Source organism: Arvicanthis niloticus, chromosome 14 (genome assembly GCF_011762505.2).
Source record: "Arvicanthis niloticus isolate mArvNil1 chromosome 14, mArvNil1.pat.X, whole genome shotgun sequence".
NCBI lineage: Eukaryota > Metazoa > Chordata > Mammalia > Rodentia > Muridae > Arvicanthis > Arvicanthis niloticus.
Window position 1 is genome coordinate 23,567,646 of NC_047671.1, and position 288,358 is coordinate 23,856,003.

The following is a 288,358-nucleotide window of genomic DNA, read 5'->3' on the forward strand; positions in this document are numbered from 1 at the left end:
TATTTATTATGTACACAGCATTCTGCCTGCATGTATGCCTGCAGGCCAGAAAAGGACACCAGATCTCAAGATCTCATTACAGATGGTTGTGAGCCACCATGTGGTTGCTGGGAACTGAACACACGACCTCTGAAAGAGCAGCCAGTGCTCTTAACCTCTGAGCCATTTCTTCAGCCCCCATAACTTATCTTTTAAAATTAATTTTATTTAGTTCCCCTTCTCCCATACAGATGTTTCAAATAACAGGAAACCATTTACAACACTCTAGGCTGTTTATTAAGAAAAGCCCACAAAAGTAAAACAATGGGCATGTTAAACTTGCGCTCATGTACACAGCAACTACCTAAGCTCTGGCGATGGGATTTGACAAGAATATGTGACTTATTGACAAGGTTACCTATATGCTCAAGCCAGAGACTTCAAAGGTCATACACTTTAAAGATGTTGAGGGAAACATCCATATGCTGCCCATTTTTCTGTTAGTTTGACGCAAACTAGTCATTTTGGAAGCGGAACCTCAACTGAGAAATGCCTTCAAGAGATTGGCCTGCAGGGTTTGTGGTGCATTTTCTTGATTGATGAGTAATGTGGGAGGGCCCAGCACACTTTAGGTTGCTGGTCCTACATGCTATAAGGAAGTAGGCTGAGCAAGCCCTGGAAAGCAGGCCAGTAAGCAGCACTTGTCCATGGCCTCTGCATCAGAGACTTGCCTCAGTTATGAGTATAACCTGAGTTGTAAGCTGAAATAAACCTTCTCCTCCCCAAGTTGCTTTTGGTTGTGGTGTTTTATCAAAGCAATAGAAACCCTTAGGCAGTCCAAATGCCGATAGCATTCTTCCAAGCCCTCCGTATGTTTTATGTAGACACACACAACTAGATACCAAAGGCCAACACTCACTGTCCTCCTCAGCTGCTTTCTATCTTATTTTAGACAGTCATTCACTGACCCTAGAGTTCATTGATTGGCTAGCCGAACAGCGCAATGATTTGCCTGTCTATGCCCTCAACCTTTTATGTAGGTGCTGGGGATCCAATCTCTGGTCTTCACACTTCGCAGCAAGCAGGCAGGCACTCTAGTAATTGAGCCATTACCTTAGCTCTAAGACTTGTTTGTTTTCGAGACTAGTTTCTCAGTGTAGTCCTGGCTGTCCCAGACTTTCTTTGTAGACCAGGATGATCTTGAACTTACAGAGATCTACTTGCCTCTGTCTCCTGAATGCTGAGATTAAAGGCATGCATCCCCACACTCTAAGACTTTTTTTTTTTTTTTTTTTTTTTTAAATGGCTAAACCACTTGTAGAATAGGAAGCACTGGAGGAGAAATCTGAAACCAGAACTGGGGCTTCAGCTGTGCTCCAGTGTGAGACAGCCTGCCTCTATTTTTCCCATTGATAACATGAAGTTAAGCCCGATGATTGAAAGGTTCTTTCTGGGGCTGAGAGATGTTAAGAGCACTTGGAGGGGAAGTAGGTTCAGCTCCTAACATTCACACGAGTGGCTCACATCTGCCTGTAACTCCAGTTCCAGGATCTGATGCCTTCTTCTGGTCTCCACTGGCACACACACAAAACCCTAACCCTAACCCCACATATACACATAAATAAAACTGAAAAGGAGAAAGGACTCTTTCAGAGCTAGCAACATAATTCAATGTATAATAATGCCATTCTCACAGCTCTTTTGAGTGGTCAAAATGAAAATATCTGATACACATACATATTTGCTCTAATAACTCATTTTCCCATCCAGTAATGATGAGCAAGCCCAGGGTCTTCCACATGTCAGCCGAGCACTGTACCACTGAGCAGTAACTACAGGGCCCACACTTCATTCTTATAGAATAAATTAATTCACAAAGTCTTAAAATAGGATAAAAACAAGAGATGGCCTGGTTAAACAATGCAAATTTTTTTTTTTTGTTAGACAGGGTTTCTCTGTGTATTTCTGGTTGTCCTGGAACTCACTGTGTATACCAGGCTGGTCTCAAACCCAGAGATCTACCCCTTCCTCTGCCTTCTGAGTACTGAGATTATAGGGGTGTGTCATCACTGCCCATCTTAAATCATGTAATTCTTTCTCTCCTTTTCTTCCCTTTCTCTCTTCCTTCCTTCCTTTTTTCCTTCTTTCTTTCCTTCCTTCTTTCCTTCCTTCTTTCTTTCTTTCTTTCTTTCTTTCTTTCTTTCTTTCTTTCTTTGGTTTTTCGAGACAGGGTTTCTCTGTGTAGCCCTGGTTGTCCTGGAACTCACTCTGTAGCCCAGGCTGGCCTCAAACTCAGAAATCCACCTGCCTCTGCCTCCCAAGTGCTGGGATTAAAGGTGTGCACCACCACTGCCCAGCATAATAATGTAATTCTAATATCTCATATTCTTGAGCCTGCTATAAAAACAGCTGTTGCTAGCTTTCTCTCCATACATACATGTTTGCCTTTTCACCATATCTCACTATAAATGAGTGTTAATTTATGTGAGGTTACTCTAACTATTCTAATTTTCAAAAACACGCAGGTCAGTTTTCAGAAATCATAAGCCTGTCAGAAAAACTGAATGGCATTTCATCAGTTGTTTCTACGGGCACATTACTTCTACCAAACTGGCAGTAGTGGTCGGGGGGATAATTTGAAATAAACGAATGTGGAGTCCGGCTGCAATGACACCTGTCTGGTGGCATACCACTGTCTGAATTACCAAGATGTGAATGGTACACATCATGGAACGAGTCCTGAGGGGAATGGAAATGCCCTGCTCCCACTGAGGTAGCTGTGGAGCTGTGGTAAGGCTCGTCAGGCATACGACAAGCTTGGAAGCAAGTCTTCCTGCCCAATCCTCGGTGCATGTCTAACTTGGCAATAAGAGGCTTCCCCACATTCACCTCTTGCTTCTCCTCCACAGTGTCTTCTAGTCCTGAATACTGATACGACAAACAGACTGTGAAGATCAGATGTTCCTAAAAACAAGAAGAAGTGTATCATGTGGAAACCGTATGTATCAACCCCTGCCCAACCCCAAGGCCCCACTTGGCTCCCTCCGAGGTTCCAAATCCTGGAGGCATCCTTTCCAACTCCCCTAAAGCAAACAGGCAGGCTGTATTATCCGATTTTTATCTGCTTAACAGAAGTCTAGTTCTTATTAAGTAAGTTGCAAATTCAGAGATTTCTTCCATTTCTGATGCGGTACTGGGATCTCAGCCTTCCCATAACTAGCAACAGGCCCTCTTAGTGTAAAAATGCCCTGCTTCACATGCTGTTTAAAGCCTAAGCTGCTTGAAAATACTACTAGGTAGTAGCTCAATTAGATAACAGGAGGAGACATGAAACAGAACCAGAGTCTCATTCGTTAGTTGACAAGAATTGGAATAAAAAGCAATTCCTATTTTAATTTGCTATGTTTTATAGAAGCTAAAACAAAGAAAACATCACTTACAAGTGTATCTCATTCAAAAGTGGACTATCCACCATGTGCCTAACTTCTCAACAGCACAGAAGACAGATGGTCTTAGGCCAGTGTCAGAGGCAGAGTTTAATGCCAAGGTATCACTGAGAAGACCACTGTAGGTTAGTTATTGCTGCTTCACTTTAATTCCCAAATGAAGCAGTTAATCCCTGGACGATGCCATGATCCATTTTAGTTCCACAGCTGTTTTTTCAGTTGCCGTAAACAGAAGAAGCAGTTACCTTTAATTTTTGTAGTGAGCTGAGTCTAGTATACAGGCAGTGCTTGGGAAGCTCTTTTGATACTAAGTAGCTGCCAGTTTCTTCAGGAGTCCCCTTATTTGCATGTTTTGGATCAATATCTAGGTCCTATAAAAAAATCAGTGAATGTCGATGCAATCAATGGAAGTTATAACACTGTCTATAACATAAAATATCTTTATAGGTACTGTTCTCTCATGAGCACTGGCTTGAATAGGTAATCCCTTATTTAGGTCTAAAGAAACATGAAAATCATTTTCTAAGGTCATAAATTGCCATAGAAATTCTAGACTCTATACATTTTTAAAGTAGTTACATTGAAAACATTTAAAGTTATTTCTAAAAGAATAGTTGCCTTTTAAAATATTCTTTGAAAACTTTGTAACCTGTTCTGGTTTCCTTTTCAGACTTAGATTCTATCTTTCTTGTTTCTTAATGGCTTTTTCCCCCTAAGATATATTTATTTTAATTAATTAATTGATTAAATTTTTTTTTTTTTTTTTTTTGGTTTTTTCGAGACAGGGTTTCTCTGTGTAGCCCTGGCTATCCTGGAAACTCACTCTGTAGACCAGGCTGGCCTCAAACTCAGAAATTCGCCTGTCTCTGCCTCCCAAGTGCTAGGATTAAAGGCGTGTGCCACCACCACCTGGCGATACATTTATTTTATTTCTATGGGTGCGCTGTAGCTGTCTTCAGACACACCAGAAGAGGGCACAAAATCCCATTACAGATGGTTGTGAGCCACCATGTGGTTGCTGGGAATTGAACTCAGGACCTTTGGAAGAGCAGTTGGTGCTCTTAACTGCTGAGCCATCTCTCCAGCCACCTTGGATTCTATCTTTATTATCATTTTAGGAAGTCACAGGGAGATTCATATGCATAAATACTTAGAAAGAATAAATGAGCAAGATAAAAATTAACCCCTCTCGGACTAGAGAGATGGCTTGTGACCCGGCTGATGTTAGAATAGTAAGTGTCCTTAACCTCTGAGACACCTCTCCAGCTCTAGCAGTGATGTCATCCATGACATTTGTTTATACACACAACCACACCCATACACCCCTTGTATATATAATATTACATTCTTCTCACATTTGAAATTCTATTTAGAGAATATACTAAAGACATACTTGCTGAGTGAGTTTTATGGTTTTTGATTTTTGGTTCGTTTGATTTTTTTGTTTTCTGGGACAGAGTTTCTCTTTGTAGTCCTGGCTATCCTAGATCTCACTCTGTAGACCAGCATGGTCTCAAACTCATGGGAATACACATGCCTCTGCCTCCTAAGTGTTGGAATGAAAGGAGTGCACCACCACTGCCCAGCTGGACTTTTATGTTTTTAAAAAATTTATTATTCAAGTGATTTCTTTTCTCTTTCTTTCTTTCTTTCTTTCTTTCTTTCTTTCTTTCTTTCTTTCTCTCTCTCTCTCTCTCTCTCTCTCTCTCTCTCTCTCTCTCTCTCTCTCTCTCTCTCTCTCTCTCTCTCTCCTCTCTTTCTTTCTTGAGACATGGTTTTTCTGTATAGCCCTGGCTGTCCTGGAACTCACTCTGTAGACCAGGCTGGCCTCAAACTCAGAAATCTGCCTGTCTCTGCCTCCAAAGTGCTGGGATTAAAGGTGTACACCACCACTGTCCAGCAATTTTTTCTTTTGATGCTGAGTATAGAACATAGGGCCTTACACCTGGTAGGCAAGCACTCTATTCCCAAGCTATAGCCTCATTTCAAAGGTCAGTCTTTAATAAGTGAGAAGTTATCACTGTATTTTAGAAAGAGAAACACGAGACTTACAAGTGGGAAATCAGTAACATAGGCATCACACATTATTATCTCAGGTGGTTTGTGGACTATACTTGTGTAGATTATCATGACATTGGAGAACTCTGCAGCAAATCCTAATTGAATATGAACGCCACACTGAAATTTAAGGCACATACTTTCTGGAAGCTCTGGAAAAGAACAGTAGAAACAACTTATAAAAATATCACTTAAACAGTAGTAGGTAAATTTTCTGGTGGATCAGAAATATTTGCATAGGGTAGAATAGGTTAGATTCTTTGCTTAAGAATACTATGTAATGTTACTACTGAAACATATACATACAAACAGAACAAAAGCCGAACTTTTCATTTACTACAGTTCCTTGCTATTTGCATATGTGGTTTTTCTAGTGGTAATAAAATATACATAAATTTTTATTAATGACTCAATCTTTATGACAAGTGTGTGTTATGGTGTGATTTTGGGGATAAAGCCCAAGGTCTTGCACATTCTATGTAAGCGATCTATGGTTAAGCTAAAGCCTCACACGCTAACAAGAATTTTTACAAAGTATAATGTCACCACGTGGTATGATAATTTGTTAACTAGTCATTTTGCTACTTCTGAATAGCTTCAGGATTTTGGAGTTTTGATATTTTTTATTAGCCTGTATTTCATAATTTAATGCTTCAGAATTGTTGGAGATCGCTATTTGATGGTTCTTACATATGCCATACTGTTTTTAATTGACATGAAATAGAACTAAATTTTCACTAAAACCTTTTTTTCTTTTTTTCTTGAGACAAGGTTTCTCTCTGTAGGCCCAGCTGTCCTAGAACGTGCTCTGTTGACCAAGCTGGCTTTGAATTACAGATATGCCCTTGCCTTTGCCTCCTGAGTTCACTAAAACATTTCTAAAACAGGTTTTTTTTTTTTAAAAGTCTGTGAGGGATTAAAATATGAAATAAATGATATAAATGACTTAAGTATATCTCTCCCTGGTTTCTGAGATAGGATGATAGGGTCTGTGTAGGCCAGACTGACCTGGGACTTCCTAACAAGACCTTCTTTCCTTCCTTCTTTCCTTCTTTCCTTCTTTCCTTCTTTCCTTCTTTCCTTCTTTCTTTCCTTCCTTCCTTCCTTCCTTCCTTCCTTCCTTCCTTCCTTCCTTCCTTCCTTCATTCCTTCCTTTCTTTCTTTCTTTCTTTCTTTCTTTCTTTCTTTCTTTCGGGTTTTTCGAGACAGGGTTTTTCTGTGTAGTCCTGGCTGTCCTAGAACTCACTCTGTAGACCAGGCTGGCCTCAAACTCAGAAATACGCCTTCCTCTGCCTCCCAAGTGCTGGGATTAAAGGCGTGCGCCACCACCTGGCAGCTTTAACTTTCAATCCTCCTGCCTCAGGGTCTCAAAGGCTAGGACTGCAGGTGTGCACCATCATACTCATTTGGTTTTGTCTTATGAAAGGTTTTGTTTATTGTTGAGTTTATTTAATTTTAATTTTGTGGGATGGTGCTGAGACCTCAACCTCGGGCTGTGTATGTGTCAGGTTAAACACTTCAACTACTGAGCTATACCCTCTCACTTAATGTTCACATTCACCACTATAATTTTGTTTTTGTTGTTCAGATAAATGTGTATACACACACACACACACACACTTATGGAAAACACAATTTTAACTATTGGTGCAATTATCTAATGGTGATATAGTTATAGCATTTTACCCTATAATGTGCTCTAACACTGTAAATTTGCCAAAAATTGTGACTTATGACAAAGTATTATAAAGATTTTTAAAAACAGAAATTCAAGGAAAACATTATTTTTTCAACTCTCTCTACAATAAGAGATTCAGAGTAGATACTTGGGGAATTTTACAGAAAATCCAAAGACCATCCCATCCTTCAGGCAGTAATTCAAGCTTATTTTTTTAACTACATCATATAAAAAACTACCAGAAGGTCATTTTCTCTTCATCTTTTTTTTGTCTTTGCCACTCTGTCCAGCAATTAAGTGTCACAGATAGCATGACAATAATAGTTACGAGTGTGTTGGCCCCACAGGTGAACTTGTAGTCACTATCAGCAACTCTGCGACAGGGACTGTTCCTTAACCTTAGACAAATTGAGCACACGACAGACTCCAGACCTGCATGACTTCTGACAGTTGCACATTCAACAGTCACAGTGTAGAGAAGTTAAAAGCTTCCCTGCATCCCATAAAAATAAAAATTTAAGTTCACTTTCAGAAAAGAGGAATTATACATGATTACTTAAGTTGTGGAGTTGTAGACCAGCCTAGGTTATCTTTTTCAAAAGACAAAAACAAAAACAAAACAAAAAATAAAATCAGTTTTCGTTAATAGTAAAATAATAAATGAAATAACTTGGTATTTCTAGTATAAATCATGCATAACTGAAACATTAGTTTTGGACTTGCCTACTAGATAGGTGAACACTTGTTCTTTTGAGGTAGCATCTTGTCATGTGTCCCAGACTGGCCGTGAACTCATGATCTTCCTCATGATCTAGCCTGCCAAGTGCTGGGACAGACCACCATAGGCACAGACCAATACATACAGACTCCACCTCCATCCCAATCTCACCATAAAATTTAGGAGAAAACTGTTTTCTTAGAATAAAAGACTTAGGATTTAAAAAATAGGTTTACAGCTAGCTGATCATGGTATCACCTTTAATCTCAGCACCTAGGAAGCAGAGGTAAGTGTATATGTGAATTGGGGGCCAGCCTGGTCTACAGCCGGAGTTCAGGCCAGGCAGGGCTACATAGAAAGATACTGCCTCAAAAACCAAAGCACAATAAACAGACAAGAAACAAAGTAAAGAGAGTACTCTGACAAGAACTCTGACAAGAACTCTGACAAGGAGCAGACTTTGCTCACCATGGGCCTTGGCCCACTGCAGGTTCCGCACCAGGGCCTCTGCAGAGCAGGCTGCTCCCTGGACCGGGTCGGTCAGCGCTCTCTTCTCAGACAAGCTGCTGCGGATCTCTAGAGCCTGTCTGCCTTTGGTGAGGTGACATTTACCCATATCTGGAAGACAGGAAGGCGAACAGCTTTTACACTGATTCTTTTGTTATGTCTAAAATACTTTAGCCAGGCAGAATGGCGAACAATTTCAATCCCAGTATTCAGGAAGAAGAGGCAGGAGAATCACTGTGATTCAAGGCTAGGCTGATCTACAGAGCAAGCTCCAGGATAGGCAGATAACATACAGAAACCATGTCTCAAAAAACAGAACAAAACCAAAACAAAACAAAATTTAAGTTATATTCTCAGTATCATCTACTAACAAATACTTACTCAGAGTTTACTATGCACCAAGCATAGTTCAAAGTGCTGGGGTCGAAACACGTAAAATTACTGACCTAAATGCATGTTTCCTAATTATTAATTTTGTTGAGATAGGGTCTCATGTTGCCTGTGCTAGCTTCAAATTCACTATGTAGCTGAGACTAGACAGGAACCACGTGTGGGTGAACCACAACTGGCTAGACATGCTTTCTAAGAGAGATGCCATGCTAACTTATGTCTGTACTCTGCTGAGAAAGATATTCAGTAGAAAGTCAAATGACAACACATACATGAGAAAAATTAAAACTGCACATCACATTTTCAACCATCTCTATTTTTAAACAGGAAGTAATATATTAAAACCACCTACCTAGCTTAAACGCCATTGCTCCTTTGCCCACAGCCTGAAGTCACTGTTACCCAATGCATAATACTAGTAAATAACATGTTGACATTTTAGTTTTGAATTTAACAAAAATGATATAAATAGGTTTTTGTAATGTTTTACTTTTATCCAACCTGGGAAGACTTTTGTATACCTATATGCACCAATTTAAACTTAAGATTTATTATATATTTGGTATGAGTAAATGGTAATTTACTGATCCTACTTCTGTTTATTCGGGGGTAGGGTGGGGATTAGCATGGGATGGGAGAGCTCTTTTTTTTTTTTTTTTTTTTTTTTTGAGACAGGATTTCTCTTTGTAGTCCTGGCTGTCCTGGAGCTTGCTCTGTAGACCAGGCTGGCTTCAAACTCAAGAAACCCACCTACCTCTGCCTCACAAGTGCTGGGATTAAAGGCATGTTCTATGACGTCCCAGCCTACTTCTGTATATTATTCTATGAATTGTTAATAAGTAGTAAAAATAGGTGAGATGGCGTACTCTTGTAATCTCAAATCAGTATATGTTGGAGATTAAGTAGGGAGAACAAAGATTATATTAAAATTCTCATTGGTTAAAAAGGAAAGATACACAACTTAAAAAAGAAGACAAAAAAAGAAACAAAGACTTAATTAACCTAATAAAAAATTGAATGGCTAAAGTTAAAAATTTAGGTATGATGGTCCATTCCTGTAATCAGAGCACTTGGAAGGGAGAGACAGGAGGACTGTGAGTTCCAGGCCAGCCTGGACTATACAGGGGAGAATGCCTGAAAATTAAACAAAACCAACCAATTAACTACTACTACCAATGCCACCACCACCACCACCAAAGCTAAATAAACGAAAATTTTTAGTTTCAAGAAAAGATCACCATTTTTGCATCTAAAAGTCTGTTACTTGCTACCTCTAAAAGTTACAGCCAAAGCAGAATAAGATGAAATGTTTGGAAGTAAATGCTTAAGAAATAGATAGTCAAAAGGAAATTGATGTGGCTCTATTAATATGGTACAAAAAGGTAGAAAGTGTGCTTAAAAAACAAGTGTGTATGAATCTTCTGATGTTAGAAGCAGAAGAGCAGAGTACATTCAAAGCAAGGTGAAGCACAACAAAGCAGCAGAAACAAATGGCACACCAGCTACGGAAGAACTAGAGGAAACGAGCCAAATGTAAGACTGCTATTTGTATTCAGTGATGTCTCAGAGGTGTGACTTAGTACCACAGAACCATACAGTGTTCTTCTCAATCAATGAGGAGAGCAGAAGCAAGAGCACTTGTTCTTCCAACCAGGTTCAATTCCCAGCACCTACATGGCAGCTCACAGCTGGGTAACTCTAGCTCCAGGGGCTCCAACTCTCTCTGCTGATCTTCATGTCTACTAGACACACATGTGGTGCAGATATACATATGAGCAAAACAGTCATATATATATATATATATATATATATATATATATATATATATATATATACTATAGGGAAAACAAGAATATATTTTCACTAAAGTGTATTTATATGGTAATGAAAATATGGACAGATATTCCACATCACTATAAACCGGGGGAAAAAAAATCAAGACCACTTGAAATATTATTTATAACATCATTTGATAGGTAAAGCCAAAAAAGTCTATCAAGTGATGGAGAAAGTACAGATTCACCATCTCTTGCACAGTGCTGGACGGGAGTGGGTATAGATACATCTTCTACAAAACATTTTGGTATCATCTCTTATAACTGAACACTGACATGCACTATGACCCAGCAACTCCAAATCATAGGTTTATAACTCTAAGAGAATCTCTGTACCCTTCAGGGTACATGTATGAGAACGTGAGAACAGTATTGCTCACAGAAACAGTAAATAAAATCAGAACAATAGCCATGAGTACTGGTGCACACCTTTAATCCCAGCACTTGGGAGGCGGAGGCGGAGGTGGAGGTGGAGGCAGGCAGATCTCAGAGTTTGAGGCCAACCTGGTCTACAGAGCGAGTTCTAGTGCAGCTAGTGTTATACAGAGACACTGTCTTGATCAACCAACCAACCAACCAACCAACCACAACACCCCCAAAACAAACAAAAGTAGCCTTATAAAAGCAGGCGACTTATTTCATATTTTGTTTCATTTGTACACAGTATATGGTTGAAACTGGCAATAATGTATGATCTTCAAACAATCCCCACCATAAATATTTTTAAATTACTTAATTAGAAGGTAAGATGGGGCCAGGCAGTGGTGGTGCACACCTTTAATCCCAGTACTTGGGAGGCAGAGGAAGGTGGATTTCTGAGTTTGAGGCCAGAGGCCAGCCTGGTCTACGGAGTAAGTTCCAGGACAGCCAGAGATACACAAGAAAAGAAAGAAAGAAAGAAAGAAAGAGAGAGAGAGAGAGAGAGAGAGAGAGAGAGAGAGAGAGAGAGAGAGAGAGAGAGGAAAGAAAGAAAGGTAATATGGGAAGAGCAAAAATCTTGTGTTTCACAGCTGGGTGATTTTTGAACAATTTCATATAATTATTTCTGTTCTTCACTACCGAGATAGTGAGTTGTAACTGTCATTTGACTACTCTAGAATTACCCAGAGTCTCAGTGAAGTGTTAGGGATTAGGCTGGTCTTTTGGGGGCTGTCATGTCTGTGTTAACTGAGGCTACAAGACCCACCTACTGTGGATGACACTCTCTGGGCAGGGGATCCTTGGCTGTCTAAGAGTGGGGGCAGTGAGCAACAGAATGCATGCAGTAATGAATACACTGCCTTTTCTTTTTGACCGTGGATGAAGTTTGAGTAACTGTTTCAGGTTCTCAGCACCTTGACCTCCTTGTAATGATGAACTGTAACCTGGAACTGAGAGTCAAATAAGCCCTTTCTTAAGTTGCCTTTGATAGGATATTTTGTGTTACATTTAACTATTATGATTTTGTTGAAGTCTAGTAATTGTACACAGTTGGTTGGCTATTATCCATGACATGAACAATATGTCTAGCACTGAACTCTATATTTTACACTAGTGTACTCTAATCTATTCTTGTCTGGACAATTTTGATTATAAAGGCATGCAAGGTCTGAAAAAACAGTAAAACTTTTTTTTTTTTAAATGTTTATTTATTATGTACAGTGTTGTCTGCATATATGCCTGCATGCCAGAAGAGGGCACCAGATCTCATTACAGATGGTTGTGAGCCACCATGTGGTTGCTGGGAATTGAACTCAGGACCTCTGGAAGAGTAGTCACTGCTCTTTAACCTCTGAGCTATCTCTCCAGCCCAAGAGTAAAACTTCTTAATAAGTTGGTGAGAAGTTCAAATTTACTCACAGCCTATGGCAACTTGGTAAACATCATAGGTAAGTAAGTGTGTGATTTTTATTAAGTTTTACATAGTTAAAATATACTTTGGGCTCCACCGCTAGCTTAAAAATATACTTCAAAACTGCAACTGGCCAGAGCACGGTGGCTCCTGGCCCACATACAAACACTTGGGAGGTTGTGGAACATCAATACTGTTCCTGTTCCAGGATGGCTTAGGTTATCTGCCTCCCATAAAGTTAAAACACACAAAGAGAATCTGGAACACCTTCATAACCCTCAGTCTGAAGATAATTGAAACAATCCAAGGGCTTTAAATTTGAAAAAGCAGAATGTTTTCAGATAAAAGCTTTAAAAAGAGGAAACTCAGTATGTAAAAGAGACAAAAGCAGAACTTCTCTGGCTGAAGTAGGCAGGAGGACATTTAAAGACCTCACAGGCTATGTTCAGTGTTAAGTTTTACCTCTCTCTCTCTCTCTCTCTCTCTCTCTCTCTCTCTCTCTCTCTCTCTCTCTCTCTGTGTGTGTGTGTGTGTGTGATGAACAGCTGTTAGTAAAATATTTTATTCTTGATGGGCAGTGGTGGTGGCATATAACTTTAACCCCAGCACTTGGAAGGCAGAGGCAGGAGGATTTCTGAGTTCAAGCCCAGCCTGGTCTACAGAGTGCGTCCCAGGACAGCCAGCTATATAAAGAAATCCTGTCTTGAAAAACAAACTAACTAACTAACTAACTAACTAACTAACTAACTAACTAACTATATTTTATAGATGGAAAAGATTTATATATAAAGATACATAAAAATCTCAATGTATTATCTCAAAATATATATATTATCTCTCTCTCTCTAACATTCTCAATGCATTCTATCTGAGCTGTGTGTGATGGCTCATGCGTCTAATATCTGTACTCAGAAGTCTAAGGCAAGGGGATTGCTGAGCATCTAAGGTCAGCCTGGGTTACAGAGTGAGACATTATCTCAAAAATCAAAGACTCAAAAAACCCCAAACATCGCCTGTCAACTGTGTAAGATCTGTAAAACTTCAGTTTTTAGGGTTTACAAAGCGTGTATCATCTTTTTGATGTGGTTTACAAAAGGTCATTTCAAAACATACACTGCAAAGAATACTTAAAAAGCTGAGACTGGGGCTGGGGGATGGCTCAGCAGCCTCTTGCAGAGGACCCAGGTTCAACTCCCAGAACCCACAACCACCTGTCACTCCAGTCCTAGGGATCCAATGCCCTCTCGCCTTCTCAGGCTCGAGGCATGCACATGCTGCACAGGCATGCATGCAGACTAAACAGCTATACATAGAAGCACAATTAAGAATAAGTAAATTAAAAAGAATAGGACAGAAGGACTGTAAAGTAGAGGCCAGCCTGGGCTACACAGTGAGACCCTGTCTCAAAAAACAAAAGCAAAACCAACAAATCCAAAAGCCAACAAAACAAAACAAATTCAACCACACTGTGACCTCCGTATTTAACAGGGTTAGATTTGGCCCTGTCATAAGCAGCAGCAGTAGTGAACAGACAGGGAAGAAGACACGAAGAGACAGAAGATATGATACACAAGGTCATACATTTAAAGCAGGACCTAAAAACACCTAAGGTTGGAAAGAAAGAATGGGTTGCCCCCTTCCCCCCAAGTGGGGTATCAATATCTTTGAAAGATAAAGTGTAGACAAAGATACCCTGGTAGAGATGCTCACTGGACTTCCCCAACAACTAGTCTGGTTAGCCATAACTAGCCTGGGCAGCATTAACTAGCCTGGGCAGCAGTAACTAACTAGCCTGGGCAGCATTAACTAGCCTGGGCAGCAGTAACTAACTAGCCTGGGCAGCAGTAACTAACTAACCTAGGCAGCAGTAACTAGCCTGGGCAGCAGTAACTAACTAGCCTGGGCAGTAGTAACTAGCCTGGGCAGCAGTAACTAGCCTGGGCAACAGCAAGGTACCAGGCTGACACAAGGTAGAGCTCTGAGGACTGACTTCCATCTCACCACTGCTCATGACATTCAGCTAGGACAGAAAGGCAAGACAAGAACTGAGTAGCAGCAGTGCTGGTGAACATTAAGCCAAAACTGTTTGCTGAAGCACACACTGATTCCAAACCCACACAGTATTGATAAGAATAAAATAACCACCAATCGAGGAACCCTGAGTGGGTTTCTCTCCACTGCTGGGCTTTTCTGAGTGGATTGCCCTTTTAAAAATTTTACCTTCTGCAACTTCATCCAGTAACACAGTAATTTTCTTGTCTTCTAATAATCTATCTTTTAAAAACTTCATAAAAATCCCATTTGCCAACCCAGAATGCTGGATTTCAAAGGCTTCTGCTCCTTGGCACCTTAAAAACATCAAGAGAAAAAGGTGAAATAAGGCAGGCACAGAACAACACAACCACGTGTTCACTGACAAAACTGAACACACAACAGAAGCCAAAGGCAGAATGACGGTATCCAAGGCTGGGAAGTGGGGGTGGGAGGGGCATTCGAGGCAAAGGGCAGAATGCTTCTTTCTCTTAGCTAGGTTAAGTAAATGGGTGTGTGAGGTAAATGGAACACTGATGGCTTCGTACAATCAGTCTGTGTTGTATACACTGTAGTGCCCTACACTCCACAAATACACATGCTAGTAGAGTGTCCACCCCACAAGTACGCTTCTCTTTCATCTGCCCTTCAATGGCTCTCAACTAGAACTCAGCTAGAGGCAGAAGTGAAAGTCTCTGCCGCTCCATGAGAAGGGACCAAGATGGAAGTGCATGGCTACAGCTCGCTGTCAAGGACACCCAGACAGATGCCCATGGACGCTCTGTCTCTAATCTACAATGAAAACAAAGAGACAAGGAACACTGAATAACACGATGCTTACGTGGCATATCCAAACACAATATTGGCAGTGACTTTCAGTGCATCCAAGATTGGAATAGTGTCATCGTAGTCATTTCTATTTATATGCGTGGGAAAGAAAAAAGGGCAGATAAAAGTATGAGAAATTACAGTGTTCTTCAATAAAAAAGATGCTACTACTTTCAGTACATAGAAAACAACAGATTCAAATCCATCCCCACTCCCACCCCTACAGGGTTTCTTGTGTAGCCCTGGCTGTCCTGGAACTTGCTTTGTAGACTAAGACTTGCTCTGGACTAAAGGTGCCACCACTCCATGATTCAAACTCTTTACTTAGACAGCTACATACTTAGCAAAACCAATCCAGGCTCCTACATTTTTAAGACAGTAAGTAGTCATCACATCTTTTATTAACTTTTTTTAAAGGTAGGATCTTGCTGTGTAGCATAGGCTAGCCTCAAACTCCAGATCCTCCCACTTTGAGCCTCCTGAGTGCTAAGACACTGCTATACCAAGCTTTTAGGTTTTCTCCAGACAGAGCCTCACTATGCATCCCTGCTGACCTGGAACTCACTATGTAGACCAGACTGCCTTTGAACTCACAGAAATCTGCCTGCTTCTGCTTCTTGTGTGCTAGGATTAAAGGCAGTTCACACTTGGCTATTCTGTTAGTCTTTAAAAGTTGAAGTTGTAGCTCAACTTTCCTCATTGAATTATGACTGGTAAAGCAAGCAAAAAATAGTCAATTTGGGAGAAATAATCACTGGTTCTAATCATTGGAGACACAAAGGCAGACAAACAGATCCAAGACTTCTAGATATCTGTGTCAACAATACTTTCCACTTGTAAGACAAGACAGACTGATGACTACACGCTCTAGATCCACAGGTGTGGTTTGTCAATGCCTGGAGAGTATCTGCAGTGACTGCTAGAAACATGTATATGTATTCTAGAGAGAGTATATAACTTGTACCTTTTAGCTCCTTCTATAGCAAACAGAAAAATGTTAAAATAATTAGATATCCATACTAAAAATATATCTCCATCAAGTCTGCTTTCAGAAACTCACAATTCCTAGTGGTTCTTAGCACCGTACAGTATTGCCTTACATTGAATTTGTCAAGGTCGATACTTGATATAGAGATTTGACATTTTACCTTTTCCGACACATATCCAACAGGAACACATTCAGTCCAGTCTCCTTTTCTTGCATTAATTTCAGTATGTTTTGAACGCATAGGCAATTTTCAGACCTATATGGATTTGGAGCATCAACAGGGACCATAAAACTGTTCCCAAAGTTTTCGTAACCGTGCCCTGCATAATATAACAACCCTGGGGGTGGGGAGAGGAAAGATGTCACCTCTAAATGCACTTTCAACATGCACAGATACACACTGTAAATATGACCTCCTTTCTTCTGGCTGATGGAGGCTCATTTAAGAAACACATAATTATAGACGTGGTCAATAATCAAGTTGATCTGAACTTTAAGTTATTTTGGAAATGGTCAGCATTTAAGATAGCTCCAAGATACTGTCTGAAATATACTCTAATTTCAAGAAGTAAGACTGAGTTAACAGTATACTACGGGGCAGAAAAAGGTAGTGAGGACTTCTCTCCTAAGGTGCCCTCCATGAGGCCAGAGTGCAGGAAAGAACCTTAGTAAACACTTAGCAGACTAACAAGCAAACATTCGAGATGTTTAACATCATTTGTCACTAACAAATTAAAACTGGGGTAAGATGCCATTTCACTCTTACTAGGGTAGCTGTAACCAAAAGACAGGCAGTAACAATGATGAGGTGGAATTGGGATTCTCATTTGTTTCTACAGTAACTTAATATGGTATAAAAACTTTGCAAAGAGTCTACAAGGTCCTCAGAAATTAAATACAGCATTATCGTATGTTCAGTAACCCTACTACTGGGTGTACATGTAAGAGAACTAAAACTGTATCTATACAAGACTGTTCACAAATGCTTATAAAAACAGTATTCATATCACTTTCAAAGTGGAAATCACTGGAAAGCCCAGTTCACTGTGAGTGGTGCCACCCCCAGGCACCTTGGTCCTGACTTATATAAACATGCAAACTGAGCAAGCCATGGGAATAAGCCATAAAGCAGAGTTCCTCCATGGCCTCTGCTTTAGTTCTCACCTCCAGGTTCCTAACAGGAGTTTGTTGCTTGACTTCCTTTCATAATGTACTGTGATTGATCAGAACATGTAAACGGAACAAACCTTCCTCCCTCAAGTTGCTTTTAGTTATGCTACCACAGCAATAGCAAGTAAACTAAGACAGTGTGTGTGTGTGTGTGTGTGTGTGTGTGTGTGTGTGGTGTACGCGTGCATGTGCGTGTGTAGTCCAGAAGAAGGCATCAGATCCCACAGAGCTGAGATCAAAGTCATCTGTGAGCTGTCTGATATGAATGCTGGGAACTGAACTTTGTCCTCTCCAAGGGCCACAAGATCACAAGATCTCTTAACTGCTGAGCTCTCTCCCCAGCCCCAGTGGCTCTTTATATGAAATATCCAGAACTGGCAAGTTCCTAAGAGAGAAGGTACATCTGTGGTGGTCAAAGGCTAGGTTACAGAGACATGTAAGTGGGCATAGCTCTTCTTTTCCCAGTAATAAAAATGACTTAGGCAGCTGTGACCTATGCACAACTTTGGGAATATTCTGATCCACTATATTATATTTTTAGAGTACAAGTTATATTTTTAGCAAGTGTTTAAAATATAACTTTTCTAAAAGCATCTTCACTATTTCTAGAGCAAAAAAAAATATGTTTTTTTTTGGGGGGGGTGCTCTGGTTAGCTTTGAACTCACTTTGTAGATCAGGTTGGCTTTGAACTCACAGAAATCTATGTACTTCTGCCTCCTGAGTGCTAGGATTAAAGGCATGGTCACCTTTCCAGATAAGGCAAACTTATTTTTAAGCTTAATGACTTCACTGAAGTAACCCCTTTATCTCATTTAATCTTAATTAACCCACTTCAAGAAGTATCATGAATTCAGATTCCTGAGCAAGTTTTATCATCTGGTGTACAGCTTCCTAACATTGTAACATATGCCTTGAAATGTTGCAGCAACTTTAAAAAATTACTAATATTTCAAAAAGTTTTAAAGATTTTTTTAAAACAGGGTTTCTCTGTGTAGCCCTGGCTGTCCTGAAACTCACTCTGTAGACCAGGCTGGCCTCGAACTCAGAAATCTGCCTGCCCCTGCCTCCCTAGTGCTGGAATTAAAGGCATGCGCCACCACTGCCTGGCTAATTTTAAAGATTTATTTTTATTTTTGGATATGTGCAGGTACCCATGGAGGCCACAAGAAGGTACTGGATACTTTGAAGCTAGAGTTAGAAGGATTTATAAACCACCCAACATGGGTGCTGGGAGCTCAGGTCTGAAATATGAGGACTTGCTCACTCATAACTGCTGAGCCATCTCCCCAGCCCCAGTTGCACTTTTTGCCACTTAATCACAGACTGGCTTGGAAGACGTTGTAAACAGTCTTATGAATACTTAGGTTTTCTGACAGGAAATGCTCATGTTATAACATTTATCTTTGTATAACATTTTCATGGTTTTCAAAGCATTTGCATATACACAACCTACTTTTAATTCAGATAACATAATTTATAAAAGATATCTATTCCTTTATCATTTTGGTGTATTGAGATAGGGTCTCATTTTGTAGTTTGGCTACTGGGAACTCTTTGAACCCAGGCTGGCATCAAAAACTGTGACACTCCTCCTGCCTCAGCACTCAGTGCTGGGATGACAGGATCCCATTCCCGAGTCACAGCAGAGAAAATAAACAGCTCTGCTTCATGTCACATGGGTGGACTCTACAGGTGGTATTTCTACCATTGTATTTGTAATTTCCTTGACTGACCATGTCTTTGTTTTTTTCTGTTCTTTACCTGCATCTTTCTTCTGTTTTCACACTGACACCTCTGTTTCTGTAGAGATGTAACAGGAACTAGACACTAACAATGCATCAAGACAGTTCAGCAGGAGCGTTCTGGGAAGGACCACTGAGGACCGATGCCACTCTCAAAACTGGTATAACTTAGATAACTAATCAGAAAGCCTGGGTGCTGCCTCATCTGGCTTTCTCAACATTCAGCTGTGGAGAAGCAGCAACTCTGAGGGAGGCTCAACTTTCATTACCACAGATAAAAGAGAGGTGTGGTCTCATCACATGGTTGCCATCACCTCAGCAACTGCTCACATTAAGGCACTTTAAAACAAAATATGTCTTCTCCTTTCCAAAATGACTTGGACAAAGTGCAAGCCTTTTGTATTGGAGTCTACAATGACATTATATCAAGGTGGGATTATTTTTATATTTAAAAAAAAAAAAAAAAAACAGAGAAAAGCATTGTATTTTAAGAACTCCATCTCTGACACTGTTAATTCTCGTAATTATTCAAAGGAAAGGGGAGAAGATACTTTTAGAAACATCAAGAAATTTAATGTAATTAGAAATACAATTATGCAAATGAGATTATTAGAGAATTTTTTTTTTATCTTGGCTACATGATTTTCAAGAATGTAGTCTGGGGCTGGTGAGCTGGCTCAGTGGGTAGGGGTGTTTGCCACCTGGTGGAAGGAGAAAACCAACTCCTGCAAGTTGTCCCCTGACCTCAGGCACTGTGGTACACACTACATACATACAAATGGATGCACACTAAATAAGTACAGGGAATGAAATTGGTTTGTTGAGACAAGGTCTCACCATGTAGAACTAGCTGGACTAGAATTCACTATATAGCCCAGGCTGGTTTTAAACTCAGAAGTCTGGTTATCTCTGCTTCCTCAAGTATTAGGACTAAAAATGTGTGCCACCAGACATGTTTCTTTTAACATAGCTATTAGTTTTGGGCTAGTGTTTGGTGGCACATGCTTGTAACCCCAGCACTACAGAAGCCCAGCCAGGAGGATGCTGAGTTTAAAAATAGTTTTGGCTTCACAAGGAAACTGTTTCAAACAGAACAAAGGTAGCAAACCTCTCCTAATCAGGTGGATTTGCATTCTACTTTACACAGTGATCTGAATATAAAATCACCAGCTCTGGTAGACTTCACATCATCTTCCTAACAAGGTAGGTAATGGAATCATTCCTCTTTTGCATACTTAAGAACTTGAGACACCAAGAGGTTTAAAGGCTTACCCAAATTCAAAGGACTAGTAAGTCAGAAAACTAGACATTGGATGCATTTAATCTAGATCATCGTGCTGGGCTGGTGTATTAAGAGCACATCTAAGATTTCTTTGGGGAGAATAAGTCGGGGGGTGGGGGGAGAGTGCAGGAGCATAAGCTACAATGCAGTCTACACAACTGAAGTATCAGTACACTCTCATTAGCAGTATACACCAGCAAAATGATCAAGATGAGTTCAATTTCTCTAGTCAAGCCCAAAGTGCCAGAGTCCAAATCTCCAATCTAAAGATAAAGGGCAGTTTGAGTGCTGTTAATAGGTTTTTTTAGTATGTGTGCACACACGTGTGATGAGTAGATGCATGTCTATGTGTCTGTGTGCACACCTGAGTAGAGGTGTGCAGGCATGAGTATGTGTATAAATACGGAGGCCAGAAGTTGATGCTGGATGTCTTCCTGGATCACTCTCTACCTTATAGATTGAGGCAGGGTCTCTCACTCAAACTCAGAGATTATCAATTTGGTTAGTCAGCTGGCCAGCTTGTTCTGGGAATCTCATTTCTGTCTCTCAAGAGCTAGAGATTACATTTATATGGGTGCTGAGGATCCAAACTCTGGTCCTTACACCTATGCAGCAAACACTTTATCCAATGAGCCAACTCTAGCCCATTTAATGAATATTCAAGAACAGTAACAAAAATGGTAACAATGAATACAATAATTTAGGCAGCTTGAGTGTGTCAGGCATGCATGAGGATACAATAATTTAGGCAGCTTGAGTGTGTCAGGCATGCATGAGGGTAATTGTTTTTTTTTTTTTTTTTTTCCTGTAACAACAAAATTACCTAAGCACAAAATCCAAAGCTTGGACATAAATCAATTTATTTTAAGGTTCACTGCTATCCATGGAGTTACATTGAACTAAATGACTAACTCCAGGTCTGTCATATTCTGACCAGGTTTATTTAATATTTTCTTCCACAGAAGGCATAGGTAAGCCATAGGCATTGATGAATTCACAAAAAAATTTGGTGAGGTGAACAGACATCCACACCGTTACTGTTCTTCTATTTATCTGTATAACTATTTATACATTTATAAGTAAATTATTTCTAATTTTTGGTTTTTGTTTGTTTACATGTTACAAACTGAATTACTCATTTTCTGTTCTACTATAAATCTTCCTTCTTTTTCAATGAGTGGGCAATAAGAGAATATCAATTTGTGTCCACATGTTTCTGTATTTAAAGTTCTTCATGCTGAAACTCCTTTTCCTTCTCCCCATCCCTAAAGGACTCGGGGACAGTAGAAGGGGTAAAAAGATGCTCCAAAAGAGACATAACAAGTCTCCTTATGGCAAGCCCTACACCATGAAGCCTTTTCCACACTTACATTTAATGTAGATGTGTCTGATGTTTTGGATAGTCACAATACTTCAAAATATAATGCAGCCACCCTGTTAAAGACACGAATCAGGATTTTAAGTTTTCTAGCTTTCTTAAACTGTCCTTTGTTCAATGATTTATTAATCTTTATTCTAGACCCCAAACTGAAGCTGTTATAGTGGGGATTATGTGTAAAGTGTGCACAGTGTCAGCCGAGCTTGAGTCTTGTTCCTTACCCCTTTCTTTCATAGTTCTGGCTCTGCTTAATAAATTACAGGGGCAACTAAAAGTTCTCACTTAAACAGTTAAAGGAGAAAAAATTATAATAACTGCAGCAGAAATTAGGAGTAACGGAATATATAACTATATATTTAATCCTCATTCTTTATTTTAGAAACCTAAATTTAAACTAAATCAATACTTATACCTCACTGTTTGTAGTAAAGTTTTAGGAACAAGTCACACAGGCATCTTAAAAACAGATAATCATATAACACACTCATGCAATCTACTTCTTTTTTTAAAACAACTTTCATTTATTAAAGACTCATACAAAGTAAGTTCTCAGAAAACATATTTTCACAAAGTCAAGGTATATTCTATCACAACCTTTTATATTTAAAAGAATTTATATAACATCAAACATATATGAATGTTTTGTTATCTGATTACCTATAATGTCAAATTTCTAAACTCACTAAATGACTAAATACTGTATGGAAAAAAGGAAAGACACGTAAGAATTCTCTTAAGAACAATGTTGTTTTAACATGATAAAATAATCATAGAAATAAAAATATTAAGCTAATTAGTTATTCACATGGAATAAAGATAAAATTTAAAACATGTCAATTCAAAAGTATGTTTACTTACCTTTATCTGATTTCCAAGTTTTTTCTTTTTATTATATATATATGCATATATGCCTAAAATACATTGTATTATGTATATATGCATATACACATATCTACATACACAAATGTATATATACAAATGTATATACGTACACACACACACACACACACACACACACACACATATTCATATTTTGCCTGTGTACCACTGTGTACCAAGAAATCTGGAACTGCAGTCACAGATGATTGTGAGCCACCATGTAGATGCTAGGAATAGAACTCAAGTTCTCTAAAAGAACAGCAAGTACTCTTAACTGCAGTCCATCACTTCCAACTCTTAATGTGTATAATAGGAATGGCATAAACTATAAAAATGAGCATTAGAATTATCTTACCATATACTCCTTTGTCTAAAAGGAGTAAAAATTCATCCACAGCATTACACATCTCATACTCAGTAAGATCCAACAATGAAACCACTTTGAAATCCAGCTGTCTTAGTAAGTTGGTCAGTTCATATACATCCACCAAAGGAGCCTTAAGCTTGGGATGCTCCCAGTAGTTCATGTTTCCTATCAACAGAGCAACTTTGTCCTTTGCTGTAAGAAAAAAAAGGGGGGGGTGATTAGAGGAGGATGCAGGGGACTAACCAAGCGAACACCTAGAGAGGGGTAGGAAGGATTCAGAGCTGGGAGGGGAGAGACCAAAGAGAAAAGAAGGTACTTCAAAGGACTTTCATTCCTACAGGAGTTGTGTGGACGCACCATTTCCTCCTACCTCTAAATTGAAAAATATTTTTAGTATCATCATCATCATTATTATAGTATATGTGAATGTGGACACACATGCATGATGGTGTATGTGTGGAGTTAAGAGGGTAATTTTCATCTTGCCAGTGCTCTTTCTTAACTTTCCTGTTGCCTGGGATCAGGCCACTTGAGGAATTTTTTTAAACTTAAATCTTTTGACTTTGCTCAGACAGAAAGAGGTGTTTCAGGGTGGGGGCAGGTAAAAAAATATGTATCCATGCCTTGAAAAGTGTCAGCTAGCCTTTATGGGTATGGCCTGGTCTGAACAGTTGAAGAAGGCTGGACAAAGCTTAGAGCTTAAGAGATTTCAACACTGCATCTTCTTTTGTCAGTCCTGGGGTGGGAATGGTGGAGGCAAGCTGTCAAGAGACCTGTGCATTGACAGTTGCATAAAATTAAAGCACAGAAAATTACAATAGCATACAATAATTGATAGAATTCATTAAAAGCTACACAACTGGCTTATATATTTACTACATAATACTTCTCACTGTTAAATTTTATTTTAACAATGATAAATTTCATCATTATTGTAGAGCATATGACTTCTATTCATGAAAAAAAGGTTATTTCTTAACAACATATTGTAGTATGTCAGCAGCAGCCTTATATACCCCAGTTTTTACTGCATTTCTTGAATGCACTGGGACAATACTGGAAAACTGACCTATATGGTCTAATGATGCGTTTCTTAAGAAGATACACCTCTATCATTCAGCAGTATGTAATTAATTGTATTTGAAAAAGAATGATTTTTAAAATACAAGAGTCCAAGAATGTGAGAATGTCAAAGTATCAATAATTGCCAAAAATTCTTGTAAATTTTTTTTCTCAATGGTGATTTCTAAAAGCTAGATTATATAACTTTTAAAAGGTTAATGGTACGGAAGATGACCGGTCTTACCTTGAGAGCTCTACTTGGGAAGCAGCTGGTGGTTAGCAGAAGGGCTGGAATGGACTTAGAGTAACAGAGAAGCAGAGGTAGGGCTGAAATAAGATGACAAGGCCCCATTCCAGAAAACGGTTGTGGCAGAAACCAGACAGAGAAAGGAAGAGTAAAATTGAATTTGAGGAAGTAAAAGGAATAAAAAAGGTTTCAAAATGGCAAGTATATAAGCAAATAATGATGGGTTTTAGATGATGAATCCAAGAAATTTACTATAAAACTTTATAATGTAGGCACAACCCACAAGTTCTTGAACACAAATCATCCACTGGACAAGGGAACTTGCGCCTGGGAGTGTAGCTCAGTGGTTAAGTACATGCTCAGCATGTATGATGCTCTGGGTTCAATCCCTAGCACCAAGAAAAAGAAAACAAATAAATAAAACGCTAAAAGAACTTTAGAAATATACTTAGCAGAGGATCATAGACATTTTTCAGAACTTAAAGTAGTGCATTCTTCAAAAACTAGCACAGTGCTATATCATTAATTACATGTTTAATAGATCTAAGTTACTTATCCAAAAAGAGTTCATATTCCTGAGCACCTAAAAAAGGGTCTAGAAATCCTAAGTGCTATTAAGTATTTGCTAAGTCTTTGAATTTTTATAAAGAATGCAGACTTAGCATAAAATCTGACTAGTGCAATTCAATCTGACTTCCTGTTACTCTGGTGCATTCAATCTTGTAATGACTCTATTTCCTTCAAGATAATGTCGGCATTCCTGAGTTTGGCACACAGAGCCACTTACGTTCTTGCCACCGTATAGACAGCCATGAGAAATCATGGTATGTTTGTCCTGGTGTGGTACGGTCAGCCTCACCTCTGAGTATGTGCGGCCCTCCCTCTGACTTTCTCCAAGCAGCATGTAGTATGTGGTGACACTGGCAGTTCTGAGCTGTGTATTGAAGAGGTCCTAACAACCTTCAGTTTTGAGATATAAGCAGCAGCAGCACAGACAGGGAAAGTGCAGGACAGAGGAAGAGTCTCTCATCAGTACTCACTAAGGTACTATGGTGTGGAAGTGAAGCTTTCTTTTATTTGTAGCCTTGGTCACCAATAGATTATAACTACAACAAGAGACTACAAGAAGGACCTTCTGTAAACCCCACAGAACAAGATAAAATGAAACTGATACATTTTTGAGACAGGGTCTCTCTATGTAATTTTGGCCATCCTGGAACTCATTATGTAAGTCAGGTTGGCCTCAAATGCACAGCTATCCTCCTGTCTCTGCCTTTCAAGTGCTGGAGTTAGAGGTGTGCTCCAGCATGCCTAGCCGATGCTGGAGCATCGATGTTTTCTTCATCTAGAGAATTCTGGACTAATCTTACTACTTAATAGATAACTATATCACCAGCCCAATGGCTAGCAGTCCTACCCCAAGACTCCACCGTCCAACAGTACTGAGAACAGTATTTGTTCTCCCACACTCCACAATGCCACACTCATCAAGTCTGCCTCATCCACATGAGATCTTCTAATTTGTCCTTGAAAATTCTCACTGAGCCTTCTCTCTAAAGCCTTCCCTGACTCCCCTAGACAAATCTGACCACCATATTCTAGGAATAATTTAAGATTATCCATTTCTACTATGACACATACCATATTCATTCTTCTACTTACTAAAAGGTAGCAAAGAAATGAGCTATTCAATGCTTGGTGAACCTCTCGATAAAAGTTAACCTAATACTCAGTTTATCTTGTTCTTGTAGTATCAATGTCTGTGAAATGGCACATGACAGAATCACTGACCCCAGGTATCAACCCCCAACCAGCTATCAATTATATTAATTCTGAGCAAGTTTTAGAGTTAGGTTGGGTTTTTTCTTTTCCCTGAGACAGGGTCTCATCTTCACTGTTGCCCAATCCTGTGATGATCCCTGGGCCTTGCTGGGCCAAGTCTTAAAGCAATGCACTCTATTTCTCTACTACCCGCATTCTTTAACATGCTTGTTCCTGTTGCACTTCCCCTCCAACTCAGTAAACACAATGTCCTGATTCCTAATGTTTTTATTTATTAACCTTTTAAAAGGTCCCCCCCCCCCCCATGCAGTTTTTATCTCTTGGTTAAATTCTCCAAATCCCAACTCTTGCTTCCTCTGGATGTGAGCTGTAGAATCTCTCTGTGTTTGGGACACAGAAATGGAAGACCATTGGTACTCCTAACCACTGAGCCATCTCTCTCCAGTTCCACCTGTCTTCATTTTAATGCTAAATTCTGCTACAGAAGAGCCACATACCTGATCTGTAATTTTAATTTTTGTCCTTTTGGTTGAGAGCCTTAGCCTGTAGTGGCTAAGCCGTCTTCCAGCCCACATTCCTAAATTCTATATCTTAGTGTGACTCCCAGGAGTTGCCACTTCCAGGCGGTCACTCCTGCTCTGTTAGTTACAGACCTCGGCTTCTACTCAGCTCTGCCTTCGTCACTCTATTCTCTCCTCAATCTGCTAGACAAGGAAAGGGTCAACTGAAAAAAATATAATGCCCTAAAAAATCTTTCTTTATTTTCATTAATATCCTCTTCTTTTTAATCTGAAACATAAAAAAGGTTTCAGGCTGGGCATCAAATTTTTAACCCAGCATTTGGGGAGCAGAGGCAGGAAGTTCCAGAAACTCAGTCTTCCTTGTATAGTGAGTTTGAGGTTGGCTTGGACAATGTTAAGATACTACTTCAAAAAATAAAACAAAAAAGATAAAAAGGTGTTCAAGATCCTGATCAAGGCTTCTAAGACATCCTTTTAACCTGACTTCCGTACGCCAGCATGTTCACTACTTCTACTCTTTAAGCACTAGGCTACTGAGCCTTTCCCTACGGCTCTGCCGGATTGCTCGCTTGTGTCTTCCTCTCAAAGCATACTTACGCCACTGCCCATTTAATCTTACCTTACTCCCTTCTCTTCCAATTGTAGGTGGGAAAGCATACTTCAAAACTCACTGCTATCTACATGGTAGCTTCCTAATTTCTACCTCATCAGAAGACAGCGAGAACCACTTTTTCCTCTATATAACATGCATGTTTCTTTTGTTTCTATGTTGGCAGAAACAGAAACCACTTCTTAAAAGCTGACTTGAAGCCACCCCTCCCCCCAAAAAAACCAACCCCAAACCAAAAATATTTTTTTTTGTTTTTTTTTTTTTCGAGACAGGGTTTCTCTGTATAGCCCTGGCTGTCCTGGAACTCACTCTGTAGACCAGGCTGGCCTCGAACTCAGAAATCCGCCTGCCTCTGCCTCCCAAGTGCTGGGATTAAAGGCGTGCGCCACCACTGCCCGGCACCAAAAATATTTTTAAAGGCTTTCTTCCATAATTTCTTTTATCCAAAAAAAAAAAAATCTGGTCCAACATCCCTCAAATACTCATAAATCAATCAAGTTAAATATTGTAAATTCCTTCACGAAAATAAAAAATTGGAGTTAAATACTGTAATTACATTTGAACATGTACTTTAAAGTTAACTCACCTAAAGGCTGGCCAGTTTGTTCTTTATTATCTGGACAAGGATAAAAGAACAAACAGATGCTGTTATTCATGGTATGTCTTCGAAGCTAATGAGATAAGAAAAGCAATGGATGCAGACAGCAGAGGTATCATTAAAATGCTATAAATAGTGGAGGTAACAGTGGCTAGAAAGAGAAGGGGAGAAAACCAAATGGTGAACAACACACAAAAACAGAAGGAGAATGGATTTAACGTTGTATAGCATAGTGGGGCAACTATGTCTCTAACTTATGAATTTAAGAATAATTAAAGAAACTCTTGAAGGGCCCCAACCCATAGATTAATAATATCTAAGCAGATAAATATGCTAATTACTTGGACTGAATTATCCACTGTGTGTGTGTGTGTATATATATATATATATATACACATACATGTATATATATATATACACACATACATATATATACACACATACATGTACGTGTGAGTGCATGTGTGTGTGTATGTATGTATGTATGTATATATCAGGTAACAAAATGGTGAGTAATAACTTAAAAGCAAAAATGTAGAATATAGTTACTAAAAGCTAATTTACTAAAAGTTTATTAAAATTTATTAAAAGATTTTTGACAAAAATATGTGGGTTTATATTATCATACATTGAATGAAATCATTCACTCTGGAGTACCACTAGGAAGTGACACAGGAAAAGATAAGTTCAACTCGCTGTGTGCCCAATACTTGTAGGGAGGGGTAGTTTATCTGCACATTTAATAATACAGATGCTGTGGGAGCCTATTACAAGCCTTGCTATACATCAGTTTCTTTAAACTCAAAGGTTTGGTTTCTTTGAATCTTGAAGAATAAGGAAAAGCAGGCCTGAAAAATATTAACTTAGTGGTGGGTATATACTAAAGTTTTTATGAAGCAATTTTACAACTCTTTAAAAGGGCAATATATAAGGGACAAAGGTAGGGAAAGGGATTCTATCAACACCAAGAGAAACAATTACTAGGATATTTTCTTTTTTCTTTTTTTTCTTTTTTTTCTTTCTTTTTTGGTTTTTTGAGACAGGGTTTCTCTGTATAGCCTTGGCTGTCCTGGAACTCACTCGGTAGACCAGGCTGGCCTCAAACTCAGAAATCCACCTGCCTCTGCCTCCCAAGATCTGGGTTTAAAGGCGTGCGCCACCACTGCCCGGCATGCTAGGATATTTTCAAATAGTCATTAGTTCAAGAACTTTGAAGCAATTCTTACTGAGCTTCACATGAATTTGAAGATACTACAAGCAAACATAACTTTCGTGGTGATGTGGCTTTGTGCTTTCCCTAATGTGCTCACACACAGTCAGCAGGGTCCAAACAGACCTTAGTAACAGATGTCTTTGAATGAAATACAGAACTAGCCAACAGTGCTCGAGGAGCAGCTCAGGGAACAGCGAGGGGCCAGTACACACCAGCCCCACCCTAGCACAATCCCCAACGTCATGAAGTGAGCAAAACCAAGCAAACTAATCATGGTAATAAAATAAGGGGGCCATCAGGCTTTCTGCAAATGTTAAATATCCCCATGCCTTCTTAATGTATTTCTGTATGATTTGATTAAATCTACTCACAGGTTCTGTCAGTGTCTTTCAGAATGCCCACAGCTTATGCTGACAACCTCTGTCTTTATATATTCTTTATTACTGAAATGTCCTTTATTCCAGGTGATGGCTTTTTTTTTTTTAAATTTTAACCATAGCTTGTTCAGAAATCCATTGTGATCAAAGCTTGCCTTTAGAAGTCCTAAGTGTTCTTACCTGTTCAGTATTTGTTAGTCTCTTAATAGTTACAGACCAGTGCATCTTTCTACCACCAACTCTCTTCATTAACGGCCTTTCAGTTCTGGTGACAGTCCCTACCCAACCATTTCAGGGATGCCCTATGTCTGACAGCTTAGAAATGCAACATGCTACTGCATCACTATGGTCCAGTCTTCCACATTTAAAACAATGGATCTCCTTCTATAAAGAGCAACATAGCCAGGCGGTGGTGGCGCATGCCTTTGATCCCAGTATTTGGGAGGCAGAGACAGGTGGATTTCTGAGTTCGAGGCCAGCCTGGTCTACAGAGTAAGTTCCAGGACAGCCAGGGCTACACAGAGAAACCCTCTCTCTCGAAAAAAAAAAACCCCAACCCCCCCCCCCCCAAAAAAAGCAACATAAAATGACTAAAAAGCATCACTGCTGAGCGGTGCAGCCTGGCAGTGAAACACCTGGCACAGCAGGTACAAGACCCTGGGTTTCATCCCCAGGAACGCACTAGAATAAAAACAAAATTCTCAATTTTTTTTACACTTATCTATTTATTTTGTTTGTGTGTCGGGGGGCATGGTGCACATGCAGAGGAGGTTAGAGGAAAATGTGCAAGAATTAGTTTTCTCTTTCCACCACATGGGCTCTGAGGGCCAAACACAGGTAATCAGGTATGGCAGCAGGTACTTTTACTCATTTAGCTATATTATTGGCTCAAGCATTGATATTTTGTTATCCAAAATACTTTTTCAACCTTTATGGTCTTGTAATCAATAATATTTTTACATTTTGTGTGCTTTAAACTGAACGTCATGTAAACAGTAGTCCAAGAATGTAGGCAAGAATGTCTATAGCACCTTTATTATACCAAACTTAGCAATGTAAAAAAAACTGTTTGTAATACTTACCAGGATGCCCCAAATTATTTAATTCATCTAAAATAGAGTAAGAGAAAACAGATTAATTTAAACTCATTTAACTGCCAACTTAGCACAAATAGTATGACTACGAGAAGCAGTTTGAGCTGTGCTATCATGTTACAGTTCAGTATTAGTTGAGAACTTTTCAAAGTTAAATGAAGCCATACAGATACTGAACAGGTAAGAACACTTAGGACTTCTAAACTGTTTCACTTTAACTAAATTACAAAAACTTAAATAAATAAACTCATTTATCATTTGTTCAAGGTTTTAGATACTTATTCATAAATGATCTTTCAAAAATTAATAAACCTAACTCTAAAACCAGGACATTTGATGAACTATTGTGGACTATTGCAGAGGATGGTTCTTGTGTATACCAAACCTAGTTTCCCTGCTATTAACATCTTATGTTAGTCTATTACTCTTATCACATTTGTTTTCTCCTCGAGATCTATTTAAGACAGAAGAAGCATTTATTGTGTCCCCTTAGACATGCTTGGTTGTGGCAGCTGCGCAGACATTCCTTGTTTTTAATGACTGTTTCAGTTTTGAGTAGTAAAATGTTCTTCAATTTTTTTTTTTTTTTTTTTTTTTTTTTTTTTTTTTTTTTTTTTTTTTTTGGTTTTTCAAGACAGGGTTTCTCTGTGTAGTTCTGGCTGTCCTGGAACTCACTCTGTAGACCAGGCTGGCCTTGAACTCAGAAATCTGCCTGCCTCTACCTCCCAAGTGCTGGGATTAAAGGCGTGCACCACCACTGCCCGGTGTCTGTTTTTTTATGTCTAGATTAAGGTATGGTGTGCTTCTGGGGGAGGTAGAACAGTTTCAGAATTAAATTGCATCCTCTATACACTTTTCATACAGGATAGCACAAGCCCATAAAACAACAGTCATCAATTTTTTAATTATTAAATTTTATGAAGATAAAAATAAACATGAAATAAATTACAAGTGATACAGGATTAATAAACTATTATATGGAAAATATATCTTTGGTTTGTTTGCTTTAGGTGAGGTCTCAGTAGGCAGCCCAGGCTGTTCTTAAGCCTTCCGTCTTCCCACCTTAGTGTTCATGTGCTACCTTTCAGTCATACCACCAAGCCTGGCCAAGAATGGTATTTTCATACTACATAAGATCAGCTTAAGAGTGGTATCAACCAGCATGTAGAATTTTTGATGCCTTTTATCCTAAAGATTAATTTCTAGAGAGGTAGGTCAGCACCTTACTCCATCTCTTCTCAGTAAGAATATTTCAGACAGACATTTGTAATACAGTTAGATGTTTTTTCTTTTTTTTTTTTTTTTCGAGACAGGGTTTCTCTTTGTAGTTCTGGCTGTCCTGGAACTCACTCTGTAGACCAGGCTGGCCTCGAACTCAGAAATCCACCTGCTTCTGCCTCCCAAGTGCTGGGATTAAAGGCGTGCGCCACCACCGCCCAGCTCTTTTTTTTTTTTTTTTTGTAGATGTTTTTTCATATTCTGCATTCCATCTTAACTGACCTTTCTTTTGGCCTCCTAAACCACTATTTAAAATTTGCATAGTCTCACTACCCTAAATTACAGCTGACTCTCATGTTTTTAACTGTATCCCTTGTCCTAATAATATTCTAACAAAATAAATAAAATGAAATAGGAAACATTAAAATGAGATACAATAAAGGATACCATTCACAGTATTTGTCAACCCATCAACTATAAAATGTCTAGTTTTGCAGGCTTCTTGAGAAAAGAAGAGTTGGATATGATGTTTTCCATTTGAAAATTTTAGAGGATCTCTACAGCTACATTGTCATCTCTATATTCCAAATAGTTATCTGAAAATTATTGTTTGTGCTTTTTTGTTTGTTTGCTTGTTTACTTTTTTTTTTTTTTTTTTTGAGACAGGGTTGTAGCCCTGGTTATCCCAGAACTCACAGAGATCTGCTTGCCTCTGCATTTCAAGTGCTGAGATTAAAGCGTGTGCCACCACTGACCAGTTGTTTGATTGTTTTGATCATTGAAAAGAACAACTGCATAGTGAATTGTACCATTACAGAAACAGCCGGGGAGGCTAACAATCACATGCCCATTCTGAAGCCAAACAGCAATGCTCTTCTTATTTATTCTTGAAGGTCTCTTATGTTAGAAAGTTTATAGAAACACACACACATGCAATTAATTAGGCAAAAAATATAAGAAAGAAAAGGAGTTTGGTTAGGATTTTTTTTGGTTAGGATTTCTGTACATGGCTTCCCATCTATAAGATTAACAGCTTTGTGATTAGAACTTCTTATAAGAGAATTCTGGTTCGAACTATGATTAGAATTAAAACAGTAATTATTTGTAGTTTACATGCTACATATATAGAGATGAATGATAGGAAAATCAGGAAATGTATAATATTACTCATCCTTACTTTACCCAAGTAGAACCTGAGAAAGACTATGTAAGCAGCAATTGAAAAAATACTTTGCTATCCACAACCCTAATTTTTCAATCAATGTCATAGTACACAAAAGGGAGGTAGTCTAAGTTTTAATATTTAATATGACAATTTAAGTACAATGTTTTTGCTAATTAAAATAAGTTAGAAGTTTAAGCTAAAATGGATTTTCAGTTCTCTTTCCATGGTGAAAGTGGCATGTAAATAATCTAAAACAATGCAGTTTTGAAAATCCTTATCAATATTATTTTCAGATTTAATAACTGATTAAATGTATCAAATAATATATCTATCCTGAAATTTTTATAGAAACTATGTTTGCCATTAAAGGGCATCTTAAGGAATAAAATAATGTAAACAAATACTTATTTAATGTTTAAAATATATTCTATTACAATAAAAATTAACATTAAGAATTGCCAATATTCACTATTTCAAATAACTTATAGAGAAGCTCTGGATTTTATGCACAACAGGAAATCAACTGAAGATTACTTTAGGAGTGTCTGTTTAATAGTGAAAATATACAAAACTTTAAGGCGTAGGACACAGTGTCATGAATTATTAGAGCTAGTATTTTTTCCATCACTGTACTTAGTGAGCTAGGACATTCCACCTCTCCCCAGAGTAACCAGCATGCAGTAGACTTGGTCTCAAACCAAAGGATTACACTACCTTCAGTGCACTCCACTGCCTCATCTGTTCTTCCTTATGTTAGAGAAAACAAATTTGAACATATTGTAACTCATAATCTTAGGAAGGGTAAACAGCACAGAATCATGTTGTCTAAGCAACACATGCATCAATATGTGCTACTTTTGACAAAGTCACTGTAAATGTATTCAATGCAACAGAACAAACTCCAAAATCACATAATTCACAACAGAGAATACTGATCAATAATTATTTTTCATTTACATGTCTCTGACTTTTTATGTTTTATTGAAAATCTTTTCACCAAATCAATCTTTTTCTAGTTCAGAACTACAAGAAATATGTTTTGATACAAATATTTATGATAGAATGTAATACTAAAAAAATAACTAAAATAGGATAAATAAAATCATTTTTCAGTTACTTTGTTTTGCTCTTTGTATACAACTTAGAGAATTAATTTAGTATGAATTCTCTAAAATTCCTGTATCAGACAATGTAACTCCTTATATATGATGCTATTAAATGGCATGGGGAAAAAGCAGTAGGCTTTGCTTTGCTCACACACTCCAGTGTATACAGCTTTTATCTTACACTTCAGAACACTAATATGGCTTACCTATGATGATTTCTACCTTCTTACTATCTTGACTGTCTCGATCGTTATATACATGACACCAGTAGGTTCCTTCATGTTCTAGATCCACATATGGAACCTGTATCAATAACAGAACATATATTTTCTCTTCAACATTAACTTAAAAATTGCTTAAAGTAAAAGTCATTGTATTTAAAAAATTTCTCAAATACAGCATTTCAAAAAAAATTATATATCCTTATATTATCATCATTCATTAAACTAAATATTAGCAGGCAAATGATAAAATTATTCTAGCAGTATAAAGTTTGGTATCGTAATATTTGACATTTTATATTGAAGCCTCGATTGAAATCCTGTCCTGTTGCAAATACAAGAAACTAATTACTACTGAAACATAAAGAACTCGAACTAAAAGTACCGAAACATTCCAAAGAGTATGAATTTAAGCAGTTCTTTTACATCTTAATTGTATCATTTATTTTATAAATTAACACCCCCCAAATCAATTGCCTACCGTGTAATGCTTTTTTGTCTCATGTGTTAATGGTGACTCATCTTTGAACCACTGGTAGTGTGGCAAAGGACTTCCAATAGCAACACACTGTAACAACAACGTGCTGCCTGGCATCAGCCTTTGGGACTTTGGTTCAACACAGATTTGCAACTTGGATTCTGAGATGCCATCCACACTTCCTTATATTAAAAGAAAAATAAAATCTCTGGGTTAAATTTTAAAAATTCCCTATAATTTAAACAGAGATATGTCTAAGTCTATCGTTTAGTTTTTTATAGTCTTTAAAACCATATTTAAAGACATTTTTCATGAAATTCCCACAAATGTTAAGAGACGTTCTAAAGAGAAAAAGAATATTGTGGTGAACAAAAACAGTTTATAGAAATACTGAGATAACAGGTGGGCAGACTCTCAGGAATATCGAAGTAAGGGGAGAAACTCAGCTTGAATTATGGACACCACAGCTAAATGGACAGGGCCACAAACACCAGCAGCTTCAAGCTGAGCAGCAGGCACAGGAATGAGAAGGGCCCATGTCATCTTAAGAAACATAGAGAATGACAATCAAACCACACGGAGTCAATTCTGAATGACTCATGCATGGCTTTTATGCTCTGGAGTTATTTTTAAATAAACATTTAAACAAACATGTAACTTCACTTCTCACTCACCCTGGAAGCTGTCTGAAACTTCTGCCACATCACACACATCCAGCTGTGACCATTGGCTAAATTCAAAGGTGGAACTGTTGTTAACACGGCAGACATAAAAGCCTGCATCTTTTACATGCACGGTGTTAAAAATAAGTTCTGATGAATTTCCATATGGGATCTGCAAAAAGATCAGTAAGAGGGCATGCGTGAAGAATTCATCAAAAATCCAGCTTATAATACATGCTTTGTAAAATCTATGATTTGATTACAGACCTTTGAAAAGTATGTTTCTTTTTTTCTTCAAATTCTAAAATGTCTGCTAGTTACAAAGTAAAAAGTAAGATTTTGAGGACTAAAGTAAATCCACAGTCTTTAACAAATCCATCCATTAGAGAGGTTAACTGTTCCCCAGATTTGAGGAGCTCACTAGTAGGAACTCATCATTAAAATAATACACTTATTTATACAACTGCAACTTTAAAAAGTAGCATACAAAAACAAAACAAAACAAAAAAACAACAAAACAAAACCCACCCCACTACAATAGAATGAAGAAAACAAACTAGCTATTATTTTCCTTTCTGGCCAAATTAACTATGACTACATGGCTAAACTATTTTATCTTGGGACTTCACTTTCTCATCTACAAAATACTTAAGAAGAAAGGTTGCTTAACTAAAACCATATCTGGCTTCTCTGAAGTGTTTGGCTTCATGAAAGGCATAGACATGATAAGAAGGAATGGCCATAGTAAGGTTTCTTTCATTTTGGTCTGAACATCAAGTAATGGTTAGTTTGTGTTCCCTTCACACTAATCTCAGATTAGAGTAAATCTATCATAAACTCTCTCAGTTTTATCTTCATAAAGAAGACAGACTTTCATAACAAACAAACATCTCGAGACTTCCCTAGTTTACCCTTGCTCTTCTAAAACACCTTTTCTTGTTTTGAGTGGCATTGGTTTTTTTTTTTTTTTTTTTTTTTTTTTTTTTTTTTTTTTTTTTTTTTTTGAGACAGGGTCTTACAATACAGCCCTGGCCAGCCTTGAGCTCTGCCTCCTAAGTACTACCATTAAAGGTGTGTGTAATTTGCCCAGAATCTCATCTTTTATGAAGAAACACACTTGATTTCTCATAAGTTAGAAATATAAGCCTCTAACTCAATTAATTTAGCAAACTGTCATGAATAGTTTAAGCTTTTTTCTGTTTATTTATTTATTTATTGATTGATTGATTGATTGATTGTATTTGTGTGTGTCAGGATGCACACATGCACATATACCATGATGTATGTGTAATGTTCAGAGAACAACTTTTGGGAATCAGTTCTCTTCTTTGATCACGTGAGTCTTAGGGATGAAACTCAGATCATCAGGCTCATCAGCAAGAGCCTTTTCCTGATGGGTTGCAGATCCATGTTTTTCTTCTGGCAATTCTTTTTTTTTTTTTTTTTTTTTTTTTGAGACAGGGTCTTTCTACATAGCCCTGGAATTCATTATGTAGACCAGGGTGGCTTTGAACTCAGAGATCCACCTGCCTCTGTTTCTGAAGAGCTGGGATTAAAAGCATGCACTACCATGCTTGGGCCCCATCTTTTTTAATTTTAAGATATATTTTATTTATGTCATTATATATGTGCTTGCCTGTATGTGTGTATGATCACCATATGCTTGCAGCACCTGCAGAGGCCAAAGGTGGCTGTCAGGTCTCCTATATCTGCCATGTTAGTGATAAAAACCACAGCTAGACACTCAGGAAGCGCTCTTAACTGCTGAGTCATTTCTCCAGTCCCTACTAATCCATTTTACCTATTTGCAGGGCCAAAGCTCAGAATCTAAGAGGGAAAAGTTTTTCCTTCTCAATAACCCATCTTCTCTGAAATTGTTCCTGCATTTTTTTCTTGGTTTTAGCATGTTTCTTCCCTTTACCAAATCATTTTCAAAAACATACTCTAAATCCTTTCTATCACAAATTAGCCAACAAACAAAACCACTTTTTTCTATGCCTCCTTCTTAGTAGGACTGAAGAAGTTGGTAATCCCTTTCTTCTTGAATTACTTTTTTGCCTTTTATTCTTCTCTTTTGACTGTTGCATCTTTTAATTTATTTCACTATATACACTCTCACTGTTGTCTCTCTAGATATCCAAACTGAAAGTGTGATTCACATGCATGTATAATAAGCACAGTTTGAAGCCACACTCTTATTTTTCCACCTAGACAATAGACCTCTTCATAGTCTTCTCAAACAAACAAAACAAACAAAAAAACCTAGAGAATAAACATGGCCAAGATACTCAAGTTGAAAAGTAGAGAGCCCTCCTTAATTTTTCTTTTTGTTTCCTCATGCTCTTCATCTGATTTATCAGTCTGGCTAACTCAAAACACACGCTCAAGTATGCCCTGTGATTCACCTTCATTAATTCACTGAGGCTATACTACAGGTATTTTTCAGCAGCCCAGGCAATAGATAGCCTGACTGTCTTCCTGTTCTCCGCCTTTTTCAAGTGACAAGTTTTTAATGTAAAAACAAACAACAACGTCCCACTCCCCAACATAAATCCTTTGTTTAATGTAGGCAGTGGTGGTACACACTTTTAATCCCAGCACTCTGGGGCAGAGATAGGCTGGTCTCTGTGAGTTTGAAACCAGCCTGGTCTACAGAATGAGTTCTAGGACCCCCCAGGGCTACAGACAAAGAAACCCTGTCTCAGAGAAAGAAAAATTCCTTGTTTAAAAACTCTGCTGGTTCTTCCTATCCTGTTACCATGCTGTTTATGTTCTTCCTAGCTCTAAACCCACAAAAATGACCAGCTAACCAATCAACCAACTAACCAATCAACTAACCAACCAGCTAACTAACCAACATAAGTAGAATTAAAAGACATTTAAAAATTACCTCTTTATTCATTTTGAACCATTGATACTGTACAAAAGGATGTCCAGTTGCCCTGCAGCACAGTTTTACAAACTGTCCCGCCAAAACTGCCTTGGATTCTGGGTTTACGGTGATCTTTAATCCTTAAAACAAACAAACAAACAAACAAACAAACAAACAAAACAAAACAAAAAAACAAAGTAAAGTTACCGAAGAAGGTTTTTCTTGATTATATGTAGAAAACAACAAAGAAATATTTTAGAAATAGTTTTTATTTTCATCTTTATAATAAATAATTTATTTCTTCTCTGTCAGTATATATCTTCAGCTGAAAATTTTGTAAAACAAGAAAAAAACTTTACTGCAAAAGACTTTGATATACTCGACTTCTCCATGGTTGGGAAGGAAAATTACTTGCCACATTTCCCCAATTTTAAGAAATATTTTTCCCCTATACGCTAACATTTCTGAGATTGGGATGCACCTTTTAAGACACCTGCAAGGTAGACATTATATTACAGTTCTCAATGCCAATGCATACAAATATCTGGTCATAAATATTCATATGGCCAGCAATTCAACTGAGTTAAATGCCTAAGTAGTGCACAGGCTAGTGTTTTTTTTTTTTGTTTTTTTGTTTTTTTGTTTTTTTTAAAAACTTGACATGAACTAGAGACACTTGGAAAATTGAGCTGGTGTCTAACTAGAAGCTTTACCCCTACTGACTAGTGTTCATGGTACTCTGTATACTACCAATTGAGAAAGGCAATTATCAACATCTCCCAGCTACAAACCATGTAACCTCTAACAGTGACCTGTCTGCAAGATATAATGGTGTAAGAGCAGCACAAATGTCACGGGGGTAACCTTCCATTTTTGATTAAATTTTAGGCCTACCCCATGAGATGGAATCCATTGCTGACATTGCTAAAATGATGAAGAACCTGAGACTAGATACATCATGGGCCAAGGGGGAATAGTATTATTCTGCAAAAAGAACATAGCAATAAAATGACCCCTAATGACGTATTGCTATACTCATCGATCAGACTATTTCTCAACCTTCACCAGAGAAGCTGCTTCTTGCAGTAGATAGAAATAACACAGAGACCCACAAGTGAACAATGTACAGTGAGAGACTTTAGAGCATTCAGTCTTTTTTTTATTCTCTCATATATTACATCCCTACTACAGTTTCCCTTCCCTTCTCTCTCCCAGTCCCTACCTCCTCCTCTTTCCCTCTCCCCCAGACTTATGCTCTCCCAGCCCCCATCTCCTTTCAGAAAAGAACAGGCCTCCCAGGGACATCAACCAAGCATGGCATAACAAGCGACAATAAGACCAGGTATACACTATCAAGGTTAGATGAGGTAACACAGTAAGAAAAGAAGGGTCCCACAAGCAGGCAAAAGAGTCAGGGCCAGCCCCTGTTCCCACTGTTAGGAGTCCCACAAGAACAGCAAGCCAAAACATATCTGCAGAGACCTAGGTCAGACCCTCACAGGCTCCCTGATCTCTGTGAACCCCCAGGTCAGTTGATTCTATGGGCAGGTTCTTATGGTGTCCCTGATCCCCTTAGTTCCTCCTATCCTTCCTCCTGTTCCTCTCAGGACTCCCGGAGCTCACCCTAATGTTTGGCTGTGGGATTATGCACAAGGCCAGGGATCTCTGCAAAGGAGGAGGTGGAAAGACTCTAAGAGCCAAAGACAGTGGATAGCTCCAAGGAAGCAGTGTCTTCCAGAAACAGCACATATGAATTCAAAGACACTGTGACAGCATGTGCAAGACCAGCACAGAGTTACACCCCTAATCAAGAAGCTATTTGTAATTGATGTCAGCTGGCAAAGAGAAAATCAGTTTTCTACAATGGAGTTGAATAATCAACCACAGCCCAGGGCAGGCCCCCATGTCCAAGAGCAGTAGTTGGCCAGGTTTGTGTGTGTGTGTGTGTGTCTTTTTTTTTTTTTTTTCTTATTGGTTAAGTTTTGCTTTTTGTTCTGTTGTTTGTTGTTAGAGAGAAAACAAAGTTGGGTAGGTAGGGAGGTAAGGGGATCTGAGGAGTTGAGGGAGGGAGGGGGGAAATATCAAAATAGACTGTATGAAAAATGTTAAAGAAAAATCTGTTTTATTATTATTATGTGTATGTAAATGTACATGTGTGTACGGTACCTGCACAGGTATGTTTCCAGGTGTATGCACTTGTGATGAACACCAGGCACATCAAAACTAGAAGCAGTTTAACACATAATTCAAGGAAGACAGATCTAGAGCAAAGTAGTCAACCCCTGTGCTGTGGAAAAGCCCAATGAGAGAGCTAGCAGAAGTAGGGACAGCTCATTCCTAGGGGCTTCTTTAGAAACTATATTAGGTCCAAGAACTTAGGAGCACATGTTTCAGAATGAGCCTGCACTTATCTTCAACTTCATGCTAGTGGCAACTAGAAGTGACTCCCCAGCTCTGTCTTGGCTACTTTTAGCTTTCAGAACATATAAACAGAAATCTAAGTTAGCTTCTCAAAAGTCAGGGACCTCTATGCTACAGTTATCGCTTAAGAGCTATCTCTGGCTATGGTTCCATAACAACTGGAAGAAAATATAGCAAATCAGACTAAAGTTCTTCCTTCAGTCAAATGAATCTAGTTTCCTCTTCTTCCTGAAAGGTCTGATAAGATGCTCATAGCATCATCTAAAGAATTCATCCTATATTAACCACACCTCTCTGCAAGGACTATCAGAAAAAAAAAAATAACACATTGCTTTCTGTGGAATAAGAACTAATGCTTCCTATAAAATGTCATAAGTACAAAGAAAACACTAGCATGCTTTGCATCTTCATTAAAATTTAAGAATGCAATGCACTAAGCCAGGTGTGTGTGGTGGCACATGCCTTTACCAGCACTCAGGAGGCAGAGGCAGGCAGATCTCTGAGTTTGAGGCCTGCCTGGTCTATAAATTGAGTTTCAGGACAGCCAGGGTGATTATATACAGAGATGCCCTGTCTCAAAAAAAACCCTGAAAAACATACACACAAAAAAGAATGCAAAGTACTAAAATGGAAAACTGGAGAGCAGATAAACTTACACACACACACACACACACACACACACACACACACACACACACACACAACTTTTTTACAAGACAGGGTCTCACTATATAGCTCTGGCTGTCCTGGAACTTACTATGTAGACCAAGCTGGCTTTAAACTCAGAGATCTGCCTGACTCTGCCTCTTAAATTCTGGGATTACAGGTATGCTCCACTATGCCTGGCTTATAATTGTTTTTAAGAGTTGTTCTAGATTTGGTATGTCTGTCCTATTAAACAAAGACCTTTTAATAAACAAAAATAATTGCCTTGTTCATCTCTGAATTCAAATACTTAATGCTTGAGACCATGAAGAATATGGAATATAAAAGTGTTCAAAGAATAATTCTGAGCAAAGTCACAAATTAAACTGATTTTTGTTAGAGCTTAAATCTTTCTTTCTTTCTTTCTTTCTTTCTTTCTTTCTTTCTTTCTTTCTTTCTTTCTTTCTTTCTTTCTTTCTTTCTTTTTTTTTTTTGGTTTTTCGAGACAGGGTTTCTCTGTGTAGTCCTGACTGTCCTGGAACTCACTCTGTAGACCAGGCTGGCCTCGAACTCAGAAATCCACCTGCTCCTGCCTCCCAAGTGCTGGGATTAAAGGCGTGCGCCACCACCACCCGGCAACATTTTTCTTAAGATAATCTTTTTCTTAGATTTATTATTAAAACATAAAAATATTTTCTGTAATTATTTTTTGTTTGTTTGAGAAAGTATTACTCTGTAACTTGTAAAGCTCTTTACTCTGTAAAGCTTGTTAGGACGCACTCATGTAGCCTGGCTAACTCATGGGGATGCTCTTACTTCCGCCTTCTTGAGTCCTGGGATTGCAGGTATGAGCTATCATTCCATGTGACCTGTAACTCTGTGAGGCAGAGGATTCCCATTCACTCAGCATGAGAACTTAGTAGGTGGTATAGTGCATTAGGCTGGTGAAGTTCAGTCCGTCTACTTTAGGACATTCATTGCTTAGACATGGGCAACAATTGCATGTGGGGATCTGCATTAGCAGTTCACTGTTCCTAGCCAACAGGCCTAGCTGAGGAAGCCGGACACTCAATCCAGTACACTCCAAATAAGGCATATAAAGGTATACGGTAAAGCAGGAATGGCTGGGATCCATGTTACCTCCCTCATAATCTAAGACACTTTGTATTTGTGGTCAAGTCTGGTTACATCTCCAGGGTCTGTTGACTCTTTTTCTTAACCGATCAGTCTATTTTTGTGTGGTGATCCATGTGGTTCCTGAAAAGCTGACTCAGCCTAATTCCAGTCTTAGCTTTAAGCCAGGCATAGCAGCACATTCCATGTCCTTGGCTACAGTGACAGTATTAGGGACAAGCAAGTGAACAAAACTAATTAAAATAAACCTGCTTTTTGCTTAGAATTTTGAGACAATGATAAATGAGACTAAGAATATCCAGCAGATATCCTAGGCTAGGTAAATGTCAGTCTTAGAAGGAAGCCAATATGAAGAAAGACGGGGAAAAACATTAAACTTACATCTCTTCTCTACCTCTTAGGAAGCCTATCTACTTCTGGGTGTTTCAGGTAGAAGTAATATATTACCTTCAAGACATCAATTTGAGTTTGGGTTTCTCATAGGTGTACTTTTACTACTACATCTTATGTTTCTAATTGCTCATATTAAAAATGTATCATAGGGCTGGAGAAACGGCTCACTGATTAAGATTGGTAGTATTTTCACCAAGGATGCATATTGAGTGCCCAGAACTCACCACTGGGTAGTTTATAACTACCTGTAACTCCAGTTCCTGGGTTCCTATGCCCTCTGGCCTCTACGAGTACCTGTATACATGTGGTAAATATACATTTATGCAGGTGCATACACATAAACATAATAATATACATTATTTAAAAGATCATAGTCAATTTGGTTATATAAAGAAACATTAGTACAACAAAGTTATGTAAAATAGAGACCATCAAGTCCATAGTTTTCAGCCCTTGTAGGCTTGACTGGATTCCTTCCTCCTAATGGGACATATGGCCAAATGGAATCCTGGAAAGGAGGCTTCCACTGCTGTTGCCACCAGGCAATGTTTGTTTATTTGAAACAGGATTTCACCATGTAGTCTAGGCTGGCCTTGAACTCTTGATCTTCCTGGGAATACAGACATGGACTACCTAGTCAAGAAACTTTGATGATATGTCCTTCCTCTCTTGATGTAACTGTAGCTGGTCAACTCCACCTGTAGCTATATGGAGAACAGACTGTTTTCTAATTTTTAAGTATCTATTTCTCCATCTGTTTCTTATTAGTTTTTTTTTTTAATTTTGCATTTTATTTTTATTTGTGTTTCTGTGTATATGCAGGTGAGTGTAGGTGATGTCAAAGATCAGAACAAGACATTGGACCCTCTGGAGCTGGGGTTACAGGCAATTATGAGTTGCCTGACGTGGGTACAGAGAACCATGCTCTGGTCCTATGGAAGAACAACAAGTGCTCTTAACTGCTGAGCTGCTATCTTTCTAGCTCCTTGCTCCCTATCTTCACATGACTTTATATGTGAAAAGCCTCACTAAATACAGGTGTAGTAAGAAAAAATTCATATAGCTAACATTTCAAAAGTATTACAATGATAAAAAATAGTGAACATAGGACCTCACCGTACCTCATCTTTATATACACATACATAAAAATGATAAAAATGTTCACTGTGCTTTGAAGCAGTGTGGCTACACTGTTTCAGTGTATGTTACAGAAACCTAACATGTAAATACTTTAGCATACAACTTCCTAGAATATAGGTGTCTTCTGGACTACAATATTATGGCATAATTCTCTAATATCAAATATGTGGGTTACACTCAAATTTTTAAAATAATTGCTTAAAAATGTTTTGTATGGCTTGCTTCCTGAACTACAATCTAAAACTTTTGATGTCTCAACATAGGGGAAGGGGAATGAGGCTCTTCTATACATTTATATTTTCCAAAAATACTGAACACAATTTACCTGGTCAAAAAAAAAAGGTATTCTTCTCTATGATTCCATGACTTTCCGGAGAATAGTCCTGAAAAGGGAAGGGGGAACCTACCTGGGGGGTTGAGAAGCTGAAGAACCTCAGTGTGTTCCAAAGCCTGTAGGAAGTCGCTCAGTTCTGTGACTGTACATCCTTTTTCACCCATTAGTTTCAGTAAACACAAACTTGGGCTTCCCTCTGGCTCCAGTACTTTAAGAGAACACTGTTCCAGGTCCAGGCAACTGAAACAACAGATTTAATTCATGATATATGTAATTTGTAGCTGGACTATTCATTGTAGGTGCTGTACAGAAAAAACCTTGGGTGGTAAGAAACTAATTACATCATGAAAGCTTCCCTCCTCTCCACCCTCCTCCAGCATTCCTTTCTCTCTCTAGTCTCTTCCTCCCTTTAGCTCCTATAATTATTAAGTCTGAAGGATGGAAGAAAAAGATCAAACTTTTATCCTTCAATTGAAAGTGAGGAAAAGGCCAGAAATTTGCTTTACTCCTTCCATCTTTCCTATTATTTATTTAGAGACAGAATCTTACTATGTAGCTCTAACTGGCCTGGAACCTGAAATACAGACCAGGCTGACATTGAATTCAGAGAGCTATCTGTCTCTTGTCTTCCAAGTGCAGTCTGCTAAGTCACCACACCAGCCTTCTTTCCTACTCCCCTCCCTCCTCCTCCGTTGTTTTTTTTTTTTGTTTTGTTTTGTTTTTTTTTTTGTTTTTTTTTTTTTTGTTTTGTTTTTTATGAAAAGGTTTTTTGGTATAGTCCTGGCAGTCCTAGAACTCACTCTGTAGAGCAAGCTAGCCTGGAACTCAAAGAGATCCACCTGCTTCTGCCTCCTAAGCGCTGGGATTAAAGATGTGCACCACCACTGCCCAACCATTTGGTGGTGCATTGGTGGAGGGGTGGGGTGGGGAAAGGGAATCACAAAGAAAGTATTTTTATTTGTGTATCACAGACTCTACAGTTGACAGTTGCTGTCACAATCAAGGCACAAAAGGTTTGAAAAGCTACAGATGATAATCACTATTGGATTTAACCTGCCTTGATTATTTTAGAGAGCATTTCTGATATACTTCCAGATGAATCTTAAGCATGATATATGTCCAGGTAATAGAATTACAATTCTCTTTACTTTTTCTTTAAAGATGAAGTAGAATATGACCCAAAATGAAGACACTAACTAGTAGGCTAGATGCTACTGTTGTCTAAAAAGAATAAGTCCCTCATCTAATAAGGCCAAATAACATGAACAGATATGAACAGTGTGAGAAGTATTAAGAACACAGAAGCTAGTATCTCAAAAAGATACTGAATAGGATAATCAATGTTATAAAGTCAGCAACTCCTTCAGTCTTCTCTCTCAATCCACCATTGGGAACCCCATGATCAGTTCAATGTTTAGCTGTGAGCATCTGCTTCTGTATATTTCAGGCTCGGGCAGACCTCTAAGGAGACAGACTGAAGGAGCTGAAAGGGTTTGTGGCCCCATGAGGAGAACAACAATACCAACCAACCAGAGCTCGCAGGGTCTAAACCACCAGCCTGGGAGCACATAGGGAGGGACCCATGGCTCCAGCTGTATATGTAGGGGAGGATGGCCTTGTTGGGCATAGGTGGGAGAGGAAGTCCTTGGTCCAGTGAAGGCTGGATGGCCCAGTGTGGGGGAATTTGTGGGTAGGGAGGTGGGAGTGGGTGGGTGGGGGCATATCCTCATAGAAGCAGGAAGAGGGGGGATGGGATAGGGGGTTCCTAGGTGGGGGGGGGAATGGGGAAAGGGGATCACATCTGAAATGTAAATAAAATATCCAATAAAAAAATAAAATTAAAAAAAATAAAGTCAGTAACTGAAAAAGGCATAAGAAGCCCTTGTTAAAGATCATATATTAGAAATAAGTTATTAAGTTTTCAAATGAATATGAGATTTATAAATACATGAGTGCAGTATACAAAATACATGTTTTAGGATTCAGAAGTTTACCAGGCACTGACTGATACATGAAATTAATATGCCATTTCATCAGATATAACCAAGGGATGTCTCAATTCATATAGAGAAAAAGCTTAATAGCCAGAGTTTTCCTTCCTAACAAGGAGTAAAGATCAAATTAAAGTTAAATACTTCTGTTCCAAAACAAGGTATAAAGTAAGAGTAGGATTTTGTACCATTTTGTTTTACTGATTTTCTGCATGGGCACTCAATTGGCTTTTGGCTAAGGTGATGTGTACACATACTCAAGTTTTATCTTTCCTTTTTTAGTTGCATTCTTGTAAGAGTGTTCTTTGATGTGGTTTTTATAAACATGAATTTGGAATTTAAAGAATTTCTTTATCACAAAAACAGGTGAACTTTGCTTTTAAAAATTATTTTTAGGTGCTAGAGAAATGGCTCAGTGGTTAAAGTGATAAAGAGAACTCATCACCCCTCTAGAGATCTAAGTTCAGTTCCTAGCACCCATATTACATAGCTCACAACCACCTGTAACTCTAACTCCAGAGAATTCTTTTTTCACTTCAGGCAGAAAAGCAACTGGAGGGGTTTCAAGGAACAAATTAGGAACAAGCCTAACTTAAGGGTTTTTATTTTGCTGTTTTAGGTTCAGGTGGCTTCAGGTTTAAAATGTTTTGTGCCTCGGTTTCCCCAGTGCTAGAATGACATGTTGTACACTGTTGTACTTCTCATACCTTACCTGTTCTTTGAGACAGGGTTTATGTATCCTAGTCTTGTCTCACAGTCGCTATGGAGAGGACCTTTAACTTCTAATTCTCCTGCCTCTACCTTCCAAATGCTAAACACAGGCATTTGCTACCGTGTGTGCTTTATGTGGTGCTGGGGATGGAACTCACCCATACTAGGCAAACATTCTATCAACTGAGCTACAGTCCCACCTTGCTTATTAATATTCGGGAAGAAGCACTGTTACTGTTGTGTTTAGGACGGGTTGGGGAGAGCAAAATCAAGAAACTATTAGAAGAAATTGGGTGAGACACGTAGGCTTAACCTTAACCTTGTATGGCAGTGGATACCATATTCTAAATATATATTGAACATAGAGCAATCGGGAATTACTGACGAAAATGATGTACATACAAGTAAAATCAGGGATGAGTGGATTTTCTGGTCTGAGCAACTTACGTAAATACAGGTGACTAAGGGAAAGAGGTTTATAGGAAAGTACCTATTAAGTTTAGGACATGTTACATTTAAGATGTCTATTCATCACTGGAGATGGCAATAGCCACCTACATACATATATCCGGGAAAAACAGATATTTCTCATTGTAATCAGCTTGACTGTATTCAAAGCCCCGAGTGGAAGATAGTATTAGGAAAAGATTAGGTAGAAAAGCACTTAAGAAATAAAAGCATGAGTTCCTGCACATTACAAAATTCAGACCAATGAGACAGATAACAGGGACACTTTCATTCATCTTTTCAATATGTTTCCATTTTTATCATCGTCTACTTGAGGGTAGGACTACTGCAGCTAAAGAACACTGCAGACAAGCAGCAACAGATGGTTTCCCCTTGGTTCATATTTCACAGCTCCACTTTCAAGCACTCTGCTTAGAGGATTTAGATACTTTAAAGCTCTCTGAAAGTTCTGCCAGCCCTCATAGTTTAGCTGTTCCACACACCAACAACTAACATATGTTGGCACACTAAGAGTATGTCTAAACTGGCAGAAGGTAGCACCCAATTTTATCCAGGCAGAGTGAATTCCTGCACCTAGAGGCAGAGGAAGATCTCTTTGTGTTCATGGCTAGTTCGGTCCACATAACAAGTTCCAGGTTAGCGAGGGCTATTAAAAGTACCTGATATTAGATCAGTTGAACAGAATCAGGGTCAGTAGTTACTGGAAACTAGACTACATGCAAAGATTCAATCTGAATCATCAATAATCATACCAATAGTCACATCAATAATCAAATGTAAAAAACATTTATGATATTCTTTTTTTTTTTAGTTTTTTGAGACAGGGTTTCTCTGTGTAGTCCTGGCTGTCCTGGAACTCACTCTGTAGACCAGGCTGGCCTCGAATTCAGAAATCTGCCTGCCTCTGCCTCCCAAGTGCTGGGATTAAAGGTGTGCGCCACCACCGCCTGGCTATTTATGATATTCCTAATCTCTGGGGACAGTGCTGAATCTTCCTATGATTTTTATTATTAAATTCTCATGTAATTTAAACAAAGATGTAAAGACTGATGGGGAAATGTGACCAGAGGCCGAGTGTGGTGGCACTCAAAATGCAGAGCGGGGAGGATCATGACAACTTAGAGGCAAGCCTGATTTATGTAGTAAGAACTGGTCTCAAACCAATAAAAAACGAAAAGAGAAAAATAAACAAAAGAGGCAAAAGTTTGAGATTAGACTGTGAATTCAACGACTGAGGAAAGCACTTTACATTCTCTCTCTACCAGAGGAGAAGGCCTTTATGACCTTCTATCATCAGATGCTTTCCTTTCATTAGTATGAAGTCATTTGAACTTTTCAAGAAATATTAAAAATAATAATAAGAATCACCAGCTGACCCTGTGTATCCCTTAGGCTCATATACTCCAGTCCCAAGTTTTCAGAAGTGCTAACTTCTGTTATTGTTTTCGAGACAGTGTCTTATTATGTGGCACTGGCTAGCAAAGAAGTCACATTGATCTGTCTACCTCTGCTTCCTTAGTGCTGGGATTAGAGTGCACCACCATGTCTGGCTTTCGGTACTAACTTTTAATGGCAACTGATTCTTCTGATTTCAACTGGGATGAGTTTAGTATTTCCAGATCCTCCAATCCTCCCAACCCCAATTAACCTAGTCAGAGCTATCTAACCACCATCTCAGAAGACTCATCAAACTATAAAACATACTTTTATATAAACTATATAAAACACTGTCAGACTCTCTACCTTGAATTCTAAGATTCTAAAAATGAACAATAAGTAACTGGCCTTCTGTCTGTACTACTCCTTCTAAAGTGGCTTCAAACTGTTCCCTAAGTTCCCCCCCCCCCCCCCCCAAACAATGGCTAACAATGTAATTTACTTAGCAAAATTGTACTGAAGGCTTAGGAAGGAAAACCTAACACCCTGCAAGAAGTATCCACTCCTTTACAGTCCAGTAGCCATGCTTCTTTTAGACAGGGCTTGGTATATTGACTTTTATGTCTTCATCACCACACAGGCTCTCTCCAAGAAGCCTAGGGCCTTCAAGAACTGGATTTACAATTAACACTATAATACCCTGCAGATTTACCCACAAAGGAAACAATTCCTTGTATTATGTAAGTCTGGAAGTTGACAAATTGATGAAGCCTGAATGATAATTTGGACCTACTTTGTATAACCCAAAGCCCAAGGTATTTTTCCTAGAACAGAACTCATGCCCTCTGTCTGCTCAGCTTTGCTAGTTCATCTTTTGTCTGACTTCTTCTCTGAGACAGGGTCTCATGTACCTGATGCTGGTCTTGAACTCCTTGATCCTCCTGCCTCTATCTCCCAAGTGCTAGGATTATAGGTATGTGTTACCGTGTCCAGCTTAGTGTGTCATTTTCTTATTTTTTAAAAATCAGGCAACATGAGCCTTTTCTACTTGAGCTATAATCCCATGGCAACGTCACTCTTTGCCTCAACCCTAAACTCTGAAGCTCACAGTTGTTGGGAACGTTAAAGTAGATGATGATTTTAAACAGCACACGAGATATACTGCATGTTCAGTAAATGGTATTATTTACACTCAACTTAGCATTCCATACGTTACTGTGATTGGTCCCATTTAAAGGTTGATTAGAACTTCCAGCTAATAAGAAGTACTCAACAACTACAATTTTGAACAAAGGACGTCTCTCTCTACTTAAGAAGTATTTGCCAAGAGAAGTTCTATGTATAGCACAAAATAAGAAATGACTTCTGTTCCTAAGCTTATAAAGATGTATACACACAATTACAGTAAAAGTCAAAGCTTAGCTGTCTGACAAGAAAATGGAAGAGTTAAAGGACAGGCTGAAATCTTGACAATGGTACAAAGTAGTGGTCCAAAGTCCTGTTAGGGAACACCCAGTGCAGTTCCTAAGACTACTTTCAGGTTGTTTATAAGTTTAAAGCATTTTTTTCATGATAGTACTAAGACCCTATTTTCTATTTATTCTTAAAGGAAAGGTTTCTAGAGTTCTGATACTTATGATACTGCAATAGAATGAATCATATATAGAAAAAAATATACAGCCCTACAATTAAATTAAGTCACCATAAAGATGTTCAAGGCATTCAGCAGTCTGAGGCAAGAAGACTGCTGCAAGATCCAGACCAGACTGGTTGATAATAGTGTTTCAGGCCACCTCAGGCTACAATGAGATCCTGTCTCAAAAACCAAGAAGAAAAAAAAGACTTCAATATATGATGAAACCGGTTTGAAATCCCAGCACTAGGGAGACTGAAACAGGAGGACAGAGAAATCTGAGGACAGGTTAAACGACATAGCAAGATCTTGTTTAAAAACAAAAAACCAAACCAAACCAATCAACCAACAAAACAAACAAAAAACCCAAAGCAGCAGATTTAAAAAAGTTAACCAATGCTCTATTTGGTTTTGGACAAACTTTTTCTGAAGAAAAAAAACCTGACATCATTTTTGCTACCATGTAAGAATTACTTTTAAGATCAATATTTTAAAAGTTATTAGTTTTACTTTCGAATAGAATATCCGCACACACCTGCAAAATACATAGAATGCACACATAAGTCTGCAATAATTCTCAGGAGGGGAGAAGTCTTGAGATCCCAAATTTTAATAGCTGACTGTGGCTGGTACCAAGTCGCGTCAAGGGGTCCCTTTTCTCAGCAGGAAAAGTCGTTTAATTCTTAGAGTCTAATGTTCATAGTGAAGATTGATTAAACTCGTGGGACTGAAGACGATGAGTTTAAATTCAGTCTCTTCTCTTCTGTCTCTCTACTCAACCTCCAGGAACCCCTGCATGCTTCACCCCCTCTACTTGCCCGGGTCCCTCCAGACTGCCCTTTGGGTAGCGAGAGCTGTGTCCACATTCCCATCTTTTGCTTTAAAACCCACTGGATTACAACGTTGCAGATAAGCGTTCCTACACTCAACACAACCCGCGTCAACTTGCAGAGATCGCTTTCCAGCTTCAGGGGCGAAGGGTCGGGAAGACGTTAAGGGGCCACTGGGCCATCAGGGCCAGTCCCTTCCCGACCCCGGAGCCCACGTCGGTCTTGCGCGACTCTTTACCACGAAGCACACCCCTCCGCCCGCCCGAGGGTCCCGCTCACCTGAGCCGGAGGCGTCCCCGACTGCCCGCCAGCTCGGCCAGCTGCCGCCAGCCCCGGCCCTCCGGAGCGCGGTCCAAGTTCTCGCTGAGCCTCCGCAGCAGCGGCTCCGGCAGGCGGTTGAGGGTTGCGCCGGTTGGAGGGGAGGTCGAAGGTCCGGAGGACGCGGTCGGGGGCTGCTGCACCGCCAGGGGAGGTGAGGCCTGCAGCGGCTGCCCCCACAGCGACATGGCTACGCCGGTGGCCTCGACTGTCCAGCTCTCGCCGGTCACCTCGGCGTCCGCGCACCTTCCGCTTGCCTCTCGCCGTCCCGGGAGTCGTAGGAGCGGAAGGAGAAGTCGCCGCACAGCGAGGCCCTCACAGGAAGAAGCACTGCTCCCGGGCTGCGAGACAGGTTCCCTTGAGAAGCCGCGCGGCGCGCCGGCCGAAGAGAGGGGCGGGCTCCGGGGGCGGGGCCTGCCTGCTCGTGTATGGGCGGGGCTTGGGTGGCGCTTCTCCACTGGCAAGGAGAGATGAGTTCGGGGGCGGGGCATAGGGTGGGGCACGCTCATTAGAGCAAACAGTTTCACCTGTAGTGACCGGGGCGGGGTAAGGGGCGGAGCCTGGCTTCGGGCTGTGGGCCGCGGCCTCGGTCACTGGGGAATGCTAGTCTTGAGGGCGGGGCAGAGTGTGGGCGGGGCGTGAGGCCGCACCTCCCCTGCCGTTTCAGAGTCGGCGGAGCAGGAAGGGATGGGTGGGTACAGTTGTTGGAGGAAGCGGTGGAGGAACTGGCACAGCTAGGAAGCCTGCGGCGTAGGAGCTTCCCGAGACCGTGGGAGGATGCTTACCTCACACCAGAGAGGGCAGCACGCGCTTCCCGGAGGCGCCCCCACGCGCGTCCGCTCTCAGCAGACCCTGGGGCTTGCGTATGTGCGGAGTCCTCCAAGAGGCCACCAGCTCTCCACATTGGGCAACTTCAAACGCTCCCTCTGCAAGTGGAGGGTGTTTGCCAGAGGGAAGTAAAGGAGCTGGACATTCAGATACTCATAAGGGAATTGACCAAAATCTTTTCGAGAGTTTTTAAAGATTGAGTTTCTTATCGGAGGATTCGGCAGTGCAGTTCGGTGGTGGGGCTCTGGTCTAGCACGTCTAATGCTCTGGGTCCATCCGAAGCGCCACAACCGCGAGCAGCAAAACCCAAATACTTCTGGTGTATTTTTACTAGTTAGATCCTGGAAATAATTTATCTCAGCAGTAATGGTGTGGTGTTTTCGGGTCAGACTGTCACACACACTGTTCATATGCCAAGTAGTTCCCCTGGAGTATATAGACCAACAGTTCTCAACCTTTGGGTCATGACCCCTGGGGGGGGGGGTAAGTCAAATGACACTTTCGAGGCGTCTACTAAGACCATTGGGAACCACAGATTTTATATTCCAGTTCATAACAGTAGTAAGATTACAGTTATGAAGTAGCAACAAAAATTATGGTTGGGGGGGTCACCACAGCATGAGGAACTGTATTAAAACATTAGGAAGGTTGAGATCCACTCATCTAGACTAAGCTTGACAAGACCCACTCTTAAACTCTCCACCTCACCTCATCCATAGCAAAGGCTGTTTGTTAACCCTTTGGAAACTGTAGGCTTGTTTGACACAGGAACACACAACTGGTGGCCAGTCAGGTAGTCCCAAGAGACAAGACTTTCCAGCCAATAGCTTGCCTTTAGCTTTTCATCACCCCAGGGTTGGTTTTTTGCAGTAGTACTTTGAATGACCAGATTCTCACAGTTGTTGGAAGGATGGGAGTTTTCCATACTTGTTCCACCATGTTCTAGTACAGCCAGTCACTGAGGTGGTTTTTGATGCCGAAATTTATTACTGATATTCACATGGGTGAGTTATTGAACCTGTCTGAGCTTTCATGTCTATGCCCTTAAACGGTGGAAGATACTGGTGCGTATCAAGATGATGATTGGGAGAAGTAGGCACAGCATATACATTACTTAAGGGTGGGAATGCCTTCTGAGGAATGCATCATGAGGTGACTTTTGCTGTGTGAACCAAGTCTCGTGGGACAACAGGTGCAGTCTGTTGTTTTCTAGTCTGCTTTCTGTTGCTGTGATGAACGCCACCACCAGAAACAATTTAGGGAGGAAAGGGTTTATTTCATCTTACCATCATCAAGGGAAGTCAGGGCAGGAACTCAAGCAGGGCAGGAACCCATGCAGAGATCTTATAGAGAACGTGGCTTACTGGTTTGCCTCCATGGCTTGCTCAGATTGCATTCTTATACAGCTGCTGAGCGATGGCACTGCCCACAGTAAGCTTGTCCCTCCTACACCAATCAAGAATAAGTTCCTCAGACTTGCCTGCAGGCATTCTGATAGAGGCTTTTCTCAATTGAGATTCCTTTGTCTCAGATGACCTAGCTTTTCTTATATCTATCTATCTATCTATCTATCTATCTTTCTTTCTTTCTTTCTTTCTTTCTTTCTTTCTTTCTTTCTTTCTTTCTTAAAAGAGACTGGGTTTCTTTGTTGCCCAGGCTGGAGTGTAGTGGTTATTCACAGTAGATCCCTCTACTGTTCAGCACGGGAGTTTTGACCTGCTCTGTTTCTGACCTGGGCCAGTTCACCCCTCCTTCGGCAACCTGATGGTCTCCCACTCCAAGGAGGTCACCATATTGATGCCAAACTTAGTGTGGATATTCGATTGGCATAGCACACTATAGCCCAGAACTCCTGGACTCAAGCAATCCTCCTGTCTCAGCCTCCCGAGTAGCTGGGACTACAGGCATGTACCACCGTACCCGACCACCCTAGCTTTTCTTAAGCTGACAAAACAAAACAAAACAAAACCAAAAAACAAAACAAAAAAACCCCAGAAAACAAAAAAAGAACCTAATCATCTTAGTTGTTGACCACAGTGTTATGTGGTGTATATCATCTGTTTTATTACTTTCAAAATTTGACACATTAATTTTAGGAACAATTTAATAAAACTTAGCTTCTGTTTCTCTATCAACAATTATATTCAAGTGAAGACAGGAGAAAATTTGTGAGTGGAGATGTGGCTTTGATTTTTAATTTTCTAAATCTTTAAAAATTCATTTACTTTCCATGCATGTGTGTTCACAGAGGAGCAAACATGTAGCGGTCAGAAGACAACTTTCAAGAGTTGGTTTCCTTCTTCACTGTAAGGGTTCCTTGGATTGAACTCAGGTTGTCAGGTTTGGTAGCAAGTGCCTTTACCGACTGAGCCTTCTCACTGGCCTCTAAATGTTCCTGAAAGATCATCCATGTGGACAGATAATAAATATCCTTGGGGGGTTTTCTTATTAGCTGAAAGGGATAAAAGTCTTTGTGAATCCAGACGATTTGCCAGAAGCTCATGGTTGCATTCTATACAAGTCTGATGACGTAATCTTGTAAGACTCATGGATGTGGACACTGACTCATAGCTTTTTTTAAAACATAATTTGACTGTAGATATCAATCAAAAAGGGCAGATGCTATAGTTCATAAATGAAGTGGTCCTACTTGGTATGGGAGAATACCTACAGGCCTTTGGATCTGTGTATACTGAAAGGAAGGGAAATCAAAATAATCTAAGTTACATGGTATTCATTTCTCCATCCCTTACTCCATGTCTACAACCTCTCTGACTCGCCCCTGAGGTGAGGCCATGAAGGCCACACTGAGACACAATACTAGCCCATTCTGGTTCTGATGTTTCCTAAAGAGCTGAGGGAAGTATCTTATTTTGATTGTGATTTAGGCACAGTAGCTAAGTGTTCCACTCCCTACTTCTATAACAAACCATTTAGACCTAAATGTTTCTATTTACTATGAAGACTACACTTGTCTAAATACATCCATTCAATTACCATCCAATATCCACCGTGTGCCTACATCGTGTCAGACCCTGTGCCAAACACTGTTGGAGAATAGTTTTGTTTTAAGTTGAATTCATGAACCTCAACAAATCCACAATGAACATATGACAAGGATTTCAATTTAACTCATCATCTAGTGAGGGAAGATATTCCAAAGATGTGATTAATAGTGATAAATACACATGGGTTGCTTAACAGACACAAAACTGCCTTTATTTTTCCTCCACAGAGAAAGAGGGAATCAGTGTGTCTGCCACTCTGTAGAATTTACTAATGAGCATGAATTGCTTACATCGCTGCCAGGTTTCCAAGTTACCTTCTGCTTCTCCATGTTATAAGGTGATCTAGTCAAAGACTATGTAAAAGACAGAGGCAAGCGCTTGTAGCCCTGTGGATGGAGAAAGAAGTGCTGTCTGAAGCTGAGTGGGAAGAAGATCAAGGCGAAAGTACAAGGAAGTGAATTACCACAGGAAAGTTGTTGAGCTGAGCTTGGTTCAGAAGAGCTGGAGGCACACAAGACAAAAGGCAGTGACCAGGATGAAGGAAAGAGTCAAATCACAATATGTCACACCTAAGGACTAAGCCATCATAGGTTTGTGTCCGCTAGATGATTGGTTATACAAGATACTTTTTAGTAGCACCTAGATTTTTTTTTTAAACTTCATAGTATTTAAAAGAAAAAGTCTGTCTGAGTTACTGACTTTCCAGAAGTTTAATTAGGGTCATGGCAAATTAATTGAAGTTAAAATGTGATTTTCTCTAAAAGGATCTATTAAATTACCAAGACCACAAGTGGCACGTGAGGATGCTGAAACCCTAAAAGTTGACAGAACTTTAAAGTTTGAGAAATTCTGATCTCAGGGAGTGATGGGGAATGTTTGAAATACTGTAATTATGAGAGTTCCTTCACTTTTGGGTTTTGGAGAACTTAGGCTGTTCTAGAGAGAAGACTGAAAGTTCAAGTAGTCTTATAGCTGCCTTTGGTGGTGTAAGCCTGAAAAGAGGGTACTCAGGAGGCGGAGATAGGAGAATCGAAAGTTTAAGATCAGTGGGATTCGGGGAAAGCAAACTCTAAAGCAAGGACAACAAACAAAAAGCATTACTATATGGTATAGTTGAAAAAATGGTGGCCTTTGCCAAGCTCATGATTCTAAAAATGGAAAGCAAAGCAAAGCAAAGCAAAGCAAAACAAAACAAAACACTTAGATTGAAGAAAGATACAGAGTTGCTCTTAACCAGTCTTGGTAGTTGTTAGATTTGAATATCAACTATCTCCTACAGGCTCATGTGTTTGAACACCTGATCCCAGTTGATGGAATGGTTTGGGAAGGTCTGGAAGCTTAAGGATTTCAGCCCTAGCTCTAGAACATGGTTTGCTTTGTGCTGGGCCTTGAGGTTATAGCCTCTCTGCTGATTCCAGTCTCTCTACTTCCTTCTCAGGCACTGAGATGTGAGTAAGCAGCCTCATGTTCCTTCCATAGCCCCAGCTATGTCAGGTGCCATACATTTCCTTCTCAAACAGGGAGTCAAAGTAAATCCTTCTTCCTTTAAGTTGCTTTTGGTCAGTGTGGAAAAAGTAAGGAATGCATGAAATTAAAACTGGAAAGAAAGCTATTGCCGTGCTAACCCTGACCACATGGTTTGTATGTACTTGGAAGTAGAACACAGGAGGAATATGGAAAGAGCTTAGAGCCACAGCCTAGGAAAGCCTTGGTATGCTGTAAGCTCACAGTTCTAGGGTAAAGATAATGTCAAGGTGGCAGGAGTTTGAAAGAGCTAGTCATATCCTATCCCTAATCAGGAGCAGAGAGCACTGAATGCATGCACTCCAGTGCTGAGCATGATTCTTACGTGGTTCAGAATCCTCTGCCTAGGGAATAGTGCCACCTACAGTGGCTGTGTCATCCCACCTCATTTACTGTAATCAAGATAATCCCCCACAGGCATGTACACAGACAAGCCTAATCTAGACAGTCCTTCATTGAGACTCCCTCCCGAGGCGATTCTAGATTGTTTCAAATCGACAAAACTAACAAGTACAATAAGCAGACAAAGTGTGAGAGATTACAGGGTGTCTTAGTTACTGTTCTATTGCTGTGAAGATACACCATGGTCAAGGGAACTCATTTAAAAGGAAGCATTTAATTGGGGATTTGCTTATGGTTCCAGAGGGTTAGTTAATCCATTATCATCATGGCAGGAAGCAGAGGGGCATTGCACTGGAGCAGCAATGAGAGCTTTACATTCTGATCCACAGGCAGCAGACAGAGGGAGATACTGGGTCTGGCCTGGGCCTTTGAAACCTCAAAGTGACTAAGTGACACACCTCCTCCAACAAGGCCACACCTCCTAATTCTTTCCAATCAGCTAATCAACTGGGAACTAAGCATGGGAATACATGAACTATGGGGGCCATTTTCATTCAGACCAACACACAGATTTATAATGTCTTGCACAGAAGTTCTTGAAAGCCACTGAATCTAGGCAATATGTGACAAGGACAGATTCCATGGAAGGGGTACTGGAAAGGCGATTATATGTAGCCTTAGTTGTAATGGATACCTCAGGACATTGTAGATATTAGAAAAAAACAAGATGCCTGTGGAGAAAAGCTACCCACAAAGTAGAGCTGACCCAGAGATAGCCTATGTGTGCCTCAGGTGGACCGGGGTTATCCAAATCTGTTGTTCTGATGTTGTTATCACAGACCTTGGACAGTAGACATGGGCTACAGCGTTCATGTTTGTTGGACTAGGTTTTGGTCTTGCTCGTGTTTAGTATTTTCTTGTTAGAGTTCCATCCCTCCCTTTTGGAATGGGGATGCTCAGTCTGTGCCATAGTATATTGAAATTAAGTAACTTGATGCTTTGATTTGCTGGGGTTTAGAGCTGAGTGCCTTGAGTCTAGAAGACACTTTTGACTTTTGAACAATATTGAAACTGTAAGCCTTTAAAAAAATTTTTTTTTTCATTTCATTTATTTTGCTTGTGTGTGTTGCAGGTGTTGGGGCCAGGGGAGGCATACTGTGCAATGATGTGTGCCTTAGGAGGCCCTAAGACAGCTTGTAGGAGTCTGTTCTTACCTTCCACCACATGTATCTTGGGGATACTTGGTGGCACACACCTTTATCTGGTGAGCTATCTTTTAAGGTTTGACTGAAAGTATACAGCATAACGAGATAGCATGAACCTATGAGAACCCATGTCAAAATTTGAATTAAAATGTCCTCTCCAGTCTCAAATGTTTGATCACCTGGCCTTCAACTGGTTGAAGGTAGTGTTCTGGAAGGTGGTAGACCTTTAAGAGGTGGGCCACAGATAGAGAAAGCAGGTCCTTAGCTGCCATGCCTTGTCTGTCATGATGGATTATATCCTTATAAACCACGAGCCCAGATTAACTTTTCCTCTCTTGTTGTTTCTTGTCAGATAGCTGGCCACAGTGCTGCCAGGCTGGAGGAATCATTATGACAGAAAAATTCTAAGGTATTAATTTATGGGTTGTTTGGTTCGGGAGGAAGCAAAACAATGCAGTTCTGTTTGTATATGTATCGCTAAGGATGGATGGACCCAGGTGTGTGCATGTGTGTGCACCAGGGTGTGTATTGTGGTTAGATTCCTTCCTTCACAATGTATGTTCCAGAGGTTGAACCCCAACACACCCACATACACATAAACAGAATGAACTCATAAGTAAATGAAAATTTTAAAGCATCTGTGATGGTTTGTATATGCTTGACCCCGGGAGTAGCACTATTAGGAGTGTAGTCTTGTTGGAGTAGGTGTGTCACTGTGGGTGTGGACTTAAGACCCTCATCCTAGGTGCCTGGAAGTCAGTCTTCTACTAGCAGCCTTCAGATGAAGATGTAGAGCTCTCAGCTCCTCCTGCATCATGACTGATTGATGATGCCATGCTCCCACCTTGATGATAATGGACTGAACCTCTGAACCTGTAAGCCAGCCCCAATTAAATGTTGTCCTTTATAAGACTTGCCTTGGTCATGGTGTCTGTTCACAGCAGTAAAAGCCTAACAAAGACAGCATCTACCTCAAGTCAGGACCTTGCTGCCACGTCTCCAGCCTGTCCATGCAGCACCACGTCACTCTGTTCTTTCTGCCACTCTCACTGGTGAGCACAGGTGCTCCAGGCACTGGATTTTCTTTCTTACTCAAGTTCTCAACTACTTTTTCAAGTTACTTTTTGAGACAGGCTTGTTATATTGCAAGATTGGCTTTGAACTCACAATGTTGTGGCCACACTCCTACCCCTACATGCTAGGATTATAGATGTAAGCCACCACACACAGACTCAGACATTTTTTTTTTTTTTAACTGTAAAGTATCAAGAGAAAAGTTAAGAGGTTAAGTTATTTGGCAAATCTTGAGGTGTCAATCCTTGTTCCTTAGACCCAGGATCAACTTTTTCTTGTTCGCCTTTTCCTCCAGGTTTGCACTTTCTCACAGATGTATATATGTTGAATGTAGAGCTGGAGAACTTGTGCAAGGACTTTACTACATTTATTTTCATCTCTCACTCTCTTCCCCCAGCTCCATATGCAGAATCCCAGTTGATGCCTGCATGGAAACTGTTGAAAAAAAAAAAATCAAAGAAACAGCCTAGATGGTGAATCTTCACTGTCAGTTTGATTGGGTTTAGAGTCTCTGTAGAAGGGCATCCTGGGAGTGTCTATGAGACTGCTTCCAGAAAGCTTTAACTGAGGAATAGATAGGGCACTGGCCTGTGGGCTGGAGTCTTGACTGAACAGACAGGAGAGAAGCAGCTAAGTACCAGTATTCACCAATCTCTAACTCCCCAAATATACAAAGATGCATGTTTTAGCATGGATGGACTTGGAAAGCTTTATGCAGTGAATAATCCAGAGGATTATAGATTAAGTAAGTCATAGAAACAGAAAATAGACTGGTGGCTTCTGGGGGCTGGGGAGCCAGGGAAGTAGAAGTTAATTGTTTAGTGAATAGCGATAATTCGGGGTGAAGAAAAGTTCTGAGAGAGTGTAGTGGTTATACTATGCTTGTGAATGAATGCCATGCCATTGGCTTGGTTGCTTAAAGTGGCTGCAGTGAAGCCAGTCTCAGAACTTGGGAGGAATGGGAAGGAGGCTGACGGTTTCATATACTTTCCCTATGTAATGTGGGCTTCCACATCAGACACACAGGAATTTGAGGCCAGCCTGGGCTACATGAACCTCTATCTCAAAATAAACAACCGAAACCAAACCAAACCAAACCAAACCAAACCAAACCAAACCAAAACAAACCAAAACAAAACAACAACAACAACAACAGCAGCAGCAGCAGCAGCAACAACAACAATAGAACGAGGCTGGGAAGACAGCTCAGGCTCTGGTTTTTCCAGAGGACCGACCTGGGTTTGGCTCTCAGACCCCACATGGTGGCTCATGCCATCTAGAGTTCTGGTTCCAGGAAATCTGACACCCTCTTCTGATCTCCGGAGGCATCAGGCATGCATGTAGTGCTCAGACATATATAAAAGCAAAATACCTGTACACATAAAATTTGTTTTATACTTAAAACAAAAAGGCTAAAAGCCAAAAACCAAAACAAAGCAACCACCCACATAAGTTCAAATGGTATGTTTAATGTTAGGCATAATTTATAGCCTCAAGATTCATTTGAAAAACCATAAGGAATCACTGATATCTACTTCCAGAATGCCAGACTTTGACTTCAATTGGCTTGGGTTGGGGTGATTTTTAAAGTTCCTTAACAAATCTTACATGTCACGAGGCCTAAGGACTGACTAGCCTGCAGGACAGTGGTGCTCATCCTGGAGTCCATATAGGACTCCCATTTGGGAAGCCTGGGTGTGGTGGATTACACCTTGAATTCCAGCACTCCGGAAGCAGCTTCTCTACCGTACGATTTGCAGACTCTAGAACTATAAGCCACACAAACTTCTATCACTTACAGATGATCTGTTTGTGGAGCTTTGTCCTCTGGGCATAACATGGCCACTTACCATCACAGAGTCAAAGCATCTGCAGCTGCACTTACCTACAAGAGGCCCTCCCAGATGGGGCCGTTGAACTTTGCCTCATGGTGGGGGATGGGAGAAGGTCATTAGACCCTAACATGAAACTAAACCTACTTACTCCTGTCTCCACCCCTTGGCTATATACAACTCTGCATCAGTTGCATGATGCAGAGGTAGGAGGTTTATGGACAAGAGTGTATCTATGCAGATTTTAGGAGGTCTTCATCCATGCTAGCTGGAGTTTTTTAGTGACGGAGCTACTTGGCGGCAGGGGTGAGGGTCACTCATAAGTAAACCCCCCAGCCCCCCCACATACTCCTTCCTGTAAATAAATCCAATAAACTCATTGGTTCAACAAGCTAGATATGGATGACTACATGAATTTGGTCTTTCTTTGGTATTCTATTCATAGTGAGTGGATGTTTGCACATGTCTTCCCGGGAGAAGTGATGGTTCTTGTTGCTGTGCTTTCTCTACTATGACAGATCGTATCCCCTCAGACGATGAGCTGGAATAAATCCTTCCTTCCTGAAGTTGCTCTTGACAGGTATTTCGTCAAGGCAGTGAAAAAGAAGTGACTAAGAACATGACTGTGCAGACATACCTGTTCCACACTAAGCAAGTCACACTCGTGTTCTCCTTAGCTGACCCGGTTCACCATTGTTTCCATTTAAATTTGGATAAAACCTTGGAGCCTAGAGAGGCTTTCTCTCTACTTTGGTACAAAGTGCTTCTCAAAAGATAGTCCTAACATCTGTGCTGTGGGCCTCATGGGGAGCTTTTACAAATGCAAAATTTCAGGCTCCAGCACAGACACAGACAGACAGAATCAGAAAATGGAGATGTCCCCACTCTTCCCACCCCCAACACTGTGTAGCTTCAAAAACTCCATTCTTGTCCATGCTAACAACCGAGAATTGGCTCCCCCACACTTCAGCTTCAGGATATTTTGGGGCAATAATTTCTCTATGATCCCTCTCAGTCACATAGAGATTACTTCCTGTTTCGTGTCTAAATTTATCTCCTTAAAGCTTTGAAGGGTGGAGCCCGCAGTCTTCAAAAGTGTAAGATACAGCTCTTACATGCCTTTGTGGGTTACAGCCCAGGGTGGGTCTCAGCAGAAGGAGAACCAAGGAGGAGATGAAGACACAGCTGGCACCGAGAAGGGCATACCAGGGCCCATCTTTTCTCTTCTCCCCTTGGCCATCATTTAAAAACTGGCTACTCTAAGACTCATTCAAAACAGGAGCAAGCATACGGTTGAGTTTTAAAGGTTAGTTAGCAGCATGAGTCTAAGGCATTGGGGACAGTGTATATCGGAGATGCCAAGAGTCTCACTTGTTGGCCAATATTCGTCCAGAAATTTCCTGACTAGAGTAAGGGGCTGGGGAAGCTAAGTGTACAGGCCTCCAGGAACTGAGAACAGACAAGGAATAAAAAGATGACAGTGATTTAGAATTTGATGTTTATTCCAGAGGACTCAACAATGTCATTTTAGCATCCTGTTACTTTCATCTGCTTTACCTTGACTTTTACCCAAGCTCACTAACGTTCATAAACAGTACATCCTAAAGCTCACACGCCATCGCACCTATGTAGCAATGATTGTCACCTTGCTCTCAGGAAAGCATTTGCTTCTGGACTGAACCTTCATTTCCTGTCATCAAACCAATGCCAGCATCGTTGCACATTCTTATTTATGTGTGCTGTATGTGTCAGTTTGTGTGTGTTGTATGTGTCAGTGTATGTGTATGTATGTGTGTGTGTCTGTGGAGGCCAGAAAAAAAGGTGGCAGATCCTCTGGAGCTGGAGTTAAGGGTGCTTGTGAGCTACCTGGGTGCTGGGAACTGAATTCAGGTCCTCTGAAAGAGCAAGTACTCTTAACACATTCAGTCACCCCCTAGACCTATATTGCACATTCTTTAATGCTACAATGACTTTATGTTTAGAAAAACATGTTTTCTCTATGTAGAAAATTTCCAAAGAGTTTTTATTGCTAAAAGAGCTATCCCTGAGTATATACAGTATCAATCCAACCCGGCCTTCCCCTTTCTGGTTATTGTTTTACAAATTACGTTATGAATTCTTTGTTTGTGCATTTAGTTTGCCCCCACCTTTTATGGCAGAGTCCGCTAGGTTGTCCTCTGGGACAAAACTTTTTTTTTTTTTTTTTGAGACAGGGTTTCTCTGTGTAGCCCTGGCTGTCCTGGAACTCACTCTGTAGACCAGGCTGGTCTCGAATTCAGAAATTCGCCTGCCTCTGCCTCCCAGCTGGGACAAAACTTTTAATCTGAAAAGAATTTATTTTTGGACTTAGTACTGAGTGTTCAGCAGCAGCCTTCCAGCTGGGTATCACGGATCAACTCAGCATAACCAATGGTAACTCAGTTTCTTCGTAGCTTCCGCCAAATTCAATGAAGGCTGCCTGGTTCTGGTGATGGAAGTGGGTTTTTAAGGGCTTTAAAGCTGTTTGCTTCAAAACTGCTAGGGAACGAGGTTATCCCATGAATAGGAAGCACAGATGAAGTAGGGAAAGCCTAGCTGATCCCGTCACTCCTGAGTTCGTATTTGCGCTGTGTCTGTCTGCACACAATGCGATAGTGTAGTTGCTGAGCTTTGGCTGTAAACTTTGGGTTTTCACCCTCGCATGTTTCCTCCCATTGTGGTTACTGTTTGGGAGGGGCTTTCCGGGTGCATGCTCTTCAGTTTGTTTCCTAAGATATTTTGCATTGTTTTGCATGAGCGTGTTTTCTACCTTGTGATACCTAGGTCTCAGTTAATATACAGTATAAACACAGCCATATGATCACAGTTTGTTACAGTGGTGAGGGCGGGCATGTTTATCAAGAAGATATGTGGTAAAATGTAAATATTGTAAAATTTATCACTCACCACATCCATTTGAAATGAGTAGTTAGTGACATTAAGTTTACAATATGTGGTAACCATTAGTTCCATCCATCCCCGGAAGGTTTTCATTATACCAGTTAGAAATTGAACCTATCTACCAGTAATTACCCCTCACTAGTGACTGTTCTGTTTCCTGTTTCTATGTATTTGACACTCCGGGTAGTTCATGTATAAGACTTACAATTTGCCCTTTTGTGCCTGGCAAACTCACTAAGCATGATGCCTTAAAGGTCCGGCCATCTCACAGCGTGTATCAGGATGTTATTCTTGTCAGGTATGGTGGCGAAAGGCTATAGTCCTAGGAGAGGCAGGTAGATGAAGGAGGACTGTGCATATCAGGCAGCTTGAGGCTACAGATGGAGACCTTGTCTTAAAGTAGAAATCTTTTAAGGCTGGTTGTGATGGCACACACATATAATCCCAGTATTCAGAAGGCTAAGGCAGGAGGATCGCCATGAGTTCTTATTGTAAACTTGACATAACCTAGGGTCATCTGGGAATGGAAATTTAGATTGAATAATTACTCTAATCAGATTGGCCAGTGGGTACATCTGTGCAGAGACTGTCTTAACTAATGATTGACTAATGGGACCACTGTGGGTGGTACCATTCCTAGGCAGGAAGTCCTGGGCTGTATAAGAAAGCTAGCATGAACCAGCAAGCAATCCAGAAAACAGCATTCCTCTGTGTTTTCTGCTTTCAGTTTCCTGTGGTGAGTTCCAGCCTTGACTTCCATCAAGTACAAGAACAGGTACAATTTACCTTCCCTTTAACTTGGCCCAGAGCATACTGTCTAAAGGTAGTCCAGTTTGGACATTGTGGTGGCTTGAATAGGTATGGCCCCCGTAGATTTATGTGTTTAAATGCTTGGCCATAGGGAGTGGTACTATTAGGAGGTGTAGCCTTGTTGAAGAAAGCATGTGTCTGTGGAGGTGGGCTTTGAGGTGATACATTCTTAAGCTAAGCCTTGTGTGACACAGAGTCTCTTGCTGACTTCCTATCAGGATGTAGAACTCTCAGCTCCATCTCCTGCACCTTGCTGCCTGCACACTGCCATGTTTCCTGCCATGATGATAATGGACTAAACCTCCGAACCTGTAAGCCTGCCCCAATTGAATATTGTCCTTATAAGAGTTGCTTTGGTCATGGTGTCTCTTCATAGCAATGGAGACCCTAACAAAGACAACCATAGAGCCGCCTCTCCAGCCTTTACCGCAACATGTCTTTGTATGTTTGCTTTTGAGACAGAATTTCTCTGTGTAGTTCTGGCTGTTTTGGTACTTGATCTGTAGACCAGGCTGGTCTTGAACTCAGAGATCCACCTGTCTCTGCATCCAAGTGCTGGGAGCAAAGGCATGTACGAGCACCTTCGAGTGCGGTAACAGGGCTTCATGGTCTTCCTACACGTGTTCTTCACACCATAGCCTAAATGATCTTTTTAAAATTCAGATCTAACCAACTCACCAACAAAATTTGGGAGAGTGGTGAGGTACCAACAAAGATAATTGTAAAATTTATATGGGAAGCAAACATGTAATGATCAGAAAGGTTTTTACTAAAATAAAAAAGTACTGCCTCAGTAAGGTAGTGTAGGCCTTTAATCTCAGCACTTTGGAGGCAGAGGTAGGTAGATCATGTGAATTCCAGGCCAACCCAGTCTACATAGTGAGATAGTGTCAAAAACAAAACAAAACAAAACAAAACAAAACAAAACAAAGCAAAAACAAAAACAAAAAACCAAAACCAAACAAAAAGGCCCCATAAAGTATCAAAACAGACTGTAAAAGCCTTAAATACCAATCAATGGGTTTAAATATAGATAGACCCAAACATGCCAATTTTTAGTAAATTCTGAATTATTGGGGAAAGTTTTATTTTAAACAACTGGATATTGAGATGACTAAAAAAATATTTCCTTAAGTCATGAATCACACTCTTCAAAATTTCAAGTGTATGAAAGATTCACAGTATGTTTTTCAAAATAGAAACCATGGAAACACAAGAAAAAGAATTCAGGAAAGTATCATTACACTCAAGAGTTTTTTGAGAATTAAAAAATCCTTGAAGGCCTCAGGTAAATAGCTGGCATGTTATTGACATAAAAGTTAACACTTTTTTCTTCATGGGAAATAATACAGGTCAGGCAAAATTACTACTGATAAATTGCAAATACTTTACGGCAAAGGGTTCTATCCTCACTATAGAAGGCATTCTTACAAGTTAATAAAAAAGCTAAACCAGATGATGGGTGAAAAACATGACAGGCAATTCACTGGCAAAGGCATTCAAATGGCTTTAAAAATATGAAAAGACACATACTCTGTTTTTAATAACAGAAATCCAATCAAATAATGCAACAATATTAATACCATCTATCAGACTGACAGATAAAAATATTGACACTGCCTTTGACAAAACTACTTCAGATGTAGCATCTCCTATCATTAGAGAGAATTTAAATCAAACCCGGAGCCTAGGAAAAATGCTCTACCACTGAGTAATGCCCCAGCTCATAAATCTGTTACTATTCTTCAAAGGACAATATAATAGAATCTGTCAAAGTGCAAATGCACTTACTGTTTGACATAGCAATTATATTTCAGGATTTTTTTTTCCTGATTTTATTTTCACCAGTGGTGTAAGGCATGATAATAGATCATGCTTCTGCTTGAAATAATGTTATATAATCAAACCTAAGGAAATGAACTGCTACCTAATTTCCTCCATTGTTTAAATTGTATTAAAGAACATGTGAATGTTAGAGAGTGTTTCTGGCTATTATAGATAAGGCTGCTATGAACACAGTGAAGCATATGTCCTTGTTATATGTTGGAGAATCTTCTGGGTATATGCCCAGGAGTGGTATAGCTGGGTCCTCAGGTAATGCTATGTCCAATTTTCTGAGGAACCACCAGACTGATTTCCAGAGTGGTTGTACCATCTTGCAATCCCACCAACAATGGAGGAGTGTTCCTCTTTCTCCACATCCTTGCCAGCATCTGCTGTCGCCTGAGGTTTTTTTTTTTTTTTTTTTTTTCCGAGACAGGGTTTCTCTGTAGTCTTGGCTGTCCTGGAACTCACTTTGTAGACCAGGCTGGCCTCAAACTCATAAATCCGCCTGCCTCTACCTCCCAAGTGCTGGGATTAAAGGCTTTTTGATCTTAGCCATTCTGACTGGTGTGAGGTGGTATCTCAGGGTTGTTTTGATTTGCATTTCCCTGATGACTAAAGATGCTGAACATTTCTTTAGGTGCTTCTCAGCCATTCGAGTTTCCTCAGTTGAGAATTCTTTTTTTAGTTCCATACCCCATTTTTTAGTAGGGTTATTTGGTTGTCTGGCGTCTAACTTCTTGAGTTCTTTGTATATATTGGATATTAGCCCTCTATCAGATGTGGGATTGGTAAAGATCTTTTCCCAATCTGTTGGTTGCAATTTTGTCTTATTGACAGTGTCCTTTGCCTTACAGAAACTTTGCAATTTTATGAGGTCCCATTTGTCAATTCTTGATCTTAGAGCATACGCCATTGGTGTTCTGTTCAGGAACTGTAATAGCCAGACATGATCTTTTAAATAATCAATCCAAAAGGATGGATAGACAGACCTCTAGAACTAACACACAAGGTTAGCAAAGTGACCAAAAGTTTTGATTAAAATTGTCATATTTTTATACACAGCTATACAAACATGAAATTAAGGAAATAATTACATTTACACTATAACCACAAGAACGAGATATTTAGGAAGAGTGTTAACATAACTTGTGCATTGCAAATTACATTATTGAAAAGAGAATTAAAGATTATGTAAAGAAAAAAATTCTATGCTTGCATACTAGAATATAATCAAGAAGCAGTTCTTCCCAAGTTGATCTTTGTATCCAGTGCATTCTATGTAAATGCAGCTAGACTTTTCTTCTGATTAATGAATGAATCTTCACAAAAGAAGATTTTTTTTCCTTCAAATTATAGCTTTCTAAGGCGTGGTCTACTCTCTACCCTCTGAAGCCTTGAATGTTATTTTTGTTGTTGTTGTTTTGTTTTTTTGAGACAGGGTTTCTCTGTGTAGCCCTAGCTGTCCTGGAACTCACTCTGTAGACCAGGCTGGCGCCTTGAATGTTCTTGAGCCCCAAAGTCCTTATCAAACTTCAGGCTAAGTCCAATCTTTTGTTCTATAAAATACTGAGTTATAAGCTCAGTTTGCCAACTCAGTAAACTCACACCCTTGCTGACATTCTTTCTCCAAAGAAGACTGTGTCTATACCTTTGCAAACATAGCCCTCCCTGTGTTCTATTGCCGTCTAGGTCAGAAGCTGCTCAGTTCTGGATTCCTGAAGTCCGTGCTAGAGTGAAAGGGCCACAAAGATGGCTGCTGTATGGTAAGACTCCAGCTATCTGTGCATTACAGCACACTACCCTAAATGTGTTTGCTTTGTTGGTGTTCAGCGTTGAGCCAGTTATTTTTCCTATCCAGATCCCACAGCAAGAGAGAGGCTCACAGCATTAACTTCCTAACCTTCTCTTACCACATCCATCACGGTCACACTGCTCCAGCACCACAGCCATCGTGGAAGCTGAGGCTGCTTCCCAGGAAACAGTGGTCAAAGCAATGTTCATATCTTTCTTTTATGAATCTTCTAGTGTTCAGATAATACCATCCTGGGGTTGCTATTGTTCTATGAAGAGGCCCACCTAGAACTGAATTCTAGGGAAAATGTAAGTCTTTGAGCTTACTAGGATTCGCCATAAAATGTGGAATGAATAGGAGATAAGTGTATTATGAGGAAGAGACTTACCGTTACAGAGGCTGAGAACACCCACCCTTCTGGCTTCTGCAAGGTGGAGACACAGGGATGCCAGTGGTGTGATTCTAGCATGGTGTTTCCTGGGTCTTAAAGGAGGTGACACAGATGTCTGATTTAGAGCTGAGCATTCAGTAGTCATTTACTGTCAGCACTGTGACCAGTCACTGTCACTGCTGGCCACTGTAAGAAGCTTCTCTGACCAAGTTGACAGCAGCACTAATTTCTAATTATAAGATAAATTTATAATTATTTAAAAGGGAATTTAATGGGTATGCCGTATCCATTTCACAAAACAGCATCATTGGCTCCCCAACTGGGGCCTGTGCCTTCCTCTAGCCCCTGACTAGGTTTATAGCACCAGACATGATCTCCGTCCTGTGGAGCAGGCCTCGGATACAATCAGAAAGCAGCTGGTTATCTTCATAACAAACTTGCCACTATGAAACCAGCGGGCACATATTGTATATTGCATGGCAGGCCAGTAGTACAGCATGCAAAATCCATGGCTAAATAAGACTGTTGATAACAATTCTTCCCCCAGCTGCTTACAGAGCACCTTCTAGCATTGTGAGGGCTACCTAGGTGGAAGGAAACTTCCGGCTCAGTTCCAGCTTGATTTCTCTATGACCTTCTAACAGAGCATGTGGTATCTTCAGTAATAGTGTCTTACCATCTAGTTCTGGTGGGCAATCAATTATAGTGAAAATAGACTGCATTGTTTGGGGAGCTTGAGGGACCTCTCTGACCAGCAACTTGGAGAGAAGTAGTCCACCCCTGGTGCTTTAGTTAGGGGTTCTATTGCTGTGATGACACAAGGTGACCAAAGCAACTTGGGAAGGAACAGATTTAGTCAGCTTATGCTTCCACATCACAGTTCATCATCAAAGGATGTAGGACAGGAACTCAAGCTGGGTGGGAACATGGAGGCAGGAGCTGACACAGAGGGCACTGAGTGATGTTTACTGGCTTGCTCCCCAAGGCTTGTTCAACCTGCTTTCTTATAGAACCCCAGAGCTCCTGGCCAGTGATGGCACCACCCACAATGGTCTGGGTCCTTCCCCATCAATCACTAATTAAGAAAATACCCTACAAGCTTTCATACAGCCCCATCTTATGGAAGAATTGTCTTTATTGAGGTTTTCTCCTCTCAGATGACTTTAGTTTGTGTGACACAAAACTATCCAACATACCTAGTACTGTCTGTCCACTCAATTTTTTTTCTTTTTTCTTTTTTTTTTTTTAGGCTGCTTTAGGCTGGAATAACAGCCTGTGATAAAATGTGTTTTTGTTTATTTTTATCAATGTCATTTATCATGTTTAGAAAATTCCCTTTTTTTTTGTCTAGTTTGTCATGAGTTGTTTAGTTGTTATTGTTTTGGTTTGAAATGGAGCCTGGTCATGCTGTCTAGGTTGCTTTCAAACTATGGTCTTCTGCCTTAGCTTTCTGAGATGAGCAGAGGACTTGGCAGATGCGTGAAACTGTGCCTGCTGTTGAGTTTGCTATCTTAATGGCTGTTGGGTTCTGCCATGTTTTATCCATCTCTGTTGAGCTCAGCATGAGGCCTTGCCTTTTATTATATTATCAGTATATTTTATCAGTTGTCAGCTGTGAAAGCATTTCCTCTGTTCCTGGAATCAGTTCCTCTCTGTTATGCATGGGGGCTGTGTGTGATCCTTATGTGGGTTTGGATTCAATTTTATAATGCTTTATGATTTCATTTATGTTTCTTAAATATTTAGGTCTTTAGTTTTATTTTATTGTAGCATCTTTGACTTTAGTAGCAAGGTAATATTGAAAAACATTTTCTATTAACTGATTTTTTTTTTAACAATTTAGTTTTTAATTTATTTTTACATGTTTCAAACTTTTTTTTATTGAAAACATAAACTTTCAGAAAACATATTTTGGTAACTCTAAATTATTCCTCTTTCCCAAAGGTTATTGCTTCTCTTTGGCCCTATTAGTTTGTTTAGTTTAGTAACTTGCCTGGGCCATCTCTGAAATTGTTCTTTCTCAACATATATAGACATTAATTTATTTATTTATTTACTACTGATTGATTGGTTGAACTAAGGATCTGATCCAGGGCCTTAAGCTTGCTAGGAAAGTTCTCAACCACTGACTAAATCCTTATTCTTCTTGGTTATTTTTGGAGGAGGGAGGAGTTATTTATTTTTATTTTTTTATGTGTATGAGTGCTTTACCTGCATGTATGTCTCCATACCACATGTGTGCCTGGTACCCATGGAAGCCAGAAAAGGGCATCAGATCCCCTGGAACTAGAGTTACAGTTGGTTGTGAGCTACCATGTGGGGGCTGGGAATCAAACAAAGGTTCTCTGGGAGAGCAATCAATGCTTTTACCCATGGAGCCATCTCTCCATCCACCTCTTCCTTCTGCTTCTTTCATTTTTAGTCCTGATTTTGTTTTGTTTTTCTGAGATGGGATCTTTACTAATTATGCAGGATGCTGTCAAACCTTGGCTCAAGTGATCCTCCTGTCTCAGCTTCTCAGGTGTTTGCCGCTGCACTACCTTCATTAAATCTTTCCTTCATTAAAACTTTCTCCTGACCTCTACATCCGAAAACTTGATAGTATTTAAGGATTGGACAGAGATTGCTCCTCAGTCCCTTCAGCCATTATATCTCCCATGTTCCGTGAATAGATTTGTCAGAACAGAGAGGAGAATATTTAAGTTTCCATCATTTTCACATTTGCCCCATGCTTACTTCTGCAATGTCCTGCCTTGATTATTCTTTTCATGCCAAGGCTTTGCCAACAGAGAGGTTCTCTCTGATCTGCAGGGCACGTGTGTGTGTGTGTGTGTGTGTGTGTGTGTGTGTGTGTGTTGTCAATGTCAGCTTCATCCTTAAGCTAGTGGCGTTGACAGCCATCTCCACTCACCTGCTGCCAAGATTCTGTCCATCACTAGCACTGAAGAGCACAGGCATTTCCACTGTTTTAAATCCACTGAGCCTTCTTCACCCACGACAGTGAAAATGCTCACGGCAGAACCGCTGCACTTCAAAGCGAGGCAAAGAAATAGAAAAGCAGCTTCAGGCAGACCATCACAGAGATTCGCTGTTATTACCCAAAAGCTGAGAAGGTTTTCAGTTAAACTGTTGCATGCCTCTGGGTGATTTCCATACGTAAATTCTACAGCACAATAGCTGTGGTTGGTTTTATTGATGTTATTATTGTTTGAATATATATATATATATATATATATATATATATATATATATATATATATTTTAAGATTTTATTTTTATTGGTGTATCTGTGCGTGCCTGCAACTCGTGTATGTATGGATACCCACAGAGGCCAAAAGACGGTTTCTGATCCCACAGAACTGGGGTTTCAGATGGATGTAAGCTGTCCTGAGATGGGTGCTGGAAACCGAACCTTAGGTCTGCAAGAGCAGGAAATGCTCTTCACTGTTAAGGCATCTCTCCAGCCTTTTTTTTTTTTTTTTTTTTTTTTTTTTTAAATAAATGTTTTATTGTTGGTGTTAAGTGTTGGCAATTGAACCCAGGGCCGTTTGTACAGGGTGAGCAAGCACTACACTGAGCCCCATCTCCAGTCCCCTAGACCTTTTTTTTTGTTTGTTTGTCGTGGCCTCTCTAGTCCAGGCTATCCTGGAACTTATGACCCTATTGCCTTAGCTTTCCACATGTCACCACTGTGGTTGTCACCTCTACACCCAGTGTTCTTGTCTCTGATGCTGTGGTAAAACACTCACCAAAAACAACTTGGGGGGAAGAAAGGGAAGCTTATGTCACTTCTAAGATCCTATCCTTATAGAAGAAGGAAGCATCTAGAGATTATATTTACTTATGGGCCAGCAAGATGGTTCAACAGGTAAATGTGCTTGCTGCTAAACCTGATAACCTGAGTTTGATCCCTGGGACTCATATGCTGGAGGGAAAGCACAGATTCCTGAAAGCTATTATCTTCTCTCTGTGCCCTTGCCCCCACATATACAAGGGAATAAATAAATATAATAAAAAATTTAAAAGATTTGCACATAATTATTCTTATATGGTTACTATTTGAAAAAGCAAACGTATGTCAACAACCCATAAGGGTAAAGTGAAGTATAATGCATTTATACGACAGAATGATGTGCACGTTTTTTTCTGAAGAATCTTTGAAAACCTTCTCATGTAAACGAAGAAAAGAAGAAAGAAGAAAAGCTGCATGTAAGATGTCTGCATAACTGTGTGTGAGCACTCACACAGGGAAGGGGGGCTTCCCTCTACACCTCTCTAGGTGATGCGAGTTTTTAAAATGAAGACATTGAAAGTCTTCAGCAATGATTATGTTTTTATAATTAGAAGGGAAGATGTAAAAACAAACTGATGAGATAGTTAACATATGTAGGTAAAATACATAGCGTGTAAATTTCTTTCAAAATTTAAATTTCCATACATTCTCCAACAAGTTAGTTTTTCTTAGTGTTTAAGAAATGGGGTTATGACTCAACATAAATATTTAAAGAGATAGAATTCTCCTCTCCTAAGAGGCTCAATATTGTAGCTGTTTTAAAAAAAGATTAGGAACTGGAACAAAATGAGATAATATCATCTTGGAAGGTTATTGTGGGTTTTTTTTTTAAGTCTGTCTGTTGTTTTGTTTTTTTATTTTTATTTTTTCCCAGTTACTTAGAATCTCATATTTAGTTAAGGTGACTTCTAACTTGGTTTTGATATTTTGGCTTTTGGTAGTTGAAATAGAATACTTCAGAAGGGTCATAGATTAGATCCTTGTGATAGGATTAGATCAAAGATTAGATACTTGTGTCTTGGGATCCTTACTGTCATTTATAATTTGACATTGAGGAAGATTAATCTCTTCGTATGTATGAGAAAGCAGATGGGCCAATTGTGGCAAAATTGTATGTGTATTATTACTTTGTAAACATTCACGTATGCCATCTTCTTGTGCAGAATTTTATAGAAAGAATCTAGGATTTAAAATAAAACCCACCATGAGTATAGGGTGAGATTTCTACTTGGCTCTCAGTGTATGTGAGGAGAGAAGTCAGCTAAGAGGACCTCCCTGAGGCACGGCAGCCTTATTAGTTAAATAAATGTACTGAAGAAGATTGTACATGATTGTGTCAGGTCCTGTCCACTGAAGAGAACTTGGTGACCCCAGAGAAGGAAGAACTGTTGAGTAGAGCTGTCAGCCTGGGGGGTGGACCCTTCCCAGACACTGACAGCTCCCTAAAGCACGAGAGACCTTTATGTAGCCACAGCTTGTCCTGAGGGTTCTGGCAGAACCTCTGATCAGACATGTGATTGCTGTCAAGCCTCAGCCAGGAATGTGTTCAGCAGGGAAGGGTATGACATCACTTCTGCCATCCTATACCAGCGTTCACAGGTCTGCCATGCCAGGAAGGACAACAGGAGCAGATAAGCTTCCCACGGACCAGTCCTAGCCCAAGTTAAGGGCACAAAGAACAGCTAAGAACCTATTGAATTTGCTATAATTATTCAGATTAGGTAGCAACCAACTAGCTCTCTCTACCCCTACCAAACCTCTGAGGTCTATGACCACAAGAATGCCCACTCACTGTGAAGCTAGAAAAATAACATCTGGAATTCAGGGAAGGCCAAAAGATGTTTCAGAGAGGAATTTTAAAACATCTGGTATAAACATATATTTCTAACTGTCCTCAATAGAAGGGAAATATCCCTACAAATGAAATAGTTTTCTTTACCCTAAGCAGTGGTTCTCAGCCTTCCTAAGGCTGCAGCCCTTTAATACAGTTCCTCATGTTGTGGTGACCCCAACCATAAACTTACTTTCATTGCTACTTCATAACTATAATTTTCCTACTATTATGAATTATAATGTATGTATCTGATGTGTAGGCTATGATACACAACCCCTGTGAAAGGGTCATTTGCCCCCCAAAAGGTTCGTGACCTGCAGGTTGAGAATTGCTGGCTTATAGCTTCAGAAAAGGAGAATATTTAAACACATTTTCTTATATTCCATTCCGCTTTACTTGGAATGGTGATAAATAGTTTATTTTTCATTTTCAATCACAAACTTGTATTTTTTGATGTAATAAAACCACAGAGGCCCTCCTTTTCCTCTTCAAGCTCTTGCTTCTTCCATCTTTCCACTGAGCAAACACAGAAAATTCAGACCAAATGTTCTGGCCAGACAGGGCTTGATACCATGGTTTCTGTTTCTGACTTTTGTGTATCTGCGTTCTCTTAAAAATCTGTGATTAAAACAAAACTTTTGGTATCTATGGGTTGATGAGATAATTAACAAAGCAAATGCAGTCAGATCTAATACATACATGTATACCTGCATACACACACACACACACACACACACACACACACACACACACTTCAGCTTCATCTATAAAGTTTTACATTCATTAGTATATAAATTGCACAAAGCAATGGGCTTTACTATAACACCCACGCTTATGTGTATGTTGACTTCCTCATCTGTTCTATTACACCTTCTTGTCCCTCCACCTTCCATATCTTTAATAGTCCTTCCTCTGTTTCCCTGCTCACTTGTTCTAGTTCATGGTGGTAAATGCCATGACCAAAAGCAATCTGGGAGGAAAGGGTTTGTTTCATCTCACAGCTTACAAATCTACCATGGAGGGAACCCAGGGCAAGAACCTGAAGGCAGGAACTGAAACAGAGGCCATAAGCAACCCTACTCACTGCTTACTGTTTTATGTATACTGTATAAGACCACCTTCACTGGCTAGGAATAGAGGCACTTGTCTTTAATTCCGGAACTTTGGAGGCAGAGGTTCAGGCAGATCTCTGAGTTCAAGGCCAGCCTGATCTACAGAGCAAGTTCCAGGATAGCTAGGGCTACACAGAGAAATCCTGTGTAGGAAAAAATAGAAAGACCACCTTCACTGCAGGTGGCATCGCCCAGAGTGGGCTGCATACCTCCTCCCATCAATCATTAATCAAGAATTGCCTCCCACAGACATACTTATAGGCCAACCAGATGGAAGCACTTTCTCAACTGAGGATCCCTTTCCCAAATGACCCTAACTTGTTGACAAAAATCTAACATGCCCAATTGCATCTGTGATAGAAAATACATGATGCTTTCTGTGTTGGCTACTCTCCTAGTTGCTATGATCAAAAACCAGGCAAGAAGCAGCCTACGTGAGGCAGGGTTTGCTTTGGCATACACTTAGAGAGGATACACCCATGATGGTGAAGGAGGCATGGCAGCAGGTACGTGAGGCAGCGGCAGCGGGTCACGTGCGGTCCGCAGTGAGGAAGCAGAGAGTGACTGATGATACGCTGTTTGGCGAGCCTTCTCATGTTTGCTCGTTCCAGAACCCTAGTTCATAAAGCGTCGATGCCCACATTCAAGTTTGTCTTCCAGCCTCGGCAGAATGTTCTGGAAATACCCTCCCCGACGCCCAGAGGTGTTTTTCAAGGAGTGAGTTCTAAGTCCAGTCAAGCTGGCAATGATTAACCACCCTGCTTGTCTTTGTGAGACTCACTTATCTCGCACAGTGATCTCCACTTCCAGCCATTTTTCTGTCAACAACATAACTCAATGTTCTGAATGGGTGAATGACTAGTCCATTGCGCACACACGTGCCATGTCTCTTTTATCCATTCATCTGCTGAGGACCATGTAGGCTGACTTAATAACTGGGCCATTGTGAATACCGCTGCAGTAAACGTGGGTTTGCAGATGTTTATAGCATGACATTTATTTTATTAGGAGACAGATAATAAGAATTCAAGGAATTGGCCTTGAAATAAAAGTAAGCTTAGGGCGAATTTCAACTGTCCCACAGAAGAACTCTGTGTAAGTCTTCTTTGTTACCACATCCTATTATTGATCTCTTGTTTTGCGACATTTGTTCCTTTTTGGTTTTATCTCCTGCTGTTTGTTCGACATTTGTTGTTTCTTCTTCCTCCTCCTCTTCTTCCTCCTCCTCCTCCTCCTCTTCTTGGTCTTGTTGTTTTTATGCCTTGTGGTTTTTTTTTTAATTTTTATTTTATGTGTATTGGTGTTTTGCCTGCATGGATGTCTGTGTGAGGGTGTTCGATCTTGGAGGGACAGACAGTTGTGAGCTGTCATGTGGGTACTGGGATTTGAACCTGGGTCCTCTGGAAGAGCAGTGAGTGCCCACAACTGTTGAGCCAGCCCTGGCATTTGTTTATTCTTAAATTTTTTAGTAAATTAATTTACTTATGTATTTACTGTGTATATGTGCATATGCCACAGTATACATAGAAGTTGGAGGAGGACCTGCAGAATTGGTCCTCTCCTTCTAGCGAGTGAGTCCTGGGTTGGGATTCAGGTTGTCACTCTTAAGGAGAGGTGACTTTACCCACTGAGCTGCTTCAATGGCTCAGTTTGTTTATTCTTTCTTGTCTCATCTCCTTTTCATTCCTATTTTTTCAATTTTTATTATTTTATTTATTTACATTCCTGTCATTGCCCCCCTTTTGGTTCCCCCCCCACACACACTTCCTCATCCCATTCCTCCTCCCCTTTGCCTCTGAGAGGGTGCTCCTTCCCACCAGACCTTCCCCTTCCCTGGGGCCTCAAGTCTCTTGAGGATCAAGCACATCTTCTCCCACGCACATCTGTCCAAGCAGACCTCTGCTATGTATGTTCCAGGGGTCTCGGACTGGCCCCTGTATGCTCCCGGTTGGTGGCTTAGTCTATGGGAACTCCTTGGGGTTTGGGTAAGTTGAGACTGCTGGTCTTCCTCCGGGGTCACTCTCCCCTTCAGCTTCTCCAGTCCTTCACTGTATTCAACCATAGTGGTCCCCAGCTTCAGTTCAATGGAGGGCCTCTCCTCATCCTAGCATCAGTATAGTGTCAGGCCTTAGTGCCCTCCCATGAGATGGATCCCAAGTTAGGCCATCTTTCCCTTAGTCTCTTCCTCACTTTTGTTCCTGCAGTTCTTTTAGACAGGAACAGTTTGGGGTCAGAATTTTTGACTGTGGGTTAGTAACCCTGTCACTCTGCTTGAGGCCCTGTCTATCTACTGGACATTGGCTCTTAAGAGTTTCTTCTCCCTGATGTCAGACATTTTGGCTAGGGTCATCCCACTGAGTCCTTAGAGTCTCTCACCTTCTGGGTCTCTTTCTAGAGGCCCTCCCCCCACCTCCCACACCCGTTTCTCCCCTTCTTCAGAACAGACTTTAAGCTAAGAAAACCTCCAGCTTTACTTGAAAGGAGCTGATATCCACAGTCACAGGGATTTGGTTCTTTCTGTACAGTCTCGTTTCATGGGTGTGTCTGCAAGGGGGTGGGTATTATTTCAGAGTTACTTTCAGTTTTCACTGTCTTTCTTCTCATGTGCAAATAAAACTGACAAACCCATCAGCTGAACAAACTATGTCTTGATACTTAATAACTTCACAGTGACTTTCCCCCCCTCTGTCCCCTGTGAACATCTTCTGTCGAGAACAGCGAGGCACACACTGAAGCATGCACACATAAATTGCTTTTGAGGAGCACAGTACTCACCACAGAGTGAAGTCATGTCCCTTTCAAAGTCACCCACTTAGAGGAGCTAATTTTAGCCATCTCTGTCTCTTGAGAGGTTTCCTTCTAGCTAGTCAGTTTCCAGGTATCGAGCATTAAAATATTTTTGTAGTGAGGCAAGGGGACTTACCGAAGAACGCCGCTGGATTTTCCATGTCCTTTCTTGGATTTGAACAAAATTCAAAGAAATGCCTACATTATAATCTACTTTGAAACAGGAACAATTGCTGACAAACAGGAGAATGAGGGCCTATGGCATTTTTCTATGATTTCTCCTGATTTTTTTATTATTTGTTTGTTTGATTGTTTATTTCCTTATTTAGAGATAGGGTCTTTCTATGTAGCCCTGGCTGGCTTGGAACTCATTATATAAACCAGGCTGGCCCAAACTCACAGAGATCTGTTTATCTCTGCCTCCCAAGTGCTGGGATTAAAAGGTGTGTACCCCAATGCCTGACTGTTTTTTACCATTAATTTATTGATTAACTTTACAACCGGATCAAAGCCCCCCTCCTTCCAGTTCCCCCTCATAAAGATCTCCCCCCCAACACTTCCCCTTCACCTTGGAGAAGGGGAAGGTCCCCCTCCAAGGAACAACACCATGGCACCTCAAGTCTCTGCAGGACTAGGCACATCCTCTCCCACTGAGGCCAGACAAGGCAGCCAGCCCAGTTAGGAGAACAGGCTCCACAGGCAGGCAGAGAGTCAGGGTAAGTCCCTGCTCCAGTTGTTGAAGAGCTAGCATGAAGATCAAGCTGTACATCTGCTACATATGTCCCGTGTATGCTCTTTCGTTGGTGGTTCAGAATCTGAGAGCCCCCAAGGGCACATGTTACTTGACTCTATTGGCCTTCTTGTGGAGTCATTATCTTCCCTCAATCCTTCCCCCAACTCTTCCACAAGGACTTCCTGAGCTTGGTCTAATGTTTGGCTGTGGGGCTCTGCATCTCTTTTAGTCAGCTGTTGGGTGGAGCCTCTCAGAGGACAGTTATGCTAGGCTCTTTTCTTCGAGTCCTGACTGTTTTTAAGGTGAGGTTTCATATAGCCTAGACTGGCCTTAAATTTATCATGTAGTTGAGAATAGCCTCGAATTTCTGATTTTTCTGCCTCTATTCCCCAAGCGTTGGGATGTACTACTTTTTTCTTGTTATTTGACCAGTTTTGTTTTTGTTTCAAGACAGTTCTTTCTAAGTTGCCCAGGCTGTCCTTGAACTTGTGACAATACTCCCAATTTGAGTGCTGAGTGCTGGAATTATAGGCATGTACCACTACATCTAGCTTCTCTCTTATTTCTTACTACTGTGGCCAAAATAAGAAGAGAGGAAGGGCTGGTGGGGGAGGGGCGATCTGACCTTCTGTTTCTTTGGCTCAGAGAGCTTCAGAGGAAGACTCAGCGCCATTTCTAAATGGACCACACACAAGCTCTCATTTCCACTGTCCCTTTGCCCCCCCTGAGAGTTTCCTACCATGACTTCCAATGACTGATTCCCTCAATGTGTTTGCTTTCCTTAGAGGAGAGCAATTAAGTCAAGGTCCTGCATGGGCTTTGCAGGGAGCTGTCTGTTCCCAGCAGCGTCAGTGACAGCTCCTCTGGATTTCAGCTCCCTAGGACTGTGTTTCATCAAGTCCCTTTGCCAGGGCCTCTCCGGCAGGCAGTGTCAACAAGTGTCACACCTACTGCAGAAAACGGCCCTCAAGTTTCATCACAGTGATGCTAAAAAATATTCTCCAGCTTCAGCAGTGACCTGGTTCATCCAAGGGCAGGCAAAACATGCTCTTCCTTCAGTGCTTGCCCGGGCACGGACTTCCCTCTTAGGAAGACTTGAGTTTTTCTGAAACAGACCCAACTACGCTTTGATCTGTTTGTGCACAAGACCTTGAATTTGAGTCCCTGTCAGGGGACAAGGACAGAAGGACATCCAGTCAATGCTTCACATACAGCCAAGAGACCCCAACAACGAGCCAGCCCTCCAATAACATCTGTCGGATAAGCACTATTGAAAAGTAAGTATGGAGACTTTCGGGTTTTAACAAGGACTGGCTGTACTTTCCATACAGCATCATTGACATTTTCTATAACAGAGAACCAAGCAGGTTGTTTCTTTCTGAAACAGACCAAGGCTGGATGGGATACTGTGGTATATAGGGCTTTAATGTGGCCAAATGCCCACGGTCATGGGTCGAGTCCCCTCTGACCGCTATGAAATGCAGGAACATTTTTAAATGTTTGTTTACTTTGGTCTGCCAGTGGTTAAAATTGTTCCTTTCACATCATGTCTGTCTTAACAGCTAGAAACAACAGACATAAAAAAAAAAAAAATGGCCCAAAGGACCGATTTGTAAATGAAGATTATATCCACTGCAAACTTGAAGAAATTGAGGCAGCTATTCAGCGGATACTAGCCCTAGGTGTCTGAATAGTTTGTTCAAAAGTTAGCTTTCTAGGTGGGCAGCAGTGTGTTGTGCAGTAATAGGTCAAGTTGCCAGAAAGCCATCGGCTGTTTACAAATGCCTTATACAGACATTCACTGTCGTGAAACAGATTAAAGAGACCTCGAGGTAAAAAGTCAGTTAAAGGGGGGAATCAATAATAGTAATGATAAAGATTCACCATCATATTGGGTCTTAGTAAATTTTAATGAATGCATCTAAACTTTAGAATGCCCCATTAAGGGTGTCACTTTCAGACATCTGACAACCATTTAAAAATAGATTAAAGCAAGTTCAGCGTTTCACCTGCCTCTGCTCAAATGATTTCCTCTCCACGGCTTCTTTATTATGCAAAGGTAACCTTCCTTGAGCCAAGGTGGTTATGCTTGATTAGCACCGTTCTAAAGGAATGTAGTTTGGTTATACAGCCGTGCCAGCTAAGGGGAAATAGAGCTTGTGTGCTCTCAGAGTTCTGAACCGAAACCAAGGATGCGAGCAAGCTTCTGTACCAACAGCTCCACACATCCTGTAATAAAAAGGGCTGATGGCCAATAGGCAGGTGCAGATATTGAAAATTAGGATCTAAACACATTTTAAATCTCAGAGTACATTGCCCTTTTCAAGTGTTTGCCAAACACGGGATTGGAGGACATTTTAGTTGAGTGGAGTTTGTATTCAAATCAGGCACAAAGCGCCAAGTGCATTAAGTTTGACCAGCCCGATGCATACTTTGTGTAGATATTAGCAAAAGCAGGGAGATTGCTTACACTACTTCACAGAATGTGCCTGGGAACTCCCTATTCTGTACCTCACTGAGGGAAGTTGAATAGTCTTCAAGAAGAAAGGACAGGATCTGGAGCTCAATGTGAAATCCATGTCTAACTTCAGCTCAGTTTTTCTTACCTGTAAAATAAAGATAGCACCCGTTTTAACAGGATTCATAGGAGGTGGGATGAACACAAACATCTGAAGTATCTGCAGTGCCATAGTTTCTCACAAAAGTATGTCTTTCACCTTTGTCATTAAAGTCTCTTGTAAGACTTCAGGATAAGACCATAGTAACTATACAGAGTAATAGAAGAAACAAACCCTTCTTATTGTCAGTGACACAATGAAAAATTAGACACTCTGAGGAAAATTCTATCCTTAAAAATAATGTGTCAGAAAACAATTTTAAAAAAGGATTCTACCTTAGAATGTATTGATGATAAATAAGAGAAAATACATTTTGTACTGAAAGAGATATGTTTATTATCTTAAAGAGTAAGTGAAGCTTCATCAGCATCATTTCAGAATATATATGTATATACATATATACACATATACACAAATATACATATACACATATATACATACACACATACATACATACTCATACATACATGCATATATATATATATATATATATATATATATATATCACATATGTTGGTACCTTGTTTGAGTCTGAATGTTAGGGGAGCCATAGGGGAATGGAGAGTAAGGGTAAATCTACTTGTACAAGCCAATATCTGTGGTTATTGTGAGAAGTATATAAAGTAAGGCAAAAGTCTAGTATTTCCTAAAAGATTACAGTTTAGCCTCAAATTGATTAAACAGATCAGGTAGAACATGGGAGAAGAGATAAAAATTCTCTAAGGAGACATGTTGTTGGCGCAGTTGAACAGAGCCAGCACCTGGATGGGCCATCATGAAAGCAGTGTGGTTTTCAGTCTCAGCAGCACACCGTAGACTGGAGTTGTGAGACCTGTAGTGGTTAATGAGGCACACAAGGCACATAAGTAGAGACAAGAATCTTGCCTAGGGCTCATGGGAGATTTCCAAAGAACTGTGACAGCAGACACCGCTATTGTTCCTTCCTTTTGTGAACCCTCTCAGGGTTTTCCCCAGATAGATAAAGATACATTCTTTACCCGAGTTACTGGAAGGTCACAGGCAGCCTTGTGGCTCTCAGCTTATTTCTGCCCCAAAGGAAAACTAGAAATGTAGATTATATAAGAAACTTGGGAGTGAGAAATTGTGTGTTTTACATCTGGCAATAATGAAGGAATAAATACCTTCAAAGAAAGAAAAGAACACTACAGAATGTTTAGGGCTGGGGAGGTAGTTCAGTCAGTAAGGTGCTTACCTTCCAAGCATAAGGAAATGAAATCCCCAGAACCCACATTAAAAAAACCCCAAACAAACAAATAAACAAAATACCCACGCATTATGGTGAATACATGTAATCTCAGTAGGGATAGAGACAGGCAGATCCCTAGGGTTCACGAGCCAGCCTAACCTGCTAGGTGAGCCATAGGCTAATGAAAGATAGTGTCTTGAAAGCAAAACAAATAAAAAGAATGGGGCCAGTAAGAAGGCTCACTGGGTAGAGGCACTGGCTAGTCGACCTGTGTTTAATCTCTGGAGTTCACATAGTAGAAGGAGAGAACTGATTCCTGCAAAAGTCTGCTGACTTCCATGTTGGAGCACACGAATGCCCACCACCTGTACACAAACATGTAAATATAAAAAATAGCAACAGCAACAACAACAAAATCAAAAACAAGGTGGACAGCATCTGAGGAGCAACCCCTGAGGTTGTCTTAGGACCTGCACACATGTGCACACACATTCACATGCAACCCCCACAAGACTGGTGTGCATGCACGTGTGCCTGTGTGTGCACACACGTACACACACACACACACACACACACACACACACACACACATCTAGAACCCTTATTGGAGTTTCTGTAGATGCATACCTGACCAGCACCACCTGGAGATCAAGTCAATGGACTGGATGGCCAGGCTAAAGGGACACTCAGATCTGAATAGCTCAAGGCTGGACACCATGCATTTACCACTCCAGAGCCTGATCCTCCATGTCTGCTATGGTTTCATCTCAGGAAGCACAGCTCTCCTTCATCTTCACTTGATCTTCAGCCTGCTCCAGGATGACCAGGCTCATCTGCTTCTCAATCTATAGCTTAAGGCATTCTTGAGGCTAATTGGTCTTCAAACTCTAAGCACATCAGATTGCAGACAGCTTGTAAAATGCCTGCTGCAGGACTTACCCAAGATCCTCTGGTTCAGAGGTCCCATATGTTCGTATTTCTTCCACATACTCAGACAATGCTGATGGTTGTGATGCAGAAACCACCCTAAGAGAAGCAACTCTTTGGCATACAATTTCCTAAAGACAAACTTTTTCTGCACATGTGGTTTTTCGGTCCCTGGATTTACTTTCTCAGAGATGCCAAGGTTATGGACACCTTATGTTAGTGCTTAAAATAGTCCAGAGAAGATAATCTAGTCAGGTACTCTGTAGGCAAGCAGTTCGCAGTCTAGCTAGGAGAACAGCTCATCATCTGGAAAGGGGCTGGCTTTTTCCAGTTGAAGGTATCAGGGAAGCTTTTGGAGGAAGCAAGCACTCGTGTTTAAATGATTTAAAACCGGTGGGATTTGAACAGGTAGATGTGGAAGATTCATAAGAGAAATAGGAAAAACTAAACAAAATCATGGAGGGTGGAAGAGGAATAAGTAGGAAATAAAAGAAGTTTGGCTATATTTTCCACAGTGCTCCCAGAGCTCTCTTGGGGTAACATTCTTTGAGTAAGCCATCTAACCTTAAATCTATTGCTTTTGTCTATAATTTGGTGGTCTGAAGTCCATTACTTCTGCCTATAACTTGGTTGTTATGTGGATCTGGAATGGAGAGTCAGTAGTAGGAATTCCGGGAACCAGTATGAAGGAGGAGGTGATGTGGCTACTTCAATATGTCTTTGAGAAGTAGAACAAAATTAGCCTACAGACTAGCACAATAACATGGGAATTTATTGCTCATACAATGGAAGAAAAGTCTAGGAGATAGGTCAGGACTCATGTTCCGTTTCTTTGCTTTTCTGGAGGCTCAGCTTCTCTCTGTTTTGGTTTCAACCTCAAGCCAGCTTTCTCACAGTCTCAAGACAGGTAGGTTTCTGTCAAGAAAGCCACTCTGACAACCCCCTGCTTGCTCTTTTCTGTTGAGGACAGAGTGGAAGGCCTAAGCTTTGTATCATTTGGATTGTCCCCAGCACTACTTTCTGGACCATGTCATACACGATTGGTTTAGACTTGGTCTCTGAACTGACCAGCACGAAGAGAACCATGATCCATTTAGACCAGCCAGAGCTTACAAAGCAGGAAAGGCAGGTCTGATTGCATGAAGTCACAAGGCTGCTGGTGGACCTGAGTGGACGGAGATACCCTGAAACGACTGGAGAAAAATCTCTGAAGTCATCCCATTGATTTGAAATTAACAGTAGGCTCAGTCATGCCTTAAAACAGTGCTTCTCAACCTGTGGGTTGCAACCTCCAGGGGTTGCATATTAGTTATTTACATCACAATTCATAGCAGTAGAAAAATTACAGTTAGGAAGTAGCAATGAGAATAATTTTATGTTGGGAAGGTCACCACATGAGGGACTGTGATAAAGGGCTGCAACAGTAGGAAGGTTGAGAACCACTGCATTAAAGGTTGGGATGAGCCTGTTTTAAGGTACAGCTCAGACAAATAAAATGATTTTCTATAGAGCGACCTCACCTGTCAATGGACTGAGCCCCTGGATGTAGTACTGTGCTATGAGAGCCTTAATTTTTTTTTAAAAGGCTTGTTTATTTAACTTTATGTGTATATTTTGCTTGTATGTAAGTATGTATATCTCATGTATTCCTAGTACCTGTGGAGGTCAGAAAAGGCATAAGACTCGCTCAAACTAGAGTTACGTGTGGTTGCATGTAGCCATGTGGTGACTGGGACTTGAACCTGAGTCCTCACAAAAACAAGTGCTCTGAACTGCTGTGCCATCTCTCCAGCCCCTGGAGTTCTTTAAAAATTTTTTGGGGTGTGATATTTTTTATCCCTAAGGCATATCTTGCTTCCCACGACTGTGATATTCAAGAATAGCTGGTAACGTTCTAAAGTGCTCATGATTCAGGGTTTGCTCCACGACTGCATAAACCAGGTGTGCTGGGATGGGCCAGCGTTGCCTTGGGTTTGTTACGGTGGGATATAGTAGGAGCCTGGGGGAATGTGGAGAACAAGGGGACCCAGGGGAAGGGGTGCTTTTCTTTTACAGTGTTCTTTCTGACGGGTCTTGCTGATGAAACTGGAGACTGCACATAGCAATCTGTGGCATTCAACTTTCAACCAAAGTAATAATCATTGACTCACATGTGATCTGGCAGGACTGTGTTTCACCTGTGCATGTATGTATGCATGCCTCTATAGTGAATGTGTGTGTGAGTGTGTGTGTATGTGTGAGTGTGTGTATGTGTGTGTGTGAATGTATGTGTGTGAGTGTGTGTATGTATGTATGTGTGAGTGTGTGTGTGTATGTGAGTGTGTGTATGTATGTGTGTATGTGAATGTGTATATGTGTGAGTGTGTGAGTGTATGTGTATGTATGTGTGAGTGTGTGTATGTGTGTGTAGGTGTGAGTGTGTTTGTGAGTGTGTGTATGTGTGAGTGTGTATAGGTGTGTATGTGTATTTGTGAGTGTGTGAAGGTGTGAGTGTGTGTATGTGTGTGTGAGTGTGTGTGTATGTGTGTAGGTGTGAGTGTGTGTGTAGGTGTGAGTGTGTATGTGTATGTAGGTGTGAGTGTGTGTATATGTGTGTGTGAGTGTGTATGTGTGTAGGTGTGAATATGTGTATGTGTGTGTGTATGTATGAATGTGTGTGTGTGTTTGAGTGTATGTGCTCTGTTGAGAGTTGATCAAGTCTAGGGCCTTGTACATGCAAGTGCTCCATGACTGAGCCGTAGCCTCATCCATCCTTTTACTTCTTATTTTGTAACAGGATCTCACTCTATCTTTGTAACAGGATCTCACTCTATCTTTGTAACAGGATCGCACCAGCTGACCTTGAACTTTCCAACCTGTTGCCTTGGGCTCCCAAGTAGGTGGACTGTAGATGTGCACCACCAGAATGGGTTTGCTTTATGCATTGCAAGTCTTCCTCTCTTCTGTCTTTTACCTTCAGAGGCCAGGATAAGACAGATGGATATGTATCATTTGAATATATCAATAATCATATTCAGGAAACCCAGGTGCTTCCTTTAAAAATCTGTGTGACCTTGGGAAAGACACTTATCATGTCTATGTTTTTCAATATGAAATCAGGGAGGTACTAAGCTCTAACATGTATAACCTTGAGATATTTTTTAGATTCCTTCCATCAAAGAATTGGAAATGAGTTTAAATGGCAGAGGAGAGGAGAGGAGAGGAGAGGAGAGGAGAGGAGAGGAGAGAGGAGAGGAGAGGAGAGGAGTGGAGAGGAGAGGAGACGAGGGAAGAGGAGAGGGAAAGAGGGGACAGGGCAGGAATATCAGTGGGAAAACTACTCTACCAAAAACAATTTTAAAAATAAAGTTAAAAAGAAAAGCTAGAGAAAACAGCAACTCCAAGCCCACTATTCACCCTGTTTTTAATAGTGTACACACAAATACTGTAAATGTTAAATTTTATTAGGTAAAGTAACATGTAAAGCCACTGTCCTTATAATATCATGTTCCCTTAAACACTCAGCACAATTAGGCTACCAGATTTTTGTGTATTTCTAAACATATTAAATGTACAAATAAGCATATCAGGACATGTTCACATTTTATTACTCTCTCTCTCTCTCTCTCTCTCTCTCTGTATACTTGTCAATGTACATCATGTGAGTAGAGGTCTAAAGACAGCTTTTGAAGTTGGTTTTCTACTTCCACCATGTGACTATCCAACTCCATTAGTTAGGCTTAGTGGCAAGTGCCATTATCCACTGAGCCATCTTGTCGACCTCAAGATATTTTTCTAAATGTCTGGCATTCTGTACCTCGATTCACTTATCAATATATTTTGGAGGTTACTTCATGTCTGTCATATAAAACTTCCTTATTCCCTTTTAATATTTGCTGCTGTTAAAAGATTCCATCAAGGGCTAGGGTTGTTAGCTGAGTTGGTAGTGTTTGCCCAGCATGCAAGAAGTCCAGCATTCAGTCCCACTATCTGTATGATCCCAGCACTTGGGAGGTCGAACGAAGTAGGACAGTCAGAAGTTCAAGGTCATCCTCAGCTACATAGGGAGTTTGAAGCCAGCCTGGGTTGCAAGATACTCTAGCAATAGCAACAAACAAACTACAAGAAGAGTCTACTGTTTAGACATATGTCATCAGATTCCTACTAATGGATGCTTATGTTGCTTCCAGTTCAGATCTTCAATTAAAACAGTAGGTGCTCCCCAACCATTCGTCTCCCTTCTCTATTTTTAGTATGTGCTTTGTTATGATGTATTTGCATATCATATAATCTACTCTAAGTTTTGATGCAATGATTTTGTTTCAGTAAACTTACCAACGAGGTTACTATCATCCCTTTATTTTGTCGCAAAAGATTCTTGGACACATGTAGTGTTTAAAAAAGTATTACCAATATATATTCATTGTACAATTTGTTATGACATGCTAAAACATGTATGTTGCATACTTCGCTCAAGTTCAATCCTCTGTCACCCTTTCCTGTGCTTTCTCTTCCTTCCTGCTGGTTCCCTGCCTCTTGCCAAATAGCCCCCTTCTACTTTCGTGTTTCATAGAACTCTGTGTGTGTATGCATTAACATATATATGCATATGTGTATACATGTATATATGCATATATGTATATACATATATATGCATTTATATATATTGAAAACAACTCACCTGGGCCCATATCACATTGCAGCCCTGCCTGTGATTCTAGCACTTTTGAAGCTAAGGCAGGAGGGTATGTGTGTGTGTGTATATATATATATGTATGTATATATACATATATATATATATATACACATATATATGTTAGGATATATAATACATATATTATATGTAGCATATAAGCATATATCCTAGCACACATATAAAACATATCCTCCTCATATATATCTAATATATATATAAGATATATATCCTAACATATATATAAGATATGTATATCCTAACACACACACATATATATATATACATATACATGTATACATATATGCATATATACACATATGCACATATACACATATACACATACACACATATATATGTTAGGATATATAATACATATATTATATGTAGCATATAAGCATATATCCTAGCACACATATAAAACATATCCTCCTCATATATATCTAATATATCTAATATATATAAGATATATATCCTAACATATATATAAGATATGTATATCCTAACACACATATATATACATATACATGTATATATATGCATATATACACATATGCACATATACACATATACACATATACATGTACATATACACATATATATGTTGTCAGTCTTCTTCCCACCAGCAGCCACTAACCAACCTGTGTCCCTATGGCTTCCTTTGGATGTTTTGTATATGGAATCACATTCTGTGGGTCTTTGGGCCTTACTTCTTTTGCTGAGCATGCTGAGAGTGTTTTGAGCTTCATCCATGTCACACCATGTACATCCTTTGTTCCTCTTATTACTCAGGTGCACGACTCTACCACACTTGGTCTATTCACCAGTTGCACATTCGGGTTGTTTCTAACTTTTGGCTATTCGGAACAACTCTGCAAATGATGTGAAGATGGATGTCTTTGTTTCTCTTGGCCATGATTGCTATGTGTGGAATTGATCACCCTTTAGATGGATTTATGTTTAACTCTTTAAGAAACTTAAAATGCTTTTGCTGTTTTTACACTCCGCTGGGGAGACGTGAGGGCTGCTGCTCTTTCCCTTTTCTGTGTCCTCGCTGGCGTGCAGCCCTCCCGGCGGGTGTGAGCTGCCATCTTACTGTGGCTCTGATTTGGTTCTCCCTAATGACAAGACTGCTGAACACCTTTTCACACATTTGTTCTCTCACATTTAATTTTCATGGTCACCTTAGCATCAGACCCAAGTGACATGCCAACTCACCCGGGCCCATATCACATTGCAGCTCCAACACTTTCAGGTCACGAGAGAGGCTTGTCACATAGTTCTTAAAACGTACCTAATCTTGGGACATGGTAGCACATAGGCCTGTGACCCTAGCACTTTCAAGGCAAGGGCAGGAGGATATTGAATTTGAGGTCACCCTGGGCTGTACAGTGAAATGCTGTCTCAGATAAATAAACAACAAAAATGATAATTTACTTATGCTTCCAAGTAGTATGTGTGAAGTAGGAAAAGATATACATGTAAGAATGTCACTATCAGGATTAACTGTGGTCATACCTTGCAACTGCACATGGTAGGCACCAAATATCCTTTTACCTCTTGGCTATCACTCCACCCTGGGACATCTAGTCCCAGCAGGACTAGACACACTGGGAACAGGGTCTTTCTACTCATGATCCTCCTGCTGCAGACTCCCAAGTGCTGGGATCACAGGCATGCACCATTATGCCAATAACCAATCTCCCCCAACTTCCCTCAAAATGTTATCTGTCCCTGGGCAGTCTGTCTTGAACATGCCCTTCTGAAATGTCCAGAACCCCTTTGGGGAGGGTACCTCCCCTAACATGGGGCTGGGTACTAAGGGGCAATGTGTGTGGTGTCCAAAAGATCAGTAACAGCAAATTTAGGACTAGACCTGCCAATGGTAATCAAGTAACCCTGCCTCTCCCACAGTGGAAAGACTCGATGGCTGGCTCTCCTGCCAGCTCTGTAAGAGCTACTCCCATGCTCTGTGGCCTCTTCCTTGATCTTGATGATGACAGCTGACTCTCTGTGCTGAGCCAAAATAAACCTTGGCCTTTTTCAGATGTTTGAAGTGCTCCTAAGAACCTGCCTATAGACTCATACTTTTTCTCTACCAATTTGTGTAAAAGGCATGGCTTTTATAATGTTCCAGACATTAAGCCCAAAGCCACAGAACTGGACAATGCTCACACAGTGCTTATTTTGCTATTCAGATGACCTTCAGACTCTTTATACTAACGTAAATGTACTATGTTTACATCACTCCTATGCCTCCTTTATCTTCCAGCTCCTTCTATGGCTTGCTGTCCTTCCCGGTCACAACTTCTTTCTTATGAGAGACACACTCTTTCTCTCTCTCTCTCTCTCTCTCTCTCTCTCTCTGTGTAAAATATCCCAAGTGGTCATCTCTAAACACATATATTACATGTACATTCTAAAGGCATAAATGTATGTATTTAGGATCTGTATACTTAAAAGCCTACATCATTTTTTTTCTTTTTAAAGTAAAGAAACTTGCCCAACCACACAGGAAAAAGAAAGAAGGAAATAACAGCAGGTAGGGGCTAAAAATCTTTTTAAAAATGTTCTTTTTAAAAATGTTCTTTTTCAAAAATGTTCTTTTGAGCTAATGTGCTTCCCCCCTTAGGTTGATTTTGAAGCTCTCCTTCTGTGTCTCCCTCCATCAAGGCTAATAATTCAGCCTCAATTTGTCACCTCAATTCATTCGTCAATTCATGTTCAATATTCATTCATCATCTCTAGCACAGGACGATAAACATGTCACTCTCACCTACAGAGAAGCCACGAAACATGAACCAGAGCCCGACTTAACTGTCCTTTTCCTTCAGAGAACAGTCAGTGCCCAGTGGCTAGGATGCTCAGAAGCTAACCCAACCTCGTGAGGCAACCACACTGTCATGTCAGGAGTTTCACCTGTGGGACAGAACTGACAGGAAGTGGTCACCTATGGAGGAGTTGAAGTTGACACATAGGAGCCTTGCCACCAGCTCAGCTTTGTGAGCCCTTTCTTTCTGTTTGACCCACAGCCGTGGTCCTAGGAATAGGAGTGGGAGGCAGCTTGCTCTGTGTATCACTTTCTCAGTGAGCCTTACTCTGGGAGACTTGTTTACCCGTTAGTTGGAATAGCACTTAAAAAAAACAACAGCACTGTGGCAACCCACAGCAGAAAAGGAAACTTGTGAAGATGCAGTCCTATCTGAGAGCCTCCAGGTTACTATCATCACACGAACTAATCATGCAACAGTTGACATGGCTTCTGATTGTTACACTGTTACCATTGCCCTGCCAACAGGGGAAGAAATAGGCTCCATACTTTGCCCAGAGAAGTGACAGAGCTGCATCGACATCTGTTCGATGGCAGCCTGGGTTTGGTCCAGAAGCCTAGGTAGGATGTCTCTTGCTCAGGAGAGCATTTTCCAGCTGTGAGATTCCCCCAGAATCGTTGAGCAAGTCTATAGGAATGTGGAGAGCCAAGGTAGTCATCTTTCTCGCCAACAGTCCTTCCTGACAAGTTTTGTAGGTGATGACTTTCATCAGCAGGCGTGACAGTGCAGACAAACTTAACAACATTACGACAAGAGGAAGAATGATTATAGGAAGTGTCTGGAAGAAACAAATCCATAGAACTAGAAAGTGGCTTGGTGGTGTCAAGGCTGTGTGGACAGGGACTGACTAGGCATGAAGATAATGAAAAGGGAGGTGAGTAAGGCTTCCTTCGGGGGTGACAGCACGGTCTAAAAGTGACTGTGGGCATGCTGGTTGCACAAGCCAGTTATAATGAAAGTCACAGAGTCATAGCTTTTCAGTGGGTGAAGCATGTGGTATGTTAATTATCTCATCACAGACATGTTTAAATATAACATTGGTCAATAAGTCACAGGAGGTAGCATTTCCAACTTGAAGCCACAAGTCCATAGGTTTTGCCAGCTCTTGCCCCTCCCCTGTGTTGTGTCATGGTGAATGGATGAACACATGCATGGGGCTTGCTACACTATTGTAGAATACCACTTAAAAAATGGGGTTTAGGAGTGTGCATCAATAGTAGAGGACTTGCCTAACAGATCCAGGCTCTAGGTTTTATTTTCAGTACTTCAGTAAGATGAAAAACCAATGGTGACTTAGACTTGTTCTTTCTGCCATATGCCTACCTCTAACTCTAAAACTATCTTCTCAGACATACTGAGCAATACCAACTTTAAAATCTTAAATACATGTTCAAATTTAACAAACAAACCTCAAACCAAATAGATAGCTCTGGTTTCCACGACTACCCTTGAGTTTCCAGCGAGGGGCAACTAACTATAGTGCTGTTAAAGACTAATTTTTCTTCTGCCTGTGGTGCAAAGGTGGGTCTTCGCAGCAGCATGAGGAGGCGTGTCCCCAGTTACCTTCAGCCACTGAGTGTGCTTGTGAGCTAGCCTGGAATGGAGTTGCAGGGGAATTATCTTCTTGTCCCACGCAACTAATTTGCCATCTACAGTGAGACAGGCTCGTCTGAGTCTTATATGAGTTAGATATAAAGGCCTACTCAGGGACCCCAGGTGCTTCAGGCGCTGTGTTTATAGAAGTCCTGTAACCAAAAATATTGGAAATGCAGCTCCAAGTCCCCAAAGGACTCATGCTCTGAAAGTAGCCTTCCCGCAAACCTTCTTTTCTGTTTCCTTCAGTGGGTCCTAGCAGCCACTGGCCATGTCAAACTTCTCTTCCTGCTGAAGTGTTCATGACTTTTCTTGCTTTTTGATGCTAACACATACCACCTTCAGCTCTGCAGTCTTTGCTACCCATTAAATGAATCAGTGGAGCCCCAGGCTTATGCACCATCTTTCTTCCTGTGATGGAGGGAAGGCAGCAGTGAGTTCTCTTAAATGAGAGAATGAGTATCTTCACCTGGATATGAGGAGCGTGCAGGTATCCACATTTTGATCAAGAACTCACCTTCTCCTAAACTAGACAGATCATTTTGATGTGAAGGAGATGTTTTGAACCCCAGCAATAGCTAGAGAGGTCCTAGATAGCATTCTCTAGTGGAATGTCCAGCCCTTACTAGCAGAATTTTCCAGGAGTGCCTACTAGGTAGGGCCACACATAGATCTAGGTCTTTATGACAAAGTAGAAAGAGTCTTTTGTTAGTTTGAGATTCTGCCACCACCACAAGTCCTGGTTCAACTTGAGCAGGGAGCCCCTCGGTCCTCCAGAGCTGGGTCCTGCCACTGAGGCAGAGGTCCTTCCACACTGTGATGAGCTGGGTCCTGCCACTGGGGCAGAGGTCCTTCCACACTGTGACGTCTCTTTCTTTGTACTTGTTTTCCTTCCTCACTCCTGTTCCTCAGCAACTGTGTGGGTGTCAGTGAGATCTTCATCTAATGCCAGGGAACCTCTTTGGCAGCCATCTCTCTGGGTATTACACCCTCTGGAAAACTAAGAGGAAAGGGTGGGAGCTGGGTGTGAATGCTTAAAAGGTTGGCATCCAGACTACATAAGGGCGGGGACTGGGTGTTAATGGCTGACATCCGGGCTATCTTATGGCACCCGGTACCCCTAGACTGACCACTTACATTTTCTAATCCCCTCTTCTCCATTCTTGCTCACCACACTACTGTGGTTCTTGTCCTCTTTCTGAGCTCAGTGGTGTTTGAGGGTTGAAAGCAGAAGCAGATCCCGACTGTTTGAACAGACTTAGTTGTGATTTCAACTCTCAGGACTTTGTGAAGGACGACTTTGGTGGGAGATGGTGACATATGTCTGTCAGTAGAGTAGGAAGAACAAGTCCTTTGGATTCAGAGCCATCTATGTTCTCAGGGCTACATCAGATCTGTACAAGCTGTGAACACTGTTATTCCAGAGTTAGCCTGCACAGTCCTGAAGGTGGGCAGCCTCAGGCTGGCAGCCACTTGCTGTGCTATTGTCAGCTAGTTGTGGAAATTCCCTGAGCCTCATATTCCTCGTGTATGCAATATAAGAGGCATCAAAACTACTCTTAGTTAATTTAAGACACATTAAGTGAACTGACATTCCCTGATGGCTAGGAAGTATGTGACTACCAAAGAAGGCATGCGTGCTCAAAAGCACAAGCCCAGCCCCTCCCCTGGGTACCTGACTGGTGTTCAGAAGGGTCAGTAGTTTCCAAATTTCAACATCCCCCCCTTGTAAAGATTCATTTTAATACAGTCATCTCTTTTTTTTGGGGGGGGAATACATAAATAATATATAAATGATATTTTGTTTGTTTGTTCGTTTATTTTGTATTTTTGAGACAAGATCTCATCCAGCCTAGGCTGTCTTCAAACTTGCTGTGTTATCCTAGGATGACCTTGAATTCCTGACTTTCCTGTCCGAACCTCCAGAGTTTTGGGATTACAGACTGGTTATGTGATTTGGGGATGGAACTCAGGGCTTTGTACTCGCCAGGAAAGCATTCGCTCAACTGAGCCTCATTCCCAGCCTGCATAGCAAGAAGAGAGAGCTACAACTGCAGACTCATTTTCCCTCGGTGTGTGCTCTTATAGCTCTGGGATAGTCCCAGCACTGTTCAAATGGTGCCTTTCAGGCAGGGATGCCCAACTGTACCTCGAGGGACACTTGACACTGCCATGGGAGGATGTGGAATACTAGACTTCTAGTGGGTGGAGGTCAAAGAAACTGCAAACTGATTTGAGAGGGGTAAGGTGACCCCTTGACACACTTTCCCAATAACTCTGTACTCCAGGAAGGTTTCTGAGGACCCTCCAATTGCCTCCTGGCCCAACTGTGGCTGAGCAGCAGAGACACACAACACAGCTTCTGGGATTTCAAAGGAGGTCAGAGTAATCACAGAACATACAGTGATGGTGGTCTTGTTTGTGTTTCAGATCACGTGGCATGAAAGGATGACAGATCCAGGCTGCCCCCAGAGGCACACACTATGTTTTTTATCAACGTTGCTTTCCCAGAAGGTTCCGGAGAAGTCTGACGTCGTGCTTCGATGCATGATAGCTGGTAATGACCCTTAGACTGTGCCCTCTAGACTAGCGCCCACTCAGACTATCTGCGGCTCATCCCAGTCTATTTGCTATCCAGCCTAGACTAGCTACACACACCTTCGTGCCTCTCTGCAGACCAAATTTCCTGGCTCGAAGACAATGAAAACAGCATTCTGGAAATCTGTCTTGGAAACTCATTCTGAGTAATTGATTAAGCAACCAAATCCTCTGTGACACTTTTCAAGTGACGTTCTGGATCCTGAGTGGTTTTCCTTAGGCAATCCTCCACTGGTTAATTTTCAGATACTCTACGATTTGCTTGCTGTGGCCTCTAGAAACGGCTTGAATAATTCCACTTCATAAAATTGAGCTCTTCTGTCTGTATTTAACCGATGTTCCCAGGCTGGCTAAATTTGTCCCCCACTGCTACCGGCCTCAAGCATGCCAGCAAACAAACAACTTAAAACTAAAGCAAGAGGTGTCCAGAGGAGGTAAAGGCCAAAAGTGGGAACTATTCCTGGGTTGGAGGATAGATCACTGAGTTGATGATCGGGTATTAATGACCCACTAGTAAAAAAAAAAAAATTAAAAGAAAGAGAGATGGCTCAGATGATAAAAGTATTTGTGGTATAAACCTGACAGTCAGAGTTTAACCCCTGAGTCCCATAGCTGAAGGTGAGAAGTGACTCAAGAAAGCTGTCCTCTGACTTCCACACACATGCTGTGGCACTCCCTCACACAGAGAGAGGGGAGGAAGGGGAAGGGGGAGGGAGAAAGAGAGATAGAGAAAGATAGACACAGAAATACACGGAAAGAAAGTGTGTGTGTGTGTGTGTGTGTGTGTGTGTGTATAAAATCAGAGAGATATCGGGAGAGGGAGAGATACACACACATGCACACCGAGATAAAGAAGAAAAACAGTAATTTCACAGAGAAGTAAGTGGTATTTTATCTATGTGGACGATTCTCTTCTTTCTTAGATTGTGTGTACTCTTGAAACCATGAAGGCACCAGCCCTCTTCTTCTCTTCCTAACTCAAAGGAGGAGTGGTGGCCAGAGACATGACTATCAGTTAGCAGAAGTCAAGATAAAGTGTGTCTTTGGTCCAGAGTTTGGGGTAACCATCCACACTCTCAGTGATCTTTGATGATCAATCAGACAGAAGGAGAAACTCAGGCTGATGCCCAGTCTTGTGAGAGAACCCTGTGTGTTTAGACAAATCCTAGACTTGGTCACTGGTCTCACACATAGTAGCTAGATTGTTCTGGATAGATCAGGCATCAACTTACAGAGAGGCTCAAAAGCAAAGGCAGAGGAAGGCTGGGGTTGGGGAGGATGGCTCAGTGGTAGACTTCTTGCCTAGCGAGACCCCAAGTTCCATTCTTAGCACTGGAAAATAGAGAGGAAGGAGAGGTTTTAGGTGAGGTTTCCAGGAGAAAAAACAACCTTCCACAAGGTACAAGATACCACTTCCCTATGCATGTCTTGTTTCAGGCTGTTGGTTCAGGCTTAGACTATGCACAGGGAAAAACCCTGGCAGCAACCTGGAAACTGGAGGAAAGCAACCAGCCCTGGTCAGTCAGGCTGAATGAACAATGAGGGGTGGAAATGTTTCAGGGGCCAGCTCTCACATACTTTACGAACTCTCTCCAGGAAAAAACCCTTGAACAGGGGCTGGAGAAAGCTGGCTGAGGGTGGGGCTGTGAGACAGGGCAGAGCAGGCAGAAACCAAGCCTGACAGCCCCTTCTTCTGGTGGTTTCAGGGATGTTCCTCTTGACTGTTTCCATCTACTTGTAGGAAGTGGAGGCAAGCAGCTGCTGGTATAGGGAATAGGCTTACATGTGGGCCTCTCTGTTCTTAGTCTTGGGGGCAGCTGCTCAGGCACCTACCTGGAGGAAAAGGCAGAAAAACCCCACAGCTGTGGGAAATGCACATGCAACCTTGCCATGCAGACAAGGAGCTGGGCCTAGAGTGTTCTCAGATTTTTTCTGTGGTCCAGGTCTCCTGATTTTTACCTTTCTAACCTCTTTTTTTCCCTACAGCCTTAGAAGAACAGGGACTTCTTTGGGGCCCTTTGGGCTGCTTGCCAAAAATGACATAATAAGAAAATGAACCCCAAGGCCATTCCTGTATAAATTTAGAATGGTGGTGCTGTTTTCCAATACTGAGCTTCGCTTCTGGTACTCTCAGCTCACTTGATAACTCTTGGTGACATGGATGGTACCGAGAAAGCTCGTTGGGACACGCTGGAAACTTTCTTGCCTAGTAACAGGAAAGAAAAAAAAAATCCCTATTGTGTGGGTTAAATTCCTCCATTGACCCATGAGCAGAACACATAGTTATTAATAGATCACCAGAGAGGAATGAGCCCTCCTTCTAAGGGAAGAAGTGTGGGTGTGTCGGTTTTTGTGATAACATCATTCACATGTACCTAAGACCTGCCTAGAAGACTGATACTCCAGGCTTCTTCTTTAGGAAGAAAATGGCATATTTGTTCTGGTTCCATTCAAAGAGATAACTGGGGTCAATCCTACTTAGCTTCTGAGATCAAAGGAGATGGAGCATGCTCAGGGTGGCATGACCATAGGCACCATAGAAAATACCCATAGACCATAGATAACATTTTTTCATTACATTCTCTCTCTCTCTCTCTCTCTCTCTCTCTCTCTCTCTCTCTCTCTCTCTCTCTCTCTCTCTCTCTCTCTCTCTCTCTCTCTGTCTCTCTCTCTGTCTCTCTCTGTGTGCACACACACATATATGTATATGTGTATATACACATATATGTGTACACACACACATACACACACACATCCTTACACTTGCATACCACAGCTTACATGTAAGGTCAGAGGACAATTTTTGGGAGTTAGTTCTCTCCCTCTATCACGTGGGTCCCATGGATGGAACTCAGATCACCAGGCTTAGTGGCACATGCCTTTACCCACTGAGCTACCTGGTAGGCTTCATAGAAACATTTGTTTTTAAAAATTCTCTTTGTTCTTTCAGGTCATGTTTAAGCACTGTTAAGCATAATCTCCAATGGGCTTGGGGTGTAGCTAAGCGGTAGGACCCTGGCTTAGTGTGCCAGTTAAGGCTTCCACTGCTGTAGTAAAACATGTTCAAAAGTAATGTGAGGAGGAAAGGATGCATTTCACCTTGCAACTCTCAAGTCATGCTTGGTCATTCAGTCTCACTGAGGGATGTCAGGGCAGAAACTTGGTCAGGGCAGGATCTTGGAGGTGAGACCAAAGCAAAGGGGTTCCATGGAGGGATGCTGCTTACTGGCTTGCTCCTCATGGCTTTCTTATAGCACCCAGGACCACCAGCCCAGGGATAGTATCACTCACAATGGCCTGGGACCTCCCACATCAATCATCAATAAGAAAATGCCCACAGACTAGCTCAAAGGTCGGTCTGGTGGGGGCGTTCTCTCACCTAAGGCTCCCTTTTCCTAAATGATTCTAGCTTTGTCGAGTTGACATAAAACTAGTGAGCACTTAAGATATGTGCAGGATCCAGCACTACACACAAAAATGTAACTTTCAAAAAGGTAGGGTGAAGGTCTCAAGAAATGGCTTGGAACAGTAGTTCTCAATTTGTGGGTTGTGACCCTTTTGGGCCCCAAAAGATTCTTTCACAGGGATCTCCCAAGACTGTTGGAAAACACAGATACTTACATCCCAATTCATAATGGTAGCAAAATTACAATTATGAAGTAGCAACAACATACTTTTATGGTTGGGGGATTACTACAGCATGAGGAACTGTATTAAAGGGTCACAGCCTTAGGAAGGCTGAGAACCACTGTCGTAGAAGCTAAGAATGCATACTGCTTGTGCTTAAGCTTGATTCCAGTGGATGTTGGCTGGCTCACAACTTTAACATAGCTCCAGGGGAATCCCTCTGGCTTCCTCAGCCACTGACACTCCTGTGTACAGGGTCAGGTACAAACATGTAACTGAAAATAAAAGCCAATCTTTAAAAGAAACAACAGGTAAAGTGATCTCTGTGGGGATGTGAAATAAGCAATCAAAGGTTTTGTTCAGCTCGTTAATGAGTTAGAGAACTAGGGAATATTAAACCTGAGAAATTGTATATTTAAAAGCAGTCTACCAATGTTAGGAGAACATACATGGGCTGGGTGCAGTGCCAGTTAATATCCTGTGGGGCAACAAAATCCTACAGTGTTATCTTTCCTACTGGACAGATATTATTTGTATCTGTGATGGATAAAATTTACAGGATGGTATCTAAGTTTACCAGTTCTAGAGATTTTCATCAGTCCTATCATGGAATGAAGCAAACTCATTTCCCAAGGTCAAAAATCTTGGATGAGACTCTGACTCCATATGCACTGAAAATCATATATCACTCACATCTTTGCCTACTGGATAATTTAAAAAAATTGATCTTCACTATTGGTTTTATATTTTATTTATTTGTATATGTGTGTGTGTGGGGGGGATATATGTATACCACAGAATGCACTTGGAGGTCAGAGGGATAAACATTTTAAAAATTTAAAAGGATTTTCAACAACATGGAAGTCTATCTTGTCCTTCAATCATGTAGAATCCAGGAACCAAACTCAGGCCTTCAGACTTTATCGCCAAGTGTCTTTATCTGAAGAGCCAGCACAATTTTGTAGGATTATTTTATTTTGGATAATTTAAGAGCTAGTTTCTTTAATTATTAGAGACAGCAGTTTTTATTTGGTGTTTCATTAGCATATCCCAATGTGCTCATTAATAGGCCTTCTTATTAATTTCCATTTATAACTTTCTACTTTTTTGAAAAATATTTATATATCCTCTAATTTTTTTTTTTTAATTATCAGGTCAGCCCAAGCCAGAGGTGACTTGGTATAAGAATGGTCAAGCCATAGACTCGGGAGGCACTGTTTCCAGTTATGAGTTTTTTGAGAACCAGTATATTCATTTGTTACATCTCTCATGGTAAGTGGCTTGGCTCCTGGGGACCATTCACTAAAATTCTGTCTTCTGTGCTGTGCTGGTTACTACAAGATCAGGCTCATGTTAGCTTCAGAAGTCCTGGACTTAGATGTTACTGTCAGGCAACAGCCAAAGCAGCCAGTACAGAGCAAAGTGCTTCCTCTGTATGAGTGAATTACTTGCAGATTTGATCAACCATGAGGTTGAAATTATGTTAAAAAATTGTATTAGGACTAGGCATGGTTATCTTCATTCCCTAGACAATATAGTACACTAGTAATTTATATATAATTTATGTCATATTAGACATTAAAATTAACATGAGGTGATTTGTACAAACAGTATGTCATATAGGAAAGAGACTTGAGCGTCCTCAGGGTTGGCTTTCCTGGAACTGAGATCTCCCTAGGATAATGAAGGGTGACTATACTCATTAAGCTAAGTAACTATTTGGCCTTCTCTAGTTTGCCTTTGATAGATTTAAATTTTATCTAGAATTCCAAGTAATTTTTCTACATTGCATGAGTTTTTTTGTTTGTTTGGTGGGCTTTTTTTTTTTCTTGTCTAATCTTGTTCTTTCTGGAAAGTTAAGAAAACATGATGAGATTTCAGTGCTGTCATTCAACCTTCCATATTGGATAAGGGAAACAGAAATGACTGATCAGAACCCACAGCCAGTGCATATGGGAATTAAGGATAGAAACCAACTTTCAGACTTTATTTTTCGGAGTTTGAGGCAGGAGGATCAGGAATTCAAGGTCAACCTTGTTCTCATCTAAAAAAACCAAAAGTAGTGACAGTTCAGCACAGTAGTTTCTAGATCTTTTTGTTTCCCCAGGAGATGTGATTACCTGAAATGCAGAGGCTGAATATGTAGGGAAGATGTGATCTGGTCTGTTTGAAGCTGTTAGGGACTCTGCATCCGTGGTCCCTGTATTAGCTGCCTTTCTCTTTGGTGTGATAAGATACCATGAGAAGAAACCTAAGCAAGGACAGGTTTACTCTGGATGATTGTTTGAGGGGATACATTTTATCATGGTGGGCAAGGCATGTAAGAATCAAGAGGTCCACTAGTTACATTGTATCTGTTGTCAAGAAGCAGAGAGTGGCTAGGAAGTGGTGCTGGGTGGTGAAACCTCAATGCTCATCTCCAGTGACCCATTTCTTCCAGCAAGGACCACTTTTTCTAAGTTCTATAACCTTCCCCAAAAGTGTCACCAAATGGGGACAACATTTTCAAACACATGAACCTATGGGAGACATTTTACACTCATACATGGGCATTCCCCAATGTTACTGAGTTGGCCTCAGTGCCCCACAGCATCTTTAAGGAGGCTGGCAGTACGGCAGAGCAGAGAAATGGCTGGTAGCCATGATTGTGAGCCAGTAGACCTGGGGCTGAGAGAAACAGAAAGCTAGTCTTGAGTTTGAATTTCACGTTATTAATTATCTTGCTCTGATATCTTGCTCAGTTGCTTAACCTCTCATTTTCGTTGTCTGCAAAGAAAAAGTATGACAAAGAGATCTAAATATTTTTGCTGCTTATAAATTTTCATATAGCAGACAGAGGTAGTCATTAGCTTACTTTCTTTTTTGTATGTCTTACTCTTATCTTTATCTTAAATTTATTTTGTATGTTCGCACGCCGTGGCACGCAGGTAGAAGTCAGGGAACAGCCTGCAGGAAGTCAGCTCTCTCCTTCTAACATGCGGGCCCTGGAGACTGAACTCAGGTCAACAGGCGTCTTTACCAGCAGAGCTGTCTCTCAGGAGCCTCCACCAGCTTTCTCATCGCCTATGTACATTTTGTTTAAAGGGCAAAGGTCACTTTACTATGCTAAATTCTTGTGGTTTATAGACTACCAAGGCTGCCATCCATCAGACAATATAGCAGGCCTTGTACCTAATGCTAAAGATGGAGGGAAATAACAAACACTGTCTCCATTCTCACAAAACACTTACTCCAGTATGGAGGACAGACAGCAAACATACAGAGCCGTTCGTTCTTCACATCAAAAGCATCTAGCAGGCAACCAAGTTGTCATTTGTGCCCCTTGAGCAGGGCTTGGACTTTCAAGCTTCTTCATTCTGGTCTGGCTATGTCCTATCTATTGATTGATATTAGTTGTAGGACAAACACGCGCGCATGCACACACACACACACACACACACACACACACACACAGAGAGAGAGAGAGAGAGAGAGAGAGAGAGAGAGAGAGAGAGAGAGAGAGAAGCTCACCAAGATGCTAAACCTTCATCTCTTGAAGGACTAGAAGGGTTCAGCCTTCTTGGAATAGACTGACACCCAGTGCTAGCTCACTGCAGTTACTTTGGTCAAACATTATATATTACATTAACTGGACCTGGGAGAGGTTCCAGCTACCAAAGTTATCTTGCTGTTGCTGCCCATGAGAGCAGACAACCCACACAAATCTCAGTCCCTTTTGACCATGGCTAGCCATAATCAAAAGTAAGAAACTCCAGGTTTGCCACGAGTGTCTTAGAACCAAGGTCAGTGAAGCAGCACACTGTCGTGCAGCACCAAGTGCAGACTTTCCAGAGAGACAGCATTTCTTCAAGGTTCAAAGAGCCTCAAAGTAATTTCTCAGCCTCTGCTATTGACCCAAACATAGTGAAGGCTTTGCTGAAACACCTCACTCTAAGTCAGACATGAAGGCTTTAATACATTTCGCCTTAAGCCAGACATAAAGACTTTACTATACCGATCACTGCGCCTGTCTTTCCGCATCTCTGTTTCATTCACTGGACTCCACCTTAGTCTCACAGAAGGTTCCAGGAACTCACAGATCTTTTCAGCCTTAAGGACTCTTCTGATCTTACTGCACAGGCCTCCTTAAAGGTGTTTGTTTATTTGCACCCATCAGGATTGATGGGTAGTTCAGTAGATTATGGGTCTCATAGATTCCAGGAACTCTTCATTTCACACAGACACCGCTTAGGAAAACAAATGATAATTTATATGCATGCCATTTCAAAGATCACTAGTTAAGTGTTCTAATATTAGTCTCAAAGTATTTTGCCATTAAAGCATGGTGATCCACTGGATCACCTCATAGGCTAGCCGAATTTGGACTTGGGATCATTAAAAGTGATCCCTGGGTCTTCAGAGGCACCTGCCTCTCAAGGACTCTGGGGGTTTAGAAGTTCCAATTTGTAGTTCTTCTCTGTGTTGGTTTTAGTTACGTTTTTCATGGCTGTGATGGAATACCAGATGGAAACAAGAGAGGGGGGACTTACCACTTTCACAGCCCATCGAGGAGGAGAAAGCTTGATGGAGTGACTTGGTCTGAGGCAATGGGAACTTGCAGCTCACACCAGTTCTCACATCCTGATGGATCAGGAAGTAGAGAATAGAACCGGGGAAGAACATGTAACCTCCAAAGGCCACTTTCCAGTGACACCCCCCCACACACACACACTTCCTCCATCCCAACGCCACAACCTCTAACACAGCCTCACCATATGTTCAAACATGTGGGTCTCTGTGTGCTGAACGTTTAGCCTGAAACCATACCAGGAGCATCCACTCTGCTGCTGGGTTTACTGGCATTTGGCTTTTCCCTCCTATCAGTACCTGGCGGGACTCCTCTGCTCACACACCCCCTTTCACCTCACAGTCTCTTTCTAGGAGAGATGTATCAGTGCCTGTATAGCTACAGGTCAAGAGTGCTTGCCAGGGAAGAGAGTCAGAGAGCCAAAAAAGTATCCGAGAGAGAAACATCAGTCATAACATTAACACCCACACAAAGCTTGAAAATATGTTGTTTTTTTTTTCTACCTTAAAGATACAGAAATTGGGAGAGGTGGAGGAAAACACTAATGCATGTTTTCTACCTCATAGTGAAAGCAAACAGCACCAACATGTGAACAAATGGGAAACCATGTGACTTTTTATGAATATAATTTAAAGATTAAAACTATGTCCAGGACCAACAACACATAAAGAGAAAGATCCTCTTCTAGTTAGGATTTTCATTGCGGTGATGGAGCACCATCACCAAAGGTGACTTGGGGAGGAAAACATTTATTTGGCTTACTTTTGCCCATCACTGCTCAACACTGAAGGAAGTCAGGACAGGAACTCAAACAGGGTAAGAACCTAGAGGCGGGAGCTGATGCAGAGGCCATGGAGGGGTGCTGCTTACTGGCTTGCTCCCGATGGCTTGCTTGGGCTGCTTTGTTATTAGAACCCAGGACCACTAGTTCAGAGATGGCCCCACCCACAATGGGTTGGGCCCTCTCACACTAAAAAAAATATATATACTCCAAGCTTGTATACAGAAAATACTTTATGGAGGTATTTTCTCAGTTAAGCTTCCACCTGTCTAATGACCCTAGTTTGTGTTAAGTTTAACATAAAACTAGCTATCACTGGTCTTTTTTTTTTTTTTTTGCCACAAGAAGTGTTTTAGTTTTTTATTTTTAATTTTTAAGGCAGGGTCTTACTTTGTAGCCCTGCCAGGCCCCTGGAACTCACTGTGTGTGTGTGTGTGTGTGTGTGTGTGTGTGTGTGTGTGTGTGTGTGTGTGTATGAGAGAGAGAGAGAGAGAGAGAGAGAGAGAGAGAGAGAGAGAGAGAGAGAGAATGAATGAATGAGGGTGTACAAATTACAGATGGAAGGCACTCCTTCATGCTCACTGACTTTGCTCCAGCATTGGCTGGGCTGAGGCAAGCCTAAAAGCTTACACAGACACAACAAGCCAATGTGTCCACAGGATACCCCTCCCCCCCCATATCTATATACACTTTGAATCTTGGACTAGAACCTTATTTGTAAACAATGTCTTTGCAGTCATAATTGAGCTTATACAGGATTAGAGAGTAAACTGACAACTAGTGTCCATAGAGAAAGGGAAATCAGAGACATGGCTAGGAAAGCAGCCAGGGGAGATGGATGCTGAGAAAGAGGGTGGAGCAGCTACAAGCTAAGGATTGCCCAAGACTGCCAGCAAGGCAGCAACAAAGGATGATTCTCCCCAGAGCCTTCAGGGGAAGTTTGACTTTGATGGCACTTTGACCTTGGACTTCCAGATGTACACCAGAGGTACATTTCAATCCTCCAGATGCTTAAAAGAATAAATTTCTATTGTTTATGTCCCCTGGTTTGTGGAGATTTGTTACAACAGTCTCAGGAAACATATGTGTGGTGTATCTGAGCAGTCAACTAAGAAGAATGCTGACCTTAATCTATCTGGACACAGGAGAGCAGCATCTTGTAACATAGAACTGGCTCCCAGAACATAACCCAGAGTTTGTCCAGGTCACCTGGATCATCTGCAGGTCAAAGTCAAAGGATACTTTCCAACCATGCCCCAAACTGGACATTGTGCCACCTTTCTGTCACTATAAATAGCTTTGGAGGGTCTGGCCCATGATTGGTGAAGTGGTGTATCATGGTGGAGCACCTGAAACACATGGAACAAAACCGTCCACCTCATGCCCAAGGGGCACAAGGGAGAGAGGAAGCATCTGAAATCCTATACTCACTTCAAGGCTGTGCTCTCAGTATCCAAGGCCTTCCCCACTACCTCCTATTTGTTTTCCCATGCTCATTCATGAAGCTTGAGCCATTGTGCAGACTGATTGGCTTAAAAGGTCCAAGTTACATTTGCTCCTGTGTCTGGTGGCCGATATTGCTAGGTGTCTCCTCTACACTGACTCTGACCTCTAGGAGGCAGGAACTGACTTTCAGGACAGGTAAGAGAGCTACTCTGATGCTCACTCTAACAACCAAACCACCACATTATTGTGACCAAAGACAGATATAGGGACACCTCAAATTGAAGACAAGAACAGAGACTACTCTTTTTGAAGAATGAAGACATGAAGCCATATGTCAGCGAGGTACACATACTCAGATTGGAAAATAAATGGCCAAATATTTTTGAAAAAAAAAAAAAACAAAACATATGTACGTGTGTTATGTGAGTTACACATGGAAGCCAGAAGAGGGCATTGGGTATCCTGGATCTGGAGTCACATTCAGCTGTGAGCCACCTGATATGGTCTTCTGGAAAAGTAGTACATACTCTTAATCTCTGAGCCATCTTTCCAGCCCTGTCATAGTCAAATTTTATATTCTATTACAGTCTCTATGCATGGACTGTTTAGTGGATCTTTATAAATTTCTATCTCTACATCTCCCTGTTCCATGTAAAACAAAACCAACCAACCAAAACCCCCACTCCCTGTGACTACCCTTTGCCCATGGAATTACTTTTTATCAATTCTTAATTCATTCATTTATTCAACAAGAAGAGTGCCTAACATGTTTTGGTCACAGATCTCGTAAAGGAGTGCTGAGTCTTGCATGATGTCATAGTCTATTCTAGGAAACAGACATAAAAATAAATGACTATTTATTAGAAGAAAAAACATTATTATACCATAGACACTAGGTTTTATTATTATATGTTTTTATATCATAACTGTATTTGAAAGGTTGTTTTAGAGGTAAGTCTGAGACTTTAATAATTTATCAGCTATATCAGTTACTTTCTCTATCTCTTTCTCTCTCTGTGTGTGTGTGTGTTTAGGTATGGATATGTACAGCTGTTTGTACATGTCCACATGTGGGTGCATGTACACACACACATGGAGCCCCATGGTTAATACTAACATCATTCCCCAATCACTTCTTCACCTCAAGTCTTTTAGATAACGTTCTTACTGAGCATGGAGCTCACTGATTGGTCTAGATTGGCTGGCAGCAAGCTACGGGGAAGTCTGCTATCTCCACCTCCCTAACACTATGGATTATAGGTACACACTTTTTATGTGGGTACTGAGAATATGAACTCAGGTCTCCATGTTTGCACAGCAACCCCGTTACCAACTGAGCATCTCTCTGGCCTGAGCAGACAGACTTCATGAGACTTGGGACATGTGCCGTATTTTTTAGGCTACTCTGGTCTGAGAGTTCAGCATCAGGACTTGCTGTCTATGTCCATGTCTTTGTCCAGTCCCTGAGAGACATATCAGTCCCTTCCTATACACAATCACCCAAGAACATCTCAGCCCTCTCAGGTACCCCAGAGCCCCGAGACTCTAACTATGAATAAAGTTGGGAGGGATCCAAGATTCAGTTAAAAACATCCTTATTCCAAAGGAAATATCTCAAAACACACACACAGCTAATATTAGAATTGTTGTTGTAAGTCAGCCACTTACAGAAGATAGGGTTTTATTTTCTACGTTAAGAGAAGAATCTGAGGCCAACTTGTCACATTGCTATCTCAAGCTGTCTCAAAAATGTTTTAATTTGTTTGTTTTTGGAGAGAGGAACTCTCTATGTAGACCAGACCGGCCTTGAACACATAGAGATCCTCTGTCTTTGCCTTCAGAGTTCTGTGATTAAAGGTGTACACTGCCACACCAAGAGAACACTTTTGAGACAGATTAAAATGGGCATTTTAGGGATAAAAAAGAAAGCTAGTTTGGAGTGGCAACACTTTTCTTCTCAGTTCTTTTCTTGTTGGAGATAAAATACCACTAACGTGCTTGATCAAGACCTCACTGGGTAGAAATAAAGATGACCGAACCTCATTATGTCTTGGCTAAGTGCTGATGGTTTTCATCCAAGGCTGGAAAGCATTTTGTGAACTCGGCGTTCTGTGTGCTTAAGTAGGTGTAACAAGTCTTAAGGATGACTGGAAGAACTTTCCGGCACCTAAAGAGCCTCTCTTCCCAGCATGGGGCTTCCCTGACATTCTTACTGAATGAATTCAGAAGGTGTGTCTCACTCGGATCCACTTACTCTCGCCATGCTGAGAGGCCTACTTGAATGGGTTCTGAGGGTCTGATGAGAACCTCCCATTTAGTCTGCAGGGTGATGGATCCCTTCTGAAAATTCCCTGTCCATCATCACTTCCCAGTTGTGACTTCAGTAGGTGAATATATCAGAGAATGGTCATAAGCCAGCCCTTAGAACATTTACTCACCTTTTCCCAGAGACAGGCATTTGGTGGCTCTTCTCATGATGGTGCTAACCCTTCAGAACAGATCATGTGAGTCTTGGGGGTAGGTGACAGATTGATCTGAGAACCCCTCTTCAGGCCTTGGAACAGCCAGAGAAAGGCTCACTCATTAATTGACGTTGGAAATGTGCTGACTCTTACAGGGTCCCTCTGTCAACATCTCCTGAGGTCTGATAGTAGACCAGTCTGATAGTAGACCAGGGCCTTCTTGGTCTTCCCTATGGCAATCAGAGTCACAGTCCAGAGCTGCTGAAGATTGAAAAGATGAAGTCTCACTGATGTAGAAACCACAGAATTCTAGTACTTAAGAGTGTTTGGCCAACACTCTCCAAGACTCTTAGTAAGAGTGGATGGCATGGTTGTGGCAGAGCTGGAACCAATTTGGTCCTATGATTTGGCAGGACCATAGAGACTAGGACAGGACTGAAGACAAGTTATGAGGGTGTATAGGACTGTGGGGACTGAGACAGGGTGGAGGCTGGGGTCCACTTTTTAACATGTGTCTTTGTGATGACCAGCTGTAGCCATAGTTTCTTCCTGTCAATCATACAGCTAAAGGCATCTTACCAAAGCCTGTAGTTCTTCTCTGTTGTACATCAGAATCTGGCCTCGTCTGGCTTGTGATAGACCCTTACTTTGTGGTAGAACTATCTGTGAATTATTTCAGCATGCACCTGTGCCCCTATTTAGTTTGCCTCTAGACTTTATCACCTTCACTTCCTGCCTGGCCCTCTCCCTTGTTTCCGAGTCCTGTGATATTGGGTCAGTTGTAAATCTTCTACTCTGGGACATCAGACTAGGCTCTGCTGAACTTCTGCTGAATAGGAAGGCCAGAGGTCTGGGAACTTTTCAGAACCCTCTCTAGAACATGCCACACATAAACCTGGAGATGGGATGGCCTATGAGAGGGATTTGAATATGGGAAGGTCTGACCAATTCTGCTTGTCTTAATCAGCTTGAGCTGCCCAACAAAATGCCATAAGTGGAGTGGCTTAATAACACAAATGCATTTCTTGTTATTCTAGAGATTTGGAAGTCCAGGATTAGTGTGTACTGTAGTCAAGGTCTCAGCGTGGTGATGGTCTTCCTGGATTGGAGAAATCCACCTTCTCACTGAGAGAGTCAGAAAGCATAATTCTTCTGTCTCTTCCTGTAAGGGTGCTAATTCTGCCACAAGGACCCCAGCCTCATTTATCTAAACCAATAAGTTCAATCGGTAAATACTACAATACCTAAGTTTAAAGCTTCAGACTATGAGTTTGACATGGTAGACACAATTCAGTAGGCATCACTGTGCCAAATACAAAAGTTATCTTGGTTATATTCAGGGACATGCTAAAACAGGCTAGAAAGTATGGACAGGGACCCCTTGGTTCAGAATTAGAGATTTGAAGCATCCTCTGACGCCGTATTGGTAACACACATGGAAAAGGAAAAGGCTTTTTGAACAGTGTCTGCTGAGTAAATGGTCTCCTGAGTGCTGTAAGACACACACACACACACACACACACACACACACACACACACACACACACAGAGTCCCTCTTGGTCATGAGAACCTGGCTTCCTGGCCAAAGCATTTCAGAAAAGATGGGACAAAATATGCCTCCGAATGCTTGACAGGAATCTTGGGGTGGTCTGTACAGCTGGTAAAGAGTGGCTTCTCCTTCTGTGGGTGCTATGCCAGGAATGTAGGTGTCTACTTGGGTAAGACTCATGCACTGAAGGAGTGTGGGTGTTGGAGCAATAACAGTTCAAGTCTTGGGAGCATTTACTGAGTTCTGAGTTGTTATGGAGCTCAGGGATGTAAATAAGGTCCAACCTTATGGCCTTAACCCTTGGCCCATCCTCTTCCTTCTCCTTTTAGCATTGTATCTCAATATAGCTTCAGCTTCATCAAAAAAATTTTCTCAATAACATATCCCACCTTTAACCAACCATTTAAAATAGCACTGCCTGCCTCTAGCATGGTCTACCTTTCATGGCTTCTTTTTCTTTTCATGTAGCACATGACATAGTGGTGTGTGTGTGTGTTACTAAATATACTGGTGTTACTCTATGTACACACTGCACCTATACATGTGCATGTATTGACATCTAATAAATCAGTTATATTTCAAGTGTTCAGTCTGATAACCACTAGTACATGCATGAGTCCAATGGAACCATGACCATGATCAAGGTTCCGGGAGCCACAGGAGATTTCTTCTTTCCCTTTACAACCCTACCTTCCCGGTCCTCTCTTCTCAACTATCCTTAAAAAGTATCTCATGTGCTTCCTGTCCCCATAGGTGCATTTATACTTTGTAGAACTTTCTGTAAATGAATTGCAGGCTGTATTCTCTCTTAATTGGATTCCCACCTCCCCCGTAATTATCTCAAACATCATCCCTGTTTGGCGTGTTCATCCCTTCTGCTGTGTTTCCCCACTTCAGTGTTTAGGGGTACCACTGTGTATTATTCTCTTCACCTGCTCATGGACAGTTGGGTTATTCCCAGTAATGATGCGTATTTATCTGCAACTTTGTTTATTGTGACTCTCTGCCTACTGGGACGAGAGTCACATGGAATGGAAGTGCCATGGGAAATAAGACTCATCCCATCTGTTCCAGCGCCAAGTGCTGCAGTGTCTCTTAGCTGGCAACTAATAAAGGTTTATGGACTGGTTACAATTGTATCCAGTGTTTTACTCTGATCTTTAGAAGCTTGTCCAAAGGGAGGGCAAGAGCTATTCCATACATAGCTATCCAAGTCTGGGAAGATGATTTGAGTTACGGTGGCCTCTGGTGATTGGCTATCAGTATTTTGGAGAGATGCCGTTTAAAGGCATTATGATGACTGAGCCTTTTGAAAAGGCCCCCTGCTATAGCCACAGGACATCATCATGTTAGGCACTCTTGTTATCATTTGAGCAGCAGGGGAAGAAGCTCCTGGCTATTCTGTGGCTATCCTGTCTGTTCTTGTCATCCTGCATACTCTGGGCTGCTGCCCTAGCTGATCGACATTCTTCCTCCAATTAGAGTTGCTAGTTATCCCCATCTAGCCTCCTGCCAGCTGCCACACTCTCCCCACTGTTTGTCTCTCTGCCTGACAGTTGCTGCTTTGCCCTCATTTGCCTAGTGGGTACCAGAGATGACAGCGAGGTTGACACCTGAGATGCTTGGTTAGGAAACTATAACTGGTCACAGCAGGCACCAAGGCACCCGACAGAGCAGCGGGCAAGGACAAGTAATTAAATTGGGATTGGTTTCCTCCCTGCTCAGAACAGGTCTGAGCCAGCTTTCTACAATCTTACCTTATTTGCCAGCATGGTGGTCATCATTATTATTAGTGATGCTGGGGATGGAACTTAGGGCCCCATACGTGAACCAAGCCAGTTTATGAGATGAGAAAGTTCTAGGTTCTAGTTTTGCTCCTTCTTCTTCCCTAGATCCAGTAATTAGTTTTGATATTTATTTGTTTGCTTTTAAAAGCCATACTGATTCTGAGCAGCCACCGAGTTCTTTATACAGGGTGGTAGCTTGCAGGCACTGGCTAGGAATTCAGCTCAACTTAGCAGTAAGCCAAGTGGCAGCTAGCTGTTTTCTGAAAATTTAACCTGGGGACTTTCACCTTTCTTGAGCTCATGGTGTAAACAGAGCTGGGAGCGACTCTTGACTTTGCTGATTGATTTCAGACCATCAGCATCAAGCATCCCTAGGGACTAGTTACCATGGCAGAAACCCATCACCGACTCTAGACCTAGCCTATCAATGCCTGAACTTTAATAAGACCTCAGGGGATTGATGAGAATGGGTAAGCTTGAGAACTGTCCAACTTCTGGCTAACCATAGTACTGGGAGGCCAAACCACACTGATGCTCAGCCCCTTCTTCTCCCAATTATGTTTTTGTTGGCCAAATCCAAGTGTGTGTGTGTGTAATATGTGTAAGTCTATGTGTGTATTGTCATGAATGTGGGTATGCATGGGGCCTCGACACCTTGAGACAATGCATAAGACAGATAGGCTATCCCATAAGCTTCTAGAGAGTCCCCCCTATCTCTTCTGTTTTCCATCTTTTTGTAGGAGTATGCTGGGATTTCAGACATTTTTTGTTACTGTGTCTAGCTTTTATGTCAGTTCTGGTGATCCAAACTTAGGCCATTCAGGCTTGTGAAAAAAACCACTTCTATTCACTAAGCCATTTCCTCAGCCTTCACCTTGATAGACTTTATAATTCAGCCCAGGTCCAGAGAGATTGCAGGACTCATACAAAGTCACAAAGCTAATGAGAATCAAAGCTAGATTTGGAGCTGCTTCCTAGGACCCCAGGAGTCTGTGACATGGTTCACCAATGCACAGCCTCTCAGGGCTTCCTGCAAAACAAAGTCTCCTTCCATGCTGGCCAGAACACAGCACAATCGAATTGATAGCAGGACTTCCTCCAAACATGAGGATTCACTGAATAGCTACAATGTTCAGGGACCATTCTAGAAACTGGTGATACAGCAATGTACACTAGAGTCCCTGATCTTCTGGGACAGGAGACATGAAGAGCCAGACTTAACAAGTCAGAAAATATACAGTGTATCAAGGTCAAAACAAAACAAAACAAAAACAAACAAACAAACAAAAACCTAAGAAGGCAGGTAGAGGGAAGTGGGCCAGGAAAAGAGGTCTCACTAATTGTGTGCCATGAGCAGAGAGGTGGAGGAGAAAGGAGGAAGGGTACTGTGGTTCTCATTTGAGGGGAGAACATTCTCATGAGGGTGACCAGCAAGGACAGAGGCTGGAAACTAGGGACAGGTCAGACCACTGACCATCTTAGCCTTATTAAGTGAGCACCAGGTCCCAGAGAGAGATCCTGTGTTTAAAACAAAACAAAACAAAACAAAACAAAACAGGGTGGGTTATTCCTAAAGAATGACAGCTGAGGTTGACCTCTGGCCTCCACACGCATGCGCACGCATGTTCACGTTGGTGCACACTTGCAGCTGCTGACCCCATGAGGCTGCTCTTCCCTTAAGTACAGTCACTCCCAGGGCCACAGAGTCAGTTATTCTGTAGAGCTGTTAAGAAGTTTGTCCAGTGTCACCCAGCACGTGGCTACCTGTGACCACGACCCCAGGCACACACGCTGATGTCCCTAAGCCACACGTACATGCTGAGAAGAGAAAAAGCAAGCCCACCCTACAGTTTGCTCTTCCATGGTTCCTGATGTCTCCTCTGTGCCTTCTGTGTTATGCATCCTGCAGCTGACCCTGTCTTCTGGGACTGCCACCCCGGTGTATTGTTTTGCAAACCCTCACACATGACTTGACCATCTTACTGCTCTGGTACATCTGCCCAGAATACCTTCCCTTCTTTCCCACACAACCCAAGTTTAATCCTTCCCCACCAGGTTTGAGTTCCCTGCGCTGGCCCCACTCCCTGAAGATCCAGGCCACCTTGACCTCTCCCCTGCTAGCCACCAGAAGCCTCGGCATGCCTTCTGGAATCTGATGACACTTGAGGTTGTAAATCATGTCCTGTCATCTTATTTCATTCCTGAAGTGGTAGCTCAGCTACCCTAGGGGAGTAACTAAATCTTACGCTAATTTTTTTTTTTAATTTTCCATTATCAAGTCCCATGGCATGGGCTGAGAATGTAGTGTTGGTTATATGGGAGAATAGCATGTTCCTGTTCAATCAGGGCCACAGGTCTTGTTACCGAGCAAGAGCCTCCCCTCCCCACCTCGAATCGCTGGAGTACAGTGCAGTAGAGGATCTTACAGAACGGTCTTTCATTCTGACATGAACGGATCTTTAATCTGCTTTTCAGTGGACTGAGGTCTAAACCCCTCAGTGTGGGACAGAAAACATTTCCTCAACTTGGCTCTGCCATATCTTGGCAGGCGACCATATCTCTTGATTCATCTGGGTCAGCTTCAGGTTTTACCAGCATGGTTAACCATCTCTGTCTGTTGTTTGTGTGTGTGTGTGTGTTAAAAAAGATCACTTTTCAAACTTTAATGTGGCCCAAGAGATATCTCAAATGAGGACCTGGGCTTTTGATCCTTAGAACCCATGTTTTAAAAAAAGTTGGACCAAGTGGCATACATTTTTAATGCCAGTGCTGGGGAGGTGGAGACAGAGGACCATAGAGCTCGCTACCCAGCTAGTCTACCTAATCACTAAACTCCAGTGGGCCAGTAAGAGACCATGTCTCAAAAACAAGGTAGACATCTCGTGGACTGACACCTAAGGTTGACCTCTGGCCTCCACACACATGTGCATGTACCCTTGCATGTGCACATACACACGCACAAACTCATATTCACACACATACACACACAGAGATTAAAATAAAGTGTCCCAATTAAATAATAAATAGTGGGATTTCCCTGTATGCCCACCTAGCCCTGTCCCCGGAACATAATCAAATGTTTCCTACGAATACCACCTGGATGTGTCTTCTGTCTAAGTTTTTCTTCTGTCTGGAGCAATCACTCTATTCTCCCAGCCCCAGGCAAATGCCATATTTCTCTTCAAAATCAGACTATGCATTTCCTGGGCCTGCTTCAGCTGCTAAGTTACACCAGAACCCCCACCCCCACCCACCCCCCCTTCCTAGCATCCAGAATCCATGTATTTGGCATGACTTTTTTTAGTGGCCCTTAGTAGGCACTGTCCTATATTGTAGCTTTTGTATAGCTATTTTATTTTTCCTTAGTAGGTGGGAAGGTAGGTCCTATAGAAATTGCCTAGGAATTAAACATCTCCCTGCCCCCACTTCACTTAGTAGATAACACACTGTATTGGCTGGTTTTGTGTGTCAACTTGACACAAGCTGGAGTTATCACAGAGAAAGGAGCCTCCCTTGAGGAAATGCCTCCATGAGATCCAGCTGTAAGGCATTTTCTCAATTAGTGATCAAGGGTGGGAGGGCCTATTGTGGGTGGTGCCATCCTTGGGCTGGTAGTGTTCTATAAGAAAGCAAGCTGAGCAAGCCAGGAGAAGCAAGCCAGTTAAGTAACATCCCTCCGTGGCCTCTGCATCAGTTCCTGCTTCCTGACCTGCTTGAGTTCCAGTCCTGACTTTCTTTGGTGATGAACAGCAATTTGTAAGCTGAATAAATTCTTTTCTCAACAACTTGCTTCTTGGTCATGATATTTGTGCAGGAATAGAAACCCCAACTAAGGTACATACTATGGTGGTTTGAATGAGAATGTCCCCCAGAAGCTCAGATGTTTGAACACTTCTTCTCTGGTTAGTGACACTGTTTGGGTGGACTTGGGAGGTGTGGCTTTCCTAGAGGAAGCATGTCATTGTGGGCAGGCTTTAGTATTTAAAAGCCATACACTATTCCCGGTTTGCCTTTTGCTTCCTGTTTTTAGTTCAAGATGTGAGCTCTCAGCTTCCAGCTCTAACCACCATGTCTTCATTCTGCCATCATGGACTTTCATGCCTCTGGAACAGTAAGCTCAAATAAACATTTTCTTCTGTGAGTTGCTTTGATCATGGTGTTTTATCACAGCAACAGAAGTAATGGACACAGAGCCAGTATGTATATAGACATTTCCTATCAGGTTTATTTAGGAGCAGGAGGAAGAGAAAGAGGAGAAGGAAGAGGAGGAAGAGGAAATAATCTCCCAATTTTGTCTTCTTTCTTTAGCTCTTTTGAATAACTCCAAGATCACTGACAGCCACAAGAAGCCAGGTATTAAAATACAGACTCGCAGCCTAAGAAAATAGGATGACCTTAACCTGGTTCTGTGTCAAAACAAGGACACAGATGTCATCATGCAGTTATTTATTGAGCTATCTTCTCTCTTCTCTGCTGGTGGCATGCCTAGGCAAGGCTCAGGTAATCCACAGCCTGGCTGCAGGGTGAAGACCCTGCCGATGTTTCTTTCCCAACTCTTGCTCTCGTCTACTGGAAAGCAAGGCTCACAGTAACATGGAACTGTCATGGCCCAGGGTGGTGGCTCACACTCTGGATCTAGAGGGAGTCTAAGTTTTACCTCTAGCCAGGAGGCACAGTTTGATTTACAGACAATTTCTGTGGCTGGAAGGATGGCTTAGCATCTGGCCAATGGCCTCAGCACAGACTCGAAGGGAGGAGAACAGCAGCTATGGCTGGAATAACTCAATTTTCAACCTGCATGGGTGTCCTGACACTATGTGTTTCAGACAGGAGTTCATGTGCCCCAGACTGGCCTCAAACTTACTATGAACTTGAGATGACCTTCAATTTTGATCTCCTTCTCTCTGCCTTCGAAGGGTTAGATTGACAGGTGTGTACAGTCCAATGAAATAGCTAATTTTGAGTCAACTTGACACAAGCTAGTGTTGTTGGAGAGGAGGGAACTTCAATTGAGAAAATGCCTCCATAGATTGGGCTGTAGGCAAACCTGTAGGGTATTTTCTTATTAACAACTAATGGAGGAGGGCCCAGCTCATTGCAGATGATGCCATCCCTGGGCTAGTGGTCCTGGGTTGTATAAGAAAGCAGAGTGAACAAGCAATTCCTTAAGCCATATCCCTCCATAGACTCTGCATCAGCTCCTGCCCCCAGGTTCCTGCCCTGCTTGAGTTCTTGTCCTGACTTCCTTCAGCGGTAGACAGTGATGTGGAAGTGTAAGCCAAATAAACCCTTCACCTTTGTTTTCCTCATGATGTTTTGTCACAGCAATACTAACCCTAAGGAACTTCCAGAAGTGGTTTCCTCCCACGCCCATCCCACTGAAGCAGACAGCCTTCTCCTGCCCCCATCACACCAACCATGTTTAACCACTGAATCAGGGTCTCTGAGCATGGAGTGAGTCCAGGCATAAGTTTGCTTTCCCTTTATAAGTCAGGAAAACCAAAGAGATGAAGTCCTTTGTCTAAGAATGTTCATAAATGATAAGACCAAGCAAAATCCACCATCCTATCAGGTGGTCTTCCAGGGCCCAACAGCCAGTTATGCTGAGAGGACACTATGGTATTGCTTTCCTTAGCATACAGCATAAGTCAGGGACACCGCAGTGTGTCCCCTGGGACTCTTGTGTTTCCTCCTTGGGAAATAGTTAAGGTAAAAAACTTATTAAAATACATAAATGTTAAGCTGGGCATAGTGATGGATTTCTTTCTTTCTTTCTTTCTTTCTTTCTTTCTTTCTTTCTTTTTTTTTGGTTTTTCGAGACAGGGTTTCTCTGTATAGCCCTGGCTGTCCTGGAACTCACTCTGTAGACCAGGCTGGCCTCGAACTCAGAAATCTGCCTGATGGATGCCTTTAATACCAGCAATAGAGAGGCCGAGGCAGGTGAATCTCTGTGAGTTTGAGGCCAGCCTGGTCAGGATGTATATGTGTATTTGTATGTGTTTATGTATATACACACATTATACATACATACATACACACACATATATATGCACACATATGGTATATATATTTAAAGAATATAAAACAATATATATGTTTAAATGTGTATATACACATTATTTGCCCTTTTCAGTGTGCTGACCTGTACACTGAAAATTTGGTTGATGCCTCTGAGATCAATCAAGGCATCAATTCCAAGCTGTATTTACTGCTGTAGAATTCTCTCCTGCTATACAGTTGTGGTTAAAGCCAACAGAGTATTATTGAACACTGACTTTTGTAAACCAGCAAAACCCAACCAATTTTATCAGATCTTAATAACTCAGTAAGAACCCCCTTGGTAACTATGTTAACAGACAGAATTCATACTCACAAAACCACTGCCCAACTCTCCTCGGGTAATGACCAAAAGCATATGTATTATTATCTAACCTGCAAGCTAAACTAGACACTTGTTTTTACAGAGTTTGAGTTTTACTAAAAAAAAAAAAAAAAAAAAAAAAAGGTCAGGGGCTGGGGGGTGTGTTGCTCAATGGATAAAACACTTGCACAAGTGTGAAGACCTGACTCCAGTTCCTCAGCATCTACACGAAGCTGAACAGAGTAACCCACATCTAACCCCAGAAGGCCTACAGAAAAATGAGTGGTGGGTACAGGCATCTCTGGAAGCCTGCAGGCCAGCTAGCCTATGCCACAATGATCAACAAGAGACCCTGTTTCAAACAGTGTGGAAGACAAGGGATTTCCTCTGACCTCTGCATGCCTGTACCACACACACAAGCACATTCACACTTAAAGAAATAGACAAATGATGTTTGGCAGGTATTTCCCTGGGTGGGGGGGCAGGAGCGAAGAACGGGCAAAGTAAACCTACTGCTTCAAGGAACGCTAAAAGTGTCTGTGGTGATAAAATCCAACCCTTTCCACTCAGTATTCAGCACCTTTCTGAACTAGAACATTCTGTTTTCCTCAGATATTCTTGCCCCTTAAGCGCTCTGTCTCTGTCTGTCTCTCTGTGTGTCTGTCTCTGTCTCTCTCTGTCTCTCTCTGTCTCTCTCTGTCTCTCTCTCTCCCTCCCTCCCTCCCTCCCTCCCTCCCTCCCTTCCTCCTTCCCTCCTGGCATTCTTCTCATGTGCGCCTGGGTGAGGGTAGACTCTCTTTACCTACTAAAACAATGTACTGCATCACACTGGCTGCAGACCCAGATCCAAATCTCCAGCTGTCTCCTATTAAGCCTCATGTTAAGATACCTGGGAAAGTGTAAAACGGCGTCCTTTGTAAAATTTTATTTTGTTTTGGAAAATATGCTCAATTTTTAAATAAATATCCTATATATGCTAAGGTATGATGGATTAATTTTTGGATTAAATAAATAAATATTTGAGTTTTGTCTTTTGGTTTTGATGTAATGTTAACAGACTTAAGTCACATTAACGAAGGTACTTTGGTATCCTCAGTTGATTTGAAATATATAAAGGAGTCTCGATATCAAAATGGTTTCACCATTTCTACTATGGTACAGTTCTGGGGGTCCAAACCCAGAAGCTCCATCTAGTTACAGTACTTTGGACCTCTTTTCTTTAATATGGAAATGATAAATTTAGAAAGAACCAAGAGAATTCAAGTCAATACGGCAACAAGCTGCAACAAGCTGAACCATCGTGGTGCACGCCTTTAATCCCAGCACTTGGGAGGCAGAGGCGGGCAGATTTCTGAGTTCAAGGCCAGCCTGGCCTACAGAGTGAGTTCCAGGACAGCCAGGGCCACACAGAGAAACCCTGTCTCAAAACAAACAAACAAAAAAACCTCCAAAAAAAACGTTTTCCAACAGAATGGAAGATAGCCACTGCCTCCCTCAGCCAAGAGAAAGGACCCACAGGATGGAACTCAATTGATGAATTGTTCAGGGAACTCTTTCTTGGTGGATTTACATAGGAACCACTGTGAGGCCCACAAGTCTCTCTGCCAGTATCTTTAGGAGTTTCTGCATCCCACTGACCTTACATGATTTTAGTTGGCTACCACTGACACCCTTTCTTTGAGCTTCCTTTCCCATTCCAGAATGTGTGGTACAGCCTCTCTGAGGTGGCCCAGGCAGGGGATGGGGCAGGGGGTGGGGTGGGGCATGACATCTCTTATGGCTCCTCAGCTCTCTTCAGTTCTTAACATAATGCCAGGAATCAACAGGTAGTTCCTAGGAGATTGCTAAATGGCTGATGAGTGTGAAGGATTTGGATTGAAATGCATTGATACAATGTCTCTCTGTACCCCACTGTTTCCTCAGTTTTCTCTAAGCATACACAGACCTAGGTGTCAGAGTCTGAAGGCTCTTCTGGCGTATCCCAGCTCTATGGTTTCTTCCCTTCATTGTTTTGGAGGAATTACTTAACTCGTTTGCACCCCAGTTTTGCCTGTAGGGTGTCACTAAACTGTTTTAATGTAGAAGCATCCAATGGACGCTGGCATTTTGTCCAGTGCTCTCCTCCTTTTCTGTGGGGTGTTTAAAGATAAAGGTCAAGGATACATCAACCACCAAGCAAAACTCAAAGCATTCGTTAGCCAGTGGAAAGTTGGTTCTGTTAATCCACTTCCATTCCCTCTTCACACAACGTTTGGAGGGAGGAGTGGAAATTTTATATCAGTTAAAATAGGTGCTGTAAAATTATTTTCAGCTAAATCATGACAAATCTGATATATTTAATTTAGTTATTAACTTACTTTTAACACAGTTACTGTCTCTATTTTTAAAATTTATATTTGTTTTTTCTTCTTAATACATAGTATACTTTTCGACAAAATCTTGCTAGGAAGCCCAGAGTGGCTTCTGGTCTGCAGTCTTCATGCCTCAGCCCCCCTGAATGCTAGGATTACACGTATGTGCCTCCACACCCCGTTCTCCTTGGATCTCCAGACTCGTCTTTGTTCTCATGCGGCTCTGTGTGCCTCCTGGCCTTGATTTCTTTTCACTTCCCTCCACACTGGTCCTGGTACCTTCAGGGTTTCTCTGGTACCAGCAGGTCAGAGCATCTGAATGACCTGGGATTTTCCTGTCATCCACAATGTTCTCTGATGCTTCCTGTAAACTGGTAACTGAGGACAGAACTCCGGGAATTAATTTGCAAAGGTTCATGAAAAAAATGTTGGGTATGATGTAAAGCTGCTTCAGAGGCCACTTTGGATCGGGTGAAAATTTGGATTTAGCTGGAGAGACGTGAACCTAACTGATGAGGGCAAGGAAGGGGATCGGTGAGAGGGCTTGGTAGCTCACATCGGAATGATGCCTATCTTTGAAAATGTATTTTAATCTCTCCATCTAGAGATGGTGATTTATGAAAGTCAATGTTTTTTTAAAGTAATTTTACTTATTTGTCTTATGTGTATGGGTGTTTTGTTTCCATGTGTGACTGTGTACCTTGTGTGTGCCTGGTATCTGCAGAGGAGTTTTAAATGGTTGTGAGCTGCCATGTGGGTGCTGGAGATTGAACTTGGGTCCTCTGGAAGAGCAGACTGACTGTATTATTAGCCATCGAGCTGTCTCTTAGTCCCTTGGCTTAAGAATTTTAAATAGAGTTCTCAGGATCCCTCTCCCTCCCGCCATCTTTGTTTTGTTTGAAATGGGCTCTTACTCTATAGCCCAGTGTGCCCTTGAGCTTTCTGCCATCCCATGTCTTACCCTTCCCACTGCTAGAGTCACAAGTGTGAACCACAGTGGTTGTCAGGATGCTCCTACACACCTCTGAGGAACTAAAGGCGACTTGGCCTTGACATTTCACATTCTTGAAGAATACTCTGGCAAAGAGTTTCTGCTTCATCCAGACTTGAATAAGTGTGTGAAATAGGCTGCTGCCTTAAGCTCACCTCCCCAAGCTGCTATCCCAGGCAGAGTGTAGGTCATAGCCAAGGTCAACGCATCTAGAAGCTGGTCACCACCCAAATAAGGCATCCTTGAAGTTCTTTCTGACTAGCTTCACTCCAAGCTCCCATGACCGAAGGCTCATGAGCATATGGTGGGCAAGGAGGCAAAGGACTTCCCTCAGAAAGAGAGGGTGAAGGACTCAGACTATAGTATCTGGACGACATCTAACTGTCTAACTCACCCCTCTGGAATTAGGTAACCGTATATATTTTACATAGGAAACAGTTGGTGAAAAGTCTAAGCATTTCATCTAAGCCCAGGCTAGACCCTCCCCCCCCCAGCTTTCACTTTCTGAATATATAGCCTCTAAGCTGAATGATACACAGTACAAAATCAGCCATATTACAATACAGCCAAATACCTTATACAACTGCACCAAGCTATTATTGGGACTGCAAGGCCTTCAGAAGGATCCACACAGGGGATGAGTCAGGGAGACATGTCAGATGCAGGCTCCATGTGACTCCAATCAATACAGACGAGTCACAGGAGTGCTGTCCCTCTTGGAACAGGGAGTACAAGCTCAGCTTGATTCAGAGTTCTTCCATGTTGGGCCAAAGCAGGACACCTGCCTTGATCTGTTAGTCAAGGTGACATGCGGACACAGGTTTCCAGCCAGTGGAGCTCATGGCTGTGTGTTAGATTTTTTAGTCATGTTAGGGAGGAAATGGCACCAACCTTCCTAATACAACCCCACTGGGATGATGTTAGAGTTTCTTGCCAAGAAACACCACTTCTTGGAGGGAAGAACGGAAGGTGGAAATGACATAATTATATTAGTCTCAAAAAAAAGTAAGACATTATTATTATTTTTTAAAGCTATGTGCCTTCTTGGTATAGTCTTTAAAAAGGAGCCCCTGTTTTCAGTACTGTTTTAGAATGTCATGGTAGAATGATTTTATTACTACTGTATACAATGCCTTTGAAATTCACACACACACACACACACTGAAATTCATGAGCACTAAAGCTAACTTAAACAGCTAGATAAAAAAGTAAGACATAAAACAATTCCTTCTTAGTGTTTTTTGAGCTGGACATTTTCTCCAACAACAAGATGTGACAAATGTCAGTGGTCAAGCTCTTCCTCACTTACCTGTTTATCCTCTTCCTAGCTGTACCCAGAGCGACACTGCTGTTTACCAGGTCTCCGCAAGAAGCTGTGTGGGGATGATCTGCTGTTCAGCGTCCCTTGAGGTCCAGTGTCTGCGGGACCCACAGGTCTCTCCTGATCTAGGACACGACAGAGATGTGGCTGGTAAGCGTGAAACAGAGATACGTGGAGAAGACAGCATAAATCACACGGAAGAGAAATTGAATCTTTGTAAGAAAGAAGAAAGTGTGGCCCCAGGGGCTTGCATGTCAGCTGATTCCTTCCCCGACAAATTCAACCATTTGAATTCACCCCAGATAGTGGCCAGTGGTGACTCTGGTGCTTCCAATTCTGAAAATCCCCAAGATGTTAAAGAGATAAGACGAAGGCCAGAGCCTTTCAATTCAGATAACATGCAAGAAAATTCCTTTAATTTGAATAATACTATTGAAAAACAAGATGTATCCCAGTTCAGAACAGTGCATGCCACTGTGCCAGAATTAATTGATGATGGCCTAGGATACGAAGTATCTAACGAGAGTATCACCCCTAGTCATCAAACCCCCAAAGCACAGAAATACATCAGTTTCAGTCTTCCACTGCAGGAGGCAACCCTGTGTTCTTACCCAGGTGACAGCAACTCCATCAACATGCAGCCGGAACCCCAGATTTCCAGCGAAGACTCTGACAGTGACTATGAACTTTGCCCAGAGATAACCCTAACCTACACGGAGGAGTTTTCAGATGATGACCTGGAGTATCTGGAATGTTCCGATGTTATGACGGATTACTCTAATGCGGTTTGGCAAAGGAGCCTGCAGGGGACTGACCGAGTTTTTTTATTAGAAAGCGATGACGAAGAGATGGAATTCAATGAGTATGGTCAGGGTGGGTGTGAGCATTTCTTCAGTGAAATGGGTTGTGGGCCTCAGGTGTCGGGTGGCATGTGGCCTATGAATGTCGCCACTGGCTTCTGTAGTTATCACTCACAACCCCAGGAAGTAGGGGTCAGGAGCAGCGGAACCTCCAGGCATAGTCCGTTACCCCTGCATTCAGAAATGACTCTTACCCTGGGACCTCACCAGGATGGAACAGCTAAGATGACAGAACCGGGGAGGGCTCCACTCCCTACTGCTCCTGAGGCTGTTGAAAATGATTGTTCAGGAATTCGGGGAGAAACCAGAGACAACCCTGAAGCAGGAGAGGAATTCTCCAGGGACTATCTACAGACCATGGATAAGGCAGAGACGGAGGCATCGGTGAAGCCCTTGTCTGGGGGCTCAGATAAGGCAGAGGTGAAGCAGGGTTTGGAAAGTCTGGCTGGGGAACACTCAGACGCAAAGTACCCAGGCAGCAGGAAGGCAGCCCTGAGACCCACCAGGGCGAGGCGGCCCGGAATGAAGGCAAATGCCAAGAAGCAGCTGCTGAAAGACAGTGCCCCCAAAGGCACTCTTGATCCCCTCCCCAAGGAACCGACCAGGCAACCCTTAGCTGGGAGCAGTGGACTAGAGTCTACACACACGGAGGCAGGAGCAGGTCCTGGATGGGATTCCCACTTCCACGAAGAAGTGTGTATCCAACTTCCTGCAGAGGAAGACTCCAAAACCCCTCGACCACCAGCAGACCCACTTTCAAAGGAAGAGGACAGCAGCTTCCAGGGAGGAGAGGCATTGTTTGATAAATTCTTTGAAGCAAGCCAGATTCCAGACCAGACTGACCACCTTCAGGTAAGACCCGCTTTTGAAAAACTACGAGAGAAAAGGTGGTGTGTGTGTGTGTGTGTGTGTGTGTGTGTGTGTGTGTATGCATGCATGCATGTTTTCTTCACACTGGTAATTTTTATACTATAATGTAAATCAAAATACCTATTCCGGTGCTGTCGGGGTACTTGCAAAAGACAGCTGCTGTTTCTGCAGTGAGGAAGGAAATCTGGCTTTGAAAAAAGGCCCAGATAAACCCTAAGCTATCCTAATTATAGCATAAGAGTCGTGGGGGTAAGAGCCTCTAATGGGGTTCTGGACAGCTGGAAAAAGAAACCTGATATTTTGCCTGTTGCATGTGTTTTACTAGGTAGGCTGTGCTCGCTGCTCTCAAACCTTCTGAAGTAAAAGTAAAGGTGTAGCCTTTAAAGGGAGGGGGAACCCATTCTTTTTGGTCACTTTTTTCAGACTTTGAAAACAGTTGACTTCAGCTTTAGTCAGAACTTGTAACTCGAGTGTCAGGATTCCAGCGGGATTGAAAAAACTTACAGGATCCACTTGCCACGATGGAGAATGTTGATCTTGCCGTGCGATAGGGGGCTTTTGATTAGATGTTTGCTTTATTTTGCTTTCCTTAGACCACAGAGTATAAAAGAGGACAAGAAAATGCCAAAAGGAAAATGTACTATCCCCTACTAGTAATTTGGGTATGATTTTAGTGTTGATTTGAAAGAGACAGAATTATAGGAATAGTTAATGCATGAAAAATACTAGGTTTTATTTACCACTTGCATTTTTAATTATATAGTTTAAAACAGGTTCTAGGAGAGTTTTGGACTGATTGTGTACTGTGGTTGAGATTTGACTTTGGAAACAAATGTCTTTAGAAATGCCTGTATATATGTTTGTCAGCATGCATCTATCTATCTATCTGGATATCCGTCTGTCCGTCCGTCCGTCTGTCCGTCCGTCTGTCTGTCCATCTCCACTCTTACTATTTTACCCTTTTTATATACCTCTTGTTATCCCTTCTCCCTAGATCTGTAGAGAAGCTCACATTCTGTACTACCTGGAAATCTATAGCTGGAACCTGGTACTATTTAAATAAGGGTTTAGTCTTGAAGTGTCAGTGATAACCTCTTCCTGTCAGTAAATGCAGCATGTCTCTTTCTGGTTACAAGTGCCCGATCTTCTCCAGCTGAGCAACCCTCTACAGTGGTCTGTGCAGCTAGAACGTATTTCCTTATAGATTACCTTTTCTAATCGAGGATGCGGCCACCACAAGCTGGCTCACGTGGAGTAAGCGAAAGAAGGGAAGGGGATGTTTGGCAATTCTGGCTTTAGACTCATCCCTGTGAGAAGTAGGCGCTAGTCCTGTTAACTGCAGAGAGGAAGGAAGCGACCCCTGCTTTCCTCAGGTTTATGTCCTGACCTGAATTGCAGATAAGCAATTCAGTAAGTTCACTGCTTTATTGAAACTGCAGCTAAATAAAACGGCTAGTCTTTGGGGCCAAGCCCACCATGGGCCATCTGTCTGTCAGAGCACTTTGTGAATCCACCAGACCTCGACTGCCTGCTGGTTTGTAGTGTGATTAGGTGATCAATGAATATCATGACTTTCTTGTTTAGAACACCCACTGAAAAATTTGCATTTTCTGCAGGGAGTGGGCCTATGCATCACCTTGCACTGGTCAGTAGCAAAGCTGACTTTTTACACAAGGGTCAGCTAGAAACTCAAATGGAAACTGGTCCACTCATGAGCAATTCTGTGAAGCCTTAAGCAAAAGTGGGATTTTGTATCAGTGATATTTCTTCTCTTTAGATTAAAGCCAGAAGATTTTCCCCTCTGGGATTGGCATATGTAAAAACACTGATTCTGATTCTTTTACTCTTGTGAAAAGCCCCTACTTAATTAGAAAAGATATATATAAATATACAAATATATATATATATTTAAAACACGGTCAACAGATAGTAAGTTATTACAGCAAATTTGATTCAGAAATATGGGAGTCACTGAGACCTTATATGATATGATGAAGGAAAAAATAATTTTTTTCTATAACTAAGTCCAGAGAATTTTAAAATATTCTCTGACTTTTGAGGCTTACATACCTAAGGATTTTTGAATAATTTAAAATCTTGTCTTAGGATTCATATTAATAACCTTTCCCGCCCTCGAGTCTAGACTGATCCACTTACCTTGAGCTGTTATTTTGTAGGAAGTGGATGGCATCTTATCAGTTAGTATTTCATCTTCATCTGTACATCAGGTTTAGTCTTCTAAGGAAAATTCCATGCCTCTAATTGCCTGTGTTATTTTGTAAGGGCCTCTTGTAAAGTATCTCTTGTCTAACACATGTGTGCCCAGGTGACTTTACTTTCTGTCTTCCCTCATCTCTTTCCCAATGCAAAGCCATCTTGTTAGGTGTTGTCTTGAAATAGTTACTGACCCAGGCTAGGATTGGAAAGCCCCCAGTTTCCCTACATTTATGGAAGATCCTGAAGCTCCTTCCAGTTTGGGAGTGGAAAATAGAGAAGGGTACCCCAGGCTAACTTGAATCCTCATCAAGGGTCACACCGCCAGATCCTCATCTTGGTTTTGAGCTCATGCTCTGAGCCACGGCCCGAAAATCCACCCATCTTAAGTTTCTTCCCCAGCCACACTGGAGTGAGCTACCCACGCTTTGAATTCAGAAGTGCTGTGTCTGCTTCACTTCGCCTCAGAGAGGTTTGCACTTCTTTTTGAGGTCCCAAGACTACCAGTGTACAGTTTGGGTGTGTAATCTCCGGTCCTGGGAGTGAAGAGTCTTGCTGACGAGAAACTAGCATTAATCATAGAAGGTGAGCTAGCTATATGGGGGGAGCTGCATTTGTTCAGTGTGCGTTGGACCAAGTGTTAGAGTCATGGCGCCCACGTAATAGGCACTCAACCATCAAGTGAGCAAGTAGGAGATTAACTGCCAGGTTAGGTAGGATTCTGATGAGTATTGATTACCTACCTCACTGTCTTTACTTTCCTGAGCACATTCTTCCCTTACAAGACTCTGCTATCAACCTTCCACAAACAGGATGCACTTCCGTGGGCTCTCCTAGTCCTGGTAATGGGTTGGTTTATTCTATAGTTCAGCCGCATAAACTAGGGATCGTGACCTCATAGTGAATATGGGAGTCAGGTAAAGTTTAACGATGGTAAAAGGTTACCAAGTATGTGACCAAAAATTAATTAAAAATCAAATACATTAATTACATTATGTACATTAATATAAATACAGGTATAATATATACATCGTATAATTATATTATATACATTAATATACCCCGTTACATCCATCAGGAGTGTTTATCACTGCAACAATGCAACTGGCCCAAGGAACTGGCCCAAGGAACTTCAGAGTTTTTACTGTATATATACAGTTTTCTGCTCGTATGGAAATAAGAATAAATATGGAAGCCACAACTTTTCATATTTCCCTACTCTTATAATTTTTCAGCATGAATGTATTAAATTAGTGTGTCTTCGGATTGTATTGTGCTATAATGTTTGGCCTTATTGACTTGAGTTTCATAAAAACAACAGCAACAACAACAACAACAACAACAAAAAACCAATGGGGACCGTGGTGGAGATGGCCCATCAGTAAAGTGCTTCTTGCACAAACGTGAGGACCAGAGTTTGATCCCCAGCCCCTGTGCAAAGGCTTGGGGTGCTTGTAATTCTAGCACTGGTGAGCTAGAGACAGAAATCTCCTTGAGGCTTGATGGCCAACTAGTCCAACTGAATCGACAAGCTCTAGGTTCAGTGAGACACGTCTCCAAAAGTGCAGGGCCAGAGAGATGGCCCGGTGGTTAAGAGCATATATTGCTCTTGCAGAGGACCTGGGATCAAGGTGGCTCTCAGCTCTAGGAGATCCCAAGCCTTTAGCCTCTGCAGGCACCTGAACTCTGCACATACTCCGTATCCCTCTCACATATGTATATATAATTTAACAATAATTAAAATGAATGTTAGAAGTATTACGGTGGACAGTGACTGAGGAAGATGCCTGATGTTGGTCTTTGAACTCCATACATGCACATACATCTTTCCACCTAAAAAGGAGTTGGGAGAGCAAAAAGCCTAAGAAGCCCATATGAACACACACAAATCCTTAAATTTTAGCTTGGGGTTGGGACAGAACATGGTTTTTTTTTCCAGGAGTCTTAAAAATAATTTTGCCACCTTGTATTACATATGTATGTAAAGTGGCAGTCTCAGCCTTGACAAGTATAAAATCAAAATAGCCACTAACTTTGAAGAACATTCAAGCTGCTGTCCATCTTGTATCAAATATCCAACCAGTATTTCATTACAGCCATCCCCTTAGTATGTCAATTTGCTTTTATTCTTTGTAACAAGGATAACACTGTAGATTTGCCAGAGGATTGATACAAAATATTTTTTCTTTATTGTGTATTATCAGTAAATGCTTGGTTTGTATATTTGTTTTATGTGTATATATATGTATATATGTGCATATTTTTATATGTATATATTTGCATATAAAATAAGTATACAAATCAAGCATTCTCTCTCTCTCTCTCTCTCTCTCTCTCTCTCACACACACACACACACACAAAATCATATACAATCTCTTGTGCTAAAAAGGAGTTGGGAGAGCAAAAAGCCTAAGAAGCCCAGTTTAGCTTCCACACCCTGCACCTTGATTCCCTCCTGAACACTAGTGATTAAAGTACAACTTTGGATTTAATGTCTTGGTGGACACATTCCTTGGGGAAATGGGCCTCTGATTGCTGGAGGGAGGGGTCTCATCCCTGGAAGGAGCATGTCTATAGGTGTCACTCCAGCAGGAAAGTGGCCAGTTTGTGGCCCATGGGTGATCTCAGGCCAGGTGGAGGAGCTGTAATCCTGGAGGTGGGGTTTCTTCACCTACATGTAGGATGGGGCTTGCCATCCTGCTGAATACTGGGCTGAGGCTTCAGAAGCGCTGGCAGGAGCTCAGACCACAGCAGCTGCTTCAAGGCCTCTTCTCTGTGCAGTCGCTGACTCAATGGGAGAGACCTCCAAATCCTTAGACGGGGGCCTGCTAATCCAGCAGGCGTCTAAGAAATAGGTATGCCAGCTGGTATCTCTCTGCAGTCTGCCTTCCTAACCTCAGGGACTCCTGAGAAAGGAGTAGCACCCAAGCAATACCAGTGTTGTCAGGTGGTGGGCAGGCCCTCTACAGCTGCAGACATCCACCTAGATGTGTCTCCCATGAGCAAAAGGGGGTACTATTAAACCGAGTGTGGGCTTGAACACTTGATTTGTTCACTGTCCTGCTATTTTCTATGATTATATAAACCCTTTCAGATTCTGTTTTTTTTCACCTGTAAAACAAACAGTGATAATATCACTGTAACTCCTGCTCCAGGAACTCCAGTACCCTCCTCTGGCTGCAGGGGCACATGTTACACACACATGTATGTAGGTACTCAGACATACACGTAAAATTATAAAAATAAAGAAATCGTTTTTTTTTTTAAGTATCTGCATATCTCCATAAGTTCGAGACAAGCCTGGTCCACATAGTGAGTTCCAGTCCAGCCAGGGCTATGGGTTTGGTGGCTTGTCTCAAAAAACAAAATGAAATTAAAAAATACAAACAAAACCATCTACGATGTCTGAAGGATTCAAGTTTATATGTTATGTGTCCAGTGCAATTAATAAGTAATGCTATTACTATTCTTATTTTATTACTTATCTCTTTTTTTTTTTTTTTTGTTTTTGTTGTTAGATTTGGGCCATGTTAAGGATTGAATCTAAGGCTTTGCATACAGTAAGCAAGTACTCTGCTACTGAACTGTGTCTCCATTCATGGTGCTGGTTTTACTGAAGACTTCTTGAGGGCCAGCTCCAAAGGTTTTCATACTGGTATTTACTGAATTTTCTTGAGACACCTGTATGTGTATTCACATAAGAAATGATTCAGAATAGCTTTATAAAGACCTCTTGGTCTCCATAGAATACTTACCTGTACCCACATTCCCCTTGCTTCCCTCTCCTTCTCTCTTCCCTGGTGACTGCTGATCTGTCCTCCAGTCCTAAAATCCTATACAGATCCAATCAGAAAGTATGTAATCTCCTGGGAATGTTTTCCCTTAGCACAATTCCCAGAGATTCATCCAAGTTGTGTTTGTCATGAGTACCACATTTGTTAAGTTCTTACTTCTCTGAGACCAGTGTTGTTGCTCTGTTTTCATTCCCAAATGCTGTATAAAAATACTTAGACAAAAAGCAATTTAGGGGAGATGGGATTGTTTTGATTTACAATTCCATGTCACAGGAAAGTCACACTTAGAGCAGGAAGTCATATCACATCCACAGGCAAGAGTAAGTGAATATGTACAGCTCGCTTGCTTGCTTATATTCAGTTCCATTTCTTTGCTCGCATACAATTCAGCACTCCTTGCACAGGGAATGGTGCTGCCCAGAGTGGGCTGAGCCAGAAGGATGGAAAATTCCACGCCACCATGAGCTAGCTATACAGTAAAGTCAAGGATGGCCTGAACATATAATAACCCTGTCTAAGAAAGTCCCAACAAACCCCCAAACCCAAACTAAAACAAAATGGTGATTGAGCAGTTCTCAACATGTGAGTCTTGATTCCTTTGGAAGTGACCCTTTCACAGGGGTCACCTAAGACGATCAGACGACACAGCTATTTACAATACAATTCAGAACTGTAGCAAAATTACAGTTATGAAGTAGCAACAAAAATAATTTCATGGTTGGGGGTAGGGAGCTTACAACATGAGAAACTGAATTAAAGGTCACATCATTAGGAAAGTTAAGAACCACTGTGATAGACACATAAAGACACAAACCTTGAAGTTTACATAGTGCAGTACCTACTAAGTAATAGATCTCTGTCTGCCAACTGCCTCCTTCCCCAACTGGGCCCCAGTTGAACTGCAGCTGTTCATCTCCTGTGCTAAGCAGATTTGAACCCATAGAAGTATGTGTAAAACTCACTGTACATCTGAGTGCTTGGGAGGCAACACAAAAAATAGGCATATCTAAGTTCTAAATCTGTGTTGACTGACCTGCAACAGGCAAGGTGCATTGTAAGTCTCCAGCAAATAATTCTGAGCACCAGGAAGGCAGGAGAAATGAAAACAGATTCCTAAACTTTGCAATACAGGTCAAGCTACACTGCAGAACCATGTGTAGTACCTTCTGAATACAGAGGTCCAAGTTGTGCCCTAGAGATTCTGATATTAGTGCACTAGTCCTATGGTAGGGCTTCGGCATGGGTGCCCTGATGGAAGTTCAGCTAGTTTAAGACACATCCTGGAAAGTCTTGAAGCCTATGTGGAGTGAATGCCAGGGTCATTCTGGGGGCTCTAAGTTCAATCCTGCTGAACAGAGGTGTGGAGACCAGAAGGATAGATTATTTAGTACCACTTTTCTAATGATGGTAATGGGATTGTCCACTTGGAGCAGGCCTCTAAAGGACAGCAGCCAAACAGGACAAAACAAGATACAATAAGATACAATAAGGTACAATTAGATACAGTAAGATACAATTAGATACAATAAGATACATTGAAACAAGGCAAAATCTCTCATACCTAGGCTGGACAAGGCAACCAAATAGGAGGAAAATCGTCCCAGGAGCAGGTAAAAGAGTCAGAGATACACCCACTCCCACTATTAGGAGTTCCATAAAACCACCAAGCTAACATTCGTGACACAACATACAGAAGAGCTAGTGTAGACCCACGTGGGCTCCGTGTTTGCCACTTCCGTCTCTGTCAGTCCATATGAGTCCTGCTTAGTTGATTTGGTGGGCCGTGTTCTAAAGTCCTTCATCCCCTCTGACTCCTAGAATCTTTCCTTGCCCTCTTCTACAGGGTTCCCCTATCTCTGAGGGGGGGACCCAATGGAGACCCCTGATTTAGACCATCTTTCTCTCTCTCTGCATAATCAGACTTACATTTTTAGTAAGTTCCCTGAGCGGCTCTTGAGAGCAGTGTTGTTTAGAAGCCATGTGTTTAATTAGGCAGATCCAGGGTGACTACTGCAATTTGGGGTGTTTCTGTAAAAACTGCCCAGTATGAAAACACCAATGGGAAGACTGGGGCTTGTAAAGCTTAATCTTTCGCCCTCAGAAGAGTAAGAGCCCCTCACCTGTCTGTGCGACTGAAATAAATACAGACCCTGGTTTATTGTCACTAATCCAGAACAGGTGTGCCATTTGCAGCTGAGTTTATTTTAAGGAGTACACTAACAGGGATTTGGCTGGCAGCAGGGGAAGCTGGTAAGAGAAGGGTCATTAGGCCTTGAGGGTCCCCATAACTCTCACTGCTGTCTTTGGTTGGAGCTAGATGCTAGAAACAAGCTATATTGGCTTTTTTGTTTTGTTCTGTTGCTTCTCTGTGACTGAAGATGAGCTTGCATCTTTAAAGCAAGATTGGGGAAAGGGCATTAAATTAACGGATCACAAGTAGAGAGGTGATAAATCTGTGGTAATCAGAGCAGTGTGCTGGCAGCTACCAAAACATAGGTGAGTCGATATGAATAGAAAATATGGGTTTACAATAAAAACAGCCTTTTGGCTATTATGAAATATCAATATATTGAACACTGGCAACTAGGCATCATGCAGGAAAATAGAAACACACCCCAATAGACACCAAACTATACAAATATTTTTTTAAAAAGATAAATAAATGCACAGCATATAGAAAGGACCTATGATCAGTAAGGAGGAGGAGATACCGTGGTTCCTGGCAGCTAGGAATACCCAAACTTTGGAAAGATATTTTACCCATCCAATAAATTAAAATTTATGAGGCTAGAGAGATGCCTCGGTAGTTAAGGTCACTTGCTCTTCTTCTGGGGTACTGGGGTTCAGTTCTTAGCACTCACATCAGGTGGCTCACAATTCTAGCTCTAGGGGATCTGACACCCTCTTCTGGCCTCTGCATATATGTGGAATACACACACACTCACACAGAGGGGAAGGACAGATAGGCACACACATACAGAGACAGACAGACAGACACAGACAAACAGACAAACAGATGTGGAGAAAGACAGAGGGACAGAGACAAAAATTGTTTTTGAAAAATCTTGAAGGATGAGCCTATAGGTTGAGATACAGGGATGTAGGCATATGGCAGCAGCTGTGTAGTTTGGCATAGCTAAGAGGACTGTTGCCTATGATGGAACAGTTTCACTTCCCATGCACCCACACAGTCTGTGACATTCAGGCTATGGAGTTCAGCAGGTGCATCCAAGCTTTTGCTATTGTGACATAATGCCATCATGTGCAAAGTTCATGATCAGAAACTGTGACTAAGTTACAAAACAAATAATAGATCACAAAACATCTCATACTGTTTTAAATAAGTTTAGGATTTAGTGTTTGTGCTCAAACACTAAATCCTAAGCTTATTACAAACTTATTAGAAGTGCTTTCTGTTTGATGCAGCCATGTGTGGGGGCCATAGGTTAGATATGCCTGAAAGGCAATGTTGAGAGAAATGTCTAAACAGACTATATATAGCCCTTTCAAATGATGGACACATCACAATTTAACATAGATACATTGCAAAGTAACACATACCACACGGTACGGTGTGTGTCCCAAAGTCAATCTGTCATAGTATTTGTTATACCAAGTACAAACAAGTGCTGGGGGTGGGGAGGAGCAAGAAACCCCTACACACATCTGGGAGAAATACCAACTGGTATAGCCACTATGGAAATCAATGTGGTTCCTTTTAAACTATACAGTGACCCAGCTATATAGTCCTGGTGTGGTGGTTTGAATAGGTTTGGCCCCCATAGATTCATGTGTTTCACTATTTGTCATAGGGAGTGGCATTAGGAGGTGTGGCCTAGTTGGAGCAGGTGTGGCCTTTTTGGAGTGGGTGTGGCCTTGTTGGAGTTGGAGTGGGTGTGGCCTTGTTGGAGGATGTGTGTCACTGTGGGGGTGGGCTTTGAGGTCTCCTAGGCCCAAGCTCTGCCCAGTGTGAAATCAGAGTCTCCTCCTGGCTGCCTTCAAGTCAAGATATAGGGCTCTCAGCCCCTCCAGCGCCATGTCTGCCTGAATGCTGCCATGCTTCCTGCCATGATGAGTATGGACTGAACCTCTAAAACTAAGCAAGCCCCAGTTAAGTGGGTTTTTTTTATAAGAGTTGCTTTGGTCATGGTGTCTCTTCATAGCAATGAAGCCCTAACTAAGACACCTTAGTATGAACCCAAAAGACAAATATGATTAACTTTTGGGAAGGAGGTAAGAATTCAATGATAGGAAATAGTAATAATGTTTTAATATTTTAAGGAGATGGAATTAATTTTTTAGATAAGTTTTCCCTACGTAGATCTGGCTTGCCTAGAGTTTACTAAGTAGACGATGCTGTTCTTGAACTCACAAAGATCCTTTTGGTTTTTGCCACGTAAGTACCAGAATTAAAGGGTTGGATTGTTCCACTGTGCTCAGCTTTTCTTTAGAAACAGAAACAAAACTTGGAGCGGAAAATCCCTTCCTTCTCTTCTTCTTCTTCTTCTTCTTCTTCTTCTTCTTCTTCTTCTTCTTCTTCTTCTTCTTCTTCTTCTTCTTCTTCTTCTTCTTCTTCTTCTTCTTCTTCCTCCTCTTCCTCTTCCTCTTCCTCTTCCTCTTCCTCTTCCTCTTCCTCTTCCTCTCTCTCTCTCTCTCTCTCTCTCTCTCTCTCTCTCTCTCTCTCTCTCTCTCTCTGTTCTGCATGCCTGTTCTCCAAGCAGTTCTCCCTGGCTAGTCTAGAAAATTCTCTGAATAGCTCATTTCTTGCAGATCATAAGCCAAGTCTTTTATTTTCCACATCAATCCAGTCATTTACTCCAGGTTTCCTTTGGATTATCTTATGAATCAGCATCCCATGGCCCCAAACGCTTACTTCTTAGGAGATAGCAAATACACATTTTCTTTCTTTCTTTCTTTCTTTCTTTCTTTCTTTCTTTCTTTCTTTCTCTCTCTCTCTCTCTCTCTCTTTCTTTCTTTCTCTCTTTCTCTCTCTCTCTTTCTTTCTTTCTCTCTTTCTCTCTCTCCCTTTCTTTCTTTCTTTCTTTTTTTCTTTCTTTCCTTCTCTCTCTCTCTCTCTTTCTTTCTTTCTTTTTTTTGTTGCCACTTCATTCATTGTTTTTATTTGCAGGAGGAACTGAAACAAAAATTTAAGGGTGTTTTTTTTCTCCCCTAAACATGGGTCATTCAAGTAAAACCAACCTAACTATTGAAATTAGCAAAGTAAAGGGAAGTATGCACAACCCAAGAGTGAAGGCTGGGGGAGGAGGGTGAAGTTAGCATCCAACAGATGCAAGGATGCAGTGGTTCACCTGCTGGGGACCGTGGCCCCAGAAGGCAAGTACAAGGACCCATTAATGAGGATGCCCTTTCAACATCTGAAAATGTTTCAACTCAAAACATAAGGTTAAAAAAGAGAAAAAAATGAAAACCCCCAAAACACAGAACTCCACAGAGGCCCCAGCCATAACTACCATCTTTAATCAATCGTAGGCATTTCTTTTCATTTTATAAAAAGATTAATAAAAAATCTTGAAAAAATTATTTTCTCATCTTATATTTGTAAAGATAATAGAATTCAGAAGTTTCTTAGGAAAAAAAAAAAGAATGCATCTTCCATTTACACATTTAGATCTGTCTACCTCTGTTAAGCAAAGAAGATAAACTAGCTGGTGGGACCACATTCTGAAACTACCATTTCCACCTCACTTGGGCCTAACCTTGCTCTGGGCTTCACAACTGTCTGTAACTCCAGCTCCAGAGGGTTCACCACCCTCTTCTGTCCTCCAAGGGCATTGTGTACAGGTAGTGCACATACATCTACGAAGGCAAAGCACACATAAAATAAAAATAAAGCCTAACAAAAATTTAAAATGGACAAAGTGACTGTCTTAGTTAGGGTTTTATTGCTGTGAACAGACACCATGACCAAAGCAACTCTTAAAAGGGACAACATTTAATTATGACTGGCTTACAGGTTCAGAGGTTCAGTCCATTATCATGGCAGGAAGCACAACAGTGTCCAGGCAGGCATGGTGCTGGAGAAGGAGCTGAGAGTTCTCATCTTGATCTGAAGGTGACCAGAGTCACAGAGCACTAGGAGACCTCATAGCCTACCTACATAGTGACACATTTCCTCCAAAAACATCACACCTATTCCAACAAGGCCACACCTCCTAATAGTGCCACTTCCCATGGGCCAAGCTTATTCAAACCACCACAATTCCCAAGCAGTTCATGAAAAGATGCAAATTTGCCAATCTCCTTCCTCCTTCCCGTTGTCCCGTGTTCCTTTTCTCAATCTTCAGAGATTGTTCTGAAAGCTTTGGTAGCACAATAAGCCCGTGAGCAGTCAGGTTCGCTACTGCCCAGCTGGTGGGTGTGCAAATAGGCGTGCCATTTCTGGCTGCCGAAGAGGCAATTTTTATCAATATCTTTAAAATGTGAAGGGTGGCTTAGTAATAAGCCTAATAAAATTATCAGACCAACAGAGCCATCACAGTCTTTAAGAGTTTCATATGTGTCTAGTTTGTAGCAGAGTTAGTCTTAGCAGCCCTAAGTTCTTATGGATGAAAATGTTAAAACTATGTTCCTGGAGTGACATTTAAATGGCAGCTGAACGAACATCTTCTTGAAATAAATGCATTTACTAGAACCAAGGAGCAAGTCAGACGTCCTGACTTAGGACGTTAGTTGTATGGTTAGGAAGACTCCATGACAACATCATCCCCAAAATGTCTTTTACTTTATTTTTTAAAAATGCTTTCTACACATAATTTTTCTTTAGGGGAGGAGGGAAAGAGGGTGGGGATTGAGATGACTTCCTAATGTCTATACCTGGTCAGAGTTTGCATTGAAGACGGAAGAAACAAGTATTGCCATCAACTGCACAAAAATATGCATTCACCCTTGTATGGTCCCAGGCTCAAAGAGGGTAACCAACATGACCAGAGCATATGAATTTTAAGTGGCAAAAGGAAATTTTGGAAAATTCAAGTTCTGAAGACAGCCAGATCCAGAAAGAGTGCAATCTGGGATTGATCATGGCCCCAGTGAATTCTCACTGGAGGGGAACAGTATCATTCAAGTAGAAGGATCCTATTGACTGGCCCATTTAGGAAGCGACTTAGTTGTTTCTAATGCTGAGAATACTGCCTGCCCCACAGTTCCTGATCCACCAGTTGCTAACAGCTCTCCACTGCCCAAGAGCCTTCCTTGTGATCTGGAGGCTGCTTGGCCACACCCACCAGTACATTTGGGAGCTGCATATGAATCATTAGATAATATCTTAGTCCCCCCTTCTCTGGGGACTAAGGCAATACCTACAATGCCCTCTGCTCTCTACAGTGGCATGTTCATTCATGACTATATACCAGCTGTGTTTGTTTTTCTGTCTCACGCCCTGTTGCCCCATGTTTTCTGGGGTCAACTCCCAAACAAACTGCATCTAATTCCTTATATCAGGACCTGCTTTTGCCAGGGAGGGATTCTAAGGAAGACTTCCTAAACTCTCTCCTGAGGGCTGAATCTTCCATAACCTAGAATACTGGGGGTTTCCCTTTCTTTGTGATGGGGTTTCATGTAGACTAGATTACCTTAGACTCATTGTGTAACTGAGAATGACTCTGAACTCCTGATCCTTCTGTCTCCACATCCTGGGCACTGCAATGGTAGGCATGTACCACTATCCCCTGTTATTTGGTGCTAGGGATGGAGCCCATAGATCCATGCATTTTGGGTGAGTACTCTGTCAATTGAGCTACATCCTCCCTAACCCTATGAGGGTACTCCCTTCAAAGAATTGACCCCGAAGGATGCTGGCCCACTCATGCGTATCCAATGTCAGTGTTTCTTATTTCATAACCATTTTGATATTCTGATCTCCCATATGACTGTGTAGCTGTTATTTCTAGCCTCCTCCCTGTTTTATAGCTCTTTTCCCTGACTTTAGAGTCTTTGCAGTAAATCCCTCCCCCTATGACAGTATGCTGGGTTGTGTCCCAGCTGGATTGTAAATTCCTTGTGAGTAAGAGTTAGGGTTTATTGGGCACAACCAGTACCTGTCAGTGAGAAGAGATGGGTAAATACTGTGCTGAAAATCACCGTAGGATTCATGGGTCCACATAGTAAAAGGCTGTTACATCAGTTTCAGAACCTTTGTAAACAGCCACCACCAAAATATGCATCAGAATCATATTCATTTGTTTTAAGCTAGAAAGTGGTATAAATATTATAATAGCAGTTTATAAACCACTTAGACCACTCTAGGGCATGAAGTCACTGAGAATTAGGACCTGAAAAGTCAGTATGTAAATTCTTCAAAACTCAGATTGAGAGGGTCTTAGTCACTGTTCTATTGTTGTGCAAAGATTCCATGACCAAGGCAACTCAATTTGATTGGATGCTTGCCTACAGTTTTAGAGGCTCAGTCCATTATCCTCATGGTGGGGAGCATGACAGCATGCAGGCAGACATGGTGCTGGAGAAGTAGTTGAAAAGTAGGTACATTCTGATCTGTAGGCAGAGATAGATAGATAGATAGATAGATAGATAGATAGATAGAGAGAGAGACAGAGAGACGGAGACAGAGATAGACAGATATGGACTGGGCCTGGCCTAGGCTTTTGAAACCTCAAAGCCCACCCACAGTGACACACTTCCTTCAACAAGGCCACACCTCTGTATCCTTCTAATCCTTTCAACTCCCTGTTGACTAAACATTTAAATATGTGAGCATGTAGGGGGCCATTCTCATTCAAACCACCACAGAGTAAATTCTCCAACAAAACCCCTGGATTCCTTTTCTGTATGAAATGAAAGCTGCAGACTTCAGCTAAGAGACCCACCAGCCAGCAGACTGTCCAGGCCCATTTTACTTCCTGGTAGCTGAATAATGCCCTCAAAGGTGGCTGCAGTCCTCATAGGCCATGAAGATGTCACACTATGCTAGGCAGAAGAATGCCAATGAAACTGAGGGAGTTGAGTTGGAGATGATTTTGAACTTTTGGGGGTGGGTCTGTGCAATCACTAGGATCCTTGTAAACAGAAGAAAAAAATGAGAGAAAGGGTCAGAGGGAAATTTGGAGATGCTGTTTTGCTAACTCTAAGGTAACGAAGGTACCATGTACCAATAACTGATTGCCTGCTCTCCCTAGAGGTTGGAAAAAGAAACAGAATGTTTCTCCTGGGAAGAACACAGCCTTGTGGACCCCTGGACTTTAGCTCACCCATGATGGATTTCTGACCTCTAGAATTCTAAGATAATAAATCTTACTTTTTTCTTCTTCATTTCCAAGACAGGGTCTTCTGTAGGTGTGGCCCAGGCTGACCTTGAACTCTTGATTCTCCTGCTTCTGCCTCCTAAGTGCTAGGATTATAGGTAGACACCAAAATGCCGGTGAGCTTTTGCTTTTCAAGGATTGGTGAATTATTTCAATCTGAGTTTTGAGGAATTTACATACTGACTTTTCAGGGGCCTTTAAAACACTATGTCTGTGGTAACTTGTTAACCAGCCACCAGAGACTGCTACAGATGGATCTGAAAAAGGAGGCATGATGCCTTGCTTTGGATTTTACTTTCAGGCATCAGAGGAGTCATAGTTTTGGGCTTAATCTTGCACAGAAAGGAAAACAAGTCTACCTTGGATAGGGCTGACTTGGTTTTTGGGATTGAGACATCTCAAAAAGGAAGGCCGTGCCCAATACCTCCACAACCAACAGCTCCAAGACAGGTGGTGGTTTTCAGGACACTGCTTAGACCACCCTCAGAGCTCCAGAGGCACTGTTCTCAGGAAGAGTGGGCCAGAAGAAAATCTTCATGTAAGGCCATATCCAAATTCTGTCTTCTGGGAAGCAGAAAAGTGGATGGAGAAGGAGCAATGGAAGCTGTGGTTGGGCAGGTGGCCTCTGGGCAGCCGTCCCCATAGTTGCCAGCCTCCTCATCACTGACGTTTCGTGTGGGGATGTTCACTGGACAGTTGGCCTTCGAGGTGTAAACTGTCTGTGTAAGCATCTCTGGACAGCAGCAACCCTGTACCTCCTACCCTAGAAGTGAATCTTGAAATTGTCTTCAGACAGTTGCTTGCCACACATCTCCATGGTTAAAGGAGAAAAATCACCTCGTGCTGCTGAGCGCTGGCTAAATTCTGTCTCCCTCATCAGGGACGAATAGAAATGAAAACAGATGCTTCTGTTTTAGATTATTAAATCAGGTCTGTCCAGTAAAAACGGATGCAAGCCACATATGTAATTTTTTGATAAGTACATTCGTAACTTGTATAGCCATGGACACTATGTAATCCCAGTCTGTCTTCATTATTCGAAGGGAGCTCCCCTGTTGGGTATGGGTTAGAATTAGAAGTTCAGCCCTGACTCTGGTAAACTCTATCTCCTGTCTCTGTGCATTTTCTTCTCTTGTATGTCTCATATAAATGGAATACAGTGTGTGGCTTTGAGAGTGTGCTTTCCTTCACTAGGTGTAGTGTCTCCAAGGGTCATCCATGTGAAAATATCCACTGTATTTTTTTTATATGGCTGTCCATGGATTTGATGCATATGTCTTAGTCCTTTTGTTATATGGGCATTTGAATTACCGTCATTTATTGAATTACTCTGAATGAACATTCACATAGTAGTTTTAGGGTATGCATGTTTTCAGGTCTTTTAAGTGCCTTGGATTAGAACTGTTGGGTAGGGCTGGAAAGATGGCTCAGCCGTTAAAGCCTAGGTTCACAACCAAAAATGTAAGAACTGTTGGGTAACTCTACATAGCATCCGAGAAACTTTTATATTTATTTTCAAGTGAGCTGTACAGTTTTTATATTTCTATTAGGGATCTGTTGAGAGTTGTACAAATGTAATTTGTACAAATTTTGTACAATTTTGCAAAAAAAAATTGAAGACTTTTTTTTTTGGAAATGACGAAGATACAGTAGACTTTAACCATTTTTTGAACTCAATATAATCATGATATTATTTTTATATGTAGTCCATATGAAAAGTACTAAATGAGGTATTTTACATCTTCCTTGCTGGATCATCAGAATGTGGCATTTATTCTATACCTGCATCCTGTCTTAATTAGATGCTAGCTGTCCAGTTGGAAACACTTGGTTTGTATCTGTCATTCATGCAATTATCAGTTGAAAGTGTAATTTTATATATCTGAAATGTTACAAACCTACTTGAAAAATTTCTAAGCAGAACCACAAACACCAGTGTTTTAAGTTCACAGAAGCATTGATTAAGACTGAATAAAATTCTAATTCGGTTCCTTTGTCGTGTAGGTACTTTTCAAATGCTTACTAATGACATCTGACCAGAGGCTGCTGGATCACATGGCCCATCTTCATGATATTTCTGTTACTGTGATTTGTTTGTTTGCTTTTGTTTCTGTGTTTGAGACAAGTTCTCTGTAGCTATGGCTGTCCTGGAACTTACTGTACAGCCCAAGCTGGCTTTGAACTCACGGAGATCTGTCTGTCTCTGCCTCCTTAGAATGGTGAAATCAAAGGTATGGGCACCCATGCCCAGCTGTTACTGTGATTTCTAAGAATGGCATGTTACTTCAGGTCCTGGCCTTGGTTTTATTTTCTCTGCAGTGATCTCCCTTCTGCCCTCACTCCCTTTTTAAGTGGACCTTACCTTAGAGCAGCTGTAGTTTAAAGCAAACTGAGTAGAAAGTATAAAAAGTTCCCAGAAGGTCTTACCCTCTCCCCACGTTCGCCCTAGGTACAGCCTCCCCTGTTGTTCAGGCTGGTGAAGCTACAGGCTACGCCATTGCCATCCAGGGTTCACAGTGTTTCTCGGGGTACACTGTTTTATTAACTTTTAATTAATTAATTAATTAGTTTTTTAATGACAGGGTTTCTTTGGGTAACCCTCACTTTCCTGAACCTCCTATAGACCAGGCTAGCCTTGAACTCAGGGATTTGTCTGCCTCCCTCTATCTCCTGAGTGCTGGGATTAAAGGAGTGCACCACCGCTTCCGACAGGGCTCACTCTTGATGTGAATCCTAGGGGCTTAGCAATGTGCAATAGCCTGTAGCCACCACTATGATTTGTGCTTCTGTTCTACAGGTCAGCTTCCTATATGCTATGCATTCCTAGCCGTGTCTACTGATCTTATGCAAATGTCAAGCAGCAGCACCGTCACTGAGACGCCTCTGGTCTTCTAGCCCTCAGTTCTTGACCTTATTTGTAATGACCAGCACGGACTATGGCAGCTCTTGCTGCCAAGGCTTAGGCGTCCCAGTTGGCATCCTGGCAGCTGTGCAGCTTGTTGGGCAAGCTCCACTGTGTCTCTTCTATCATTTTAAAAACAACATGCCACCCTGCCCCAGGGCTGTCTATCAGGTTACCGGCAAGCTACAGGACAAAGGAGGACACATTCCGGTGGACTTTGAGGTCACAGATTATTGGTTTGGGGAAGTCAGATTTGGAAGAGCAGGAGAGGGATGGGCTTAGGGTTGGGGATACGTTTTGTCCTGTATTCTTTTATCATGCCAAGTGATGTGCAGAGGTGGAAACACCAGCATTGTGTCCCTCTATCACCAGGGACAGGAATGTGTAGTTTGTAAGGATCATGCAGGAGACTTCCTCTTCTCCCAAGGGCAGTGTTACCAAGCAGCATCTGCCTCAGCAGGTCTGGGAAGGCCTGGGGTGTGTTCTTAACAAACTCCCAGGGATTTCCAGTGACTGTGCTTTGAGTAACAAGGCTTAGGGCTTTCCCCAGAAAGTATTTAGCCTGACCTTCCTCTTCCAGCCCCCAGCTTCCTCCATCAGGCTCAATCGCCCAGTTACTAATCAGAGATGCACGTGATGTGGGTGCAAAGACGTGCTGGGGACTGTGCTAAGCCCTCTGTTTGGGTGAGCTCATTTCTTCTTCTCAACTGCCCCATGAGATAAACCCTGCCCTTCTCCATCTCTGCAATGGGGCTCTTGCTTTGAGCAGAGTCCACCTGACTCCCAGTCTCCCACTGACTTGAGGAACAACCCTAATTCCATCTTAGGTATAGCTTCCTTGACTCTCTTTGGAAGTAAAACTCATCAGTTAATTGGGTCCCCTCTGATGAAGGAGTAAGAAGGCACATATTTGCCACCTTGTATCCTTTCACTGGATGCTACATTGTAATGGACGGCTGCTTGGGACCGGGAGCAGGCTATTAGCTTCTGCATTGTTGTGATGATGTACCTGACCCCCCCCCCAAAAAAAAAAAAAAAAAACCCAAAACATAAGGGAGGAAAGGCTTATTTTGGCTCATGGTTTAGTAAGATTTCAGTTCATCATGATGGAGAAGGCAGGGAGAGATTCATGGCAGAGGAAAAACCCAGGGGATGATTCATGGACCAGGAAGTGGGAAAAGGCCAGAATCAGGGGATGAGGCTAAACCTTCAGAGGCCTGTTCCTAGTGATCTGTTTGCACCAGACAGGACCCACCTTGTAAAGGACCCACAGGCCTCCAAAAATTGCCATCCACTGAGGAACACGCTTTCAAAACATGAACCTGTAAGGTGCAGTTCAGCTCCAAATGGTAACAGTGTATATTACTCATTTGAGTCTATTTGAGTGGTTAAAAAAAAAAAACAGTAACAAAACAAACAGACAAACAAAAACCAAGCTTACAATGCTCGTAGATAGAACCACAATCCAATGGAGTTGGATCCGTTTCCAGGACAAGTACTTAGGGCAGGAGTGATGTAAGAGGCCCCACCCTGGCCACTACCTCATAAGGCCAGTCTACTATTCTCCACCAGGTGACACATGACAGAAATGATAACACCACCTTGTTGGAGAGGCGTTTCAGAGAGTGGGAGGCCTCTATAGTAACAGTTCAATGAGTGGGAAATGTTGGTAAACAGAGCTGTTCGTGGCCAAGTGTGATAACTTCTGCCCATCAGGCAGCTCCACCATGGGTCCTAATTGCACACTGCTCATCCTTTGTGTACTGAATATTAATAAGGAAGATAAAACCATATAGGATGAGATATCTTCATTTGGGCATTGTGGGTACCCAGATGTGACTCAAACCCCAATACCATCTCATTAACCTAAGCTGGCTGCTGCGATTGTAAAAAAAGAACAAAACAAAAACAAAAACGTGAATTTGAACACAAATTCTAAAGCAGTGGTGGTTCATTACTTCTGGATCCACACACCACGAGAACCTAATTGCTAAGGAGAGTTTATAAGGAGCGCCTCTGCCATAGACAGTGTTTACCGAACAGATAAACTCCTGATGGAATTAGCTGTATCTATAGAGAATGCTCATGTTAGAGTAATTTAGGGGAAGGCAAGGACCAGTTAGCTGGAACGTGATGTGCATAGAAATGATAACGCAAGGAAGGTTGGGATAGAGGCTGGTAGGGCCTTGGTGATCTAAAGTGTGGGAAGACACCTGGTCAAATGCTTAGCACAAGTAAGCCATTCCAGCTCTGTTCCAAATGCCTTTGGAGACCAGCCCCAAAGCCTTCTTTTACTTCAGACATGTGCACAGCATTCTATGGTCCTACCTAGTTTCTCTAGGTACAGTTAAATAATTAACAAAGGAAATTTAGGTGCCTATACAGCAAACCACACAGAAGTCACTGGAAAAAAAAAAAAAAAAAACCCTTGAGTAACACTTAGGTGGAAGAACTATTACAGCAGGTTGAAGGACCATTTGAGCCACACCCTTTGCAGATTGCATGGAGAAATCACCTGAGTTTATTATAGATCCTCACACCCACAGAGTAGGGCAAGATGCCTAAGCACTGCCCTTGAGCTGTTGGTATGCTTAGGTCACTGATGAGAGGTGACTGCTGTCCTGACCCCAGTCCTTCTTGTGCTCATGCAACAGATATGTATGGGCTACCCGATAGGGTTAGAGATGGTTGTATGTGGTAGGCATGCAACAGTACGTAAAACGTAAAACCAAGTCCCAACTGTGGGAGAAAGAGGCTTTATGGACACAGGAATGTCCTGCAGCAGCAGCTCAGGATGCACACTGCAAGTGCTGACAGTTCAGGAGAGGAAGCAGAGGTTACAGAGTGAGGGGATGGGGGTGGGGGGCTGCTCTTAGGAAGGGCACCCGGCCTCTTGAAGCTCTAATCTCTGAAAAAATTTTAAGTTCCTCTAAGTTGGTCCCAGAGCCTGATAGTCTGGAATGTTGGTTGATTTTCTTCTAATCTTATCTCTGACGATAAGAAATAACTTGCCTATCTACTCGAAGAGAGGCAGAGTGAGAAGGAAAGCCAAGGAGAGAGACCAGGGTATAACATAATTCAACATGGGTGTGTAAAAGTTGTGTCACACTTTCTGTAGGCTCTCACTGTTCCTCAAATCCCCATATTCCCCTTGCTCGGACTTCTGCATGGTGATTCCACGGGAGCCATCTTGACTGCAGGAGGACTCTCAGGGGTGGAAGTGATAACACAAAGTTTGATGGAGGACAAAGAAGATGTGGAGTTCTTGAATATGCTAATCATGTGCCTTGGTGTGTTCCACCTTTATGGGGACCCAGAAACTTACAGGATTAGCTTGTAAAATATAAATAGATTTGAGCCAAGAGAAAGTCAAAAAACAGCAGGAGAGACTGCTATCCTGGGTGCCAGGGCCTCATCCCAGATATCTTTGTCAAAGGGACAAGGACCAGAGAAGGCCAAGAAGACACAGGAAGGTAGTAGCATCATCCTCTTGGTTTGTATCATGTGCCCGTTTGTATCTGTTAACTGGCTGGATGCTTAAGGCCAGATGCTCAGCTTTGCTGAGCCTCTGAGAAGGAAGGTGCAGAAATCTGCAGGCCTATGGCTGATATGAAGGAGCAGAGATGCTGGTCCTGTCAACCTCAGACAAGATCCTTAAGTGATTCAGAAGCTGGGGATGCTGTACCACTAGGAACACAGAGTTGGCATGCAGCTGGGAAGGGGGAATGCCACACCAGTTTTGAATATCTACTCAGATATGCTACTGTGTAATGATCTGGGTTACAGAAACAGAGTTTGGTGTAGAGTGTATGGTGACAGAGACCAAAACAGACCATGAAGTTCATCCTATCCAATAGTGATGTCATATCTGATAGACTTCCTGGGGACCCTTCAAGCCAAGATAAAAAAGAGTCAATTTTCTTCTCTTACATCTGGGTATATCTCCTGATACAAGCAACTTCTGGGTTTACCAGATGTACCACGTAACACTTGAGGACAAGGACTGAGTTGTCCAGTGCTTCCCTCACAGCCCCAGAGGTGACTGCTTTGGCAATACATTTATTTCACAGTATGCTAAGAATTGAACATCAGTCCTTTGAAGAGTGCTTTATAATCAGTCCTTCTGAGCCGATTCCAGAGCGTGAGTCTCCATGCATTCTTAGTCTTAACAAGGCTCCAATCCTATGGTCCTCCCCACAGAGCATCTCCCGAGCTGGAATCTCTGAGCTGGAATCTTTGGTCTATATTTGTTAAAACGTTACAACAAACTGGGTTCCTTAGTACAAGAGACAAGTATCTCATGTATTTCTTAAGACAAATGCCTGAAATCAAGGTGTTGGCAGGCTCGGTTCCTTTGGAAGCTCTGAGAACTCCTGCCTCCTTGCTTCTTTTGGTTGCTGGAAGCCCTTGATGCTCTCTAGTTCATGGCTGCATCACCCCATGGTCTGACTCCAGCCTTAGATGACTTTCTTTCTCCTGTAAACCTCTGTGTGCAGATCTCTTTCTTCTTATGACACCAGTCATCGGATTCGGGCACAGCCTACTCCAGCTTGACCTTATCCTCACTTGATTACATCTGCAAGACTGTGTGTTTCCAAATCAGGTCATGCTCAGGGATACTAGGGGTAAGGACTTGAACACATCCTTTTGGGGACTGTGGTTCAGCCCACTCTGTGTCTTCAGTGACCAGTTGTACTTAGACTCTCTTTTATCCGGGCCACTGAAGTAGCTTTCCTTTCCATCATTCTTCTGTATGGAGAGAACAACTGCTAACCATAAGTCTTGACCACCTCCCTAGGTACAATGTGAGTTTCAAGAACAAAGATTTCCCTGGTGATGGTCATTCCCTAGGAGACATGGTTAACACTGACCGTCAGTCAACTTGGCTCTAAAATCACCTAGGAGACACACCTCGGGCACACCTGGGAGGTGTGATTTGATTAGGTTAGCTTCTGATCATGGCTGTGAAGGATTTTCTTGATTAGGTTGAGGTGGAAATACCTCTCTGAAGGGGAGTGGTTTCATCTCCTGGGCTTTGGTCCTGTACTATGTAAAGAAAGGAGGATAGCTAAGTGCAAGCATTCATTGCTGTCTTCTTCCTAACTCTGGATGCAAGCTGACTCGCTGCCTCAAGCACCTGCTTTGACTTCCCCACCACGAGAGGCTGCACCCTTGAACCGTGGGTCAGAACAACCCTTCTTTACTTTAGTTGCTTCTGTTTTGTCTCAGCAACAAGAAAAGTGGCTGATACACTCAGGCAATGCCCAGAGCACACAGGGGTTTCTGCGTGTATCTGTGAGATGAAGGAATTAGTAAACGGAGATGCACAGGCAGGAGATTCATCACCTCACATTTTCTCCATTTTTTCTTCATTTTCTCTGACACACTCGATGCATTTCTTTTTTTTTTTTTTTTTTTCCAGAACTAGGATAAAGTTTTCCCCCACACTGTGTCATTTCTGTCTCGGTGAAGCATTTACTGTACAGTACAGACAGCCAAGTGTTACCTCAGCCAGGATGTTATTCTGCGAACTGCGTGGAGACAGACACCGAGTCTGATTCATCCTTGAAGGGTCTAGACAGATTGGTTGACTTGAACCAAACCCAGCTAAAGAGTCAAGACAGGAACATGAAAAGCCGTGTTCCCACCCCCCTCCAATTGACTGTCGCCACCACATCTGTCAGGCCGGGGGGAGGGTAAGAGTTGGGGTAGGAGGTGAAATTGCAAATTCTGTAAGTTCCCCTTTCTGCTGATGTTTGAAAATTTATCTTTCTGAGTCAGCACAGGTATTTTGATACTGTCTTGAGATTTGGGGCTTTTTTTTTTTTTTTTTTTTTTTTTTTTTTAAGGGATGGTTTAAAAACAAGTGTTTTCACATCTCTCATTAAATAGATGGGGATGGACAGGAAAATAACCACCATCTTAGAGCTAATCAGAGAACAAATTTAAGAAGCTCTCCGTCTACCTGGGCAGCCATGGAGCGTTCAGCACAGCACTAGTGGCTCTTTATGCAAACCTGGGAAGTGTCTGGTTCTGATTGCATAGTGCAAGGCTATGCCTGGCAAAGATGGTGACAAGGGTGATCAGATGGTGACTCCTGGTCTGTTTTATTCTACTTTCAAGACAGGCTCTACTTTCTATAGACACAGGCCTAGCCTCCAGAGGAGAGCAGCCGCTAGAATATCGTTCTGGGATCTTCTCGAATTCACAGCACTGGGTGAGGATGAATAAATGGGCATGGGGTGAGATACAGTTGGGCAGGCTGGCTTCGAAGAGAAGGGTAGTGGGTTGAAGTATCCACTGGAAGCTTATGTCTACCTAGAATCTTAAAAGGACCTGATAATAAGGCCTTTGCAGTTGTGATTAGTCAAGATGAGATCATACTGGTTCAGGGTGAGCCCTTTGTCCTGGAACTGTATTTTATGAATAGCAGGGGACACAGAGAGAATGGAAAAGCACACTGTGAAGACAGAGGCAAGGCTTGGAGCATGTGAAGACAGAGGCAAGGCTTGGAGCATGTGAAGACAGTGGCAAGGCTTGGAGCAATGAAACTTCAAGGCAGAAATCTGAAAGACTGTGGGGGCCATAGAGGCCAGAAGAGCAAGGAGAACCTTTACTTAATACTTTCAGAGGGAGCACTGGGGACTCTAGGCTTCTAGACTTGGTCTCTAGAAGAGAGAGAATAAATGTCTGGTGCTTAGAGTCCCATGCTGTAGTCCCTTGTTACTGCAGCTTTAGAAGACATAGATAGTTGCTAATGGTGTGAAGAGGTCATGGTTAGATCCCCCACTCCCACCCCCCAGTTTTGCCTCTAGAACCTTCCTCTAATGCAGCAAGGGAGATTAAGGTCACCATGGGAAGAGTCAGAAATGGCAATCGGAGTTTCACAGGGAAAGGATTGATGATGAGGTGATGCTAGAAAAAGCAAAGAGGCAAAAGACAAAAACAAACAAACAAAACAACCTGATTGTTGGCTTTGGCTTAAGAAGGACTTAAGAAGGCTTTTGTTAAGAAGGACAATACTCTCTCCAGCTGAGCTAGCTTGCTTGCTTGCTTGCTTTCTTCCTCCCTTCTTCCCTTCCTCCCTCCCTCCCTTCTTCCTTTCCTCCCTCCCTCCCTCCCTCCCTTCCTCCTTCCCTCCCTCCCTCCCTCCCTCCCTTCCTCCCTCCCTCCCTTCCTCCCTTCCTCCCTTCCTCCCTTCCTCCCTTCCTTCCATTCATTCTTTTTTGGGAGGAGCTCAGAAGGTCTTACCTCCTAGGAAGTGACAGGGTTGAAAGATCTGACTAGGTGGTGATCCTCACCTTGAATGTGCTAAGAGGAAGAAGTGGACAGAGTCCAGGTCAGGTGGGCTCTGGGGTGCTGACTGTATTTTTCTTGGTATCAGACTTGTCAACACAGGTAAGGAAATCTGTGATGCCTGGAGAATTTCCCTTTCTTACTTTTTGAGATGAAGGAGTTAGCCACACATCTACCAAATCTTGGAGGGCAAGTACAGGAAGAGTGTGTAAGAGGGTAGAAGCAGTTCCTTAGGATGTTCAGGGGAGTGATCATTATCAGGCTTAATTAGAGGGAAATTTTGTTATTCTCCAGGCATCCGCCAAATCTCTACATGAGACTGGGGCCCTTGATGGAGACAAGGTTGGTTCCCAAGATAGAATCATGGACTCACATGTATGCATTCCTCTGAGAAATACAGGGTGAGGGCGTTCAAGTTATTACAGGCAAACAACAGTTCACTGCAATTTTGGCTCAAGGCACAAGTGAGTCCTAGGGACTTTTTTTCTTCTTTGTTCCAAAGCATTTCCCCCACCTACCAGATTTCCAGAACCTTCTTTGTGAATCATTATCTGTTTTTCCCTCTACAAAGGGGCAGTTTGTGTGGATAGATTTACCTAAAAGAGACTCTAAATTCTTAGTGTTACTTCCTCTCTGGTCCTCTCTGGGGATGTGTCTTAGAAGTGCTCGAGTAGCATGCACAAGGCCTTGGGTAAATCTCTAACACTGAACAAAACGGACTTGATGGCTCATGCCAGCACTCACAAAGAGGTGGTGGATGAGGAGTTCAGGGTCATCCTTGGCTACTCAGTGAGTGTGAGGCTAGTCTAGTACATATGAACCCTGCCTAAACAATCAAATGTATAAGCGTTTTAACCCTAACTATCTAGCTGCATCTTGCAACTCTGCAAATCCATGCATATCATGACACCAAGTCAGCCACCCTCAGTACCTGGTGCTGCTATGGTGGCATCTTCCGGGTGCTACATGATGGAAGCCTCAGGAGTCCCTAGTGCTTCTCAAGATCAAGAGAGCAACACAGCATGTCCCTGGCTCTCTAATCAAAAGAGAGTGCAAGGCTTCAGGGCTTCAAGGCTCCAGAAAAACCCAAAGCTAAATTAGCAGCCATGAAGAGTTTTGACTCCACAGAAGATACATATTAATCAAACCATGCAACTCAGGGGGGATTTTTCCAAGAGGGAGATCAATGTCTCAACAGGGATTCAACAGAGAGGGAGAGAGACAAACAGAGAGAATTCATGAATGAGCCAGCAGAAAAGCCAAACCTTGTTCCTTCTGTCAGCAAAGAAACCCTGGGCCCAGGTCATGTTCTCCCATGTGGACTCATTCTCCAGCACCTACCCTGTGTCCTGCACCAAGCTCTGTCCTCCTTCCTCAGGGTCTTTGTGGCCTAGGAACTTCCTCTGCTGGATAAAGCTACCTCAAAATCTCCTCAGGCTCATCGTTGCCTGTTCAGGACATACCATGCTGTGACCATCCTACCTGAGGGAATGCAGTGTTTGTCAGAAAACCACACATGAGGACATATGACTCTCTTGTTGACTTAACGAAGGAGACACATGGACTGCATCAAGTTCTGGCCTGCAAGCTCTTCTCGTGTGGCAGGCAACCTATCTAATATTTGTGTTTGTGTTCAGATTTTCCAAGTGCTGAATGCCATCTGTACTGTACACTTTGAAGCCCATGCTGAGTAGGCAAAGCACACCACGCATAGTAACTGTGGCAACTATTTCCTGTTTCTGAAGTTTACAAGAATTTGCTTTGTATGAGGTATTGTCAGGGTAGTACGGTAATAGTCACTACTTCAGTTTTGATTTTGCTCAGACTTTAGAAACCGTAAAGAGGTATTGATTTGGAAACATTCTCCTCGAACTTGAATAAGATTTAGTTTTTCCACTTGTTATCCAGTGTCTTATCAGCAGTGAAGTTTTGGCCTGTGGGAAGTAAACAGTACTATTGGACTCACCCAGGCTAGGTAGCCCGCAGCTAGGATTTGTTCTGAGGCTCTTGTGTGGGCCAAAAAGGTCTGAAGCCCTCTGAAAGAACATGGGGCTGTCTCATTAAAGTCAAAGTTTCTGACAAGCCCTAACTTTCCTGAGCTTTTCAAAGTACTTTGCACCTCCACAAAGAGTAAACCAAACTGGGGTCCTTGGCCATTGGTCTTCTGTTCTGCAACTGTGGTAATTTGTACTGCCTCTGGACTTACAGCCTTTAGGACACAGCAGGGCCAGTATTAAGCCTCTGCCCCAATAGTGTAGGTTAGCAATGAGCTGAGGCTGCAGATGCGTGCGGGAAGGAGAAGCAGAGGTGGGAGGCAGAACTGGAAATCCTGAGGTACATGCCTGGTGCTCACTCCTGTTGTAGCCCTGAGGTACTTCTCTGTGCAGCTCTGGGCTCCAGTTGCCCATCCTTGGATGGGTCTACGTATGGAAACGCACTACATCCCTTGTAGTTGCAAAAGGAGATGAGGGAGGGCTAGAAGCAAAGAAAGCTCTGGTTCGTTTTGTTGTCTGCCTACCAGCAGGGTACAGGGTACCAAAACTGCTGTCACCAAGAGGAAAAATAGACTCAGATCATGTGGATCTTTCCATGTGTCAGCGGGTCCAGGATGAGATGGGGTTCTGAGCTCCAATCCTTTTTCCATTGCCTTTACTCCACTTTCCTACCACCTCTTCATCAAGTCCCAAGCCCTTCCAAACAGAAGAAAGACAGAGCAAACACAGATTCCAGCTACTCGGAGGGGCCGAGGGGAGTTAGCACCATCTTCCTGCATGCTAGCATGTACCTCACCTCAATTGTGCTTTGAGGATTCTCTCTCTTTCTCTCTCTCTCTCTCTCTCTCTCTCTCTCTCTCTCTCTCTCTCTTTGTGTGTGTGTGTGTGTGTGTGTGTGTGTGTGTGACAGAGTTTCGTTTCATAGTACGAGTGTCTGAGAACTCACTCTGTAGACCAGGGTGGCCTTGAACTCACAGCTATCCACCATCCTCTGCCTCCCGAGTGAGTGCCGGCATTAGAGTGTAAGCCACCACCACCCAGCTCCTCTTGTCTTATAGTGAACTCGAGATGCAGCATGATCAAGAAAGAAAGACAATGGTTATTCTTTGCTTTCATTCTCTCATATAAATGCACATGTGTGCATGCATTTCAAGTGTGCATGAGCCCACGGATGTGTGGATGTGTAATCAAGCATAGAGGCCAGAGACTGATGCTGTGTGACCTTCTCAGTCACTCTCTATTTTATTTACCATAATAGAGTTTCTCCCTGAACCCAGACCTCACCAAATTGCATAATGGCTAGCTTGCCCCTGGGATCCCTTATTTCCACTTTCCGAGTTCTGGGATTATAGGGAAGACTCAGTGCTCACTCGGCTTTTATGTGGGTGATGGGGATTTGAACTCTGGGCCTCTCGCTTTCATGAGAACACTGTACTCACCTCTCCAGTCCTGACAGATAGTTTCCTGGCCCATCTTAAATGAGATTGCCACTCAGTAGGGAAAAGTGTACAGATTCCTCTCTGTTTGCCTCTCTGTTGGGAAAAGTGTACATGTCTCCTGACAGTCCACATCCCAAAGCCCTCAACTCCTTCCTTAGGTACCATTTTTATCAGCATCACCTGGATTTAAGGTACTTAGCAGAGAGCCTGCATGTGTTGAGGGCTACACAGGGCTTAGTGACCGGCAGTGCAAGTGGTTCCAACACCACTCACATATCATATAAGAAACACAGTGAACACAGAAAGCTGCTGGCTTGTGCTCCATCCAGTCCCTTATGTCCACACTACATTTATAGGTAAAGACCTTACTATGAAGACATGTCTCGGAAACGCCATCCTCTCCCAACAAGAGACCAGATTGGCATGTCACAAACTCTGTAACTTTCCCAAGAAGCCAAGACAAGAATAGTAAACACCAACTGGCTGCAGCTTTGTCTCTGGAGGAGAGGGTTAAAGAAGAACCATGGAAGGGACAGGAGTGTTTGGGATCTGGTTTCAGGACTGAGGGGTTTTGACAGCATCACATAAGATCGTGGCCTCCACTTCTCTGTGTTCTACTTTAGCATTCAAAGCCTTTGAGTGAAGCCTCTTTCTGGGCAAACAGGCAACACCTAAAAATAAACTCAAGGTCCTGAAACATTCTGGTTTGCCTTTAAGCTTTCTTTGGCTAGGGGCTGGGCTGTCTATTTTCAGTTTTGCAGCCCTAGGTGGTATGGATTTAATCTATCCTATGACAAATGGCCTAATGACACTGAGCCAGTCATGAGGCCACAGTAGCCTGGTTATGGTGGGGGGATTGGTGACAGTCTCGTTTAGTGATTCCTGGAACCGCTGGAGAAATGGATGGTGTGGAGATAGCCCTGGAGGACAGAGTGCTTTTTGGGCCTTGTCCAGTAAGGACAGAACAATAAAAGCACACTAAGAGAAGAATGAAAAAGGAGTTGGAGGAGACCACACGGTAGGACATGCTGGCACTTCACAATGTTGTCTGGGGTAAGCAAGTGCCCGAGGGGCTTGTTCTTCTGGCCCTGTGAGATGTATCTGGCTTTTAGAATGATGATGATCCATCTTCTCATATTTCTCCATTCCTCCTTCCCGACTCTACCTCAAGTTCACCTTGCCTCGGGCCCTTTTGATCCCTTGGCATTTCTTCCAGGTCCTTGAGTTCCCTTCCTGGGAGACACGCCCCCTGCCCTTTGTGACTCTATCCTTCCAGCTAATCTCTACCAGGGGCTGCCCGGAGCCTCTGGGGTACTATGGGGTGAATCTCACATGCCATCTTCATCCCTCAATAAAATATCATCCCCACACCCACGAGCAGGCTTTAGCTGTTAACAGAATAATAGCGACCCGAACCTAAGAAGCCTTGTTTATCACAAGAAGTCCAGGAGCAAAAGGTATTCATGTTACTCTGTCTGGTCCAGAAGCCCCAAGTTCTTTCTTCTTGCCTCACCTGACCATCTTAGCTTTTCCTTCTGGTCACCCAAGGACTGGAAGATGACAGCTGTGGTGATAGGTTTCACTTTTTAATTAAAGAAAGGAGAGGAAGAAACAAGATTCCTACCTAGTTTGTGACTGTTATGGTCTAGATGTGTCCCCCAAAAGTTCATGACTTGGAAAGTTAATCCTCAAATTTATTTGTTGTGGTATTTTGAGGTGAGGCCTTTGGGGAGTAATTTTAATGGGTGACATCTTGGGAAGGTGCATCTGTGGCTTGAAAAGAGATATGCTTGCTGTGTCTTAATAATGTGATGCCCTCTGTCCTATTATGATGCACAAGAAGTCTCTCGTTAGGTTCTGGGGAGATGCTGGTACCACACACTCTTGATCTTTCCAGACTGCAGAACCAGAAGCCAAATGAGCTTCTTCATAAAGGACCAGTCCTAAGTAATTTTTGTAATGGCCATAGATAACAGACTAATGTAATACCTTACACAAGGAAAATACAACCTTTGCAGAAGCCCTTCGGTGAGATTCTCCACAAATCCAGTTAGACAGACTGGCCCCTTGGTCCTGTCTGGCAAGTGTAGACGTCTGGGGCGGGGGTATGGTATATGGCTTCCCTGTCTCCCCCAGTTAAACGTAACAAGAGAGAACAGGATTGTGGGTACTGTGACATTAGTCGGCTGTAGTTACCATAACCCGCCGCTGATCAAGACAGAAGATCCTTACAAGTGCCGAGAAGCATGAAGGACTTTTCTCAGAAGAAATGCATACAGCACTCCAGCACAGCCCTTGCTTTTTGCACTGTAGGGATCGTATCACTAGAGGAGAGTTCAAGGCTCAGTCCCCATGCTGTTCCATCTAGTTTGCCATTAGCATAACTTGCCAAGAGACATTGTCTTTCCCATCCATCTTGTGTCTCTGGTTTATAAGCTATTTGAGAGCAGGGATCTTACCTCACACCTTCCGTTGTTAGGGACTCAAATTAGCATCCCGCCCTTTGCTGGCCTCCAGGACAGTGTCCTTAAATGATGAGGAACATAACCTCGAACATCACGGTGTGGACAGAGAGGCGGCACCTGTCCCATGAGACCCACAGTGGGCTTACTTAGGAGGCAGCATTTGGGTGACACAAACAAGGGGAAATAATGTGTTTGTGAAGAGTTTCCCGTGGAGAGTGCTTTAAGTTTTCAAGTTTATTTCTGCTTTCAAAAAAAAAAAAAGGGGGGGGGGGGGGTGTTGCCGGGCAGTGGTGGCGCATGCCTTTAATCCCAGCACTTGGGAGGCAGAGGCAGGCAGATTTCTGAGTTCGAGGCCAGCCTGGTCTACAGAGTGAGTTCCAGGACAGCCAGGGCTACACAGAGAAACCCTGTCTCGAAAAACTAAAAAAAAAAAAAAAAAAAAAAAAAGAAAAGAAAAAGGAAAAGAAAAAAAAAGAAACAGCTAACAAGAGTCCACTCTCCTCCCCGTGGAGAGGAAGACAAATCTGGCCATGTTTCATGCAAGAAGAACCATTGTGTATAAGTGTCTCAGAACTCAGAGACTCGGGTTTATATTAAGGGAAATATCCAGCCTCTGGTATGGTTCAGCTTGCTCTAACTCTGTAATAAGGAAATCTGGGTTTATCCAGGCATGGTGCACACACGTGTAATCTCAACTCTTGGGAGGGAGCTTTGGGAGTTTAAGGCCCTCTTCAGCAATATAGCAAGTCCAACGTCAGCCTGGGTGTGAGAGACTCTGTATCAAAGCAGGAAAGCAAAAGAAAAGAGTGAAGAAGAGGGAGAAGGGGAAGGGAGGAGAAGGGAGGAGAGAGGAGAGGAGAAAGGAAACTGTGTTGGAGACTGAAGGTGAAGCGTGAGAGAGCCTCTGGATTTGACCGCTATCACTGGAGAAAAAACAGAGTTGGGTTCGAGAGGGCTCAGTATCCAGATACACATGGCTTTAGAGCAGGGCTATACACTTGACTCTGGAACCCAGGGGAGCTTCCTGACCCCTGAACATTGCTGAGCTCACGTGTCCGTCCGAGTACCTCTCAGCTCTGAACGGATTCTTCTTTATATGGTCCATGGTGGTGAAAGTCCATCTGCCTCCTTTTAAGTGAGCACAGAGTTAGGCTTTCTCGGCAGAGCTGAAGCAGTCGAGGAAGGAGGGCATGCTTGCCATTCTATGAGAGGTTAGAGATGATGTGGGTGGGTATGTGGCCATCATAGATAGTCTGTCTAGCTGTGAATATGTGTCCAGTACCTGGTCCATCCACAACTGTGATTAGCCTTCTGATGACCTTCCCCCAGCCTGCTTTGTTTGGGAGTTGGGGCCTTAAATGGTTCATCCAAAAGGCCTCATGTTTGTGATGACACATGGTGATACAATGTCCCTAGGGCTCATAAACAGTTATGTGTATATGTATTGATGTATATGTATTGATGTATATGTATTGATATATATGTATTGATGTATATGTAGCCTATATGTATAGGCTAGTGTACACAGGGAGACTGACCCTTTTGAAGATTCCCCACCTGCCACACATGGCTCTGCCCAGTCTGAGGCCTCAGTCTCCACCCTCACCAGTGCTCGGACTTCAGCGCATCCCTGCACATGACCCCTGGTCCCTGCCTGAACTTGGAAGGACATTTTGTTTGTTGGCCAGCCATTCCATTGCAGCTCTGGCCTGACTAATCCAATGAACTTCTGTGTTATCTGACGGCCTGATCATCTTCACCTGGTCCTGAATCCCATCCAGGTTTGCCCTCTATCACTTCCTTCATGCTGGGACACCAGAAAGTTTCCTTCCATCTCACAGTGGTCTTCCATCCTAGCTAAGAACCCTTTATACCACACTTCCCCTCCAGGGCCTGCTGTATGGCTCTCTCTCTCCTGCTGGGAGTCAGGCTGTTCACCCACCAGCTGAAAGAGGCAGTAGCATCTCTACTTCTTTGGACCAAGTGAGGAGGCCTTCGTAAGTCCCAGAGCTCTATTCATCAGGGCTGTTCCATTTCCTCTCTGCTTCAGCTGCTCTTCTTTTTTTCTCAGTCAGAACAAGGGAAACTGATGTCAGTGCCTTCTGGGTATTGGGCAACCTGCCATGTACTGACAGGATGATGCTGACGTGCATGTGGTTAGCCTTAGAGGAGGAGACAGTGGGTCAGAGTGGCTACAGTGGTTACCTGGGGTTCTGTGTAGCATAGTGGGTTAAGCTAGGGCTAACTCGGGTTGCCAGGCATCTTGTCTACATGACACAGTGATGATGAACTTCTTCCTACAGCCGTAAACATTCTTCATTTTCACCCAAATGAGAACAAGTTTACTACATGACAACTCTCCCTCCCTACCCACCCCAGAGTGTCACTCGATAATGGTGCAGCCAGCAGCAGCAGATATCCATTTGCTGGTCCTCTTCCCATCATGACACAACTAGGAAAGGTCTGACCAACTGGGAGGCATGAGCCTCTGATCTTCCTCTTGGAGAACTGGCCTCTGAATGAGATGGGCCCATCTTTTTCTCTGAGCTGATACTGTAAACCTTCAAAGACATTGGGAGTGAGATGTTCAGGTTCCACTCTGAGGGACTGGAGAGATGGCTCAGGGGTTAAAAGCACTGGCTGCTGCTCTTCCAGAGGACTTTGTGTTCAATTCCCAGCACCCTGATGGCAGTCTACAGCTGTCTGTAACTCCAGTTCCAGGGGATCTGACACCTTCATACAGACATACATGCAGATTAAAACACCAATGCACATAACATTTAAAAAACATGTATTTTATATAATATAATATTTAATAAAATAATTATATTAGACTAATATAAATATATATTTATATATAATAGGCATATTATATATGTGTATAAATATATAATGTATATATTCCAATCTGAGAAGAACCTTGTGAGTTCCCGCCTCCTTCACAGCAGGGATGACGGGTCTGCATCGCCAGGCGCAGCTCAAGATGCCCATGGCTCTGTCAAGATGCTCGTCGTAAGAGGGGAGAAGTCCTTACAGGACCGCACATCAGATTGCATCATAGAGTTTGCTGCCTGGAGTTAGCTTCCAAAGTCCAGAAATGTTATGTGTCCACTAAGGTTTTCTAGATTCTTAAAACATCTGGGTTCAGTAGGTGCCCAGTGCATGCTCCTCAAATGATGAACTTACACAAAGTCTTGCCTTATGTCACTGTACGTGGTGCTTTGCTAGAGTGGGGGTGTTAAAGTAAGATTTTAAAAAGATTAAAATAAACTTATCTATTTACTTATTTATTTTCACATGTGTGTGAACCATGTGTGTACGGATACTTGCAGAAGCCAGAAGAAGGTGTTAGATCCCCTGGAACTAGAGTTACAGGTGACTGTGACCCACGTGATATCGGTGGTGGGAATTGAACCGGGGTCCTCTACAAGAGCAGCGAGCACTCTTAGCTGGTTGCCATCTCCCCAGCCCTAAGATTTATTTTTGTTTATGTACATATGTTTATTCAAGCCTGTGTACTGTGTGTGTGTGTGTATATGATGTATGTATGCCTAATGTGTGTAAGTGTGTGTATGTGTGTGTGAGATATATGTATGCCCTATGTGTGTGTATGTGATGTATGTCTGCTCTATGTGTGTGAGTACCTGCGGAGGTCAGAAGAGGGTGTCAGATACCTTGGAGCTGGAGTTATGGTCCATCGTGAACCATCTGACATGGGAGCTGGGAACTGAGCTTGGAGTCCTCTGGAAGTGCCTGAACCACTCAACTGTATTCAGCCCCATTGGGGTTTTATTTTAAAAGCAGGACAGAGAAGGAATGAGTAAGTTGCCATAGGATGAACTACTTAACATCAAAGTGTGCTATAACACAGGTTGTGATCAGAACCATGTGAACAGGAACATCTCTGTCCCACTCTCTAAGACACCAGTTTGTTCATGCAGTTCTGGGGATTGAACCCCCGGTCTCACCACACTATATCCAGGCTATCTTTTACCCTTTGTTTTGAGTAGAGCTAACTAAGTTGCCCAGGCCTTAACCTCACCATGTAGCCCAGGCTGGTGTTGAGCTTCTGATCTTCCTGTCTCGGTCTCCATTGTAGCTTGGATCACAGGCCTGCTCCAGCAGGTCAGCTCCATATGTTAGTTTCATTTTAGAGTAAGCCCATTGCTCTGTGGATGTAGTAGTCATGAAGATGGGGGCAGGAATAAATAATCCATCTAAATGGAGACCTTTGGAAGAAATGGCAGGGTGTCCCGCAACGAGTTCTTCACACGGCAGCTACTTCTAGAATGCTCCTTGGTGCTAATGATACTGTGATGATAGCAAGACTTTAACATAAAGGACTGGTGTTGGGTGGAGCATGGGTGGGGTGTGGACATGGCCCATGGGTGGGGGGGCGTGGGTCAGGGACATGGAGGAAGATGGATCAGGAGATGTGGGTGAGAAAGGACATGAGTTGGGGAGATACGTGTGGGAAGAGACATGGGTGGGTGAGCACATGGGGTCATGGGAGTTCAGGCAGAATAGAGCCCTGGGAGTGAAAGTGTGGAATTTTCATTGGGCAGTCTCTAAAATTCTCATTCATGGCCAGAACCGGCCATATTTTCTATGCTTAATAACTTGGTAGTTTCCACTACAGCTCATTATGAAAATCTGAATCAAAGGGGCATATGAAAAGAATACTCTCTACATATTTTTGGATACTCAGGCTTGGGGAGGAAACCATCCCAGCGGGGTTGGGAGACCAAGATTGCTCATAGCTATTTCACAAGTATTTCATCTGTTGTGAAACTTTTGCACACGTTAGAAAGGCCTTGTTCCTTGCTTCCTCCAAGTTATTTTTGTTGTTTTCAATTTTCTATCTTAATATGATGTTTTTTTTTTTTTAATAAAAGGATTTAGAAAAAAAAGAATAAATATATCCTTCAGTGTATTCTACCTACCAGTGTGGATTGTCACAACTGGTAGATGCAGGAATAGCTTTCTTTTGAGAAACATCAGTATTTGAGCAAATGATGCCTGTGGTTAGAGCCTCCTGGCCTGCCTTTCTCCCTCTCGGTGATAGCCTAGCGTGTGGCTCAATCTGGCCTCAAAATGTAGTTAGAAGTCGCCTTTAAAATAAGGCTGTCCCTACATTCAAAGCAAAGCTCTTGCAAAATTAGAGGTTTTGTACGGGACCTCCAGTGACAGCACGCTCAGCTGGAACAGGCTTCATTTACTCCCTCCCTTCCATCAAATATTTATCGAATGCTTACCGTGTGCTTATTACTATACTATACCTTGAACACACATAAAATGGGCACTCTCTAAAGACAAGCCCTTGCCTGTCACATCTCCCTCACCTGGAACACTTCTTAGTATGTTGGAGGAGCTCAATGACTAATGCTTGAATCAGTAAATTGTCTTTGTCCATGTGGAGTTCATATTACATTTCTTTGTATTTAGTTTGTACTTTTATGCCAATGAAACCCAAGTTCAGTGGACATGAGAGACACTTAAAAGAAGATGACAAAGAAATGACTGGTGGGCAGCAAGTATCCTGGGAGCATATGAAAGTGTCGTAGGTGACTTTGGTCCTATTTCCTGCTGGCAGTAGATTCGGGAATCAACCCTGAGGTAGAAGATCTATTCAAATACAGAATTTGTGGAGATAAGCCTCTGGGCCAGAGCTTTCCATGGGAATATGCAGCTCAGGTCCATCTTGTTATAGGCTAGAAGAGTGACAGCAACCTCCTTAGCTCTCTGTCCCCTGCACACTGGAGTAGGGCTCTAGGGAAGAGAGTCCTGGGGTCAGAGATGCAGAGATGACATGGCTTATCAAAGAATTACCTCTGCTCTTCTTGGCTGAACATGGTTTTGTTTCACTTTGAAACAGCTGTTGGCTAAAAGTTTCAAGAGACAAGAAGACAGTCAAGGAGTCTTCTTTCTCCTTAAATACTACCCAACATCACCCAGTATTCAGTGCTGAGGTGGGCTCAGTTTGCAGACCGTAGGATTTTTCCCTCCCTCCCTCCCCTTCCCTCCTTTCTTCCCTCCCCTTTCTTTCCTTTTCCTTCTTTTCCTCCAAACAGCATAATCATCTCCTGCTTCTTGGGAAGGTGGCTTCTGGCCCTAGCGTCTCATTGAAAAAGCCAGAATTTTTATCTGTTCTGAGTCAGAAATGACTGGCAGTGCTGTTGGCCGGTCCAAGTTCTCTTACTCCGTTGGAGACAGGCTTGAGAGGCTGGCCTATCTCTGCTCTTTTCCAGTTTTGTTTTCTGAAGTTCTGGAAGGAAAGAAGGGCTTCTACACTTAAAGTATTTAGAAGGAGAACATTTTTTCTCACTTTCTTGTGTGTGTGTGTGTGTGTGCATTTTGTTTATTTGAAATCTCACTATCTTGCCCGGGTTGGTTTTGAACTCGGGCAAGCCTTCCTTGACCCCCTGAGTGCTAGCATAACAGTCATGCAATGTACCACCATGTCTGACTCTCTCTTTCTCTCTGCCTTTTACTGATATTATTAACCAGTAGGCTATAATATTTGGAGGACAAAGGTTGTCCTTTGCCACTTTGTATACAACATTGAATTCATTTGTCATGACAACGTAACAGTCAGCTGTCCGAAGGTCTTGCTGGGACCGATTTGTTCAGAAACAAGTTTACCGTTCGATTTGTTTCCATCTCTTTTCCTTGGAGAGAGGAGGGAAAATCATTAAATACAGGAGGATTGCCAGGAGGCTTTTTGCATATAATGATGAGATTAGTCAGAGTCCCCTGGAACACAGAGTGATTTAAATTCACAGTTCGCCAGGAAGTCTCTAATAGCCAGAGTGAGTTTGGGGATTCATGTTCAGATTTCAGTCACTTCAGCTATGGTCCTTGTCCCTTATTAAAATTGTCAAGGAAAATTGTCAAGGATTAACACCCTTGGGGCTGCAGAGAAGTTCTCTTGTGGCTGTCCCAGGAACTATTCTATTCATATCACTTTTTTTTCTTTCTTTTTTTTTCTTCTAGATGCAAATTCAGGAAACCATTGGGGAGAGCAGTGATGTCGACCAGATGCTGGCCTTTTCTGTTTCTGCTGAGGAGGAGTCTACGTTCAACCGGCCCACAACACATTTTGTCTCCAACTTGAGTGACATCAACAGGGAAAATTCATCACTGGCCCAATACCTGGGGCTGGAAAGCTGTCCTCAAAGCCCCCAGCAGGAAGCCAGATCAAACAGAGAAGGTGACATGCCTGGTGCTCTCTGGACAGAAGAATCAGCACATGAACTGAGTCCCCTAGAAGATGATGAGGAAGAAGTACCCCAGGCTCCAGCCTCAGTGGCTCTCCCTCAGGGTGATGGTATCCACTTCAGGGAGCCAGAAGCTCTCTCTGATGCTTTCTCCCGGCCCACTGCTCCCTCCCTCCCCTTGGAGAATGTGGGCAGTGGGTCAAGGGGCAGAGAAGCTGCATGTGTGATGGGGTGTTTTGAAGCTGGTGACCAAGAAACATGTTATGCTACCATGGATCTCCTCGTTGGAGCACCAGTTGATAAATATTTCCCTCAAGAAATTTGCCCCGAGGACTTGGAGCTGACAGAAGGTCAAAGCGAAGTATGTGATTTATGTTCTCCTGACAAGATACTGGCTGTTCTACAAACACAAGGCTCTGAGTCTTCACTGTCGACACACAAGCTCAGCAAGGATGGGAAGTCAGCCGACAGCCCTCTTTTTAACAGTACCTTCACCTGGACCACGTCACAGGAGGCCAGTGAAGATGCTATGGGAGAGACACCAGCTGATGTGGGGAATTCCATCATCTTCTCTTCCGCACTACCCTACAATGAAAGAGGGTTTGGGGAGACACAGCCCCTTTGTTCTGAGAATATCTCCTGTGTAAAGGATAATGAAGGGGGCTGTGGAAGTTCCAATCTCAGCGTCCCGATTGACATAGACACACTTGCCAGTTACAGTTCTGCCAGAGAGTGCTCAGAAGAGCAGTCAACGGAGTCAACTGCTAACGTCGACTGTTATCTGGTGACCAGGGAGACTGAGGGCATATTAACCGATACCACTGAAGTCCATGAAATCAAATGCCACACCGTTTCTTTTCCCCAGGACAATGACTTTGATGGTGGTGCTGACCAGGTCTCCTGTGAGGCACAAGATGAAGATTCCCAATCTCTTCCCAACGACGCACAGTCAGGTCGTACGTTAAGTAGCTCCACAGGTGAAGCAACTGGGGAGACTCTTGTCCCAGCATCCAGTAATGCAGAAGCTCACGGCTACTTCTCACTGCCTGAGGGACAGGGTTTGTGTAGCAGGTCTCTTCAGATTGATAATCAGCCTGGGTGTAAGAGCCAGACTGTGGAGGGAGCCCACAGCAGAGGCCTTGAAGAGGACTTCCAAGAAAAGGGAAGTGGAATGAAGCAATGCATCCGGCCACAGAGCACATCCCACCGGGGCTCTCTTTCTGCAAATGATTTCCAAGAAATTTTGCCCTCCATACCTGCCACGCAACAGGAGGCCAATGTGGAACCCTTGGAGCACTCCCTAGCAGGTTCCGGGGAAGAAATTGAGTGTAGCTCGGACCAGAGGACCAGTGTCTCAGTGTTGGCTGAGAAGACTGTGGGAGAAGACAGTCATTTGGTAAGCAGTGTCCCATCTCTCCCTGACACCCTCCTTGGAGAGAAAGATGACGTCGGACTAGCAAGTTGGGCTGTGGGCAGCAAAGTGAAGATCATAACTCTAGAAGCTCCTGTCTTTGAAATCTGGCCACAAGAACTAGTGACGCATTCTGGGTACAAGGAGGCAGAAGTTGGTCTCACGGTGCCTGGTAGGAGCTGGGCTCTGTCTGACATCCTCAGAGCAGGTGCCACCAGGCCTGAGCCAGGCCCCTTGGAAGTAGCAGCGTGGGTTCCCAGCTCCCAAGCTGATGCGCTCATGGCCCTCGGAGCTAACAGGGACACCTGTGTAGGTACAGCACCAGACAGACAAGCATACTACAACAGTCTGTCTTCCCAGTGTCTGGGCCAACCCCGACTCCTGGAGTCATCTGTAGACCCTGTTGAGGAAAAGGAGTTAGATGTCACGGACTCTCTGTTAGAGATTTCCAAAACTGGAGAGACAGAACTGGCTGAGACAGTGAATGGGGGACAGGAGGAAGCCCAGCAGAAGCTGTGTCACCCCGTCTTTGTTAACCAGTCTGTGAACTTCCCTAGGATCCTAGAATCTTCTGTGGACCCCATTGATGACAGGGGTGAGACAGAGGGTGTCTGGTCTGAGAAGCCAGAGCCCTCTGACTCCAACATAGAAGGAAATGGACCCACTGTTGGAGACACGTGTCAGAGGGTAGACATCCAACCTGCTAAGCTACAGGTTCCACATCCCCAGGACAGTGGGGGAATCATTCCAAACAAAAACACAACCCACCAAAATCATGTAGATCGAGAGGGAGCAGATGCCAAAGCCAGTCAGCCTAATGGAGCAAAAGCAGAAGCAAAAGCTGCCATTTGGCAAGCCCAGGGTCCTGGTGAAGAGAGACAAAGATTTCCAAACATATGCGACATGAACCAAACACAAGATGGTGGTGACAGAAGCCTGGGAGAAGCTGGGCACAGGGGAAAGGATGAGACTGAGGTAATTTCTCCCATGTCTCCTCTTTCTAGCTGTCTCACAGGAATGACGCATACATCTGTCAAGGCTGATACCAACAACTCCACAGGCCACAATTATGGTGGACCTGAGCCCAGAACTCATCACAGTGTAATTCCTATGAGGAAGGAAAAGGGAACTATCAAGAACAAGTGTGGGAAACATGTGCCCTCTTCAAATGATCTCACAGACGCACCTTGTACTTCGCCTCCCAAAGGAAATGTCACATGCTTGTCAATAAGCCATGACATGGAGGAACTGAAATTAGAGGAACTTCAAGTTGCGGAAACCAAACCCCTAAACTCATCTGACTCCCCAACAATGACCCTGGCTCTCATTTCAGGAGAATGTGAGTCAGAGAAAGACCCCGAAGGCTTGTTACTTAGGGACCCGTGTCAAAAGGGCTCCACCTTGGATAGTGGGGAAAAGTCAAGAGAGGAACGGCAGAGACCTGTGGTGGACCAGATCAGCAGGGCGCCTGGGGCCCAATCATCAATAGCTGGGTCAGAGGAGGGAAAGAAGAAGCAAGAGGCTTCAGGGAGTGGACACTTGGCTGCAGGGATAAAGAAGAAGATTCTCTCCAGGGTAGCAGCCCTGAGACTGAAGCTGGAGGAAAAAGAAAATATGAGGAAGAACTCCGTTCTGAAGAAGACACCTAAGTTTGAAAGGTCCTTGTCCCGCACTGATGAGAAAAGAGACCCCAAAAGGGCCCCTTGCAAAGCTGAAGGGAAAGGTGAGCCTCTGCTGCGTTTAGCATTGTCGAAGGGCTAGGCACTCCTGTTTCCCTTTGAGTCTGTGTCAGTTCAGGTGAGCATCAGGTGGTTGTGGATGCCACAACTGTGACCAAGCGTTCCATGGTTCTCAAACTTGAGCAGGCTCAGCTCACTCACCGGTAAGCTAGTTCAAATGCAGGTTTCTGCTCACCACAGGAGTTTCTGATGGAGGGGGCAGGGCATCCTCAATAATCTATCCTTGTACCCAGTTCCCATGTGCCTTGGCAGGATACACACACCTGAGAAGCCCTCATCACAGGTGCTTACTGGTGTTTGATGGAGGGGGTATGGCAAAGATGCCTTTCAGTTTAATTACTGTCTTTTAAAAGACAATCTTCTCTAACAGATGAGCAGGGTCACTGATGTAGCTAATCTGGAAAACTAAACTGACCACACACAGAGCAGGGCTCATCACAAAATATTTCGGCACAGTTTGAGATGTTCTTTAATTGTTGATTTGCCTCCCTTCATTAAGCGTGCCCTAAGGGATCCTTGGTTTTACTTTCAGTTTTAAGTGTGCAAAATCTCTTCCCAGTACACAAACCTACCCAGGTTTTCATTTCTTTTAAGCCTCAAAGACTTTGTCATTGTTCCTTCATTGTTTCTCCATTCTTAACCCAAGCACCTGATCTGGAGGCTGCGGTTTCCTCTGTGTAGCCATTAACCCTCATTACAGAAAGGGTTAAAGACAAATTGTCATCCGCCAGAGTATGGATATATCAAGATTTTAGTGCATACATTTTATCATTTAGAGACAGGATCTGTGTATCCCTTCATATATATGTGTGTGTGTGTATATATATATATGTATATATATAATATATTTATCCATATACACACATATTTATCCATTTATATGGTGCATGGAATGGAACTGAGGATTTAATGCCTGCCAGGCATGAATTCTGTTGACTAAACTCTGTCCTTAGCCCCTTGTCCATAGGCTAATTTAAACATATTTAAAGAGAATGAAGCAATGTGTTAAAGGGTCTCAGAAGTGGGTTCAGAGTCAGGTGTAGTGCACACCTGTAATCCTAGCCCCTGAGAGGCTAAGACAGAGGGATGATGAGTTTGAGGTAAGCTTGAATATATAGTGAATTGAAGGCTAGCCTGGACTACATAGTGAGACTGCGTCAAAACAGCAGCAAAATGTTTCAGTCCAGAAAGAGATAATACGCTGGGTGTTCTTGTCCATAATTTTTCAAGTCACACTTGGGAAAAGCATAGTTCTGAGTGCTGCTGCTGTGGAAGAGTTCGGACCAAGCTCAGTGCCACTTCCCCAAGTACAAAGGCTGCAGAGAAAGAGAGAGAGAGAGAGAGAGAGAGAGAGAGAGAGAGAGAGAGAGAGAGAGAGAGAGGTGGGGTGCACTCTGGATGGTTTGCAGGTGGTGCTAGCAAAGCAGGTACCTGGGGCTCTCGGCTGTGTTCTGAGAAAGCCTCCTCTGAGGCCTTCAGGTGGCAAACGAATGCTTTTCCAAGCCAAAGCAGCTCAGTGAAGCATACAGGACTGTTTCCAGGGCCCATGCTTCCAGGGCCCAAGACCTTGAAGGCCATTGAGAGGCAGATTCAGTGTTAAGATTTCCCACAGGTGCTTGCTGTGTGACTTTTCCTAGGGACACCAGAATAAACATGTATTCATCCCAGATACTGCATCAGTGACACACCAAAGGCATGATTTGACTCAAGTCTGGTGATCCAACGAGTTGATTGGAATGACAAGACAAGGAACAAGAGGGTTACTCACAAGCACACGGATGTCTCAAAGCTCATGAAAGCTGACTCCTGGGAGGTCCGGGCATTGACTTGCAACTTCCTCAACAACTGTTGCTGCTTATATAACCTTCAGATGGGGCCCTGAGACTCTCAAAGGTTCTAGAAGCTTCCCAGACTTGAGTTTACCTTAAATTTTATTGACTTCAATTCAGAAAAGATAGCAACACAACAGAGTTTGTGCTGTTGTATGAGGAACTGCATTTCACCTGTAGATCGGAGGTGCTAACAACAGGAGTCACCCAGCAGAGGGATGAAGAACTTAGTCCAAACACCAGGTCACTGATACCACAGGGTTGATGTCAATTTAGCATTAGAAGGAAGAGTGTGGTTCTTATCTGCTCTCTGAAGAATGTGATCTTTACACATTCTTCATGTGTGTGTGGAGCTATCGGGTCTAAAGGACCAGAGACCCTCACCTGACCTCCTCTGGAGTCCTCAGTTTGGAGGAAGTTTCAAGAAGATTTGCTCATGTCTGAGTAGGGCTTTGCATGGTTGTCCTTTCTCAGCTAGGAAGAGGTTAGCAGTAGGCCAGCCCCTCTCCTCTTGAGCGGCAATTTCCTTTGAAGAGAAGGAGACAGAAACACCGACTCTCACTGGTTTAAGCTCACCGCTCCTTGCCCTACCTTCAAACCAGCCCCAGGCCCTTACCTGGTTTGGCTGACCACCTGACCGTTGGTTTACTAAAGGAGCCGTTGTTTTTATAGGTCGACCCCAACTATTTGCGATAATTAGTGTGTGTTTCCTTAGTAAGCACCTGCTGTATGCACTAATGAGCCAACACAGAGGTGAGGATCAGTGACCTGGAAAATGATTTGCTATTATGGGATGTCTGCGCTCATAAGCTCTGCCCTGGACAAGCACCTGCCTCTTCCTTTGAACCAGTTATTTCTGAGGAACATGTATGAGCTTCTATCAGTGACTGACATCTTTAAGACTCTTACTTCGCCAGTGAGCACTCAGAAGGTCTTTGTTTTGCTCTGTAGCTTTCCCTCTTTCGAGTTTACTGCTGTTTACCATGACCACTAGGAAAATACAACATAGAAGTGCTCACTCTGCGCAGGGGTGGCCTTCGTAAGACTCCGGTCCTCCTCTCTAGAACGGGTTGGGTCACATGATGCCAGGTGCCGCTTTGACTGTGTGGACCCAGCAGCCTGGTGCTCTCCTTGCAAGCAGCCCAGATTTAATGCTCTCCTCCTGTATCAGGGCAGGATAGGTATCAAGAGAATGGGCTCAGGTGACCCTGGGAGAGATGAAACTGACGCTGAGTGGGCTTTCTTTGGCTTCCGAAGCTTAGCACAATGGAAGCTTCCTGTGTCACAGGAGACTCTAAAAATTACATTTATTTATTTATTTATTTATATTTATTTTATTTGTGTGTGTGTGTGTGTGTGTGTGTGTGTGTGTGTGTGTATGCGTGTGTGTAGACAGCTTGCAGGAGTCAGTTCTCATGTTTCACCAGGTGGGTCTCAGGGATTGAACTCAGGTCTCAGGCTTGGCAGCAAGTGACTTTACCCAGCAAGCTGGGGTTCTGTGGCAGAGGATTTTTTTTTTTTTTAAATCTTTCCTCAATCAGGCTGGGCAGCAGATAAACCCAGTGGCACTCCCATGCCTTTGCTCATAAGCTGCATCTCTACTTGTCTGCCACATGAATGGGGTCTTGGCTGACTGCACGTTTCCCAGAATCCATCATTCAGCTCTGCAGCTGCTTTACGCTCTCCTCGTTACCCCACGATGTGATTGGCTCCCATAATATTGACAGAAATCTCTTCGAGGCTCTGGTTGAGGGATTTGTGACTCAACCATTCCATTGCCACTTCCTGGAGCCCAAGTCTGATTTTATATTTTATTCTGCTATCTTATCCGTGGAGTCAAAGAAAAATTGGAAAACCATTAACACAACACATTCAGTGTAGCGAAGTGTGAGGCATCTGAGTAAATAAAGCCTTGAGTTGGTACTTCTGGCTTGCCTGTGGACTAGACAGCAATCTATGATAATGTGTTCTTTTGTGTTACCACCTGGGCTGTAATAAACTGACATAATAAATATTTCCCATAATGCCAAGCCTGATGAACTGTTCTCTTGGCTGGGTCCCCTCTGGCCTCCTATTGTGCTAATGCCTATACTGCCACCTGGTGGCCTTTCTGGCCAATTACACATTTGCTCATAAGGCCGTGTCTCTGGTTAAACTCAGACCGACCCATGGGAGTAATTTCCTCACCATTTGGGTTTTGTTCATATTCATGTCACTCTTGTCAGTGAGATGGATGCAAGACATGTCACTCCAGTCCACTAGACCATCTACACAAAAAAAAGTGCACTGTGTGTGTGTGTGTGTGTGTGTGTGAGAGAGAGAGAGAGAGAGAGAGAGAACTTTATTTAACAAATAATTCATTTGAATACATTTGGAGAACTTAACCTCAGTTACCTGAACAATTCAGGTCCTACAGCTCTTATTTTGATCAGGTGATTCTATAACAGCGTCTTATTTGACCCAAATCCTATGGACTAGGCCTCTATAGTTGCTAAAACTTTCTTCTTTTAAAGAACAAAAATTTGGGGAGAGAGAGAGCGAGAGAGCGAGAGAGCGAGAGAGCGAGAGAGCGAGAGAGCGAGAGAGCGAGAGAGCGAGAGAGCGAGAGAGCGAGAGAGCGAGAGAGCGAGAGAGCGAGAGAGCGAGAGAGAGAGAGAGAGAGAGAGAGCTCAGTGATTTAGAGCACTTGCTGCTCTTGCCAAGTACCCAGGTTCAATTCTCAGCACCCACGTGGAGGCTCACAACCACCCGCAGCTCCAGTTCCAAAGCATTTGATTGCCAGTTCTGACCTCTGCAGACACCAGGCACAACCATGGTGCACATACATAAATCTAGATAAAAAAATCAAAAATGGCTTGAGTTCTATTTTGCCATGAGCATTATAGACCGTTAGAATTTACACAATGAAAAACAAGCGATTATTATTATTATTATTATTATTATTATTATTATTATTAGTGTTCATTTCCTTTCCCACTATTATATTTGAGCCAGCTGCATCTCCTCTCGGGCTATTTTGTTGCTTCATTCATGAGTTAGGAGCGTTAGGAGCAGTCTCTCAGGACTACTTCAGATCAGTGACTGAGATGACATTTTGCCTGCACTATAACCTGCCTATCTGTCTCTAGCTCCAGTGCTGCTGAAGAAGATCCAGGCCGAGATGGCTCCCAAGCACTCTGGGAATATAAAGTTGAGCTGCCAGTTTTCAGAAATTCATGAAGACTCCACCGTTTGCTGGACGAAAGATTCAAAGTCGATAGCCCAGGTCAAGAAAAGGTGGGATGCTCCTCCTCTGCCAACTTTTCCCGGTTATTGTTTGTTTGCTTCTTAGTGTGGTTGTCAAAGAAAATAATAAATAGGAAGAAATGAGAAGCGAGTAGAAGCAGGGATCCCATATCCAGTGTCTGTTAAGGTTTGGCTATGAAGTGCCTGCCCTCCCCGCCCCCAACCCTCTTACAGCCTGATTGACAGATGATGGGCTTTTAGGGAACCAATGAGAACATAAGGGCTTGAGGGCTCTGACTTAACAGACTAATCCGCTGATGGCTTTACGACTTGGTGATGTTCCTGGAAGGCGGTAGAAACGGGGACGTGGGGTTTGGTTGAAGTGGGTTATCTGGGGTGTAACTTTGAAGGGTGCGTCTTGGCTCTGGCTCTTGAAGTGAGGTGTTTCAGCCCCTATGACCTTCTTCCATGATCTTAGCTCAGAGACAGAGTGAACTGGTCACAGACTGAAACCGTGAGCCAAAATAAGTCCTCCTTCCTTTTCAATACTCTGTGTCAGATATTTTGGTTGTGGTGAAGAAAGGCTGACACAGTATCCAAGAAGAAGAGTGGAACCCAGCTTTCGGGACAGGGAATATGGTGGCTCATTCTTGCTTCAGCCTGCCACCTGTGAGTCGTGTGAGCCTAGAAAGGGATAGGATCTTCCGTTACAGTTTTTAACATCAGGATACACAGTGAATAATATTGTAATCTCTGAGGGCCTAGGGTTACAAAGCTTTCTGGAACTTACAGGTATTTTCTGATGCAACATCCTCCCTGGCACCCACCCCATTAATCTAACAAAGATCAAACAAAACTAAGAAGACTCAACAGGAGGAAGGTCCCAGGGTCACAGAAAGTGAAGCTTTTGAGGAAGACAAACAACATCACTTAAGATAGAAAGAGCACATTTTTCTGGGTACTTAAGACGTTGGAGGCGTCAGAGCTGGAGGTGAGCACAGGAGTCACTGGAAAATGTCGTATGGAAGACAACCCACTCAGCTCCCCAAATCAGCCCCGGTAATGAGTGTTCAAGAAAACAGGTGAAGTCCTGTCTCGTCTGACAGGCCCCCGAAACAAATCAGCAGAGATAAGCATAATTTAGGCATCTTCCAGAAACTTCTTTCTGTCTAGAGAGGCCTGAGGCCAACTGCCCGAGTTCTTGGAGGTATTCCCGTCTTGGTAAACTTAATGGAAATAGGCCGAAAAAGTGGGAAATAGGAGCGCTCCCATATTCAGACAAATACCCCTGCTTACAACGAGTGTCTGGACATTATTTCTCAAGGGTTCGCATGAAGACTTGAGCTGCAGTCTCCAGCCTAGCAGAAAATGTAAACACAACTGCGCACTGACCACTAGGCTGGATATGATACCGTTACCCTGCTTGTCTTGTGCATGGCTTAAAAACGATTCCAATAGTGAAGCAGGTCTCTGATTTTTAAGTCAAGGCATCCCCCTAGAGCTTTTATTTTAAAAGTACTCGTAATTGATTCTAACTATCTGTTCTGAAGCTGCCATTTCAGCACAATTAGCCAGCACTTCCAGCAACTTTTTGATGTACTCTTCTTGCTCTAATCTGAGGTTAGTGTTTGCACCTTCCAGCTCTTTTTGCATCCAAAGAGTATTTTCCCAAACCCAACTTCCCTCCAAGGAGCACGGGCCACTAGTAAGCTCTCAGGTCCTTTAAAATCATAGTGTTTGCTCCGTTTCTTCTTAGAAATGGCTTAGTTGGAGCATTTTGCTTTCTTCTTGCTGCTACTTGAGAAAGTTCCTGAGTCACAACTCCTTTGTCCTAGACAGCTGAGACTTCAGATGGCTTTTCAAACGCTCGTTAGTTAACACCTCTCACCCTTACCTCCATTGAGGTACTTTATTTTATGTGCCCCCACCTGAAGTCACTCAGTGCCTTGTTGTGCCAGCTGGCCTTCTGTCACTCTAGTGAAATAACCTGAGATGACTAACTCATAGGGGACCTATTTTCTCACCATTTTAGAGATTCCATCTATGATTTGGCAGACCTTTCTGTCACCTTGGGCATCTGGGGGTTCCAGATGCCAACGAGGCGGTCTGTATTAGAGGGAGGTGCTGACCTCATAGCTAGGGAATAGAACCCCAGGCATCACAACCCCACTTGAGGACATGCCATCAATAATAACTTAAAGACCAACTTCTATGTGTAGCCTCCTGCAGGATCCACTAGCACCACCCTGGGGACAAATCTGTAGCCTATGTACTTTCTGTGTTGGGGAATAGTCAACACCTAAACTATAGCATCTGCCAAGGTATAGATTTCAAAGAGCTGAACTCTCTCAAAGGTGATTTAGGAACATGTAGCGAAAATCTTAAACCCACCAACTGAGAAGGAAACCAGTTAGATGGCAAAACTGTTCAAATGGGCATCTGAAGCGTGAGGACACAGACAGCCAACAGGCAAAGGGATATGTAGCATGTATTTTCAAATACATATAAAATCAGCTTATGGTTAGCAGGCACTAAACTCGGGTGTTGTCTTTTCTTCTGCACAGAAACCTTCAAGTCAATACATGACTCAGAACTGTCTGGATGGGTCATCAGATTCTTCGTCTTTGTTTTATGAGTTTCCCAGGCTGGCCTTGAATTTGTACTCCTTCTGTTTCAACCTTTCTCGTAGTTGGCAGTACAGACATTCACCACTACATAGAACTGGACGTGTTCTGTTTCAAATAATACATAGCAAAGGCAAGCATTGGGGCAAAAATCCCTTATAAGCAAAGTAACTTTTGGTGAGCCTGTTAAGAGGTGACCAACCAGGGACATGCCATCACCTCTATCTGAGTTTTAGGTAATTTCCTTAACAAGCTACAGTTTGGAAGCTGGAAGTCAAAATGCTTTCTTATGTCCAGAGCAAGACATATAATCTACCAAAAAAGAATGCATTGGTATGCTCTCTCTCTCTCTCTCTCTCTCTCTCTCTCTCTCTCTCTCTCTCTCTGTCTCTCTCTCTCTCTCTCTCTCTCTGTCTCTCTCTCTGTCTCTCTCTCTCTCTCTCTCTCTCTCTGTGTGTGTGTGTGTGTGTGTGTGTGTGTGTGTGTGTGTGTGTGTGTGTTGATGGTGCTATGTCTTGGCTCTGAGGAGCTTTCAAGTTGGCAGCCTCTAAGGCTGTTGTGGCCATTCAAATTTTTTTGGCCACTAGGAACCGACTCTCCTCTCAGCCTTAGCCACACTTAGCCATGCTGTCCTAAAGACAGCGATTCCTAACTTACAAAGTCATAGCATAGAAACTCAGCTCTCTACTCATGGTTCAAAAGATGCAGGACCCTCTTTTACTTTCTGTAGTAACATTGTTGCATCTTCTGGCTTAATGATTGCTTTTCTTCCCCATCACTGAATCCTCATGACTGAACACATAACAGCCCTCTTAGGGACATAAAAAAGTGGTTTTCTTTTATGGAGAAAGCCCGTTGACACACCTTCTGGGCTTATGGCCATTCACAAAGTGAGATGTTTTGTTAGAGACCCACATGCCTGCTGTCTGCTGCTCCTCACACCCCAGTCAATAAGCAACCTTGCTCTTTCTGGAAGCTGAAGGTACAGCTAAGTAATGTGTCCAAGACCCTCTGCAGGCCTGAAATCTAGGCCTTTCTGACTTTTCAGTCTTTTTTCCCTGAAGGAACTGGGGAAATGAGGAGAGGGCAGCAGGTCAGTCAGATGGGGATCTTCCTGAATCTGAACCACAGGGAAGATGCTCACAAGACAATTTCTTTGAGTTCGGCTCCAGTTTTTTAGGGGGATCGTAACTACCCCTTCCATGACTTGCTGTTCTGGTCTATGTATCCCAAGAGAAGAAAACCCCATCACTCTCTGGGACTCACTTGGCATTTACTCTGCTAGGAAATGCTCTCATTAGATGTAGACCTATTCATGTCTAGAGTTAACCTTTCATCAGGGTATGCTTAGAGTCTCAAACAGTAGAGAAACTGACATGATTTAGTGAACCTTGTTATAAACCATTGGTCCATTCCCGAGGAGGCAGTATAAATCAAAGGTTTGAAGTCTGTTGTAAAAAAAAAAAAAAAAAAAAAAAAAAAAAAAAAAAAAGCCTTGTAGTGAGACAGTGGATGCTTGTTGTCAAACTGAGACAAACCCAAATAGAAGTGCACATTTATGCAATCATCATTACACAATTACACAATTACAATGGGGTTTCTGTCTAGTTTTGCAGCAATGTACATCCTTGTCAATTTTTTGAATAAAGACCGCAGCTCTAAACACTGATATAACTATCTCCAGCTTAAGGTCAGGAATAAGCTACCTGGGGAGTCAGCCTAAGGTCCAGCTTAGATGTCTTACTGTCTCAGCTCCCCAGTCTGACTGGGAATGGTAATTATCGATGATCTCTTAAGTGGTTCTGAGGATGACGTGAAGATGAGTTCGTGGGGGCCTGGTACGCAGCAAGTGCAGCACGGGAGCCGATGCTCTGCTTGTCGGCATCTTCATTGTCTTCATCCACCACACTGTCAGTTACTGATTCACAGAACTTAGTAATATTGGGCAGGGCGATGGAGGGCTAGGCACATTCACTAAGGCATACATTATTTAAAGGGCCTTGAACATATTGGTAGGGAGTCTGAGACAAGAGGATTGCTTGGGGCCTGGAATTTGAGACCAACGATAATAAGATCCCCATCGCAAAATAAAACCACCTAGTGGGAGCCCACAGTTCTGAATCCTTGTGTAAAGCCCAGAGCCCCTTTCTTTTGCTTCCTACTGTATCTACGTTTAGATTTGGGTTGAGAGTCATTGATTTCCCTCATGCACAGGGTACCTGGAACACCATCATAAATAAAATGAGATCTGAGCTGTGCTAACAGCAGCTTCCAGAAACTCCTGAAGGCTCCTGGCTTTCCTGAAGCCGGTTAGCCCTTCAGAACGTTTCTGCGTGTTCATGTTGTGTGTCAGAGTAAGAATATGAAACCGCAATGCAGTGATCCTCTCTACGTGTGAATCCATTGTTTAATGAACTGATCGGGGGATTCTAGTCTATTCACCAGCCCATTGGCTGAAAGAGCAAGGCAGGAAGACATTAACTCCTCCCTTCTTGAGAGGGATAGAACTTCCAAATGATGAAGCATGTGAATGTTAATGTCCCCTATTCCAGCGCAGGGGACAACTCCAGTGTTTCCTTGGCCATCGCCCAAGCTGGTCAGAAGGACCAGGGCCTCTATTACTGCTGCATCAAGAACAGTTATGGAAAAGTCTCTGCTGAGTTTAACCTCACAGCTGAAGGTAAACCTCGGCTTCTCGGCTGCTCGTCAAAGCCCTGGGCCCCTGCCAGCCCAGAGGGACACCCGTCCTGACCCCATTCTCTTTGTTTCCTTCCAGTTCTCAAACAGCTTTCAAGTCACACGGAGTATAATAGAGGTAAGTGACATGAGCTGGCGGGTCAGGAACTGGGCTCCCCACCCAATCCATTGTTCCGTGGTGCACTCTTCCAACCAAGTAGAGGATGATGGCCCAGGAAGGCTTCGGAAGTTCGTGCTGACTCAGGATCTGTTTCCCTGGGGCTTGGAAGGGCCATTGTCCCGGCTAGAATTTCAGTAGATTGCAAATACCTAGGGGTGTATCATTGGTGGAGAAGATTAGAGCTGCAGCTGTGCAGTCTTGGGAAACTGTGCAGGGGGATTTGGACTTGACTCTCTTTAGACGTGAGTGTTGTTTGCATGGGGCTTTCTAGTCACTGATACTTACATTTTGATTCTCCAATTTCCTCTTCAGTTTGACTAGCTGAGCAGAATATGACCTTGTTTGATTGATTGGTGCTGCCTTTTGGTACCTATGGTGTTCTACAGTATAACGGCTGCCGCTCTTAGCCATTCATGCACCAGCAAGGCCGTCCATTGAGTTTCCACAGCCTGGCACAGTCTGAGCTTGCTCTGTCTCCTATGATTCCCTCTTAAGGAAAATTACTTGTCTCCCTGTCCCCACCCACCCCTACCCATTGTTCCAGGAGAGTGGGGAGGCTCTTGGCTATAGAGTCTCTCAACTCTCATGATCTAAATTACCCCCCCCCCCCCAAGCCACTTTTTAACAAGATGTGGCACCAGGAAGAACTTCCCACAGCAGCAAGGCTGTTCCACACGCCCCCGCAGCCAGCCCGGCATCAGCACATGCTCAGGCAACCCTCCCACAGCATAGCATCCTGGGCCAATTTCAGGAGAGCTGCTCATTGGTGGTTATAGTGGGTGAGCGTCTGGAAGGTGTGCCGCATGGGATAAAGCAAACCAAATAGCTGAGACTTCTGGTAAACAAGACAACAGAGAATCAAGATTCTCTAAAGTCTAGTACGTAGGAGACAAGAAGCTGAGACTGTTCTGGGTATGATGGCCTCTGCTGCTGCTCTGTGTGTGTGTGTGAATGTGTGTGTGTGTGTGTGTGTGTGTGTGTGTGTGTGTGTGTGTAAGCCAGATAATAGCTTTTGGGAATTGGTCCTCTCCTTCTAACACATGGATCTCAGGAATCGAAGGATTCTCAGGCTTAGGGACAAGCACCTTTGCCTGGTGGGCCATTCTTACAGGCCCGATGTTATAAAAATGTATTAATATGTTCACTTCACCTCACAGCAGCCCAGGCTGCTGGCAGCCATACAGTTTCTCTGTAGCAAAGAACCAGGCGAGGGCTTCTAAAGTCTACACACTAGTCTCACAGTTGGCCAACTGCAGTGAGTCTGTTCCCAGCAAGGAACTGCCCTTCAGTTACCTGAGGCAGCTGGGAGCATGAGTCAGAACACGGTTGGCCTTTTTCAGGCTTTGAAGAAAACTGCAGCTTCATCCCAGGTCACAGCCTGTGTGCTATATTCTTGATTCTCCTGAGTGCCCCACGAAGTCCCCGTGTCTCTGCTACCCGAGTCAAAGAGGAAGTCTTGCCATCTCCCACTTGGAGTAAGATCTGACTGAAACAATTCATCTGCTAAGGTGTCACTGTGGAGGACACTTTTTGGTGTCTTTGCAGAGGAGGAGGCAATTCCAACAGACACTAACTCTTTCCCTCCAGAGCTTTTCAAGAGACCGTGACCACTCCTCAGATCTTTAATTTTCTCCCTCATGGTTATGCCCTCATTAAAGTAATATTCACATTAGAACTTATAGCCAGGATTGTTAATTATGCTACACAGAACATGCTATTCAGGCAACTTCCACCTTTAGTTCATTTGATGACTTTTCTCTGAGTTGCTTTGCTTATTCTTTGTGCTGGAGACGTACTGCATGGCCTGCTGTGTACTAGACTGGTCCCGCTGCAGTCTGTGGTGTCTTAATTGTGCTCAGCTCCACGGTCCTTTTTGTTAACGAGGCTGCACATTCTTCTCTGGCCTCTGGCCTTCTGGAGTATCTGTCTGCCTCCTCTCTTCCTTCTGCAGCTTTCTGCTGTTCACCTAGTTCTTCACTTTGAAGATTCCCCTGCCTGCTGTATTTTGCTTTCTGACTATAATCTTCTAGAATAACCCTGTCTCTTCACAGTCTTAATGCCTAGTTTGAGTCATAGGCTGCTTGTGCGTGCGTGCGTGCATGTGCCTGTGTATGTGTGTGTGTGCACATGCACACGTGTGAGGAAGTCCTTTGCATGTAGGCCAGAATGTTGCAATGGGTGTCTTCTTCTACTGGTATCTTCTACTGGTATCTTCTACTGGTGTCTTCTTCCACTTTAGTAATCTGGAACAGGGCTTCTCACAGAGCCTTCACCATTTCTGCTAGATTAACTGGCAAGTCATAGGAATCCTCTCCCCCCTCCCACCCCCCCCCCACCCCCGCCAGTGCTAGAATTGAAGGCACACACCACTGTGCCTGCCTTTTTTTTTTTTTTTTAACATGGATATTGGGAATCAAAATTTAAGTCATGTTTGTGCAATAACCACTTCACCCACAGAGTTGCCCCTCCATCCCCATGGGTTGCTTTAAAGGCTGTGATTTGAAAATATTTCTGTATAAAATCATGAAATGGGATTTTTGCATGCCCATGACTTCTATCTTCTTGTAAATACACATGCAGAAAGATTTCAGATTTTACGGCTGGGGTGTAAAAGTAGGCATCTTTAATCCCAGCACTCAGGAGGGCGGCAGATCTCTGTCCACTCAAGGCCACCCTGGTCAACCTAAGAAGTTTCAGGTCAGCCAAAGCTACACAGTAAAATCCTGCCTAAAGATGAAAAATCCAAACAGCCCTATTTTACTGAAAGCCAACTTGTTTGTTCACATAAGGAATAAGTCTGGTTTGACCGTCTCTAGTTTAAGCCAGTTTCTGATTGGCTCTGTCGGCGTCATGCGTCAGCTCCGACAGCTGTCAGAGAATAACCCACTGCTCTTTTATGAAAAATATCCAAAATTATTGTACTTTGTAAAAATTCCCCTTCAATGAAAATTCCTCTGTCTCAACTGTTAGTTACTTTCTATTGCTGTGACAAAACGACCAAAGCAAATCATAAAAGAACATGTTTAATTAGGGCTCCCAAGGGCTAGTGTCCGTGGTACCAGAGTTAAGGCATGACAGCAGACAGCTGAGGGCTCACATCTTAAAAACAGCAGGCAGACAACATTCTGGGAATGACCTGAGGTGTTTGATGGCTCAGAGCCCACTTCGTCTCTCAGTCCTTCCCAAAGAGCAGCACCAACTGGAGACCAGGTACTCAAGGCATTCTTGTTGAAGCCACCCCAACACTTGCCTACTCTGTGTGTGTGTGTGTGTGTTCCTTTCTTGGTGGAGGCAGGATAACCCAAGATGAGGGATTTTACTCTTCTTGTATATAAACACATAAGGTATGTGAGTGTGTGTGTGCACTTAGAAATGAAACAGCTAGAAAAAAAAAAAATCCCCAAAGCCCCTTGGAAAAGCCTCATGGAGAGACAATTGAGTAGGTGCTGTTGGGTCTTCTCAATGGTGCTCCTCCCTCTTCTGCTTTACACATCTTTTAGAGTTGCTTTTGGCTACTGTGCTCGTCTCTGCTTCTGTTCTCCAGATGTGCAAAAGTCTTCCTTGGCCTCCCCAGCTTTGCTCCAACCAGTTTTTCCTTGTCCATGGCCCTCAGCCTGTTCTCATGTTCTCCTTCGATCCCAACTCCTGCTAGCTGTGTCTCTGTTGGGTGTCGAGCATGATCTGTGTCTCCGGGTTCTACAGGTCTACTCTGCCTTTATTCTTATAAAGGGAGAGTAGCTAGTCAAAGACCAGGACTGGAAACGACTCTGTCCACTGAAAGCTGTATTCTGTTTTAGGATGTGAAGAGATTGAATTCAGCCAGCTCATCTTCAAAGAAGATGTTTTCAATGACAGCTACTTTGGGGACCACCTGCGTGGCCAGATCTCCACGGAGGAGCTTCACTTTGGTGAAGGGGTGCACCGTAAAGCTTTCCGTAGCACGGTGATGCAGGGCCTCATGCCCGTCTTCCAGCCTGGCCACGCATGCGTACTCAAGGTGCACAATGCCGTCGCCCATGGGACCAGAAACAATGATGAACTTGTTCAGAGGAACTACAAACTCGCCGCCCAGGTGGGTCAGGGAGTCCAAGGGTGTCTCTGTGGGTGGGAGCATGATGCAATGAGAGGAAAACGAGACTCAGAGTTGAGAGTCGGAGTATTTCCACAGGACATTTGACTTTTTTCGAGTGTCTAGCTAGATTCCCTCTCTCTCTAAAACTGAGTGGTGGGACAAGAGAAAAGACGGAAGATGGGGAGGTGCTCGTGGAGCTAAGAGCAACACCTTCTCCCCACCTGAGCCGTGACACCAGCACTGGCCAACCTCCTAGAGTTAGGTCTAGAACTTTCCCAATGTGCCCCTGTAAACTGTTACCCGGGGAATTCGTAGGCAGGACTTGGTGAGGCTCTCGTGTACCATCAAGCACTGACCACCCAGGTCAGGTGTGGAAATGTCCCATGGCACTGTGTGCTGATCAGGGCAACGCCTGTGCTCCAAGTGAGACGGAGCTTTCCACTTGTGTTGCTTTCTCCCTGAAAGCCAACGTCTTCTCTTCTTTCCTTCCTTTCTCCCTGACCACCCCTTACCTTGTTTCCTCTCAAGCATGGCCCAGTCATGGAAGGCCCCCCACAGCATCCTGATTCCTGGTCAGCAGGACTTACAGGGTAGAAAGCTCAATCAATCCACTTGGCTTTTCCTCAGGAGGAATCCTACCAACGGTTCACTATTTACTACTCAAATTATACCTCTGAGAAGGAATTGCGGAGGATGGGAGGATGGTGGGCAGTACCGTTGTCACTCCTACCAACCATTGTCTGACACCATGCCAAAGGGCCTGTCTCTTTAGATCAGGGACAACCTTACTCCATGCTGGTTCTAGAAATATTATAGTTCCCAGACACTTTGCCTGAGAGGCCATTTATCTGATATTGGCTTGTGTAACTCATGACTCAGCAACTTTATTTCTGGCCAATTCCACATCGTAAGTTTTGTTTCTAGGGTGTGGTTTAGTGGCAGGATACTTACCTCACCTAACTCGCAAAGTCCTGGCAAAGGTCCCTAGCACTGAAAACAAACAAACAAAAAAATGATGCTTCTGAGTTGCGAACCAGCCATGATAGGCCTAGGAATCTATTTATCTGAGCAATCTTGGAACTAGGAATCGTCTTGCTGAGCAGGAGAAATGAATTCTGATTTCTTCCAATCAGTCTGACTTCCCATGTTTTTTGGGCAATCCAGGAATGCTATGTTCAGAATACCGCCAGATACTACGCCAAGATCTATGCCGCTGAAGCAGAGCCTCTGGAAGGCTTCGGAGAGGTGCCAGAGTAAGTGTGTGGAGACGCTCATGTGCTGCTACCTGTGATTTGCTATGGATGTGGAAGGCCTAGAGGGTTCAAGAGTGAGAAGAGTCAAGTGTTTGATTTCATCTCTCTGACTATAAATTTTGTGAGGGATCACATGGCCACTGTCTTGTTCTTATTTCATCTCCAGAGGTGTAAATGAATGCCTGACAAATATTATATTTTTAAATTTAAAATTTTTTTCATTATGTGGGGCTGGAAAGATGGCTCAGTGGCTAAGAACACTGGCAACTATTCCAGAGCACCTGGGCTCAATTACACTCAGATGGTGGCTCACAACTGTCTATCACTCCAGCCCTTTGGTCTACCACGCTGCTGCCTTCTTTTGGCTTCTGTGGGCACTGAATGCATGTGGTGCACAGGTACACATGCAGGCAAAATATCTGTATGAATAAAAATATGTTAATTTTTAAAATGTAAATATTTGTACATATATGCATCTTTGTGTGGGAATGTGCGCATGTGAGGGCAGACACAGACTTCCGAGAAGGGCATCTAAATCCTGGAGCTGGAGTTATAGGCGTTTGTGAGCCACCACATGTTGGGCAACTAGATGTTAGTACTGGGGACAAAATCAGAGTTCCTTGAAAGAAGAGTAAGTATTCTTAGTCACCAAGTCATTTCTCCTGTCCCTTGATAAATAATCTCTTTTAAAAGATTTATTTATTTTATGTATGTGAGTACACTGTACCTGTCTTCAGACACACCAGAAGGGGGCATCAGATCCCTATCAGACATAGTTGTGAGCCACCATGTAGTTGCTGGGACCTCTGGAAGAGCAGTCTTAACCTCCGAGCCATCTCTCCAGCCCATAAATAATCTTTAAAAAAAAAATGTATTGTGCTGCTGGAGAGATGGCTCAGGGGTTAAGAGCATTTGCTGCTCTTCCAGACACCCAGATTAAATTCCCAGCATCCATGTAGTGAATCACAGCCTTGGTAACTCGACTTCCAGGGGACCTGACGCCCTCTTCTGGCCTCCCGGAGGTATAGCATGGCTATGATGCAGAGACACATGCAGGCAAAACACCCACACATAAAACAAAACCATGTATTTTTAAAAGTTTATTATCATTATTGTGAATGTGCACACATATACAGTGAGCCTTATGTGCTGTGGCACACACGTGGAGGTCAGAGGCCAACTCTGTACAGTTGGTTATCATTACATCTTTATGTAGGTTCCCGGGATTGAACTCGGGTCACCAGGCTTATAGAGCAAGTGCCTTTACCTGCTTGGTCACCTCACCAGCCCTGGTACTTACTAAGTAAATATGCCTGTGAATGTGCTAATGGATTCTATCACATTAAATAGATACTACGATATCTACCAAGTTAAATAGAAAATCATATATATCCCCTCATAGACTTCCCCTTCATTGCCTAGTCAAAACAATAAATAAATACAAGAGAATTAAGGATATTACAATCCAACTAACACGAGAAGCATAAGCTATGGTGGCACAGGAAAGGGTGGACACAGCGGGCAAGATCAGGAACACTGGAACAAAATCCACTTCCCATGATCCTTTGGACAGAAAATTTATACTTCAACCATTCATTGCTTAAGCATCTTGGGCTTCAGCAAATTTATGAGAGTCTGGAGCCCGTGTTTATTAGCTGTTTGTATAATAAAGTCATATTTGCATGCTAAGTAGAAAGAGAAATGGCCAAGTCGGGACGTACTGGAAATGCAAAAAGAGCAGCCATCAGTGAAAGAAGAGGGCGAAGAAGGAAGCAGTTCTTGTCCGTATGTCCCTGTTCATGCAGAAACCTTTCCCTTGGGTGGCGTGTACAGTAGGACATAAAGAACTCGCTGCTCTCTGCCGAGAAGCACACCACATGAGTGTCTGGTACAAGAAGACTCGGCAGCAACTTTAGCAAAACTAATATGCTGCCAAGGCAAAGACCCAATGCTTCCCTGTTAAACACAAAGACAGCAGTTGGCGTGACTTCAGTTTCATGCTGTAGGAACCTGCCTGTTATCTTTCTCATTCTCTCTTTTACTAGCCTCTGTTCTCTTAAGTTCTTCTGCCTTAAGGGAGGAAAAGTAGAAACCATAAGAGAATTTTAGGGCAAAAAGCCACATTCTGGCAACTCCAACAGGCTAGGCTTGGACAACCATCCCCATAGGACCAGTGATGGTGAAAACCAGTGAAAAGAGCACATGCACTGGGAAGAGGAATGGAAAGGGATCCAGTGACTCCAAGTTCATCTTTGGGGTGCTGACAGGAGCTGGATGTGGAAATACAGTACATGTAACTGAACAAACGAAGAGGGCCACGGGTATGCATGATTAAACAACCCTCTATCTTTGCTTCTGCAAGGTGAGCCAGAGTTGTTATTGTTATTGAGCCTCTTCAAATGAAATAACAGCTCCTTCACCACCACAGTGCAATCTCCTCGCCAGCCACTGCATTAGACTTCTGCCTGCTACTTAGCTCCATGCAGTTCCTCTCTCTGTGTGTTACCTCCTTTAAATGTACGTTTCATGGGGGGAAGAGGCACAGCCTCTCTTCTCTTTACTGCTGTTTGTGAGAGAGTGGCTGGGAGAGTGGTAACACAGAGATGCCACTGCAGATGAGTGTTTGCTGACTGAACAAAAGGATGGATAGGGAGGGAGGGAAAGAGGGAGTGAAGGAAGCAAGGAAGGAGTGAGAGAGGGAGGGAGGGAGGGATAAATGTGGTGGGTGGGTAAGTAGGTGGGTGGATAGATGGATGAATGGATGGGTGGAGAGCTGTGTGGATGGATGCATGGATGGATGGATGGATGGATGGATGGATGGATGGATGGATGGATGGGTAGATGGTGGGTGGAGAGCTGTGTGGATGGATGGATGGATGAATGGGTGGGTGGATGAATGGGTGGAGAGTTGTGTGGGTGGGTGATGAATGGGTGGGTGGATGAATGGATGGGTAGATGGGTGGATGGATGGGTGGAGAGTTCTGTGGGTGGATGGATGATAAATGAATGAATGACTGGGTAGGTGGATGGATGGATGGGTGAATGGATGGGTGAATGGATGGATGGATGGATGGATGGATGAGTGATACCTACTGATCCATTGGATTGCTGAGATAAAGTGATAGAGCCTGTCGTCTTGACTCTGACCTGTAATCTCTGGAGTCTGAGACAAGAGGACCTAGAATTCTAGACTACTCTGAACTACTTAGTGAATTTGAGGCCAGCCTGGCTACATAGTGAGACTTTTTTCTTTAACATTTATTTTTAAATGGGGCTGAAGAGATTAGCTTGACATTTAAAAGCGCTGACTACTCTTCCAGAGGACCTGGGTTCCATTCCCAGCACCCACAGTAGCTCATAACCTATAACTCTAGTTCTATGGGATCTGACACCCCCTTCTGGCCTCTGTGAGCACCAGGCACACGTGTGGTGCACACGCATGTAGGCAAAACACCCATACACATAAAATAATGTAAAAAGACAAAGCTGGACATGGCCATTCACACTTTTAATCCCAAGACTTGGGAGGCAGAGACAGGCTGGTCTCTGTGAGTCCCATCCAGCCCAGCATATTCTATAAAACGGGTTCCAGACCGGCCAAGCTGATAGTAAGACAACATCTCAAACAAAACAAACAAATGGTATTAAAAGTAACGAGGATGATGAGTTTCAAATCAATTCTAGAAACAAAAGCAGTAATGGATCTTCTGGTTCATTACATAATAACCAAGGACACTGCAAAACGTAAGATAAAATCCAGAGTGGACTCTGGACTGACCGTGTGCCCTGCTGCTCCAGGTGACAGGAATGCCCAGACTCTGTGTTCCTATCTGAAATCCTGATGCATGATCACGTCCTCCTCCCTGACAGGATCATTCCTATTTTCCTTATCCGTCGGCCCGAGAACAACATCCCTTACGCCACAGTGGAAGAGGAGCTGATTGGAGAATTCGTGAAGTATTCCATCCGAGATGGGAAGGAAATCAACTTCCTCAGACGAGATTCGGAGGCTGGTCAGAAGTGTTGCACTTTCCAGCACTGGGTATACCAGAAAACAAGTGGCTGTCTCCTGGTCACGGACATGCAGGGTGAGCGGGACAGGCAGCCCAGCTCTGCAGGGGCTGTGGGCCTGGGGTGTTCGGGAGGAAGGAAAGGAGGGGAAGTGAAGAGGAAGAGAGGTCTGTTGGGTACCAACAAGCATCTTCTCCCCAAGATGTTTCTCAAGTCCCATTGAATATGAAGCTTGGGGAGGTAGCTCACTCACCCGAAGACTGACTTGGAAATGACAATGCCAGGGATGGAATCCTGGAGGCCACCACTAGAGTTTAGCACCCTTGTATGAGACAATGCCGCATAGTCATTAACTGGCATACTTCAGATTTTTTCTCAGCAGTATTGTTATTTGGAAATAAAAAAGAACAGGGAGATTTGTACCCGGGAAGCCGAGGTAATTCACCATTGCCCTTTCTGCCTGGTTCCACCTGTGGGTATCAAATTGCCTAAAAACTTTCTTTTTTTTTTTTTCTTTTTTTTTTTTATTAGATATTTTATTTACACTTCAGATGCCATGCCCTTTCCCCATCCCCCCCTTAGAAAACCCCTATCCCATGCCCCTTTTTCCTTTTTGCATTTATACATTTTTTTTAAATAATGTTAATCATAAGCGTTATAAGTTTGGAATTGTTCAATCAGAGGTGTAACCCACTGACTGACCTAGATATAACAACTATCTTTGACTGGTGGAGATACATGAATATCTGCCTCCCTGTCTCCCCACTCTTTCTCACTTTCATCACCTAGCTTCTCCTATCCTTCTTCTCCTCCTCTTCTTACTCCTTTTCTTCCTCTCAGTACTCCTCCTACCTTAGCTCTTCCTACACATCACCCTTCCTGTTAAAATGAAACTTTTCTCTCAAAATACAATTAGAGCATAATTATGCCAATTTGTACCAGTGAGGTACAAGATAGTCCTAATACCCAGTCCATCATTTTGTTGACTAACCAGCACCTCTGTCATCTATCCTAACTAAAACATTTAGTTCTGAACCTGGCTTTAGGATGAATGTCAGCTGACAACCATCCACTCAAATCTTTTCTCTTACGGTAAATAGCTATAAGTTTTCAACCCCATCAGAAATCCAGAATGACTGAGTTAACTATAATAGTGGGAAGCACAAAGCATAGCTTCTAAAACTTAGCCAATTTATAGAGACCTCTGAACACCTGAAAAGCCCCTATACTACCGAACGTTGGAGCATCAACTCTTCAGTCTTCTGGCCCAGAATCATCTGACAGACCTTAGTGATGCAGGATTATTAAGGACTGATTACTCTGTCTAGGCAGATATAATCAGTCGACTATTCTGCATGTGTGTCCTTTTCTGGACAGTAATTTGTCTGTAGATGGAGAGAGGCAATTCTTGCCTAGTGGCTGTTACCACACAACTGGAGTAACTCCAAGGATGCTCAATTTCTTCTTAGAATCCACGACAGGAAGCTGTCAGGAGCAGACAGGTCTCTAATCAATATGAACATTAATATATAAATATTTGTAGCATCAGTCCTATGGACTTCTGATGTTTTGAAAACCAACTATCCATGTAAGGTAACCTGGACAGTTTTCTGTTAACTCCTCTCAGCTATTTCTAAGTAAAATATGGAAAGCACCCTAACAATAAACTCAAAAATATGAATTTGCTATAGCCCCTTAACTCATAGGTTAACCATCCCAAATCAGTTAAAAAAGTTAAAAAAGGGCTGGGTCTAGGCATTGTATTCCTAAATGTGTTATACAGGCACAATGCCCATGAGCATATCAATATTCATCTCATTTTTATATTAATAAGAGGCTCATACCAATGAAAACCTTAAATTTGAGATCAAAGTAAATTTTGTACCATTTAAGAATTTATAACTTCATCTTGATAATAATTATACAGATTTCTACCAGTAGGTTATGGCTATGCAGTAAGTCCTAGCTAATCCCCCCTGTTCCAACAAAACCACTACTTGTCCCTAGAAAGACAGACCATTATTAACCACATTAGTCCCCAAGCTCAGGGAATAGGGGCGCTGACTCTTCTTTAACTTCTTCAAGCTGATTAAGGGCGTTGAGATTTTAGAAGAGGGGTGGGGGGGGGAGAGTAAGTTGATAAGCCTCTGATGCTGTGTCTTCACTGAATCCAGATGGAATTCCAGGACATCAGAGGTTTGGGCAGGTCTGCTCAGTATGCTTGATGAGTAGATACACCAAGGCTGTGTATTCTGCAATATACAATTCTCAGAACAAGTTTTAGTATCAAGAAAAAAAAAAAATTCCCACCCCCAGGGGGCTGACATTTTTTTTTAAAGATGTTGGTTCTGAAGACTTTTTTTTTCCCCCGCTTCTTAAAATTGGTTGTAGTATTTACGTTTCAGATTTTATCCCCTTAGCCTACTTCCTCCCACCACCCAGAAACCTATCCCATCCCCCTCCTCATGCTTCTATGAGGCAGTGACCACACCTACCCCCCTCACTATCCCCTCCCCGCCCTCACATCCCCCCCCCACTGTGTGTTCATTCATTCATTTTTCATTCTTTTTTTTTTTTTTTTTATGGGACCAAGAAACTCCTCTCCCACCTATGTCTGACAGGGCCATCCTCCCCTACATATACCTCTGGAGTCTTGGGTCCCTCCCTATGTGTTCCCAGGCTGGTGGTTTAGACCCTGGGGGGCTCTGGTTGTTTGGTATTGTTTCTTTCCACCTGGGGTCAATAACCCTTTCTGCTCCTTCAGACCTCTCACTAAGTTCTCCATTGGGAAACCCCTGATCATATCAGTGGTTAATTGTGAACATTGTCCTCTGAGTGTTTTAGTCTTTGGCTGACCTCTAAGGAGACAGCTATATCATGTTCCTCACATTATGCACTTCCAGCCATCCACAACAGTGTTTAGATTAGGTGGCTGTACATGGGGTGAATACCCAGGTGGAAAGGTCTCTTGATGGCCCCTCCTTCAGTTTCTGTTCCATGTTTTGTTTCCCTATTTGCTCCCTTGAGCATTTTTATTTCTCGTTCTAAGTAGAACTGAGGCATCCCCTCTTGGTCTTCCTTCTTTATGAGCTTCATGTGGTCTGTGGGTTGAGTCTTCGCTAATCCAAGCTTTTGGGCTAACATCCGTGGAGATATGTTTGTGTAACTATCTTCTTTTGGGGTTTTTGGAAGATTACTTTCTTGCTTTTTCTAGGTTGTAGTTTCCCTCCTTGTGTTGGAGTTTTCCACCAATTATTCTTTGAAGTGCTGGATTTGTGTTGAGATACTGTGTAAATTTGGATTTGTCATGGAATATTTTGGTTTCTCCATCAATAATGATTGACAGTTTTGCTGGGTATAGTAGTCTGGGCTGGCATTTGTGTTCTCTTAGGGTCTGTATGATATCGGTCCAGGATCTTCTGGCTTTTATGGTCTCTGGTGAGAAGTCTGGTGTAATTCTTATAGGTCTGCCTTTATATGTTACTTTGCCTTTTTCCCTTACTGCTTTTAGTATTTTTTCTTTGTTTTGTACATTTGATGTTTTGACTATTATATGGCGGGAAGTATTTCTTTTCTGGTCTAAACTATTTGGAGTTCTGTAAGCTTCTTGTATATTTATGGACATCTCTTTCTTTAGGTTAGGGAAGTTTTCCTCTATAATTTTGTTGAGGATATTTACTGGTCCTTTTAGTTGGGAGTCTTCCCCCTCATCTATACCTATTATTTTTAGGTTTGGCCTTCTCATTGTGTCTTGGATTTCTTGTATATTTTGGGTTAGTAGCTTTTTGTATTTTGCATTTTCTTTGACAGTTGTGTCAATGTTTTCCATGATATCTTCTGCACATGAGATTCTCTCTTCCATCTCTTGTATTCTGTTGGTGATACTTGTGTCTATGACTCCTGATCTTTTTTTTAGGTTTTCTATCTCCAGGGTATTGTCCCATTGTGATTTCTTTATTGTTTCTACTTCCATTTTTAGATCCTGCATGGTTCTGTTTAATTCCTTTTCCCGTTTGGTTGCATTTTCTTGAAATTCCTTAAGGGATTTTTGTGTTTCCTCTTTAAGGGTTTCTATCTGTCTACCAGTGCTCTCCTTAAGTTCTTTGAGAGTGTTATTTATGTCTTTCTTAAAGCCCTCTATCATCATCATGAGAAGTGATTTTAATTCTGATTCCTGCTTTTCTGGTGTGATGGGGTGTTCAGGGCTTGCTCTGATGGGGGAGCTGGGTTCTGATGATGCCATGTAACTTTGGTTTCTGTTGCTTACATTCTTGCTCTTGCCTTTTGCCATCTGGTTAACTCTAGTGCCACCTGTACTTGCTGTCTCTGACTGAAGCCTGTCTTTCTAGTTATCTAGCTTGTGTCTGATCTCCTAGGGGTCCAGATGTCTCTGTGATCTTTTCCAGCTGCACTGATTACAGTGGTACCTCTAGGATGCCTCAGGATATGGTGCCTCCAAGGTAGTAGTCCAGCTAGGTGTCTGCTGTTCTGGGTGCAGTGTCTCCTCTAGAATATCTCAGGATATGTTGTCTGAAGCTCTGAGTTCATTTGTTCCTCTGTGGATCTGGATTGAGTGGACCTTCCAGTATGTCTCAGGTGGAATCCGGGGTCCACACAACAGCAGACCTGGCAGAGGTCTGATCTAGGCCTCAGATCTGAGAACTAGTTTCTAAGACACTGTCCAAGTTAGAGCGCCTGGGATCCCTGCTTCCTCTGGGTTCTTGGAGGTTGGGGACAGAGCTGCCACCCAAGATCTGCTCAGTGCTCTGGCCCAGACTGGAAGGAACCAGTGTTCCAGGCCAGGAGTAACTTTCTGGGTCCTTTTGGTTCCCAGTTACTCCCTGTTTAGGGCGGGCCCTGCTGTCTGCTTACCTAGGATACTGCCTGAGTTCGAGTGCCTGGGATCCCTGCTTCCTCTGGGTTCTTGGATGTTGGGGCCAGAGCTGCCACCCAAGATCTGCTCAGTGCTCTGGCCCAGACAGGAAGGAACCAGTGTTCCAGCGCCTAAAAACTTTCTGTATGTTTTGCCAGTGTGGCAAGAGGCTTGTACAGGGGAGTCAATGCCCACACCATGAGCAGTATTTGCCTGATGTTAATGGGAGCTGTGGACAATCGCTCCTGCTCCCTCAGTCCATGGGCAGGTAACTCTGGAGAGTGTGCTCAGTATAGGCGTCCAGCAGAGGACAGTTACCTGTGGTAGTGTCTGGGTCTTCATCCGTGTGCTACCAACTGCCTGTGCTTCCTCAATCTTTTTTTTCCTTTTTTTTTTTTTTTTTTGGCTTCTCTCTCAAATGAGCTTTATGTAATCAAAATATATATTAGAATTTATTAAATTATATACATGCATGTACTAGAATCTTTTAAGTCAGCTTATATTAAAATAGTACAACAGTTGTCTCACACCTAAGAGCTGGGAACCTGGTGTTCCTCAGTGCTTGAGACTGGGTGCTCAGCAAACAGAGACACACAGAGACAGGCAGAGACAGGGACATACAGAGACAGGCAGAGAGACAGAGACACAAAGAGAAACACACAGAGACAGACAGAATGCAAACTGTATAGAGAAGCGTCCATGTGTCCTTGATGGAGCTTTGTTTAATAACCATGTTTCATGAACCTGTTGTACATTATCAAAGCAAGAAGGCAAACACTATCCAGCTGAGTGGCTAGACTACAGGAGGGACCAGATCTCTCCAGCTTTAGCGTGTATTCACTTTTCTATGATTTTTTTTTTTTTTGTCAGTGGAGAGTATATGATGCCCCCCATGTTACAGATGAGAAAGTTGAGGGCAGAAGCAGCAGTTTAGTGATTGTCAGTCACCTAAAATTGTCGATGGGTCCAGACTCCAACCTACATTTTCAGACTCTGGCTATCACACTTCCTGCACAAGATGACAAACTAAAACCTTGTAGTAAGTTTACTTCCCAGTGTTTTTAAGTATCCCCTGACATTACAAGGTTCTGATGGGTGGATATCTTCTACAGGGCTCTCAGGGACTCTTGTAAGTCAGCTGGGTCAGAAAACAGGTCTGTCTTACAGATGAGCTGATCTGCAGAGGCAGCAATGCCTGTCCCCTCCCAAGAATGACTTCACACACACACACACACACACACACACACACACACACACACACCATTCTGTTCAGATAGCTATTTGTTCTAGTCGGATTCTGGCTGTACAAGTGTTCTCCCCTCAGTAGTTGCTTTCAGAGTTGATTCTGCGTTAAATGTATTTTGTCTACTGAAAAACAGCACCCTGGAGCTTCCGCTCAGTTAGTTTTGCTTCTGGGCACTAGTAAACAACTGCAGTAGAATATCACATCTCTCTGTTAAATGATGTGTGTGCTTAAACATGTTGGCACAGTGCTTCATAACAGCGTTTATTTACAGTCTGCTGCTCGGAAAAGCCTCTTCAATGCCATCCTCGTTGCGGCACAGGCTCACTTTAATCACTCTTTAAGCAGCACCTCTACACTGGAATTAACCATAAGAGAAATAAAACCAGATGTGATTGTCCCCTTCCCCTGGGTACGTTTGTTTGCTGAAAGAGGTTTGGCGAGACTTCAGGTGTGTGGGGTCAGAGGTGGGTCTGTGACTTGGAACTGAGACCCGAGACCTGTTGAGACCACTAGGCTTTCTAGGGAGCCATCCATGAACTGAGATTCTGTGAAGAGACCTCTGCTCTTCTCCCATCAGAACCAACCCATAGGCTGCTAGTAGCCTCGCATCACTTTGACAGATGCTCATCAGGTTGAGAAGACCGCCCTCCAGTGACTGTTGAAAAACCTTTGTTGAGTTGCTGACAGATAATTAAACCAAGCTTAAGTCTCTGAGAAATTCTCCAAATGCTATCTGCCTCCCATTTCCCCAGAGTGCTTTGAGACCACACACACACACACACACACACACACACACACACACACACACACACACACGCTTCAGTCCTTCCTCATGCTTGCATGCTGCAAACATCCCTATGCTTGCCGCTGACCTTGGCTTTCTACTTTTCTAAACCAAAATGGTAGCTGTAGACTGTGAGCAAGGGATGGCACTGCCGCTGTTCAAGCACCTGTTGCCACACGACTTCTAAAAACTGGACCTTACTGGAACTTAGAACTGTGGGAAAAAAGATGTCCAAAGGGGCCTTTGCCATGTGACATTTTTTTTTTTTTTTTTTTTTTTTTTACAATTATTGTACTTCCTACAATAAAGTAAACATGCAGCAGGCCTTTCCATGTTCGAGTTGTTGGTAGCTTTGGATGAAATTAGATGACTCGGCTTTTAAAACGTTCACTGGGCTCTTCAAAGTACCATGCTTAGCTCACAGGTGCAAGGCACAAAGGCTGGGCTCATTGCTTCCAGGTGACTCGCCAGTCCCAATAGCAACAATGTGGCATTTTTGCCATGCTCTGGGTGGACACTGCTGAACCAGAGTGTTCTGGCTTCAGCTTGCCTTTCCTGGGTCTCTGGGATAAAGAGCCATGGAACCAAGTTATCATTCAATCCTCTCCCAGAGTTGGTTTCAGAGAGACCTGGATCCTTCTATACCGTCTGCTGTCACCTACCTAGCTACTCTATGGCCAAGTTACCGGCTCGTTGGCAGAGATACCACACGGCTTATAGCCCTGCTCTTATAGATCCCAAAGTCAGAGATATGTCATAGGTGACCAACGGGTCACCACTGGATTGCACAGGTGGGGTGCACTGAGGTAGGGCAAGTGCCTAGAGGTGCCATTGTAGAAGGTCAGAAGCAGAAAGAATACATGGATAGAACAAGAAGATGCTACGAAGGCCTAGGGAACCTCCACACTCTGGGTATGAGAACTGGTGCTGTTCCCAACTGCTAGCATGGGAGTAGCTAAGGATAATGGCTGAGGCTGGGTCAGAGGGAGAGTGGGCAGTCCTTTGTTGTAGAGGGATGCCCATCTTTCGGATGCTGGAAGATAGGTGTTCTGTCTTCCTTACGCCTCTGGATCCTAACTACTTTCCAGCTGCCCTTCCTAGGAGGACAGTAGCAAAAAGCCTCCTGTGTGCTTGGGATTTTAACAAGCACATCTGTGGCTTTTTGCTGGGCCAGAGTGGGAAGCTCAGTAGCTGTTTTACTGTTTTGAGTTCGGTTCTTCCCAGCGCCACTGTGGTTCCATGGTCTTAAAAGTCTTAAACGGCCAGGCTGTGGATTCTAAACGCCATTGTTCCGGGGCTAAAGGCTGAAAGTTTTCCCACAAACTTGTGAATGTTCCCTAGAATCTGGAAATTCTTTGTGGAAATGAGAAATTGCGTAGGTGGAGTTTGGCTTTGAACACATTGCCTTGAATGTCTTATTGCTGCTGTTGGCCAAGGCAGTCCTTGACCCTGCTTCCTTCTATGTGAGGGGTTCAGTGAGGAGTAGGGAACCAAACCTAAGTCCAAGAGACAGCATTTCTTAGAAGAAAGCTCGTGGGGAAAGTGCTAAGTCTCACACTCAGTCTAGAGCAAACCTGAAGGAGGCCTGACTTGGGTACTGAGTCACAGGTCTGCCCTCCCCCATCATTAACCCCTTCCACAGACATGTGTGACTGTGAGTCTCCTGAGACTCTCCAGGAGGAAAGTCCACATGGACCCAGAAAGACAATAAACTTCCCTTCCCCTGTGTGCGACATGATCTGACCAATCCTCTCTGGGCCTCGCCTAACGACTCAAACTTCTGTCTTTGCTCTCTCTTCCGCAGGTGTGGGAATGAAGTTAACTGATGTTGGCATAGCAACACTAGCTAGAGGGTGAGTAGGAAAAAATGAAATTGGTGTCATTTCACATTGGGCTTCTGGCACAGGCTGCCGGCTGATGTGGACAGAGTGGATTTCTTGTCTTTGCTGTGAGTGACAAATGATCTAGGGATGAATCCAATTCATTTCCTTTACTTACATAAAATATTTATGGACTTTGTTCTCAGAGGGAAACACATATGCTTCCTAACTCTGAAGCAAACAAGAATGCTGGCAAGCACATTTCCAGACCAACTATTCACAGGAGTGTCGTGGGGAGAGAATTTTCTGGCACCACTGAGATAGCTTTCAGCTCAAAAACCCCAGTTTCTATACTTAGCGTCTTCTTTATTGAAAGTTTTTGTTGTTTTGTCTTTTGCAGTTGGGTACAATAATTACACACATATATTTCAGTTCATTTTCCCACCGAAAAACAAAAGAAAACAAAACAAAACCTCCTTTGGGTGACTCACAGGTACAAGAGATTATTACAGGAGTCATTCAAATATCTATTTCAGGCTGCTGGTGGTGGTGCATGTCTTTAATCCCAGCACTTGGGAGGCAGAGGCAGGTGGATCTCTGTGATTTTGAGGCCAGCACGGTCTACAGAGTGAGTTCCAGAACAGCTAGAGCTACACAGAGAAACCCTGTCTCAAAAAACAAACAAACAAAAAATTCAAATACTTACTTCTTAGTGCTGTTGTTGATTTTGTTTCTCTGGTTGAATGCAAGAATGTTGGTTTGCCCAATTGCCTGCTTAGGTGACCGTTTACCAAGCTGTTCACAGATCATGCTGTTTCACTGCTTTACTTGGGCCCCTTTGAAGAAAAACTGGCTATTCATGATTTCTTCAAAAAAGTGTTTTAAAATGTATTCTCTTTTCCAGTGTGTGTGTGTGTGTGTGTGTGTGTGTGTGTGTGTGTGTGTGCATGCACATCCAGCCATAGTTCGAATGTGGAGGTGGGAAACCTATTCTGGGAGGTGCCTTTCCATGTAGACTAAAACGGAGAGGGCAAACTGAGCCCCGGCATCTATCTCTGTGCTTCCTGCCTGTGAATGCCCTGTGGCCAACAGCTTTACCCTTCTGCCACCTTCCCCAGAGACACGCCATGATGGGCTGGACCTGTCAACGGTGAGCCAAAACAGCCCTTTCCTTCTGTGAGTTGCTTTTGTAGAGAACCTTGCTATAGTAATGAGAAAAGTAGTAGAAACCGTAGGTTTGGTTCATGAACCCGTGATAGCCCAGCGTTCTCCATTTCACGTGAGGACCAAGACGCGGTTTGGATAGCTTCCCCCGCTGTCTTCCTTTTGAGAACCTGTTCTGCGATGATAAAATCTTACATTGCAATTGTCTCTCACACTCACCTCATGGCACTGACATGAGCCCTGACTGCTGTAGGCTTCAGGGCACTTGGGCATGACACTGGTCTTGCAAATATAATGTGTCAGAGGGGTGATGATGCTACTGGGGGGAGGTGGGAAGAGGCAAGAGCTTTTGGGAGACTTGGTCCAAATCTGGGCCAGGCCGTTTACCTCTGTTTCTCTCGGTGGTAGCTTGGCTCGTAGTGCCATAGGCATTTGTCTGATGAGTGGGATGTCTGGGTGGGATTAGTTTCCTCCTGTTGGTGCTGTTTTGTGCCTGGGGTCCTTAAAAACCAATGCCTTTAGCAGCTGACCAGGATGAATATTGCCATTAACCTGTGATACCCTACTTATGAAGACCTCTGATTGTCAGAGCAGTGTTCCAAATGGGATCTTCTGTTATGACTCCCTGTTTTCTGTAGAACAAGACACTTATATTTCAGATTGTATCTCAGCAGGACCTGGTTTGGCTTCCCAGAGTCCCAGCCGGAGTTCCCGTGGGTTTCTGAGCATCCCCCTCCCACCTCCACTAATCAACTTCTAGACCCTGCCACTGGGTGTGGGCTCCATGGAACTCCCTTTCCTCACCTCAGCCTGATGCCAGAAGAATACAAAATTCCATAGCACAACTTAAAACAGTTGTGGTGACCCCCAACCATAGAATCATTTCATTGCTATCTCATAACTGTAATTTTGCTACTGTTATGAATCATAATGTAAATATCTGATACGGGATATCTGATATGCAACTCCTATGAAACTCTCATTTAACCGCCCCCCCCCAGGGGTCGCACCCCACAGTTGAGAGCTGCTGACTTAGAAAAGCCTCCAACTCAACCAAAGCTGCTTAAGAAGTCCTTAAACCAAGATGCCTGTAAGAACACGGTGATTTACGACATCTTTAGAAGCATGTCAACAGCTTCCAGGAACCAGAGAGCTCCAAATGGCACCACCCCTTCTAATTTAAAAAGAAATCCAAGCCCTCGGTTTTGTTCTCAGCTTTAATGTTACTTTTCTAGCCTGGGACAGCTGCCCAAGACCCATTAGAGAGAGGATAGATGGAGCCAATGGCAAAACGCTTCCTGTAAAGTGTCACTTATGCCTGCTTTCCCACCCAAGTAGAAGTGGGAAGGGAATTCTGCCGTGTTTGAGAACTTTGAAAAGACAATAAATAGATCATCGTGTTCAGGTTTTAAAGTTTTCTTTAGAAGTTTAAAGAAAAGTCACACTTTTTTTTTTTTTTAAAGAACTGTATTAGAAGCTTGATTGGAAAAATCGATAAAAGTAGACCCTCTCAGAGGATGAAGTGAGTTTGCCCTTCCTTACAAATCCTTATTCTTAGAGTGAACTGTGACAACCATGCCCACTGCCTAGACCCCAAACTCCTCCTCCTTCTGGAGCAGGGCCAGAGCCAGCAGTGATCCAGGGGCCAGGGCCAGGGTGGAGGGAGTGGGGGAAGGAAGAGCCAGTAGCATTCTCTGCATAAAGAAGGGGGAACAGGGGTGGGAGAGGCAGGCTAAGCACCCTTGATGTGCAGGGGTATCTCTCAAAGGGTAGAAAGCAAGATTTGGCTGAAGAAAAGTTCCCCTCAAAGCCAAAGCTGCAAATGGAGTGTGAATAATGGCGGCAACCTGGGAAAGCTTTCAAGCTCCAAGGCGATCTGCAGATAGGATGGGCGTATTCACACTGGGTGCTGTGACAGATAAGACAGACACGTTCACACTGGGTGCCAGGACAGATAGACAGATAGGAGGAAACATGTTCACACCGGGTGCCACAAAAGATAGGAGGGTGCACATTTACACTGGATGCCATGACAGATAGGATGGAACATGTTCACATCGGGTGCCATGGCAGATAGGAGGGAACGCGTTCACACTGGATGCCGAGGAACAGGAGAAAGAAAGAGGAGAGTGACAGACTTTCAGAGTACAGGGATGGGGCTGGGCAAACGGGGAGTCATTAAACATACTCCCTTATCCATAGCACGCCCAGCTTATTCACGACGGACAGGGAGACCAGTGAGTTCCATGGAAGCCTGGTGCCTGGCCGCGCTTGGTTGTAGAGAAGAACGGCATCATAAAAAGTGGACCTCTGCGTCACTTAAACTTATCTCCAGGCTGAAGGGGTGAAGGGGAGATAGCTAACTTGATTAAGCGTTTACTGTGCAAGCATAAAGAGTTAAGCTCAAGTCTGAGAATTCATGTTTTAGCTTGTACTTGGAATCCCAGTAGCAGGGAGAGCAGTCAGAAACAGGAAGCTCTTTCTGTTGGTCAGTTCTAGGCCCTTGAGAGACCTTGTCTCAAAACCAAAACAAACAAAACCAAAAAACAAAGCCAAAAGTGGTCAACACATGAAGAATGACATTGAGGCTGTCCTCTGTCCTCTAAACCCACACACACGCAGGTGTATATATATATATGTATATATATACACACACATACATATTTCCTATATCTCAACCTGAACTATATACATACAATAATAATTTAATAAATAATAATAAAATAAATGCAACCTGTCTTGTTCCCCAATTATGTTAGGGGTATTCAAATGAAGATTGAGATGTTATTTGTCGTATAAATAATCTCATAAAAACAAGGAGCCATTATAGTCTGCTTATTTTAACTTTATTTGGCATGGTCCTTCAGACAATCCTGTGACACACTCCTCCTGGGCCATCAGGATGATCACGTCTGGAGTGTCATCTGCCCTCCAGGTAGACTGCAGATCCAAACTGGCTCTTGGATCACATTTCTGAGTTGAGTTCCTTGGACATCTAGAGTTCTCTAAGAGAGTCAAGGAAAGATATTCAGTCTTGTAATGGGGATTTGGAAACTTAACCAAGACATGCATGCAGGACCGATCTATACTTACTAACACAGGTTCTGCAAGCATCTCGCCAGGCGGTAGTGAAGGTTGTGATTTAGCCAGTAGAGGGCAGCAGAGGCAATGCTTTGTGCTCTCTCTCTCTCTCTCTCTCTCTCTCTCTCTCTCTCTCTCTCTCCCTTTCTCTCCCTTTCTCTCCCCTCCCACCCATACTTAAAAAAAAGGATCCAGTCACATGGCTACATCAAAGTAAAACAAAGAGGTACTCTGAGTCGATCTTCCAGTCAGTCACCAGTAACTGCTATGCCAAAATAAAATGCTTGTGAGTAGCTTCCAGAGACACCCTGGCTGCCCAACATGACAGTCCTTTCTACCTTTGGAAGGAAGAACAAGGGCTGTCAGACATTCCTGACATGGAAAGCACATTAAGAGACTCAGACTTGTTCCCTGAAGAGGGCCAAAAGTACAGTGGGAAGGACAGATGTAGCTGAGGAGAGTTGCTTTTACTGGCTGGCACAAAGGTTTGCCTGCCTGCCAGGTCTGCTCAACTACTCTGAGAGAAAAGACTCCACCCTCAGAATCAAGAGCAGTACCCTAAGAAGCCCTTGTGTGCCCACTGGCAGAAGGATGCTTAACCCAGTCCAGTGTCACACATGAGTGGCCATGGAGAGGAACCACCAACAGTGACTTAAACATAGGAAGGGATAGAATCTCCTCATCAGTACCACACCCAAGAAAGGTTACTATGTAACGCTGGGCGCACTACTTAAAGCAATATACAGATCTGCTGGCAGGGATGGGAACAAAGACACTTGGATCAAACGTTGCCAGCATCTTTTGAATGCACCCCACAGAAGGACCTATGCCACTCGCTGTACAACACCAAATATTTGAGATGTCTCACCAACACCAGGCCTCTGAGAATTCATAGACCTTATGCACTTGGACTTTAACAACCTAAATATCTACTCCAGATGGCTGCCATTGTCCCCTACCTTTGGACCTTTGTAGCCCACCTTCCAGTTTTATTTGACCAAGTCACACTGCCATAGAGTTAGTTGGTCCATTGACTGATACATCTGACCAGTTCTTACCACTGAGGCTGCTTGGAGATTTTTGAGGGAGCAGGGATCATTTTATTGTTTTGGCAAGACTGATGTTATAGCAGTGAACTATGTGTGTGCTTGGATCTCCAAGGCCCAGCAGAGCTAGAGAGAACATGTATCTCTACCAGGTAGAAATAGCACATCGGTCTTCTGGCCTCTGCCTAGAAATATTAAAAAACAGCTCTGTTGAAGTAACTTGAGAAGGGAGCCATGGTGGTCTTCTTACTCCTGTCTGGAGCACCCTCCTTTATCAAATAATTTGCAGGACCCCAGGGACTCCCGGGTGAACTCCTGGTCAATTGTTATCTGGCCCTATGGACAATTCTGAACACACACACAAAAAACATATCTAAAGAAAAGCCTGGTGGACTCCTGGTCACCTCCTGTCAGTGGCTAGAAACAGGAGAAAGACAAGGAGACTCAAGGCTAGCAGGAGAGCCAGAGAGAGCCTGAGCAGACTGGGAGTGGATAGAGACCAGGCCCGAGCTGTCCAGAAGGATGCTTTCAGCGCCTTCAGGAAAGTATAAACCAAGTTCAGTGTGAGGCGGCAGGCTACACAAGGCAAAGGGAGACTGCATACAGTGTTTTTCCTCCAGCTGGGATTGCTGTCAGGGAAGAAACAGGAATGGCTTCCATGGAGGCAGCAGGCTGTTGGCTAGTCTAAGACTGAGGGAAGAGCCATAGGACTGGATGATGAGGGCAGAAGCTAGAGAGAGGACCCGTGAGCTGGTGGAAAGGCTGGCTTTGTTCTAAGGAAACTGAGATATTAGAGCACTTCTTGACCATAATGTACTGTACACGTGGGGTAAATGTGGGAGAGCAGATCATCTGAACTGGGTGGGAAGCCTCTACCTCAGTAGTCCTGGGAAGCGATGGCAGTGACCGGAGCTGAGTTTGTGAAGACTGGCTGCTCGAAGGTCACCTGTCCAATCAGAAGGCCAACAAACAGACTCCATCAGACTACAACTAAACTCAGATGTGTTTTCCAGAATACCCTAAAACATCCCATACATTTTCACAGAAGCATTTTTCAAAGTTTTCACTGTCATCTAAATCGGGGACACTCCGGCTTGAATAGTTTAAGAGGATTTGCAAGTGTGAGATTTCATGGGATCTTTAAAGGATGGATATGTATTTTGGTTGCATTGGGGAAGAGGTAGAGATTAAATAGAATTTTTATGCAATTTATAATATTCCAGCTGAGGGGAATGGCTTTATAGTACAGCATGAACTTAGCATGTTCAAACATTGTACTAAAAATTTTTTTTTCTCTTCAAAGCATCTTGTGGGATTTTGGCTCCTTAGAATAACTGCTAGGAAGTGCTGATTCACAGGGCAAATGTTCCCAGCTCATCTCTCCTCAGAATGTCAGGTCCAGCTCCGAATGTCCCTCTGAACCTGTGCTCAAGTTCTTCCCTCTGCCACCTTTGCCCTGTGAAACCTCCCGAGTGCCCACAAGACGATATGAATGGGATCTTTGTTGGGGAACACTACCACTGTGGGTTGATTTTTTTGCTTGTCCTATAAGATGGCAGCCTCCAGAAAAGCCACACAGCTCCACAACCCTGTGGTCCTCTCAAAGTGCCCACTACATAGCTGGTGCCACCAAAGAAAGGATGAGTGTGAAGTGATGCAGGGCATGATGGGATTTCAGATCACTGTACATTTCCGGAATGAAAGACTCCCCAGTGGTTCTTATATGAGATAACAGCCCAACCAACTAATGAGTAAATCCAGGCTTTATTTTCATTGACACAGAGAGAGAGAGAGACACACACAGACACAGACACAGACACACACACACACACACACACACACACACACAGACACACACACACACAGAGACACGAGAGAGAGAGAGAGAGAGAGAGAGAGAGAGAGAGAGAGAGAGAGCACCCTCTGTTTCTGTATTAAAACCTATTTGGCTCATAGTTTCCATCAATGCCCTATACAGTCCTATGATGAGTCAATAGGTCACAGCTTGAATGTGTGGCAGAGGAAAATACAAAGTCTCATGGCAAAAGGTAGGGTATCCTTCAAAGACATCCAGCTGGTCAGTAAAGTTTCTTCACTAGGCCTACCATCATGAGGGCCAAGCCTTTTGAAGATGTTCTAGATCTAAATCATAGCACACATATACACGCATGTGCACACACACACACACACACACACACACCTAGGACTAGGATAAATGAACATTTTCTCCAAAACAGGATATCAAGCTACAAGCAGCCTAGATGGCTTCTGGTTTGCTTCTACAGGGATTACCCACACATGGGGAAAACGCTCTTTGGGTTTTTCTGATCTTACCCAGTGTTCTTTAAACAATCCCTTGCAAGGCTGTAGGCCAGGCAGAGCTGGACATTTCTACAGGTTTGTTCTACCGGTCCCTTGCTCTGGGTGTGTTTGGAGGCCATGGCTAGCACAGGGAAGCTGTGAAGATGCCACCTGAGGAGCTGGCCACGGTCATCTGCTGCTGTTTGCTGAGTCTAAAAGGCTCTGCTGTGTCTTACCGTGTTGTGATTCCTCTGAAGCAAGAAATCAGCCTCACACTATTTCCGACAAACAGTGAGTGCCACACTCAGTGGAGTGAGGGCAAGATTGTAGAAACAGCTTTCTGGCTTCTTCCTGGGGAATAACAGTGTGGTTTTTATCATGTTGTTGACCACAGGCTTCAAGTACCAAGTTCATACTGTATCTTCATTTAAATATAAAGACCTTCCTAAAGCCACCTGGGAATTAGAGATTCTGAACAGAGCAGTTTGGATTACTCAAAAAATTATTAGTAAATGTAGAACTTCAACCCTTATCCAAACCCGCTGAGCCCAGATCAGCATTTTAGCAAGTTCCCATGTAACTCACACACACCATTCCCACTGGGGCTGGGGGGTGGTATTTGTTAATAGACACACTGTATGGCGCCCTCTTCTGTCCATCGGCTGTTCCACTTTTGCACAGTTTGAGGAGAAGGCCAAGTGATATATGTTAGCTGGGAAATTATTATAACTGAGGATTAAAGAGCAAAGATCCGACAAGTAAGATCCAGCACAGACGAGGTTCCTAAAACTGAAAATACATGAAAAAAAATGGCAAATACAACTTTTTTTTTTTAAATCCCATTATGCTAGATTTTTTAGGCCTGCCATAAAAATTGCCACCAAGGCAAATGCTTACAATAATAAAAATTTATAGTTTCATAGTTCTGGAAACTATCAGCCTGAAAGGTGCCAGCAGGTATTTTAGCTTTGCTTTTTGTTTTCCCATCACTGTGACTTAAAAAACAAACAAACAAAACTCTCACCAAGGCCACTTAAGGGAACAAAGGTTTGTTCTGGCTCACACTTCATGGGTATAGTCCATCATGACACAGTAGCAAACTGATTGAAGGTTGGAGCAGCTGTCCACCTCGCATGTACAGTCAGGATCCCAGCACAGGGACTGGCGCCTTCCATGGTGGGCGACTTCCCAACCTCAATTTAATTTAAAACAACTCCCCACAGGCATGATCGAGGTTCTTCTCCTAGTGATTCTAGATATCGTCAAGTCAACAACCAAGATTTAAGTATCACAGTAGGGCCAGTTCCTTCCAGAGTCTGTGCCATGCCGGTCTCCTACCTTCTGGTGGTTGACTGTAGTCCTTGCTGGTTTTTGTTTTGTGATACCTCAGTAGAACTCTGCCTCAGATATCATATAGCATCCCTGTGTGCCTGTGTCTTCTCTTCTCTTCATGCATAAATATCAGTAATATTGGGATTAAGGGTCCACCCTACTCCAATAGCATCTCAAGTCATTAGATCTATAGTGGCCATTGTTTAAAAATAATATCACACTCTGGGCTTCCTGGAAGGACAGCGTTTTGCAGCTACTATGCAAGCCTGTATGTCTACCAACAAGAAGCATAGTGGTGAGTTTCTGCAGTGGTGTTCGGGTTGGAACAATGTCATGAAAGACTAGATCTGTGGTCTCCACCCAGCCTGAGGGCAGCAGATGGTATATGGCTTGCAAACCAGGTCACAAGCTGAGGACAATTTTCTATGGCTTGGATAGAGGACAGCTTGGTGAAATTACACTCACGTCCTTTGAGTGCATCTGTGGCTAGGAACATATGGATGCTGCCTTATTTTTCTTCCCATGCAAAAACCATTCCATGGTAATGGATGCCAGTTTGAGGGAACAACAGGGCAAAGCCTGCTCCTAGTTGAGACAAAGAGAAAACTTAGAGACGAGGAAGATTCTTAATTCTGTAGATACCAGGTGGCAAAACCTTAAAAACACGTGCACATCTGGAAAAGCTGGTCAGTCTTGCCTGAGTTCAGTATTGCCTGGGTCTAGCTTCAAAGTGTGTTCTGGTTTGAGTATGCCTTCTGGAGGTGTGTATGCTTGAAGCTTAGTCTCTAATGAGAGGGACTGTTAAGAGCCAAGGCCTGGTGGAAGGCAGATTGTGGGGAGAGCAACCGGAAAGGGTTAATGTTGGTCTCATGGACTGAAGGCCTATAAGGCAAGATCACAGCACATATTTGGTCCCTTCTGTACTTGACCATCACTCTACCATAGTGCAGTGTAGCCAAGGGCTCTCACCAGGATGTGGAGGCCACGTGTGGAATCTCTAGTCACCAGAATCATGAGCCAAATAAAGTCCCTTTCTTTCCAAATCACATCTGGGTAGCATTGAGTATTTTGTTATTGTAAAAGCAAACAGAAAGAGTGATTCAGAAATGTGGTGTGGGAATCCATCTGGGCTAAGATCAAAGAGCCCTGCTGGTAGGGCTGGTGTCTATTTACTTGTTCTTTGAACATTCGTACTAAAAGCCTCCTCTGGACAGGAGTCCTGGACATAAAACGCTGTCTTGGGAGAGATGACACCTGTGGAGAGATATGGATGTAGACTCCTAATTCTAAATGTGAATCTGGTCCTCAGGAAGATACAGAGACAAGAGTGGAGGAATTCATCCTCACACTGGTGGGAAAGGCTCAGTAGGTTCCAGGGACTCTGCCATCAGCCTGATCTTGCAGAGCCTGGGGCCTGAGAAACATGTCCCAGGCTGTACAAGGCTGCATTTACCATGCCTGTGTGTGACACTGTATCCACAGCCAAATAAACTCTAGTTTGTACTGTGTCTACACATGCATACCCTGGGTTGTCTTCTAACACACAGGCACACACACACATATATAGACACACATAGACACATACACACTCTTCTCCCAACACACAGGCAAACACACACATATACACCCCCACAACACATACACACACACACACCAATCTTGGGGGATTCATGGCTGCTAAATTTATTCTTTTTGGCTCAGCAATATTTCTAAGAAGTGGAAACCTGAGTTGGCACATGAAACTTGGAGTTTTGGGGTGACTTAATGAAAGGTCTTCAGGATCATTTTTCTAGCTATAAAACTAGTATTAAAGAGTGTACCTTCCTGCCCAGAGGAGCCTGAGACCATATTCGTTCCTTCCCTTTTGTGTGTACATGTGTTTATATAGTGTATGTATATGTATGTTTGTGTATGTGTGTGTGCATGTGCATGTGGGCAGAAGCCAGAGGTTGATGTCTGGTGTGCTCTCCTGCTCTTCACTTTATATTTTGAGACAGGGTCTCTCACTGAACCTGGTGCTTTCTGGTTGGCTAGACTGGCTGGCCAGCGAGCTCTGGGGATCGATCAACTTCACCCCACTCCCAGAACTGGGGTTACAGATGTGGGCTTCCATGTGGCTTTTTAAAAGTTTTGAATTTTTTTTATTTTTTAAAGATTTATTATTTATTTTATGTATATAAGTACGGTGTAGCAGTCTACAGACACACCAGAAGAGGGCATCAGATCTCACTATAGATGGCTGTGAGCCACCATGTGGTTGCTGGGAATTGAACTCAGGACCTCTAGGAAGAGCAGTCAGTGCTCTTAACCACTAAGCCATCTTCTCTCCAGCCCTCCATGTGACTTTTTACATTGTTGTATGCATCTGAACTCATGTCCTCATGCTTATGTGACCAGAACTTTACTGACTGGGTCATAACCCCAGTCTGAAGTACTGTCAAGTCAGCCTCAAATCAGTGGCTTCCTTTTCTCCTTAGTGGCCCTAGGCATTGAAGTCAGGGTTCATGCATGCTAGGCAAGTGCTCTGCCACTGAGTTACATCCCCAACCTTACAAGCAGCTTTCTCGATGAGACTTATTCTTCTACAAGTGGACAGGGACACGTTGGGGCCTGTACTTGTGTCATTTGAGGGGCACACTGACCTGCCATGGTTAGCATGGGAAGCCATAGTCACTCACAGTTCAAGTCCTAATTGTCCCACCCCAAAATAATACCTCCTGAGAGTCCTCTTGGAAAAGGCATCAGATGATTCTTCCTACAGCGAACTGAAGACAAAAGCCCAGGCTCCTGCCCTCCCGAGGACAGGTAGGAGGTCATGGGAGGGAGATCTGTCCTATGAGAAGGACCCAGAGAGCTGCCTTTGCATCTTGCCTTCTGCATCACCAGGCTTTGTTTCCTTGGGCCCTCCATCTCTTAGACTGAATCCTTTCAATTACAAATAAAAGGATCTATACTCTAAATAATTTATTCTAGTTCCAAAGTTCTAGTATTCTTTATTCAGAATCTGTGAATGGGATAGGGTGGTTTATTAATTGTTTTCCATGTCACTTCAACAAAATACCCAACAAGAACAGGGGACAAAGCTTTAGTTTGGCTCACAGTTTCTGAGTTTTCAACCTGATGGGAAAGGCAGATCATGGCAGCTGGAGTGTCTGGCAGAGGCTGTTCACATCATGGCCGACCAGGAAACAGAGTAAGACAGGAAGTGGGAAGGGATAACACACCCATTAAGGACCATCTCCCCAGCTTCCAGTGACCTACTTCCACCAGCTAGACCTCACCTCCCAAAGTCTCCAGATCCTCCCAAAATAGCTCAGTCACAGGAGGACCAAACATTCCAAACATAAGCCTATGGAAGACCTTTCAGACTCAAACCACAGCTGGTGGCTTGCAAATACAGTCACACTCATTATTATGGCTGAGAGAAAATTTATCTGTACTATGTCTGCCAATGACTCTTTGTTTTTATTGAATTCTACACTCTTCTTTTTTTTTTTTTTAATTTTCTTATTGTCAACCATGTGACTGTTCTTACCAAAAATAGGAACACATGTATTTTCCATGCCCCATTAGTTTCTCTTTCAAATATTTCTTTTGAAACTGGCAAAACATCTTCTTTTTTAAAAAGAACTTATTTTCACACCCTTTTGCAGGTACAAAGGATTTAAGGGCAACTGCTCCATGACCTTCATCGATCAGTTCAGAGCTCTGCACCAGTGTAACAAGTACTGTAAAATGCTGGGGCTGAAATCCCTTCAAAACAACACCCAGAAGCCCAAGAAAACAATCCTCGGGAAAGGCAGGGTTCAAACAAACTCCACGCCAGTGAAGGTGCCCGAGTCTGAGACGCCCACAGAAAAGAAAACCTAGCATTTCTCATCCGTTCGTCCACCAGTGACCACCAGCCAGCAGCCCACAGGCTTGTAAGTGGACATCTGCAAACACATGGGGGACACGAGCCTGCAGCCTGCGGAGTGTCAGTCCTCTTCAGCTCACTGTCACTCACTGTCTGCCGAAGTGACCATGACATGGATCTTCCTGACTAGCCTTGTAGGGAGACTCAGCGGTTCTGTTGATGGTCTCAAAGACAGTCCACTGTTTGTGTACCCAGCTAACATTTGTACATGCCACCCCCTCACCGCATCATGTATCTATGTGTGTGTGTGTCGCACGTGGTTTGTTGACAAGAGTTTTCCATGCTGCCTTGCGACTGGCCACCGTCGAAATCCTTCCACCTACTCACTTTGGGATGTCTGGACGTTCCTGCAATCATGAATGTCAAGTTGTCATTATCAGTGTCACCTAGGCTATTGTTGCTGGAGGCGGCTTCCTGGATGTGAGGCCATTTCCCGGCACTATGTACACAGCCTGGCACGGTGTTCTGTTTCATTAAATTCATGTTTAAGCAAAAAGGGTAAAGTGCACATGCCTTCATAGCCATGTGCCCATTGGAATCGGTGCTTTCCCACATTCCTCCGGGGTTTTGTAATTTAGAAATTTCCCAACAGGTTGACTGGTGCACACAACATTTGCACTGTGTTTTCTCATCTTACAACTGGGGTTCCATCATGTTCTAGATGCAGTCTGGTGAGGTAGGGTGCAACAGCTACAGGGGTCCTGCCCTCCCTTGCTCCTTATGGGTTTCCTCTAGGTCACCGTTCTTCCCTGTTGTATCCTGGGAAGGGCAGAAGCTTTGGTGACTGTGACTGAAGCCCTCTCCAAGAGAGACTGGCTGGCTTTCAATAGAACACTCCTGGCTTCCTTAGCTTCTGTTCCCTGCTGGGCCTGGTGGCAGAGGCCCATCATCCTAGCTACTAGGGAGGCTGAAGCAAAAGGGTGGAAAGTTCAGGGTCAGCATGGGTAACTTGGTGAGTCTCTCCCTCAAAAAACAAAACAAAAAACCGAAAACCAAAAACAACAACAAAACAAAGTAAACTGGGGATTACTTTGGGGTTTACTTTTCCGGCTGGGGTTCTAGCTCAGCCGCAGAGTATTTGACAAGAGCAAGGTCTTGGGTTCAATCCAAACAATGTGAAGTAAACCCCTTCTCCTATACATTGGATTCTTGACGGGAAAAGGAATACACTGAAGGAGAAAGCATCTGTCACTCGCTAAAAGCATTCTGCAGTTCTAATCTTGCTTCTGAAGTGGCTCCCCTGCCTCTCTGATGTTAGCACTGTCTTCTTTTATTGCCCCATATGAGGGAGACTGTGGACTGACTTGTGTCACAGAGATTTTAGAGATGTGTATTAAACAGTGACATTCTAGGAAGTTCCATAATAGCAAAAAGGTACAAAACATTTTGATAGGATCTATCCATCCATCTTTCTTTCTTTCTTTCTTTCTTTCTTTCTTTCTTTCTTTCTTTCTTCCTTTCTATCATATCTCTCTATCCTATCTATTATCTATCTATCTATCTATCTATCTATCTATCTATCTATCTATCTTTCTATCTATCTTTTGTCTATCTCCAGTCATCTACCACATGCAATCTTTATTGCCTAATATAAATTGGTCATCTATAATTTATCTGATATCTATAATCTATTGTTCATCTATGGTAACACACACACACACACACACACTCAGTTTACCCATATCTCTCATCTCTCATCAGTGTGTGTCTAAGTGTGGGTGCAACTAGAGCCCTCTTGATAGGTCATCATTTCTTCTTGGATAATAACTTGTTATTATAAAAAATAATATCAAAATATATGGTTAAGACAGCACAGAAAGGCTTGATATGTGAAGCTCCAGTCATACGTGAGCCTGCTGTCTGTCTGCATCAAATCTTGAGGCAAGCACTGGAGCCTTTCTTGGTGGAGCCATCCCTGCCTCCTTTCATGGATACTTAGGTTTCTGTTTTCAAAGTGCCTATATTATTTATTACAGTGTGATTTTTTTTTACAAGTTTGCAATTATTTGGAGGCTTAGAGACAGAAAGGGCCAAGGCTCTTGGAGATAGCCTCATGTGGCTACATTGCTGCCCAGTCTTCCATTAGGTGCTATTTTCTTTGCACAAACAACAGGGTGACCATGAAGCAGGTTTTCTTACACCAAGACATGGCTTTCGGTTCTCACAACACTCAGCTCTATTGCTGTCATTTTAGTTCAGTTTGCAACAAGCCAGTTGCTGTTGAATCTCCATAATACACCTTGGGAGGACTCTAAATACCTGACAGTGTAGGGAGGTCCAGAGAGCCCAGAGTGGCTTTTGATACCTGACAGTGATCACATACAGATCTGGCTTAGCTTCCTAAAGGGCTTGGCCATGGAGTTCTGTGATGGGCATATCACACAAAGGAAAGTGTTCCGAAAACAGGCGTGCATTTCCAACAGCAGGCTCCTCACTAATGAGAGTGCTTGGGGACTGAAGACTTCTTGCCAGTGGGCGCCATATCCTGGAGAGGTCCGATGCTGAGCGCTCGGACAGCTGGTTTGTATTTCCTGTTATCTGTTGTCCCTGTGCCTCCCAGACGTGCTTCTGAAGAGCTTCCCCATAGCAAAAGGTTTCAATAGAATCTGATTAAAAAGAATGCCCGAAAAAGTACCAATTATTTTCTAAATTATACAGCCCTCTCTTTTCTAAACGTGCATGTTGTGTGTGTGGTGGGCATGTGTTCAACTGGATGGATGCAGAGGGGAGAAACTTGCCAACAGCCTCGTTCTGTTTGCTTTCTCTGTGTACTTTCTGCTCCATTGGACCACGTGTGCTGAAGGGAACAGAGCAGTGTCTCGCCTACACAGACTTACAGCTGCAGCAGTGGCTTAACTAGTTTAAAAAAAATCAAAGAGGCACCCAAACCCCTCTTAGTCTCAGAACCTTGCCACTTGGCAGATCTGCTTGTTCTAAGATCAAAGCCGGCAAGCAAGACGGCAGCCAGTTCCAGCCATAGGATCAGGCTTCTCCAATACCATTAGTAAATGTTAATCCTAACCATACCAACTAATCAAGAGTTTCCCAAAATTCTGTTTTTCACGAAACCCCCAAAGATCCCAAAGGGAAAGCACAACAGAGACTTGTTTAATTGTTCTTTTTTATTTTCATTTTTTAATTTTTTGCTATATTTTGAGACAGGGTGTCATTCAGCCTGGGGTGGCCTTGAACTTGCTGCATAGTGGAGAGTGACCTTCAACACCTGATTCCCCTGCCTCTCTGTAAAAGCTGGGGTTCACAGTTGTGCTGCTGCCCTTTCAGAGACTCTTTGAAAGGCACACCTCAAATCTTGTCAAAGGCCAGTCTGCTGGCTTCCATTTTAAGCCCTAGGTGAATGGACGCAACTCTGTTGAGGTGTAAGCTCTGTCTCCTCTCAGCCTACCGTTCCCTCTCTGTTTCTCTGTCTACTTTGGATGCTAACATGGTGGCTTTCAGTAAGCTACCTTCGGGATTTCCTTTGGTGCTCAGTTAGGCATAGCAAAGTTACCAGAACTATTGGGAGGCACATGTAAACAGAGTCTCCGTTCTGGAAGCTGGGAATCCTGCTTCTCCAGGTTGGTGGAGCTGTCTGTCTCTGAGGGTGCAAAGGAAAGCTCTGCTTCAGACATCTTCCTTGCTTCCAGAAGATCCTTGGCTAATGGCCGAGTGGCCCCTAGTGTTCATGGCTGCTCTCCTTCTGTGGTCCGAACTGCACCTTGGCATATATAGATATCAAACATATTGGGTTAGGGACCACCCCAATGACCTTATTTTTAATTTGGTAAAAGACTCTTCAAATAATACCACATTTTGAGATTCTGGGTTTAGGATTCTAACCCAGGCAGCATTCCACATACAAAGGTGACTTCAAGTCTTGCACATCTGTATCACTTCTGGGCACTTCATTCAGGTCCACGGGGCTAAGAAAAGAAAGATGGCACCCCAAGCCCCCACCCCCACTCCAGTGCCACCTCTTCACTAGCCAGCCTGGTAGTTGGAATCTGGCTCATAAGGATGGTCCCTGGTTCCCATAGGGATGGTTCCTGGTTCTGATGGATCTCACACCATTAGTTCTGAGCAGTTTAAAAGCGAGATCATCATTTGGTCCTTTTCTAGAGCATTAGGGAAATTTTTCCTTAAAAGCTGAGATGGTATGACTTGTCATCTGTGGCACAGCTGTCCCCAAATCCCAGGGGCCAAGGTGATGACCACACTGTTGTCTTTCAGTCAAACCACCCCTTCCCAGTGTGACTTCAGCATCCTGGTGGAACAACAAAATGAAACAAAACTGTCCTCAGATCCTACCGCCGATACAATTGTACCAGTATCCTGAAGCTGATCCCGAGGAAAGCAGTGACAAGGTCTACTTGTCTTTTAAAAGCATTCCATGTCCCTCAGGAGACTGAAACTCATTGCCAGGACCGTGAAATCTCTCAGTTTATCCCAAATACCTTCTCACCTGATATCAGGGCTTCTCTCATTGTCCCCTGTAACACTGGTCTTGTTTTCTGAACTCTTCTGCCTTGGGTCCTTATCGTCTTCTGTTCCTTTTTATTGGGACAAGTCTTCTCAGGTCTCAGCTCACAGACTACTACTTCTCTGGTCATTCTATTTAAACTCCAAGGCCCTCTCTCCTGGCTCCTCTATCCAACTCTGCATTCGGTAAAGCACCCTTATCAACATGAGACAGCCTACAGATTTGATTTTCTAATTGCCTCTCTCCTCCAAGGTTTCCCCCATCCGGGTTTATCAAGATGTACCTTAATACCAGGAGCTGTCTCAAATGGAGGACCCTTTCATAGACACTGACTCTCTGCGTGACTGTCCCTGTCTCCTATATGCTGGTGCTCCCTGATAGCCAGAAAGAGCTTCCTTTTTCACCCTTAGAAAGGATGAAAGCCCCCAGGTCCCCTTCATTCTGCTCATTGGATCATTAGTGTCAAATCTTTTGTAAAACCCTATCTCAGTTCTGAGTGAGCTAGGGTTCCGGGCTCCATTTTTAACACATAGCTGTGTGAATTTAAAGTTACTGACTCTTTCTGAATCCCATCTAATGAATGGATATAACCATAGCCCTGTCTTGCAGGGATGTGAATAAAAATTCACACACACACACACACACACACACACACACACACACACACACACTGACTTAGGATGGCATTCCCAAACTGTAAATCATCACTGTAACCACTAGCTTGGGCAAGTACAATAAAGCTTCAACTATCTAGATCTCATTCAATCATCTTCCTATTCACTGGAAGAAAACAATGAGCTAAGATTGCCTAAGTGACTTGAAACTGTACTAACTACATTTTCACTAGTGTTAACTTTTAAGAAAAGACAGATTTCTATGGTACTTTTCTCAAGATTCTGTTTTTAAGGTACACTGTTCCATTGCCCCCCACACTGTAGAACATTCTGCATTAGCTCCCTGCTTCCCCAAACCCAGGCTCTAGCCAAGTGATATTTTCATTATTTTGCTTCAAGTGCCTCAAACTCCCATAAAGAACCAAGAAACTCCCATTGCCTGAAAATGTCCATGGAATAATGGATGACAGGGCTGGGGGCATCACTGTCCTTGCTGCTTTTAGGAAAGTGAAGCTTTGCTTAGAAGGTAGCCCCTCCAGGTTCCTGCCCCCTTTGGTCTTCCATCTTTCTGAAAGAGGTGCATTTTGAGCAGAACATCAAAGAAGGTAATGGACCAGCAGGGAAAACAAAGGCAGATACCCTACCTGGGCAGCAAAAATCAACACATCTTTAGGCAACAATAAATAATTTTACCTGGCCACAGGAAATGTGTCCCAGGAGTAAAGAGAAAAGAGGAACAGAATTCTGAAGGGTTCAAGATTCAGTCTTGACTAATTGGTCAGAGAAATAGGCTCACTTCTAGAGGAACTAAAGGCTCAGCCCTGACCAGGGTTGACCTAGAGGGCCTTTGGAGGGTACAGTGTTTATCTAGACAGCATAAAGGGAAAGGTGTAGAAAACAGGGCACCTAGCCATGTGAGGTATCTCTACCATGTAAGACATCTCTGGGTGAAACAAGACAGAGCAACAGGAAACCAGGAAGATACTGAGTCTAGAGAGGCATGTCCTGAGGAGTCAGAGTCTAGCACCATACAAAGGATGCCTGTGTCCCCCAAAGTCCCCCAGTGACCGCTGCAGTCATTGGGGTGGGTCCTAATCCAGCATGGTTAGCGTTAAGATCCTAACTCTTAAGGTGTTTTGTTAGGAGGTGGACTTGGGAAGATCCTTGTGTCCAAAGGGTAGTAGGCCTTGAAGCATAGGATCAGCTTCCTCATAAAAGAAGCCCTGGAGAGACCCCCATCTCTGACACAGTACACAACTACACTGAGAAGATCCTGTCCATAAACCAAAAAGTGCCCCCTCGCCAGACCCTGAACTCTCTGGTGCCTTGCTTGATCTTAGACCAGTCACCAAGCCTCTGAAAAAAAAAAATAAAACCATGTAGTCCATGTTGTTTTGTTATAGCAGCCAGAACAAACTAGAACAAACTAGAATAAACTAGAATGAACTAGAACAAACTAGAATAAACTAGAATGAACTAGAACAAACTAGAATAAACTAGAATGAACTGGAACAAACTAGAATGAGCAAGAATGAATTAGGTCAACTGGAGACAAAGAGGAGAATGAGAATATGGTCTTGCTTGCCCTATTGCTTGTTTGCCTGCTCTGCCTCATGCTGCCAACTCTGTCTCTAGGCTTTTATTATAGGAGAACTATTAATGCTCCATTTTATCTAAGCCACTTGTTTCTTGACCTACTTATGTTTAAAATGCTCAAGATTATGAGTAAAGTTCTCCAAACAGGTCAAAGCTGAGGGCTGGGCTCTGTCCTTGCTGCACATCAAGATAACAAGTGTACTTCACTATGCTCCCAAGATGTCTCTTGTGAGTGGTCTAGGGTACAGTCAGGGCATGGAGAGTTCTAGAAGCTCTCCCTGATGTGTTTATAAAAAGATAAAGAGATATAGAATATGTTCTATGGGGGTGTGGTGAGGTATGGGGGAAGGGGATGTCTCAGCGGGCCCATGCAGAGGCATCTCTTCCCCCTGAGGAACCAGCCACATGACGATATAGTATAGAATATAGTTTATTCAGGACATGGGGAGGGGAGCTAAGAGGGTATTAGAGGCAGAGAAAGAAAGACAGAGAGACAGACACACACACACACACATACACACACACAGAGAGAGAGAGAAAGAGAGAGAGAGAGAGAGAGAGAGAGAGAGAGAGAGAGAGCAGCCATGAATATGTGGAGAGAGAGGGAAGGGGGGAGGGAAGAGTCCAAGAAGGCAAAAACGGAACAAGAGATCAAGAGAGCAAAAGAGAGAGGAGGGGAAAGCAGCCCCTTTTATAGTGGGCCAGGCCTACCTGGCTGTTGCCAGGTAACTGTGGGACTGTGGGGTGGAGTTTAGACAGAATGCTAACATTCCCCATGATTCTAATTTGCAGACATCTGAGGACACACTGTACGATAGTTCAAGGCAGAGCAGACTAATTGATTGATCCCTCCATTAAACACTAACAAGAGCCTCTGTGGACCCACTTACAGCCCTGAGGTTCCCAGCCTGGGTCTGTATCCAGGCTCCACGGAGGGATGAGAGCATCTGCTGCTGGCTTTCTCTTCTTTTCTGATCTCATGGGGCTGCTGGGCCAGCTGACTTTTATCTTCAATAAGCTCTCAGTCAGCGCTGAGGCCGCTGGGAGAAACATAGATATTACCCATGAGTTGTCTCCTTTTTCTTCCCTGCCTTCCCTCCTCTGCCCTCTCCCTGACCAGCAGAAATCTTGGACCCAAGGGTGGTTTTGCTTGCTTTGCTGCTCCCACTTTTGGAACCAAGCAGGACACCAAGTGTTCTAGTTTGCCACAAGACCCCTTACAAGATGCTTGCCCCAGCCCATTACCTTGCACATAGTAGTTGATTGAGAAACACTGGTCTAAAAGCAAACACCTTGAGGGCATCAAAGAGAAATTTTCTTCCTGCAGACAGAATTCCATAGCATACTGTCAGTATCTTTAGGTAGTTATTTAGAATTAAGACTTTGGGGACTCAAAGCTGCCCTTTCTGCACTGAACAATACCAGGCGTATCATTCACTCTAATTTCTGGCAAATGACCCAGTCTGAGGTGCGTCGAGTTCTTGCATAGGAGACACTAGAAAACCCTCAGCAACTAGAAAATGTCAGACTGGGAGCCCAGTAGCTGGCACATCCAGGCAAACAGGAAAGGATCTACTTTTGTATCCAGCTCAGTGTGAGGCCAAGCAGAAACGCAGGGTGAGATGGGCTATGGCAGAGACAGGCAGCCCTAAGAAATTGGAAGGCATTTAATTAGCTCTTGCCTGGCCCCAATGTGCCAGAAAAATGAAAAGCAAGAACCTTGTTGTGCAGGTAGAACAAGATTAGTTCTTGTCTGCTGTATTTAATGGGTCAACAGGCACTCCATGGAGCAATCTCCCTCATTCTTTCCCATCTCTCTCCCAGGCTTTTGAAAAAGTACTTTATCAAAATCAGGCCGGATTCTGCTGCCAAGGGATTCTCAAATGCAATCTCTTTCCTAGCAAACCTGAAATCCCATCCAGCCACAGCTGCTATGAAGCGCAGGGACCCATTTTACCACTAGGGGTCAGCATCCTAAGAAAAGTGCCACCCTAGGCTCCAATTTTCATGGGCAAAGCTCCTCAGCCCAGTTCAGAACACTGTCTTTTTCTGGTTTAAAACAAAACAGGAATAAAAAGTATTAGTGAGATCAGACTTTGAAGGCGTCTCACCCAGCTCCACAGAGAAATTAAAATTCTTTTTGTTGTCATGCTGAAAATCAAACTCAGGGTGTCAAATTGCTAAGTAAGTGCTTGACCACTGAGCCACATACCTAGTTTAGGAAATCAAAAGTCTCTCTGTGTTACCATGAGACAGGCAAAGTATTGGGGAACATGTTTGCAACATGGGGTTCTATTTGTTTTAAGCTACATGCATAACCCTTTTCTTTCTTTCCTTCTTTCTTATCTTTTTTCCTTTTTACTTCTTGTTGATTCTTTGTGAATTTCACATCGTGCACCCCAGTTCCACTCATCTCCCCAACCTCTCATATCTGCCCTTTGGCCTTGAAACCTCCCCCAAAATAAAACACACACACACGCGCGCACACACACACACACACACACACACCACCACCACCACCACCACCACCATCACCATCATCATCAACAACAACAACAAAGCATAGAAAAATTATCTTGTTGTGGAAGCTGTAGTGTGTCACAGTGTGTCCCACAGTGTGTCCCTCTGTCCACACATCTTCACTTGCAAATGTTCATTACAATGAGTCATTGGCCTGGTTCCAGATCTCTGGCTTCTGTGACACCATCAACATTGGATCCTCATAGGGACTCCTTCCAGTTACCCTGTTGTTGTCCTGAGTCATGGAGATCCTGCAGCTTTAGAACAGCAATACAGCCCCTTTCACACAGTCCCAGCCACTTGCAGATGATAAAGATTTTGAGGTAGGTCAATTCAGAACCCTGGACTGGGGTCTGGGTGGTAGCTGATCTGGTAAGCCTGTTGGCTCTCTCTTATCCACATCACCAGGGCAAGTTCTCCAGCACTGCTCAGGCTAGGTCAACCAATACCACCATCGGCAGGAGGCAGGGTCAGCTCTCCTGCTATTACGAACTCTGCTGTCATGCCCTCGGGGCTGACTCCAGCTCCACGGTGCTGCCCAGTCAAGATGCAGGGCCCATTCTCTCAAGTTCTGTAGCATGTGAGATGCTGGGCCAGCTCTCCCACTCTCACACCTCCAGAGCTAGCTTATCTGTGCTTTTGCCGTCAGGGCCAGCTCCACGGGTGTTGCCCAGAAAAGGTACAGGGCCTGCTCTCCCAAGTGCTGCAGCCGTTGAGGGGCAAGGTGAGCGTGTCAGCTCTCACAGCCCTGAGACCAATTTCCAGACTAAGCAGATAGCAAGGGGCATGAGGGAGAAAGGGGCTAGGAGAGAAGGGGGTGCAGTGGTGGGAGGCATCACTCCCATACCCATGCCACCTCACAGCAGATGAGCAGTGGAACCAGCTCTATCTTGCTCTGTCCTCAGGGCTGGCTCACCTGCTCCCCATCATCCAGGGCCAGCATTACTGTGCTGCCCAGACAAGGTGCAGGGTTTCTCTCCCAAGTGCTGCTGGTGGTGAGCTGGTGAAAGATGGGTCAGCTCTCCAGAGAACTGTATACAGTGAGGGGTATGGCCAGTTAAGCACAGCCCTTGAATATCCACACGGTCCCACATGGCTTCAATGACCAGGGACGTCCTCATGTTCTACAGTGGTGGTATGAGCATGGACATGGAAACTGTAGCCATACTGGCCACCTATAACAGGCTATTCCTCTCCCGCCTCCAGCATCCAGTTCCATCTCTCTTCACAATGTTCAAGCTCCTCCATTTCTCTTCCTCTTGCATCTGACCACCACGTACTCACGCATTGTGGTGGCCCCAAATGCAGGCTGGCCACGCAGCTGGCAGCCTTCTGGGTGACATCCTCCATCCACACTGTGTGGTGTGGTGACAAGCAGGTGTCTATGGCGTGCCTATTGCTGTGTGTTGGAGGGAAGATCTGTGGGTGGCATGTCAGTCTGCTGTTCTCTGTCTTCCTCCTCCTGTACTGAGGTGTGCTGCTTGGGTTTGATTTAATTTTTATGAGTCCTAGGTATAACATGGCTGTGGCCACCAAGCCAGGCATCAATCTAGGATGAACTGCCATCTGCTCTGCCCTGACTGATATAAGAACACCACCACCACCAAGGTGTCTCTTTGCTCATTGCTGGGAGGGGTTGGCGGTCGGACGATGGGAGAGGTGGTGGGGTGGTGGTATGAAGGCATGGGGCGGCATAACCCTTTATACTACCTACACACACACACACACACACACACACACACACACACACACACACTAGTCCTTAGTTATCTGCATAATAGACCCAAAGACTTTTTTAAACTAAAGGAGCTCTTTTCTGTGGGCGTATGGCTGCATTTTGAGAGAGGGAAATCTCCCAACTCCCTCCCGCACTCCTATAAATTCTGGAGTTATACTTTAGTGGTTCTCTTGGGGAATTCTAGAGGATGCTTTGGAAACCTGAGGTAATTTAGCCTCTACCAAAGTGAAAACTGAGGTTTTCCTTACTATGGTCACTGAATGGCTTGGAGAGCAACAGAAGGGCTGGAAACCCCTACTCTTGTCTTACCCACCCCCATATGTCTTGTGTAATCCAAGATGGTCTTGAACTCTTTATGAAGTCAAAGATGACCTTGAGTCTGAGATACCCCCGTCTCTACACCCAAGTCCTCTGGCTTCAGGCATATGCACAGTGCTGAGATCTGATCAGGCTTTGGGCACTGTGGACAAGCCCTGGCAACAGGTACATTTCCAGTTCTTATTCTTGCCTTATTCTCACTTGCTACACATACTATCCCTCTTCCTTAAGTCCAGGGGTGTCACACCCACTTCCAAGGTCCTACTTCTTTGTCAGTGCTCTCACTAGAGGACCACAAGCAAACTCTCAAAGCTCGTCTCATCTTCAGATGATCAGTGGCCAGCGGTTGCAATGCTGGCTGGCAGTGAGTAGGATCACACAGTTGAGTGACAGCTGAGTAAACAAGTAAGGGGGTCAATATCAGATTTTGCCTGCTCATCTGTATGCCCTCTGTAGCGTCCCAAGTATCCATTAAATTTATGCCACATCAAGCTTTCTCCATAGTGCACACAGCAATGCGGCTTGCTCTATTAAACTGAGTCACCAGTGGCCAGGTCTGTGAGCTCCTGCGTGTCTGACTCCTTTCCTTTTCAAGCATAAAGCAGAGAAGGAAATTCAATACCAAAGAGAAGAAAGCAGATGTCCCCGCCTGTCTACTAATGGCCTCTACTGTGAGTTTGCTCTAATGGCTCTCTGTGGGGCAGGTGGCGAGGTGTTCATCCAGGGACTTAGCTGTAGGTTTTTGGTGGCTGGGAAGCGGCAGTCAGGAAGGAAAGAAACCTAGTGACCTGGTTCTGTAAGTGCATTGTCAACCCAGGCAGCTTACACCCTGCCAAGCTCTTCTGGGAAATTAAAATTCTTCCCGTGTCCCTGAAAAAACATACAGCTTCATCTTCCAACCCCTGAGCAGATCCTCGGCTGTTCACTAAGCTGGCAAACCACAGAGTGAAAGCAGCAGGTTCAGATGATGCGACATCAGAGCCCCCAACAACGGCCCATTAGCTTCTGAATCTTCAAATTGAACAGGAGGAAGCTCAACAACAACAAAGAAAGATCATAATCTCGAAGACTTGAGATCTCTTTCTCTGGGGAGAAATAAAAGGGTATAATTCACAGCTCTTGGCTCCCTGTCTAGGCCTCTGAGTTGGCACCTACCACAGTGAGGAATGGATGTGTTTAGGCATCCATCCAATTACTAAATGGGAAAGGTTGGGGAGAGGACTCAGTCTTATTCTTTGTATCTCCAGAGTCCAGTACAATACCTACTGTATTGTATCTACACAAGCCATGTTGCTTCCTGAGTGAGTGATGATGAAGCTGGGGGTGGGGGTGTTTTTTTTTTAAACCAGCTAGCGAATTCTAGAATTCTTGGCTTCAATTTCCCCATCAGAACAAAGAGTGAACTGTTTTCTGATCCTAGCCTTCCCTTTTCTCCTCTAAGAAGGATGCAAATGTAAGTTTTACAGATTTTAGAAGGGTCCAGAGGAGCGTACGCATGAGCCGTTGGCATATGGTGACTCCCTTGGAGCAGGAAGAAAGCAGGACAGGCCCTGAGTGGCGATTGACATGTTTACTGAACACACTGTGCAGAGAAGGAAAGATGGACTAAAGACCTCACTAGTGTAATCCACAAAGTCAAGTAAGACTCAAATAGCCTGTTTGCGGAGAAGAAAACTAGTAATGTGGCCATCTGCATTCTCCATTGCCTCCCCAGGTTGAGAGTGATTTTAAGCAGTATGTCCAAGTGGACCCTTCCATCTTGCAAATAGCACTTGGAGTCAGTCAGTATACATCCCTAGGAATGGTTGCCTGGAAACAGCTGGCCATATCTTTGTTGGGACAGGGGAGGAGATGAAGGCTGATCTGGGGAAGTATGCTATCACCAGAGATCTGAAGCAGTAGAACTGTGTAAACAGTGTCTTTAAAGTGGGAGATATAAGGGCTGGGAGATGGCTCAGTCAGTATAGAGCTTGCTTCCCAAGACTGAGGACCTGAGTTTGATTCCCTAGAACCTACATTTTAAAAGGTGGACACAGTAGTGCATGCCTACAATCCAGTGTTGGGTTATGGAACTTGCTGGCCATCCAGGCTAGCCAAATTCCAGGTTCCAGGTTCAATGAGAGACCCTGTCTCATAAAAACAAGATGGAGGGCAACCAAAGAGAACACAGAGAGAGAGAGGGAGAGGGAGAGGGAGAGGGAGAGGGAGAGGGAGAGGGAGAGGGAGAGGGAGAGGGAGAGGGAGAGGGAGAGGGAGAGGGAGAGGGAGAGGGAGAGGGAGAGGGAGAGGGAGAGGGAGAGGGAGAGGGAGAGGGAGAGGGACAGGTAGAGGGAGAGGGAGAGGGAGAGGGAGAGGGACAGGGACAGGGACAGGGAGAGGGACAGGGACAGGGACAGGGACAGGGAGAGGTGGAGAGAGAGAGAGAGAGAGAGAGAGAAGGCACACACCCAAACACAAACATACATGTATATACACAGGGACACAGACACACAGATACACAGACACACACACATGGTGACACAAAGTGAACACATAGATGTTTTGGCTTCTGTATATGTCCCTTGGAAACCTACAGAAAGAACAGGTCTTTTATTTTGAATGAGAAGTTAGGTAGGCAGCAATCGTAATACGCCCTTTAACGAGCCACAGTAGTAGAAGAGAACACAGAAAGCCCTTCTTTATGTTCCCAGGGTTAATTTCATCTAATTATAGTCCCAGCATGATGGAACAGAACAGATATCACCCTCAAATCTGAGAATAATTTGGAGCCAGAAGATTCTGCATCTTTCAGTGCTACCTACTACCGCTGAGAAGGTCCCCAAGATGGCTGCTCCACGTCTTGGCACTTTCTGACCACCTTAACTGCCATATAAAAGTTCCTTTTCTCTCACTTTTCTTCGATGAGAGTGTTCTGGAATATCTCTCTCTCTCTCTGGACTGTGAACCTTCATGGGGACTTTTGCAGATTCGTCCCTCGGTCAGGCTTTCCTTCAGTGTCTACCAGAGGCAGACCTGCAGAGGGCTGAGGAGTCTAATTAACCAGAAGTATGTTTGACTCAGTTTCAACATGGACTCAGCCATGAAGCACAGGGTTTGTGGAAGAACCATATCAAGGAAGGCTACCAGTAAAGAGCAGGACTCGCTATTTAAAAATCCATCATGTATTGTGGTTGAACGAGCAGATGACACCAGAGGCACATTCTCAGCTTGCGGTCCACGGGAGGGGACCAAAACCTGTGCCATCTTTGCCTTGGGGTGGAAAGGTCCAATAAAACCATGTGCGTGGGAGTGACTCCTATAATGGCAAAGGTCACTATCGGTACTTGCTCGGGTGATGCTATCTCCATAAAAAGACATACACGCTAGAAAGAATGCCGGGATACTCGTTCTTTCCGGGGGGGTGGTGGTGGTGGTGGTGGTGGTATTTGATCTCCTCTTGGCAGTTGACTTGCCAGGAAAAAAAGAAATTGTTGGGGGAAGCACACTGAGCAGGTAGAAATGTGCTTTGTGTGTTTTTTTTCCTTTGTACAAAGCTACTCATGATCTTAAAGCCTTTACAGTGTATGGATGTGTGGGGTGTACTTCTGGGGTCCTCTCCAGCAAGGACCTTAGAATCCATTGGCACAGTTTTCCCACTGGGATCCTTATTAAGCGCAACTGGGCCATGAGGACTGTGCGCCAATAGAATGCAAGCCAGCCATTGCTCATTCCTAGAAATAAATAACATCAGACACTTTTTATTTAAAGTGCTAATTAACCAGGACCTAGGGCTGTGCAAGGCACAGGGAAGCCGCTCTGTACACATTTGATAAGTGTTGGCTGATGGAGGAATGCATTTGTTTCTGATGGTTCATCTGATCCCATCAACCTAAGTGTATACTAGTCCATTCAGGCAAGTTCTCAGAGAGGAGAACTTTTTGCCTGTAACAGAACTTTTGTTTTTACTCAAGATGCCTCTCAAAGAATGTGTTTGAAACCAGACCACCCACCTATACCACTATCCTAGACGCCAAAAGGCTTCAAATTATTCAGATTTGCTATGGCAACTTACACACCATTTATATGTGGGTTTCTGATGCTGGTTTGTGAAAGGTAGGACAGATCTAGCATTTAAATCCAGCAATCAACCTGATAATTGGTTAAAATAGTAAAAATCAGACACACATCCCAGAATGTCTGAAAGGTCAGGTAAGCCACTTACAGTATTTTGTTTTTTAATGATAGAAAGAATAAGACCTCGATGCCTTAATTTATCACCCCTCAGTCTGTGGTTTTCATAGACTAGACTTAGCCCTCATGTGTTTGTTAGTTTCTTTGTGAACTTGACACAAGCTATCGTCATCTGAGAAGAGAGAAGCTCAGCCGAGAAAATGCCTTTATCCGATTGGCCTATAGACAAGCCTGTGGCTCAGTTTCTGGATTGATGATTAGTATGAAGGGCCCAGAGCACTGAGGAGGCTGTCAGCCCTGGGCAGGTGGTCCTGGGGTGTATCAGAAAGTAGGCCGAGCAAGCCAGAAGAGGCAAGCCAGCAGGCAGCACTCTTCCATGGACTTCGTCTCAGTTCTTGCCTCCAGATTCCTGCCCTGCTTGCGTTTCTACTATGGTTTCCCTCGGTGATGGACTGCAGTCAGCACACATAAGCCAAATAGATTCTTTCCTCCCTGTGCTGCTTTTGGTCATGGTTTGCCACAGCAATAGAAATCTATCGAAGACACCTAGTTTTAGTTGTTTTTGCATCTACATTTTCCTAACATCAGCTCAATGGAAGAATGGCTCACCTTGTGCTGGATACTCTGGGAGACTTTTTTCTTTTCTTTTCTTTTTTTTAATTTTAATGACTTGGGAAAAATAAGGAAATTTATCACTATTATGATTTAATTGTGTGTGTGTGTGTGTGTGTATGTGTGTATGTATGCATGCATGTATGTATGTATGTATATGTGCATATATTTTCATCCATGGTTCCTGGCTCATAATTCCAATCTACTTTGTCTGATAATCCATTTCTCTTCATTGGAGGAGGTTCTTCCCCTAAGACTACAGAGAAACATCTGAATAGACAACACTGCTTGCATGCCACCTAATCATTAGACTTCGATCGTCCCTTTTGTCCCACTACATTTCTGTAAGAAGCACAGTTTAGAGGAAGCACTGGAGAAACTGGGTCAATCCCGCAGGCCTGTTTATTTTTTTCAACAGAGGGACATGAATGATGTCTGGTCAGCTGGATGGCCAGACTGAAAATGGTCAAGCAACCTGCTGATGACCCTTGGCTACTCTACTAGGAGTCAGCTTCCACCTGAGTCCCCCAGTAGCCCGAGCATTGTCTAGGCCCTGGTGCTGATTCAGTAGACATAAAAATGTTTTGGGAAGCCCACAAGCCTCATGGCCCGTGGGGAGATGATGTACAAAGTGAAGAATGAAACTTGAGTCGGCACCATCTTTGTAGATACTGGGTCAAAAATGTCCAGAGTCTGACCTTACGGTTGAATTTTCTTATATATTTAAGCATAGCAAAACTTTGAGGGAAAGGATGCTGCATGGCAATTATCACCACATAGCTCTAGGCATATGCAAATGAGTACTCATAAAATCTATGGACGACAGTTCTGTAGAGCTCCTAGGTAGCCAAACAAATGCAGCTCCTGGAGCACATATCTCCACTGTGTCTTTGCATTATCCTTTGGAATAAGCTGGTTAACATGTTTTTCTGAATTTTTAGACCCACTCAAGCAAGTGAATTGGATCTGAGTATGCAGTTGTAGAAGCCCCAGTTTATAGCTGGTGAGCCCCAAGCACAAGGAAAGCAGCTTAGACATTCAATGGACGTCTGAACTGAAGTCTTGGAAACTGTGCCATCCACCTGCTGGAGCCAGGGCTCTCTCCACATAGGCAGTGTCAACAGCGAATAGAAATACAGGATGCTTAGCTAGGGTTCAGAGCAAAACTGATAGTGGGCCTAGTGCTGGGGATAAATCGTGTCAGAAGCAGTCGGTGTTGGGAGGGTCCCATAGGAAAGGTTGGGATTTACTGGTGTCTTCCTTTATGGCATCATTTCATTTCACAACAACTCATGAGGAGAAGGTGTCAGGCAGATGTACAGTTATGAGCACAAGAGGACCAGATTTTATTCATAAATTGCACACGATGGAGAGCGTTAGCATAAGACAAAACTTCTTGCTCGGAGAGAACAGATGTCACGCCACATATGGAGTAGACGGATTGCCTAGCGGTAGCTATTTAGTGTGATAATGGCGTTTGATGGTTTGGACACAAACACCATTGTCACACTCCACAGCTCTGCTAAGGAAAGTCTGTCGGCACGAGGGTATTAACCTTTCCTTCACATTCCTTCGTTGTCACAGACTCCTCCGTGGCTCCAAACGCTGAAACAGGAGCATAGGAAAGAGTCCCTGGATCTTGAATAACAAGGAGGGTTCACAAAGGCCTTTTACCAAGAGGAACGAACCCCTATGGACGTGGATGGAAAGTTTTTTTTTACATGCTTCCTAAAAGGCTTGAATTTCAAGAGGAGACAGATACTTTGAACAAATCAAACCATAACGGAAATAAATCCATTGGGTAACACATCCCACCAGCTCTCACCTCATCATGGATTCCAATCCATCACTAGAAAATGTGATCACTTCTTTGGTTCAAGAAAATTGTGATGATTTTCTTTTCTTCTCTTTCCTTTTTTTTTTTTTTTTCCAACAACGGTCTCTTAGGATATAGCCCTGGCTGGCCTTGAACTCACGCTATCAACCCAACTGGCCTCAAACTCACAGAGATCCACCTATGCCTGCCTCTTGGGTATTAGGATTAAAGGCATACACCCCAACTCCCAGTTTGTGATTATTGTTTAAGGGTGCTAGCTTATGACCTACTCTCCGTGGAATCATCAGACACAGAGACACCCTACCTTGCTCAAACTTGAAATCGTATTCAACGCAGCCATTCTCTAGTAGACCGGCAGGCAGCGGATGAGGGACTCTAACTAAGAAAGACTGAGGTGAAAACAGCGGGTTTTGTTTTGTTCTGCTCTGTTCTGTTTTGTTTTGTTTTTTCCTAGCAGGAAGGTTCACTTTCTAGTGGAAAGGTTGCTGTGTGAGCAAGTGTCTTCTGGATTGACTTGTCTCCAGTTAAATATGGTTTCAACGGTTCTGAGAACCTCTGCTCACGGTGGAGAATGAGAAGAACGAGAAGAGTTTTACCTAATCCTTTGTTTTCCCCAGATGCTGGGAAAGGAGAAGATTGGGTGCCAGTTTCCCACCTCACCCCTATCCCTAGAGTAGCTGAGTTAACATTTGGCTAGAGATTTGCTTTAGCTGTAAAACCGGCTATATCTAACAAGTGAAAATGAACTCTCCTGCATTCTTCTATCCTGCATTCCCATACAGACCATGAAATCACCCCTTTAAGACAGATGCTGCAGGAACAGCACTCTCTGACCTCAGACCCCCTCCTACTTTTGCTCCTCCTCTCCCCTTTTCTTTTCAATGGTGCTGATAGGATCATTGTGCACTTAAAAAAAAAAAAAAAAGTCAACTGGCTTTCTTTTGTTCCTCTGTGGCTCCAGCAGACTGCAGGAGAAGGGTGTCACTCAGCCTAGTATTAGACAAGTGTTCCTCAGTGAAACCAGAAAGCTTCCTCTGACCCCCAGCCTCACCCTAAAACCTTTGAGTTGACCATACAGTGATGGGGGCTGTGTGTATGTGATGACCTGTCTTTCCCCACCGGTCCTACCAAGAGACAGGCTATGCTGATTTATCTTTGCCTGAAGGACCTAGAATGAAAATCCCACTTTTTTTTTTTCTCCCAGGGATTCCCTGACCATCTCAGTGGGGCTCTAGAACCCCCTTCCCACAGGTAGTAAGGTCAACCAGGAGAGGTGAGGCGTTCATTAGTGCTGTAGGGCTGAGGACCTCTCAGTGCTTGATCTGAAAAAGACAGAAAGGAGAAGGAAGAGGAAACCAACGTGTCACACCCAAACCTTCCCTAACCTCTCCCCTCCGCAGGCCGGTCATGAATCAAGCATACATCTCAGAGTAAAGGTAAAATAAATAAATAAATGAATAAATAAATAAAATCTAATTCATAGTGACGTTATTTAAAACAAAGAGTTGCACGCCGTTTTTGCCCAGCTTTAGGAAAATGCCCATCCACTCACCTGGTCTGCTGTCCTCACCTTGCAATCAAAGACACCATAGAAAGCTGGTTGTTGTTGATTTGGAGACAAATTAAGATTTCATTTCAAAGGAGTGGTTTTCAAAACGGTGCATAGGCTTCTGACCCTTTTCTGTGAGAATTGTACTGCATCCATGTTACAATACCTCTCTTCCAGGTACAAAGGGAATTGCTGTTTTATTTTTACCTTTTCTTGTAAATTTGAATTGCTTAATTTCCACAATTTTTTTCCACAGTACTTTTGAAATGAGAAAAATAATGAAAATTTAAAAATTTTCAAAGTTCCCCTTCTCCCCTCCGGATAAGTTAATTTAATAAATCCTTCTTTCAAACACTTATCTTAAATTTGGAAGCTGGACCTTATCTGATTCAAACTCAAGTATTTGCCACCGTGAAACAGTTTTGCTGACAGAGAGAGACTTTGGGTCAATTTTTTTTTTTTTTTTAGCAAATTATTATTGAAATATATTTTTATGCAGCATAATGACCTTACCATATTACATCAAGAAATAGAGTCTTATTTATTAAGGCCCTGTGAACAAATTTTAGATGCTGCCAAAACGTTTGTTTGTTTTTTTTTTCCCCTATGCTTTCTTTGATCAAGTGATCAAAATCTGTCAACCCCCTCTGCAGTTACTTGGAAAGCCAGCGGAATATTTTTCTGTTCTTCCAAATGTTGTTTACTAATTAATGTATCACTGAGAAGAAAAGTCAAAGTAATTCATTCTAGGGTCGAGCCACATGGTCTGTTTTCGTTCTTCAGACTTAAAAGGGCTTTAGAATTTTCAGACTGAATACTTGGAATTTCACTAGTATTGGCTAGTACCCAACAGGAAGTGCAGGAGATGGTTGAGAAATGGCAACATCCGGTATTTTCTATGACCACCCCCCCCCCCCCACTGCAAAAAAACCAACCACAAACCAATGACTAAGACCAAGTTGGTGCTGGATGTCAATCAGGGTGATGTCCAAATGCCAGTAGGGTTTCCATAGCTCAGAAATGCCTTTCGCATGGGGATCATGCCTCTTGCCTGCCCCTTGGGGCCAGGTCCACAAACCTCCCACCATTTAGTAGCCCGAGTGCCTTATTTCCTGAGACCTCCCTAAGGGAGGCTGACTGAGCAGGGTCCCTTAGTGTCTGCCTATTAAAATTGAAGTTCCGTGTCCTGCCCTCCCTTTCCGCAAGAGGATGGGATTTCTAGTCATTTCTAGGGACTATGGACAATTCCAAATGGAGTTTTCTCATTGAACCCACGTTCAGGAAAACCAAGTTAAACTCAGTTTTCTCCTTGTTGATGCCAGGCATCTCTCTTCCTACGTTGGAGTGAGTGGTCTCTAAGGAGGAGGTCTTGGCCAAGCCTAAGCTGCCTTAGATGCATCAGTATGTGCCACAGAGCCCAGGAAGATGCGGTGGATTTACAAGTACCAGGAGATCATGACTCTGTATTCTCAGCTTGTTCAAAGGAGCGAAGAACATCCTGCAGACAGCTTCACAGGACCAAGAAGGAAGTGCATTGGGAACTATGTGGAGTCACTTTGCTGCAAAAAAAAAAAAAAAAATCCATCAATACCACAAAAGGATTTCTTAAAAAGCAAAAAGCACAAATGCTTTTTTTCCCCTGCAAACCCACATTTGCTGTCATGTGAAGTCATTGTGTTAAATGCATCCACTTGACTGTTTTTAGGCTAGTACAGTCTAGACAAAGACAAAGAAAGTCAGTTCACATTTCCTGAGTCTTGTCATCTTTGAAAGCACGAGGAACGTTTAAAATAGAATGTTCTTGCTATCAACAGGGAACAAAATCGCTTTTCTTTTCAAGGAAACCCATTTAGAAGGAGGAAATCTGGAAAGTTCCTTATCTATACATCAATCAAATTAGCATTTAATCACCAACCAGAGGTAGAGAGAGAATCCTCCGCCAGTTTCTCAGCATTAAAGGCTTGATGGACTCTTAATGAAGAGCTGCCAAGGCTCGGGAATCCTAGGGACCACTTTCCCCTCTGTGCAGGTGGCCAACTATTTCTAGCATTACTGAGGGGACAGTACAAGTTGGACACACACACACACACACACACACACACACACGAGGAGCAATTGGCGTGTAGGTGTCTTTGACGTGTAAGAATAAAGCATGGTGAAGCACACACAAAGAGGAGTCCCAGTCAAGCAAGCCCCCATTTTAAATATACAGGCAGAATCTTTATCTAAGACCTTGGTGTTATTGATAACCGGGCCATTTTAAAATGGGACATGGCTTACTATAGCCACTCCAAAGATAGAAATAGAAGCCTGCCTCTGCGTCTTCCATGTCTCTCTAACCTACCCCTTCCCCTCTCTAGAAAGTATAAAGAAGCTTCCATAAAGTGTCCAGTTTTGCTCAGGCTTTCTGAACAGAATGAATAATCATGGCAGACAAATTCAAATATTGAATGTTTTATACCCAGTGTTGCTCAGGAGCTGTGTGGTGGCTTTTAAACCCCTGAGTCAGCAGGTCACCCCCACTACTCAGTGCTACCCTGAAGAACAGCCTCACTCCCACAGTAGGCTAGCAGCCCTGAAAGAAGGCACTTACCTCCCTCAGCATCTGTCTTCTCTCAGCCCAGGACCCCTCATCTGGCTAGCAGGAGGTCCCCTTCTGTGTTCCCTAGTTCTACTGAGGGTTCGAGGGCAGCCGTGAGAGCCCGGAGCATCTGTGGCTTTTAGGCCTTGTGCTCTCTCCCTTTATGGCATCCAGGGTTTAAAAGTAAACAATTCTTTCTCTTTCTGATAAGTCACATTAAATTATCGATCGTGGGGGAAGAGAGGGCATGACCTTAGTTCACTAAGTCAGAGTCACCTTTGGTCAAACACTAAGCAAAACCGAAGGTTCAGTTTCCCCATGCCCCCTCTGCTACGTGCTTTACACCGTCTGCAGGTGGACAGGGAGGCCAAGGACTGAAGTGGACAGCTGAACCTACTGGACATCTTCTCTCAGGACTCTGATATAAACTTGTTCCAGTGTTTTTCTTATAGGAAGACCCCCCCCCCCCAGTGTCACTTCAGACTTCTAGAACTGGAGAAGTCACCTGGTCATATGAACCTGTGAAATTAAACACCCCAGCTCACCCTACTCAGGACTCCTGACAGATACTGGAGAGCCAATCTCATGTTCTTGGCCATTTGTGATAAGTGGGGATCTATCTATTCACTGGCTCACATGGCAGCCATGTATGAATTACTTCCCTGACAGCTGAGCTCTGGGAAGCCAGGGGGAGGGGAGGCAAGCCGAGCTGATCACCTGGGAGTCAGGACAGACACATAAGCAACCACTCCAGGCTGCAGGGTTCTGAATGCATTGGGTTTTCTCGGGGTGGTTTTATTTTCTCTCTGGGCTATTTTGACAGGTTGCTTTCTTAAGCATTAAAAACAAAACAAAACAACAACACAAAGAAACCATTTTTATACTCTCCCTGGTAATCTAATGTGAAGAAGGTCAAGACTTTCTTGAGACAGATGGTGACCCAGAAGCCTCGAATTGAGGGTCTTATCATGCTGCCCCACATTTTCTTCTCTTAGGTAAAAGCCAAAGGCTGACAGTGTTGGCATTAACTGGTCCCTAGGACCAAAGAATTGTGGCAGTTCATGGGTTTCACTGATGTCCCTTGCTTCCCTTGAGAGGCTCAGTTCTTTCGCCAGCGTCCTTTGACCACCTGAGGTAATTCTGCATCCTTGCCCCTTGGAAAAAACTGGGCTTTTCTGTGTCTTCAGAGGGCCTGTGAGACACATTCATAAGGTAAAAGCCCAACGTGCACCCAGAGGAAGAACTATCTTAAAGGCCCTCTGGAAACCACCAAGGTCCAGCTTCCCACAGAAGATACAACAGATATAGCCATCAGGTCATTTCTAAAGGCTGGATTGAGGGAGTAGCCTCGTGGGCTGGCCCCGCTTGTGGTAGCTTTTCCACCCGTGGTGGCTTTTGTCTTGCTTCTGTTGCTGACAACAACCATGTTTCCTTACAGAAGTCCTGTGGGTTTTCTTCTTTTAAAGTGAAATGGAAGCCTAAGAGTTTGGCACGTGGACATTCTTTCCAAGGGCAGGCCACCCCCCGCCCCCCACCAGGCCATCTCCAGCAGTTTCTCTCAGTCCATGTCCTTTCAGTCAAACAGCTGGGGTGTGGGGTGGGACATGTAACACAGTGGTAGACTGCTTGTCTAGTGTGGGCAAAGCACTGCCTGGGGTCAATGTTCCAACTCAGTGAAAAGACACTAAATAAATATCAATGATAAAACCATTCTGTCTATAAAAGCATGGTGAAGCAAATGAAGCTTTCAGATGATTTTTCTTTAAACCCTGGAGACAAGATGCATTTTTCCCCCCAAATTTCTTTGAACGACCTTTAAAACCGACTTTTGTTAGTGAGAGCTAGCTCAGGGCTTGCAGGCTCTCGGCCAGTGCCAGCTGGACTCGGCATCCAAGTCCAGTGTCTCTGAAGTGTGCAGTGTCTTCAGTAATAGGATCTCACTTTCAGGCTCTGAAGGCCACCAAGGGCAACAGTAATAACCTAGGTTATTTCAGAAGCCTCTTGGACTCCCTGACCAAGAGCTGGAAGGGACGTTACCCATGCCTGGTACTAGAGTTTTTGTTAGCAAGTCTATGGCTCTTTGGCAGGGATGGGGTGTGGGTGTGGGAAGGCATTATCACTCAAGTGGTATAATTTTATTTAAATATGCATATGCATAAAATACACTTATTTATATTTTGTATGCATTTTAAGGGAGCATGAAATGTTTCTTTATAGCTTCTTCAAACATTCTTAGTGTTGTTTACCCCTTCCTTTCCCCTCATTGTCTGCATTGCCCTCCCAACCCAGGTCTAAGTTAAATCTCCCTTTCCCATTTCGCCCTTCATAGCACCTATGTCCTCCTTCCCGCACCCCCCCACCCCCCATGCCAGCTCCCAGTTCCTTCTCCTCCCTCTACCATGGATCTTTTTTCCTTTCCTGGTTTCGGTCATTATTCCAGGTCACATACTCACATCTAAAATACTGGAGCTAAGGTTCACAAATAAGAAAAAAAAAAAAAAAAAAAAAAAAAAACACGTGATGTTTGTCTTTCTGGGTCTGAACCTCCATGGAGAAAGGCAATCAATAGTCCTACCCGTTGTAAAGCCTACGGACCAGCACTGACAATGACCAGCATGGTAAGATATCCCCAAAGGTGCAATGGTGGCATGTACCTCAAAGGTACAAGCAATAGCTCTGTCATCAGACTTGAGGCCACTCACCGGGAAGTAAGTCATGTCTGGTACTGAAAACGTAGCCAACTACCTGTGCCTGCTGAGCTCACAAGGCCTAGAAGAGAACCTACTGTGGTTATTTTCCTAAAACACTGTCATTCCTAACTATGTTATAAACACCTATACTTATATCCACACGACAAGTGTAGCTCTCAGCTCTCCTCTAAGAAGGTTCTGTTTGTGGTAGACTGAGACCATTAGAGAAAGCCACAGTTAGTCAACGTTCACAGAACAACTGACAGTGGAGTGCTCAACCCCAACCAATCCATCTACAGTATCACTGCCATACCTAAGGCTCGGGTAATATTGAAGAAGAAGGGTGGAAAGACTGATGGAGCCACAGGACAATGATGCTTGCTGTGTCTTCGGAAGCTGCACCCAACCCATAAAATCTCAAAACTATGCTTGTCTTGGAAAGAAGGATAGGGGAAGAGGTAGGTGTGTGTGTGTGTGTGTGTGTGTGTGTGTGTGTGTGTGTGTGTGTAAGGTTTGCATTCTGAACATTTGCTTCTTAGGAAACTGGGAGGAGTAGCTGATCTTTGGTGGTGGTGGGTACTAGAAATGTGACATTTGATGAGGATGCTGAGAAGTATTGGGTTAATGTCAATTGAAAAGAGGAGGAAAGAAAAAACTGAATGACAACACGAATCCTGATTAGATGCTAGTGGTGGTTGTTCTTGTTTGGGTTTATTTGTCTGTTTGTTTTGGCTTTTTCAGAAAGAAGTCTTACTGTGTAGACCAGGCTGATCTTGAACTCACAGGGATTTGCCTGCCTCTGCCTCCTACGTGCTGGAAGCAAAGGTATGTGCTGTTATACCCAGCTTAGACGCTAGTTTGTTGTTGCTATTGTTTTAAATTCTAGCTATAAAAGATATTTGGGGACAATTGGGAAGTTTAAAAATGGGCTAAATATAAAACATTATTAGAGATGTTATTATTGTCTAGCTCTGATAATGGACTCAGGATGGGTAGAATTTTGCTTTGGGGATGTATGTTAAAGTGTTTACTGGGGGGGGGGGTGGAAGTCACAATGTCTAAGCTTTGTTTTTAACTGTCTCCTAAGAACAGGCACTGCTCACGAAAGCAATGACTACCCCCCCCCCCAACCCCATGTGCATTTGGCCCCCACGGTCAGGTCTTGCCCCGCCCCCTCATCCCAGGCTGTACCAGGCACTTAGGCCTGTTTCCTTTAATAGCAGGCGGGCTCTGAGTGGGCTGTGACTGCAGCGATGAACCAGAGCTTGCTGTCAACACTCAGTTTTTACCCAGGTCCTAGATTGTGACATCAGTTAGAAAGTGAGTGCCCTTAGTCATCAAACAGAGGCCTTGGCAAGTCAGCATTTTGTCAGTCCCTGCCTTAGCCTTCTCCCTGCATGTGCTAAGTTAGACAGCACTCTCTTTACTAGAGAGTAAACAGCCCATGAGAAGGTACATCTCCTGACCTCTGTAATGTCTCTACGTCCATGTTGGTTTTTCTCTGCTCTAAAGACCAGTATATATTCTATGTCATCCAAAGATTCACAGCAAATAAAAAGCCAGGCCCCTTAGCTTTTCTAAGTTCAAAGTCAACAATTCAAATGGTGAAAACCAAGCTTCCCACTTCCCAGACTTCACTGTCCCTCCAGGCAAAAGCTGGGCATTCTTCACTGAGGTTGGTTGCTTCTTTTTCTCTCTTCCTTCTCTTTTCTGCAACCTCAAACATCAGGGATTTAGACATCTGAGCTGAACTGCATCCCTGAAGGATGTGGAGCTACCATCTTTCAAAGAAACTATCTTGTTTACTTCTTAAAAAATAAAAGCCAAAGGTTTAGCTTTTAAAAATAATTTAAATGTTTTAACCTTTTTGAAAATTTCATAGACAGATACTATATTTGCATCATTTCTGCCTCTATCTCTTCCCCTCCAACTTGTCCCCCCCCATTCCCTTTCAATTCATGACCTCTTTTTTATATATGCACATACATACATGCATACATACATGTATATGCAAATACAGCCTGCTGATCCCACTTAGTGTTGTTGTTCATACGTGTATTTAAGGCTGATTATTTCGGATTGGATAACTTACCAGAGAGCTCATCCCTGAAGTAAACTGATTTCCCTTCTCTCAGCAGCCCTTAAGTTAATTGCCTGTGGCTCTTCATCTAGGGGTAGAGCCTTGTGAGATTTGCCCCATCTATGTTGTCATGTCAACTGGGGCTGTTGTTATACAAGTTCTACAAGGCCTTCTTCAGGGAGCATCTGTCCAGAAAAGAAAAGACATATACATTAAAGAAAAGCTCAGAAAAATGTGATGGGTGTGAAGAGAAAGTCACAGGTTACAGTAGTGTGTGCCACTGCAGAGGACAGAGAACAGAACCAGTAAGAACCAGTAAAGCAAGAGAGCTGGGGAGACAGCCCAGTCAGTAGTGCGATGGTCTTACCAGCTAGATCTGGGAGCATGCTTGAAATCCCAGCACTGGTAAACCAGAAACAAAGACCCATGGGGCTTTCTGGCCAGGAAGCCTAGCCTACTTGATGAGTCCTATGCCAATGAGTGACTCTGTCTAAAAAGAAACAAAAACAAAAACCCTACAAAACAACAACAAACCAGAAAGCCTCAGCTAGTGAAGATGCAGAGAACAATGGATGTTGTGGTGGTCAGCCCCAACTGATGAAACAATACAACCCCTATACCTAAGGCTTGGGGAACACTGGGAAGAAGAAGTAGAAGGATAGTCAGAACAGTGGCCAGTGCTTGAGGAAAGATAGATTGGCATCTGAGGTTGTCTTCTGACACACCTCGACATAGGTACATGCTTGCACACGAACAGGCACACATGCACTTGGATGAGCACACAATCACAAAGTAAAACACAAAACACTAGAGGATCCAACATTCCTGGCAGATGGACCTTCATGCTGAGATTTGTCTCAAAATAGTTAAGAAGCCAGTGAAGCTGGCATGGTATGAAAGAGACGAAAAGAAGTGACCAGAGAAAGCTGTGGAAACTTCTCAGACTCAACAGGCATTCAATGTCCTGGATTTTGCAGGACACTATCCACAGTTAAGTGGACAATACATACTCAGTGTTCATTGTTTACTGAAGAGGGGGGTAATTGGAATTGTAACTGTTTAGGAATCAGTTCTACTTTAGTTCATTTCATAGTTAAGAAATCTAAGGGTTTCTTTTTTTTTTTTTTGAGAAAGTATCTTGTGTATTGTATGGATGCATTACCTGTCAATTAAAAAGCATATGGCCTATGGCTTAGGCAGGAAATAGTAGACATCCCGGAGGAGAAAGAATTCTGGGATAGAATGTGGGAAGATCTGTCCAAGGAAGATGTGAGGAGATGGACAGACACATTGTAGCTGAGCACAGGTAACCAGCCACATAGAAAAATGTAGGTTAAAATAATTGCATTATCTAGATGATCTAGGCAGAGAAGAGCCTAGCTATATGGCCAAGGTATTTATAAATATATTTTGAATCTGAGTCTCATTTCTGAGAGCATGAGACTGGGAGGAAGAACCAGGCCAAACGTCTACAGTTTTTGAGAAAGATACATACAGGTTTCAGGTGTGTATGTGTGTGTGAAACTGCATTTTAAAAATCAGGGAAATACAATCATTTAAATGGCTCTTCCTCTCTTTGCTACTTTGTGTCTGAGCTCCCGTCTACATTCTAGTAGTAGCAGCAGCACTGACCTTGGAACTAGACTCCTTGAACACAGTCTTCCCACTCACTAGCCCTCAATTTCCTCATTGATAAATCTCTATCCCTGGTAGTCGTATTTCCCAAGGTCATGCTGACGCACATGTGAGCGCATGGACACAAGCTCAGGGGTGTGTCTTGCACAAAGTAATACCGAAAAGGCTTGTTCTCATACCCTCACTACAGTTTGATTGTTGGGTTTTGCTTTGGTTTGTTTTTCAATTTTAGTAGCTTAAAGGGATAGCTGGGACCTGAAGTATACTTTTCTGAAGGCAGTTTTTATTGCCTCCCGGCCCCTCCCTGGTATGTATGTGAAGGAAGACAGTCACCCACAGTTCATGACTCTGCTTTTCCAGGATTAACTCAAAACCCAGTCCTGTTCCCAAACTCTGGTTGCCCTGATTCTAAGCAGTTCATGTTCTTTCTCTGGCTCTTCTGTTCTTGGGCTGTGCAAGTCTCCATTCTGTTATATTGAGGCAAGAAGAGACCTCTGCCAGACTCTAGAAGACCCTGGGAACAGACCTCCACAGCAGCAGAGCCTTAGATCTCTCCCGTAAGCAAGACAAAGGGAGACAAGGCTAGAGAGAAGGGAGATGTTCACGGATTGATCCACAAACTACAGACCCTCAGGAGACCCAGGCAGAGCCCAGCTTTCATCCAAGTCTTTGTGACTAGAAAGTTCTGACTGAATTCACCCCCAGCCCACCTCATCATCTTCAGATCTTTCTACAAATATCATCTGTGAAATATTACATGAAGAAAGGATTTATCTATTTACACTTCACCTCAGGTAGCTCCTCCTGGGACTTGGGTTGGCATCACAAAATTATCTCTGAACCTAACATGCTCCCAAGAAGGGCATTCTGAGACTTCCAGGTATAATCCCAAGGTGACCTAGATGGTTAAACATTAAACACCCAATAATGCCACACAAGGTTGGTGGTTTCTGCTATAACTTCTTCAAAGACCAAAGCCAGGCATATGTGATAGTGAAGCAACAAAGGAGCTGTGATGTGTTTCTGTAATGTGTTTTTGAAATTGGGGCTCAGCACAAAGTTACGACCATTTGGTCACTGTGATAATGCTTCCTTTCTCCTTTTAGATCCAGTGTCGATATGAGACTTCCAGGTGTGAATTCTTCGTGTTTCTAGAATGTACTGGGGTCTGTGGTAGAAAGTCACTAAGGACAAACTCCCCAACTAAGGACGGGCTTCCCCACTAAGGATTGGCTCTCCCAGTAAGAACAAGCTTCCCCACCAAGGACTGCTCTTATACTAAGGACAGGCTTCCCCACTAAGGACAGGCTTCCCCACTAAGGACAGGCTTCCTGACTAAGGACAGGCTTCCCCACTAAGGACAGGCTCTTTGATTAAGGACAGGATCCCCCACTAAGGAAAAGCTTCCCCACTAAGAAAGGGTTCCTCACTAAAGATGGGCTCCCCCCCCCCTAAGGATGAGCTTCCCTACTAAGGACAGGCTCCCCCACTAAGGACAGGCTTCCCCACTAAGGACAGGCTCCCCCACTAAGGAAGGCTCCCCCACTAGGAACGGGCTTCCCTACCAAGGATGAGCTCCCGACTAAGGATGGACTCCCCCATGCAGCCCACTTTTTTCTCATCTTGCCCTCATCCCCATTATTTTCCCCACATTGCCTGACACATTCTCCTCAAACTCCTGGTCCCTCTGTGGTCTAGGCACTGACATCTTCCAACAAATGTCTCTAACCTTCTTTCCTCTGCTCAGTGTTCTGATAGATAAAGCCTAGGACTCATCCTGAGTCGAAACTGTCTGGTAGAAGGACTTTTAACCATCAAACCAACGTCTTTACTTTCTGTCTCCATGACAGATGTTTACTGTTCCACACTTTAAAAAAAAAAAAAAACAAAAACAACAAACAAAGCAGAGACTTTTATTTTCTGTTTTACAGACTCAGATTCGTCCAGAATTTATGGATCTGGACACCACGCCAACCCTTTGATCAGTGGTTTTACTGCCTCCCTTGATTCCTGGGAGAGCCTTGTGCTGTCTTCTTTGCTCTCCTTCCACCCGAGTCCCCATCATGGCTTGGAGTTCGTGGTCAGGCTGCGTGATCAGTATGTGTGGTTAAGACACAATTTCAATGCAAAGTGGTTTGCGAGAAGACAAAGACTTAGATGCTGCAGGCACTGCTAGTAGACAAGGGTTGCAGTGAGGAGGGAGGGTTGTCTCTTGTGTGTAGCAGCAGTCACACCTTGGTGACTGGAGAGAGAGGCTCAGCATCAGAGCGGGGCAGCCCTACACAGAACCTAGTCTTACCACTGATTCTGAGTGTGGGCCAGGCCCTCTGGTTCTCTAGCACAGGTCAAGTGTGCCTTGGTGGCCGTGCTGAGTACCAGAATTTAATTCCGTTAGTCACTGGGGCCCAGTAGACAAAGGTAGTACTAGGGACATGATCTGAGCACAAGAGGTTGTAAAAGGCACAAGAGGACTTGGGGAAACAGATGTAAGGTGTTCAGGGAATTATGGGAAATAGTTCAGGAAGGTTTGAGAAACATGACTGTGTAAAGCACAGGAGACAGTGGTAGAAACAGATCATGGGAGGGGTTGTAGAAGCGCAGGGAAATATGAGTTATGCAGAGGATCATGGGAGGAACATTTAACAGCTCTCTGGTGGCCTATGTGGTAGAGGAGGGGAGAGGGGAGGAGCACAAGGAGCACAAGGAGCAGGACACACAAAGAAAAGTAGTTGGATTGGAAAGGTGTGGGTGGTAGTCATGGGTCCTTCAGAAAAATGCAAGTGAAGCAGAGACTGAGAGGTGAGAACTGGGCTTATATCTTGTTTTTGTCCCTTCCTTGCTGGGGAGTTCTGAATAGAATTAGGGGTATTCTATACTCTTTAAAACTGTCGATAATAATACTTACCTTCTACGATGACAGCAAGTATTAAGGCACGCACGCACGCGCGCATACTTTATTTACTGCAGTATACTGTCCAGGGTATGTACTCAATAACGTTATCATTATCAGACAGACATTCCTGCATTGGCCTGTCTGTCTGATGTTTCTCCCCATCACTCGGAGCTGCTGTGCCCTGCACAAGAGTCCCGGGTACCACATGCAGCTTTCACTGTATACTCCACCTTTCATTTTTGCAGCATGGGACTGTGTTAGAGGACACAGAGGACACGGCCCTCAGAGTCAGGCTGGTCCTGCCTCTCTAGCTCAGCTCCAGCCTTTCCAGTCCCCACTTAACTGACCCAGGTAGAAATTGATTTGCTTCAGGTGGACTGCTAGCTCTTGACAGGATCGGCTCAGGATAACAAAGGACAAAACAACAACATCTATCATCGGCTTGTGTTTTCCTTCCTGTGTTCTGTGACGCATTTGATGATTGTTCCTCCACGAAAACACAAAGCCGTGATTGTTCCAAGAGGAACACTGGAATCACTAAACCGAGTTCAGTCTCTTCTACCTCCTGTCTCTCTGCACAAGAGAATCCTGCATGTCAATGCCAAGGCTGGTATATTTTTTGAAGCTCCTTTAAATGGTTAATAAAGAAAGAGATATGTTGTAGCAAAATGCAGATAACACAATTGAGGTCATTAACTTTAGCCGCAATGACTGATGGTTATGATATGTCTGCCATCCTGGGTTAACAATGATTAAAAATGCTGTCAAATCCTAACTTCAGAAATGTTAGAGCACACTTTCTAGGTAATATGCAGTATTTTGTGAAAAGTTTGATAAAATTTTAACATTCTGTATACTCTTTCTGTTTCCCCCTTCAGTGTTTTTGCATGTTGAGGAATTATCTATCTCAGTACTTACAAACAATTTTGGCTGGGTTCCATTGACTGAACTCATTATGTACCAAACAAATTTTGAAGAAAGTTGTCTACTACCCACCCTGCAAAATAACAAAGACCATCTTCATTGATGAATGATTGCTACGTCTTTAGTTACTTTAAAAGACTGTCATATGTATGACATTTTTAACTTTTTAAAAAGCTTGGTACCAAGAGAAATGGACAAACTGTTCCTTGCCTGTGAGACCTTAAAACAATTATTTCTTTTAGATTACAATTTAATTACATCATTTCCCTGTTCTTTTCTTTCCTCCAAACCTTCCCACATACCCGCCCCCTTGCTCTCTTCCAGATTCATGTCCCTTTTTCCTCTTACGTTTTCATTCCAAAATACATAAGTATGTTCCAGAGACTTTAAATAATCTCTGCCATTTTTCTGCTGGAAAATCACTGCTACAGGTCAGCTAATATTTCCTCATGGCAAGACTGTTATGAATCTTGTCATATATGCAGACCATCTCTCTTTCCTTCACTTGGGTTACCAGATTTAACAAATAGAAATGTGGGATACCTGTTAAGAATTTAATTTCAAACAAGAGACCATGAGTTTTTAATAGAACTATGTACCACGGTTGCATATATTGTCAATATCCAGGCATACTTATAATAATTACTCACTTATTACAGGCAAATTTATTTCATTCAGCAATCCTATGGCCAATGGATTCCCCAAGTCTTGATGACCCTGTTCTTCATGACCCCGTGATAATACACAGACGACTCAACTCATCTTGGAGGTTGAAGGTCAGTCTCTGTAGGGGTTACTTCCATCCTTTTACACTCGGTCATTTTCCTTAAGTCTTGTGATCTTAACATTTTCATCAAAACATCGTGCTGTTCTGGGGAAGCTCTAGAACAGGGTGTAAGATCTCCCATAACCACCCTCTAGCATGCTTTCCCCAGCCACACCCAGCAGCCTTGCACTCAAAGCGCTCCCTCATAGCACCACTAGCATACACAAATTTTACTCTGCGTATGTGGTGTATCGATAAAAATGTCCCCCATCAGCTCTCTGGTGTAAGAACACTTGGTTCCTGGTTGATGGTGCTGTCTGAGGAGAGGCTGGGCTTTGGTTATATAGCCCACTCTGCTTGCAGTTTGCTTTCCCTGTGTCCTGCTCTCTGTTGAAGATGTGATCAGCCTCCTACTGTGACTGCATACCTGCTGCTTGCCACTATAACCCCCTTCCATGATGGCCTCTTGTCCCCTCAAACTAGAAGCCCTATAAACCTTTTGTTCCTTACTTGCATTGGAGGTGTATTTAATCCCAGCAACAGAAAAGCAACTAATACACTATAATAGTTCCTATTTTGAGGGTGTTTTATCTTAATCTGTGGAAGCTAAGAAAATGAAAAGCTATATAAATGAGGGTGACAGGGCTCTCTCTCTCTCTCTCTCTCTCTCTCTCTCTCTCTCTCTCTCTCTGTGTGTGTCTGTGTGTGTAGAATAAAAGATAGCAAATGTAGAGTCTCTTTGGGGAGTGATGAAATGTTTTGAAATTAGATTATGGTAATTGTTGCATAAAGTTGTTAATTCATTCAAAAACAATGGATTGAACCATTTAAAAGGGCAAATGCTGAGGTGTTTGTGAGTTGCTCCTCTGCTTGGTATCAAGACAAGCCTATGACAACAACTTTGATTGATTGGAAGACTTTCATCATGATAGGCACAATTCTGTGTTATAAGTATTATTTTTTTAATTATTTGTGTTATCTTTTAAAATTAACTTTTTTGTTAGCATATAATGAAATAGGCTTCACTATGTCTTTGTCAGACATATATATCATTACACTATGTTCTTATTCACCATTCTCCTCCCCTCCCTCCCTTCCCCTCCCTTCCCTCCCCTTCCTCCTCTCTCTCCCCTCATTCCTCTCCCTTCCTCTCTCACCCTTTCTTGCTGGTGCCCTTCCTTGCCTCAAAAAGTCCCTCCTTCCGTTTCTATGATATACATTTTTTTTATGATATACATTTCCACCATCTTGGTCTCCTCTCTCTAGGCCTTTTCATCTCTTCTCCCAGTCCCCTAAAAAGATCAGTTTTGTAGCATGTGAATCATGTCTCAATAACCACAAACAAAAATGCAAAAAAAAAAAAAAAAAAAAAAAAACCCACACAGTTAAACTAACAAACAAAAAATCCATGAGTAGTTTCTCTTAACACCATCAAACAAACAAAAATGTAGAATGTGGTTCCTTTTTGTTTTTAACTGAAAAAGATCACAGTATGAAAAGGCAGTTATTGCATAAATCAAAGATTTCTGTGTTAAGAAAGGAATGCAGGCCGGGCAGTGGTGGCGCACACTTTTAATCCCAGCACTTGGGAGGCAGAGGCAGGCAGATTTCTTAGTTTGAGGCCAGCCTGGTCTACAGAGTGAGTTCCAGGACAGCCAGGGCTACACAGAGAAACCCTGCCTCGAAAACAAACAAACAAACAAACAAACAAAAAACCCAAAAAACAAAAACAAAAAAAAAGAAAGAAAGGAATGAGGGAGGGGGAGAGGGAAGCATATGTTGATCATGGGCTGATTGTACAATAACTAGGCCATCTAATCAACAGCCTGAAAAACCCCATACATATCTTTATCTGACTCCTTTTACTTCAACATGTGTCTTTAACACTGGCACCTGAAAATACCATTAGAATACATTTATTCCGTGAAAAGAAGCCAATAGAAATGTATGATTCTCTTTTCTCTATCTGCTTCAGGAATTTCTATACTTTATAACAGACTACAAAGAACCCCAGAGTAAGAAGCACTCCAAGGAGTCAATTATCATTCATATCTATAATCGCTGAGGAAGTTGGACTCTCTCCCTAGAATATAATTATATATATAAATAAATAAAAGTATATATATATATATATATGCCAATATGCAGATAAAAAGAATCACTGGAGCTATCCAACTTCAAAGGAAAGGCAGGGGGAGACCATCACCCCCCAGAGGTAGGCTGGGCGGCCCGTGTCCTGGGCAGAAAGAAGAGATTGTGTTTGTGAGTTATTTGTGGAAAAGGAGGAGAAGGGCCAGGAAATGGAGAAGACCAAGAGGAGAAAGATCAAACTCATTGATCATTCCCTACTTTCTTAGACCATCAATCACCTTGTAAAAAATGGAGACCAAGCACGGAGCAATCTCTCTAATTAATTTGGCTGAAGTCTGCCTTGCTGTGAACAGTCACCAGGTCAGGGATCCATGTGCCAAGAATGTTGCTGCAGCAAGCAGGAAAGAGAGCAGCTCATGGGGCAGTGGCCAAGGGTGATCTGATCTGGATGTGACAGCAATCTTCTAGCCCTCCCCAACCCCGAGGTGTGCAGGTTCATGAGTAGGGCTGCTGTTATAACCAAGACTCAAAACAAACTTTAAGGTAGATGAGAGTGGTGTCTGCACAGTTTTTTGTAAGGCAGCGGACAGCTGGAGCCTTTGAAGTCCACCCAACTTCTGGCTGAAGCCCTCAGCCCTCCTCTAAAGTCCGTCTTCTATGAAGAGTGCTCCCACCTTCATGGCTTGCCTTTTCTCATGGGTAAAGGACATAACTGGTCATTGTGACTGTGACTCTGCTTTAGTAGTTCTGGTTAGTGTATGCACTTCACTGTCCTCTGACTTCTGGCTCACTTGCCGTGCTGTCCTGGGGGTACAGTTGAGAAGCTGTCCATCCCCATGCCTCATGGACAAGAAGCATTCATCATAGATGAAGATGCATGGGGACTCCACGGTTGCTGACAGCTATCTTTGTCATTTTTCAACTGGCCATATATCTGCCTGTCCCTCAGGAGAGGCCAGCAGCATGGCACAGGTATGATGTCACAATGCCACCCAAGCTCCAGAGCAGCACGGTGAACTCTGGCTAGAAAACTGAGCAAGGTTAGGAGCCAGCCTCGGACCAGAAACCTAAAAAGGAGTTGTGTCTTTTTTTGACCATGTGGCGAAGGTTATTATTAAAGAATGCGGTTTATTCAGACCATATCCTTAGGGGAGAGAAAGACGAAGGAGCTGAGAAGGATGGAAACTGCCTCTTTCAGATCTTCTAATTTAGTTGGTACAGCCAGAGCCTTGCCAGTGGGTGAGAACTAATTAAGATAGGTCCTGATGTCCTGTGGGCTAGACCACAGCGAGGCCATTGGTTACAGAGATTAACATGTGTGACCAATTAATTACTTCTGGGTACATGGGAACCCAACCACACATTAGGAATGTTAGCTCCCTGCATGAGATGTAGGGGCATCACAGTAACAACTGGGCTGTGATTGCAGGCCATTGGTCTCTACCTATGTTCTGCTCAGGCGAGAGTCAGAGGTAGGCGGGGAGAGTGTCTTAGGGTGCTCCTTTTGTTGCCTGGCTCATTATCCCAGGCAACTTCTGGTACCTGTAAGCAACCATCCTACATCTGGGAACCTTTTAGCTTTTTTCCATTTTGAAAAGGTACTAGCTTTACAGAGTATTGGCAATAGTCTTGGCACCCCATATGCTGCTGGCCGGGGTGTTGTAATATTCATATAAATTGCTGTGCAATTTGGTAGTGCCTATTAAAATTACCATTGTTCGTATCTTTTGGCACACAGTTCTATTTCTAGGAATTCATCCTACCTATGTGAGCAAAATGAGCATTATGTCACAAAATACTGGAAACATATTGAAATATTACACGCGACCATGTATGTGGTTTTAAACAAGCCAAGTAACTCTCTTGAAGATCTATTAATCTTCAGAGCAGAGCTATCTCAAGGTTTTTGGAAGTGTGGGAAGCAGAAAGCAACACTCAGCAGCTTGCATACCCTTCTTCCTCTTCAGTCAAAACAGGGAGGATAGACATTGTCCCCTCTGGCTGACAGGGCCTGTGGAGTTGTCGTAAGAAGGAGACAGGTGACTTGGGGCTTGGGAGCGAGGCTTACTCTCTTCACTTCCTCTTATATTTTTAATTTTGAACTGTAGCAACTCATAAAGCAGAGTCCTAGGCCTCCTCAGGTTTGCTGTCTGCCCTCTGGCTGACAGGGCCTGTGGAGTTGTCGTAAGAAGGAGACAGGTGACTTGGGGCTTGGGAGCGAGGCTTACTCTCTTCACTTCCTCTTATATTTTTAATTTTGAACTGTAGCAACTCATAAAGCAGAGTCCTAGGCCTCCTCAGGTTTGCTGTCTGGTTCTTTTCTCTTTTATTGTCAGCACACATAGTAAGCATTTTAAAGAACTTAATGGGTGACCGGGCCACACTCCCAGTCCCGACACTGGAACTGAAGCCCCAGCTGGGTGAATGCTTGTCCTAGCTTGTGTGTGTACAGCTACTCTGGGCTACACAGCCCTCCCCCCCTTGCCAGGTTCTTCAGACTCTCACACATACCTCTGCTCTCTTGGCATTCTAAAGCTGTGCTCCTGGAGCGATGGGGGAGGAACCAAACTATTTCATGGATCAGCCCAGCATCTGACTGACCATCCCTGTGAAATGTGAAATCTGATGTTCCCCTGAAGCTCTTATGTCAGTTTTTTTTCTGGGGCTACAAGCATCAGCCATTACTGCTAATATTGTCCACATAGAAGGGCTTCTGCTTGTGGAACAGCACATTTGAGGCTTGGTATTCCCAATGAGGAATATTGGACTGCCTCTTTAAGACCAGGAAGGAAGGAAGGAAGGAAGGAAGGAAGGAAGGAAGGAAGGAAGGAAGGGCTAACATTCCATGTCCATGGAAGGATAGCCAATGAAGGGAAGTAAGTATAGCCTCCACTGATCAATACTTGAGAAAGGGGTCCTAGAAACTGAGGCAACTTTACCTAAGCACAGTGGAGTAACATGATGATCGTCAGAATCAGAAAGACACTAGATCAGCCACGAATGAGTAGTTTCTTCAAGAGGCCTCTGATATTAAATATACTGTGCATGATTACAAGTAGTTTTGCTATTGCATGCTGGGGTTCAGGTGGCACACTCTGCCTCAATGAACTTAATCCTCATAACTGAAAGGAACAGTGACATCATGACCCATGGCCACGAGGGGATGCTTCTTCATGTGAGGGGATGGATTAAGGATTTAGTCTGTGTTCATCAGCTTCTCGTCACTGGAACAAATACCTGAGAGGCCCAGTGGGAAAGGAGGATATTTTTGTCTAACAGTTTCAGAGTTACACTCTTAGATGAGATGAATCCATAGCTTTGGGGCTAAAATGAGGCAGACCACCCTGGCTGTGGCCCTGAGTGGCCAGGGAGCAGAGGGAAGCTGCTTCTCTTTTCAGTCTGTCAGTGCCTTTGCATTTAAGGCAGGCCTTGCCCCTCAGTTAATTCTCTCTATAGAAATAAAGATTCATCTAGAAGTAGGTCAAATGTCCTAGGGTGTCTTCTCGCCCATCCGACCTCTGGAGAAGCATCTTTAAAGTGTCCAGGTTAAGCCGTGTAGCTTACAATGTGACAGTACTAGTTGTAGCACTGAATCAACTATTTTCTGCAAGTTATGCTCTAAACTTTTCCAAGACATGATCATTGTGGAAATGTTTCAAATAAGCCTGATACTGTCCGAGTAGCAATACAGGTCCTTTAGGAAAAGTCCCCTCTGGTCAAGAGAAGAGCATCTCTGTCCTGGGTGGAGATCTAGCATTGCTCTTGGCCTGGTCAAGCGCCTGGCCAAAGGACTTCTCCTAGGAAGGTAAGCTTGCCTTAAGCAACACTAGAGGTAAATGTACTTAGTCTGTAAATGAGATACTGGACTTTGCATCTCTGAATTCCCGTCCTCTAGAACAATCTCTTAGGGGGCACAGCCATGCTGGTTGCTAAGTCTTACAGCTTTTCTGAATTATCTAGAAAAAAAGCAAAACCAAAAAGTGGCTGGAGAGATGGCTTAGCAGTTTAGAGCACTGGCTGCTCTTCCAGAAGACTGGGGTTCGATTCCCAGCAACCACTAGGCAGCTCACACCTGTCTGTAACTCTAGTTCCAGGGGATCTGACACCTTCACACAGACACACATGTAGGAAGAAATGCCAATGCAAATTAAAGATAACTCATTAAAAAAAAAAAAAAAAAAGGTCTTGTGTAGCCTAGGCTTGCTTTGAACTTTCCAAGTAGCCAACGATAGCCATGAACTTGTGATCCTTCCTGCCTCTGCCTCCTGAATGCTGGGATTGCAGGCCTGTGCCAGCACATCTAGTTTTATTTGGTGCTGGTTATGGAACCAAAAGCTTCTCCTGTGTTACACAAGCACTCTATCTCCTCGACTGTACCGCCAGCCTGCCCTCAAAGAGCTGGATTTCACCTCTGCCACTGATCAAAGACTTGGTGACTTGCTGTGATTCTGAGGCCATTGAGCCCACCAGGGCTTCTCCCACTCTCAAGTTCACAGCTAACCACAAATACACCCCCAGCAGAGGCATACCCTTCTAAAAACCCAGTTTCTGGCTGTGTGCGAAAAAAAAATATATGACTGTTCAATAGATACAAATGTCAGGCTCAAATATTTTTAGTCTTCCTTGTCGGTACGTGAGTCACTTGAAATGACAGATTGCATGTTCAGGGGAAGCAGGAAGCTCCCCAGAGGATCATAACCTTTCCAGTGTATTCCATGCATCCAGCCCCAGGAGGCGTGTCTCAGATTCAACAGGAAGCTAGCTGCCCTGTGCCCTTAAGTTTCAGACAGCCCAGCCCCCAGATCAGTTAAATCTCTATACTCCATGAGAGGGAGAGTCCTCTCAAGGAGAGACCTTCCCAGTGAACTCTGTGCCCATGTCTAGGCCTGCTCCAAGATCTGGCACATTTCCAACCCATGTGCTCTTGCTGTTTAGAGAGATGTCTCCTTTTTCTAAATTTTAGATATTAACATTAATACAGGTTGCCTGTGTGGAGGTCAGAGGACAACACAGTACTTGGTTTTCCCCTTCCACTTGTACGTGAGTTTCAGAGATCAAACTCAGGCTGTCGGGCTTACATCATGGGACAACAAGTGCCAGTTTACCTGCCCCAGAAGTCATTAATTTTATTTCAGTGGTTTTAGACCTTGATGACTTTTATTGAGGGAGGTGTGTGTGTGTGTGTGTGTGTGTGTGTGTGTGTGAGAGAGAGAGAGAGAGAGAGAGAGAGAGAGAGAGAGAGAGAGAGAGAGAGAGAAGGAGAGGAAGAGAGAGAGAGGCTGTCCAGGTGATATGTAAAGGCATATGACAGATATGACAGTGTTCAGATGCCTCACTTTCCATCTGCAGCCGAGAGGTTTTTGAAGGGACTAGGCAGAAATAGGAGATTTCACAGTCTCTCAAAGAAAGGGCCAGCCTTTCGTCTCTCAGTTCACTCCAGAATCCATGAGTGACGTGTTGAATGGGTGATTTAGAAGAACTAGAGGGCTGGGTGATGTCTTAGTCAGTAAAGTGCTTGTTATACAGGCACGAAGACCCGAGTCTAGATTCCCAACACCCACATAAAATCTGGGCTCAGTGGCTCATGTCTGTAATGCCAGCACTGGGAGTTGGGGTGGAAGGAAAGGGCTCTAGTTTCAGTGAGGGACTTTGTTTTCTCCTAATCCACAAAAGATGGTAAGTTACCAAAGGTGGAAGACCCTCCATGTAGATCTGTGGATTCCACGCTCATGTGCACATGTATGCATGTGCATCTGAGTACACATGCACACATACTCACCTAGACATGTACGTACAGTGCACACACACACATACACACACACAAAGAGAGACAGACAGACAGACAGAGACAGAGAGACAGAGAGAGAAAATTTGAAGACAAGAGCTAAGAAGTCACGTGCTGGATGCAAACCATCCAACCAGCTTTGGCACCAGTCCCTGGGCTTCTGTGATTAAGCTCAGATTTGTCTCACATGTGCTACCTGGTCACTTGATCCAGAAATCTCCCTTCTCTGTGTTAACAAGTACCTTAACAGTAAGGCACAAGTGATCTCTAATGTCCTCTCTCTTTTTAAAACATTCTCCAAGCTGATGGCTGCCATGCCTCCCCTGGCACATGGCTGTTTCTCTCACCACAGGCTTGCTCCCAATCCTTTCCCTGTTGGCTTACACTTCAGCACAGTTGTCCTTGTAAAGAGCCCTGAAGTCATCACAAGAGGTGACTTGGTGATGGCTTGTGCCCATGGGTGGCATCTATTGAGAAGAGGAAAAATGGAATGCTCTAGAACACCCTCTCAGAGTCATCGCATGAACTGGGTAAGAAGATAGACATGAATCTGGAGGATTTTTTCTTTCTACGCATTCATTCATTCATTCATTCATTCATTTCTTTCTTTTTCTTTCTCTCTTTAAAGTAAGAGGTAGGCAAACTGATAGAAACATGAGAACCAGCCATATCTGGGAATCTAAAATCCCCAAATTGACATTTCCTCTGATCCAACTCCATCCATCATTGCCCAACTCTCTCCAAACACCACAGGACACTGTTTCAGTAGAGATAAAGACAAGCTTTCTATTGACTCTATTTCCAAACCCTGCCTTTTGGAGTTGACACAAGAAGAGGACATGGTGTTGGCCAGGCCTGACCCTCAGGTCGCAGACGCCAGTGTTCCCTGCCTATCTCCTCAAACAGAAGCACTGAGGTGACAGATATTGACAGGACAGATAGGAGGCAGTGTAATGTGGGCTTTGGACCCCGGGGCTAACAAGTGCAACACACACTGGCCACTCTCTGCTCCTTCTACCTCCCCCTGAAATCTAGGTTCTGGTCTTCTTTGGTGTCACCTGCACATTTAGGGCCCAGAGGGCAGCAGAGGGGCAAGTCCCTGGTTTGCAGCAAGCAGCTGCAACAGAGTAAGGCTCTTGCTTTTGGTGGCAAGCCCAAGTCAAGACAATAGTGTTCAGGATAAAAGCCACTCTCTGAACACATAGACCTCTATTTTATCTTGTTTAAGCTTGGTGACTTTGGATACGTTTTGTTGTTGTTGTTTTGTTTTTAAATTATTTTCTGTTCTTTGATTTTCCTGTCTGAACGTTGGAATAGTAGTTGTTTACAAGGGCTATAAGGACAGTTTCGTGTTGATACTTTGAAACAATTTAGAAGGATGCTTGGTAAATAGGATGAGCCAAACAAATTAGTGTTTCTCTTACTTGGGCATGTTATGGAGATCTTGGGGAATTTGTTTATTGACAACCTGTATGTTTTCTTCCCTGGGATGTCTTGGGCTGGGCACTTATCCTATGTCTCTGACACGGGTGGTCACTGCCATGCCTGGTCTCCTTCCCCCAGGTAGTAAAACCCTTTTTCCCTCAGGATGGGTAGCAGCTGTTCCTTGGGCTACTCAAATGCTTCCAGACTTGTGCCTGTGGGGGGCTAGCTCAACAGGCTCTGAGTTCTGTGTCTTGTCCAGTTGATGTTTCAAGTTTCACTTCTAACAGGGTGCGCACAGGGTGCGTCAGCCCTCATCTGCAGTGCCAAAGCTCACGTGCTACAGGTGTGATGCTCTCTGACACTGGGCCCGAGCCTCACTGGATGGCAAAGCTGGCTTCCAATGGCATGGTCCTCTTTATATCCCCTATCTATTTCCTAATGGTCATGTGTTGGCTGTAGGAGTCGACACACGGTGCTGCCCCAGACCAATAGAGGTGCTATAGAACATGTGAAATATACTTCATAGTACTTTTCCATAAAAAGAAAGGAAAAAGAAACCCTCTGCATTCTGTCACACAACTGGACCTGTGAATTTTGGACGTGGCTCTGTGGCACACTGACTGCTCGTTGGCTTTCTAGTCTGCCTTACCCTTAAGTGGAAACACTGAGAGAAGAGACCACACTGCTTAATAATCGATTCTGATGTCTGCAAAGAAAGAACACTCTTTTCCAGTGGAAACCACCTGTCCTGCTTGGTCCCCATCACTCCCCCATCCCTTTGGGACACTTGCAGTGGGATTAGAAAAATTAATTTCACGTAGCTCTAGTTTCTTCTCCTTGGGATTGGGCCTGTGATTTAGATAGAGTGTCTCTGAATTGGAGCAAGATATGAGAAGATGATGTCTCTACTAGCTGGACTTGTCCACAGGCCATTTAAGCAGGACATTTTTTTTTTTTTTTTGCCTAAAAGAAAGCATTTGTGTGTGTGTGTGCATGTGCATGTATATGTGTCTAAGATGTCTTTAATTAATAACTGTGCAAGACTTGACACATTGAAGACTCACTTATGAGAGTCTCATAGTGTTTTGCTTCCTACAATAACTACAAATAACTAAAGAGGGCCCATGGAGGAAGTCTTGGCAGCTCCTTACCCAGCTGAGGATTAGAAGGGGAAGGAGAGACTCAGAGACGGTTCTAAGAGGTTGAGTCTCACTCTACGTGAGCCATGAGGTCCCAGGCCTATGGGATATGTTGTGATAACAAGACAGACCAGTCCTATCCTAAGCAAAGAGAAGCAGAGTGGTCATTTAGATAACCCAGGTCAAACTTTACCTCGGTCCACATTGCCAACAGCCAGGTGCAGAGGTTGCAAATGTTAACACAGATAAATGAGTGGAATGGGCCAGTTGGGACAGCCAGGGTGAGGGGAGTGTACAAACCAGGAGCCGCATACCTCACTGAAAGGGAGCAGGCACTATTCAGAGCCTGTGGATTGGTACCAAGGATTTAGACAGAAAGGGGAAATGTGAAATTTAGACGTTAACATCCTCCCCTGAAAAGTCTGGGGAAGACCAAGTAGAGATGATGGGCAAGGACGTTTTGACTTACCTGTCCTTCTGCAACCTTTAAGTCTCCATATAGACTGAGTGCTGTCCCTGCATGTGACCTCTCAGAAGCCCACTGGAAATTCCTGAGATTTTCCTGCCCTTCTCACCACACCTTAAGTAGAGAGGCTTAACTGCTCCAGGCCACTTCCTTTCTGTGTGCTATAGTCCTCGTAACCATGCATGTCCCTAACCAAGCCCAATAGGTAATGGCTTCTTGGGAAACAGTCTTTTCTAATGACTACAGCAGGCAGCGAAGCTTAGCTGCAAACAAGTGACAGAACTGGGTTGCCAAGTCAAGGTGACAAAGGACAGGGGCACAAAGTGGTCACAGGTTACAGGACAGACTTTTTTTTTTCTAAAGCCCTAGAGCCTTGGAAAGAGAAGCAGAGACCTAGAAATAGCAGCTGAGTGTTGATAAGTGCTCACAGGCTCAGACAGGGTGCTATGCCTGCTGGTTAGTGTGTTCTGCTGTCATCTTGTCTTCTCTTAATCTTTGTCCAGAGACACCCTCCACCAAGTGATTCACAGTCTGTTAGTCCTCTCTGTCACGGTCACATGGTAGAGTTGTTTGGCAGCTTGGCCAGACCTGATGGTTTATTTAGAAGGAATAAAACACAGGAAAAAGTAAGGCAGACCCCTTAAAACTGAAATCCAGACTGCCCCATCCTGGCTGTTAGTCGGTGACTTCCCCTGCTTCCTACTGTCCAACACACTGAAATCGAGTTTCACTGAGAAGCTAGATATAGAAGCAATGGCTGACCCCCAGACTGCTGTTGGTGATGGGTAGGGATGAGACAATTAGACTACAAGTGGGAAGGGACAAAGGGCTACAAGTCCAAAGAAGTGTGGCACTTCAGTTAGTGGGTCATCAGGAAGGACTGGGAGGATAAAGTGACCTTGGAGATGTGACTGCAGGGGCTCGGTTTGGATGTTTGGGGAGTCCGTTTCTTGGAGAGTTTGCAGAGTGAGCAAAAGCAGAAAGGAACCCCGGCAAGGGCTAAGTCGAGATGGTGCCGTTGGAATTCAGTAGAAAGATGGAGGGGAAGAGTTTCAGGTTTTCCTTGGTGGATACTGGCCAGCCTCTGCATGGGCAGGTGGATGGCAGATTTTGGCTAGACTGGGAACTGTGTGCAAACTGGACTGCGAATCAGGAGACAGTGACACTCTGTCAGCAGGTGACTGTCACACTTGGGCAAAACGTGCAGGATGTGAGGTAGAAGGCTGGTGGGGGTGTACAGAAGGAGCAAGGATGTGTTAACTGTTGCACAAGTCTCTGCTGACCCAGTGCCTTCTCCCTTCTTGCTGAGATCTCTTTCATCAGGTGTTTACTCTCAGCATCCTGACCAAGCCATTCCTGTCAAGGTGACTGGGCCAACCTGTTGCCAGTTCCCGAGGCTACTTAAGCTCTGGCCTCTCTGGCTAGCCATCAGAACCCCCAGAGTCTCCCTGTTGTCAGTGAGGAATGCCTGTACCTCAGTCCCCAGAACACACTCTTTTCTGGAATCATACCTTGCCGGCTACCTCTCTGGCCACTTCTCTGGCTTTGTTTCCTCCCCTTCTGCCTCATAGATGTTTTAAATGGTGTCTATGCTATTGTGTGTAGTTATACGTGATATCCCAGAACTTGAAAGACTGAGGCAGGAGAATTCTAAGTTTCGGAGGAACAATTCAAGCTATGTAGCAAGCCTCTGTCCCCCAATCATTAAAAATGAAAAAAAAAAAAAAGGCATTAATGCCATTTATGTGCTTATGAGATGAAAATCCTGTGAGGCCCAGCTGTCCCAACTCAAACTTCTGGGTCTCCCTTTCTACCTGGGCTCTAGTCGTAGACAACTGAGATGACTTCAGCTTTCTCTGCCTCCACTTAGGGCCTTTGTTATAGGTGTTCCTCAACCCCAAATACTCGTCTCCAATGGACCCATGGCTGGTTCTTTCACTGCTTCAAGGTCTCCATCCTGTTTTGTCACATGATCTAAAATCAGGCCACTTACAGAACCTGCAGCCTCTCTCTGCCTTGGTTTCATTAGTAGCATTGCATACCTTGTATCTACTTACATGTTATTTGTCTCCACTCATAGGCTTCATGATACAAAGGAGTTGTCTTACTTTCTTTCATTGGTGGCATGCCTGGTGCCCACAAGCATGGAATGTTCTAGGAACTCTTTAGTGAATGAGAAAAGCACAGGAAGGAACCAATCTCTGCCATTCTTCCTATTTGGGGAGCAAAGACCCATAGAAGGCCATTGATGTCGTTTTCAGTGTGAGTCAGGGACATTTTGAATTTGAGTGACTGGGTGATGTCTGTGGATAGTATCTACTAGGCTTTTGGTGATGAGAGATTGGGCCTAGAGGTAAATGTGACTGTCCCCAAGGGATGTGTGAGGGGAAGAGAGGTAGCGGGGAGGGAGAGCAATGGGGGACATAGCAAGCCTACTAAGAACAGCATGTGGGCACATGTACATTTTGAGAGGAGAGGCTTGTAGGGACGTTTTGAAAGTGACATATTAAATAAGGAGGGTCATGGAAACCACAGAGAAGCATGGTAGGAGAGTGGCCTCTGGGGCCCTGGACTGGGATTGATCTGTTGGGTTTGATTTTCCTGGAGACCTGCTACTATGCTGTCCTAGACATCTCCAGTGACTCAAGCAGTAGCCAGGAGAGTGGGAAGATGTATGGAAGCCTCCCAGCAGGCAGCGGAGCTTGGCTGCAAATGATAAAACTGGGTCACCAAGTCGAGATGACAAAGGACAGAGGCACAAAATGGTCATGTTACAGGACAGTCCTGGGGCTCTCGGATCAGGGGAGTTCTAGGAGGGAACTTAAGGACTGGCCACTTCAACGTTCAACTTGTAGAATACAGTGTCTGGGCCGAGAGGTGGCTCATTTGGGGAAGGCATTTGCTGTCAAGCCTGCTGGTCAGAACCCACAGGGTACAGGGACAGAATCAACACCGACAAGTTGTCCTTTGGCCTCTGTATATATACCCAATGTGGCAAGCCCCCTCTTACAACTGAAAATATACTTTAAAAAAAAATAATAGAGTGTCTAGCCTAAGGTCACAGGAACCTGGGGGTTCCTGGCCCCCCACTCTGGTGTGACCATTGCTCTCTTCCTATTGCCAACAGCAGATATTTCTCAATGATGAGGCTGTCTGCCTCCAAAGCTAATATTTGTCTCCTCTTGAGCCAGCATCTAGTGTGTTACTTTTTAACTGGAGCCCAGGGTTCAAAGGCCTGGCTATTGCTTAAACACTCAATACATGAGGATGACATGTATACTGCCCTCTCCCAACATCACTGATGAACCAGCAAGGAATGTCTAAAGTAAAGAGAACATGTAGGGGAGGAGAGAGGGCCAAGGAGAGGCGGCAGCCCAGCAGGAAGGTCTGGAGGGGGAGGACCCCAGGGCAGAGGCCTTAGGATGGAAAGAAGAAGCTAGGTGACAGGCATAGCCCCTGCCATGCTTCCAGCAGTACTTAAGTACAAGTTAGTATCTAAAATGTGTAGAAACTCTTCTACAAATACAACAGCCTGGTGCCCTACCAAGCATTCTTCAGAGTGGAAATTCCAGTTTTCCACGTCTGGCCCCTTTGGCTCTTTGTTCTGTTGCACAAAAGGGTGTTTACATGGTCTTCGGGAGCCCCTGGCTTCATGCTGGAGGCCAGTGTCTGGGACAGCATCTTTCATTTTTACATTTCATATTTACAATGGATTCAGTGGCTGAAATAGACCCCTTGCCCTCCAAAACCTTCTCTGCTCACTGTCCTTGTAACTAAAGGGCATAACTTCGAGTTTTAAAGACTATTTTTGAAATAAGCATCATCTTTAGTAGTTGTTAAAATACAACTACTTCAGTGTCTAGCTAATTGGGTCCTTACAGCTCAGTATAAATGACTTTATTGGCACTTTTACCCTCGGAATAGTTGGTGGAGGAACTGGCAGCTGGGTCGTGCAGTCAGTAGCTGAGTGGTGGCCTCTTACCCAGCTACCCTGGATTTCTAGTTCCACTCTGCACATTTATTTGCTTGCATGTAAATTAATGCTAACATTATCATTGGGCTCAAACAGAGAACTATGAAACATGCAGCAGAATCTGGAGAGCAAACGGAAGATTCCCGAGGCTCAGTGAAAGGCTGCAAGGCTACTGTTTCTAGGAGAAACCATCTTTGCAAGATTGTCTCCAGACCCCTTTGCATCTAGCTACAGCTATGGACTTGCTTCTGGCCAGGGGACCTGGGCAGAGAGGGTTTGCTTTCATTCCACACAATCTTCCTTCCCCAGGCTCCCTCATCCTGTGGGGAGCTGAGGAGGGTGCCTGAGTACCTGAATAACCTACTCAAACCTGCAAAGGATTGTGGGAAATAACCTTTTGTCAAGCAAGGAACTGTGATTCACACACTGCTTGCTACTGTGTTAATCTGTCCTAATAAACTCATTTCCTCTTACTTGAGGAGGCAAAGTGAGACGTGGATCCAGATATCTGGAGAACAATCCACACTCCATCTATGAGGCTTGGAAACCCCCACTGCAAGGTAAGCCTCTATTTCAAATTGAAGGCCAAGCAAGATCGATGTAAGCTTTAAAATCTACAAGGTGACTGACTATCTAGTCTGAAAGTGGTGACTGACCTACTCCATGTGAAATAGGCATACTATTTGAATATTAAATTGACTCTCCACCATACATGATGTTATACAGGCTCCCAATCAAAACATTTTTTTTTCTTCCTGAAGTGAGTTCTTGTGTAGCTCACACTGGTGTTGAACTTGACGTGTCATTGAGGATGGCCTTGAACTTCTCCCTGAGATTATAGGCATGCATTATCATGCTGTTTTACGTAGTTATAGGAACGAAACCTAGGACTTTTGTGCATACCAGGCAAGCACTCTGCCAACTGAACTATTTCCTCAGCTCAGGTTTAGTGAGTATTGTTAGGTTAAAGAATCACAAGTACCACCTAGGGGAAAAAAATTCATCGGAGTAAGATATATGGCTCGGTCGGAAATTCTAGACAAGACATGTTAGGGAAATTTCAGGACTTTGAGATGTAGGGTTGGGGACTGGCTCAGAGGTGGCATGAAGGAACATTCTGGAATGATAGCCCAAGCCTGGGCTGGAGAAACGGCACAGCCGGAAAAGTGCTTGCCGTTCAGGAGGACATGGGTCCCATCTCCAGAGGCTATGGCAACAGGGCCTCTGGGGACTAATGGTGGGTCACCCTAGCCTACTTGGTGAGTTCTGAGGTCAGTCTCAGGGAGGGGGGAGGGGAAGAGGAAGGACAGGAATGACACTTGGATGAAGTCTTCCTTTGGCCTCCACAGCCCCCCTCCACTCACAAACATGGGTGTGCACACAAACACACATAAAGAACCTGTACAAATTTGTCTTTGTCACAGATTGGCTGAGAAGCCTGCTGGAGTGTTGCCTAGGGGCTGTTCTATGCAGCTAACAGAGGTGGTCCCACAGCACACGGGCTTCTCTTACTGCACTAGAGTTCTCAATTTAGACTTCTTGGCTACTTTAACCGACCCCCCCCCCCAGCACCCGTCCCCCCAAAACTGATTTGCAAGGTAAGCTCGTTTTTACTGCACTAGAGTTCTCAATTTAGACTTCTTGGCTACTTTAACCGACCCCCCCCCCCAGCACCCGTCCCCCCAAAACTGATTTGCAAGGTAAGCTCGTTCTTTACAGAGGACAAAAACTTTCTACCAGCATCTGGTGATAGGGCCTATAGAGCCGATGAGAGCAGGCCATCAGCTCCTTTGCTGTTGTTCAGAGGCCCCAACAAGAAGCAACACTGCAGGCTTCATGTGTCGCCACGGACTGAGGGCAGCACACCTAAGGTGGCAAGCTTGCATTGTCTTCAGCAGGGTCCAGGCACTCTACGATACTGGAGGTGCAGGAGGCAGTCTCCACTCACCTTGTATCTCTAGGACCAGCCTTCCTGCTCTGGGATCTGCAGCCAGAGGGAAGGCAGCCAGAGCCAGCTTGGGCTCAGAAGTAGAAAAGAACAGAGTTACACCAACAGAACAGGGCACAAGCTAGAGAAAGGGTGGCCACTGGGCAAGCCATTGCAAAGGTGTTGTGCTGAAAGGAGGCTCTTTGAAGCAGTGAGCCTCTCCAGCCCTGGGCCCAAGCAGCCCTAATAGGGAATGCAGGTTATCTGGGAAAGCACTAATTGGCTAATGAAAAAGGAGTCAGTGAGTGCTCTTAACCACTGAGCCGTCTACCCAGTCCCAAGAGATTGAATTTTAGTGGAAAATCTGACATATGTCTGGATACCCAGACCATCTTTTTGAGAACCATTGTGGCTTGGTTGCTATTGGCATTCACTGTCCCGAAGTCCAGGGCACATTGGAAAAGCAGAGGTGAAGTCAGTTTGCATTTTCCGGGGATCGAGTAATAGGATCACAAGCAGCGCTGTGTAAAGTGGGCAATGCTCAGGGTTAATAAAAAAGATAACACCCAGCATGCGGATGGGGGCAAGTGAGTACTCAGGGCAGAATAAGGTGGGGCTGGTATGAGAGACGAAGGAAGTGATCACGTCTTAAATCTGCAGTCATTTAAATAGCTGATTGAAATGATACATTCTCGAAGAAGCTTTAAACCAGACAACCCACAATACTTATGTAGGAAATGTTCCAGCTTCCATAATTCTTTATTAAATATTTGACAAGTTGTATCACCGCTTTACAACGACTTCACTTTGTCACAGTTCCTATTTGAAAACAAGCTACAGTATCTCTTTAGGTCTCTCAAGAAGAAAGAAAAGGACTTGACTGTAAAACTTTACGCGTGTACCAGATTCAAGCTAGGTTAAAGCTCCCGGACCGTGAAAACAAGCATCGGCCAATTAAGCTGTTTTAGAAAAATGTCAAGGTAGTTTGGTTTTGACCATTGTATCAAATAGCACTCAGCTTTGTGTTAGGAGGTTGGGGGAGGGGGTCATAATAAAAAGTTAAGAAACATTGAGAATTCATTTGGAATGCTTGAAACTCTTTTTGCTTTTAGAGTCACTTTTTAAAAATGTTTCATTTGATAACAGATCCTGAATTCAGAAGTGACAGCAAGTTAATAATGTCCTTCTAGGGTTCTCTCAGGTGCCAAAGGTCAGAATTCTCAGGACAGGACTCAGAGAAAACTGTGGAAGGGAGTATGCTCTCGTTCCCCTTTGAATTCCAGATTACTCCTAAAGTGTAAAAATGCTATACAAATATATACAAATATATTTGGATAGCTCATACGCACACACACACATGTATGTTACATCCAGGGTAGCAAAAGGAAGAACAGTCACAGAGTTAACAGGAAGGAAATTGTGACAACGTAGGATAGATACATCAGTCTAAGTCTGAGGCTTGCACAGGGACAAACATCTGTAAACACAGGCTGTGGTCACAGGAGAGGCTTTCAATACACTGAGACACAGTGGAGGGAATGCAGGGCATCAGAGGTCACACACTGACAGATGCTCTTAGGTTCCTACCGTTGCTTCTCACAAATATGAAACCGGTAAAGATACATGTGCTTCAAACACGTGCTTGGAGCATCGACATTTCTAACAAAGAGTAGATGCTGAGTGAGTAGTTTTCTTAGAAAATATCACACCAAAAAAGCTACTCCTTTCCTAGGAAACACTAGACAGGCTCATGTCCTAACACGACAGCTTCTTCTCTGGCACACTGAAAACACTCTGGGGTGGAGTGTGCATACACAAATGTATATACACTGTTCATTAAGGCTTATAGAAATTTAAAAAAAAAAAAAAACAGTGGTCCAATGTACATTACATTTCTAACCAGTTTCAAAATCTAAGGTACAAAGTGGAATTTAAGGTTTTTTGTTTGTTTGTTTGTTTTTTAAAACACATCCCAGTCTTGAAATCGGCAGTTTGACGTGACTTAGGATATACCCCAATTTGTGAATGACACAGAGGTAGCATGTGCTCTTCTGGGAGCCAGAGAGGGAGCAGGGCAGGCAGTGACCCTGCACAGCAGCAACCCTACTGGCCAGGAAGAGAATGACAACAGATAGCATCTCCCTTCTGTTATTAAGAGAGGAGCAGGGGGTGAGGGCAGGGGAAGGAAGGAGGGGAAGGAAGGAGGGGAAGACAGAGAGAGAGAGAGAGAGAGAGAGAGAGAGAGAGAGACAGAGAGAGACAGAGAGAGAGACAGAGAGAGAGAGACAGAGAGAGAGAGAGAGACAGAGAGAGAGAGAGACAGAGAGAGAGAGAGAGAGAGACAGAGAGAGACAGAGAGAGACAGAGAGAAACATGCAAGCTAGCCAGCCAGTGGAGAAGGGCTGGGCAGCTGATGAATCTAGGCTTTCTTCGTAGACTTTTTTTCAAATTTCAGAGGTGAGAAAGGAGACTACCAGGACAATATAGAACAGGTTAGAAGCTGCTGGACATTAGCCGGACTCTCAGAACAAACTGGAATCTAGGAAGTCCAAGAGCAACAGGCCATGTGAGATTCAGAAGTGGTTAAAAGATTTTGTACCTCCTTCCAAGAGTCGGCTGCTGAGCCTTCTATCATTTCCAACCTGAATGGCAGAATTTTCTGTCACTTGCTAAAGGTCCTCAGAAAAAGAAATTTTTTCCTTACCCACCCCCTCCCCAGCCCCAGCCATGGGACCAAATCTACTGCTAAGTACATGCTAAGTAAACACCTGCCACTAAGCTACATCAGTCCTGGAAACAAAAATAAAGTACATATCGCTGGTCCTTGTGAACTGTCGGAGGACCAGCCACGAAAAAGTAGAGATGGGTGTTTCAGACAGACAAGGACAGCGCACTGAGGACACCTAGGATAGACTAATGCCTACCACAACCTGTTCTGGAGCCAGCAGGCTATCTAATCCCAAGTTCACCTTGGAGTAAAAGTGGCAGGACCATAAGAGAGCCACATGATGCTTGAAGTCCTTCCACAGTGAAGTAAGAGTCCTGGAACCCACTCTGCAGCCTCAAGGTAAATGATCCACAATTATTGTTTGCAGGGAGACAGGATGATGGGATCTCCACAGCTCAGAAGGAAACAGCACCTGGCTGGAGTAGGGAGATCCAGAGAATGACCTGCCATGGCCCCGCAGGCACATCATATTCCCCACTGCCATTTACAATTACTGTACAAAGATGACCAGGCAAGGGCAGCAAGGTCTGGAGATGAGGCATCGGGCATTTTAGGCAACGAGTGAAACTTCACAAACCAGAGGGAACAGGAAACGGTACTGTATTTTTACTTTCTCACAGGCCAACTCTCCGATCTCCAATAACAGTAACAGGTGTTAAAATCTGAAATTACCATGGACCAATGAACTGAAGCGTTATTCACAATGGCTTGCCTTCCAAGTATTTACTCTGGAGTGTATTTTAGTAATTCTTTTCTGCTCTTGACTTAGAGATGATCAGAATTAAGTCCTCTTTTCCTATTTCTAATCTTCTCTTTCTTTTCTTTTTTAATTGTCAGGTCAGAGGACCACTTGTAGAAGTCAGTTCTCTCCTATCAGGTGGGTCCCAGGGATTGAACTCAGGATGTCAGGCTTGGTGACAAGCACCCTGACTCCCTGAGCCATCTTGCTGGCTCCTTTTGAATTTTATAAATACTCAACTACTTTGCATTTAGTGAGTAATGTTGTTCAATATAGGACCTACAGAAGTACAGAACCCCTAGTTCTTAGAATAGATTTTGGTTTCTTCTTCAATTAAAATACACTGCTTAGCTCGGGCTTTGGCACACTCTACAACAGAGATGGTTCTGGACTTGGAAGGTTATTAAAAAAAAAACTATCTCCCCCCCACCCCCAATCAATATCTGTTAACTACAGGAGAAAAATATCTCACCAGAGGCAAGAACAGTGAGTGTCAATTGCTTCTGTAATTACTTGATAGCATATGGATAGAAGCTGACGCTCGGCTTGGTTGGATGCCATTGTCTAGGGCTTCACTCACCAAGAACGTCCATGGCTTCTTCATGGCATCCACAACTGTGTAAACACAAGCAATTCCTTATACCACAGATCCCTCTTATGTAACAGAGACCACAGTCTTTTCATCTTATTCACAACCGGCAAGAGATCAAAAATACCCCATGTCCCCTAACTTACAGGACAGGGTCTAGGACAACACAAGTTAAAGGGACAGTGTGGGTGTTGAAACTCCCGCACTGCCTCAGGCATCTTCTCAGAACACAACAGAGCGAGACTTACAAACTGCAGACACCCTCACTCTCCCACCACTGCCACCCAGGCAGCCTGAGCTCAGTGGTTGTCACTAGGCTTTCTAGGTCACTTTAAACTAGCACACAACAGACATGATCTGGGGGGCAGTACATAGTATCAGAGCATGCAAAGTAGGTCATATGTCACACAACTTGGTTAAGTGTACAGTAAGTAAAACCTTGTTGTTGAGTAGAAATTACAGAACCGTTGGAGAAGATCGGTGCAGAGGCTCGGCTTCACATCTGGGTTCAAATACTAGCAGCCAAGTTCACAGCTGATAGATACTGCACCAGACAGATGTGTGCAGGGAGGAAGGAGCAACCGCCACGCGTGATATCCGTGAGAAAAAAAGAAATGAAAACAAAACCAGATGTGACCTCCATAAAGTGCCTTCAGAAGCGACTCGGGTACAGCAAAGAAGGGTTATTTGGCTACTGTTTAGCAATCACAGAGACAGAAGATCAGTGATTCTGGCTTCCTTGGTTTTGAATCAAGCAATGCCATTGGAAATGTCTCTACAGACACCAAAGAGAGAAGAGAGTTCAGAGGAGGCTGTACAGCAACAGGAAATTGGAACGGTTTCTGATGCGAGATGACAGTCCAATCCTGTCTTAAGTGTGTGATGGCACATGTCAGTACTTCTAGGGGACAATGGGGTCATTCCTTTCAAGTTAATACAAAGATATCATGCTATGTTACAATTCTTCCAGCCTGGACCTAGTATCTAAATTTGTACAAAAAAAGGTAATATCCAGTTTATTTTCATTCTGAGTATGGAAAAAAAATATTATGCTTAATGTTATATTTGAAGTTCCTTCAAAAGTATTTGTCTGTAGAAGGCTTTTGGAGAAAAATGACTCTTCCAATTCTAATAAAGTGGAGGCTGGGAGTGTCAACCTACTTCAAAAATAAAAAAAAAGTCACTGACATTAAGCTTGATATGAAATTCAAATACAAAAAAAAAATATGCTCACTTTTCCAAGTACATGAGACATCTTTAATTGTAATGAAATAAAATCTGAAAATCAGTCTAAATCATTTTAAAAAGTAAACATGAGTGGTAATACTATACCTGTAGTGTGATTAATTCCATTCATTGTCATTAGAAAGTATGCAAAATATTTATTAAGGGCTTTGCCTGCAGAGGCACAACATAAATAGAACACGTCCTCCTGAAATGTAATCAGTGTACACGTCAACCAGTTGAGAATCGGCGGTGAGGGGGCGGCACTTGAGCTGGGGCTGGGTTCCCTGGTGGAACTTGGGCAGGGCCCGGACAAGCTGGGCTCCAGAGCCAAGCCAGGCAACTGCTTCTGCCACCGGCTCTGCAAAAGTCTGCTAGGCAAATGCAAAAGTGCACTCGGAACTTGCTGGAAGGGCAGTGTCCCCGACGCTGGAGGCCTTCCTTAATCCACACCTTCAAAGCCTTGAGCATTCTCCACGGCCATGAGAAGTTTCTCCCGTAAATCTTCAAAGGTTTCATATGGAGGTAAATCAAGGCGATTAAAGCTGCCAAAGGAACAGGAAAGTAGAGGTGAGCAGGTGAGCGGCCCTTCCTGGCCATAGCTGCACTCTCTGGTTTTGGCTAAACAGGCATTGTCTGCTTGAGCAAGGGAATTAAAAAGACAGTCACATTTTTATTATCCAAAGCCAACTTCTAGGTATGAAAGCATCTACGTCAAACAAGCTATCCGATCAACAGGGAAAAGGAAGGAATCTTCCAACTGTCCATGGCTCCTCTGCTGCTGGAAGGGAGATTTAAAGACAAGACAAGCACCAACATATACAGACTAAAACTGTGGGCTGGTGAGATGGCCCAGCGGGTACAGGCGCTTGCAGGCAAGCCTGGAGTCTTGGTTCAATGTTCAGAAGCCACACAAGGGTGGAAGGAAGAACTGACTGCAGAGTTGTCCTCTGACCACACTGGTAGCATGTGCATCCCATCCTTCACAACACACACACACACACACACACACACACACACACACACACACACACACACACAGACTTTTCAGTCATGCATATATACAGATCCTTAAGAAAGAAGGTAAAGCCAGGGTGCTATGGGCCCCATTCCTAGGTGTGTTGCAGACCTAGAACAGAACCCAGGTTTCCCTGGACTCCAGAAATCTGAACCACCTCTGCTATCCAGTTGGCTACCAGTGAGGTTCAGAGAGAAAGAGACAGAGAGAGCTGCATTCTTTAAAAGCTCCATAGCAACAAGGCTTCAGCTGGGGCGAGGAAGATATAGCTCACCCTTCAAGAGTGAGGTCTTTGAATATAGATGGATGGTGGCTGCAAGAAATCAAGGCTATGTGTTGATGGGGGCAAGTTCAAATCCTGCCTTTTCAATCTGTGACTTTGGACACGTCATCTCAGTTCTCTGACTCTGTCTGCTCAAGTGCAAAAAGGAGAGATTGCTCCCAGGAGTCTGGGAGGTTCGGATCAGAATCTATGCAGAAGGGGCCGGGAGAAAGTGCCCAAAAGATGTCAGCTAAGGCAACTCACCCCTGTTGAGTATTATTCTCCCTTACCCAGCTCAGGAGTATTTAAGGGCTGTTAGCCCCTGGAAGGAAGCTGTCGGACGCTACAGACATCCTTCCTTAGAGTAAAGGCTGTGAACCATGGACAGTGCCTGCTCTGAACGGCCAATTCCAGTCTGAAATCCGTGTGCATGTCAGTAAGGACCACATAGGCAGTGGCGTGGCATGCTGTGCAGTCACAAATGGTCCTTCTGGTGAGGAAAGGGCACCCACAACAGCCTGCTCCCCCACTGACAGTTTTCAAAGGCTCTTCACCGGCATTGTGGGTGAGGAAGGGTGCTCACATCAGCTCAACATACTCAGCACGGCTTTTGAACCTCACCGTGCTGAGCAAGGGAGGGTCACACCCTCCTACTTCCTACAAAGCAAAGAGGGAAGCAAAAGCCTGTGCAGAAACTGAGTTTGGACTACACGGAGCTTGAGGAATGCTGCTATACAATCTACTAGGCCATGTCTGTCCCTGTCCTGGGTGTCGTGTGACCCTTCCAAAGCCGATTCCTGGGCCTTCCTTCTCCCTCTCCAGCCAGAGAGACTTGATGGTGCCACAGGCCCATGGGTCACTTGAGACTGTGTGAATGGAAGCACATTTAAATTGATGCCGCTATGGGGAATTTTGTCCTTAATTTTATTTTAAAAAATTGTTTATCATATGCATGTGTGTATACCACACCACACATGTGGTGGTGGGAAGACACTTTGCAGGAGCTGGTTCTCTTTCTCGTGTGGGACCCAGTGATCCAACTGGGGCTGTCAGGCTTGATGGCAGGAGAACCATCACCATCTCTTATCCTTATTTTGAAACAACCAATTTCAAGTGGGAGAAAAAAAAAAAAATCCAAGTGTGTGAGCGGTAGGAACTGTTGTACTCAGAGACAGTAACAAGGAAGCATCTGCTCAAAACCAGGAGTCGTCCTGGGAGCACGGAGACTTAAGCCCTTCAACCTGCAAGGACATTGGACCCATCCAAACCATGGTTTAAGCCCTGCTACTTTATGCAATAATTTATATTATCATCTTACACTACTGTTCCTCTGTACTGGATGCTACTGATGGGCAGAATTCAGTGTCCTATGCTCCCATGACAGATTCACCCAGCTGGCACCTGAGATCAGTCTAGCCTTAGATTCATTTGTGTGTGTGTGTGTGTGCACTCTGCATACATGTATGTGTGACATATGTGTACCTGGTGCCTATGGAAGTCAAATCCCCTGGACCTGGAGTTACAGATGGTTGTGAGCCATCAGGTAGGGGCTGTGAGCCAAACCCAAGTCCTCTGCAAAGAGCAACAGATGTTCAGCCCCACCGAGCTGTCTCCCAGCCCCCACAAGGATTTTGTTACTTACCATGTATGAGCTCTGGGCAGTTTCTCAGGACTACCCCATTGCTCTATTGTAAACAGCTGAGGACCATTGGAACCTGGGCAAAAATAGAAAAAGATGCATCAACAGGCTTGAAGCAGTAGACCAAAGTTTGGTGGAACTTAGGGAAAGGGGAAGAAGTCTCAGGGTGCTGTCTGCCCAGCTGAGTCCTATGGGAAATCCCTGGTCTGTACGGCTCTCTACCTCAGGGGAAAGTTGTGCAATGCGAGCTTTGATGCACAGAGCAGAAAGAGCCCTGCAGTTTGGAGGAAGGAGCTTTCAACCATATGGGTGATTCTGAAAAACCTGGTTTATAAGCCAAACCAAATAACCTGAACTATGGGGAGGGGGTAGGGAGAAAGAGAGGAAGTCTCTGTACCAACACCGCCTGAGGTTGAAGCCCTCTGTTCTGCATCTCTGTGGGGTTCTGTGGAGATGTCTGGTCTGGAAAGGGGCCAAGATGGCTGGATGTTGCCTGCTTGGGTCCTCACAGGAGGGCAGTGGACTCTGGGGCATGCCATACTCACCATAAAGTTCGGCAAATCCATTCATGGGTACTCTGGAGGTGCCTGTGACAAACTGTAGTAACCGGATCCGCTTCTCAGCATCCATCAGTAGCACGGCCTGTCAGAGGCAGAAGGTCACTGTCACCATGCAGCACATGCCACACCACACACTGCTGCAATGCAGGCAGGCAACCAAATTCTCATTTATACTGCCACGGAATCACCTATACCATGACCCCATTGAAAAGTGGCATCGTCTCCTGCTTTATAACAGTTGCTACAATCCCGGCCTCTCTAATCTTAGAATTGCTGGGTCCCTTTTTTCTTTTGCCAGCAGGTCAAAATAAATGATATAAAAAGAACACCCGTTGCTGGGTTCAAGCTCAGGTTTCTTCATTTGAGATCTGCTGTCTCCCTGAAGCCAGTTCTAACTAGGCAGTGTTCCAGACTTATCTAAACAAGGGGAAGCCAGGTGACGAGATAGAGCTGCAGAAAGTTCCCTAATGACAATTTGACAAATAGAAGAAATCCAGAGTCAAAGATGGGTCTGTGAACCAATCTGTGTACCTCCCTGAAATGAACTGGCTTTCCTGGGTATGCGATTTGATCTTTTTATAAGATAATCAAAACAAAATCTGAGTCCTAATCTTTGAAAATTCTGGTTCCTCCTCTTTGTATTTCACCAGCATATGAGATATAAATAACAGACATTCAGAAGTTAAAACACGCTAGTTGATTTCTTAAAAAAATTTTTTTTAAAGTCAGCATCTGCCAGTTTAGGGACATATACCTCTATTCCCAGAACTTTGGAGGCAAAGTAAGGTGAATCTCTATTTTGAGGCTAGCCTGGGGTACATAGTCAGACCCTATCTAAAACAAACAAAAAAAGAGGTATATGCTACCATGCAGAGCTGAGTTCCTTTTTTGTATGTAAATAATCTTTTAATTAAAACATTTTTTTTTTTGGTAGAGGAATTAACTGGTTTTTTTTTTTTTTTTTTAATGTTTGATTTACTCTCTTTGTCAAAGCTTTCCTGAGCCCCTGAACAGAATAGAAACATTGGCCCTGAGGTGGTAAATCAAATTTAATTTCCATTTTTTTGGTTGCAAGATATAAAAATCAAAATGGCTACTGGGCAAAAAAAAGTGTTCAAAAGCCTCCCTATGCCTGAAGATGATCCCACTCTGACCTCCCCAGCAGGGGCCTGACACCGAGCTTAGGACTTCTGCCCCGGCTGGGAGGAAGAGCCTGACGCAGAGTCTGGACCTAGAGAGCTGGTGTTACCTTCCAGAACCACTGGATAACAGGGTGATTGGGGCAGTAGCCATTCTTGTAAATAGAGTGCTGTCTCCAGTCGTTCACATCCACATCACCAAGGCCGCACATCAGCAACTAGTAAGGAGATCAATCAGATGTAAGCGGGTGGGACACGCGAGTTGACAACTCTCTCTTGACTAGAAATGCCCACAACTGCCCTGTCACAGGCAACAAACAAATCTACCTGGTTACTGTTGCTAAGCTCCCCACAAGAAGACAGGCCTTACAAGAGAGCACACACTAGACTCCGTCTATGTGCATTCAATACGCCATGTGTCAGAGAATACAATAATGTCACTTACAAAGTTAGGAGATACTATAGTTCCTGTACTTTATATTATATAAGAAATATAACACAAACCTCCAGCTCATTCTCATCAAAAATTTTAATCAAGTCGATTGGAAGGAGTTCTGTAAATCCCTGAAAGGAAAAGGTAAAAAATATCTTAAGCACCCTTTTCTTCAAAAAAGAACAATTTCCTGGATAAAGTAAGATTATGGTTAGCCAGATAAAGCTTCCTCTTTACTGCTGGCTCACGTGGCAGTGCAGTGTCAGGTGACCGCAGTTCCGATAATAGCAAGTCAGGTATAAGACGTGAAAATGCATACAGTCTAGAAGCTTCCAGTGCTTGAGCCGTTTTTGAAACCCTGTGATACGAGGGATGCTGTAGGCAGGTGGATTGCAAAAGCCATTTATGACACACTCTTGTGAGTCACTGTGTCCGTGCGTAGACACAGATGTGTGAGAGGCACGTTTAAAAATAGCATGCTGAAGGCATGGTCAGAGAAGAAAAGGGGACTTGCATGAGCTGCTTTCGAACTGACAGGAAACCAGCAAGCCAGGCTCTGGCCCCTGGGCTGTCATCAGTTAGGGTGTGTCCCAGGAAGAGACTCTCAGTGCTGTGGTTCCCCAAAGCTAGGCAGGGCTGGGAATCTTTGGACTTCTTGCTTAGATTCACTGCAAAATGTGCCAAAACCAAGTTCATCCCGACGGCTGGCATCCCTAGGGCCTGATGTCTGTACACTTCCTGCTCAGGGGAGGGCCGTCTCTACCATATACAGGCCATTGAGTTTAAGAGAGCTGTTTGGCGAGAGAGGAAATGACTCTGGGAATGACTACCAGGGGGTCTGGGTTTTTCCTTTAAATTTTTATTTATTTATTTATAGTGTGTGTATGCCCACATGTGTGGAGGCGGAGGACAACCTGCAAGGCTTGGCTCTCTCCTCCTACCAGTGGCGCTGGGGGCTTGACCTCGGGTGGCTGGGGCTTGACCTCGGGTGGTCAGGTTTTGCATCGACAAGACCTTTACTTGCTGAGCCATCTCACCGGCCCCTCTGGCTGCTTTTAAACAACTAATATTAAAAAGGAATTTTACTTTTGCCAACATGAAATACTTTTTATGGTAAAGACTGCCACCACCTGAAGGGGCTGGAGAATATCCCCTGTGGTAGACTACGCATGGGAGAGGTGGTGGCTTCATTCCATCACAGGGAGAAATAAGGTATTTGGAAAGAATATAAAAGCCCGGAGAATGAAAAGGGTGAATCTGTGGGAAATTTAAAGTCACAGAAGAAAGGGCTGTATAGGGAAGGTCGGAATATCCGGGTTGGGTAGTCTGAGTGAGAAAGAGAGAGAGCACAACTTTTAGAAGCACAGTAGCAGGCACCACTACTAGCACTTCTCATACTTCAGGATGCTTCTAGAAATTCCAGGTAATAGCTCTAGAGCAGGTGTGGAACCATCTGGTGGTGAGAAGGCTCAGCCTGTAACTGTGCTGATCATCAAGCCTGAGGACCTAAGTTCCATTCCTGGGTCCCACATGGTGGATGGAGACAACCAACTCTGTAGAGCTGTCGTATGATCCTCACGTGTATGCTTATGTGTGCACATACATAAATCAAATCAAATCAAACAAACGAATATAGGTGGAAGCCAGTCGGTATAATCCTAGCCCACAGGAGGCTGAGGCAGGATTACTATCAGTGCCAGGACAGCACGTGCTACACAAACTTTGTCTAAACAAGCAAGCAAGCAAGCAAGCAAGCAAGCAAGCAAGCAAGCAAGCAACAATGCTATTAAAACAAATTAAAAATGGGAAAAGCAAAGCAAGAGAACACTTTAGAAAAAAAAAAGAAGAAGAAGAAGGCAGTGTGTCATGGAACATTCCCACCTTGGGAAATGGCCATCAGAATGGTATGAGCAGCCCGTGCTGGCTCTGTCCCCACCCTGACCCCATTAGCAGTGCTTACCTCCAAGAAGGCATTCATTTGCTTCTGGACCCTGTTCACAAATCTCCACTGGATGACTAAGCTGCGAGAGACAAAGGCACATAGTCACCCCTGTTGTCCACTTGGTCTCCTTATGCCCGGGCCTGCTGCTCCTTAGGTGGGCTGAAGCGAGAACCCTGAACAACAGTAGGGTGGGGTGGGGAGCAGCTTGCTTGGGCACACCCACTGTGAAGCCCTGAATTTCTTTAAGACCCACCACAACATCATGGGAAATCCACACTCTGAGGTTGCCAAGAACATAGCCAATCTCCCGGCCTACCTTAGATCTCAGGGGATCAAAGAGCTCCATAGATGTGAAGAAAGGAGACAGAGGGGTGGAGGCATGGCTCATTGGTTAAGAGCACTAGCTGCTCTTCCAGGGGACCTGGGTTTGACTTCTAGTACCCATGTGGTAGCTCACAACTGTCTGTAACTCTCGTCTCGTGGGCTTGGACACTCTTCTTGCCTCTGCCTGCCACCCACTGTGGTGTACAGACGTATTCAGGCAGAACTCCCATACACACACAAAAAAAATGTAAAGGTCTCTTAATTTAAAAAAAAAAAGTCATGATGTGATCGCTCATATCTTCCCATTTTCATGCATGTGAACGGTATGAACATGCATGTGAATGGTATGAACATGCATGTGAACGGTATGAAACATGCATGTTTGTTAAGAGTGCATTATCATACCATATATTATACACACTAATATTTAAGAAAAGTGTTTTGAAAGAGAGTCCTCCTCCCCAGTGCTGAGGTTAAAGGTGTGTGCTACCATGTCTGGCCCACACTAACACTTGTAATACTAAAGTTTAGAGATGAATGGTAGGACCTGGAAGTCCCTGAAACTGTTCCTGAAACAATGTGAGCAATGCATGCTCTGTCCTCATCTTCAAGGAGTGACATGATGACAGCCTGACAGGAGCAGCCTGCAGCACACACAGTGCCCAGCTGCATCTGCACCACAGGGCTAGGCTCCAGTCCACTGCCCAGCTTCATCCTTACAGAACCAGGACACTGCAGGGCTGGGAAGCAGTGGGGAATTTCAATCTTACCTAGCTGAGACCCTGCCTGGCCCACATGACATATGTCAGCATCCTTAGGCCTCAGCCATTCTGGGATGAATAATTTTGGAAAAAAAAAAAAAACACTGGGACTTTACAAAGAAGGCCAGTGGTATCTGCCAGGTGTCATCCAGTAAAACTGTCCATGGTCAGAGCAAGAATATCAATTAGTGTACACAGGCAAGTGTCTTATTTCTAGATTATTTATTAAGTGTCATGAATGTTTATCTGAAAGTAACAAAAACTAGACCAAACCAAACCCAAACTGAACACTCCCCTCCCTGCATGTGTCTGATACTTCATCAAGATATCCCAGAAAAGTCTACCAGGTTCTCTATTTCTTCCTGATTAGACAGCCAGCGGGTTTTCTTTACATCACACTAAAATGTAAGACCCCAGCCTGTCCTCTGAATTTAAGCTCACTGACATATTTCAGATGAGAAGAAAAGAGGACATTCAACTTGTTGAGAATGAATGCTGACGGCACACGAGCTTAGTGTTGGAGGAACCCATCAGAGTACAGAAACCACGGCCTGTGAACCAAACACCACTATGTTTCCCTGACTTCAGCCCAGGTGTAGATCAGAGTGCTTCTTGGAAGAGCCCAGAATTATTTGAATCATGCTGTTACACCAAGCAGGAAGATGTAATGGAATCAAAGTTCTCTGCCTGCTATAAATGCCTAGGCTTTCTCAGGAGCCGAACTTTAGGAAGGACTCACTCAACCATTTGTTCCACAACATGAGGCTGGGATTATGCTGAGAGCCAGCAACTCTCAGAACAAACTCATTATGTTTGCAACACTTTCCTCAATTTCCAGTATGGAAAACAAGTCAGGGCATATAAAACACACACACACACACACACACACACACACACACACACACACACACACACACACACACTCATTCACACACACACCTTGGTAATCCCTAATTCTACCCCATTAGTATCTGACATTTCCACAGCTGCAATTCTGAATTTCAGACAAGATCCCTGAAGAGGATCTGCCATGTTACTATAATGTACCCTTTCTTCTTGCTGCTGTAATTCACAGAAGCCATGAGAGAAGATGAATTTCCTTTCCACATTCAATGGCCCAGGAGGCCAAGCAAAAAAGACATTTCTTTTGTTCATACTGGGAAGCCAGGTGTGGTGGTGCACACCACTAATCACAGCAGGCAGATCTCTGTGAATGTGAGTCCAGCCTGTTCTACAGAATGAGTTCCAGGATAGTCAGAGCTACATAATAGAGAGACCCTGTCTCTAAAACAACAACAACAAAAGGACAGTAAGTTCACATTCTCAGTATGCACAAGCAGTTTTGGGAAGAGACAACCAAATAAGCCATTTGGTTTATCGAAAGTCAATGTTAAAGGTCTTGGGGGGATGGTTCAGTCGTTAAAGTGATTGTCGTGTGAATGTAAGGACCTGACTTCTGGTCCCCAACACCCATGGAAAAAACAAAAAAGCCAGGCATGAGGGTGTGCTCCTTCTGCATGGAGGTGGAACACAATGGCCGACTGAACTAATGAGCTCTGAGAAAACCAGTGGTTTTCCAGTGAGAGGCTCTGTTTCCAAAAATAAAAATAAGGTGAACAGTGACTGAGGAAGACAAGACACTGACCTCTGTCCCCTCCCATGCATGCACACCTGCAGACAGAGGCCACACACACAGCATCTACACAACCACACAAGGAAAGTGTGATAAATATGTGCATACGTACTCAATATATTCTCGTTTGTTCTCATTGGTTACCATTATTTCTGACCCATTGGGCTTCAGATCCACTTGGTATGTCTGTGATTAGAGGAGAACACAACAGTCAATAATAGGAAGCTGTTTGAATTATTACTGATTAACATCTTACTATAAAAGAAAAGTGTAGTTCATTCAAAAATATTTCCCAGCAATGGACTCTGTGTACGGTATCTAATGAACCCTTTTAACTGGTCCAAGACCCTATGCATTTAAAGATGTTACTATTAGAGGCAGAATATTTTATGGTTATTTATGAGTCTTAATTATTCTTTATACATTAGCAACAATGGAGAAGAGCGACATTTTCATGTGGTATCATTTATTAAAAAAAAAAAAGTAATTATGATCTGGGCAGTGGTGGGCTCATGCCTGTAATCCCAGCACTCGGGAGGCAGAGACAGATGGATTTCTGAGTTTGAGGATGGCTTGGTCTACAAAGAGAGCTCCAGAACAGAGAAGGCTACATAGAGAAACCCTATCTTGAAAAAACAAAACAAAACAAAAAAACCAAAACCCAAACAAACAAACAAACCAAACCCCCCAAAATCCCCATTAAAAAACAATCAACAAAAACAAACAAAAAACCCACCCCCAAAACAATAAACAAACCAACCAAACAACCATAAAAAACATAATTATGTTCAAGGTGAAAAAAAATAAACACCAGAGAATATCAAGGCCACATCGATCCAAATTCCAATCAACCATCATCCCAGAGATGCAAATTCTAGAATTCTGTTTGTTACAAGAAATTTACATAAAGAAATATGCATGGAATTTCTCTCAAGAGGCAAAAATACAGGAACTTAAAAAAAACCAAACAAAACTCAATTAATAAAACATTATCATCACCATCATCATCACCAACAACCACCAAGTGGAAAAGGAAGGACAGAAAGACACACACTTACTTAAGACAGAGATCCTGTGCTATCTGTAAAGAGGCTTGCTCCTTAACTGGCCTCGAGGTGTCATCGGCTCTTGTTCTGACCCTGCTTCCCCTCTCTCCACATGCTCTCGTCTCTCAGACTAATGTTCCTCAACCTTTGTTTCATTATCTTTCTCTAAGGACTCTTTTTCAGTATCACAGATCCATGATTTACCCAGTTTCAAAAAACCCCACAGGGTTCCTGTGCCATTGGCTGCAGTGCATTGAGGTGATCTTCCCCTCTGTGGGCCAGCTAGGGTGACTACCCATTGAGAAGGCATTCTGTCCCCTGACATTTCTGGCCTTGAAGATTTGTTGGTGAGCTGTTATTTTTCTTCTTACTACATGGCTTCCAGAAGTCCCATGCCTCAACCTCTTCAACTAGGAACTACTGTTTCTACTCTACCAGGCCTTCTCCTGGGGAATACACCCACACATGGTGTATTCTAAAGCAGTGGTTCTAACCTATGGGTCTTGACCCCTACAGAGTCTCCTATCAGATGTCCTGCATGTCAGCTATTTATACAATTCATAATGGTAGCAAAATTCCAGTTATGAATTGGCAATAAAATAATGTATGGTTGGGGGTCACCACAACAGGAGGAACTGTATTTGAGCATCACAGCACCTTGAGTCACTGCTTTGAAGCCTTTGCCTCCCCATGTTCAACCCTCCCTCACATACTGAACCTTCTCCAGGGCCAGGGTTCACTGCAGCCCCAAGTTCTCAGCAGCCAGGAGGAAAACAACTCCCCCAACAAGGAAAAGCAACAGCCACTGTTCCATTTGACAAGGCAATAGCTACCAAACACCGAACTTGTCGATTCTAACTAAGCAGTGAGACACAGTAACTCCATGGCCGGAAGAGATGGCCCTATTATCTGGGGAATGGTACTGGTCCCACCCTGGGGGAGTGGCTGGCTTTTGGCATTTGGGGGTCACGGGCTGATCTTGAGTCAGAATGAGCTGCAGAGCTCAATTCATTCTGCAGAGGGGGAGTAGAGGTGAAACACAAGCATTATCCTGCTAAGGCTGACAGTTAATTAGTTGACAACTACATTTGGGTGTGTATTGGGTACCAGGCACTCTATCTGTTCAGGAGGTATGCAGTAGGCATATATACTATGCAGAACATGGATGACACCAACATAAGGCACTTCAAGCTGCTTATGGTATACAGATAGCCTATGACAAGGAGGAGGGTAGGGAAGGTGATAAGACAGAGAGAATGCACGGGTCTGAATTACTGCCAATACCATGGCACCAAGACATGCATATGGACATGCTAAGAGGGCTGTTACATGTAAAGCTGAGGGGAGGGTGTATCGGATGACATGGTGGACATGGTGAGGACAGAGTAGTGTGAGTCTGTAAGGGGGTCATGATCTTTACAAGTTGTGAGGACACTGAAGGTGACAGGATGCTTGCATGCATTTCGGGAACATCATGGATGGGAAACACTTGAGGAGGGGGGCAGAGGAGAGAGATTTGGGATAAGAAATGACGTAGGAAATGGAATGGCCAAAAGCTGTCAGAACACCAGAGCTATAAAGCAAGGCTGGTAAAGACCAGAGATGGGAGCAGGGAGGGGAACCACAGAGGTGTCAGTGGGACACACAGACACACCAGAAACTGGGCACCTTAAAATGACACCTCCCCTTCACCACTGAGGAGAGAGAACTGTGGAGACAGACGGGAGGCAAAGGCCGCAGCACTAGGAGCCTGGACTCTTCAGGAGGAGCCTAAGAAGGTGGCTGAACAGAGCACAATTGGGAGAGGCTGTGGGTCACAGACTGGGACAGTGGTGGGGCTGCAAATGGGATAAGGTCATATGGCTGGAGTGGGTGGGGCTAGGAAGGAGCAGCAGAGGGTCATTGGTAGGACAGCCCTGTAAGCAGAGCCACAAGAAAAAGCATGGCTGCCCTGGAAGTCTGAAAGTTAAGGGCAAATCTTAAAAGAAGGAAGAGGGAGCACAAGGTGTCTCCGGCCCCTTCGCAGGGGAAGCGCTGAGAGTCACAGGACACAGGCAGGACTGAAGGAGCCAGGAAGGCCCTGGTACTCAGAGGTGAAGGGCCAAGACAGGGGGACTGCCCTGTGACAAGGTCCCCAGTCATGAAGCATCAATACAGGGTGTGACAAGGGTTGGGCTAACTAGTGAGGTATAACATAAAGTCTCAAGGTTCCTTCTCTCTGGGGCCTGACATTGTTCCACAAACCTCCCCAACACTGGGAAGGACAACAGATTCCTCCAGGTCTTCCCATTGTGAGCACTTAGGGCTGGCTTCCTGCTCCAACACACAGAATGCGGGTGAAAATGTAGCTCGGATATTTACACAATCGCATCCTCAATCTGCAACCCCCACACCTTAATTTCACTCACTGCTTCCCACTTCACATCAGCCCCCCACCGCCCTGCTCTGGGATCTTCTAAGATTTCGCTAACCTGGGAGGCCAGGATGTAGTGGTTTGTCCTGATGCTGCTTGTGTGCTAATGCTAATACTGGGTCCCCAAGACTGGTTGCCTGAGAGAGGAGAGAGTCCACATGTAGACACCAAGTGACCCTGTCCCCAAGTTATTTCTGATTGGTAAATAAAGATACCAACAGCCAATAGCTGGGCAGAAGAGACATAGGTAGGGTTTAGATTTCATGGGCTTGGGGTTAGAGAAGGACCAGAAGGAGAAGAAGATGGTGCAGGAGAGTTAGGTGAGCCATAAAAGTGTGGCCCTGAGGGCTGGCCAACTGGAGTTAAGAGCAGCCCAGATGAAACATAGTAAGTAATAACTCAGGGTTATTGATGGGGAAGTAGATTCTAATAGCATAGAGGGCAGATACCTGCCCAGATCTTGTGCTGTTTAAGGCTTATTGTAAATATAAAGGTTGTGTGTGTCTTTTATCCAGGAACTGAAGGATCAAGGCAGGGTAGAAACCCTGGGTCAGGATTAAATAATTTCTAAAACACCAGGGAGCTGAATTCCTGACTTTACCTCTCAGTCCGAGCCACAGACACCTGTCTCCGTGGTGGAGTGCACACCTGATACTCCCTCAAGCCATGCAGATCAAGTCTGTTTCCACATGGCAGTCCTACTGTGAACTCTCCTCAGTTCATCCCAAGGCTGTGTGGAGATTGGGATCATCTCTGGGCCTTTGTATAGACATAAACTACCTTGAAGATACCTCCCAAGAAATACTGTCACTAGGAGAAAACTAACCCCAAGTTTCCATATTTAAGATGAACACAGCCTTGGGTCCTGAGAGTCATCACAAAGATCCCAGGTGACTTCCATTCTGGAAGTAACCATGATGAATCCTCACTGATGAATCACTGAGTGGTGATTCAGCAAAACAAAACAAAACAACCTTGAGCGTGTAAGAGCCATACCGTCATAACAACAGTGCCATAGAGTAGAGGGAAAGGTCTCGGTGTCCTGGCTCAGCACCAGTACCTGACCACATGTGGATCCTGCTAAAGCAAACACTCACCCTGTTTTCTGAAGAACCTCCATTCTGGATACTAAATTTAAAATGCCTGGCTGACTTTTAGAACTTGGGGTACTGGTCGAGACCCCAGCAGCGTTTAGAATTTACCAGCTTTGCAGGGAGACAGGAAACCCGTGACAGGGAACCTGGTGTCATGGCATGCCAGTTAAATGCTGCTCACGGTGCTGCTGACAGCTAGCTGGAAGTCTGTGTGGCTGTTTCTAACTGTCTAAGCCAGGCCGTGCTTATATAGCCTGTGGCAAAGGAAACGGGAACGGGCAGGAGCCAAACCCACGTACCTGCCCAAAGTTCTCTTCGTCTATGCAGAACATGAGGTCAAGTTCCGTGGGGTCGTTTTCTAAGATCCACTTCAAAGAGTTGTAGTACTCGCTGTCCTGTAGGGATGACAGGGAGAGGAAGCGTGAGCATTCACTTTCAAAAACACAAACCTGTCTGGCCCCTTAATCAGTAAACTTGTTCTGATGTAATTCCATGCACAATGCCCAAGGGTGATGCTACTCACCAGCATTGGGGAGCCCGCTCGGCCACGCCCACTTATTTACTTAAAGATTATTTTGTGTCTGTGTATGTGTGTGTGTGTGTGTGCGCACACACACACATACACATACATACAAAGGTCAGAGCCTCAGGAGCTGGTGTTACGCGCAGCTAGTTGTTAGCCATGCTAGGAACACAAGACCCATGGACAGTGATGGTATTTGTAACTTTCCCTGTTCTCTATGGCTAAGGGAGGGGACTTAGAGTGGCTAGACATTTCGGGGTTCTTGTTTGGGAGCCCCACAATAATCTCCAACTCCTCTTCCTGACTCAGCATCCAGGAGCTGGGATTATAGCCTGACTACATTGTTTGTGGCCACAGCAAGCCTGTTTCAGGTCCACACAGATAAACCCACTGATTTCCTGTCTTCTAAGAGTGAGAATATCAGGAGACTACGCAGGGCAGTATTCTAACTAAACACCACACATTTTGTGTTCTGTCCTTTCCTGCTTGTTCAGTGTTCCTTGCCCATTAATTTAAGCAAAAAAACAGAGCTGTGTTTTAGAAAAGAGTAGCGGTGAGGCTCTCAGGTCCCTTCTGCTCATGCCGGAAGTCTCTGTTGCTAGGTTTGAACATGACATGCTCAAGAGACTGAAAATGATATGCACATCACATTTTAGACACTAATGCTCTGCTGGGCGAGCAGAGATGGCTCAGCAGTTAAGAATCTGTACTGCTCTTTGGGGGATCCAAGTTTGATCCCCGACACTCACACCAGATAGCTCACAACCACATGTAACAGATTTCCAGGGGAAATCTGATGCCTCTGGCCTCTATAGACACCGAAGCTCATTTGCATGTACCACTCCCCTAATACATATTAATTAAAATGACACAACAATAACAAATTCCCTCAAACACTAGTGGCCAATAGGAACCACAGACTTAGGCGTTAAGAACAATTTCTGGAGCAGCACAGTGTTTAACACCGAGAATCCCAACACTTGAGTAGAGGCAGGAGGATTGTGTGCTCTAAGCCAAGCTAGACTATGTACAGAGTGATAATCCTCTCTTGACCCCCTTCCTTCACTGGGGGTTGAGAGGACACAGAAGCAATTTCTGTGCTCGTAGCTTCCTCAGGATAATACAGCAGAAGCACAAAGCATTGACAAAGGGGAGGCTGGAAGGGAAAGTGAGGCTGAGCTGAGACTACAGACACCACCCCATCTGCAGAGGTCACAGAGTGAACGCTGGCTAGCATCACGGGCATCGCTCACATTTGTAGCTCTGCCCAAGACACATACACTCCATGTGCCAGCGAGGCCCAGGGATGCACAGCTTTCTAACTGAACTGACCACATGAAAACAGAGTTGTAACTCTTCCAAGACAACAAAAAGGTACCTAGTGCACACAGGCCAGTGTGCGTGTGCACACTAGTGCATGCATACGTGTGCATGTGCGCAAACACACACACAGACACACACATATACACACAGACACACATATACACATGCACAGACACACACATACACAAGCACATATACACACATACATGTACATAAACACATACACACACAAGCACACATGCACACATACATGCAGACACACATACACAAGCACATACACATACATACACAAGCACACACATACATGTACACACACATACACACATGCACACATACACACACACCAGAGTATACATAAATAGAGAAAGCCAGACATACAAGTGTCCTGTGAAAAGAAGGGCATATCTTATTTTGTAGATCTTTCCTGTCCAAGGACAGCCAGTCCAGGTAAGCAGCAAGCACCGTACCATGTGAGCGCCAGCCTGTCTAAACACGTCCCACCCTCCCATTCTGCAGCTATCACTAATTCCTGTGTCGAGACGACCATGTCTAGAAGACTGTTTTTTGGCCTTGCCTCTACCACTTCTGTGAAGGCATAAAACAGAAGGTAGAATCTTGTCACATTTCAGATGGAGAACAAGGCTATACAACGGGCTTCGGGTGCCCCGCAGGTGTAATATGCTCAAGTCTTGGCTGGTTAAGCAGTGGGAACTGAGACTTAGACGTACCTACCTTTAGTACCATTTTTTTTTTCAGAAACCAACCATCATTTGCTTATTACAGAAATCAGAGAGATCAATTAACTTTCAAGCAAGCGATTCCTCCCTCTTGTTCGTGTGGAGTGACTGTTCCTATCATAACGGCTGTGACTGCAAACACCCATCTGACACCGCGCATAGGGTGAGGACGGCCTGTGATAGCTAGGCAACACGCTGCTTTTACTCACCACGGACTCCATGTCGTTCAGAGTTATCTGCTTCCCCAGCATCATCTTGTAGAACGGTCGGATGAAGAATCCTGAAAAATGACACAAACTTGGTAAAGTTTTAAGTCCCTGATGCCCTTATGCATCGGAGACTGAAATCAAAGAGTGAACTGCTTTCCATATACGTGGGAAGTCATGACAGAGTGACCAAGGACCTTTTGCAGTAACCCATGAGCAAGTGAGGAGGGAACAGTAGTTAGTTTTAGCTGTTAACCAAAGATAATCTAGGATCACCTAGAAAGGAGGTCTCCATGAAGAGTAACCTTGATCAGTTTAGGTTGGGGGCTTATCTGTGACTGTCTCAACTGTAGGAAGATCTAGCCCACTGCCGGAGGCACCATTCCCTAGAAAGGCATCCTGATCACACTGAGAATGTGTTTATCTTCTCTATGTTCTACCGGTGCACGTAATGTGACCAGCTGCTTGGGTTCCTGCCTTGACTTCTCCTAACGATGAAAAGTAAATTGGAACTCTAATCTGAATAAACCCCTTTCTTCCCAAGTTGTTTTTTGTAAGAATATTTTATCATAACAGACATAACACGGAGGAAGAGGAACTAGGGAGCAGTGGAGGGTAGGGAGAAGGGCATCTGTACCAAGACATGCTTTAACAGCAGATGAGAACAAGCCCAGGGTCAACCTAGAGCCTGTGATTACAAAGCTTATGAGAAAAACCTGTGTCAGCGGAGGGCCTTTATGCAAGTACAGTGTCTCAGGGAGGCTGAGCCAGAGAGGACTTCTCCCAGGGCAGTGCTGAGTCAGTGGGGCTAGGCAAGCTCTCGTGCATTTCAGTGCCAGTTCCTGGACACTGGTGTTGACAGAGGCCCCTGTGCATGCTTGTGCAATTGTCCACAAGGGCTGCCAAAGGCACAGGGAAGCCATGGCAGAGAAGACTTCCCTACCCGGTAGATGTCTTTTTGGAAGTCCATCCACAGGAAGGTGGCACCTTAGCCTTCAGATGTGGGGCCCCAGGGCCCTGCAGTACAGGCATCTTCATTTTGGCTTAGTGTAGTCCCAAGGCCACAGATGGCACACTTCACCGTCTAGTGAGGTGAAGGCATGAAGCTGACCAAGGGGGGCTGAGACCAGGGCATTCATATGCTGAGAAACTGAAGACCTGCAGACTCCTGATGTGTGTTCTTGTCTGTGGGAACGGCCTCAGTCATCTCGGGTCCCCATCCAACCTTGCCTCTCGCCATTTTTCCCACTGCGGGGCTGCATGCTGGCTAGTCCAGGTTCCCCTGAAATGAACCTGGCTTCTGATGCTTCCAGGACACTGAGCCCAAGGGAGAGTGCTTCTGTGCCTCCTCTTGCCAAACCAGGGAAACTGACCAATGTTTCCTTGCTGTTTGCCTTTTTCCTCTTTCCTTTTCTCCATTACATATGAAGTCAGGACCATATTTTACATATTCCCCTACTGCAACTAACAGTGTCTTTTTGCTGGGTGGAATATAAGTGAGCTGACCTTCTCAGAAAGTAGAAGCAGGTTGACTGACATAAGCAAAGGAGGGACTTGAAGTAAAAAGTGAGCTGCATCACATAAGAGTCAGAAGAGTCAGAAAGAAGTGCTTGCTGTATACATGCACACGAGGGACAAGGGTCATAAAGAAATGCTTACTGTATACACACATGAACAGAAAATCAGAAGCAAGTACCAACTGCACACATACTTGAAGAGTGAATCAAAAAGGAACATGCACCTTATGCATCCAGGGACAGATAAAGTCAGAAACAGTGTCCACCATCCCCTTGCAAAATAAAATAGTGGTAACAGAGAATCGCAATTAGCTAGCCATTAGTGGTACAAATTTGTTGAAAGAAAAGTTTGGAGGGTCCATCAATTATTTACTGGAGTAGCTCAAGCTCTGTGAAGGCAATCAGCCACGTCCCCTGGCAAATAGCCCTCTCTACCGTAACTAAAATGTTGTCTCCACCCCTTTTACACCCACGTTTAAAAAGTTTTTCTAATGATTTCTTTGCTCACTGATGATTTTTGTAGCAGCCTCTCATGAAAGGGCAGTGCTTTTGAAACTGCCAAGACCACCAGAAATCTGTCTGACAGGCTTTGGCCCCCTTAGGTGGAGGTTTGAGGCCTCACTTCTCATGACCTGGAGTTCTGTATTTCCACTCAAGAAGGACAAAGCTAATTTGTTCTGTCTTCTTCAGAAGACACTCTAGGGTTAAGGCCTTAGCTGAGTGGTAATGTTACTTTGAAATCATTAAAAACTGATTTGGGGGAAAATGGAGAAATAACAGGCTGCTGACGGGTTAGATCATTTTAATTAACTTTATAATGAAAATTTCCATCTGTCACTGGATCTAGCTCTCACCAGAGGAAAGGTGTCCCAAAAAACTCATGGACTGACTTATGCTTCAAACTTAGCAGTTACAAACATGAGTAGAGATAGATGCTTTGTCTTTAGTACCCAAGACTGGTATCAGAAGACCAATGTTAGGGGAAATGGCAAGACAGCATACTATAGGCTGGGGGTTCTAAGTGAGTGAGGAAGACACTGGGTTCAATCTCCAGAGGAAAATCAGCTACAGAAAACCAGTGGCGCCCTTACTTACTATCCACATGTGGGCTCAGATACTGGATTGCAGACCCACAAACGGAGCCACCTTACTTTATTACCACAAGATTTAGGAGTGACATACCATCTAAGAGTTTCCCATGAAACACCGCCAGGCCAGCAACTCTTCCAATGAAAGTGAAGTAGGACAGATGATCTTCATTACAGAGGCCTGAGTTGGGATTGATCTGAAGTGTGTAGTTGTCCCTTTGGGGAAGAGAAAAGTCCAGTTACACTTAAATGAAAGAAATCCAAGAAGCTGAACTCCCCTCTGTCACCCATTGCTTCATTTTACAGTGCGTGGGCAACCTTGGGGACTTTGTGGCAACCAATATGAGCTAGGAGATGCAACCCATCAGTCAGCCACCCCTTTCTGTAACTGACAGCTACGGGTTACTGGAGCAGGTAAGCTATGGAAACTGCTTATGGTCAGCTAATTTTGATCTATAGAAATGTCAGTTTTAGGGATGACTGCTCAGTCATAAAGGTCTTGCCTTGCAAACCTGGGGCTCAGCTTGATCCTCAGAACACCGTTTTTAAAAGCCAGCTGAGATAGCTCACACTTATAATCTCAGGGCCCAGGAAGCTGAAACAGATGGATCCCTGGAGGCTTTCTGGCCACCTAGCTTTCTGGGAAGTTTCAGGCCAGTGAGAGACTGTCTTAAAAACAAGGTAAGGATGCCTGTGGTTGTCCTTTGGCCCTCGTACGTACGTGTACGCAAGCGCATTCTCACACGCACGTATGCACAGACATGCACACAATGTCGATCTCAAGTGGGTCAACCAGGCATCTTGAGAAGAAGGGAACCATCACAGTGGTAAAGGGTGTGCAGAGATTCCCAAGCACACAAGCTCTGTAGATGGTTTCTGTGACCAAAGGTTAATTCCTCTGAGAGGTTTTGGATTTGGGGATTTTCCTTAAAGGCCCAACTCTTGGTTTACCTGATCTCAAGAGTCCCAGGAAAAGAACCTGGCTGTTTTGGCAATGCATCCCCCAGGGCACACTCAGTGGTCCCCAGTGGTCTTACAATTATGAGGACAAAGGGCTTTCAAAGAGCAGCACAGACTGATTTTTAGGAGGAATCTAAGAGACGTAGGGAGAGGTAAGGACCTTGGCACCTCCCTGCTGTCTACTAGTGGTGTTATGAGTGGACTCTCTCAGAAGCCTAGGAACTTCAACTAACCAAGGCAATTTGTGGCTAGATCAACTGAAGACTGTCTTGAGGCAGTCTTCTAAATGAGCCCTAGGGAACAGACACCAGGAGGAAGATGTAGGAGAAGCCACATCAATTGTGGTCCACTCTGGATCGAGGCTAAATAAACGTCTTTTTTTGCCAAGATCAACTATTCTATTGGGAGTTCAAGACTGGCCTCATGCTCTCCTCAGCCTGGAGAGAACAGGAGCCAAATGTTTGCTGAGAAAACAATTCAATGTGCCTCAGTTCCCTTGCTGGATAATGATGAAGTCCCCACGTAAGGCACAGCCTGGTTCTTCTACTATGGGACCAGGGTATCTGCCTTTGTATCCCAAGCATGGGCCTTCAAAATCCTCATGACTTGCCTTTTAAGTAGTGTGACTTCAGGAATGATTCTTATTCATATACCTCTGAATTCTGACACTAACAAACCTTTCCCTTATATCAGAATGGCACTACGGTGAAAACTGCCTTGCTCCTTCTGTAATTACCTGACATATTTCCACTTTCAGTTCTGTGAGCCAAACTAACTGACAAGAGAAGAATCAGCTTCAGGTGTTCACAGTGTACAGAGCTTCGCCATGCTAGATCAGAACTTGTTTCTAGACTTGTTAGGGTGGTAGGGTAGGGAGGGACTGAAATCTCAAATGGGTGAGTTACTTGTCTTTTCATTATGTGTTAAATTCCTTAAGAAGAAAGCTGTACCAGCTACAGAAAGGGGTACACAACACAAATGTCTTCCATGCACTTACGTGGCAGAATACTCGAAGAGGCCATAGTAAGGGTTAAACATCTCTTTGGACAGTAAGAAGAACCATTCTCTGGCCACGCCCCCATAGTCCAGGCCTTTCTCTGATTCAAACTCAATCCACAGTCTAGCCTTTAGAACATCAGGTCTCTTTACAGACATGATCCTCCGATAGGACTCTTCAAATATGTTATTTCTGTGAAGCTTCATTTCAAACCTGTTTGGAATATCAGCCTAGATGAAAGAAGAAAAGACAAGTTCATCATACAGTACACAGACACACACACACACACACACACACACACACACACACACACACCTGCCTTAGAGGAAAATAGCCAAAGGGCAGAGGCAATGGTGGCCTTCAGATAAATGTGCAGTGACAACTGGCTCCCCTGCGAGTTTCCCCTTTACAGGTTTGTCCTCTCACAGAGGGAGAACCTATGTTAACACAGGACACAGAGAAGCAGCCATTCAGAGCTGCTCAGGCGGAATCACCCACATAATCTTCAGGAGAACATTTGCTGAGCCCAGAAATTCATCCTTACCACTATGGAGACATAGGCATTTCCCCTACAGGCATCTTGGAATATTGGTTCAGTCAAAGAAAGAAATAAAACTTAATCCCATGTCATTAAACCTTTATAACCTCCAGGCAAGCTGGAACCAGTCTTATCTCTGGTAGGAACTGCAGTTGGGAGATGCAAGGCATGTTGCCTGCAAATTCATTGTGCTGTCGTGGGAAGGGGGGGCGGGGCAGCATCCTACTAAGTTTGGGTGAAACATGCATGAACTCAAAGTTGGCTGAATGTAACCCCAGCACTTGAGTGAGGTGTGCAAACAGCCTTCTGGAAGGAAGGATGAGGTCCAGGCTAGCCTTGCCCTACATGGACAATAGCCATGGAGCTGCTTGTGACTGGAGGACACAAGGATAACTCACAAAGAAACACTGCCAATGTGAGCTTCAAGGACAAAAAGTCTCTAGTTATGAATGAAGAACCTGAGTCCCAACCATGGGACAGATGGCGGATTCTGAGTGAGAGCAGAAGTGGCCAGTACTTCTTTACCACGGGACAAAGCTCAGAACTAGAACGTCAACAGGGAGGGAGCAGAGAGAGGGTGGCAGCCTCAGGCAAGGGGAGAGTTATGTTGGGGCTCATAATCTCCTTGGCCAGAGGCATCAAGTTTCTGAGCAAAATGAGAGCAAAACTAAGATCCATACAGAGGTAACAAACACAGAGACATAAGCTGGGGGTGGAGTGCACGGCCATAGTAGGCACAGTATCAAACTCTGCACTGCCCGTGTAAACCTTCCAGGGTCTCTTGGTTATAAAATGTTGTTGTTGCTGCTGTTGCTGCTGATTACACTTGGGCTCAACACTACCAAGTAATGTGATTACAGGTTGTAAAAATACACCTTGTTAAAATGTTAGTCATGTAGTTAAAACTGCACCTCAGACATAAAGAGGTGTAACTCAATGTGGTCTCCCCAGATTTCTTGACTTTGGTCTTGAATTATTTTCTACTCCGTAAGAATCATACGATTGGTTAATATATCACATACGAAATTGCCCTTTAGGTGATGTAATAATGTAACACTGAGCTAGTCTTCACTTCTCGTTTCTGTTAGAAGGAAAATTCAGATCAAAGATCTGGGTGGGACAAAGGGCACTGAAAAAGGAAGTGTACACAAGTCACAAGCATGCTGTTCTCAGTGAGGTGACGGGTGATGGGAACAGGCTAAAACAGAGCTTTTTGGAAGACTCGATTACTCACAGGTTTCTTTAATTTCTTCCTAAAGTAGTCGTATTTCTGCTTAAATTCTCTGGAATATGGAACAGCCTGCAAGAGAAGATTCACACACACAGATAATGTAAGCATATGCCTGAAATTTTATGTATAGTGAGCCAATGCTGGCAAAGTTTCATGGACTGCAAACCTTAAACACTCATATTCTGTATTTTCTACAGAAAATTGGCATAATGTCTGCATAGGAAGGGACCGTGTCCCAGATGTGATGAGAGCTAGTCAGAACAACACTACTAGACTTGTAGCCAAGGAAACTCTTAGGATCACACCGAACAAACTAGATACCTGCTCTGTATGGTTTTTGCCAGAGTATGAGTCAGGGTAACACACAGAGATACATAGATACAAAGCATCTTTTGTATGTACATCACTTCTCCCTCCTAGAGTTGAGTGTTATTGGATATGGCACTTTAACATACACCCCCAAGTGATACATACTGGTCATTTAAAAAGTTTTTTTTTTTTTTTTTTTGTGGAAAGCCATGCATACTACTTGTACTAGTGATTCATGACTCAGGAGGAGGCAGAGGCAGGATGATGGTGAGTTCAAGACCATCCTGGACTATATACCAAGATGCTGTCTGAGAACATCAAGCAATGAGGGCATGACTCCAAGGCAGAGTGTGCTTATGAAGTCCAAGGCCCTAGGTTCTATCCCCAGCACCACAAAACTAATAGCAACAGAGCAACACAAACAAACTTGTGGAGAAATACCACAAACAGAAAGGGCAGTAGACTGATGACTTCTTTCAGGGAGTGGAAAATCTGAGAAATGACACTTTGGAAAAGAGTTAGACTGAGGAGTCAAAAGTTTGCCTTTTACTCGGTGTCCTGGTTGGCTTAGCCGTCCACTTGGGTAATTTCCGAAATCAGATTGGCGTAAGCCTGCCTAGGGATCGTCTTGGTTATCAATTTTTATAGGAGGGCTTAGCTCACTGTGGGCTGCACCATTCCCAGGGAAGATGATTCTGGATTTTATGGGAAAGCTAGCAATGCATGAGCCTGTGTGAGCCAGCAAGCAGCATCCCTCATGGGTGGAAGTAATACCCTTTGGAATAGCAAGCAGGCTTGCCCTCAAGTTCCTCCCTTGATGGACTGTAACCTGAACTGTAAGTTCCTCCAGGTAGCTTTGGGTCAAGTTATTTATCACAGGAAAAGAAATGAAACTAGAACATTTATGCAAGAATTCCTTTAAAGTCAAACACCTTCTCTATGGAAAAAAAAAAATGGCCCACTGGGGTGGGCTCAGGGTCTCAGTCAGATACAACTCTCGAAAAGTTTCGATATCCTATCTGACTGGCACCTGAGAGGCTGAGGCAAAGGATCATGAATTTGAGAGCAGCCTGGGCCACATAAGAAGACCCTGACTCAGAAGTAAACAACACATCAAAAGTTCTCATATGTCTTGTATGTTTTTGTAAGTAGTGGCAAAGTAATATTTGAACACAGTGATTCAAGTCACCTTCATAAGCTGCATTATGTAGTGACTTGGAGTCCAACCACTGGCTAGAGGTGACTTGTATAAGTCTATGATTCCTTTTATGAACCAAAGTGGACTGATCTTATATGCAATACAATGAGTATATCACCAACTGCCTCGGTCAGAGCAACTCACTGACTTTTAGCAAACTTGTGAACTTGGGCATGGTGTACCCAACCCTCAGCAAAGCATCCCCAGACTCCAGCACCTTTCATCACTCCTGGTCTT

At 43.5% G+C, this 288,358-nt stretch overlaps 3 protein-coding genes, 1 long non-coding RNA gene and 1 pseudogene across 12 annotated transcripts in view; 1 reads left to right on the plus strand and 4 right to left on the minus strand.

The window, feature by feature from the left end:
* Positions 1-2,364: 2,364 nt before the first annotated feature.
* Positions 2,365-52,118, minus strand: Malt1 (MALT1 paracaspase). Of its 2 annotated transcripts, XM_034518212.2 has the most exons (17): positions 51,691-52,118; positions 44,475-44,641; positions 38,353-38,474; positions 35,475-35,634; positions 34,804-34,982; positions 34,308-34,404; positions 33,710-33,742; positions 30,601-30,627; positions 27,917-27,946; positions 23,097-23,300; positions 16,450-16,627; positions 15,315-15,389; positions 14,663-14,790; positions 8,348-8,497; positions 5,478-5,635; positions 3,671-3,796; positions 2,365-2,943 (listed from the first exon to the last, which is right to left on the minus strand). In XM_034518212.2, exons 1-17 carry the CDS (start codon positions 51,915-51,917, stop codon positions 2,506-2,508), a joined length of 2,499 nt encoding a protein of 832 aa, XP_034374103.1. In that variant the 5' UTR covers positions 51,918-52,118; the 3' UTR covers positions 2,365-2,505. The 2 variants fall into 2 exon arrangements, with proteins under 2 accessions (XP_034374103.1, XP_076768665.1); XM_076912550.1 differs by lacking the exon at positions 33,710-33,742 and having other exon boundaries at positions 51,691-52,069.
* A 28,438-nt stretch (positions 52,119-80,556) lies between these two features.
* Alpk2 (alpha kinase 2) lies at positions 80,557-208,875 on the plus strand. Of its 2 annotated transcripts, XM_076912551.1 has the most exons (14): positions 80,557-80,817; positions 95,819-95,945; positions 100,768-100,885; positions 123,238-123,380; positions 123,846-124,942; positions 163,337-166,694; positions 171,668-171,815; positions 176,941-177,068; positions 177,165-177,203; positions 181,043-181,317; positions 182,482-182,570; positions 186,441-186,658; positions 195,289-195,337; positions 207,882-208,874. In XM_076912551.1, exons 2-14 carry the CDS (start codon positions 95,837-95,839, stop codon positions 208,096-208,098), a joined length of 5,988 nt encoding a protein of 1,995 aa, XP_076768666.1. In that variant the 5' UTR covers positions 80,557-80,817; positions 95,819-95,836; the 3' UTR covers positions 208,099-208,874. The 2 variants fall into 2 exon arrangements, with proteins under 2 accessions (XP_076768666.1, XP_034374284.1); XM_034518393.2 differs by having other exon boundaries at positions 123,238-124,942; positions 207,882-208,875.
* A 9,975-nt stretch (positions 208,876-218,850) lies between these two features.
* LOC117720299 (small nucleolar RNA SNORA48) lies at positions 218,851-218,985 on the minus strand (annotated as a pseudogene).
* Positions 218,986-224,573: 5,588 nt separating this feature from the next.
* Positions 224,574-230,307, minus strand: LOC143434285 (uncharacterized). Its single transcript, XR_013103642.1, has 2 exons — positions 230,169-230,307; positions 224,574-229,134 (listed from the first exon to the last, which is right to left on the minus strand). It is a non-coding gene; the product is annotated as an uncharacterized LOC143434285 (long non-coding RNA).
* A 28,383-nt stretch (positions 230,308-258,690) lies between these two features.
* The window catches only part of Nedd4l (NEDD4 like E3 ubiquitin protein ligase), a 329,402-nt gene continuing 299,734 nt past the window's right edge, over positions 258,691-288,358 (minus strand). For all 7 annotated transcript variants that reach the window (XM_034517740.2, XM_034517748.2, XM_076912554.1 and 4 more), the window contains 12 exons: positions 286,618-286,683; positions 284,846-285,075; positions 282,983-283,104; positions 280,287-280,357; positions 277,794-277,889; positions 273,054-273,127; positions 270,242-270,302; positions 268,353-268,412; positions 267,959-268,066; positions 266,695-266,791; positions 266,153-266,225; positions 258,691-263,775 (listed from right to left, as the gene is read on the minus strand). In XM_034517740.2, coding sequence (XP_034373631.1) covers positions 263,673-263,775; positions 266,153-266,225; positions 266,695-266,791; positions 267,959-268,066; positions 268,353-268,412; positions 270,242-270,302; positions 273,054-273,127; positions 277,794-277,889; positions 280,287-280,357; positions 282,983-283,104; positions 284,846-285,075; positions 286,618-286,683 — 1,161 coding nt within the window. In that variant the 3' untranslated portion in view covers positions 258,691-263,672. The remainder of the gene's footprint in view (positions 263,776-266,152; positions 266,226-266,694; positions 266,792-267,958; positions 268,067-268,352; positions 268,413-270,241; positions 270,303-273,053; positions 273,128-277,793; positions 277,890-280,286; positions 280,358-282,982; positions 283,105-284,845; positions 285,076-286,617; positions 286,684-288,358) is intronic.

Bases quoted from the DNA above. Each gene is read 5' to 3' on its own strand.
- Malt1 (XM_034518212.2), bottom strand. From the start codon at position 51,917: ATGTCGCTGTGGGGGCAGCCGCTGCAGGCCTCACCTCCCCTGGCGGTG. The intron at 34,983-35,474 runs GTGAGTGAGAAG...TTTTAATATAAG, and splicing joins AGTTTCAGACAGCTTCCAGG to GAAGTGTGGATGGCATCTCA. The intron at 15,390-16,449 runs GTAAAATGTCAA...GCATATAAATAG, and splicing joins TTGGATATGTGTCGGAAAAG to AAATGACTACGATGACACTA.
- Alpk2 (XM_034518393.2), top strand. From the start codon at position 95,837: ATGACAGATCCAGGCTGCCCCCAGAGGCACACACTATGTTTTTTATCA. The intron at 124,943-163,336 runs GTAAGACCCGCT...TTTTTCTTCTAG, and splicing joins ACCAGACTGACCACCTTCAG to ATGCAAATTCAGGAAACCAT. The intron at 181,318-182,481 runs GTGGGTCAGGGA...TGGGCAATCCAG, and splicing joins ACTACAAACTCGCCGCCCAG to GAATGCTATGTTCAGAATAC.